Source organism: Streptopelia decaocto, assembly GCF_964273445.1.
Source record: "Streptopelia decaocto genome assembly, chromosome: 3".
NCBI classification, from domain to species: domain Eukaryota; kingdom Metazoa; phylum Chordata; class Aves; order Columbiformes; family Columbidae; genus Streptopelia; species Streptopelia decaocto.
In genome coordinates this window covers 43549732-43838089 of record NC_138656.1, presented here as the reverse complement: position 1 = coordinate 43838089, position 288358 = coordinate 43549732, and the positions used below count along the sequence as shown (strand labels likewise).

At 40.0% G+C, this 288358-nt stretch overlaps 1 protein-coding gene and 1 long non-coding RNA gene across 4 annotated transcripts; one reads left to right on the top strand and one right to left on the bottom strand.

The window, feature by feature from the left end:
* Window positions 1-128453: 128453 nt before the first annotated feature.
* On the bottom strand, window positions 128454-267458 carry SIPA1L2 (signal induced proliferation associated 1 like 2). Of its 3 annotated transcripts, XM_082049602.1 has the most exons (22): window positions 267437-267458; window positions 237517-237591; window positions 209198-210904; window positions 202817-202950; window positions 201241-201429; window positions 195349-195523; window positions 189815-189918; window positions 183085-183242; window positions 180996-181572; window positions 177272-177546; window positions 164556-164813; window positions 160251-160334; window positions 158853-158956; window positions 158353-158456; window positions 155228-155616; window positions 151453-151677; window positions 148727-148880; window positions 145785-146004; window positions 138779-138910; window positions 132323-132446; window positions 130554-130635; window positions 128454-129687 (listed from the first exon to the last, which is right to left on the bottom strand). In XM_082049602.1, exons 3-22 carry the CDS (start codon window positions 210660-210662, stop codon window positions 129541-129543), a joined length of 5100 nt encoding a protein of 1699 aa, XP_081905728.1. In that variant the 5' UTR covers window positions 210663-210904; window positions 237517-237591; window positions 267437-267458; the 3' UTR covers window positions 128454-129540. The 3 variants fall into 3 exon arrangements, with proteins under 3 accessions (XP_081905728.1, XP_081905730.1, XP_081905729.1); XM_082049604.1 differs by lacking the exon at window positions 138779-138910 and having other exon boundaries at window positions 267437-267457; XM_082049603.1 differs by lacking the exons at window positions 237517-237591; window positions 267437-267458 and adding an exon at window positions 232822-232902.
* A 451-nt stretch (window positions 267459-267909) lies between these two features.
* Window positions 267910-268935, top strand: LOC309437794. The gene is made up of 3 exons (XR_014183626.1): window positions 267910-268010; window positions 268505-268687; window positions 268780-268935. It is a non-coding gene; the product is annotated as an uncharacterized lncRNA (long non-coding RNA).
* Window positions 268936-288358: the final 19423 nt, after the last annotated feature.

Sequence of the window (288358 nt, the reverse complement as noted above, 5' to 3'; positions counted from 1 at the left end):
CAAATGCAAACCAGCATTTCTGTGATGTGTTTGTAAGAAGGACTTAAATGCAGTGTGAATATCTTCAATGAGGACAGCAAATGTGGGAGAGTATGGGCTTTCATATGACATCACACTAATTAAGGGATAAATGGATGCAGAGAAAAATGGTATTGTGGGAAGCTGAGCATATGCAAGTCCCTGGGCTCATCAGCAGCTTTCTATAATACATCATTCCTGTGTTACATGCTCAGGAGGTGTTAGAGGGGGCATCAAGTTGTTTGGCTGGACAGTACTGATGGCCATTAATATGACAAAATTGTTGTGGGTGGGAAGAGTTTGTGTTCTGCAGTGCAGGGAAGGTAGGCTGCCTGTGTGAAGCAGGGAGATCACAGACAGAGAGAAACCTGCATATGGTCCCCATGTCAGGACTGAAGTGTTGGCACCTGTGTAAGGCTGGATGTGTGCCAGCTGTGTTTCACCCTAATTGCTGAAAGATTATTTCACCTTAAGGACTCATAGTCAGATCAAATTTGTCATTCCTTTAAAATGTTAAGCTTCACCTTCCCCATCTCCATGTTGTCTCGGGATGCATCTTTGGGGTGCATTCACACAGCACAATACTGCCCTCACAGCCAGTTGCTTTGCTAAAACTAATATAGTTCACTCATGTGGCTAGATTTTTCCCAGGGCTTAAGCCTGTTTGATCAGAACTAGCTCTGCCTGATGCACCCCCATGACGTGCCTGTACATCAAGAAAGCCTGTGAGGCACCTCCACAAGCAAATTTCCACCTCTCCACAGACTTAATTTTTGAGGCATTTTTGGCCTTTGTTTTACAAATCTGAGTCCTTGTTTATCACTTTGATGGCTATTTAATCAGAGATAGTTTAGCCTAAAATCAGAAATCTGAAAATGGCACCAGATGCAACTCACAATTGATTGTTAGCCATCTGTTTAAAACTTCTTCATAGTAAGAAATTATCTTGCACTGTTTATGATATTATAAAATCTTAAATAAGAAAACACAGATGTTAGTTTAAAATGAGAAGAGAAAGTTTAATGAATAGCTGCTAATCCGATCAGTCCCCTTATTAATTTGGCATTCAGGTTAGTTGTACACATCAGTAACCTGATGGGTTATACCTTATAAAGACATTTGGGATCCAGAAAAATCAGAATTCAGATTGAATGAAAAAGAAAAAAGATAACATCAAATAACTCAACAGAAAATATGTGGAAACTCCTAGCTCTTTCACAGAAAAAGAATGTGGAAAATTCCAGAAATACTGAAATACCTTGTGCTGTTTTGAACAAGGAGTGTAGCTGGTTCTGCCCCAAATGAAAATTCTTTGTAGTAAAATGCAGAGCAGCAGCATCAACTAATACTTTATTTCTAGTCATTCATACTGTGCTGAGTAAGATGTTATTGCTAAATAGTTTCGGATTTTCTCATATATGAGTCTTGCATAATTGCATACATCTATTATTTTTGGCAAATACTTTTTTTTTAAACAGGTGAATAAAAGCCTGTCCTTTTGTTCATATTCTGTACTCATGGTGCATATATGTTAATGGATTTTGCACTCGTCTAGGTGAGTTTTCAGAGCAGCTTGTGGGGCTGACGAGCAGTGTTGTTTCTCTGTCCTTAAAAGTAAGAAAGGAGTTAAAAAATCACAGTACATTAATTGCCTATAGACTTCAGAAGTGGTACTGTTACTGATGTAAGGGAAATGTTGTGCACACAACCTATCTCTTATATTTGGAACTGATAACCCTGAAAAAAAACAAACCCAGAAACCACAAGCATACACACATGCACACACACACACACACACAAACCCCTGCTGCTGCAAATTCAGACAAAAACTGCTTCTGTGTGCAGTTTCACTTCTCAGTGCATCTGGAAGAACGAGGCCTAAGCATCGCTGGGGGCTGTGAGTCACTGAAACCTGTCCCCCAGGGACTATAATTACCCAGCCCCAACTGTTCAGCAAAGGGTACTAAAAGCAAAGGCTTCTGAATAATGCCATCTTCCTAATTACCTAGGGGTTTCTATGTTTAAGAGACTGACTGATCAATTCTCAGAAACTCTAAAGCTAAAGTTCATGCCATGCTAAGGAAACAGCTTGCTGAATCTGATCGTGTTTGCTTTCCTCAAATATCTGCAGTGGTGAAAGCTGTTTCTCATCCTAGTGGTTCTGCTAAAGAAGAGCAAAGCCCCAGCTGGAGGGTGCTATATATACATAAGCATCCAAACATCAGATGTTCTTTCAGAATGTATCTATAAAGAACCTCAGCCTCTTGTGTCTGCAAACTTAGATGAAAATCTCATGACAGTAAGCTTTTATTTGGCATTTCTGAAATGTTTGCTTCTTAACAGGCCAGAAGTTCCTTATGAACCACTTTGACTGCTTTGCAGAGATCTGTCCCCTGGTTGAATCCTGCAGTACGCCTGATCTTCAGGAGCTCCTGCGGTGTCACATCCACACATCTCATTAGGCTGTAGCTGGAAATGGATTCCTTCACCAGGAATATGTGTCCTGTTATTTCTAAAGTCTGTTCCCTTTTCCTTTTTGCTATAAAAAGAAAGAACAGAAGGCCCTGAAATACTTTATCTGTACCAGTGGTTTCTTATATTTTTAGTTCACATTCCCCTTTCTTTTCTATGTATATTCATCCCTTCCTCCTCTCCCTTCTACATGCTGCCTGCTCAGGCCTATCCTGATGCTCTGCACCCCAACCTCTAGCTGCCAACCCCCAGATCTGACATGTAAGCTGTCTTTTCCCCTGAGAAGAAAACCTGTGATCTCCAATTTGCAACACAGGGAGCTGCGCTCCCCTTTCCTCAGCCCAGCCAAACTGCCGTCACCCTCTGCCTGGCAAGCCCCCTCTGCCTGCCCCTGACTGCACAGCTGTGCTTTCTCCAGCTGCGGCCACCAGCCCTGCTGGCTCCCAAGGTCCAGATGATACGCCTGTCTGCAATGAAGCACAGCTCCCTGTGGCCTGTGTGACCAGCCCTGACTGAGTGACAGATCCAGTCCCTGCAGAGTATCCTCTTGGCAGGTGCTGCAGAGGAAGAGGGGACAGATATGGAGAGGAGGCAGGACCATACCCACACCCACAGGCAGTGCCATGACCACAGGGCAGCCTCTGAGCCAATGCACACTCCAACCACCACCCCATCCACCCCTGGCTCCCCACAACCTGTCCCTGTGGCTCAGGGCAAATACTTTGCTCTTCCTCCTACTGCTTGGGAAACAAGAGCACCTGAGTGTGGGGAGAGAGGAGACAAAAGGGCTGGCAGAGGCTGCAGGGCCCTCGTTCCTCCCACCCCAGCCCCAAGATCTGCCTTCAGCCTCAGTGTTGTGCCTCTCCTCTTCAGGCAAACCATTCCTAGCAGCTGGGTGATTCCTAAGCTGCTCGTCAGAACTGCATCCCTACCTGCATGCCATTATTTATTTGTTATTCAAAGCATGTCAGCTTTGAATTTTTTATTCAAAGCATTCTTGCTTCTGCAGTTTGCCCAGGCAAGTGAAGCCATAGAAACAGGCCCAAACACATCAGTGTCAATGCTGAGAAAGTTGTACTCTTTTAAGGAAGCTTATGCGGTGATAGATCTCCAGAATGAAACACTACCTCACAATTAACATTCATTAGATGTATTTATGTCAGCATGTAGTCCCAGACACGTAGGTTGACGTTTAGTGAATGCATACAACTGTGCACGTACTAAACAGATGTTCGGTCGCTTCAACTCTTGATGAGTTAAAGCCAACTTTGATGGCAGTCGCATTTTTAGGTTGGTCTGGCTCATAAGAATGAGTCACACACAATTTTTCATCTGAAAGGATGGGATTTGATTCTGTTTCAGAGGAAAGATAGCAAAGCTCTCATTGCCTTACTTTAAGCTGGATATAAAAAGAAAAAAAAAGAAAAAAGAATAAATATATTTTCTATGCCATGGTTAATCATTGCAAAAAGATTCATTTCTAGTAAGTTTCGTAACTTTCATAGAACTAAAAAATAGATGTATCAGATTGATTCAAACTTTAGGAAAATTTTGTCTTTGGTTTAAAGGAAAACACACCATTTCAACTGAAAACAAGATTTTTTCAGTCTTTTACAGACAGAAGAAAAGAGGATTTCATAATGGAAGTCCAGAGCAAACTCGGTTAATGCTTTGTGTAGCTAGGCATGATAGAAAGAGGAAAAGCTTGGGTTCCACATACACCAAAAGCACATTTTTAACAAGCTGTTCTTTATTGTACTCAATCACACTGTTTATATGTTTTTCCCTCTACAAACAATTTTCTGTCCTTTAGACAGAGAAGAGAAGAACAAAGAAATAAAAAAACAAAAGTCAAAACAAAGCAACTTATAAATGAACTCAGATTCATTCAACTGAGATAATCAACACATGCTGTACTTCAGAACTGTTGGAAGGGACAACAGAATGACTCCATTAGACAGGCTATTGTATGAAAAACAGACCAACTGAGCCAAAATACCTTGTGAAAACGTAAAAAATATGCATCAGCCATTAGGGCTGGGTTTCCTTCCCTGTGGTACATTCTGTCCAGAGTGGACAAAATGTGACATTTGGGTTAGAACTAGCAAAAGCCAGCAGAAAGGTAACCCATTTCACATTGGACCCTTCTCAATAACCCTTTTCCCAAATGTATTCCCTCTTCCTTCTCACTACGCTGCTTAATTGGTGTTTTTGGTGCAGCACTGCAGACTCTGGTGATTTTCTCAAGTCACTGTTTTGGGCCTTAAGGAGCCCATGGGAAAGGCAAAGCACATTAAATCCCATAGATTTCACTCTGAACCACAGCTGCCACATATTTCCCTCAGCAAAGGGAAATTTTCCCCCTGGCAAAGGAAAGAAGAGCTGTGGCCTTAAAAATCTACTGAACGCAATGATCTGCAAAGAGTAAAGATGATGGAGCAACATGGGTGCTTCTGACTGGTGTTCCTGCGCATGATATTTTGTTCTTCTTTGGCTGTCCCTCACTTGCCAGATACGGAAACATTGACTCCTTCCTCTGTGATTGTCCACCAGCCACTAATTACAAAGATGCAGAACCACAGGATGTTTTTAATATTCATCTGGTCAATTATAATTACCTTGCAGAACTGGCTCACAAGAAGGGGGATTTTTTGCTCTAGTCAGTAATTCTGTTGCACACATGCATGGAGGTCACACAAACCCCAAGGAGCTTATGGGCCAGAATGCAGTGAAGCATGAGATGGACTTCAACTCTGCACAGTTTGCTTGCCTACGCTAGCAAAAATGGGGAAGAAGCACCTGAGTCTACCTGCTTTAATAAACAACATCTTGCAACTGATGTGGCAATGAAATCCACACGTGAATTTGGAAAACACAAAACAATAATGAGTAAGACTGATATGTTTTCCTGTGTGACAAGTGAAAAGGTGTGGAAGGAGCTATAACCTCCAGAAAATTGATTAATTCAATGAGTTGTGTGAATTTTTATGTGGAACTCAGGGATACAGCCCTGCTTGTCTGACAGCAGGGGGACTGCGGTTCAGAGCTGCCATTGGGTGCCAAATCTTACTAAGAAAACTGCTTGGTTTTTATACAATTTTTGTACATGTTACTTTAACTGGACTGGTATCTTTGAGGTAGCCCCGTTCTTTAAAAGCAACTTAATTACACTGAGTATGGGAAAGAAAACCTGCTACGTGTATCTAAGGTATCATTTAGATTAAGGTACCATTCTAGCCTTACTAGAAATTGCATACAGATCTGTTACACTGCTGTGCTGATCCAGTGTGGAAATCAGTTCACAGCTGATTTAACAAGAGAATGTCAGAATCTGCCTGAGAGGGCAGGGAACACAGCAGATGGATCTATGGAGCTGGCCATGAACAGAGTTATGAGGGTGGAAACAAAAGCTGGGTGTTCTCAGAAGGTTTTGGCTGGCAGATCAGACAGCCTTTGTACTCTGGGCAGCCTTTTCCAGAGCATGAGGGTCAGGAATCTGTGGCCAGTGTGTGGCACTCTGTGCTGGGGATGCTCCATCCTCGGTACAGTCAACTATTGCAGAGGGTGTCCCTAATCTTCATCCAGGACTTGGCCTCCACAAACTGCACAGTTCAACTGCACATGGGGATCATCAGCAGGTTTCCATACTGGGCCAAAACAGGAAGAAGCTACAGGTATACTTAGCACCAGTGATCAGGCAGCATATCTTCTATCGCACACTTATTTTACATTGTTTTAATTTGCAAGATATTCATATGTTTAGTACATATAAATGTTACAGTCACTAGTGATACCTTTATTCAATTAGTGTCTTATGATTGGATATTGTATTTGGATATTGCCCCATCCACTCAGTTTCCTCCGCACAATAATTCAAGTATCTTGTGCAAACCTCAGCTGATGACAGACATAATTTTTCTGCTTGTTGGTCTGTTATTAGGCTCCCTAGTAGTGCCCTTGTACAACTGCAACAGTTAGATGTCACATTTCTCAGGTCTCAGTAGCAGTGTTTTACCAGCTGAGGTGACTTCTCCTGCTCACTTGCAGCACTTCAAGGCACAACTGCTTATGCAATGGATAAAGACAGCGTGGGAGGATGGGGCACCACCTCTTCATAGGCAATCTACGAATCAGAAATAAAGGAACAAATCGTCATGTAGATGACACTGGTAGCTGATGTGGAAGGAAGGGTCATGAGAAATGGAATTGTCCAAGTAGATGGAAGCTGAAAACTGGCAAAACTCAAAGTTACTGAATACACATGTGGATTGCTGTTATGTCATTTACACCCAAAAAGTAGAAAGGAGGAAACTCACTGAACATCTCCAGATGGCAGAGAAGAGAACTTGGAAATACTCCAACAGTTCTTAGAATAGGAGACCTGTTTTGGAGGCAGGATTTGAAGTATAAAAAGGTCCAAATGGGGCTGCCATCTTGCCTATGAAGTATTGACTTTTAGAAGAATTGACATCAAACCTCTCCCTGACACTTGGGTATTCTCTCATTTTCCATGTGCAGAAAATGTTGATATATCCATTTCAGTCACTGGTAGGAAATGCAAGTGTGCACCAGCCCCTTGTCAGCCTGCCCTCAGGACTGGGTCTGCTGTGTTTGTCAGGCAGGCTAAGCAAAACAGATGGGACTCGCAGATGGATACTTCCCAGTAATAGAAATCAAACTACAAGCGTGCTCCTGTGGCTGCATGAAAGACATAAGCAGGCAGAACAACTTATAAACCTGCATGGCTGACAGACAACCTGAATTTCTCATGCAACAAATTCCACAAGCCCTTCCCAAGTGGATGTGGCTGTGACTGCAGAACCTGTGTGCAAACATGTGGACTGGATTCTAGATTGGGCAAAAACATGGGATTTCTGGGTCAAAGAGAAATTGATTTTTTTTTTTTTTAATGTCCATTTTGTTCCTCTTGATTTTGTCTCATCTACTCTCCCTTATCTATTCTGCATTCATTATTACATTTGTCTTACCTGAACTTATTTAACCTACACATGTGGAGACAGAAACAAAAAAAAACACTCTGAGATCAATATGACGCATGAATGTTTCTGCTTGTGTGTGTCGGATGCTTTTCCCAACCCTTTCTCTGATCATTGAACTGTAACTTCCATGGGTCAGGGACCATCAGGTAATCTTGTACAACAAGGATCCATTGGTGACAGGTCTTAAGACACTAGCACAATAAACATGAATAACAGTAACGATGATATATCCTGCACGGTGTCACACAATTAGCTTCTCTTTGACCTATATCAACTCAATGTATTGCACTTGAGACCTGGCCACTTACTCTAGAGGGTCCTTGGGCTTTGCACCTTCAGGAAGTAAAGTTTGTTCCCTGAGCATCTCTGGGGCTCATGCACCTCAGAACCATGTCTACTCAGGGCGATAATACCATTATTTCATCCCTAGGAAATAGCAGAGATGGAAAATAAAGCCAGATTTAAATACACTTTGTCAAGTTTTGCACTGGCTTTTCTTTTGCAGCAATGTGGTGTAACGCGCACTTTAGCTAGGTGGCTCATGCCTTCTCCAAAGAGTAAGAAACAAATCTGTTCCTGACAAACCTTTGTAACATCATGCCAAGTTTCCTGTGCTGAGACTGAGAGGAATGGGAATACAAAATATTTTGTCAGAAGAAATACAAACAATATCCTATGGTGTAACGTATATGTCATCTGTCAGGGTGGTACTGCAGCTTCCTGGGGCCCTGTGGAAACACGTCAGAGCAAAGCACGGTTGGAAGCATGTGAAGTGGGGTGACTCTGTCTTCTCTGCCAGTTGTTACCTCAATTTCTATGGGACTGGTAACTATCCCAAAGGAGCCAGAAATCACTATCTCCAGAGGAGAACATTTACAAAAAGAAAATCCTTTCAGATGGGCCAGAGTTCCCCACACAAGTGTGAGAAAGGGCAGTGCACAACCTCTGGTCCCTATCCTGCCAGGCTGTGGTGGAGGGGAGGCAGCAAGAATGTTACTTGTCCACAAGCAAGAGTAGTGGAGATTGCTGCAGCTGGGAGAAAGGAAGCCAGAGAGTCCCAGGGGCCCTGCCTTCATCAGGATATCAGACGAAAGGTCACCCTAGGTCACTCTAACAGTGTTTTTCGCTGCTGTATATAACATTTGGGAGCTTGAATGCATATGTGAAGCAGGGGGACCCTCAGAGACTCTGGAGGTGAAAGGCAGTGCTGGATGGATAGCTCAAAGCAATTAAATGGTGGATTTTGAGACTGGCTCATGCGTTTCCCTGTACAGCAAGTCTGTTGTTGATAAGTGAAAATTAAATGTCTTTTGGTAATCCCCTCAGGGTGATGGTACCTGTCAGATGTATCCATAACTTGAACTCAAATCTCTCTCACTTCCTCCCTCTCTTGAAGGGAATAGTTATCTTCAGCACCTCTGGGCTTGCATACTGTCATTGGAAGAAACCTGAAGCTGCCATCTACTCCTGCAAGATGGAAGTGAAGGAACAGAAGGGAAAATAAAATGAAAGGAAGATTAGGAATAAAAGGAGGAGCAGGGAGCCCACATAAAGTTTGTTTGTTGGTAAACTTTCCAAGTTGTGCACTGCATGGCCTTACTGGGCAAGTTTTCTATGGTCTCGCTATTCCTAATCCTGGAAAGCTGTTCCTGCTGTCTAATCTGCATCTCCCTTAAACTTATTCCTCTTTGTTCTGCTCGTGATGGATTTCTACGTTCATCCCATCCTGCAGTACCCTACTACATGGCTGATGATTCTTAACATGCTTTCTCATTCTGAGATCTAGATCTGCCCTCCAGTGCCTTGCTGAATGACTGTGCTGTTATCTGTTGTTCAGGGCATTAATAAAAACACAGAATTGTACAAGGAACAAGAAAAAAAACCACCTCTTTTAGTTTGTCCTACCATTTCTGGAGCAATGGAAGCTTTCCCAATCTTTTTTTTTCATTCCTCCTATACCTGAATTTCTTTATGAGAATCTGTGTCATATGCTGCAAAAACTTTTCTAAGCTGAGATATGAGACAACAGTGCCTCACCTGTATCTGCAAAGCCACAAACCCTGTTGCAGCCGGAAAATAGATCAGTTTAACACAATTTCCCCTTGACAAATTTACACCAATTCCTACACTTCCGCCCGCCTTTTTTTTTCCCCTTTTCTTGAAGGGGCATACAGATTGTCTTACTGACTACTTGTTACTGTATTTTAGCAACTGAACTGCCAGCTCTGTCATCTCTGAGATCATCCAGTCCCTATGACTTTCAAACAAGATGCACTATTTGCCTTTTGAACCATCTTCTAGTACCTCTCCTATTCTTCACAAATTCTTAATGTTAATGAGTCAGGTTTAATTGGATAGGTCTTTAAAGGGCCTAGGATGAAATATGCTGGACCCCATAAGTGTGGAAATATCATTCCTTTTGGTGCATTCCTCTAGCCTAGGCAAAACACCTCAGATTTCTGCCTTGCATTACCTCCGGTCTTACTTCATGCGAAATTGCATTTTCCCTGCCTTCAGTTGAGGTTCATAGCATTAAGGTTCACCCCTAATCTAGTCAGAGAAACAAGGACAAAGAAGAGAGACTTTCTGATTTGGAGTGTATTTTAGTTTTCACTCTTTCACTGAAGCTTTGAAGAACGGCTCCTGCAAAGGAAGACTGCTGGGTAGAGGGCTATGGTGTTTCCCCAGCCCCTCATACTACCAGGGAGCTGTTGCAGCATTGGAGCATCACCTTTCATGGGACTGCAATGCAAAGAGAGGCACACTTTACAGTCAGGGGGTGTATCCATGGATGCCAAATAAGCAAGGTAAAGTACCAAATAAAAGGAAGGCTGAAGCCTTAATCTGCAGCAACAAAACTGAATCTCCAAAAAAAAGTTAGAAAAGGCCTTTTCCTTCCAAGATCAGATTCATTCACAGATAATTTGTTGAGGTCACTGGCATTGCTTCTGGTATAGCTGCTCTGAGGACAAAGTTCCTGTGCAGATGTGGTTACAAAACATTTTGGGAAAGGGGAAAATGGAGTCTAGTGTTTAGGGCAAACAACTGTCCTTGCTGGAATTTCCTTGTCTAAAAGATATGCCTGAAGTAGAGACACAGAGCAGAAAAAAAAATCTATAAATGAAGAATATATAAAATAAGAGGTCAGTGGGTTTTCTTGATCTAGAGCTAAGAATAATGAGAGCTGCAGCCAAGGTGCCTAGAGATATGGGTGGTAGTAATTAGTTTCATGCTGTGTTTAAAAGATAACATATTAGATGTAATCATCAACAGCTCATGAGCCAACAGAGGACAGGTTCAAATAACTCGTACACAGAGAAAGAAGGTACATCAGGTCAGCACTGTGTGAAATAAACAGTTTTCCTTTTGCTTGTTACTTATTAGTGAAACACATATAACACAAAAATATGCCCAAATTTGATGAAAATATTGCTTTACCCATTATGCATGGAACATAAGCTTTCACGGTGGGAGCAGCAAAAACTGCCAGTGCAAGGTTTAAGTTTCAAACTTCACATTGTTCACTCTCTGCAGACTTTTAAAACACTTGTTTTAGAAAAATCCAAGTTACTTATTTCTCTGCTGAGTGAGGATCTTCAGCCTCGGAGGTGCCCAGCTGGTTGCAGGTATGTGGTTAAAAATGATTTGAAGATCCACCTCCCTGCTTCACTCACTCCTTCATTCTGCCCCCCAGAGTGGTTTGTCACCCAGCATTGCCATAGCTGTTCCCATCAGCTCTGGGATAACGGAGGACATTCCTAGCCTGGGAGTACTACAGTAGGAAAGTAGGGTTTGGAAGAGGGAGGAAGGAAGGAAATAGAATCTTGTTTCCCCTTACCACCAGAGCAACACAGAAAGGATGGAGAAGGCAGTGTTAGCAGGCCCTGTGTTTCTGAAGTATAGGAAGAGGCAATCTCAAGCTGGGTTTTGTGTCATGGTGAACTCCTGTCTCCAAGCCCTGCTCCTGGGAAACCTCTGGCTGAGGCACGACACAGCAAGGGGGAAGGCAGCTCAGGACTATCCAGGAATGAAAACTATTCTCACAAGGTGTTCAGGAACCAGGAGGTGAAAGCTTCTTGGTGGAAGCAGGAGGAAGAGATTAAAAAAGGCAGACAGTGTCAGTTACACAAGCCGGGACTGTAAGGCTGATTCTTTTCTGAGTGAATATCAAGTACCTTTACTGTGGGTTTTGGAGTAGTAGGGCAGTAGTTTATTCAGCTTCACATTATTCTGCTCATCTCACATTTGACTTTGTAACCTTAATTACCCAGCAGGATGAAAGAGACACTGAGGCCTGAAGAAATGCTATGCAAACTGTACACACTTTAGAAGGCTTACTGCATGTATGGAATGTGCACAATGTGCACCTTTTCTTCTTGGTAAATGGAAGAAATATTTCTGTTTCCAGCAAAAACCAGGCAGAAAGTTTTCCACTTGTGCAGAAAAAGCCATTTCCTTTGTGCTGTATACAGGTAAGAGAGAGTTTCAAATGCAATAGCTACCTGATGTGAAACTGGTAGCAGGTATCAGCTCTGTACCACATGTAGGGACTGCTATGTGTCCCAGAAGGGGATTCCCAATAGTTGATAGGCTGGCCATGGTCTGCCTTCATGAACCACAGATTTTCAGGCTTAGCTGGCTAACCACTGTGCATAACTAGTTAGGTGAGATGTCTTTCCTAGAAGTAACTCTACGAGTTTAAAGAAATGCATCTCAATTAATGGACAAACTAAGTTCCTGGTAGTGCAGGAATTATCTTCATATTTCTTTGACAGGCTCATTACCTTAGGCAGTACAGTAAAGAAGAAGCTGAAGGTCACCGAAAAGAAAGGAAGATTCAATCTGAAACAATTAATTTTGTCACTCTGAAATTAAAACACGGATCGCGAATTTTCCTGGATTTTCAAATCAAAATATCTACTATATTTCCTTGATGCTTAGCTTACCTATTCTCTTAGCTTTTGCTGTTGGCAAGTGAGCTTATTGGGATATAATTACATTAGAGAATGATAGCAGAATGAGGTTGTTTCTTCGTCCAAGAACTTCAGAAGACTTCCAGCCACTTTGGGATCATACAGTAGGGTTGCTAAATGCACTTAGTTGGAGACACATATTAAAAGCTCTGTTATGCATCATAGGCTCATTTTTCAGATTGTTTTGTTCAATTGTAATAATGTGATGCATGTTATTTCATATAATACAAAATGTGTGAATGAATGACATTTTGTCTGGTTCTATAGGGGTTTTTCTGGGACAACACTTTCATTTTTCAGCTAAATGTTCCCAAATTCCTTCAATAGCATCCTGAATTACACTTATACTACTACTAGCAAAAATACCTCAACAGAAAACAAGTAAGAGCACAATATTGACAAAGTCTATACAAAACATATGGGAAGAGAAACAAGGAAAATAATCATGACCTCTTTATTTATCCCAGGCAAACTTTATGATATATGTTATTTTATCAGTGCCTCTGGGACAACTGCCAGCTTAGCCAATGAATAGAAAAAGCAAAGACTACTCCTTGAACATCACTGTGATAGCAGACTTTCTGTTTAGCAAGACATACAGGAGACTGGAAATCCCAAACGGGGATTTAGACAGAAAAACTGTTAAATCAAGGGCCTGATGCATCAATGTATTGCTCTTATTTCACACTGGATTACCTCTGTCAAGCTCAACAGATTTCTACAACCATAAAACCCAAATAAAAGTGTTTGTGAGTCAAGTGACCGAGACTGATACAATAAATAGTTTTTTGTTAAGGGTTTTTTTTTAATTATTTTTTCTTAGTTCATTTTAAGTCTTTCCAGACTCTTCTTCTGCCTCAAGGAAATACTCCTTTAGAACTTGATACTTCCCATAACATGTATGGCTTCCACAAGTACATGTTATGATAAAGGCAAAGTAAGGAGCCATATATTAAATACAGCAAGCATGTGCCAAATAGATGCACAGCAGTCAAGTCATCCTGCCTTGTAATGGGCATGAAGACTAAGAAAAAGATGCAAAATTACTGCCTGACTCAAACTCCACTGAAAGTAGTGAGTCAGGGAGCACAGAGGGACTCAATTCTTCTGCTGAGTTTAGAGTCTGATGCCTCACAAACACCATGATCACATTTACATGTAGAGCCTTATCTCTGCACTCTCTGCTGTGCAACACACAAAGGCTTGGGGAAGAAATGCTGCCAATCAACACAGGAAAGTGCCAGGCTATTTTAATCTAAGACTGAGTAGAGTGGGATAATGACTTCTTTGTCTCTGCTGGTGATGCTCCTGTTGATGCAAACTGACACCCTGTTGGCTTTCTTTGCCACAGCAGCAGCACACTGGTCATTCATATTGAGCTTGTTGTCCGCCAGGATCCCCAGGTCCCTTTCCACTGAGCTGCTCCCCAGCTGGGTAGATCCCAGCCTGTGCTGCACTCCTGGGTTTTGTTCTTCCAGGTACAAGACCTTACACTTGTCCTTGTTGAACTTCCTTGTTAGCCCACTCTTCCAGCCTATCCAGGTCTTCCTGCAGGGTGACTCTCTCTTCTAAAGTGTCCACTTCCCCACTCAGTTTAGTATAATTGGCAAACTTCATCAGGGTACGCTTGATTCCATCATCCAAATCACTTATGAAGATATTAAACAGCATTGGGCTCAATATTGATCCCTGTGGGAAGCCACTTGTGACAGGTTGCCAGTTTGAAAAGGAGCTATTCTGGGTGTGGCCTGCCAGTCAGTTCCCCATCCACCATGTGGACCACTTGTTTAGACTTTAACACATCCGTTTCTCTAGGGGAAGGCTGTGGGAAACAGTATCAAAAGCTTTGGAGAAACCTTGGATTTTTATAGCGGATAATCTAGTAAAGACAATCTCAGTAATCTCTGTACTTTTCCAACTCTGAATTAAGCCACTTAATTCAGATGAATTGAAATGAAAAACAGGGGATGGGGTTTATTTTAGTTCTATAGTTCTGTGGAGACAAGTGGTTCAGCTAGCATGTAAGCTACTGACTAAACATTTAAGTGAACCCTCTGGCAGGATTAGAAAAATCTCCAAGGAATGGTGTGACAAAAGTCACAGGGAAACAGAAATATACTGTGAAAAAGAAAACACCTCTAGAATAGTTGATATGGAAATTTTGAAGAACAGATTAAACACTTAGCAGAGAACACAGAAAAATAATTGATCCCCCCATGAACTGGGAAGATTGATTCAATGGCATGTTATAGACTTTCTAATACTTGATTAATTCCCATGAGAGCTCTCAATATACCATGAAGTTCTTCATAACCTTACAAATTCTTTGTCCTATGACTTCTACACAAACTATTATGTTCACCTTTTTTTAACTTATTTCAATGGGTTTCTTCTCTTTTTAAAGTGCCAGGCAGTAATTTCTGTAAATAACATAAAGAAACACAGCTTAGATCAAGTCCAAGTGATTAAAGCTGGGGTTTTTGTGTTTTGGTTTGGTTTGGTTTTGTTTGTTTGTCTGTTTGTTTAATAGGAACAGACTGGAAAAATAAATAATATACTCTGGACAGTAACTAATGTTTTTATTTAGTTAGGTAAACAAATGCAAGGGAACATACATTCAAAATATCTTACAATTTAAGATATGTAGGAAGACAAGTCATTAGAAATCCAAGTTATTTAACTCTACAGTGTGCTTCAACCCTTGTCTTTCTGCTGTTGAGAACTGCAAAGACTGTGAACTGCCTCTGGCTCCTATTCTAATTGCACTTGTACTAATGTAAATCCAAAATAACCACTCTGAAGTCAGTTTAAAACGCTGTAATTGAGAGCAGGATTAAAACTTTAAGGCCATTTTTAAAATAGGGATTAGGTCTCTCAAATATCAATTTTAATCAGATTAAAATCTGACTCTGAGGAATTTATACTACTGTCAGTTACATATTACAGTGACCTCAGTGGCATTCAGTGCCTGGGTATTTCAAAGAAAAAGGCCCAGTTTCTCTTAATACAAATTCTGACCTACTGATGCAGGTGTTTACAAAATAGGTTTTGGCCTTTGCCTGGCATCAGAAATACATGTTCATTTTTTTCTAAGTTTCTTAAAATTTGAGGTCCTAATGAATACACATAACTGTATTTTCCCCCTTACTGATACTGGACCAACACATGACAACTTTGAATATTCCTTCGAGTTTTTCAAGGAAAGCTCAGCATCTTAGCATTTTTCCTTAGCTGATACTTGGATGAACATACATTTCCTTTGCATTGTTTTTTTGTCTGTCTAATGAAACTTTTTGGCCATGCAGAGGTGTTCAGGCAGTAGAGCTAGATTATTCACTGCAAATGAATTATCAGATAAGGTGAGCCTTCTATACTTCGGTACAGAACTCACATCTGAAAAAAAAGGTTCATTATTTCCAAATATTCTTTGTAGTTTTGATGTGTTTATTTCAGTTAGCAGTATTTTTGGAATTCATTCGTTAGACCATAATTACTTATTATTTTCAGAGTACGGTGCTTACCTAGCGTTATTTCTTCCCCCTAATTAGATGCATGTATTATTTTGAATCAGGAATTAAAAGAAGGCAGATGGAGATCCATAAAAACTAACATACAACTGTAAAACTTTCTTGATAAAGTTCAACTTTAGAATGAAAACATTCTTAATAACCACTTTCATATTGAATCATCATTTTTGTTTTTGGTGCAGAATATTTGAAGCATTAGAAGTCTGAAGTGTTTCTTTGCACACCGACCTGTTGGCACATGGTCAGTCTGCTTTGTGCAGTTCACCTGTTTTGCATAGCTGATGGGGATGACTGACTGTGGCTGCCAAGGGAGCTGGGGTGACAGACCCAGGCGACTGAAGTGATGGGGGTGCAGCAGATGCCTCTGCTGACATGGGGGACCATGGGACAGAACCCACTGGTGAGCAGCATGACAGTGCTAAGCAGTATGATTGCAGGGCCAGAGGTGACCCAACTGCCTTCCATCTGATGTTACAAAACCTGTTCTGTTCTCTCCCTGCATACCGACATGGAAAGTCACCTGGACACATATGTCCACTCTTAAAATACAGATGTGCCATGGAAAGCTCCTGCTTTCTCTAACTGGTTTGTTGGTTGCTGACTGGCGCTTTGTGTTTGGCCAAAGGTAGCTATGGCCCCTCTTTAAAAATGGGCTATTTCCCTTGTATAACCCCCCACCTCTGAGCAGGGTGCCCCCTTTGGCTCTGCTACAGGTAACTGACTTTCTTCAGATACAATCATTTTTATGCTGTTGGGATTTTTCCATATTTTTAATGACATGAGTTTGGACAACAGATTTTTTTAGTATTACCTAGAGAATAAATCAAAATCGTTAAGAAAGCAGGAGGTAAAAAGTGAGGTAAAGTTTCTGGGACATCAAAATTACTTCAGCTAGTCTAAACTCTCTGTAGTTTTGAGTCACCCACCTACTGTGGGCAAAAAGAAATGGTTTCAAGTCCAGTAATTTCAATCAATTACATTCATCACCAATCGATATAAAGCTCAAATCACTGATTCCAGTATTGAGAAAAAAATGAAACCAATAAGCAAACACTTGTAGAAAACATTTCAGGTCCTCTTCAACACCTCTCTCCACCTTGATATCTTGAATCCCTGTGCTGCACGTTGCACAGTCTTCTCAGTTAGATGACTGTAATGCAGGAGATGGGGTTTCCTACTCAACTGCACACCTGTGGGTAAGACCCAGTTTCATTTGGAGACACCTACATCTCAGTGGCTACTTGCCTCCAGATATCCTAGATCCTATGGAGTCAGTGGAGACCTGTGGCAGAGGTTCAGAGAGCTGAACATAGGCATCTGAGTCACTGAAAGGCATTTCAGACCTCCATGTATGAAACATGACCTATAGACTTCTTTCCACAGGTGAGTCAAACTGGAATATCTAAAATGGCACAAGATGCAAAAGTGTGGGTAACGGAGCCCTGGTCCTTACAGGCAGCGATGCCAGCAGGTGACTCAGCTGACCAGCCTCTAAGGATCCAATTCAGCCAATTAAATGCAGGGATCCAGTCCAGTGGCATGTAAGACACTGAGGCACACAAGGCACAGGACCCATGGGGTACATGCACCCTTCTGGGATAGCCACTAGATGCTAAGTTGGGTACAACAGAGGATCTCAAATGATGCTAGATGTCTGTGCAGAATCAACTGAATAAATATTTAGATGTCTATTTTAGGATTAACTGAATAATTCCCTATGTCTGCTGCTTGTTTTGACTTGATTTCCAACAGCTATAACAGAAGCTTACAACAATGAACCATATGCAAGTATCTGCTTGGGAATGTGGTTGTGAAATCTCACCCTTGTTGCCTGTACATGCCTATGTGCATGTTGAATGGGCAAACTCTGACTACTCACACACCTAGTTAAACTGAAAACTAATTGGATATCAGTGTGACCTGCGGGCAGAAATCAGGAGGAGTGGAGGAGAGAGAATCTGAGAAATGCAGCACCGAGGAGAAGCAGATATATGTGACTGAGGAATCTTTGTCAAAAGAAATAAGAGATCTGAAGCCTAAATTAATCTAGAAAACAGCACTGGTGGTCAGAACACCCAAGAATCACAGAATGTTAGGGATTGGAAGGAACCTCAAAAGATCATCTAGTCCAATCCTCCTACTGGAGCAGGAACACCCCTGGATGAGGTTACACAGGAATGTGTCTAGGCGCGTTTTGAATGTCTCCAGAGAAGGAGACTCCACAACCTCCCTGGGCAGCCTGTTCTAGTGTTCTGTCACCCTCACTGAGAAGAAGTTTCTTCTCATATTTAAGTGGAACCTCTTGTGTTCCAGTTTGTACCCATTGCTCTTTGTCCTATCATTGGTTGTCACCGAGAAGCGCCTGGCTCCATCCTCATGACACTCACCTTTTACATATTTATAAACATGAATGAGGTCACCCCTCAGTCTCCTCCAAGCTAAAGAAACCCAGCTCCCTCAGCCTTTCCTCATAAAGGAGATGCTCCCCTCCCTTAATCATCTTCGTTGCCCCGTGTTAGACTCTCTCCAGCAGTTCCCTGTCCTTCTTGAACTGAGGGGCCCAGAACTGGACACAATATTTCAAATGCGATCTCACCAGGGCAGAGTAAAGTGGGAGGAGAACCTCTCTGGACCTACTAACCACCCCTCTTCTAATACACTCCAGGATGCCATTGGCCTTCCTGGCCACAAGGGCACAGTGCTGGCTCATGGTCATCCTGCTGTCCACCAGGACCCCCAGGGCCCTTTCCCCTACTCTGCTCTCTAATATGTATTTCCCCAACTTATACTGGAACCCGGGGTTGCTCCTGCCCAGGTGCAAGACTCTACACTTGCCCTTGTTATATTTCATTAAATTTTTCCCTGCTTAACTCTCCAGCCTGTCCAGGTCTCGCTGGATGGCAGCACAGCCTTCTGGCGTGTCAGCCACTCCTCCCAGCTTTGTGTCATCAGCAAACTTGCTGACAGTGCTGACACTCTATTTCCTCATCCAAGTCATTGATGAATATATTGAATAGTACTGGTCCCAGTACCAACTCGCGGGGCTCCACTAGATACAGGCCTCCAACTGGACTCCACACCATTGACCACAACTCTCTGTCTTCTTTCCTTCAGCTAGTTCACAGTCCACCTCACTACCCGATCATCCATACCACACTTCCTCAGTTTAGCAGCAAGGATGCTGTGGGAGACTGTGTCAAATGCTTTATTGAAATTAAGGTGGACCACATCCACTGCTTTGCCATCATCTATCTACCTCGTTATGTCATCATAAAAGGCCATGAGGTTGGTTAGGCATGAGTTCACCTTGGTGAAGTCATGTTGACTGCCCCTAATGACCTTCTTATCCTTGATATTCCTTGAGATGGCACCAAGGATAAGTTGTTCCATCATCTTTCCAGGGATAGAAGTGAGGCTGACCGATCTATAGTTACGTGGGTCCTCCTTCTTGCCCTTTTTGAAGATTGGAGTAACACTCCAGGAACTAAGAAAAAGTCTTAAAAGTGTAGGATATGAAGCTAGGTACTGTTGATAATAGAAAGATGTCCCACTTGTCATCCAAATTGTAGCACAGATATTGAAAAGTATGCATTGGTGAGTAACAGCAGAAGTGAAGAAAAATGTCATGGAGGAGTACTGTAATAATGCAAGAAATACGACTGAAAGAGATATGAAGAGAAAATGTGGGGGAAAAAGAATCTGTTTAAATCAAACTAAATTCAAAGAAGGACAGCTGAAATAGTTTTAGCAGAATGGCACTACAGGTGCTCTGGTGAATTCTTACAGTTAGAAATGTACAGAGATTGGAGTGTTATTAGAGAGAAATACTGTCGGATACTGTGGTGGTATACTATAGCATAGCATAGCATAGCATAGCATAGCATAGCATAGCATAGCATAGCATAGCATAGCATAGCATAGCATAGCATAGCATAGTCTAGTCTAACAAGATTACTGCTTTTTTTCAGTTTGGCCTTAGAGTGCATGTGACTCACAATTCTACATTGTTCCCAGATAATTCTAATATTATTGTTATATTAGCCTGCAATGTTGCTTGTAATTTGATTATATTTAGTCAGTCTCTGTAAGTGGATAGGTTAAATAAGGCCTCCAACTACATTTCTAAACACATTACTATTATTATTTCAAAATGGCAAACTTTGATAAATTAAGGGAAGTAAATGGTGAAGTGGATTTGATTTGCATTGGACTGGTGGTGAGCCCAAGGTCCCAAGTGTCAGAGAAGCAGAGCATTTCCTCAGTCGAAAGAACAAAATCTCTTTGAACCTTTAGCCACTAGTGATGGAAAGAAACCTGTATGGAAGGGCTTTTTAGGAATAGCTGCTGAGTATGAGGAAAAGGCAAGAGATGACAAATCAAAGACCCTTGAAAAAAATCAGAACTAAGAAGCATTTTTTTAAAATGCTTTAATAAAATATTTTTCTTATACTACATTCTTCTCAATTTTTAATTTCTTTGTTACCACTCTCCATGGCTTAAGTTCATTAAAAAAAAAAAAAAAAAAGAAAGAATAGAAGAATGCAGGGAGGCCATTTCTGAGAAGTGTTCTTTAGACAGCTCTTAACCCATACTTTCCTTTTGTCACGCTGCATACTAGAAAGTAAAAGTGAATAAATGGCACCAGCAAGCATCTGAGGAGCCCTGCAAAGTGGAAATGACATTTTCCCGAGGCACTACATAGCTGCCAGTATAAGCCTTTTCGTATCTCTCCCTGGACCCATCATGTGGTATGTGGTTCAGGCAGATGGGAACTGGAAGTGAGGAGTATCAGCTCCTGGGAACTCATTCCCATAGCAGAAGGATGACGAGAGCTGATGGTGAAAACAGTTGACTTTTTAAGGTGTTTTCTCTATGGTTCATGAAGATCTTCACAGAAACAGGTTTGCAAGGAGAACCCCAGATACATGAGATGAGCTTGGAGAACACCAAAATGTCCAAGCCCAGAATATATCTGCCCAGGGATCCACTGGCTTGAAGTCACTGTACCCCCCTGTGCCAGGCCAGGCATTATAGCCCATGCTGCACAGATTGTTACTGGTCACCAGCTCTGTCTCAATGTTTGCCAGAGTTTTTTAATGAGGGGAAGTGAGGAAAGGTAAAGTCTTCAGAGATGGAAGTTGAAAAATTCTTATTAGCACTTGCAGCCCTCTCTGTGTTTTGAGCTATCAGATTGTCTAGGAATCCCAGAGGGGCAGACGCTCTCTCCTGCTTTGTATTTGCACAACAATTAGCAGTGAGGATGAGCAGCTCCTATCTGGGACATTTGGGAATAAGACAATACAAATGAGACTATTAACTTTTCCTCAGACAAATGTATCATCCCTTTAGTGGCTATTGGAGTCTGAAGTGTACTTCAAATGAAAAAAATAAAAAACATTCCCCAAAAGCAAGAAACTGATTTTGCTTTAACAAAGCTCAAGGGTGATTTGTTTCCTTCACCTAATGGAAATCTCTCAGCTATATTGTCATTCCTTATCTTATTATGTGCTTTCCTCACTAATTATTACTATTCCTTCTCAGTTTGGACTTTAATCATAAAATATCAATTACAATGTCTGCATGTTTATTGGCTGGAATGGCTACCCGATCCAATAATTATCTGGAGTACTACACTGAATTCAAGCTCAAAGCTCTATCTTTTGAAAAGGAAAAAAATAATATGAAAACCTACCAATTCCCCTGACTGACCACAGGAGATAATTCCTTCATATCAGTTTTGATAATAAACTATGAAAACTGACTTCTGAATATCAATTAATGTGTTTTACAAAGCAATTCTCCTGTTTTGCTAATTTTTTTAAATGGTTATTTTTATTGAAAATATGAGGAACTATTAAAAAAGATAATTGCATAGCTTTCAGCATGGGACAAAGACAAGATGGAACATTTTTATTACTCAGATTTGAATATGTTCAATTCAGCTGTGTTCAATTCAGCTGTTTTACTGCTTCATCAAATGCAGCTTCCAGGGCCCAGCTACTGCCGCTGGGCTACACTGTCCAGGAAATGTCCAGATTCATATTCTGGGGATGAATGGCTAAAAGAGCTCCAGGGCAAGTTTATATTTTAAACAGCACTCTGGCTTCATTATATAAAACCACAGGGGTACAGCACCATTCACTTCAGAAGAGGTTTTTTTGCATTTGCTTTAGCAAAGAATATCATCCTTGCTGGCCAGGTTTTGCAGTGCTTGGAAGAAGTGTTTGCACCTCACAACTGCTGATTGCAATGGGACTGCTCTTGCAGTAAAACGTGATTCAGCATGAATAAGGGTGGCAGAAGCTACTCCTAAATGGAATGCATGGAGGGTTGGAGTCCTCCGTACAAACTTCAGAGCATTGCCTCTCCTCACTGACTCTATCTGTTTTCTGCCATGACACTAATAAGTGCGTTCAATTCCAACTAATTTACCAGCGGTGTTTTTGGTACAGTGTAACTGATACAATCAGAAATCTGTCAAGAGCAGGAAAAAAATGCAGGCACTGTCAAAACTGTGCTGGCCTGTGGATGGGTGGGGAAGTCTCTCACCCTTAGTGGATTTTCCTGTGGCAATGGCTCAATGTGCTTTCCTCTTCTCTCCTCTTTACCTCACACAAAGCATATTCATATATGCTTTACATCCAGCCTTTCTTTCCCAGAGTGTTTGTGCCCTGTGCCTCCAGTGAGAACTTGCCTGCAGTTCTTGCCTTCCCACTCTGAAGGGCACCTCCCTGCCCAGCCCATCTTTCCTCTCTTGCTGAGCTTTTTCTGTCTCACCAGTGAAGCTCTAGGTCTGTAACCAGTTGTGCTGGGAGACCTGTGATGAAGTGAGCTAGGCTCTGCATCTGTGATGCTCTACCCTAACGAAGCCTTTGATGTCATGCCATGATCCTTTCCACCCTTCATCTTCCTCTTCCGCCTCTGAGTACTTACTGTCTCATGACTTCTAACAGATGCCCTGGGGTGTCCTTTCACAGGCTCCCTGTGTACCTCTGCAGGCAGGAGCACAGCTGTGGCTTCTGGCCCCTCCTATTGAGGCTGGCTCCTCCACTGAGATCTTCAAACACCACCTGTGCTCCTGTGTCCTGACTTGGGATATGCCTTTGGCACTTCCTATAGAAGTCCCTAAATTCTGCTGGTCTATGAGCACAGAGGTGCCAAAGAGAAAAAAGAGGAAAGATGGACCTTCTGGATGATAAGGAAGAATAAAGAATCATGTTTACGTTTTGGGGAAAGAAATGAGTAGTTGGACTGAGAGTTGCAGAACAGGCAGGTTGGGAAGCTTATAGCATGGATACAAGTTTGACACCTCAAACTCTTACTCAACACTTCCAACATACACCAGCACTTCCTCTTGTTCTTGGGGTTCTGAATAAGACAAGTTTGTTAGTCAGTCTTCTGCAGCAGAACACAGAGAAACCACTTGGCGGGTTTGTTTTGCAGAATATTTGCAGCTGCTGCTTCAGCCAAGTATCAGTTTTAATAAATGATGTCCCCTGAAAACATTAGTATACAAGAAACTCAGTAATTTAGAGCCACACATGGTTGACAATGCACAGTGCTGATGCAAGAGAGGTTGGAGGAATATTCTCTTTAACAGTACAAATGCTTGGGTGTTGCAAGGCTGATGGTCACGTTGTCTAGCAGATTGTAGAGATGACAGACAGGTTGCTCAGCAAATAGCCATGCATGGATGGTGACATTTCACCAAGAAGTGAGATGACAAGTACAGGAGCCAACTTTTTCATTCTGTGTTTGTACATCTTCTAGTACAGTGAAATCTTGAGCTTTTTTCTGGGTGGCAAAGTGCTTCTGTGCTACAGATGAAAAACAAAAGCGCAGCAGGAGGACCTTATTGTAGGCTTTCCTATTAACTGGATGAGCACATAGAGGTGACAACGTACATCACAGATTGTACCACTACTTTTTGGGTGTCTTTAGCACAGGTGACACTTAATCCTTCTCAGTGCTTGTGTTCATCTTTAGGTGCCATGCTGTAAAGGAGGACACAAGACTCTGTTTGCCCCCAGTCACTCTGACACCATGCCAGTGTGAGCTGTCCCAGGGCTTGGCATGCTGCTGCTGCTGCTGTATTAGCTGCACCCAGATGAATGGGAGCACAGCAAATACCTCCACTCACAAATACTGAGCTGTATGTAGCACACAGCTGGAATCTGGTACTGTTACTGCTGTGCCCAGCTCAAGTGACAGATGTGAGAAATTTCTGTGCCTTGGCAAGTAACCGCCATTCTTATGACTGTTTGCAACATGCTGTTGATGATGAATAAATGAGCGCGGGTGCAAACATGCTTCTGAGTTCGTGACTGGACTGCACCCTTCGCAGACATGTTCCTGCCTGAAATGAGACACAGCCGTGACTGCAGCGTCTCCCTGTTGTTCTTGTCCGTCACACTCACTGTCTCAGTGTTTGCAGGTCATGGGAATAGCTGGATGAGTTACTGTGCCTTCTTAATGCAGCGTGTTCCAATCTGCATATTGTATTTTGTGATAACTAGTCACCTCACAGCTTTGTCCAGAGACAACTGTGATTTCTAATAGCTTCTACCAGCACTTCTACCCTTGACATTTCTTTCCCTTTTCACCCTTTGTGCTGCTTCTCTTTGTTCCAGTCACACCAGGTTCAATCTGTTTGCCCTCATCTGCACAGACACCTCAGCAGCCACAGACTTAAGTGTCTGAGTGTGATTATGCTTTGCCTTCTATTCTTGGGAACAGTATGAATGGCATCCAAATCCTCTGCTCCCCTGCAGCCTGACTTGTCTGACATCACCTACCCTTTCAAACCACAGTCACAGAAATAATTCGGTCATACAAGATAGAGCTGGAAGGGTCTCCAGACATCCCTGTACTATTCCTTGCTCCTTGAATAACCCTGTCAAAAAAAAGTTTGCGTCTGTTTGCCTGTGCATTATCCCCCAAAATCCTCATTATCTTCAAACATCTCTCTTCCTTTGCACATAACTGTGCCCACCTGCGATTTAGTTCATGTTCCCTTTGTCTTGCTTCTTCATCACTACAGTTTTGAGACTTGCCACCCTCATTCTGATGATATTTCCTCATCTGTGTTCTGCTGAAATGTGGCAAGTAGTTCAAAAAAGCTGCAGGGTACGATGCACCCAACCCAGAAAATCTGACATAAGACTTCCTGATACTGCTCCACAAACATGATTGCAAAACTAATTCTGAGGATTCACTTTTGTGGGTAAGAAAGTAATTAAGAGCATAAAGGAAAGTAAGAAATGTTGCACATGGTCAGAGCAACAGATCCTTTTGCTCAGCACGCAGGTTATGACAGGGGCACTGGGTGATGCTAGTTTAGAAGACCATATCAAACTGGCCACTTTCTGTGGTCTGTTCCTCTCATGCTCCACCAGTATTCAGTTTCCATGATCAGAGTGGAAAAAAAGTACTGGCTGTGAGGAGATCCATTTCCTGTAGGCAAAACACTGGGCTCTGGAATTTATTTGCTTTATAGCAGATGAGAAGTGCTCATCCATGACTACTTCCAAATTAAGGATGAGAGTGGCTTCCAACTAATCATACCTGCTCCACTGGGAATGCAGCACGGACTAGAGACAGACACATCACAGGCTCTCTTTCAGAAATAGACCTAACACTACCTTAAAACTACTTAAGATTTTTCATTCTTATAAGGCTACTCCACTGCTGTAGTTGTCATCAACTACTCTATTTCTTTCCCAAATTTTGACCAGCAGCAGGTTCATTTGTCACATGGTCTTACCTTGCTGGTGTTTCCCAGCCCAGCATAGGAAAGTTGTCCCCTTCCAGCTTGCACTTTGCAAACCAAGGCAGGCTCTTGAAGCCTTTGTCTTTTTCTCTGGATAATATGAATTATTCTGCCCTTTCGTCCAGTAAAGACTTTTCTCTGGGGTAAGTCATAATATATTCCTGCCTGGAATGTTTTCCAAATTAGGCTGAATTCCATTATGCCAGAGTTTAAGGGCTAGATGAAGATGACAAACTCATTTTACACAGGCTGTATCAAGAAGTCTCCAGACAAATGATTTTCTGTTACTAATGACTTTGTTTAGATGTGAATTATCAAGCTGTTTGTCTCTACTAAACAAAAGTAATTAGATTTTTAGGACACATCAAAATGGGTGATTAAAGAGTGAGGAATTGAGTGTTAAAAAAAATGTACCGAACAGCAGAAAACTCAGTCTCATGAGGATAACCTTACCTTGGGTGGAAGTCTTGTGCAAACCATGGGGGATTTTCTCATTTGTTTTTCTTATGCTGCAGCTGCATTCAGCTCTATGCAAAAAACAATGTGACCTGCTCCCCAAGGCCCATCCCTTTGCAAGCTTCACCTTCTCCACCACTTCTCAATCCAACAGAGGACCAAAGCCATGGGGGTGGGTTCAGCTTTACATGGTCATAACCAACCTATGGAAATTTTTTTTCAAAAGTTTTCAGTTTCAAGGATCAGATTTTGGCTAACGTTCACTAATATTGTCAACCTAGAAATCTAATCTCACATTTTGGGGTAAGCACGTTCTCAGTGCAAGGGGTTGGCTGAAGAGAACAGAAGAAGTGCATGTCTTGGGGATTTTTTGATCATTTTTCTGTGGAACATCCGAGTGCTGCAGAGTCTGGAGTTTAGCACTGTGGGAACCCCACTTCAGCAAGGCTGTGATGGGATGACTACGGAGGGAGAAGAAAAAACAAAAACCAGGAGTGGTACTTTCAGAGGGAGAAAAAATACCTCTTCTGAAAAATTTTCTGCACAAATATCGGCAAGCACTGTCCTCATAAATTAAAGCTCCTTTGTTTCCGACAAGTGGATGTTTACATAAAGGTTCATAGCTACACAAAAGCATACCACAGCTGGCTTTATCTGTGTGTGATAATATAACATGAAAGCAAAAAAGAAAGTTTAATTTTCTTTAAACACAAGGTATCTACTCCTGGAAGGTATCTGTCAGCACTTTTCTAAACCTGTATTTCCAAACAAGCAAGAAAGCTCATTGGTCAAAAAAGACTTAACACTGCTCTCAAAGTTGCAATGCCTGAAGTCTGGTTTTTTTGTTGTTGTTTTGTTTTGTTTTGTTTTTGTTTGGTTTTGGGTTGTTTGTTGGTTTGGGTTGGGTTTTTTGGGGTTTGCTTTGTTTTTTATTTCACATGGACATGTGAGTATGGTGTGGACAAGGTTTTTCTAGGAAAATATTTGTGTCAACATTTAGTACACAATCTCTCTTTTCTGCATCCATTTTCCACTATGATACACCTCATGCAACAGATCCATGAGATAAACTTTGACTCTTTTCTTGAACAGCAATTGTTAGTTTCATTTTATGGGAACTCACTCACCTGAGAGTTTTCCAAGACCAATATAATCAGTCATCTGGGTATAGCGTTTCAAAATTAAGGCACACCTGCATTTGCTGATTTCATCTAAAGAAAGCTAACTACCTATTAGCACTCCACCCACCTCCATTTTAGGCATATTTATTCCCATCCTCATTTTCTTGTGCAGTTTATCCAAGCTTTAGGATACTACATTTGTCTTTGGTCCGTATGTGTAAGAAAAGTTGGTCACTTTTCAAGAGTTATGATACAAATTAAGATTCTTTCAAAAATTATAGGTTAAGAGTGTTTTAATGCCTGACCTGGAGGAATCAGCTGGGAAGTGGAAGTGTGAATTCTGCAAACTTACCATTTACTGTCCATTACTGGGGAGCAGCCAAGAGTGAGCAGGGAACACAACACAAGTTCTCTGAACCTAGGAGCCTAGCAGCTTCCCGGGAAGCCCTGATTTCACATACATGCATGCACACCTGCACATGTATATATGTATATGTATGTATACGTATGTCTCTGTTAGAGAGAGAGGACAGGATTGAGGGGTGGGAGAAGGGCAGAACTTCATGGGGAAAGGGAACTTTGGGGAGAGGAAGGGAAACTTCACCCTTCCTAAACAGTCACGCCCTTCAAATGCCTCACAAAACTGGGGATTTTATCCCCACTTCTGGACTCTTCATGCACTGGGGAGATTAAAAAACCCAACTCTAACAGAGTGATATTCAATCTCTGTTAAAGGAGGTAATTATCAGATTAATGTCTACATAAGGAATACGTTATTGCTTTTTAATAGTAATGGTGTGGCAATTCTAATTACTTATGTAGATCTTACAGCACTTACTATTTTTGAGCAGAACAATTAGTTTAATTACACATTTTTTCCAAAGCGGCTGAGCACTCGTCTGGGTCTAAATGTGCACAAAGGTTAAAGTATCTCAGCTGTTCTCTCTGAAGAGAAACACCATACCCCATGGGGACCAGTGCAGCCCCAATGAGCTCATCAGCTGCTCCACCCAAAAACTGGCTGCAAAGCCCAAAAGCAAGGAGCTGCTTCTGAGCTCTCCGTGTAAAACACAGGGAGTGAGGGCGACAGAAAGGAAATGCTGTGTGGGAGCAGATGAGCTCAGTCCAGAGGCACAGCATCTAATCGTGGTGGTGATGATGGATTTGACTGCTCTTGGAAACGTACTAGAACAGCAATATGTCATAGAGGTGGCAGGAAAGCCCTTGTGTGCAAGCATGGAAATAAGTCAAAATGACTCTGGGGATTTTTATGGCTAACAGATTTGTAATGGAAATGGGCAGGGATTTGCTGTGCTTTTGTAAGGCAGTGGTAACCCTCCTGAACCTGAAGAATGGTAAGAGGTAGGGTAGGGGTAGATGCCATTCTGAGGTTTCTTTTGCTAAAGGCAGAGATGACCAAAAGGGACCTCCATGACGGGAGAAGATAGGCCTTTTGGGCTATGCTTCTGCAGCAAACATGAAGAATGGAATAAAGAAATGGAATAATTAAGTCACTCAGAATGACAGTTCCTCATCTGGTTCAGTTTAAAAGCCAAGGAGGAAGGATGTGAAGGTCTGAGGTAGTAGAAAGCCCTGGGAGCGAGGTATGGGATGTGTAGCTGGATGATGGCTTCAGGAGCAAGGCTGGGCTGCCATGTCAGCACAACACAAGCTTTCCAACAAGATGTCCCACAAGTTTCAGAGACCAAGGAAGAGTATTTCTCGTTTGTTCTCTGCTGCTCACATTTTACAGTCAGTGTTCATAACTTCACAGCTTGCAGGACTTAATCAAAGATTTTAATTCCCATACTCCATGGCAGTAAGGGCATATTTTTTGAGAGCCCATGTTTTATTTTGCCAGTTCTGTGGCAAATGTTGAACATGTGGCAGGGTAATGGAATTGTGTAATTAGTTCTGAAGACTGCAGTCACCTCATGATGGGGGAGAAAGGAGCTTGTGCATTGACCTTCCATGTCTGCAGTTGCTTAACCTCATTGATCTCTCTGGAGGCTGCAAGAAACTTGCTGGAAAAATACAACAACTGTAGACACAGGCAAAGAAGCTGGAGAGCAGGTACAAAGACCTGCCTATCCTGCATTCATTGTGAATAAGTGTCATTCATAGATGCCTGCAGACTTTCCCACAAGCCTTAAGCTTGCATGAATGTATCTTATCAGAAGATCTGAGAAAGAAACAGGGTGTGTCTGTTCATTCATATCAGTGGCAACCACAGTAACAAAGCAAACATGATGTGCAGTGTGCAACAGTGCCTGTTTGGAGGTGCGCTGTTAGATGTGAACATACAGGGTGTGCTGCAGCCACCCAGAACTCTGCTGTGCAAAGCTCTCACTTCACAGCTCATAGTTCCAAGAAAAGCAGTCTGAGGAAGTAACCCAGCCTTTCCACACTGGTGCGCTCAGAGGTCCTGTGGGTGGCTTTCCACATGAAGGCCCTGTTGCTGCTTCCATTACCAACGCTCTGCTTTGTAACAGCAGCATGAAATGAGTCTTCCTATACCATGCACATCCCTTCCCCCATTCTGCGCTGAGGTTACCCACTTCTCTATCCATGCCCCTGCTCTGAGCTAGGGCTCCTACCCCCTTCCTGCATGCCCTTTCTGAGCCAACTTTGTTTGTCACTGCTGGTTTATTTTTCTACCAAAACAGCTGCTTAGTTCTGAATAATGATGAGTGAATGTCAGTGTAAGGAGGGTCGCCTTTCTGGGGTTTTGCTTGGCTGGGGAGTCCCCACATGTGGTCACTTTGCTCAGCCAGGCAGGCATCAGTTGCTTCCAAATCAGCATGGCAAGGGGGTCCCCACAATTCAAGCAGAAAGGCACAAACGAGGAAGAAAACAGGAAGACCTCAACACTTCAAAAGCCTGAGCAGGCTTTTGGAGAGATGAGGACACAGGAGTGAGGGCAGCTCTTCACTGCTTGGGCATGCATCTGTCATTTCCCAGTCCCTGTCAGTTTATTTGCTTTCTCAGCATATCTGGTATGCAGCAGTCAAGAAGTCATTCTGCAGAGGTGCCATCATCCTGTCATGCTCTGCAACATATCACCAAAACCACCAGCTTTCCGCCATGTTGGGACCCTGTCAGACCTCAACATCTCCTCTAGCATGCCTTGGACTCCCAGCTGCAGAAAGGATCTGTGAACGCCATCTTCTGCCTCACCCTCTCACTCTCATTTACTCAGTCCCACCCTCCAGGGCTGAACTGGGTGAGAGGGAGAGTACCTGGATGGTAGTTCCCTGAAAAGGGTAGTCTGCAAGCTTTCAGAGAGGGCACAAATCTTTTATGCTGGATCACTGTATTCAGAGATGAAAGATGCCTGAACATGACCCAAGAAGAGACCAAAGGGCAAACAATGATCCTGTTACCCATGTTCATGGTAGAGCAAGTCTCATGGGGCTGGTGGTCTTCTGCTGCTCTTCCTGTACCCTCTGCAATGAAGGAGTCACACTCCAATCCAGAAGTTTCTTCAGCTAAAGTATTTCTCTTAGTTATTAAGCCACTTGTTTGTTTTGTGGGTTGCAGCAGCAGAGCAGTGACAAGACCTCATTGTGGACACCGAGGAGACAGGCTGAATGAAGCCAAAGGTTCACAGACCTCCAGGGACTTGTCTGAATGTGGATGGAGCACATGATTCCCTTGCAAGCAAACAGCAACAAAAATTGCTGCTATGCACGAGCTTTGCTGCCTTCCTGGGGCACCACAGCTGGGAGCAGAGCGTTGTACTTGCTTTGCAGTCAGTTGCTTCTGTTAGTAAACCTGCTGCAAGAGAAACCCTTCACGAGGCTTTTTTTGGAACAAGACTGCATTCCTACCTTCTGTGTTATTAATATATCAGTTAAGATTACTTATAATATTTTTCATGTCTGTAACATGTTCTATCTGAGGAATCTCAGAACATTTTGCAAACATTAGTTAATTAGACTTACAGCACCGCTGTTTACTAGCTAATTGTTGGCCTTGTTTTTAAAGATTAGTTTACACCTGCTCTAGATGCTCCATCTCCCACATCCAGAAGAACCCATGTCAGTACATGTGCAGCAGATGGACATGGTATTAAAATGCCCAGGCTGCCCAAATCACTTGTCTGCACTGTGGCATCAGATTACACACTTCAGAAAAACAATCTTGTCCTAGAACTGAGATGCTTGGATAATCAGAGTACTACATGTGTTGTAACAGCTGGCTTAAAAAAAAAGTGAATGAGTTCGTGGCTAAATTCAGACGGAGGTTGTGCTGGATGGAAAGGGGTTTCACTTTTTGGAACTTATAAACTTTTTTTCCAGGGACCTGTGTTGCCTAAATTTAAACAATTTTCTTTCTTCTGTTGACCTGCTAGTATTGGGAATTTTAAACTCTTTTTTCCAAGGAATAGTAATTTGACAAGGTTGTATTCATCCCTATCTGTTAACTGTGTTTCTTTGTAAGCATGTTATTTTTTTCAGACGTCTCTGTTCCTCTTGTTTGTGTTTGCAGACCCTCTGTTTATATACTTATATAGACATTGTGATTCCTCTGACACAATTACAAAGAACAGTCTAGTTTCTTTTATTTTCAGTATGTTCCTTTGTTAGTGTTCACTGTCCAAATTCAACACCAAAATGTTTTTTCAAGAAACATGTGAAGACTGTCAGTATTATCATATTTGGTTCTTGATTGCTCAAACTTTATAGTGATACCTTAAAGGCAATTCCTCTTGCGGTCCTGGGTTTTATTTTCTTCCCCGTTCCTTTTGTGCATTTCTGTGCTGAATCAACATAATGCCAGACAATCTGAAAAAAAAAAAAAAAACCAAAAAACCCACAATAAAAAAAAACACACACACACACAAAAAAAACAAAATAAAAGAAAATTAAAACAGAAAACAATCTATGGAATGATAAATAAATCTGCCACATATAATCTGAGACTAGCCTTTAAAAAAAGCATTACCAGCATCTGATGCAGAAGGAAAAAAGAATATTGCTGCTGTTGCTATTGCTGTGGAAACTATTTCTTGCTGTTTCTACTTATCTAGAGCTTATCTAGGTTTTGCTGATGCCCCACTCCAGACAATTTCTCTAAGTGAAAAAAGCCAACTAGTTTTTACATCCCCCACTGTTTCTCAGGAAAATATCAAGTCTCTTCCCCTCTTCCATCGAACTCGAGACCCACTGTTTCTGAACAGCAAGTATTGCTAAAATTGATTTGCTTTAAATGAGAAAGTCCTAGCATAGGAGGAACCGACATGCCACAGAAGGGCCACAAAGTTCAGCTGTATTGAAATTGTGATTACTTTACTTTTTTTACATCCTTAGAAACAGTTGGAGCAGTAGCGAGAGGGTTTGTCCTCTTACCCAAGCTCAGCAATACAATATCCCACAACAGCAGTAGGGTAATAGAAGTGCTGTGATGAATTGATGGGTTCATTAGTCTACAATCAAATAAGACTTCGTAAAGAATAGACCTCACAGCAGCCAAATGCCGTTGCTTTAATTGCAGCAGGTGCTCAGTGCCAGGGCCTGTATTAAAAGAAAAATTAAATGTTTCACTGGAACAAAAAATCCCTAGAATCAAGTAGACTACAAGAACAAAGAACAAGTTGCCAAGAGAGAAAAGAAAGAAGAGGGATCACATTAACTACCATGCTCATTTTCAGCTTTGCAAACTGGAGCTGTATACCTGAAAGCTGAGTATGTTGTCTGTTCTCTGGCCTCCATTGCAATAATATCCAAGTATATGCAATCTGAGATGTGCTTGTCCTCACAGCACCTCTGTGAGGCCAGGGAAGCTCTCTTACCAACTTTTCTGGGCAGAGAAATAACATCTCGAGGTGCAAGTGTGTTCAGGCTCTTCATCTCTGCTGGGCTGAGCAGGGACCTACCGTGCAAGGGATTGGGTGGGAAGGTGCGGGAAGGGACAGGATGGAGCCCAGTCCCACTGGGTCCCTCCTGCACCTTGGCACAACACATCACCCATTTGCAGGCACTGTTGTTTTGGGAGCAGAACATGAAAATGAAAATGTGCTGTCATGCTTCCATTCCTTCAGAGATTTCAATTCTCTCTGCTGGTGTTCTCCTTCACCAGCTGTTCATGGCAGGCTGAGAATTAGGCTGGGGTTTTAGTGAGCTGCACCCTTTTCCTGCCTCTACATCTAGGCCTCTGTCCTCACCTCCAGAAGCCAGTTTACATCACGGCTCCCTTTGCATCAGGAGCATACACAGCGAGACCCTCACCTCAGCAAGCTGCAGCTGTAACACGGACTTGAGAGAACTCTAACAGCAAAATATACACCTTTCCTCACTTGGTGTAGGTGAAGGATGTGTCTCCTGGAGGTGTTCAGCCCCAGATCCCCACCAGTGTGTTGGAATTATATAAACCAAGTGGGAGAAGAGGGCATCACAAGCACCAAGCTACAAGTAAGGGAGAAAATAGTAGTATCAGGTACTTGGGTTTGTGGTCTACAATACATGTAAATTATGATTAGAGAGGAGATTTTTCTAGCATTTGGGACATTCTAGCATTCTGTTCTCAGTTACTCAGTTTTTCCTCTGCTGAGGTTCTAGGGTGCCTGAATGCTGGCGTGGCTGGACTCAAATGGACAAACCTAGCCCCAATTTTAATTAGTCCCCATGCCACTTATTTCAACAGAGCTTACATAGTTTATACAAGAGTTGATTATTTCCTATTACACAGTCAAGTTCCCAAAGAAATATACTGCAAAACCATACTTAGAAAAGTTAAAGGGAACAGGCCAACAGCAAGTGTCCTTGGAGATGTCCCTTGCCAACTAAAATGAGGCTGAGTACAGTGCCTTAAATATAAATGCAAGAGAGGATATTAATATAAATAAGAGCAAACCTGTTTAAAAAAGACCATCACAGTATCACAGTATCACAGTATGTTTGGGATTGGAAGGGACCTCAAAAGATCATCTAGTCCAATCCCCCTGCTGGAGCAGGAACACCTAGGTGAGGTCGCACAGGAACATGTCCAGGCGGGTTTTGAATGTCTCCAGAGAAGGAGACTCCACAACTTCCCTGGGCAGCCTGTTCCAGTGCTCTGTCACCCTCACTGAGAAGTTTCTTCTCAAATTTAAGTGGAACCTCTTGTGTTCCAGCTTGATCCCATTACCCCTTGTCCTATCATTGTTTGCCACCGAGAAGAGCCTGGCTCCATCCCCATGGCACTCACCCTTTATATATTTATAAACATTAATAAGGTCCCCCCTTAGTCTCCTCTTCTCCAAACTAAAGAGACCCAGCTCCCTCAGCCTTTCTTCATAAGGGAGGTGCTCCACTCCCTTAATCATCTTTGTCGCCCTACGCTGGACCCTCTCCAGCAGTTCCCTGTCCTGCTTGAACTGAGGGGCCCAGAACTGGACACAATATTCCAGATGTGGTCTCACCAGGGTGGAGTAGAGGGGAAGGAGGACCTCTCTCGATCTACTAACCACCCCCCTTCTAATACACCCCAGGATGCCATTGGCCTTCCTGGCCACAAGGGCACAGTGCTGGCTCATGGTCATCCTGTTGTCCACCAGGACCCCCAGGTCCCTTTCCCCTACACTGCTCTCTAATATGTAATCTCCCAACCTATACTGGAACCTGGGGTTGTTCCTGCCCAGATGCAGGACTCTACACTTTCCCATGTTAAATTTCATTAGGTTATTCCCCACCCAACTCTCCAACCATGATAAATATGCATATCTGTTAAGGTAACTACATACATATGCTTTTTGTGCTTGCCTTTACATACGTGTGGCAACACTAGCATGTTTATATAGAAAGAGATATATAAGTATATATTTATATATGAACAACATTACGGTGTTTAAGTGTGAGTTTCTTTACATGTATTTGTATATATCCATATATAAACACACATACGCAGTGTGTGAGATTGTGAGACTTATGAAGATGCCTGTTCCTTTGGTCATGATAATCTACATAGTGGACCTGCACACTGAGAATATTTTTGTAAGATTTAAGTTTTTCATAATTCAGAGATCAGCATCTGTTCAGTTTACCATAAGCTGGCAATTTATCATAATAAAAGTGGAAATGAGCTGCTTACAACTGATCTCTGTCTCCTCATGCAGTACGTCTACGTGTCAAACTCTTGTACCTCTTAGATTTGCCAATTGTCCATGCCATCTACTTGTCTGTGGGCACCCATGCTCTTCTCAGGGATCTGCAGTTCGGCTGTCTTAGCAAGGAGGCTCCACTGGATGCACATCTGCTGTCACAAGTGAAAAAGGCATTCTGGGCATTACAAAGTGTCCCAATGAAACATCAGAAGACCCTGACTCACCTGGTTTTGTAGCCTTTACTAGTGTTAGTATTATAGATCTATTTTCATCTTTGGCTTCATATGACTGAAGAACGGAAGAGCTAGACTATTTTACTGCTGTGCAAAGATAAAAGGAGAACAAAGGTGATAATTCAGGCAGAGAGGACTTACTCTTTTCTCTGCTACAGGCTCTCTTTTTCATCTTCATCTTACACCAGCATTTTTGAAATGTGGCTACTGGTCCCTGGTACTGAATATAGGACAACTCATTTCAGTATTCAGGTTTGAACAACTATCTTTGGCAGCCTGGTCTGAATAGTTTATCCTTAACACTCAGTTCTGCTTCTAATGTTAAGAAGGCTTTACATACACCATAAAAGACAAGAGACAGTTTCAATAAGAGATGCTTTTCACACACAGAATAACTGCTATCAGCAACTACTGTATTACTTTATATGCACTGTGCATACACCAAATATTATCCACTGCAAATTCCATTTTAGTGAGACTGCTGTGGGCAATTGTTCCTTTGTGCAAAGTGTCCTGGGAGAGCCCAGCTATAGCTCACTATTGTCTCTTTCTTCCATTGTCACTGGAGTTCATTTTGTACTTCCTTGAGCTGCCAGCTCCGTACCACTATTGGTCCAATACTGATAGGCCAGAGAGGAAAAAAAGACTTGGGACGAGCTTGACTTTTTGTAGCATCCTACTGCATTTTATCAGTTCATTGTTAACAATAGCTGAAGGCAAGGCCTAATGATACACTGTTGTTAGGAAGCACAAGTCTGAATGTGTGAGGGAGAATATAATAAAACAGAAATAAAAATAGGGACAATAATACGAATGTTTTATCTGCTATGAATCTGTTAAAAGATAATGGGTTGTTATTGGGCAGCCTAATGAGAATGAATAAAATATGTATGTCATATAAATAGAGGGAATAACTGCAAGATGTACTAACAGGGGCTGGGGGTCTGGATCAGGAAGTAGCTTCTGTTTGACTTTATAAGAAAATACTGTTACATGGTTTGCTTTTTGCATGGCTGACAGGAATTCTTTTCAGGAGCCCTGTATTAACCGCAAAGCCTCTGCCAGCAGCTGGACGTGGGTCAAAGGTAACTAGGATTTGCAGGACTGTGGCTGGAGAGCTCACAGGCTTTTTAGCATTCAGCAATAGAAATGAAGAGAAGGAGAACCCTGGATACTGACAGCTAGAATGAGAAAGTGGGAAAATCTTGATCTTTATTTTTTTGAGGACAGAAGTGGTAAAATTTTCATTAAAACACTACAAAACAAATTATTTTTTACCAGCAGGACAGTGCCTTAGTACTCTCAAGGTGGATGATAATAGGAGAATGAGCCCCTGAGACAAAAGAAAAGCTTCCTACAGGAAATTAAATCCAAGCTTTGCAAATAAGAACAATAGCCTACAATCCAGGTAAAACTACAGACGCAAATGAATGAATACAAAATGAAAATTAGCAGAGCCTGAAGCAGTGACACCTCAAAATACAAAAGAGAGGAGAGTGGCTTCACAGCACCTACTGAAACGAATTTATAACAATATGCATACTAATGAACCTGAAACGCCACTTAGTTTTTGCATCCATTATTCATTATTTAGCTTTATAGGAAACTCAGCCGTACAATGGAACAATTACAGGGAGCATCACTGGGAGCAGGAAGATAACAGGGAGGAAACAGTAGCAGCATCTGTTCCTTCACCCCGGTCCCCTTGCATGAAAATTACCATAGCATTGGAAAAGGGAAAGGTTGCAAGAAGAGAAACCAGATGAGAGGCTCAAGATGTCTTAGAGCTTCTTTTCTTTTCCCCTTGAAATCTATGGGATCGCTGTCCCTGAAGGAGCAGGAGGTGCCAGGAGATGAAAAGAAACACCCTACAAAGGCCTATGCTCTCCCTCAGCTCTCTGGGCATGTTTTCAGGGGCTGATATATTCTTCTGAGAGCAGGAATAGTCTGACTGTCTGTTGATGATTAAAGGGTCTTAAATAAGAGAAACAATATAGATAGTGAGCAGAGCTTGTTCGGGCAGCCAAATCTATGCAAGGTCTGGGGCACAGGGACACTGAAGGCAGCTGTTGAGAGAGAAACAGACGGAAGCAGCAGCAATAGATCGGGTATCCCAAGTCCTTCCGTGGTTCCTGTCCCTTTATGACCATGCAGGCAAAGGCTTTTCTGAACCAGATTTCTCAGCCACTTGCTGAACTGAAGGATGGGTTGAATTTGACCTGCTGGAGAATTTACACCACCAGCCAAGACAGAGAGATAACACATCCTTTCTAATGAACTGGCTCTTTTTCAGTCCTAAGCAAATTTGATAAATGATTACTCAGTTTCCAATGTTTCTGCTAAACTATGCGCCCTTCATATTTTATTTTCTGAATATTGAGGGCCACAATAAAAGCACAGAGGCTGACATAGACCTACTGGGATAACAGAGGTACCTTTTCTGCACTCCACTGGCTTTACCTGAGACTGTAGAAGGTTTGTTTTATTGCAAGCTGGCGCACCGTCAAGAGAACTAAGTCTAATATACTAAGAGCTTCTTTTGCATAGATAAACTGGAAACAGAATGGCTGAGGTTGGAAGTGGCCTTCAGTTATCATCTAGTCCACACTTCCACAAAAGACATGGCACAGCCTTCCTCAGCTGCAAGGACCACAAAGTTCTAGACACTATGTTCATATTTCCAAATAGATATACAGAACACTCTGCATTTACATACATTTACAACTTTTTAATGTAGGCTAAATTACAAAATTTTGCAGGCAATATGTTTTTTACCTATCACATTACTGCATTTGGGGGATAAGGCAAACATTCATTGAAATCACAGGAGCTTTTTCTCCTTTTGCATTTAGTGTATCTTACAACCTGAGAAAGCATACTTTTGAGAGCTACACCTTCTGCAGGCACACTCAGAGGATTTGTGGAAATTATAGTATCCACTGGTATAGGCATCAGAGTTAATAACCTAGCAGAGCTTTTTAGCTGAAAGTGTTGGGCAATCAGATGTTATATTCACAGGGGTTCAAAGATGTGCTGAAATATCTGGAAAAGTTTTAAATTTTCATGAGATGGAAAAAGGTTTTCACACACCTGGGTTATAGTAGAGTGGCTTGTGTATATTTCTCCAGGAGAACTGCTTCTACATCTGGTTTTGATATTGTAAATTCTTACTGAAAATAAATTTAGGTAAGTGGTTTTTACAGTTTCACATTTTACAAAGCAAATACATTGGAGAGAGAGATTTTTCAGCTGTGTTGTTTGGTTTTTATTTTTCCCCAAACCCAACAGGCTTTCCAGTTTTTGATTGCTGGAACACCCATAGTATTTTATTTGCACTACAAAAGGATTAAACCCAATTACAAGTAAAACTTGATGTGAAAATTATCATGCCCAACAGCTATATATCACCACTACTTTCTGTGAGAAGGTTTTGAACAGTTGTACTGCTGAATTTTATTCCACTAAGCTAAGCCATTTGCAAAACTATGGCTACAGTCATTTTTAATGAGTAAATTCCTGTTTTGTCTGATTTTCTCAGTAACAGGAAAAACTAAAACAGGTGTATAATTCATGCCCCAAAAAAGTGTTTTCTTAACTTGAAGATATAGCCTGTCTGTCTGTCTCTCTGTGTGATAGTATGTTTGATCTCATGATGTCTGTGTATTTACTTTAAATAAAAGATTAGCTGAAAAAAACCCTCCTGACATCCCAAATATAGTATACTAGGAAGAGAGCAGAAGGTTCATCCTCAGGGGCTTTGTCTCCACTTTGTCAACAGAAACCTCAGTGAAACCTGGATTCATAGCATGCAGATGTGTTGTTCATTATCTCTTTATGTATATAATGAATAAATCATAAAGTCCAAATAAAAGTATAAATATTTATATACATATACACATGCAGATGGGGTTGCAGTAAATCAGTATTATCTACCCTGCCTTGTACTATTTTCTTCTTATTATTAAATGTGTAGGAGGTGAGGAACTGTGTATTTTCCTTCATAGCCCATTCCTACATTATGTTCAGATTTTCTGACACCTGCAAGTTACAGAGTTTGCATTTGTGTTGGGGGGGGGGAAAAAAAAAAAAAGAAAACTCAGCTACTTCATTGATGGAATCAAATCAGACCTAGATAGATGGGGTGGTAAAACAGCTTTCAAAAATCCCATCAGTTTGAATTATAGTTACACTCAGAAAATGCCTGGGGATGCACCACACCAGCGAGCTCTGTCGTCTCCCGGTGGACTGCGGCTGCTCTCCCGGGAGACAGGCAGCCTGACCAGCCTGACACCTGCGTTCAGGCACCGCGACCTGAGCCCCAGCTCTGCTGCAGGCTGACCTGGGGCCACTTCAACTCCTTCCCCGCACTGCAGTGCTGGTATTAGCTTGCATACTTTGAATTTCAAGCATGTTTACGTGTTCAGTTCTTAAAACTCAGGGCTTTGGTTTTAACTGGGTCGCCTAGATTCTACGGTGGTAACGAAGAGTAACACCAACAGGGTGCAAACTTAGCAGCAGGTGTAGTCTTTTGCCAGTCCTGATCAGCAGGGCATATACCACTGCATCAGGTGAGGCAGTCAGAGATGGCTGAGGTTAAGTTTCTGATATCAACTCACTTTTTTTTCAGAAATCTTGGGGAAATTCTGGTTCTACTGAAGTCAGTGACAAAACTACCTGAGGATCAGTGGTTTACAGATCCCTATTTTCATTTGCAGGACTACCAATGTTGAATAAAACTGCTTTTGGGTTTGCCATTGGGTTTCATCTGAAAGTCAGGGAGAGTGAGTGCAGCAGTGTGGAGCACTATAGTACCATTTTTCTAGCAGACAGTTTTTATCTCTGTCTGCCTTTTGATGTCATTAATGTGATACACAGCAAGTCATTTTATCACCCCAATAGTGTCATCTCAAGACCTGGCCTGACTAGTTTGTAGCCTCTCTGTATATTGTCTTTGTGGGACATTGTCACTTGTCTAGCCATGTATGAAGATGGAAACAAAAACTCTGAAGTGCTCCACACTCGCATTGCTGTTCATGCTTGTAAATCTTCTTGATTAGGAATAAAAGTAGGATGCTACCAATAACAGATACTTCTCACAGGAGACAGCTAATGATTATTGCGCATGATGCTTATAAAATGACCAGGATCCCTTTTAGGACGTAACTCCATCATGCCCAGTGATGTATGGCAAAACATACTGACACTAAAATGAAATTCACATTATGCAGCAGGCCATGGTGTGACTGAGAACAAACATTAAGAAGGTCATTCTGAACTGATTTGTCAAGCTCGTGCTGTTATTCTCGCTTTCTTGTCATGCTGTTATTCTGGCTTTGTTGAAGCAGAAATTCAAGTATTCTGATGAATAGTGGCTTAGCAACCTCTTTGAGCACTTGTAAGAATATATTCTGGACAAATTGTAGTTTTGGGTTAAAATATCACACACTGTCCATGATTTAATTCCTCCTCCATATTCATGCGCAGAACTTGAAAGATGGTGATGTCTGTTCATCTGCTTCAATAACTACATCTTCATCTCTTGCTTGTTTGCAGCACTGTGAATATGCAGATGAAAAAAGTCATGCTGTTCCATTTATAACCAGCAATTCCTTTACTTTCATCCTAAATAACTTGCGGGAAATGTTTTCTCCAGTTTCATGGCTGAGCCTGGAGCAAGAGTAAAGGTGGAGGATGTACTGGTGGAAAATTACAGGCTTTCCTGAGGTTCTGGTGGTCTCCTCTCATTGCGGTCACACAGGCTGCTGCTTACCTCTAACAGACACCCCATCTCAGGCAACTCTGCTATAAGATTATGGACCACTGATGTAAAGGAGGTGGTTATTAACATTGTTCCAACATAATTTCCACAGTATGCGTAAAACTTACTTTCCTCTACCTTACCTCCTTTACACATATTTTTGATTGAATTATCCATTTCTAATCACCTCCCCAAAACATTCCACCTTCACATTATCTCTTTTGAATACTGCATCCCACTTCCCTACTACCCTCTTTTCCTATCTAACCTACCACCCTCCTTAAGCTCTCCCAAACGGCTCTCCCACTGCTGTGACACACAATTTTGCGCAGCTGTTTTCCTCCCACAACCAACAGCCTGTCTTCCTCAGCTGCCTTTCTCCCCAGGCTCCCTCCTTAACGCCCAGTCTTGCCTGTTCAATTCCAGTTTATTCCATGCTGGTTACACCACACTAAGGAGCGTAATGCTTCATGGGAGTTCATTAAGCAATACAACCAACATCTGTCATGTGCTTGCTCTCTCATCCTCTCCCCATAGGAAGACGTGTGCACAGTGCAATGTTCACTTTTGAGATTTTTTAATTCTACATATGTGTATATGTATATATAGATGTATGTGTGTGCATACTTCAGTATGTAAATATGTATGTATACATATATAAACATACACACACATTTTGCCTTGTATTTATATGAAAGAAGGCAACAGCAGAGAAATGTGCCTTGCCTGTAAGCACAGCAGGGAATGAGGGCTGGGAATGTCTTTATTTTCCAGGGAAGCTTCTTACCACTGTTTTGTGCTAACCCTTGAGAAAGCTGTGTCTCCCACAAGACTGGCTTTTACCTTGTTTGCCACAAGTTCCACTGGGGCAGAGGAGCGTAGTGTAGATTATAGCCTTTGTCCCAGAGCTTTAGGCAGTCTTTCAGAGACTCACATTCTTTCCTGAAGGCTGAAAAATGAACGGCATCTGAGAACTTGGGTCCGTATTAGTTGGGGTGCAGAATTACTCGGCATATGGAGCAGGACTCACTCTACAATAGCTAGATGTGCTGTTCTGTGCATTTGCCTTTTTTTTTTGAATAAGCAATATTTCCACCTAGATATTTTCAGAACCATGTGTGGGATTAAAAAACACACCACCACTGATTTTGAAGGCTTTTGAGAGCAGCTGCTTGGCACAAGCAAGTTCAGGTGTTTGTTGTTTTGTTTTCTATGCTGTCTACAAATGCCACACTTATTAGAGTGGAATAATTTAAGACATCCCAGGTTTTCCTCTCTCCTCTGCTATTTCTACCATTTTATTATGTGCCATCCAAAGCCATCTTCTCAATTTCTTGCAATATGGATCTGTGCAAGTCCGACACCTCAGATGGTGCCCTGTGTACTCTAGGGCACTGAGAACCACAAAATCAGGCTGCGTGCATGCATTTGCAGATAGCTGCATGCATGGAGGAGTGTGTTGCTATGCATTGGTACCCTGCTTTCTCTGATCTACAAGTTGGTAGATGTGTCTTTGAAAAGGTCAAAACCTAGGAGCAGGGAGTGAGCCCACCCACCTTCTCTCTAAGGACTCTCTGCCTGCCCCAATCGCAGAGAGAAGTTCTGCAGGACCACAGTCTTTGCTTTGCTTCTAATGCATGGGGATGTTGCCTGGGCTCCTTGACACCCCTGTGCCCCTGACACCTGCTGCCCAGCCTGGTGTTTGTCCACAGAATAATAAAAGTGGTGGGAGTCTGGGATACGCTGCAGGGTGAAGTTTGGGGCAAATTTTCAGTGTATGATTGAGGAGCTGGGTGAGAGAAAGACTGTTTTACACAGTTATAGACCTGGGTATAAGCTTCTCTTTCACATTAACTATGCTTCTGATGGTCATATACAAAATGCTTCACTGTATAAGGATATTAAACACATTGTTACCATCAAGAATAAAATGAATCTATTTTAGTGAGACTGTATTAAACATATTGACTGTTTTCCCTTCCATACCTTTTACTGCATACTAGATGATGACATGATTATCTCCAAAAAATACCATAAGCTTGGACAGGACATATGAAATTCTCCAAAGCAGAAATAGGATAGGGAGGAAAAAAGGATTATCTCAAAAGTGCATTTTTGCACACAGGTCTGCTGTTATACAGTGTCAAATGAAGCTAATATTTAATTTCATGTATATTCACTTGGCTTCATTTCTTAGGGCTATATTCCTCTATCAGATATACAGGGTGTGTCTTAGATCTAAGTTAGAGAAATGAAGGATGTTCTCAGGCTACAAAGTTCATCTGCTGCATTCTCCTAGACTCCAAGTAGTACTTTCCTCTGCGTGCTTTGCCATTTCTGCTGTGGGGTAAACGAATCTCAGGGAGGGGCTACAGCTTCATGGAAACAGAGTATTTTTAGTTCAACACCAGCTGAAATTTTGGCTGTTTAAAGTGCAAAATGCCTGAGGTGAAATAATTGCCGTGCAGCAGTCTGCTCAGATGTGGTGCCAAGAGCCACATCAATGGCTACGCTGGACTGAGCTGCATTGCTGCAGCCTCCTTGAAGTCACAGCCACAGCCGTGCCACCCACCATCGCTGGCCTCTCATGAAGGGCATCCTTCCAGACACGGCAGCCCTGACCCTTGCCAGCTGCTGCCCTGGGCACCCCAGGAACACACTGGCTGGGTCAGCTGCATTTTCTCACGCTCCCTCCAGCAACGCCTCCTTGAAGCCACCGTCCAATGCTGCTCAACGATATCTGGATGTGAAGGAGATGTGTTTTGGATTCTGATAACATTAACAAAAGACCACGTGCTCCCTCTGACCCTTTCCACTTTTCAAGCAAACATAGTTTAATCAAATAAACTATTTTAGGAAGGACCTTTTCCTTGTATATTCAGTTCAGTTTAGAGACTCTAAACCAAACCAGCCCAGGCTGCCCTTGAGCCCTGCCTGTCTGGTGTGTAGGCAGAAGCACTTTTCTTCATACAGGTTCAAACTGAAAATTGTGGTCACTTGAACTGGCAATGGCTGTGGCCAGACATTTCAGGCTCAATGAGATTTTGTTTTGTTTATAGATTTCATAGAGAACAAAAGCTAGTTTTGAAGAGAGTGGAGTTCAGCATTTTTCAAGCTGCAGTCATCTAAACCAAGCATTAGATAGAAACACATCTGAGCATCTCTGTGCCTTTGTAAATAAACTTTAAAAGATGCATTTTTAAAAAAAGTTCTGTAGGTGAACATACTCCTTTCCATGGATAAAATCCTGAGGCTCCACATCTTGAATAACTTTGAATCAAGACATATGCATGCCTTTGATGATGACTCAGTATAAAAGGCATGCAAAGTTAGTAAAACATGACATAACTTAAGAATTGCTGCTCCAACTGGGAGCATTTACTGTGGAAAATTGCAAGTTTTGCTCCAGAGAAGCAGCAGACTGTGGCTGCCTCCAGGGATGTGGTGGAGATGAGCCCTCCTAATTGCGGGATGTGTGGGCTAGGAACCTTCTCCCCTTCCAAAACTCATGACAGGCTGTGCCTTGGCTCCTGACTGGAGGCAGCATGCAGGAACCTCCGGTTGTGTCCCTGCCTTCCTGAGCCCCTTCCCCATGCTTCCAAGTGATAGGGTGAATTTTGACACAGGGGTCACAAACAGCATTACAGACGTGAGTTTAGTTAGCAGCAGATAAACATTCCTGTCCTCCCTGTACAGCTGTTTGATGGGACTCCCAGCCTGGCACTGGCAGCATCAGGTCTATAGAGATCAACCACATTCACTTCATCTGCAAGGAGCAGGCTCCCCTGGGAATCAAAGCATGGTGTCTGGCTAAGGAAAAGCTCACCCAGAGCCAGATTACAAGAAAAGAAATGATAGCTAGTGCTGCTTCAGACAGGCCACAGCAGTGCCTCCACACTCCCATCTTAGATCTGGTCTCACCCTTGCTGTGTTTGTGTTCATGTGGCAACCGAGTATGTGAGTGCAAGGGCTGAGGTCCCTTGGGATGAAACAAAACCAGAAGGTCCATCCCAGTTGCTAAGGGGATATCAGCCTGCTCCAGAGTCACCTGCCACCACAGAGGGGACACTGGCTTCTGGTCACCAACTCTACCATTCTGGGATCTGTCCCTGCTGCCCCATGCTGGCCAGAGGGACTAGAGCACTGGAGGCTGTGGAGCTGACCCTGTGGTCAGGACTCCTCTTTAAATGAACCCTATTCTGAGGAAAATGATGCACAGAGAAATGTGTGCCACAAGTACAGCAGGGCAGAACTGCTCTACCTAGCAAAGGCCAAGAAGGAGGAGGGTGGTTACTGGGTACCTTTCTTACAGGGAAAACAAAAGGGAAGACCGAGAAAAAAAGTAGTAATCTGAACTCTATCATGAATGCTTCAGTCTGTTGCCCTAAAGACAAGTTTTGGACAGATCAGTAAAGGCTTACAAGTATTGGTAGAAGGCTGGTCTTTGTCTGCTTGCTCTTACAAAAGAAGTTTGTGGGAAAAAATCAATACATTTCTTGTTTCCAAAGGTACTATCTTTTGCTATAGCTATGTGGCAGGTTTGCAGATTTCAACAGTGGGACATCTAGTCTGCAGTTAATTAGCTTTGTTCTTACTTATAGGCATAAAAGTAAAACAAAAGTAACAAAGAACAAGCCTTTACACAATTTTCAAGAACTATCCGTGGCTCTAAAACTTGAATTTGTTGACAGCAGACCTTTAAGAGTGTGCACATATCTAAGTGTGGTTTCTAGCCATGCAGCAATTATTGCTGCTTCTGTCTCTGTAAGAAGTGCAAGACACAAGGAATATTGTATGGAATATCTATTTTTTAACCCTTCACAATAAACACCAGCTTTAATGTGCTTCTTTTCTTCACAAGGTCACTATTCTAGCAAATGCCCTCTGCTTCGATTTTTGGGTAGTACAACAATACAGATTAACAATTACAAATAGACTACCTGCTCAGAATGAACGAACAGTACACTGATAACCAGCTTTAGATGATATCCGTGTTTGATGTTGCTCAGAGAAAGAGGATATAAGGGGCACAGAATATGCACCTCAGCTTCTTCTTGACCACCTCTTCCACCCTGAACATTCAAAGAAGATTTTCCAGTCTGACATTTTTGAGATTCTTGATAGAGGTCCATGGGAAGAAAGGAGCCATTGTAGTGACAGCTGTCTACTCAGCATCATGCATCATTGTCTCGAGCTGTTCTTAGTGATGCTTGGAAAGCATCAGAGCAATCTGTGAAACTAGCCAGTGATGCTGACAGCGTCTTACCACAATTATGATGATGTAGTCAGTGCTAGCTAACACGGCTGGTGAAAAAAATGCCCAAACAAAATAACATACTCTGTTTTCCATTTTTTTCAGAGACATCAGCATGAAGAATTTCAGATAAGGGAGGGAAGGAGTTAGGACTGAGGGAGGGCACTGAAAAGGACACAAAAAAAATCTGAAATAGAAAACCTCTCTTCAAGTTCTCTTCTTGTTCAGGATAGATTAATTTTATTGTCAACAATTCTGACTAAAAGAGATGAGAATTACTGGGCTGGATTTATGAAAGCTTGAAATTTGATTTGGTTTCAGAAACAAGAAGAGAGAAACATTTAACCTTGTTATACAGGGGACTGAAGTTCTCAGGGAAGTATCCTTTGCTGATGTACATGAGTGCAAGCTTCATGCTTGGCAATGAAACTATGTTGATTTATGCCAATTGAGGCTTTGGCCTATGTAGAGGAATCTGCTATTGCATTCCTTCCACTGAAAGGTTTTCAGGACTCCACATCTCTTGTGATGCCCATTATAAACAGTTATTGTCAAACAACCATATTAAAACTTAGGCACAGAAAAACATGTAAGCTACTGGCATGAAAAGATTGCAGGGGAGATATCAGTGAAAATATAGCAATGGTGAGATTGATTAAATTGTTGAATGCTTGCTCAGGGAGCTGCAAAAGCAACACTACCTGAATCCTTTGTCTTTGAGGGGCCAAATGTGTATATTACAGGGACTAATAATCCTGCCTCTGGGTGATGAAGAGGAGGACATCCAATTTTTTGCACTGCTGACTTCTACTGTGTGTGGAACAAGGCAGCTGGGACCAGGATCAGTCAGCGTGAGTGCTTAGTAAGCCTGTTGCCCATGTGCTGTCAGATGTGGTAACAAGATGAGCAAGGCACAAAACTATTTTCTATCCATGTCAGTAAGATCTGAGTTCTGATTAAAATGTAAGATTTTTCAAGTGGTTTGTAGCTGCCTTGGGAGCGAAGGAGCTGCCCAGGAGAAGTCTGCTCTCCACCAGGAGACCCCATCAGCAGTGCTGCTGAGATGCTGAGAGCACAATCCTCCCATTAAACCTACCTATCAGCCTTGCCACAAAAGCCCCCTATCCTACTGCTGCCCCATGGATGTGGTGAGCATATTCTACACTCTGTGTATAGACTACAGTGAGAGGTAAGCATCTCCACAAGACCTGATCAGATACTAATAGCAAGCATTTCCCCCATTCAGACAGTTGTTGTTTGCTGAAGAACAACAAATGGGAGCTAAACAGAGAGCTTCTGTTTGTGGGAATACAGTAGAGTCCTGACTGGAGGCACTGGCTCTGCTCAGGCCCTGCACACAGACTCTGCAGTATCTAACTGGCACAGCGTGCATTGAGTAAGCATTGCTAGAAGCTGTGGCGGATGCACTCGACACCCCCCCAGCCAAACCAGCATCAGTTTGGTCCAGGCTCCAGAGGATGAAAGGGCCTGAGCCGTAGCCAGGCCAAGAACTCCTTCCAGGAGACCCCCAGGGAGGCAGAACGGCACACCGGTGGCTTGTGGGCACAGGGAGTCCAGTGAATACTTTTCCTACTGTATGCGATTTGACTACAACTCAACCATTTCATTCTATAAATACAACAGTCTGGATGAGCCCACTTTGAGCTCTTCCTGCTAAATAAGTGGGTTGTATGGCAATCGTTTTACTACTCAGAGATCAGTGGATGAGTCCAATTCAAGTTCAATATTAATCGTTTAGCCTAAGTAGACGCACACCAAATCTAATGGATTATTTAGAGATATAAAGTTGTATGATTTTTAGTATACTCTTTGATTCATGTTGCTTGGTAGACTAGATTTGCTAAGATTTTAAGCTTGTATTTACCAAAAGCAACTGCAGACTACACTAAATGCCTGCAAGATAAAGTCTAGCTTGCATTTTGCTGGGAAAAAATGGAACCAACTGGGAAAAGAAAGATCCAAGGCTAACACAGAGACATCACAGACATCTGCAAAGCAGGGTCTACTTTGCGCTTCACTGAGGAGAAAGGAATTATCCAAACAAAACAGCACCTTCAAGGATATGGACCAAAAACTGTGTCTACAACTGAATGAAACAAAGGACCATGTGGAGTCAGAGAAAAAGGGTCCAATGGGGAGCAAAGGACCTGGTGGTGAAATATTGCTATCGGACTAAATCGTGGTGTGAATGGTCTGTAAAGATATAAAAGTCTGTAGTTTTCTATGCTTCGGTAGACCTCTGTGCACGTATCCAGCTTTAGCCAGCCTTCCTGCTCTTCTACTCCATTAAATTTTTATTTTTCCAATAATTTTGTCTCCTGAAAGTCTGCTTTGCATGCAGTTGCAGGCCTCCCCTGAAAATTTGTCTTCAGAGCTCTAAATACAGGCTCTGGAGCTAGCGGTCATCAGGGAGAGAAGAATTCTGTCAGTTTGCACCACGATGGATACTGGCCGCGCCTGAAAGTTTGTCTCCAGAGCTCCAAGACACAGCCCCCCAGAGCAAACGGTTGTCAGGAAGGGAAGATGCTTGAAAGTTTGCTTCACAAATGGGTACAGGCATCTGGAGAGAAGGTAAACAGAGGCTGGGCATATTTCCCCTATGCAGTAAATAATAGAGCAAAGCCGCCACTGAACTCAAAATTTTAAGTTGTGCTTCTCCTTAAGAAAACTAAACATTGTTCTGCAGCAAGTAGAACCCTAAATTACTCCCCTGTGACAGAAACCCAGATGCACAGCTTCTTTTCCAGCCATCCTTGGAAGAGGCCATCAGCAAAAGTATAGTGATCCAACAGCTCCACTAGAGGCACTGGGAGCAGGACTGATGGACCCAAAGAAGAACTTCAGTGATCTAAAAGTGAGATGTTTAATACGGTCACGTCAGTCAGACTCCCTCCACAGTGCACAGAGAGAGAGGAGCACATCCAAAGGAGATGTTCATGAGCCAGGGATGCTCGCTGTTATATTCATCTGAACCACTCTTCAGAGGTGGCTGTCCACTGGCAACTGCAGGGCTTGAATGACTGATTCAGAAGAGATGACTTGTCTTACTTTTATACAGCTAACATCAGATGAAATTGATTCTCTTCTCCTCTCATATTCCAGTTCCCCAGAAAGGAACGCGAAGTCCATTGAAATCGGGCTAATTCCCATGATTTCTGAATCAAGCCCAGCACAGGGGGAGACAGCCAATGTTAGAAGAAAATAAACTTTAGCAAAGGGCATAAATGCCTCCAAGTGATATTGATCTTCCTACTCATAGTTTTCTTCAAGTCTTAGAGGCAACAGCAATGAAAGGCATACAAACATTGGCATTGCAGCAAAGTACAGAGCCATTTGAAATGACGAGTTCATTTATTGTTACTCATACCAAACTCCATAGGTCCACAGCACAGCTAGGAGCCCTTCTACTAGACAAGGCCAAGAAACACACTTTTCTTGGCTCACCTGGAAATTACATTTAGCTTGGCTTTAAAAATTCTAGCTCCCAAGGGTCTACAAAATGGGTAAAAAGTTAAAGAGAAAGGATAGCCAAATGCTTCTAATGCTCCAGACGACAACAGATAAGCTCTGAGCTTAATGGCCTTGCTATCACTCATTGTACTGGTTCATCCATGTTGATTAAGTCTGGTGTGACATACCCACTTCCCTGGGCATGAGTAAGAGAAGCAGAAGAATAGTACAACCTGTCAACTCAGAGTGAGTTCTTCTGCCCTGGGCAAAGGTGGTGCAACCTTCCCAAAGATGTGACAGTTGCACAGGAGTGCCTGGTTGCTTAGGAAATAACACACGCCTCAACACAAAAAATGTGAACATTCATTCAATTTTACTGCAGAGGCAGCTCCGAACCAGCTGCTCTGTTAGAAGGCAAATGGGGATTTATCTTTGCATTTGCATGATGCCATTATTTAAAAATGTTGTGCCTGGACCCTATTGTGCCGCTACTGCACAAACCAAACAAAAGGCAGCCCAAACAGGCAAACTGCCAGGCAAGAAGCAACAGATACATCAGTTCCATGAGGAAAAGCTGAAACGCTGCAAATCAGCCTGCTGGGTGGGCTGCCGGGCTCGCCTTGAGCCCTGCAGCTCTTATGCCCAAGGAGGGACATGAGGGTAGGTTGGAAAGAGGAGAAATGAGGTAACTTTGCAGGTGTTTACAGGGAGCTCCTCTAGTGGGAAGCAAAGCATGGGAGAAAACCCCAACCCTTCAGCCGCTCACCAAACAGGACCTGAAGATCGTGTTACCAGTGCCAGTTCATTCCCACCGGCATGCTGTGGTTTTCCAGTGTATGGCACAGTGCCGCCCCAAGGCAGGATGATGTGTTAAGCACAGGGTGCTATGCCTTAACATGCAGTTTTGCAGCCTTTGTGGTGGGTTTAGGCCTTTGCTGTTAGCTTTTATGTTGAGTAAGTTGGGTTTTTTTTTAGTCTAATGAGTTTTCAGCATGTCTTTGTACCTTGCCAGCTCCACACACAGACAGAGACACACACGTATACTGCAGCTCATCCTCCTACCAGCAAACCTATTCAGACATTTCTCAGAAGGGCTGGGAATATAAACAGGAGATAAAGCACTTAAAGCAGAAAGCAGATGGGTCACTACATCCCACTGCTGTGGCAGTGTGGAGAGCAAAGCCTTGAGTGGTTAATCCAGCACATGCTATTGAATTAATGGCCAGTCCTGGTAGGCCACCCCCTCCATGCTCTGCACTCTCCTTCTCTTGATGGCCACTAGTACAGGTGCAGCCAACAAAAAGTCATTCCCAGAAATATGCAGGGTCTGTTGGGACCACTGGGCAACACTGGGAAAAGGAAGGTTTGATTTCTAGACAAACTCTTGCAAATCACTACTGGTAGGGGGCATGAAAGCAAAGTGTCAGGTACCACTCTATGGAGATAAGCCAGTGATGTTCCTCATTAATGCTCTGTCTTGTTTTGAAGTTCAAGAGATATCGCAGCTTAACTTGTTTCTCTTGACTGCAATTCATCACTGCTAATAGAGCAGAGCCACAGGGTGAGCTGTTAGACATGCACTGGCAAGAGCAAACTGTTACTGCATGAAAATCAGCCCACATTAATGTCCTTAAAGAACCAAAGGCTGGGTGGAGGATGCATTTCCCTGCTCTGCCCAGGGGGATTTGTATTTAGTAACTGGCTGAAGGGTCAACAGTTCTGTTTTTCTTGACATTCCAGTATTAGAGTTTGCCTTTACTGCCTGCCATTCAACTGCAGCCACAGAATAATAATGGAAAGGAGAAATCACAACACTCATGCTTCCAAACCCCAAGCAGGGCATTTTCTATGTGTTTGCATGTGCATCCTTAGCAGGACTGTAATACATTCAGAGGAAGAATTTCTTCCCTTCAAACAACAGAACAGTTGTGAAATGATTTTTGCAAGCTTTACTTTTTTGACACATCTAATTAGATGCAGCGTTATTCCTGCAATCAGACATTTACCAGGTGAGAAGCCTTTCCTGTGATGCAGAGATGAGTTGTAGCTTCAAACTGTGATGCCTTTTGTTTCCTGTGTACTTGCATTGCTCTACTGCTAAGGTCGCCACCACAGCACACAACAGAATGCCCTTTTTGTCCTTGAAGCTGCTGAAGCCTTTGTACAGAGACGTGCTCTGCTCTCTCATCAAGACTTAACTTCTGTTCTTTCCACTTATTTTCCTTCTTCCAAGTTAAGTCATAAATCAGTAAATAAGGCTGCTTGCTTGTTTATAGGAACTTTCCCTTCATAAATCACTGTGTCCCACAGAAGTCAGCCATCAGTGCTAGAGGCAGCGAGGCTGAGCATTACGGTGCCTTTGGAGCCCAGGAACTGAGTGCTCATCCTTGTTTATGTACAATAACTTCTCTTCCTTCCCTGCATGAGGTCCTCTGTGGCTTTCAGAGCAAGATCAAGTCTTCTGCCAGGATTCTCTCTTACCAGCAACTGAAACACTCTCAGAATATCTGATTATGTCTTATTTTATCTCAATTCCATGTCCTCTTTATACATTAATAAAATCCGTGAAAAACATGAATGCAAACACTAAGCATGCAAGCACTCCTTGAAAACCTACCTCAATTTGTAAACTCATTTCCCACAGTTTGATGTTGCAATAGGGACTCTTCGTATGCAGATATCTTTAAAGTGAAGAAAAGTAAACTGTGAAACATAGGATACATTAATAGAAACCTGATTTGCACATTTGTGATAGACTATAAACTCTTTTAATGTCTTGAAAGCATAATAACATGTTCACCTTCAAAGAGCACCTAAACTGTGTATCTAAAACAATTTATGTGCCGTGATTGATTATAAGGCTTTTCTTCTTGCAAATACAGGATATTCTACGCAAACTTTTTTTTTAAATTTTCATTTTAAAGAAATTAAGTAATATTTTATCTTAACATGATTTATTATTTTCAGGCCTAGCTTTTGAACTGCAGGCTGAAACTGGAGTGGTCGACACTGTGGCTGATGATGTGTTTGTCGAGCATACAGCTTCAAGTAAGAAAAAGCAGCACACAACTACAGTAAGAAAAATCATTAATTCCCCCAGAATCTGCCATAGATGTGACATCACAGGAGATAATTAAGCCAAAGGCTCAAAGGTCTTAATCCTTACTTTTTCAAATTGTGAGATATCTGTGGACACATTTTCAACTCTTCCTACTAAGAAGACCAGGAGGTGAAGTACTGTGTTTCAAAACTATACCACATGAGTTGTCCAGTGCTGGTAGGACTTCACATGACTGATCAAGAGTTTTCTGAGTTCCCTAGGGAAGGAAAAAAGCACAAGTCTGTGACATTTCCGTAAGCCAATGTGCCTCAGTCTCTCAGACATTATTGCAAATCACAGTCCTTCTTTCCATCTGTATTAAATTCAACCTTCAGCTCAGAGGCGGATGAGACTGAAGGACAAACAGAAGATTCTAAGTAACACAAGAGACAGTTTTTGCCTGGCTGGCTGGAAAACATCAAAAAAAGAGAAAAGACCTGAAGACAGAAAGCAAAAGCAGGGAAGGATTTGCATCACTATGGAATTCAACCTCCAGCCATTCCTTCCACCAAGGAAAATGAGATTGTTTTCTTTTTGTCAAGCAAAAATACACAAATCAATCTAAGTAGCTGCAAAACTTGCTCCTATTGGATGCAAAATATTTCCTTTTATAAATTTTAAAAGTAATATTTAGAGAAAGACTCACAAAGACAGCAGATTGTTTTTCCATCTCATTTAAGTTGTGATCCGCCATTCATTTACAGCTACAAATGGTGGCTCTTTTATGCAATATTTCGGTAAGAAATAATTACTCATATGCTCTGAAACAAGAAAATATGTAAAAATGCACATTATTTTTCAATACCCGGGAGATTTAGAGCATTTTTTTTCAATAGAAAGCTTAACTATTTTTTGTCATGATTTATTTGTGTGCTAATCTCTTCCAAGTGCTTCTGCATTTGTAACAACTATTCACCACTGATTTTAAGTAGACTTTTATTACTTTGTTCAACCCATTTTACAATCTTCTTATAAAAAGAAACTCTCACTGTTTTGTTGTCCAGAAAGGGATACAACATTTTTTTCCAGTTGGCCATGTGGTAATTGGTGAAACAATCCCCAGGGAGACAACACAGATTTTCTGCAGTGTCACATATACAGAGATTTCTGGAGTGATACAGTGATGATCTAGAGATGCTGTTCATATTTGCACCGAATTGAGAAAGCAGGGTTGTGACCTAATGTTACTTTTCAGTCACATAAATCATCATCAGGGTTCTCAAATTTCTACTGAAATCAGTAGATTACATTCAAACTAAGGATGGAAAACTGAGATTAGAGTTTATGCTTATAATTAAGCTTGACAAACAAATGTTAAGGATGCCTAGTGCAAAATGCCCAGTTCTATCCTCTTCACTGTGCACATATCACCTGTTCAGATGATCCACATGTGCTTTGAGATTTACATTCTGTGTCTATATAGTCCCATCAGTTACAGTACACGCTACTCTTCAGTGAGATTTATTATCTTCTTGTATCACTGGCGCTTGGATATAAAGAATTGTAATCTTAAAAGCTATTATGAAATTATTTCCACTACCTGGGGCAAGTTGTTTTCAGGAAGACCAATTACTTCTTGTGGGTTTTCAGTGGCATTCAAACCTTAGCCAGTGGTTGGCCTCATGCTTGTGTGGGTACAGATCAGACCTAGAATCAGAGGGAGGTATGCAGGACGGGTGCTCAAATGCAACGTTAAGAACATTTCACCTGTGCTGGGAACTGTTTTAGAACAGCTATTTCCATCTGGGCCTTTCTCTACACTGTCAGAAGAGCAGCAGAATAAAAGGGCTCAAATATTCAAAGAGGTTGTGAAGCTTTTGAGTCTTTAGAGGGAAATTTGCAAGCTTTGTGGTTTGCAGATATCTTTTTGGACAAGTGTGTGTTGCATATTGTCAGAATAGAGCTGCTCAGAAAACAGGAAAAAAGAAATGACTAAGCATTTTTGTTGTTGGAAATGCTAGCTGACAAGGTCAAAATGTTCCATAAATGGCTGATTTTAGGAACACCTCTTGCAGAGTGCAGGCCTGGTTGAACCCTGTCCTGTTTACTACCAGCTCCTCTGCGCATGGGGACTCTGCTCCCTCCCAGGACAAATGGCAGCCTTGGGGATTTCACTCCAAATCCAGACAAAACCTGCTTTGGAAATACTGAAATCTCCTGACAATGGGATTAACCTGTCAGCTCAGCTTCCACTGTTTGATCTATGCTAGCAAAGAGTTCTTAGGTAAAAGCTTTAAATTACAATTCACATCCAGTCCCCATTTAGCTCAGTCCCTACACTTAGGGAAGTGCTTTGTGCTCGCCAGGTATCCAGGGTGGACGTTGCAGATGTGCCCAAGGACATCCCTGTGTCTTGTGTCTTTGCTGGATGCCTCCAGGCAGGGCCCTGCAAGGGCACAGAGCTTTTGCATTGTCCTACTGGGACTTCTCATTCTCCCAGCCAGCTACCCTGGGAGCCCTCCAACAGGGACAGGCGCCAACAATTGGGGTATTCCTGTGACTAAGATGGGTGCTCCTAAACAGGCACTCTGCACCTCACCTAGGTCCCAGGACACCTTTGATGAAGGAGGGTAGAGTATCTACATGGGCTTCACTCCCTTCTGTCACCCATTGTAACAGGGAGCAGTAATAGCTCTTATGACACCTTTTCATACATAATATTAATATAGGACTTTGGCATCATTGACCCCATTTTACAGTTGAGGGAAAATGTTTGAGAACTGAAGTGAGTTTTTCCCCAAGGTCACCCATGAGCCAGTGGCAGAGGCAGAAGAGCTCCTGGTTTGCTGAATCACAAGGTGGTGCTCTGTGCAGGAGAGCACCTGTCCCCCCAGACCTGTTTGGTCCAGACATCCAAGCCCTGCTCAATATGTCTAGGTTGCAAAGGGAAGAAGACAAACAGGGGATCTGCAAATTCCTGCTTTCCATCATATCTCTCTGAGGTGTGACTTCTGCCTGTATCAGCTTTCTTAAAGGGATCATAATCTAATAGAAAGGAGCAAAAAAGCTGATCTTGCTGCTGCTGAAATATGATAATCCAGAAGCAATTAGGTATCTATCCACTTTTCTTTGTTAAAAGCATGAATAGCACATGTGGGGACCATACCCTCAAATGGCTGGAAAAATGAATTGTCTATTTTTACAGATTTTTTTTTTTTAATCTTGCAAGTATTAAGAAAGCAATTTTAATAAAAATGCTATGCATAGAAGAATTGCTGCTTTTCATCTGAGAAGTGGCAAAGTAAAGAGTTTTCTTTATTTTTACTAATTTTCTATTTGATGCAGATGTGATTCCAATGCTAATTATGCCCCCCACTGTCTCTATGCACCAGTGAAATGTGACTCCCTGATGTTTCTCATTGTCTTTTGTTTACAATTATAAGAAATTGATGGAAATCATCTGGTTTTTGCTTCTGTACTGCTGTGGGATTTGTACAGCAGGAACCTGTCAAACTCATGACCTCTAGCACGAGAAACTGTGGCCAATCCAGGCTGCAGTCACAGCTGAAATCTTAGTATCAGAGTGTTTCTCTCTCATCCCCTGCATATCTGTGATGAAACAGTTCCTGAATCATGGAAGGATGATCTCAGAGTTAGGGGTAAACAGTATGATCTTCACAAGTGAATTTTGCCTCTCTATTTTGCTGAGTGTTGTCTTGCTCAAGGCTCCTTTTTCTTATGCCTCAGTTTTCTCCTGGGGAGGGGGGCACAGAGGAAGGGGGAAGAGAGAGAGATAATAATGCAGATGTGCTATGAGTATGATTTCATTAATGTTTCCAATGCTTTGGGACAGGCTGGAGACTGGAGGGATCTCTCAGCACCTCTACACTATCTCCAGAACTAAGATCCATTAAATTAAAATGCCTGTTGTATAATTTGCTGGTAACCTGCTCATGACATTGCCCAGACTGGACTGTCTGTGAATGTATTTGCATTTGCTGGAACGTATGGATGTATCAGGCAACTGTGCACCAACCATGTATCTTAGGGACAAGCAAAGTTTACATTTTAGGAAGATAAATAGTTGAGTTCCTCTTTAATTATTTATAATGTACCTGGGCATCTTGTACATACATGTGCACTTGGAGTCTTTATACTGGCAATGAAAGCATTACCAGGAAAAGCCATCTGGATTTCAGTACTATATAGAAAGCATTAGACAAATATAGCTCACTACCTAATGGGCTAATGCAATTCGTTCTATTACTCTGAATGAAATATGTGGTAAAATTAACAACCATCAGATTGCCTTCTGCACAGAGGAACAAGAGAAAGCTTTTTCCCTGGTTCCTAGGGATTTTTGTGCTAATTTTCCTTCAATCCCACCCCTTTCCTATAGTCCCCAGTTGCTCCACTATTCCCAGTGTTTCCCTCTTCCCAGCTCTTGGCTGGGCAACGGCCAGTGCACAGTGGTGGCGATGGTGCTGTTGATGCCATCACTGCGGGGCCAACCCGTGTCCTGCTGGGCCAGGTGATGGCAAGCCCCAGGTACAGCTGTGTGATGCCACTGGGCCTTTACTCAACTTGCTCTTGCACTCTCACACTGATTTTCACAATACGGATGGGAATTTAATGTCTCAGAGCTCTCTCTAATGCTTCATCAAATGTAGCTGAAAAAAATCTGAGGGGGTCCAAAGTTTTGGGGGATAATAATAGGCAGCTGTATAGATAGGTGGACGAATGCTGCAAACTCATTTATCTGTCCTCTTAGGAAACCAAGCTAACATTGAGATAAACCTGTTTGTAAACACTGGTCAAATATGTACATGTCAGCAAATGGATACTTCTGAATGGAAGCTTCAAAAACCTTCACTGTGAAGCTGAACTCTGCAAAGGCTGGCAGAGACCAGAGATGGATGTGGTGGCAATGAACTTGTGACTTGTTGCAGGAGGCAGAGGGCAGAGATGCATGGAGATATGGCATTGTATCTGCACTTGAGATAGCAGGTAATCCATGAATTCTTGTGGTTTTCCCTGATGTAGCTCCCTTGGATTCTTCATTAGCATATCAGCAGTTGTCAGAGATAATTGTCACCGATACATACCCATGTTACCGGCTCAGCCTGTGAATGCAGAGGGGACAGAAGAAAGCCTCTTCCTGCATCCAGAGCACCTGCCACTGTGCCACACAAGGTGTATCTCGACATTTAGTCTGCTAGTTGTACATCTTGTGCTAAAAACCTATTAATATGAAGTCCAGCAATGGGAAAAACTGGAGGATTGGGCATTGGGATTGCCTAGTGGAAATTTGCCTCAGCTTAGCATCTTTGGCCACCCCCACTGCTCACATCTATTTTATGCAAAATATGAATATTATTAACATCTAATAATAACAACAATGATGTTACTAGCTGCATTTCATAGGTTCAGTTGGGAGCACAGATAGCCAGCTGGGGTATCAAAGTCAGAACTGGATAAAGCTTGCTTGTGCTCCAACTTTAAAAGTATACAGACTTTCACATGACCCTCTGTTTTGGCATGTTCTTCCTTCAGAAGAAAACAGGGACTGAACCAACATGCTGAATGAATCACTTCAAATCACTAGAGGGTAAATCTGAAAAGATTGCAACTTCATGTTGCAACTTGTAATCATTCACAATTTCCACTGCTAACCCCCCTGAGACTGGAAGTACAAATCTTAAATTCACCGTAGTTTCACACCAGTGGTATGGGTTAACTTTAATGTATATTTGAGATTTAAACTCCTGTAAATAAGAGGAGAAAGTCAGACACATGCCATCTTAAATAAACTAATGTTCAAACAGTTTATGTTAATTTTTCCATGAACCATTTCACATGTGACAGGCATTTTTTCATAACCTGAAGTTTGTGGCTGTGTATTTCTGACAAATCTACATTTCCCTGCTGCTCTCCTGCCATTAGAACCCATTAGTAGTAATGAATGGCCAGTTTGCTGCAACCGCTAACCAGGTAGTGTCATTCTTGCAAGCACCAAGGATGTCAATGATCCTTATGCCCTGCTTGGTTCTACTTCTCACTTTAAAGCTGCCAAAAAATGTCAGTATGTGCAATTGTCTTTGTACATGTTGCACCACAGTCAGTGGTTTCAACTCTGGAAGCCCTGTCCCACTTGCCTTTGTAGCCTGCTTCACCAGCAACCATGCTCAGTGGAGCTAAATGTTTTGTGCCCCACAAATGCATACTTGAACTGTCTTCCATCTCAGAAAGAGCATAGCAAAACTGGGGGTCTCCAGCTGTACCTTTTGGGAGGTGAAATAAAGAGGGTCTGGAAAAATCGGTTCAGGTAAAACAGGCTCCCTGATGCTGGTAACAATAGCAAATATCAAATATGTGACATTTAAGGGAAAAGTGAGTTCCAGTAGCTCAAACGTTATCAAACCCTCGTTGTTGTATCCACTCGCTGCTGCCCTTCTTCAGGCCTTCTCTCCTGCTGGTGGCATGGTGCTTTCCCCAGCGGTCCCCAGGTTCTCCTGCGAGCCTGATATGACATTGTCCTGCCCTGTTTGCCTTTTTTCTTAAAATACATGTTTCTTTTCTGTTGGGAAGCAAGCACTTAGGAGCTGCTCACATCAGTGACATGGCTCCAATTCCTGTTCTGAAGTCCCAACAACATCTTCAACCTCTCTAATTTTTTGCAGTCTCTGATGTTGCCTGGCACAACATACAGCCAGTCAGGCAAAGCCCTCTGCTGCAGACTAGGCAAAACTCACAAAGTCAATTAAATTACAAGAAGCGGCAAAGCTCAGCCTGATCCCTTTTACAAACAAGTGTGAAGCAGAGTGGCAGAGGCACCCTCTTCTGCTAGTGAGTGGGCATGTGGACCCAGGTTGTGCCTCCACATGGGCAGCCAAGCAGGGCTTCTCTGTGTCTCTGTTAGTTTCTTTGCAAAGACACGGTGCTCCTAATAGGACACTCATAATCCATGTAACATAGAGTGTTTTACAAAGGACACTAAACACCATGGTTCTCACTTGGCCAGTGGGCAAAAAGAGGTCCGGAGACTTTAAGCAAATTGCCCAAGGTTGAACAGCAGCGCAGTGGCACATCTGGAATGCCAGATCTCTGAAGTCATGTAATAATCCTTTATTCACTAGATAGTATTGCCTCCCTAAAGCAAATAAAATTATATTCACTAATGAGGTTGTTAGGTTTAATTAAAGCTGGTAGAGTATATTATGTAGCAGGAATGAAATTATTTTTTCATTATTATATATTATAATAATTACAGAATAGCTAGACTTCTTCATTAACCACACAAAAAGACTACCCAAATTCTCTATCCTATACATTTTTAGACACATCACATAGGAATTGCAAAGGAGAAAAAAAACTGACGTTCTCAACGTCATGCTTAAGTACTTGCTTGAAGTCTTCTGACTTATTAATCACTATATTTTTTAATAATGGTTTAAAATAAGTTTAGTCAAGAAAGAAATACTATTCACTGAAAAGACTGATTCCTTAAATCTCCAACTTGTTACTGAGGGTCTGTTGCACTATGTCTACAGACACACGATAAAATATTTGGGGGTGGGAAAACTTCAAATTACTAAAATATGACATATGGCATTGTTTCATTTTTGAATAAAAGATTCTTTTTTTGTTTCCAATTCAAGCTGACTCCTAGCTGGGAAATTTAAACAGAATTTAAAGGAAAGCTAAGATAAAATAGTTAAATTGGAATAGAAGTTTTCTAAATTACTCTATTTGTGTCTGTTTAGACCTCCATTATAACCTTACAATTGCATTACTGCAGAGTGACATGTGTTCTTTTACCAGATGGATTTCCCTGAGGACCAGATTTTAATCCTGTATGTGTACCCTCAAAGAAAATAAATGTAATTTGAATATGAAGATCTGCAGTCTTGGCTCATACTAAGAAGCACCTTATTCCACAGCAATCCTCCTTGAGACTTTTTGTGATGCTTTGTGCAGGAAAGAGTTTCAGAATCAAATTAATAACTTAGTAACTTAATAATTACTCATATTTTGTCCCTGTAAGTCTAGCCATCAGAGAACAACAGTGTGTAATACCTATGTTCACATATTTTCTCCCTCTCCAAAACAATCAGGTTTACAAGCATGACCTGGGGAATCAGCAACTATCCCAGGGGTCTTGCTTGGGTGCATCTACAGTGGTGAAACAGGGTAATGAATCATCTTCAAATTCAGCGGAAATGACACAAAAGGAAACAGCCAAACTAGTTTATAGCCAGCAGCCTAAAGAACATATAAATAGCACCATTTTTTGTTGTTGTTTCCTATCCCTTGCATATACAAGAAAACAAGAAACAAGCACAACAGTCATAAGGAGCATGTGGAATAGTATTGCACAAGTCTCCTTTTTCTTAGAGTAGCTAACACCATAGACAATTAGAAACTGCAAAGAAGACTCCCACCCTGTGCAGAGCCAATGTTCACGAACTTCAAACTTCTGCATGATAAGGCCATGTCCTTGAAGCCTAAAAATACTTCCCATATTCACTACCCTTTTTGTTCATCTCCTTTCTTCCTGTCTATATTGCAAAGAGGGCAAGACTTCCTATTTCAGTATGACTGCTCAGACTGTTCTTAGTTCACAGCTGAGCCCCAGACATTTGTGGTTTGTCCAGGGCCCTCTCTCTTTAGCAGGTCCCTTTATTCTCCAAACACATTGGATCATTTCAGTCTTACACTGACTATGGCCAAATACCATGCAGACAGAAGCATTCACAAGCATGTGAATAAAGAAGTTTATATTCCTGGGCACACAGAATAACTGCCTGCTCGTGACAGATAAGGATGTGTGCACATGTGTGTCTAACTGCTGGGTTTGCTCCTCCAGGCACATCATTAGGTGTGCAATTTCCTATCAGCTCTCTTGAAAGGCCAGACTGAAAACCCACGAACCGCAGCAGCAAACTCTCTACTGATTCTCTATAGTTTTGAATCTGGCATGGAATTTACAAAAGTAACTCTTTTTTTAAGCCTTTTCAGAAGCACATAACTTTTCCACTTAAGTATATGCTGTAGTCTCCACTTTTTACAGAGAGGTGTAAGTTCAGTGTAGATCAACACGTGAGACAAATACTTCACAAACACTGAACGTCTCAAAGCATTTCACATAAACTGTGGAAATCCAGGTAATGTCCTTCCAGCCCCTGAAAGGAGGTGGAAAGCAAGGCAGGGACTCTGTCTCTGGCAAAAGTATTATGTGCTAGCACAACATTCAGATATGGTCTTGCAATGTTTAAACCCAGGTTCCCAAGCAGGACTCAGATGTCTCACTGATGTTTCCAGCACCTGCATTCCAAAGCCAGAGTTTCAAATCCTGCCCAATGTTCTGGCTGTTTTTGCAAGCTGATACCACCTCCCAATTTTTTTTTGACACAGACAAGACTTATAAACACACCCTCAGGAGGCTGAAGTCCTCGTGGAGTGATGACAAATCCCTTTTACATGATCACCTTCTTTGGCCACAGGAGATCAGTGCTATGGACAAGTGAATCCTCACTTCCAGAGCAGTGCATGGCCACAGCTCTTCATGGCTCCCTGACTTGAACGTGCTGAAGACCCCACTGTAGTACTGCTACTTTCACCCATGCACCTGATCAGGAGATCTACCAGGGACATTGGAGGGTCAGTGTTTGGTTCCATGGGTGTCTGAAAGCCAGGGTAGACTAGCAGAGCTTCAAGGAGAGATGCTGAAAATATTTCACCCTTGTGAGCAGTGAGGTCAGACGAGGATTAGCTGGCAAAAATGAGAGCCACAGCGCTGGGGTCTTTGGAAGCACACCTTTGTTCCTGGAGAGAGTGCTTCACAGGGAGACAAACACCACCAATTTCTGCAAGAAGAGGCTGATCTTGCTCAAGGGATGAGCTCATGAGTAAGTTTAATGCCAGATCCATCCCTCTTTTGTAGTGTTTTGTTTCCTACCACCTTTTTTATGCAGTGCCTGATCAGTGTGCTGGCTTTCACAAATCCCATTTGCAAGTGCCCGCCTCACCCCACAAGCTTGAACCTTTCACCAAGCTTCTTTTCCAGTGCAAGAGGCTGTGCCGTGGGCACAGGGCAGAAGACAGGTCACAGCACAGTGCTGCAGATGGGGCGAGATGTAACCCCAGATAGAGCTGTGAGGGTGGATGAGGCGGGAGCTGCTGAGCGGGGCTCATGCTCGGCGCCCAACCCTTGCCAGCTCTGCGCATCCCAGCAGTGAATTCCAGCAGGGCACCTGAGGTTACCGCACCCAGCGCAACCGACCCGCTCCAGCTAAACCTTTCTTTCTGCCGAGATTGCTATCAGCCAACACTCAGCCCATCTGATGGAGCAGTGTGTCTAATCCTATTACCTAAATGCAAAGAGTTGAGCAGTCTGTCACACTGCGCCAGGAAACTAGGAGCTTTAGCAATTTGTGTTCATGCAGGAAATGTTTTGGTGCCAGTGGCAAAGCCACATCAACCCACAACCAAATATAAGCTTCCAAGAACGAGGAAGATAACATCTTGTTAGCAGCAAACAGAAAGACTTAATTTAACTAATTACAATATAGAAGCTTTTCAAAATGTCTGAGAAACCTTATTGGAAATAAAATACAATACAAAGGATAGAAAAAGCAAATGTGTAGGTAGAAAGCAGGGGAAATTTCAGGTATCCACTCTTTTCTTATTCTAACTCTGTTCAGGATTCCCCTTACTTGCTCTCCTCTTACTTTCATCTCCTGAAACTGATCGCATCATTACTGAGATAGAAGGGAGAGAGAGAGGGAAAATGTTGAAGAAGAGATAGATCACACATAGCTGTACAGTATCAGGGCAAGCTCTGTTTAGCTTTATATTAAGGTTGGTCTTGGTGAAAGTGGTGATCTATGACCTGGGTGAAAGCCTGGAAGGAAAACAGGCTAAAGCAGGCAAAGAACCAGTGAAACAGTTTAATTGAGAGTGTGTGAAGAATGGATGGATCTCAAATTGCTCAAACACTTATCTCAGTTTTTAGTGTTTTATCTAGTCAGGTTGTGGTTGGAGAGCTGATGTAAACAGATGCTTCTCTGTGTTTTTCAAGGCTTCCTGGCTTCGGTCAGATAGGGGATTTGCAGAAAATAATCTTCTTACAGTATTTCTACATCATTTTCATAGCTGGAGCCACAAGCAAGCAGTCATATGTAAAGACCCATTACATATGTTGCCATTTTCTAAGCTCAGAAATAGCTTGAGCTTCATTCCAGATCTAAGTAAATATCCATACCGTTATTATGCAATCTGATGGGTTCGCCCTTCTGCATTTGTTTCTGATTCCATCCTAAGACTGAGAAGAAAACTCTTCTGTCAGATTTACACCTCAAATATTCAATATCTTGTTCTTCAGCATTTGATACTTATAAAAGGAGCAAAATGTTGCAGTGAAGATACACTGCGTGGTAAGGATCCAAGAGGGATTTTAAATTCGTGACAGCTGTGATACAAGAAATGTATTTTTCTTTTATAGCTAGATTTCTCTTTCTCCTGAAAGAAAAAACAGGCAGAATAAAATGCAGACAAAAATGTTTTGCTAAAACTGGGCCACCCGTAGTTATTTCTTCCAAGATAAGCCTTCAGAGCCTACAGAGACCATTCAACAGAAGCACAGGAAAAACATTTTTTCACATTGCACGATGTCTCCAATAGATCAATTTCTTGCAAGTGGATAACTTTGCACATAAGACAATGTTCTTAAGTCCGCAGGGCAAATTCTGACTTGGATATTCTGCTCTTGTTTTCTATGCTGTGGAGTTAAATGATGGCAATAATGAAGCAGAACACAAAAATATTATGACTATAACTTTGGATGACACTTGTTTTTGCAATGTTAACCACATGCACTGTTTTCAGACCAACTTTGGGTAGATGGCTACATACATATGAAATGTTACCAGACTAATGCTGTCGGTACTAATTGGCCAAATAATGAATGATTGCAGACTCTGTACTCTCAGCATACCTGGAGGGTGACTATTCTACAGCAGAGTTAAGATACATTGCCAGGGCACCAGCTTCATAGGAAAAAGCCTTCTAGGCTGTGCCGCCTCAGTGTCTGAAAGGGAAGAGTACAAACACCCAGGGCGATTCAGCACAGCCTCTCTCGGAAGATCTACATTTGTCTAAATAAATTTCTTAGAGGGGTTTCTCGCTGAGTTGTCACCTCTAGGTGTAATTCAGCGATGTTTAGAATCAGATCCAAGTTTCTCCCCATCCTTATTATTTCACATTTTCACACAAGGCTTCATGATTATTGGTTTGGAACATTAAAATGCAAATGATAGAGGAAGCAATACATATTTAAATGTACAGTGTCAGCTTGGTATAAAAGCTCTTCTGGAACAGAATGACACTATTTTCTTCAGCAACTTCTAAAAGTGGCAAAATAAAAATGAAAGGGGAAAAAACTTGAGGCCTATTTGCATTCATGCTTTATTGGTCATGCTGAAAGAAAAAGCTTAGTAAGCTTGGAGAGGGGGTGGCAGGGGGAGAAAAACAGGCATTAGCGCAAATGCAACTTGAAGTTAACTCTGTGACTTCCCAGGCAGCATGAGGAAAGTGCACCAGGAGCCTTAGATTTGAGAAGAGGGTAACCTCCTCCCTACAAAAAAACAAAGAGGAGTTTTGACTTATCTGGTCTTTGTCTCATTTGGAATCAATATCCTCTTCACGTAAACACAAAGGAGAAAGGATGAAGAAAGGAAGAAACAGGGCAGAAAGTAGAAAGCCTCTCTTTCTCCTATCCCATCCTTGTGGGATGCTGTTATTTTCCAAATTTAACTGCTGGCTAAGGAGTGACAGAAGGTCACTTATTCTCATGATGCTTTTTTCAAAGCCTGCATGGTTACTAGGGCAATACAGAATGTTTCCCATTTTACTTTTTTAATACCACTTTCCCAGTGTTATATTCAGTGTTTCCTGAAGAGATACACCAAGATTTTTTAAGTGTGGAAGACATTTTTCATAGGCCAAAGCTGTAGCTCACTGCTGTGTGCCTGTGCACTCCCCATTTTCACTCCAGACTTAGCATTAGGATCTCAGCATTTAATATTATATGTTAATGTGTAAAGGAGGCACGTGGCTGAGCTGTCACCACAAGCCATTTCTGCCCCCTTTACTCATACTGCCATAAAATATCCATGGTAGATCCACTTGCCTCCTCAGACAGTTCTGCTTCTCATGGAGGGACTACAGAATTGGGTTCTGTTCTACCAATACCAGATGTGAATATGGATTACAGACAGTCCCAAAATACAGGTCCGTATTTAGCCTCTAAACTCCACAAAGCTGAAGAGCACCTGGATGCAGGCCTGGACCAGCTCGCTGTTATGGAACAGCACATCTTGATGAACTAAGTCAGCAGAAAATCTAATCCAGGCCCCTCTCCTGTGTGCACCCACACACACAGACATACACACACACAGGTACAAACAGTCCTTTTCAGGTAGAGCTTAAATTGGTTCCCAGAATTCAGTCTTAACATGTTGTCAAAAATGTTTTTGCTGGAGGAGTTGTGGAGCTTTTGGCAGGACAGTGAGGAGAGATAGGAGGGTAACACCCTTGGTTGAGGGAGCTAATGAGTTGGCAAAACTGTGGTCATGTACACCAGCCACTCTGGTGAGAGCAGAATTAGGAGCTTTGAAACTCATAGACTTTGTAAGTATTTACATTTCCGTTTTCACGGGATTGAAATCCAGAAAATTACAGTAAACAAAATCGAAAAAAATATAGGAAATTACCTCTCTTTTTAGAAAGCCTGAAATTGTTACAGGTTAAGTTAAAATTTTGGCAAATTCCTGAAGGGAATCTACAGTACTCACACCAGTCAGATCATCTTGAAATGGGCCTGCATTACTTTCCTAATTCTTAATTTGCACTTGTTCCTAAGTTGCAGATAATCAATCCGCAAAGTGATTTATCTTGTTAGAGCCCACTGCTTGCAGTCCCCTTTATTAGCACTCAGGCCATCCTGTGCTCACTCCAAGGATGCAGTCACCACGCCAGGGCTGCTGCCAGCAGCTGTGGGTGGGTGCCTGGGAGGGGAGCTCTGCTCTTTGCTGTTCTTTCCCTTCATCGCACAGAAATCTTCTGAGCCTTAAATACACTTTATGTCTCTTACCCTTCAAAAAGTCATCTTGCATAATGCTGATTTATTCTTTCAAATAGAAAATCATTCTAGATGGTGTCACCCACCCCTCCGCCCCATCCCCACACTGGCATCACACAAGTGAAAAGCTGCCTGCTCGCTGCTGTCTGAGCTCCAGTCTCTTCACCAGGGTTGCCCCTGACTCAAGACAGGCAGAACTTGCTGCTCTGGGATTCCAGCTTCCTGTGCCAGTACATGAATCACACTGGAAATTGTTATGAGCATGAATTAAAATAGCCCATGAAAACATATTAAAAAGCTCTTCTTCTTTAGCCAAATGTCAGCAACTGGGTAATGGTCACCAAAGGGAATTAGATGTTACACCCCAAAGGATCCAATCAGTTAGCTAATGCCTTTCTGGAGGAGATGCTATCCCAAAAGCAAGTCATTTACTTATTTGTGTTCCATTCAGTAAGGGTCAAACTGAATAGACACCACAACTGTTTCCTTGTAAACTAATAACCCCCATCTAAAGCACGCTTTGGTTTAGCCTGTTCTGGAAGTCTTTACAGTTTTCTTATTAATTGCTGGTAATAAATTTCCTTCTGAGACCAAATTACAAATAGCAAAGCCTAGACTGAGTATGGACACAAACAGAGGAGGTTCTTCCTGTTTTCTTCATGCTAAAGCATTCTCACAGACCAGGAGGCATGGTGATATTACTCTTCATTTCTGCTGCTACCCTTTTTCTTCATAAGCTGAGTTCCTTATATATCTGAATATAAAGTCCAAATGTAAATTCAGCTTTTCCCTGGATATTCCTTACTTTGCAGGGTTTTCATGCATCCACTCATCTGGGTGTCTTCTGCAGCATCTCACTTCCAGTAACCTAATCCCACTCCTTGGATTCATGTGTCTTGAGCTCTGCAGCCACCTTGTTTGACTTGTCCATTATTTCCTCTACATCCTTTGAAGATCTATTTTATTTTCTGTCTCCTACCTGCTGGTGTTTCCTACCTTCTCTTCACTCTGTAACTTGTTTCCAATCCAAAGGGTGATGGAAATGGAAAAAAGAGTCTACCTCATATTTGTCTAAGAAGTCTCCAGGGGTGCAGTTAGCAGCTGCATTAGTAAAATGGAGCAAACTATTGTTAACTCAAATCACTCTGTAATCTGATGTTACCCCACTTTAACAAGCTTGGCAAAGACAATGAGGTTCATCAACAGCCAGAATGTACAACTGGGGAACAGATTCCTACACAAAGGAGCACAGAAAGTTTGGTACCAATTCTGTTACACATCCTTGCTAAGGAAGAGTACCTGTTTTCATTAATGTCTCATTGCAGTTTCTCAGAGCGGTAAAACACATGTAAACTATGATAAGTCTTATCCTCAGGGTAGAGATTCGGTAGAAATACGATCTAGGTAATAATTAAGGATAGCCAGAAGGCAAACCAGGTGTTTCTCTTTTGCTTTCCAGGATACAAGATGAATAGGACATCTGAAGCTGCTGAACAAAGCATTAGTTTTGCAGTTTCCATAATAAGCTGATAGAGATCTAGTCACACAATATCACTGAGACCTCGATTTTTAGAGTAAATAAAATGAGTCTAGGTGTGTATATAGACAATAAGACCACTTATGGTTACATTAGATAAGTTTGGAGCAGTGATACACAGCTTCATGTTTCTGTGGCTAAGACAATGATCAGCACAGGTAGGTTGAAATACTTCTGTTGTAAGTAGCTACAGTTCAATCACATAACACAAGTACTGACTCCATTGTGCTTGAAACCAAGAGTATGATGGTATCCTTTACCACCAAGGACCCTCAGGCTTTGACAGTTTGGGGACTACTTGCCTATATTAACCTGGTCTTCTCTGCCTGCAGCCAGATGTGGCTGCTGCTCCCATGCAGATTATGCTTCCTCTGGGAAATGCTCTTGAGCCTATTTTGCTTTTCATTTGAGCATCCAGCTCTGTTTCCTAGGCATGTAGGAAATTGGCCCAATGTGTCACAGGGAGACATGTCAGCCTACACATTAGGTGGCCCAATGGTCTGGCTCAGCTCCCTCTGCTTCTTCAGTCAGAGGAAATGCCCAGGCTCAGCAACCCCAGCGAGGTTCCTGTGAGCTGGGGGGTAAATCTGGCCCCTCAGCCAGAGCACAAAGGGCTTCACTTGTACCAAATGTACCTGGCCAGAAATGAAGTGTTTCATCAGAACTAGTGTCTGCACTGCCTCTGTAACCAGGGGCAATGGCGAGAGGCAGCTCTGGCTGATTCACCCCCTTTTAAGCCAGGTACACAGGTAGGTGGGATGAATCACTGTCTGGCACTGCCTCCATTGACCGCAGAAAGAGTTAGACAACTAACTTAGGTCAGATACTTCATTTCAAAGTGAGTAAAATTAGGTTAAATTAATCCCTCCCTGTGTTCCACTGTAATGGGGATTGCACATTATTTGAAGAGAAAGACTGTTCCTCACCTCCGTAAAATAAAATCACTTCATTATCTGTTTTTCAGCTGTGCCATTTGTTCTGATGGGTGGATCACTGCTCTCTAATACAATGGGTAAAATGAGAGAAGATATCTAAATCACTGGTGCAATATTGCCAATTGTTTGTGTCTTATTGCTGTTCTCTCACAAGGTTCTGTTTCTTGAAGCCTTGGGCATTGAAAACAAAACAGAATACCATCTTTCTTTTTTAATATAAACCAGAAGTTTATGCTTCTAGTCATCTGGAAAACAAGCATGAAAAAGTGTGATCCAAGCATGCTAAACAAGAAAAAAAAAAAAAAAAAAGCAAAATGCAAATAAAAAGTACCCAGGATCCCTGGATATACTAAAAAAGAACAACTCTCTGTCATTTTAACCTGGTTTTCAAGTCTGATCCAAGATTTTCCTCCTTTTGCTTTCAGCAGTTTTGCTCTATAAAGGGCAGAATGAGCCCTAAGATTTCTTGCAAACTTATAGTTAAAAAAAACAGTCTCGAGCTGTAATATCCATTACAGCATGGTGAATGAATGGCACTGAAAACATTAGCTTTGCCACCTGTTCCTTCATGAACTGGACTCTCCAGAATTTTCCTTCTATTTTCTTTCATGCACAGGGGCCACATGCAAAGCTCAGAGACCTCTGGCTGTTCCTTGTTAATCGGGCTGTTGTGTGAAAACAGAGGAGAGGTCAAAAAGGTTCTTTAGCCTGTTGCGTTTCCCTGTGCTGCAACAGATGCAACCAAGGTTACATGGGTCCCCAGTCACGTGAAAGAGTCATAGAACAGCGAGTCAGACAAAATAGTCCTATTTGGGGTTGTTACCTTATTAGTTGTCCATTCCTTCAGGTCAAAAGGCTTCTATAATCAACCACAGGTCAAAGCCTTTCCCCCTGCCAGACCATGAAAATCTTCTATTGTATTTCAGCATGTGACTTAGGGCTCTGTCCAAATCTTGAGGAAGCCAGTACAAGTAAGGCTTTAATAATGAGAATTAATGAAACAGTGTTCTTTAGATATTGAAAGATGATTCAAGAAAGCCCAACCATATCCGCAACAAGCAGCTTTCTACACTTTGGAATTTGGCAGAGGGAAAGCACGTAGGAGTGCAATTCTCAGTTTGGAAGCAAAACTTCATAAGCATGGAGATGATGGAGTAGGAGTCAAAAAGGCTTCTTTTACTATTTTGCTGACTTCTGAGTAGGGTTGCTTGTACATGTCATATCGTCAAATGAGATTAGGAGGAGACTCAATGCAGAAGGAGTGTACATGTCACCCAGCAGTTGGAGATATAGGACTCCTGCCTTGACAGTTGACTTCTGTCTGACTTGGGCAAGTCTCTGCTCTCTCAGCCTTCATTAAGTACCTACTGTTGAAGTGGACCTATTACACTCAGTTTTTCACCGATAGTGGATATTTTAAATCATCTTTGAAACACTCTGAAATTCTGCAAGGCAAGGAATTATACGCAGTGCGAAGTATGACTAATGTTTGTGTGAGTCATCAACCATGTTACCAAAGACAGCTCTAGAGAAAAGAATATGCACAAAATAAGGCTGATCCTGCAAAACCCAAAGATCTCCTGTTGTGTGTGCGGTGGATGTGAGCACACCAAACTGGGATTTTCCCAAGCGCCCCATGACGGCCTGTTTCAGCCTGCTTCTGCTGCCCCAGAGGGGAAACTCCGATTGCTGGGCCAAGGCTGAGTGCTTTGGATGTCCCGCCATGCCGCCTCATGATCTGTGGCAAAACAAGAAAGCTTGGAAGTAAGAGGAAATAGGCAACCCATCCACAAGCAGAGGAGATTTTGGGACTAGCAACCTAAGATGCCTTGTCTGGCCACACTGCACACAGAAGGACACTAACGGAGAGCTGCCCCGACGAGCCGGCCATCTGGTACACACAGTATGCTGCAGCGGGAAGAAAGGGGTGCTGTTCCCAGCAGTACTGTGGCCAAACAAACAGCAGCAGTGGCAGCCAGGGAAATGGCCTTATTCTTTCGGCAAAACCCTCTCCATGTATACATACGTCTGTTCCCTCACCCACCCCCTGTCTGAATGGGAAATCAGGGCCTTCTTGACATGAGGCAGCACACGCCAGATGCTGAGCAGTCAACAAGACAGATGCTGCCAGGGGGACAAAAGAGGTAATCATATAAATACTTAAAAGCTCCTTTTAATCAAAATGCTCATTGTCATTTTAAAAAGAAGGTACTTTTTAATAACTATTTAATTCCTTTTGAAGGAGAGGAAGGGGCGGAGGAAATATTTCTTTACAAGGATGAGGCTTTTTTTTTTCCCACAAATAGAATCACTTCATTGAAACTTTCCCTGTTTTCTTTTCACAGCGCTTTTCTCCCACGGGAGTTTATAAGGGAAGCAAACTTGGGGCTGCTTCTTTGCTTGTGCATATATTGGTTTTAAGAACAGTATCTGATCCCACACAGCACCCGCCGCCTTTTGCAACACAGAAATCTGCCAATTGTATTAGCCCCAAGAAAATGTGTATGATGGTCTCCACTGTCCACTTTTGCTATTTATTTTCATATTTCTTTCTAATACCTCCATTCACTCCCAGTCCTGCTTGTAAGGGCTTATATTAAAAAAAGATAAGCCTTTCCCCCATATAAAGTGAACGTGAAGGGGAGACACCTGCCTGGCCAAGCAGTGTCCACATCATCAGCAGGCAGCACCACCACCACTGCCTCAGCTCCTGTAGCGCAGTGCTCAGTGGTGCAGGGCTCCTCGCCCTCCTGCAGCCAGGCGCCAATAGAGCTGCTGCCTGGGCTACTGGAGAGGACCAAGGCTTTAGCAAATGAGAAGTGGATGCAACACCCAGGCTTGCTGCTCAGTCCCTGGAGCACCTTCTTGCTCTGAGGAAGGCACAGCAGCAGCTGTGTATAAGTTCACAATGACTTTAAAGTCTAGCTGCCCCCACAGTCTCTGGGAATGGTGGCATTGGCTTTGCCCTTTCCAGCTGTGTGGAGGAAAGGCAAAGAGGAATGGCAACAGCAGGTCACATCTCAAGTCAGAAGCATTTACATGCTTTTCCCAGGCTCCTGCTTCCCCTCTCCTCTCCTCATGAGGATGCTGGCACCGATCGCAAGTCCGCTGCAGTCCCAAGGGATGACACCATCTGCAGTGAGGCTGATGAATTAGATTCTGCACGCCAACAGCAGGCGACACAGACAGTACCGTGCCTACTCAGCTGATGCAGAGGTAATGATGGGGGAAGAAACCTTGTTTTGTCATTGTGTCTCTTCCTGAGCACATTCCAGCCAAATGTTTCCCTACCTCTTCTCATTTGTGAAGGCAGCCCCCATGACGACTCCCACAGCAAATTCACCACCAGCATTGCCAGCTTCCATGCAGTGGTTCTCCTATGAATCCTGCAAGGCCTAATTGGGCTCTGCTAAAATAACTTACTTGGAGTACATAAATAACATAAGACCAGAGCCATGCCTTTTTTCTCCTATGTTGTCTCACTTATGAGTTAAGAACCTCTTTAATGTAGCACAAGCAATTCAAAAAGTTGTAGTTTGGTTAGAAGTCACAGTTGCTCTTTCTCAGGTTTTACTCTGCCTTTCACTCGGCAAGTGATGCCAGACTTTTATCTGTTGATGGATTTTGTCAAACCTGAGGAAAGCTTCGCAATGTGACCCCAGATGATTATTCAATAGCATGTCCCAGATGTGTTGCATCTCTGTGACTGATGGCTGCCAGATGGAGGCTTTGGAGAGGGCAGAAACAGGTATTATTTTAACATCTTTTTGTCTAACGTAACCCCTTGATCCTCAGGAGAAGGCAGACACATAGTATGCAAGAGGCAGTGCCTCTGGAGATGCCCGATTAAATACAGAACCTCAGCAATGTCTCATTTTGACTTGCATCATTGGTACGTGCTAAGCTCTGTCCCAGGGTCATGAGGACTAGTCATCTGCATACCCAAAATCAGAAAAGAAAGGGGAAGTGGGAAGCCAGGCTGTTCCCATCCTGATGGGAACTGAGTCTTTGCAGCTTACAAAGCCTGACAAAATGCTTTACGGGAATCAGGGTGAGAACCACTGCTGGGACAGACACAGCCCTCAGGGTCTGAATCACTCCTCAGAGGTCAAGGGATGTTCAGACTGCATGGCAAGGGCACTGCTAGCTTGTGGGCATCCCATCACGTAAGAAGGGCATGACCCAGCAACACGTTCAGGCTGGCCTGAAGGGCTTCAGCCATCACAGTTCTTCATAGCATCCCTCTGTGTGTAGGAAATGTCATTCACAACACATTCACAGAGCAGGAAAATATTAGGAAAGCACCAGCTGATATGAATAATTAACATATTTAACAATTGCTGCTTGATTTCACACGACACCCTCTCTTCTGAGGTCTTGCCTCTCCTAAATTGCTTAAAACCCTCATGGAAAAAAACTGCAGAAAATTTGCAAAAACATTCTTTGATTTCTATTCAGGCCAAGGACTATGTGGAGATACTGTCAGCTAACATTGCCAATAATGAGCAGCAGTTTGTCTTTCTGCATAAATTTCACTACCAGCGGCTTGTGTGAAGAGACCAGCTCCTTTCATTAGGGACACCATGAAATAATGAGGGGCAAACCTCCCTGTGGTAGAACCTTCCTGTGGCAGGTAACTTTTCTGCCTGCTAGGTAAGTACAGAAGGAAATCTTTTACCTTCAATGAACAGCCTAGTTTGATATGGATACAAGGAGTTGAATGGTGCCTGTTAATGGCAGAGAATCCTGTTGTATGTAAGCAGACTCCCACAAAACCTTTCAGGGTGGTCCTTCTACCCACCCTAGCCCAGCAGCCCCACTTTTTGCCTTCAGACCCAGGCTGCGGGTTAAGGTCCCTTGGCAGCTTCCTGCAGGGTCAGATTTCATTCCCTCTAACGTCAATGCTCAGGAATAGAGTGCCTTGAATTATTTACTGTTACTAATTTATACAATGAATGCAACTTTTTGTTCCCATTCATTAAGCCTCCGCAAAGAGGAAGTGCCTTTTACAAGCATGTTCTTTCTTTACAAGAGTTTGCATTAGTTCATCGCTTGTAATAGAGCTAATAGCTCTGAGCATCAGCAGTCATTTGCTGTAAACCTGTGACCAAAGCTGCCATCCAGTTTCTTCTTTGATTGTCCCAATTGCAACCAGGACTTGCATTCTCTCCATTTGCAATTGCTGAGTAAATCTAACATAATTTTTTTGAGTTTTTTTGAAAATAGACCAAGGAGTGTTATGTGGGCACAACTTTTTGACTGATGGTATTTATGATGTTTTGGTTTCTACAAGTAATTCTGCAAGTCAGAACTCATTCATGCTTGTAAAAGGCAATAAGAAGGACTAGAGGCACTAGCGATATGAGTCAGCAGCTTTTATTTTTACAGCTATTTTTGAATACTCGGTGCATTAACCAAAGAATTTCTCTTGCCAACTAAATAAAAGGTAGCAAGTTGTAAGGTAGAGGAAATATCATCACAGAGGCTGTATGAAAAGCTTGACCAAGCAGATGGTCAAGTTAGCAGCATAGTCAAAATCTTATGTGGTAGCTTTAGATAGCATTGCAAAGTGAGCATCCCTCTGGCCTTTCTGCCCACTCACTACCTGAGGGTCAGCAGAGGGGATCCAAACTTCATTGCTTCACCTCCTCGTGCTCTTAATGATTGGGCATACACACCTCTATGCATGCACACAAAGGTGAAGGAGACAGTTGCATACTGTATCATCAGTCCACCTGGTAAAGCTGAATTCAGCGTGGATGAGCCACATTTCTTACTTCTCCAAACAGCACCAGTGAAATATCACTGACTCTTTTAGTGGCCAGACATGGACATCACAAACTGTCCATCGAAGTCCTATTGAATTCAATGGGAGCTGGATGAAATCAGATTTTTCCCTGTTATCGGCAGCCTTTAGGGGTTCTGAAATGCATCTCGTACGGCCTGTTTTCAGGTGCTGATGTTCAAGAGAGTGCAAAAACAAATACTGCAGAATGTGTGTATCTGCAGTAGCACATAAGATATTCCACTGTTCCTTGCAGTAGGAGCCAGCTGATTCATGCTTCATTAACCTGCACAAAATTTGTAGTCTCCCCACTATCCCTAAGCAATAATTAACAGCTGAGTTCTGTAATGACTTCATGTTTTACTAAGACTTCATTTTTTACCAAATATAAAATAGCACATTTACTAGCACATTAAGGAGTATTACCATCAATAATTAAAAAATGAACTACAACTGTCCAAATAAATGAAAAAAGTATGTTTTATAATGCATGATTCTTGCTCTTATATTGCATTTAGTCACTTCCTAATTTGCAACATCTAGTGATTTACTGCAAATTAATGCTATTCGAATGCACATATGTTTTATGAGTGAATCTTTAAACATCTGTTCTTCTTCTCTCTCTGCAAAAGGTACCTGTGAGCGCAACTGGGACAGAATGAGATCAGCTAGCAGAAAAAAATGAAGGGTAAAGAGACACACAAGAACCCTACAAAATATGCAGGAAAAGTCCTGCTTAACCTTGTTTTTTAACCATCAGGATTTGCCAGAAGTTATTTTGCTTTGCAGGATTTCTGGGATACTTCAGAAGCACCCGAAAGACCGTCTAAGCTTCATCAACACTCAGCTAGTAAACCAGAGTGTTGTTGAGTGACCCCTCGTAAAGTTCAGGGCGGTGGCATAAAGCAACATCTGCAAAGGATGTGTGCATTTGCAAGGCTTGTTTGTCATCCAGAGTCCTGACATTGCCACACACCCCACGAGACACAGTGCAGTGCCGTGGGGCTGCACGCTCACTCAGATGGACACCGGCTGCAGGGTCTTGGAGCCACAGCTCAGAAATGGAGGGTTAGAGGGAAATGGGGCCTGCCCTGACTTTCATCTTTATGCCCTGCTTCCTGCAGCATGGTGGAGGTGCCCCACAGAATGGGTAAAACATTTAAAGGAGCACCCATCCCCTGTTCAAAAGTGCATTGGGGCCTCCAGATACTTAGCCTCTTGGAAAATCACAGCAGCTTCCTTATTATAGTATCTGAATTAGCCCAATTATTTAGAGAGCAACATACAGTTTAACATATGGACTCAAGAGAGAGAGAATGAGACAGAAAAGAAGATTGATAATCATAATTAAAAGTCTATGAGACACTCATATATGATGCTTTGTTACCAGGGTAGGTTGTATTGTCTCTGTGCCAGTGGAACTTAATAGCAAGTCATTAGCCATCAAATCACTAATACTGATTTTGAAGCAAATAATGTCTCTTTGAGATTTATCTGTAAGAGCTTGGGTGTCCGAAAAATAATGTGCTACTTAATCATTATACCAATTAGGGGCTGCAGGTTAAATATGCTACATAAAGGAGAGCCACTGTTTTCTGCAAGGCACTAGGTCTGGTTCTGATATCATTTACCAAGAGAGCCCCCACTAAGTCAAATATGTGAAGTGAGATCCATGAGATCAGAACTGGGCTAGCCTTTCAGTTTTTAATCTTTTTCTCACCCAGTGATTAAAGACAAGACCTCATTACATGTAATCAGCTGCTGTGGCATACTATTTTAAATGTAAGTCTTTCAAGGTGTGAGAAAGTGAGAAAAACAAAGTGGATTAAATAAAAACATGTGCCTTTCTCTTCTGCTTTTATATATAGTCATCTTCCTCTTTATTTTGTAAAAATAGTCAAAAATAATGAAAACAAGGTAGCACTTTGAAAGGAAGCTTGAGCCTGGAGGAAATTTCACAGCTGAGCTGTAGGCTCCTGGGGAAAAGGAGGTTTTATAATGCCAGTGCTGCTGACACAACCTTCAGCGCAGTGGTGCTGGCAGTTCTTATAATGTGTGCAAGGTCTTTTAGTCTGAGAAGTGCTAAAAAAAACTGAAGGCAGTTTGTTTTCAAAGGCATCACTTTCCATCTAATCATGTGCAGATTTCAGTTAGGGGGATGCGTATTTTCAATCCATGATCTCTATGACCAAGGCCTCTCCAGCTCTTTTTTTTTCCAGAGAAAATTTCTTTTGAAGTAAATAAGAAGATCTGAACAGGGTACAGTTATATATAGTTATACAGCAAAGTCCAAATTAGTGAATATAATGAGGAGGCCTATAAAAGCTGCAGATACCTGCATTGAGGAGGAGAGAGGAGCCATAGATGAAACAGCTCCTCTGTTTCCAGCATGATACATATTTTCCTATATTCTACATCACTACAGAGGACTCAGCACATTACGGTAATGCAGCCAGATGGTATCTTGTTCATTTGGCCTGTACAGTCCCTATACATCATGTAGTATGACTGGTTATTATAGCAGACACTGGAGGAGGTCCTGGCTCTTCTTTGGTCAGGGGAACAATTTCAACTAAGGATTTCATCCCAAAGGTCAATCCTAGGGATGATGAGGATATGGACTTAGACAGTTTCATACTGTGGCCCCAGTATTAGGACAGAATAGTTGAGGTTAGCACAAATAAGGCACCCTTTAGAGCCTTCAAAGGCACTGAAATACCAACAGTTGGCATTTCTCATGCTCTTTTCTTGAGGGCGCCTCGAAGTGGTTTAATATCACCTCTCTGATAATCTGGAGCAGTACTCCAAGGCGCATTGGGCTAAGCACCTTTCTACAGCCCTTGAAGCAGGGAGAGAGGCAGGAAAGTGAGACAGATGACACCGAACACAAAAGCAATCTTACACGATTTTGAAGGGAGATCTTAGGAGAGTCCAGTTGGGTCTCAATGACAAAGGGTTACGCTGCTGTAATGTGTGGCAGAGCATCACTAATGACCATTCCCACACCACTGCTCTGCAGCTCTGCTGACAAACAGCAACACCAGCTACACAGGGATCCTTATTGCCCACTGGACTTATTGGTTTAGTACTTCAGCATGAATCATCATGATCACTTTCCACCAGTACCAGTTTGCTTGTGGAGCACCCTCATGAAAAGCATAACGAAGAAAACGCATCCAACCCACAGCAGTGCATGGCACATGGTATTAAATGTGTTCACTTTAATGCCACACAGGGGGCTTTCCATACATCAGTCAGAGGCATCGTTCCAGGCCTTATTCTTATGTAGGAAATCTTTGGGTCTGAACAGAGAGCTGAGCTTTCTTAAATTATAACTATTCATTGCCAAACCCACACTATTTTTCATTATGTGAGCTTTGGGCCTCTTATTTTGTGTTTGTAATCTAGAAAGTAGAAAATAAACATCCTCCTTACCATTTAGACTCCAGTTTCAAAAACTCTAATTTTTGTTTTCTTTACGGTTAACTGTTTCCTCACTATTTATCCATTACAGTATCTTTTGCACCAGCATTTCACAGAAATGGAAGTGCAGCCTTGAGGGTATGTCTGGGATGTAGGTGATGTCTGCAGTGTCAGCTGGTTTAATATCTGTGGAAAGCCACGAAGGAGTGAAAGCCCGAATGGAAGTGCCCTTCCCTATGCCTAGAGGTTATAACCCCGTCTGCTGCGTAAGCTGCTGACCTCCAACTCCACACGAGGAATCTCCAGCATTGGGGGAGGACAGCCAGGCAACTCTGCTGGAGCTGCTGCCCTGAGGACTTGACTGCAGATGGTCCCTGGGAGCCATCCTGCATCTTTCCCATCTTGGTTCCATCCCTTCCGGGAGGAATCACAGACCTTGAACTGCAAGAAGAGTCAAGGACATGGTTCATCCTTACTGTAACTGGGAAATGCTGGAAGGACCCAGCCAGCCATCTGGCTTCTCCATCAGGTTGCTAGGGCTGTTTCACAGAGGAGTGTTTAAAGTCAGGAAGTGATCCTGGATCACTGGTGTGGAAAGGAAGGGGCTACTTGCCAAACATTTCTGATTTCAGCTTCTTGTGACCCCAAGAATATCGCAAATCTTTGCTGAGGGTTAAAAATCAGCCCATCCAAGAGATAACTCTTATTCAGAGACCTAGGGTGCTTTAAAGATATAGATTTTGGAAAAGCATGAAGCAAAAGTGAAAAATTCATACTGCAGATTCCTGTTCAACATTTTAATCTGTCCACAAGAAGCCCAGGAGTTAGTAAATCTGTCAGAGAGGTTGTAACAACTCTCAGCTAAAACCTAATTCACTAATCTGTCAATACAGAAAAGCTTTATTGCTTTGGAAAAGTAGATCCACTCAGTGCAAGCACATATTTTTCTAAATGTGGGAGGATTATGGATAGCGATAATCTACTTTGCTGCTGGTTTGTATTGTTTATTAACTATCCTCTATTCTAAAAGCTCAGCTCTTGCCGCTTGCCAGCTTTTAGTGGAATTTGTAGCCTGTGCATGATTACAGAGAGAAACCTGCAGACATAGAGCTTTACATATATATACCTATATGTACATTTTTCTATTATACATTGCAGAAAGTGCTGCCTAGGTATTTCCATTTGAAAAAAAAATCATATTAATTGCTGAAAACTTTCTCTGTTATTAAATTTTTTGGCTGAATTGTGGCAGATCTCAGCAAGTTACTTCATCTCTCTGTTTCAGTGCTGTGGCTGAAAAATGTGGAAAACAGACCCACATATGCAGCTCTTCAAGGTGTCTCAGGTCCTAGAAGGATGGAAGGCGTCTGGTTATGCATTTTCTGATAAGGTTAGAAAGAAAACCAGAACAGGTACGCTGTTCAGTGCACAGCTGCTGTGTCCATCTTTTCAAAGGAAGCAGCAAAAGTCCTGACAAAACAATTATGTGAGGGTGTAGAGAAAATCTGTGTTGTAATGGGGGGGTACATATACACACACACACACGGTTACTGGTGTGAAAACTCCAAGGACAACTTTATCACAGTTATTTCCCTGCAGGTGGTTTCACAGCCTTGAAAACCTAAATGTTCTTCTAATATTGGACTTTCGGTATCATGTTTTATGACTTCATTTGTCATATAGCTCTATCTTAGGTACTGCCTTTATTTGTGCTTTAAACCAGAGGATATGTGGAGAAAGGGCAATAACTTCCCTATAATAGGGGGCAGAAAGAGCAATTTCCTTGCCTTTTTTTGCACAAAACAGAGGCAAAATATTCAGTGTAAGAGAGTTTTGATGATACCTTATCTTTCAAGTCTTTCTCATATTTTCCAGAAATGGTGCTATTATGTATCTTTGATTCTTTTTATGATTACAGTCTGTGACATCCTAGTGCAGTGCATGAATTTATCTGTTTGCAATGATATGGAAGCTTTCATTTCCACTTCACTGCTTCCCTTATCTACCAGCTGTCCATCATTCTCTGTCTCTTTGGCATCTTCTCTGCTTCCTCACTCCTCACCCTCCTTCCCCCCAAAAAAAGGAAGAAATAAACTTTCAGTTGAAAAATAATCTTAGTATGATAACTTTCTGACCCTGGGTGGAAATATTTGTTCCAAATGAGACCTGCTTGCCCCATGTTGATTAAGACGGAGGTAAATTAAAGACAGCACCTGTAACGGAGAGTGTATAGAAGTCCAACAGATGCGCACCAGGACTACCCTGTGCAGGACTGGCAAGGCTGGCAAAAGTGCGTGCCTTTGCTCACTCAGGTGATTTAATCACAGTGGCCAAAAGAATAATGGTTTTCTTTACAGCTTGACAAGGGCGCAGGTGGCCCGGAAAGACTATTACTTTGGTGATAAGATACACATGAATAACAATGATTAGTAGATCAGAGAGATCTGATGCACCTTACTTACACCCAGATCCCTAAACTCCCAAAGACTGCTCTGCATGCAGGAAGGGAGAAGAAGGAAAAGGAAGGGCAGGAAAAGGAAGGGAAGGGAAAGGAAGGGCAGGGCCTTTTCAGGAAGATGCAGTACGTATCATGGATGTGGCCCAGGGACATGGCACTGAGCTGGGAGCTGACCTGCCACAGGGTGATCAAAGTCTCCAGCTGCGGGAAGATAGCAGGAGGGCTCTGAATCTCTTTTGGGAGGAAACCTTCTCACCATTGACCATAGACAGAGTGTAGGCACAAGTCTCTAGCCTTGGCACATAAATTGAAGCATTTACTGTATCTCCATCTTACTTCTCTTCCACACACCTGAAATCCTTTTTCAGACAAACAGGTTTATTTTCATAACCTGGTCTTTTTAAATAACATGGATAAATAAGACTGAAGGAAGAGCTGAGCACTATTGACTTCATCCCATTAAAGCCACTGAGAACTTTAACTCCTGGAGGCCTGCAGGCTTGAACCTTGGTCCTATAACCTGCTGGCCATGAGCTGCAGAGCACTGGTGATGATGGCTGGGTTTGTGGCTAAGGGGCAGATGTAGGGGTTGGGCAACCTGAGCTCAGCCACTGCCCCCCTCTGTCACCTTGGCCAAGTCACTTGAACTCCCCCAGCACCTCTCCTTGCTGCTGTTCTATTGAACCCCACCTGGTCACAGCTGATGGGTGGTGCAAGCCACAGAGGACAGATGGACTGCTATGTTTTTCTGGTTCCCACCTAGTACAGTGCCAAGGTAAAAGCAACCACAATACCCTGGCAATGGAGCTCCTCTGCTTCACCAGCTGTATGATTCAGTTAGCAGCTTGCAGACCACAGACTCTCCTGCTGTAAAAGGCTACTTCGTTGATGTCAGTAAGCACTTCAATCCTCTCCCCAGATAATTTAACCACAGGTGTATTTTATCTCCACATGTTTTCCTGGAGTTACACATGACCTTCCCAGAAGCAAATTTGGTTCATTGGGTTTTATCCTTTGATATATCCCCTTACGCAAAATATACCTTAGAAAAAGTGCATTTACCACATTCTCAGTAAAAGCAAAGAGAAAAAGCCACAATCTCTTCTGAAAAAAAAAAAAAAAAAAAAAAAAAAAGCAGTTCAGTCTTCAAAATTTTCTGGATGAAAATCAAACAATCAGCTCAAGTTCTATTTCCTCTTCCCTTCCCCAGAATAATATTAGTTTCTGTTTCCACAAAGCACATAGATAATCCTCAGCAGGAAACCAGGTAGAGTACATTAAAGAAGAATGATATAGTGGATTGGGGTTTATGAAGAGAAGAGGCAGTGCCTGGTTGGTCTAACCATGAAACATTGTCTGGCTGAGGTATGTTTAATCTTCTGCTACACAGACACCTTCTAAGCAACTTATCTTCTTATGGGATATTTTTAATAGCCTTTTTGGAAGCAATGAATAATGCCTTTCTCAGTATCATGCAGTAGTCCAGTATGCTGCAAATCCTTCTAGCTATTAGAGGTGCACAGATCTCAGGAATTTCATGTTTAAAATAAATATCTGCTCACTGAAGCTTGATTATAGTTAACCATAAGGCAAGGTACTGCCCCAAAACAGCACTTTATTAATGCAAGTCCCATTTGAACAGATTAAAACAAAATAAGACAAAATTTGGATTCCCATTCAGATCGAAAGCATACAAAATTTAAGCAACGTTTGGTTTGGAGGCCTTTTTAAAAAACACACAGTACTCATAGGCTATAGCTCAAATATAATTTAAAGTAGTTGGTGGTCAAATAGGAGATATTTATGTTTAACTCAGGTATAGCATTGAGTTTGCCTATGTTTCTGATGAAAGGTATATTCATGTTCTAGTAAGAATTTGGGGATGGGGGGAATATAGCAACTCTTACAACACAAGCAACCCAAAAAGGTTGGCCCTGGGCTCTGTCTCTGCTTTCCTTCCTCCAGCATAAATTTGTGGACTTCAGACCAAGAAGAAACCTGTGATACCAGCCTCTTTGATATCATAGCAGAGAAGGTGACACCGGTACTAGGTTGCTCTTGTACTTCCGCCTTCAGCTTGTGCTCCCACGTGATTCAGGGAGTGATCTTGTGCTGGTGCTGACAACACACGGGTGAGCTGGCAGAGCTAGATGTGATGGGGGTGGATGGACCACAGACACATCCAGGCCAGCATTCCCTGCCTGGCCGGTAGCTGCTTTCTCTCACAGAGCAGATCTATTATATTTAATTACAGACACCAAGAGCCCTTGGTCACTTCATACATAGCTGTCATTACCCTGCCAGGCCTGGAAGAGCATCTTTTCTAATTAAAACTGAAAGGGGCATTTATGAGTTCAGCTTTTTCTCCTCTCGCTGCTGTTTTGGGGCATGATTCAAAATCAGCCAAAAAATTGCTGGCATTGGACTTGTCTGAGCTAGTTGCCCTTGGCTTGCTCTATACCCCATGGAGAGAAAGAGCGAGGTTAGGTTAGCTAGGCTTTCCCCTGCTCCCACTTATTGACACCTTTGAAGCAAACAGTTGGTGACAGGCTACTGCTTTAATTGCCACCTTCAAAATGGAAAAACGGTGTTGCCTGTCTCCACCTCCCAAAGGTTATGCAAGATTGAATTCTTCCATTCATCTCCTCACTCCTCTTGTAAATGGCTTTGAGATTCCTGAGGAGGAGGAAATTAGTGGGTATGTGTGAGGTTAGGTTAGCTCACCCACCATTTGTTATGATGCAGCTCTGCCTGATTATCTTTCAGAGGAAATGTTGTGCTCAAACCAGCACTAAACTCAGCATGAATGAAAAATCTTGCATCACCTGAAAAATATATTTCTCTTTTGGCATACTCTAATATGCTCATTCCTCATAGGTGTTCATGTTGTTAGCTCTAGTTGCCTTGAGAACTCAGCCGTAAGTAAAAACACTGCAAAAAGAAAAAATACCTTTCTGAACTAATCTGTCATTTGCATTTTTGATGTTGCAGTCTGTGTGTGTTGAGGCTTAGAGGTTTTCTCTGAAAGTTGATTCGCTCTGGGGAGTATCTTTTTTCCTGCTATGTCTTTGTCTTTTACATCTTCTTGTGCTCTGTCACTGCCAGTCCGGGGACTTCCTGAGTGCTAGAAACACCTAAATGGTGCTTTTGCTCCAACAGCCTCCCGAGGGCCCAGTGCTGTCAGCAGGCTGGTGCAGGTAGGACACCTCCAATAACACGCCAGAGGAAGTGTTAGTGCTGGGAAGCATGTGGAAATGTTTCATTTTTGTCTGTAGCTGGTGGTAAGGACACAGGCACACTGGCAACTGGTGAAGCTGGGGGAAGCACCCGCTTCAGTCGGTCCAGTTGATGCACCTTTCCCCACCTTCCAGTCCAGGTGTTTTTCCTGCCAACATGGGAAATGGGGCTTGAGGTGCCACAGAGGGAGCTGCAGGGTGCAGCTGCTGGCAGGGATGCACTGAACCCAAATCCACACAACTGCTCAGCCCTGAGGTCTCCCAAAAGGGCTGAGGCTTAGGGACAACGTGCACCTTAGGTGAGGTGTCAGGGCTGCTCCCCGAGGGCAGGTGAGTGTTGCTTTGCCCTGGCACAGACCATTCGCAGGGTCTCTTTGGACCTTTCTGCACAGTGGAGCTCCTTCTTCCCCTCCTGGCACATAAAAAGAAGCAAAGTAACAGCATCATATTTTTAACCAAGGCAATTCTGCATGAGTGCCAAGTTTTATCACCATCCCTGTTGTTAGTTTCTTATGATAGAGGCACCAAACTGGATCCTTCACTACACACACAGAGTCCCTGCTGACTTCACTGGGGCCCCTCTGTGCCCTGAGTATGGGACCCACCAGAAACACAGCAAGGGTGAGTCACAAGTCTTTACTCTTTTGTAATTCTGGGATAAGAAAAGTTTACAGCTGCTATTTGTAAACACAATGATAGCATTATGCTACTTCTGAGGGTTTCGCTAGGCTTTTCTTCCAGCAAGTCCCACACAATCTAGCTAAACTCGCTGCAGTGAGGGAAGGCAGCACACACAGGGTCACATAAAATGCCCAGGATAGGGCTCAGATAGACTGCGTGTCTCTTGGCTTCCCATGTATGTGAGTGACAGTGCCCCTCTGAGAGCATCCTCTTCTCTGTGAAGGGAGGGACATATTGCTTGGGCACAACTCCTGTTTTATTGGGGTGGGCTCTGGTTCTTGGCAGAGCTCCTGGGGTTTGGCTAGCTCCTGCATGCCAAGCTCAGGGAGCACTGCTAACGCACTGAGGTTTCTCAGGAAAAAGAATATTTTCAGCTGTAATTACAATTAGGAAACTTCCACTGCCAGGCAATATAGGTTTATATGTATTTGCATTTAAGGTACCACTGAAAGGAAATATACTGACATGAGGAAAATGTCCAAGGAAATTATGATGCACACTAACAATGTTCCAATTAATTAATAGTAAGTGACGCGGGAAGGAAACATTTGATGTGGGACCATCTGCTCGGAGCTGTGGCAGTTCTGTGGCGTGGGGCGAGCCGGAGCACAGGAGCTGTGAGTAAGCGAGGACTCCCTGCTGCACTTTGACGCAGGTGGCTTTGTAGCTGTGAAAGGAGATTTTTGAAGGACATGGGAGTTTACTAATTAAAAAGATAAATCTCCTGAATTGCACTCCTATAATTACATTGTCATTACAGCAAATGCAGCTAAATTAACTTACAGGACCGTGGCTTTTGCCTTGCCCCACTATGTTTACATACATATCCCTTCATGTAGCTGCCCCTTGACTGCTTTTCTGGCTTGTTTAGTACCATATGTTTCATCTTGTACACTCCAATGGGCAAATTCAGTCATCTTAATAATCCAAATAACTACATCACAAAGTCCAGAATATCGATTTGGTCATATGGTGCTCTGTCTCCCCAGTGACAGAGGAGTCTGACTCACTGCCTGAGCTCAGATCACCTGTCAGAACTCATTTTTTCTCCTTAAACCGTTGCATTTGGTATTCTTCTGCTGCAACAACACACTCGGATCTTACAAAACTCAGCCCTGCCTCGGCACAACTCAGCATTGTGCCTTGGGATTGTTGTGCACAGCTCTTTGTGATTGTGATTTAAGTGAGGCTGGTTTGTGCCACAGGAAACAATGCTGGTTTCTACCAAAGCTGGAGAGGGAAGAAAATGTTCAAACTGGGAGCAGAGGGAAGGAACTGTAATACCAAAGCCCCAGCTTTGCCATAAGAAGCACAAGCACGGTTAGTAACAGCCCGGTTTCTCTTCCTGTGCCATTTGGGTGATGTTGTCTTCACTACTGTCAGCCTGTGAGCTGGCAGGAAGGTGAAGAGGCTGTGCTGCAAAGAGCACCATGTGGGACAGAGAAAGGGAACACCTTGTTAAATGTGTTTAATATCAAATGCCAGGAAAAAAGCCTTTAACTTCCTACCTCAAAATATACATGAGACAAATAACAGTACAACACTGCATTTGTGCTGCCAAGCCTGATGTGTGCCATCTTGTAGCGTGGGATGGTTGATGGCACAGCAGCTTGTAAGGGCACGCGTGGCCCTGGCATATGCCTGTCCCTACAAGCCAGGGCTGGTGGTGGGATCTCACATCAGATGCAGCCACTGTGTGTGCCCAGTGTGGCCCAACTGCATCCCCTGAGCTGGGAGTGGGGAGCTCCCAGTGGTTTTAGAGCCATAGGGAGGGTGGAAATGAGCTCCTTGGAGGCTCAGCCACTGCTGAGAAGAGTTTTGAGAGTGTCAGTAGTCGTGCTGGCTACAGCTGAGCTTGGAGAGAGGCAAGTTCTGCCCCCACAGAGCCAAGCACCACCTCTTCAACAGCCAGGCAGCCCCAAGGGCAGCAGCCCCAGGTGCCTGTCACTGCCCTTGACAGTAAATGTGAGGCTTGGGACTGAATCCTCGCTCCTTATCTCTCCTGAGCAGCCTTCTGATGGAGCCAAGAGGGGAGCCACTCTTTAAAAGCCTTATTAAAATACACGGGTTCAGAGTGTGTAACAACATGAGGGGTTAAGAGTCACATAAATGTCCAATCCCAAGGCTTTTAAAGGCCTAACACTAGGGGGGAGCCATTCATTTCATGTCGCTTCACAAAATAAAATGTCAGTGCAACAACAGCTCCAAGCTCTTTGTACATCTTTGCAATTCTTTCTTTTCTGAAATGAAGCAAAAATAAAGGAAGGTGACTCTTGCTGTTTGGCTGGCTCGCCATCCAGCTGCACATCAGAAATATCCATAGGTCAGCCAAGTTGTGCTTGTAGGGAGGGAAACACCCTCACTGGCTGCATGCTTTTATAGGCATGGGATCTTGTTCCCAGGAGGCAAGATTTTTATCCCTTGCATAACACACTGTTAATAATCAACAAGGTCAAATGTTCCACTAGGACAGGGCTGGGGTTAATCATGGCCTTTGGTAGCCCAGTTTCAAGAGGAATGACACCACTCCAGGCTCCTCATGTTGCCCTGCAGGAAATGTGGGTGGACAGAGAAGAGAAAACGAAAGGGAGAAGGACAAGAAAGGCACCAAGGGGTCACAGTTTGGAAAAGATCTGAACCAGCCACATCTTTTTTCAGCATTTGGACATCTCCAAAATAGACCATGGGAAATTTTTATATTGTCATTCATCTCTTTGGTCTGCAGAGGATCTCTCTGCTGAGAGCCACCCTGGGAGCCTCCTTCAGATGGTTTTATTCCTGACTTCAGGACAAGAAACAAAAGCTGAGTGTTCAGCTCCACCATTGATGGATGCAATGGCATTTTGTCATGGGTGACTTTTGTCTGGCCCACTGTCTGCCACAATTTCTCTTTATGTTCAGTGATGGCAACTGCAAACAATTTCTTCTTCCTTCTAGTATTTTCCTAAGAGACTGAGGGAGCAGGATCATCATAAAGAAGAGTAGTGGGATCACCACCCTTTCTTTTAATTGGTGGAAAAGTCTATACATTTCACACTTCATTGCCCTTCAGTGACCATGATGAGAGTAAGATATTTGAAGCTTTGCAGCACTGGAGGTGAATAGGTACCATAAACTGGCTACTTGTAAACACAAATTTCAGTTCCTCTGTTTTAAGGAACCACACACAGAAATCAGACAAACAGCAGCTGCACCGGCCTCTGCTTCATATTTCTTCTCAATAAGTGTATCCAAACAGGTTAGCAACACAGCCCAGCACAAGATTTTCAGCACACCTGTAAATAACCTGGAAATACAAAATTGACTTGCTGTACTGGTTCCCCAGTTGGCAGAGCAGAGACCTTCACAGTTCCTCATGCTGCCACCATAATATACTTGTTTTTATTCTATCTCTGGGTTGCCTGTCAGCTCTTCTCATGAATCCCACATCGTTAGCACCATATAGATAAAAAATAAAAGATGATCTGGCATACAGATGGAAGTAAAAGAAGCAATCACAGGTGAAAAGCCTGATATATGGATGCAATAGAAACAGGATGCTGGGCTGAAAGCAGTCACCAAAGGCATCATTCTTATTCGTTCTTCTTTCCTGCCACAACACATGAGCAATCGTCTTGATTCCCCTTGGGCTGTGGGGCAAATAACGTGGTATTTAGCATGAGAAAGTGCCCCAGGGCACAGCCTGCTCCCCAGTTGCCTCTGATCCCTGGAGTGCCCACTCTGCAGCTGTCTTTGGCCAGGTGGCAATGGCTTTCCCCTCTGCCCAGCCCTGCTACCAAGCTCAGAATTGCTGACTACTGTAGGCAGACACATCAGTCAAGACATCCCCACCCTCTCCCCACTGCTCTCCCCAACCCACCTGTGCAGTAGGCTCAGGAGGCAGGAATCAGAAAAGCAGGCACATCCAGTGAAGTCATCATCCTCTAGGGCTTGCTTTCTCTTCCTGTACAGGAGGGTTAAGGCTTACGCCCTGGTCTCATTGCATAAGAGAGCTGCAGAAGAAATCACAGGGCTTGGCGGTTTGCATGGTGGCCTAAACCAGACCCAACTCTGTTGCAGACTAAGGTGATACAACTCTTTTCTAAGGGAAGTGTCCATGTACCAACGTGCCTGCATGTTTCTGCAAATACTCAAGCAATGCCTGCACCATCAGCTGCAAAGACTGAAAAAAAAAAGGGGAGGGGGTGGGGCAGGGAAGCCAAGCCTTTTACAGTGAAGCAAGTCATGCATTTAAACATGGCTTCAGGCCTGGGTATTCTCAGATGAGATTTTTTTTTACTTACAGCATTTATTCTTCATTCTTATTCCATGTATTTTCTGCGCAGTAACCTTGGCAATGGAAGGAGTAACAAGTTCACGTGCCTGTCAAGCTGTCTTGGGCTGTTTCAGGGGCCTCCTGCACAGAACACCTTACTGTAAACCTTTACTTTTTAGCATATTATACTTTGGGGGAGGGGTATGTTTTGGTGTTGTTTGTTTGTTTTCTCTGAAATGTATTTATGGGTTACTCTTAAAGTAAGAGTGTATCTGCGTTACTGTCATGCAACAGACCTCCCTATGGATTGGTTTGGCCAGCACCAAGCTCTGTGCCACTGCAGCTACACTATTACCACTGCCAAAGCCAGCTACATCAGTCCTGGCTCAGGAATTTGCACACTAAACTGTGGCTATGTCTGTGTAGATACAGTCAAAGATGCTGCCTGCCCCAGAGAGGTATTTCAGGACTACACAGCTTGGTGGCACGGGGACCACCTCCACATCAGACATTTGGACTTCTGACGTCAAAGGTGAAAGCAGGGCTGTCTCCAGGAGATGTGGCCATGGCAGCAGGGGAAAAGCATAGTCACCTTCTCCCCATCTCTGGTGGGAGGAAAGAGCTTGTGCTGCGACTTTGAGGTGAGTGGAGGCGGCACAATATCTCACAGCATTTCCATCCCTCTGTCCTCCAGCACATCCACGAGCTGCCTCTGGTGTGGAGACCCAACAGCACTGCTGGACCTCCCCAGCATATCGTGGTGGTCTTTGCAAAGCCCCAGGAAAGGGTTTCAAGTATACACACAGCTTTGCTTTAAGTATTGTCTGTAGCTGCTGTTTGCCAAATCACACAAAAAGTCTGGCTCTTCTCAGGTCTATTCAGCTCTAGTTTTCAGCCTGTATAGTCACAGTCATGAGCACCTTGATAAGCCATTGTGTCCCTTGTCGTAAAGGTTTTTTAAAGACAAAGTACAAAAGAGTCTGGAATGTGTTGGAGACCTATGCCATAACTGGCATCTTGGGAAGTGACAGGCTTGAGACAGAACCGGTAAATTTTCACTGTCTTGAGTTTGTAAAAGCAAAACCACACAGAGCTGTCATGCTTTTGCTTCACTTAGCAAGCAGCAGTGTGCTGGAAAACTTTTTGTCTTTTAATATATTTCCTGCAGGTGTGCAGATCTTGATAATTAAGAACGATGCCATATTCAAGACACATCCACCAAACCTTAATTACTATAGATGCTTCTTCTTGATTTAAATTCAGTTGAATGTATATTTAACAGGTTTTTGTGTTACTGCTATTGTCGTACAAAAGTTTTTGGCAGCTGCAGGGACCAGGGAGAGCGGGCTGATTGAAAAGCAAGAAGGCATCTAGGTCTTCTTTCACATTCTCTCCTCCTGGCTCTTGCTTCCTTTCCTGCCAGAAGTCCACACACTTCTCTCAAGGGTGAAGTACATTAATACTGTAGAAACACAGGCCCTATAAAATATAATTTAGATGTATTTAGTGTGTATTAGTGTGTATCCACACACTTCTCTCAAGAGTGACGTACATTAATACTGTAGAAATACAGGCCTTATAAAATATATTTTAGATGTATTTTAGCTGAACTGGTAGTATCACTTATTGTTGAAACCACCTCATGCTTCCCGGTATAAGCCCTTTTTGTCTGCTGTTTATAAGTTTGACAACTGCTTTAAGCCCTTAGGTCCTGAAGTTTTCCATGCCTCTGTGTCCTCTCCCACAGTAAGGAAGAACTTCAGTCAAAAAATCTTATCTGCTTTTGGAAAATAAACCTCAAACCTAAAAAAGCATAAGCAAGCAAAAATATTCCACTAAAAATTACATATTTTTGGTTTCATTTAAAGAACCCAGAGCAGCATAGTTCAAAGTCAAAGCCCAAAACCTGCAGCAGGAGTTGCCTTTTGTCAGGGACAATTTTCATTTTATCATTCCCATAAAAAGCTGCCTCAGTTTGACCATAATGTCAGTTTGACAAAGCTCATTAAAGACTGCTAGCTTCTTGGTTAGCTGTGGGCAGGGTCCGGGCCAGGGACAGCATGAAGTTCCTGTGGTGGTGGGTCTGTGCTCACAGCAGCTTTGGTGGGCAATTACAAGCCCTGTCCTCCCCTCCAACATCTGGTTGCCTTATGCCAGTATTTTTCCCCATGCTGAGTCACCTGCCCTGCACCCTGTGGCCCCAGAAGGGAAAATAGGTTACAGTTCCTGGACAGCAGTTTTTGGTGCAAAGCCTCTGCACCTCTAAGGCTCTGGAAGACCTTGCAACACCCTGCAGTGCCTTGCAGATCACAGCACATTCTTGGTGCTGTGGAGGGAAAGAGGGGTCTAGGCTGTGGCAGATGACACTCACCCTCTATAAGTCCCTATTCCACTGCTTACCTCGCCAGTAGCATCCTTCTCTGGGTCACAGTCACTAGAAATGAGAAGTTTGCCTCTGCAGGCCTCTCCAGCTACCTTTATGCTAGTGTATGAAACAAGAACAGAATGTGGGCTCAAACATCGGCCTTTGATCATCTGCACACAAATAATTTGCGTGCTCTTTGGCGCAGTGTTGGTCCACGGCCAACAGTACCCAGGCAGGTTTCAGTGGCATGTGCCAGGGATGGCTCTCCACAGGCAAAGCCAGCCCAGGGACAAGAGAAAGCTTTGGTGGGTAATGTGAGCTGTGCTGTATCTCTTAGCCACAGGAGCAGGAAGATGTCCCTGGGTTGCGTAGCTATTATAAAACCTCAGTGGTGTCACTGCTGGATGCAGGCAATGTGAGGCTGGGAGCGTGCTGCCCAACTCCAAGGGCAAGGAGAGTTGCTTGGGAGAAGGAGCAGGGCAGACAGGAAAACTGAAAAATGTGCATACTCTGCCACACATGTTCCCCACATAGAATAGAGTCATAGAATCATAGAGTCATGGAATTATTTTGGTTGGAAGAGACCCTCAGGGTCATTGAGTCCAAACATAACCTGTCTCTGGCACTGAACCATGTCCCTAAGAACCTCATCTATATACCTTTTAAACACCTCCAGAGATGGTGACTCCATCACTTCCCTGGGCATCCTGTTCCAATGCCTGACAACCCTTTCAGTGAATAAATATTTCCTAATATCCAATCTAAACCTCCCCTGGTGCAACTTGAGGCCATTTCCTGTTGTTCTATCACTTGCTACTTTGGAGAAGAGACCAACAGCCTCCATGCTACGGCTTCCTTTCATGTAGTTGCAGACAGTGATAAGGTCTCTCCTCAGCCTCCTTGTCTCCAGGCTAAACAGCCCCAGCTCCTTCAACCAGTCCTCATAAGACTTGTGGTCCAGGCCCCTGACTACATATATCCCTTGGTACAGTAGAAAAGGGATTCAGAGCATAAATTCCAGGTACTCAAAATCTAGAAGATGCCCATGTAAACTCAGTTTTTCCTTTTTCTTCACCTATTAATTGCATACAGTCTTTAGAACCATTTATTGAGTCCCTGTAGCACTCAGTATATGGACACCTTGTGGATGCATCATGGCTGGGTAGAGAGGGAGTGTCTTTTGATGAAGCAGCTGTGTAGTGAAGGAGTGAGGAAAAGGAATTCAGGAGGAGAAAGAGCAATTTCATGGGAGTTGACTGATCTGAATATTGTCAGGAGAACCAGGTATTAGTCCAGCCATTGCCACAAGATTCCTGCACAAAGCTGTGTGAGTCACTTCACCCGAAGGTCATCACAGTTCCTAGTTTTCTGCATACCTAACTGGAAAATTTGGGTTGGTTTGCAGCAGAGATGAGTGCTCAGAGCAGCAAAGCTTTCCTTGCTACTTCCCCTTCCTCAGTCTCACAGGGTTGTTCTGTAAAGAATTTAATTGATGTCTGAAGTCCTCTCATGTCACAGTGATGAGTCCCATAGAAAAGCCTGGAGGAAACAAATAGCTCCCACTTGACAACAACACTTACACAGCAAACTGAAAATAAGGCATGGGGCCACATGCTGAACAAAATACCAGCCAGTTGCTTCTGAAGCCAATTCTGTCTTTTCTGTGTACTCAAGCAGGCAGGTGTGTGTAAAAACAATCTAAAACCTCTCTTTCTTGCAATGTCTGCAGGAAATTTGACAGCGATAAGCAGGCTGGTGTTCTAGGATCCTGGCTTGCCTTGTTGACAGGTGCTTCCTTCCTCTGCCCTCTCATGTACTCAGATTCATAATTTGCCTCATCTACCACTTTGGAGCAGGGGATTGCATGTGTTGATACAGCTTTGAGCAGAACAGGAGCCCCAGCTGAAAACAACTTTCAGAGGCTACTTCAATGTGTATCCTAAATGACCGGGATGATATAAACACATACACAAACCTCACACCAGTCTTCCCGCTCTCGTGTATCTTCCTCTTCACCTCCTGTTTTCCCCTCTTTGTTTTAATGAGGCTGCAGTTCTGCAATACTGCAACTTGGATCATCTCAGCCGTCTGGCTTACAGCTAGCCTGGGAAAGAGCTGTGATGGGAGAGCTGGTAGGGCAGGGGCTGCAGCAGGGAGGTGTGTGCACGGGAATGGGGGCAGCTCCTTGTGCTGCTCACGAACAGCACATGGTAAACTCCTGGTGTGAGTTTTGTGTCTGACAGCTCAAGGAAGATTAAATGTGGGCCTCAGAGCTTATCTTCAAGGCACTTCACAAATGTCAATGATTTCAACCTCATAATACCACCACAAGCTGGGTGGGGAAGTTGAAGTCTGGGTAGGGGCAGAGCTGAAGGAGATGGGCACTTGTAATCCAGGCTAGAGTTTCTAAAGCATTTAGTTCCCCCCAAAATGCCTCAGCACGAATCAGATTTTCAGATGGGTGCTGAATGCAGCTCCAGACGTGCAACCAGACTTTGGCAGTGCCTCCTCCCTCTGCTAGGAGATTACTTCTGGGGCTATTTTTCTCCAGCTCAGATTTTCACAAGGAGGCAGCATTGTCACCTCTCACAGGGGTTGCTTGTCCCTTCTCTGGGACAAGACCTAAGGCTTTTTTTCCTGTAGTCTTCCCCAGTTCTCAAACTGGGAACCCCTTGCCCTCCCCGCTGAGAGGCGCTGACCCCATCAGCCAGTCACTGCCCTGTGCTGAGCTTTATTATGCGAGTGCAGTGCTGACACCAAAAAGCCCTTGCAACATGAAAAATGTGCCCTCTGGCCTCTGGCTCACCCTGCCCTTGTTATCCAAGCATTTCCTCTCCACCACTTGTCAAGCTGTTGCACTAGCAAAGCAGAATCTCATTGTTTCCCCCAGTTTCCTGCAGCCTGTCTGCCTTCATGCACAAAATGGCCTGTCATGCACAGTGGCCAGGTACACAAAAGGGCCTGTGCTGTTCACAGGGGCTGTGTTCCCACCTCCCTCCCTTCGTTCAGCTGACAGGACACCAGGCAAGGGGAAAATACTGACACCAGAAGTATCCAAGCCAAGGCAACAAGTGCTTTGCAACCCCTCTCCAGCTTGCTTACACTCCAAGGAGAGGCTTCGAATTTTTCTGTCCTGTGCTGCTTGCTGTTTGCTGAGTTCAACCCCGTCTCTTTCAATAACCTATTTTTTTCCCACCATGTCTCCCTGCTGCCTGTGTATGTTTCTACAAGCCCATTTCCCATCCCAGGCTTCAGGGCTTCCCTTTTCCCCACAAACAAGGCACCCTCCTGCTCACTCTTCTTGAGCCAGCGAGTACTCCCCCAGCCTGCCCCTTGCCAGCTGCAGGTGGCACAAGGATTATCTTTCTTTGCTGAAAAAGATGCCGTGTAGCAGAGTCATCCCCTGACACACACTCCCCAGGTTGCTCACTCAGACAGCGTGGGAAGTTGCGCTCTGTTTGCTTTGCACTGAGCAGTTTATGGGAGGGAAAGCTGTGTCTTCTCCTGCCCACACACCCAGCACAGGGCAGTACATTCGGGATAAGTCTCTCCACTCTCAGGTAGCTCACAGGGAAACTTTGCCTTTCCTTCACAAGAAGAGCAAGATGTGCCTTGCAGTGTCTTTGCACTTCAGACCAGGGAAAAGCCTCTGGCTGAGGGATGTCAGAGGCAACTCATCCCTTTGCAGAAAGTGGCTGGAGACCTGGTGGCCTGGAGGTGCTCTCAGAGGCCCAGGCTTGAGTAACAGTACTCTGATATGAATCAGTGCTTCCAGGATGTAAAAATCTTGCTGGCAGTGCTTAAATAGAGCACCTGTTTTTCTCCCTCATCCCCAGGCAGACCTGATGGTGATGAAGCAATTTCTCTTCCACTCAAGAGCAAGACTCATACCACTCAGTGCAAGCTTGGTGGCTGCTCACCAGTGCCGAGTCCACGATCTTGTCCTTTGGGACTGATAATAATTTCCAAATTATTTTCCATTTGCAGAGGCTTCTCATATAACACCTGGGGCCATTATTTCCTCCCACGCTCCCCAACATTCCAAGAGCTTCCTCCAAACAAAACCCCAGACAAACATCCAGAGAGGCTTTTCAAGAGCTAGTGAGTGCTCTGAAGTGGAAACTACATTCGCCTGCAGTTCCCAGGGGATCAGGGCATGAGAGCTTTTGCGCTAATGCTGGGGCACACAAGGGTCTGCTGGCCCTTGTCAAAAAAGAACGGAAGGGAAAACGTCAGCAGGAGCTACGCCTCGGTGAGACACAGCAGGTGGGATGTGATTTGAGAATATTGCAGTACAGGCACAAGTACAAAGCAGGAGAGGAGGGAGATGGCCAAGTGTCACAGCTTTGGCAACAATACATGAATCCAGCAAAAGGGGAGGCTTTCATACTTTTTGGGTGGTGTGTAGTGACTGTGCTGTGGATTTGGGAGGGCTGAGAGTGCCAGGCAGAGAGACCAGCCTTCCTTCCATGTCAAGACCAGGAAAACAGCAGCGTGATGCAGGGTCCCCCCTCTCCTTGCAAGGATCTCAATGCTGCTTTCAAGCAACCACCTATAGACAGCTGTGATTGCTCTGCTAAGACACCAGCTTAATTGGTGAACTGGTTGTTTATATTTAAAAATACACAATTACCCTTTTTTGCCCAGCCTTATATCAAGGAATGCAACAGCTCTGATCTGACGCAAAACACTTCTCCCCTCCCAAATTATCAAAAAATGCCCTCCCCTCACAGTTCCTCACTCTCCGCCTGCCTTGGTGTGGTGCTTCATCCTGGCAAGCCAAAGTCAGCTGTGCAACTCCACAGGGAAACAATTTTGCTGGCCTGCCTCATGATGCTACACCCAGGCATCACCAAGAGCTCTGTCTACGCCTGTCCTGATGGCTCTGCTTTCATTCAGCCCACAACTTAAGGTTGGATTTTCAGAAATACTTAAAGATTGCGATTTATAGATAAGAAGTGCAGGTCTTCTTGAAAATGCCCTAGGCACCTGCTCTAAACCCTTAGGTTTCTGAATACATTTGAAAATCTTGGCCCAGAAATGTTTAAACAACAGCAGCAAACTCCCCTCCCCTAACTAGCTTCCAGGCGTTTCTCAAAGTGACCCTTGGCAGCTCCCAAATGGACTGAAATGTGTTGCCTAGGCTCAGATTTTTTTTAGGAAACAAAACAGCAGCTGAGAATATTGGTCACAGCAAAGACTGTTTTGGCAACACAGAGAGGGGGTTAGGTCATGTACAAATGGCGCAATTACTCCTTTAGTTACAGGCTGAAATTTGTGTATCATCCCATGCAAAAAGGACTTTATTTTTTTTGCCCCAACTAAGTATTTTAAGAGCTTTTCAGTTGAAATGAGAGAAGGGGACATGATGTGAAGGGATTATCATCATGCAATGAAGTGGCAGTCCTGTCATGTGAGAGGGTGGGGAGGAGAAGAGGAACCATGGCAAAAAAATCTCCAGCCACGTCCCCAAACACAGCCGGGCAAACGTGTGTGCGCACATGTATATATGCTTGTGCATAAAACACTGGCGGGATCCAGCTGTGCTTATCATTCCTTCCAGAGGTACTATTACAGCAATGCTTCTAAGTAGGGAAACCCTATGGCTTTAAGCCAAAGGAGAGACAGGCAGTAATGGAAGTCAGGCAGGGGGAATGGCATCCCTTAACACCTGAGAAAGGCGAGGTTTGCTTTCCTCTGTCTTTGCAGAAATGTTGGCCTTCCACAATGCAATGCAATGCAATGAGGTTTTGCACGTTTCTTTTTCCTTTCAGTTTTGCTAGGGCAACGGCAGGATCCAGACCACACTATGTTTACAAGGAACATCCATTACACAGCCCTTTGTGTAACCAGGGTGTCCAGTGAAACTGCTGATCCATTGCTCCTCTTGTGTGAGACTGATGCCTATACGCTGCCACCAAGATATTCACACATGGCCAGGCCACTGCAAGGAGCAAGACTATGCTGCAAGTTCACTACATCAGCCCACCTCTGCTTCTTTAACTGAGCTACAGTCTCATCACATTGTGGGACTGCTGGTAAAGACATCGATTTTGCTAGGAAAAAAATATCCAGGCAACAGTGTCCTTGAGAGTCCTGCTGCAGCCCCTCTACCCCCACATCCCACCGTCGCCCTACCTGATGGGCTCGGCAGTGCCACGTTGCCTGGCTCTTGCCCCCATGTCAGCCTGATAGGCACACGGTGAGCAGGCTCATGCCCCCACCTCCCTCAAGGTGCTCATTTCTGGGAGGCTGCAGCTGTAGCTAGCCTCACAAGCTGGCCCCTGGCCAACACCACGGCCTCAGTGAGATCACTGCCTCAGCGGGACCAAAATAAAGTGGCCGGCAGAGAAGCATAGAAAATTCTAAGATTTGCTTCCAAGAATAATCTCCCTTTATTCCTTTTTCCCCTCCTCCTTTTTAACAGAAGTATATTAATGGCAAATATCCATTACATTATTGTAGCAGATATGAGCCAAATATACACCAGAAATCTGCGTCACAAGACTATTCTTAGCAAATGTTACTTCTGTCTTGTCATTCATTAAAGCTACACATCAATGTTCCTGCATTGCCTTGCTGCCACTCAGGCAGGGACCCTGTCTTTTGCCCCCAGAGCACCCAAGTGCATAGCGTGGTACAAGATCAGGCCCTTGGGATGTGCCGAGAAGCAGGGAGGGAGCAGGGAAACAGGCTATGTTTCCAAACCTCATGGGAACTGCTGCATGGAAAATGCATCTCTTCCAGCCCTGGCAGGGTAAGAACAAAGGAATTTAATTGTTAGAAGAGCATTAAGAGAAAAAAATCTGAATAAAATTGGTGCGTGACAGCACTTCCACAGGAAGAGCTTTCCATTTGACTTTTTACTTATTTATTTTTCACTATCCAGATTTCATGTATGTTTTACACCCACCGTATGGCCCCAGCAGTGTCACTGCCCTTCCTGCTGCAGGGATCTGGCTTCCAGCACCCACAGACCTATAGCCTTGCCCACTCTGGGAACCGCCTACTTCTGTGGCCCCACACATGCATGTGTCTCCTTGGAAGCACCACTAGCCACCTAGCAATCCATGGGCCCACCAAGTCCCCCACTGGGGGCATGGAACTGAGTTGAGTAGAGACCTAGAACAAGCCCAGGGCCAAGTGTCTAATAGGCTGAATAGTGGCTCAGCAAGTATTTGATGTGCATAACTCAGAAACAGGAGGTAAATCTGCTATTTAGATAATGGAAGCACCTCCTTATGGTCTCAGACAAAACACCACTGAAATCCCACAGAATCAAATTACTATCTAGCTTTTCTAGTGCCCAGCTACAAAGAAGATCAGAGGTTGCCAAAGGCTGGAAGAACACAGTACTGCAGCCCCAAAACTCCTTCAACTAAGAGCTGTAAGTGTTTAGCAAGGATTTCTGCCATGTGACTCCTACCAGGAAAACAGGCCCCTGGGGCTGAAAGGTTTCCAAGCATCAAGCTTCTAAGCTACAGCTCCCCTGAAACTATATATTCAGTAGTATAGCAAAGGGAGAAGTGATAAGGACACCAAATAGGAACAAAAGGAGAGATGGGGAAAGCACCAGTCCCCCATCGTCTCTGCCTGTTTTGGTATTTCCCCTGTGCCTTGGAGGTAGCACCTCTCCCCTAGGCCAGGCTGACACTCAGGTCTGAGCACTCAAGGCTAACAATTCACCTGTCTCTTTTTAGGGGTTTAAGGTTTAGTTAGCTAATCTACATAGGAACTCTAAACAATCATAGGAGAATGAAAGACATTGGCACCTGGAAGTCAATATGTGCCACCCATTTTGACAGCCTATTTTATGAAGATGACCTTGGGTGGGCTGGTGAGAGAACAAGTGTCAGAAAGTAAATCCAAGAAGTTAAAAGGGCCTCTGTAGGTAAAAGAAGATCAAACACAGGCTGTGTCTCTGAGACCTACACCCAGTTTTTCACTGACCACCAGCACTGTCACAGGGGTGTGAGTACAGAGTGACAAAATAAGCTCTATATGTTGGACTCTCTTCTGCACCTCAGAAGGAAGAACAATTAAATGACTTCAAAATCAAATAAATAGCAAGGAAAATAGCAAAGAAAAGGTTTATGTTTGTTCTGCTTGCTAGAAACCCTCAGGATACCTACTGGGTTAGTGACAGACAAAAATGCTTCCTATTTGCCTTGGAAAAATGGCATCACACAGCAGACAAACTTAAGCGAGCAACATGTGTGGGCTTTGCATTGCCATTGCAGTCACACTGGCATGCCCAGGAGAGGAGAGTCATCAGTAAGTTCTACTTAAGAGGAGAAAGGCAAAATCCAGGCCAATTAGCTTCTGAGGTAGCTCGGAAAAGCTGGCAGCTGCACAAGGAAAGTGAAGAAATCAAGAGAAACAGCAGACTGTGAGAGATCAGCTGTGAGAAACACAAGCCAGCATGAAAATCTTTTCAATCCTTCTCTAAATAAGACCTTGGGAACAGAGTTAATCTGTATAATATTGATCTAACGTAATAACGTTGCTGCTCTTGAGTCTATAGCCAGAGGTGATTGTGCATGGGACTAGAAAAGAGCTGCCATGAGTCCACAGTTATCACAAGGCGGAGTGTGGACAAGTCCCTGGTCTGCACACCACCAAGGTGCTCCTGGAAGAGCTGGCTCAGGAACTGGGGATGAGAAAAGCAAGGCTTTGAGTACACAGATGGAGTAATTTCTTGTCTCCTGAAGGGTGACAAGGCAGCAAAAGCTGCTCCTTAATGTTCCTCCCTGACTTCACGCCCCTAATACTCACTTTATAGAACAGTTTGGCTACACCAAGTTTTGCTGTCACTGTACTGCTGCCGAGTGTAGACACCTAAGCAGAACACGCCACCTGCCTTTTATGGTGGTGACATGATCTCTTCACTGTACTTCTTTCACTGGGAGCCTCCCTCTTGTGCACCCTCCTAAGGGCCAGTGGTGCAGGACACTTGGGCTTTCACTCCAACAGGAGGAGCGGCAGGCACTGTGTTTCACCACCTTCCATGGGGCTGCACTTAGGGCACCTCCTGTGTCCTAGACACTTCTCCTTCAAACTCCTCCAGAAGTGGCCCAAGCATAACACAGTTATAAGGTGACTTTGCAGGGAACAAATACGCTTTTGACTAAGACAAGTTGAAACAAGGGAAATCAAGGAAGGGAGAACTGATGGGTGGACAAAACCAGTGAAATAGAGAAAAGCAGGAAAAGTTCAAGCTGCAGTCAGAGACCACTTGACTTGTTCACCCTTAATCCCATGCTGCCCAGACAAAGGCCATGCCCTGGCATAAATCACAGCTACCTGAAGGCCGCTATAATTTATTGTGGTCTGCCAACAGCCCCATGAAGCAGCTACAGCAGCTATTACTGCAAAATAAAAGCAAACACTGGGAGTGATGTCCTCACTATCAGGCAGAAAGAGCAGGGTGGGAGAGCAGTACCTGCTCTGTGGCATTTTGGGAACCAGTGTGGCATTTCACTATGACTGCAATGCTCACAATGAGCTGTTGTTTGCATCCCGGTCTTAAAAGTACCTGATATCTTCAGCTCCTGGGCTGTTACATCATTTTGAAGGCTCTCACGCTTTGTGGGATGCTGGGCAGCAGCATCTAGCCAGAGAGACGGGTACTTCACTCAACTTACGCAGCATGTCAGCACAGGTGGCATAAGGAGATATGACTCACACTGAAATTGAGGTGTTTACCTTATGGGAAACTGCAAGGAAAAAAAAACCAAACCAAACCAAATCAAAACAACAACAACAAACCAAAACCAAAACCAACAAACCAAAACAAAACATATTTAGAAAGATTTTAACACCATAAATGAAAGGCAAGCTCACCGCAACAGAGCTGAGGGTAAGTGCTGGCTGTGGGAATGTCCCCGGAAGGGAGGACAGCGAGGCAAAGTCGGTGTTTGGAAGGGCAGGTGAGGTGTTTCCCCCCAAGCCCCATGGCAGGCGGACAGAGGCAGGCTGCAGCAGCAAGCAGGCAGCCTCTGACTCTCCGCGAGCCTCCCCGTCCCAGGGAGGAGTGGGGCAAACTGCATCAACAACTGATCATTTCAAAGAAAGTAACTGAGGAAAGCTTTAGCTTTTTTTCTGCTGTTCCCAGGACATCAATGTTTACAGAGCTGGAGCCTTAGTTGCCATGATGATGTTGCTTCTGCCCAAGGAGCTGGTCTGTACCTCCGGCTCCAGGTAATGGCAGCTCCTCCAAATGTTCTGAGGATCCTCTGCAGAGCCCCCACTAACGCTCACCTGCTCTTCGCCTGGTGCAGCAGTGCAGAGGTTAGATGCAGAAAGCCTGCCCATGTTCCCGAACTCTGCTCAATTAGTGCTTCATGTCTTTCCTTTCCCAAGGACTGTCTTTGCTACCATGAGAAGTGCCGTTTCCTTATGAGCACAAAGGACTGTTATGATTTCCAGAAGAGAGTGACAAGTCAGGTCTCGGGGGAAGGGAGCCTTGTTTCACTGCAGAGAGGCAGACAAGAAAGTGAAGGTATGAGTGACAGCCCAGCCATCAGGCCTGAGGAGGAGAGGTCCCTCTGGGCCTTGCTTCAAAGCAATAGCTCAGAAAACCCCAGAAGAGAGAAGGAGCAGTGACCTCAAAGATGCCTGGCACCTCTGCAGGGGACAGTGTCGGTAAGAAGGAGAGGGGACAATGGCTTGGGAAGAGCTTGGGAGGAGCAGATGGTATTTTTAAATGGTACTTGATGCCTTTGTAGCTGTACAGATACCGAGAGAGAAGGAAGCACAATTAGACCAAAGAAGGACAGGTAACAGCAATTCTGAAGAAAAATAATAAAAATTTTAACAGTAGCTAACATCCTCTTTGGAAAGACAGCAGGAACATTTGTTACCCGCTCCTCTCCTCTCCTCTCCTCTCCTCTCCTCTCCTCTCCTCTCCTCTCCTCTCCTCTCCTCTCCTCTCCTCTCCCAATTTCTATTTTCCTCCATGTGTAGTCTTTTTAACTGGTTAGTGTTGCATGTGAAGGTGGGGAAAATGACTGTCAGAATGTACAAATGTATCCCAACATCACACATTTTTCCTTTAAAGTAACATCTCCATTTGTATGTCTGGCAGCACTGCCTGAGCAATTCCCTTCTGGTTTATTAACAATATCGGCAGGAAACATCAGAAATTCCTAAGAAATACAAAAACATGACAGTTGTCTCAGCAGGTACCAGCCTCACATGCAATGCACATACTCTGTTGCTAAAGCTGAAAAGAGACTGAATATTAGTTCTTACCAACTTATGTGCATAAATACACACAGAGATCCCACCTAAGAGACTCAAAGAATGACATTGTTGTTAATCAAGTATCCAAGGGCAGCAGAAAACCCCCTCCAGCATGCCTCAGCTCTGGCACCCAGGGGCTGTCTAAAGCACTCAGCTGCATGCCATGCAGGGTCCTGCACTTCCACTGGGGTCATTAATCAGTGCTTCGCTTTCATGGTGATGTGGAGCAGAGTTGAGGAGCAAGAGTGCGAGAGCAAAGGTGCCAATTAGTGCTAGGTAGGATACCAGTTCCTGCCCACCGTGACAGAGACTAGGGCTCCTGCTTGTCGATTTAAAATGTTGACTTGTGCTACGTGCAATGCATGTCTTGCCAGGTGTGCTAGTGGAGCTGATGGTGATCTGAGCTTCCTGCTGTCAGATGTACAGCCGCAGCCTGAGCTAATGGCTCTGATATCATACCTCTGATTCCTTCTGTCAGCAAAAAGTGACAAGGACAGAATAATGGTAAATCCAGAGGGTTAACAGAGCGAAAAAACACCACTGTGGTCTGATATATTTGTGTATGGCATCTCTTTACTATATACGTTTACCATGCCTGTACTTATGAAGTGCAAAGCATACAGGTATTAACCACAAGCATTCTGTTATTTCCACGATCTTCTTCTCAGCAAAGATACACCTGTTTTATATCAGGCTGAAATCAGAGACTTGGAGGAAATTATTTTCAGTCCACATTGTGCTCTGAATCAGTTTTGAATGAGCGAAAGCTTCTGATCCCAAGGCCTCACCCTGGGCATGCAAGGAGGAATGCAGGAGCACAGGCATGAAAGCCTCCCCACGCCTGGGCTGGTGCATGCTCTGCAGCCAGTGGGGTCAAACACAACCATGTCCTCAGCTGTGTCAGCTTTGCTTGGCTTTGAGGCAGCGCAATGGAATGCCAAAGTAGTTGAATCAGGAGAAGGTACGTGTGGGGATGTGAAGAAAGTAATGCAGGCATCAGCACACTGTTGCAGCTGCCACAGTTCAGACCTCAGCCAGCTCAAATGCACATGCCAGCCTGCTCACATACTCAGCCTGAGAGCTCCTCTGAGAGATAGGCATGTAATTAATTAATTAGTCAATAAAAACATACACTCGGTTGCTGTTTGTTGGTTACTAGTTATCATACAGAGCTGTATTTACCCAATACCACTAGAAAGATATCACCAGACAGACCTGACCTCACCCTGTTGACTGCTGCCCTCAGCAGAGATGGCATCAGGCGTAGGCACTGCTGCATACCTGCATGGCCAGTTGCTTTGCCTTTTGGGAATCCAGACCTTTGCCTTGGGGAGACAAAATTTGTTTTTCTCAGGCAGACTGGATGCCTTAAAAACCTCCTGGAGCAGTAGTGTCCAACCCTTTCTTTCTCTTGCTGTATTGGCAAAGGGATGCAGGATCTACATCTCTTTCCACCAGCAGGAGTTAAGGAAAGTGGAGACAAGCACTCCTCTGTCCAATACACCCTTTCTCACCTGCACAGGAGGATCAGCTCCATAACTGATGACGCTGGGAGCTTCTTAGAAGACAGAAAAAAATCTTGCTACATCTGTGTCCTAATGCCTCATAACAGAGGTGGCAGTAACTAAACATTTTAATCTTTCCCATTATCTTTACTTTGAAGAATGCTGTAATATTGCTTAATAAGTTTTCATTTAGATAAAAACAACATGCTTCTGAGTGCAATTCTTCTCATGCTTTAATGCACTCACTCAACTGTAATATTCAGGGAACTGAGTAATATGAGCAATATATACCCCTAATTCAAACTACTTAGTGGAAGGGTGATCTAAATTGAGTTTCTTCATTAAATGCAACCAGGACCAAAAATACGTTTTTGACTCACTGCAAAACAGCCAGGCCTATGAGTTTTCAGTATCCTTTGTCAAACCCCTGAGTGCACAGAAATTTGTCAGCTCTTTCCAGAGGAGAAATGGTTATCATCTGCACTCAGTGTTTTCTGATGAGTTTATTATGCCCACAGTAGCATTGTTAATATATTACTTGATTTTTTCATGACTTTGTTTCTGCCTCATCAAATGAAGTTGATTATATTACTTATGGTTCAAATCCAGCTAGAGTTTTCAGTGTGTATTACATGGACTTGGTACACACAATTTCCCCAATAATTAAGTAATTGCTGTGGGTAAGGCATGCCTTCAAGCATAATGCTTGGAGAACCTCTTCCTTCTTTATAAGCCTCATCATACATAAACGTGTCTTGTCATACCACACATCAGAAATTGAAGATGTTGGTACAAATTTGCAAAAGAGATGGCAAGCTGCCATATCATCTCAGGCTGTAAGCACAGCAGAGGTTTAAACTGACCACAGGTCATCAGACCTGAGGCAAGAGAAACTCTTTGGCCCTGTTTCACATCGGAGGTCAAACATGGCAGCTGCTGTTCTCCATTTGAGCTTTATCATTTATGAATCAGCAGTCTTACCCTAAGGAGAGCTAGACCTGGTCAGCCTGCAGAGGGAAAGCCTTTATAGAGCAACATGAGTCACTTGTGGGAAATTACTCTCTCCCACTGGGAATGCAGAACATCTTAGTGGAGACATCCTGATGGAGATGTCCTGATGGAGATGCAGGCAGTGCTATGCTGAGGAAAGCCCTTAGTTCACCGGAGGCTGTTGTCTGGCCTCTCCTAAGGAGAAACACCAGACCTTACAGTGCATCTATGGCTACAATGCCTCTGTAATCCAGGGTCGGACTGAATCAGAACCCAAGTCTAGTACAGTTGATCTCGATACGTATTTATGTTGGGATCACCACTTCCATTCTGAAAATAAAACCAGTTTCCTTTAGCCAGGCATGCTTTTTCCTACTTGTCTATTTTTGTGTGTCCATTACACTAGGTGGCAAAGGAGCAGGGCCAGCAGTGCCCTGCAAACAGTCTCTTCTTTTTATTTTGGGGTGTTTCAGGTTCTAAGATGGTGGTTTTAAATTCTCTAAGTCTACATAACTACTAACCCCAGCCTGACCCCTGTTTCAAATATCGCCCCAAATTCTACTCTCTATCCTTCCTTCTCTTACAAAAGGAGGATTGAGAAGACCCTGTACAAGCTAAAACAGATTGAGTTTCCTGAGGGAGTTGTTCTGGCACGGTGAGAGACCTAGTCCCTGGGACCTGGCCAGACTGAGACGCAGCACAGTGTACAAGGGTGAATAACTCCTCATAGATGAAGAAAAACACATTCTGAATCAGTGAAAGAACAAAAATAAGGCCTTTACATTTATTAAGGTACACGATAAATTTTATCTGTAAGGGATTCACAGTGATTATAGTTATTATCTCACTGGTATCTCTTCAGGTATTGCATAGGAACCTCCTTGATTAAGAAGAGAGATTATTTTTTTTGGAGATTATTCTTTTTGTTTCATCTACTTTACCATACTGCCTGCTGTTAAGCCATGTTGAAGACAATTGTCAGTGTTGTATCACAGTATCACAGTATCACAGTATGTTTGGGATTGGAAGGGACCTCAAAAGATCATCTAGTCCAATCCCCCTGCTGGAGCAGGAACACCTAGGTGAGGTCGCACAGGAACATGTCCAGGCGGGTTTTGAACGTCTCCAGAGAAGGAGACTCCACAACCTCCCTGGGCAGCCTGTTCCAGTGCTCTGTCACCCTCACTGAGAAGAAGTTTCTTCTCAAATTTAAGTGGAACCTCTTGTGTTCCAGCTTGATCCCATTACCCCTTGTCTTATCATTGTTTGCCACTGAGAAGAGTCTGGCTCCATCCTCATGGCACTCACCCTTTATATATTTATAAACATTAATAAGGTCCCCCCTTAGTCTCCTCTTCTCCAAACTAAAGAGACCCAGCTCCCTCAGCCTTTCTTCATAAGGGAGGTGCTCCACTCCCTTAATCATCTTCGTTGCCCTACGCTGGACCCTCTCCAGCAGTTCCCTGTCCTTCTTGAACTGAGGGGCCCAGAACTGGACACAATATTCCAGATGTGGTCTCACCAGGGCAGAGTAGAGGGGAAGGAGGACCTCTCTCGATCTACTAACCACCCCCCTTCTAATACACCCCAGGATGCCATTGGCCTTCCTGGCCACAAGGGCACAGTGCTGGCTCATGGTCATCCTGTTGTCCACCAGGACCCCCAGGTCCCTTTCCCCTACACTGCTCTCTAATATGTAATCTCCCAACCTATACTGGAACCTGGGGTTGTTCCTGCCCAGATGCAGGACTCTACACTTGTCCTTGTTAAATTTCATCAGGTTATTCCCTGCCCAGCTCTCCAGCCTGTCCAGGTCCCGCTGGATGGCAGCACAGCCCTCCGGCGTGTCAGCCACTCCTCCTAGCTTGGTGTCATCAGCAAACTTGCTGATAGTACACTCAATTCCCTCGTCCAAGTCGTTAATGAATATATTGAATAATATTGGCCCCAGCACTGACCCTTGGGGCACTCCACTAGATACTGGCCTCCAACTAGACTCCGCACCATTGACTACCACTCTCTGGCTTCTCTCCCTAAGCCAGTTTGCAACCCACCTCACTACTCTATTGTCTAGACCACACCTCCTCAACTTAGCTGTGAGGATGCTGTGGGAGACTGTGTCAAAGGCTTTACTGAAGTCAAGGTAGACAACATCCACCGCTCTGCCACCATCCATCCACCTTGTTACATTCTCATAAAAGGCTATGAGGTTGGTCAAGCATGACCTACCCTTGGTAAAGCCATGCTGACTGCCCCTAATAACCCTCTTATCCTTGATATGCCTTGAGATGGCACCAAGGACAAGCTGTTCCATTACTTTCCCAGGGACAGAGGTGAGGCTGACCGGTCTATAATTACCCGGGTCCTCCTTCTTGCCCTTTTTGAAGACTGGAGTGACATTTGCTTTCCTCCAATCCTCGGGCACCTCTCCCGTTTCCCAAGACTTGGCAAAGATGATGGAGAGCGGTCCAGCAATGACTTCAGCCAGCTCCCTCAGCACCCGCGGATGCATCCCATCTGGACCCATGGATTTATGAATGTCCAGACTATCTAATTGCTCCCTAACCCAGTCCTCATCGACTAAAGCAAACTCCTCCATTGACCTGGCTTCATCCGGGGTCTCAGGGGTACAGGGCTCCCCAGGACAGCCTCCGGCAGAGTAGACAGAGACAAAGAAGGCATTCAGTAATTCTGCCTTCTCTGTATCTTCTGCCACCAGGGCACCCACCCCATTCATCAGTGGGCCTACATTGCCTCTGGTGTTAGTTTTATCTGCTATGTATTTGAAAAAGTTCTTTTTGCTGTCCTTGACCCCTCTCGCCAGCTGTAAATCTAAGGAGGCCTTGGCTATCCTAGCTGCCTTCCTATATCCTCTAACAGCAGCCTTATATTCCTCCCAAGTGGCCAGCCCCTGCTTCCATGACCTGTAAACTCTCCTCTTCTGCTTGAGCATACCCAACAGCTCCCTATTCAACCACACAGGCCTCCTGGCTCCCTTCCTTGACTTCCTACGTGTGGGGATGCTCTGATCCTGAGCGTGGAAGAAGCAATCTCTGAATGCAATCCAGCTATCTCGGGCCCCTTTTCCTTCAAGCAGTCTTGCCCATGGGATTTCCCCCAGCAATTGCTTGAAAAGGCCAAAGTTAGCCCTGCTGAAGTCCAGGGTTGCAATTCTACTTGCTATTCTGTTCCTGCCACATGAGATGCTGAACTCCACCATCTCGTGGTCACTGCAACCCAGGCAGCCCTCAACCTTTACTGCTTCGACCAGACCCTCCTTGTTAGTGAGGATGAGATCCAGCAGTGCACCTCTCCTAGTCGGCTCCTCCACCATCTGCATGAGGAAGTTATCATCAATGCACTGGAGGAACCTCCTGGACTGTGGCTGGCTGGCTGAATGGTCCTTCCAGCAAACATCAGGGAAGTTAAAATCACCCACAACAACCATGGCCTGTGACTGTGAGGCCACTCTCAGCTGCCCATAGAAGGCCTCATCAACTTCCTCAGCCTGATCTGGCGGCCTGTAGCAGACGCCCACAACAGTGTCAGCCCTGCCAGCCTGCCCCTTGATCCTGATCCATACACTCTCAACTCGCTCGTCATCCGCTCCTGGGCAGAATTTAGTACATTGTAGTTGCTCTCTCACATAGAGAGCAACTCCACCACCACGCCTGGCTGGCCTGTCTTTCCTGAAAAGGGCATAGCCATCCATGACCACATTCCAGTCATGTGAACTGTCCCACCATGTTTCTGTAATTGCCACCAGATCATAATCTCCCGACCGAACATAGGATTCTAGCTCCTCCTGCTTATTCCCCATGCTGCGCGCATTGGTATACAGGCATTTCAGGGAGCGAGCAGAGCACACCAGTTTCTCCCTAGGGGCACAGGAGGCCACCCGGTCCTCATCAGTTTTAGATTGCAGCCCCACTGGGACAAGCCCAGCTACAACCCCATCCCCCTTCGAGCCTAGTTTAAAGCTCTCCAAATGAGCCCAGCTAATTCCTGCCCCAGCATCCTTTTGCCCCTACGAGATAAACCTTTCCCACGTGACAGTGTCCGGACTGGTGTCTTATAAAACCAACCATTATCAAAAAACCAACCATTATCAAAAAATCCAAAGCCCTGCACAAAGCCCTGTAGCACAAAGTAAGTAAAAGTTGAAACAAAACACAAAGCCTGTCCTTAGCTATGTTATTTCTGCACTTTTACCTAGCCAGCCACTGCACCATGGAAGGCAAAGGTCCTGGCACAAAACCATGTGTGACCAGAGCACAGTGTACTCACTTCCCCAACAGGGCAGAAGCAACCAAATCTGGCCAGTCCTTTTTCTGGGAACTCTATTAGCTTAAACATGCAGTTTTCCACATTTTTAAGCAGAAGAGGGTTCAAACAATGTATTTCATTAGACAGCAGTAAGCCTCACCTCCCATGCCCCCCATCTGCCCCCATGGGCCTGGGCTCATGTATTCAGAGTGGTGTTCTCTGAAACAAAACATGGACAGCAATGCCCCACTGTAGCAAATGCTGCTACCTCTGAAAGGCAATTCAGATGCTCAAACAACAACCCAGCTGCCTGGAAGGTTTGAGAGGTGTGGGCAGGCTTAGGTCTCTCTTCATCCTTCACCGCTCCTTGTACCTGCAGGTGCTGAAACCTGCACCTCACAATGGCAACGTTAGCTTGTTATTTTGGGATGCTGCCAAATTTGCAGAAGGTTAATGATGGAAAATAACATCTGTAGCAGTTTATAAGTGAGCTAATTCTAAAACAGATTTTTGTGGGTGAAGACAAGGTATATCTGTAGATCAATATCTCTCCAGATGCCAAATTCCAACCATCTGCTATTGGCAACAACAGAAAAAGAAATTCTTAAAAAAAAACAATCTCTTGTACAGGAAAGCAGGCAACAGCCCAACTGTATAGGTAGATATCAGCAGCCCTCAGGCTGTACTATTTAAAACAAAACTTAGGAAACTGAAGGGAAAAGCACCTCACAAAGCTTCTGTTTTTAGTTTTTGTGTTTCCAGTACCAGGTAGAAGAATTATATGAAAATCTGTCAGTGAAGAGTTACTTGGATATTTATTTTCAAAAAAAATGTGAGTCAAGCTACTGAATATGTTGTCTTTGCTGGAATACAGACATTATTCCAGGGCATTGTCATGGGTATGTGAATCTTCTTATTGCAGCCCACTGGCTTTGTTCAATAGCCTTCTTTTCAGTTACCTCCCTAGCTATGCACCAAGAGCCAGGAAGCTATGTCACTCAAACCCCAGATAGGCACGTGCATGGTGGCAAAACCCTCATGTAGTCTATAGGGCTTTTGCTGTTGCAGAGATGTCTGCAGACAGAGTCCAAAGTGCTGAACTAGAAACCTGGGGAGAAGCTGAGAAGATGACCGAAAAAAAAAAAGAAAAATAAAAACTTCTTGTGAACTGTACATCACTAAGAATTTAACAGTATTTTTAGTGAGGATTCCTATGACATTTATGGCAGATGTACCTTTCTGCACATATCCCCCCCAGTACAAACATAAATACACTTTAAGATACTCAACAGAACAGAATGCTGTATTTTTCTGTAGTTGTCAGATCACATTGAATATTACAGCAAGTAATGTTACTAATGTATCATTACTGCCATTATTCAAGCCATTCCTTCTTTAGAAGTTATGAAATATGTATCATTAATAGAACCTGAATAAGCACATATTTTCTTTGTTATGTTAATGGACTGGCTGAAGTCCACCAAAACAGGCTTGTGTGTGTAGCTGATTGTTTTGTTTCAAACCTCTGGATACTTTACATACAGGCTAGAAAAATGGTACTCAGCACAGATCTGCTCATTTGATGCTACTTCAGACAGGACAATAGCCCTGTTCAAAACCTGTTTTTTTTTTAATCAAGACGTTGAATTATGAAAATAATTTCATAATTGACACCTGGAGAAAAATTTTCCCAGCTATAGCCAATATGACATACACTTTTGGGCTCCTCCTATAAAATATAATGTTTCTAATGTTTATCAAATCCTAATCCAGTGACATGAGGTGATTCAGTTAAGTTACAGGATCACATGGATGAGCCAGCTACTCTAATAAGATCCAGTTCCTGTGATGTAAAAACTTGCCCAAACAATGAAAACACAGTTAAAGCACAAGCTAAAGAGATGGGTGAAGTTTTGAAAGGTTGGCCATTAAATCCTTTCAAGGCATACCCACCAGCTTGGTTTAGGAAAGCTGCTGGAAATAGAATTTTCATGGCATTTATGGTCTGATTAGAATAATACAGCAGTGCGAATATTCTGGTTTTCAACCTCTCATTCTAGTGTCCTCATGTTTTAGCCCGTCACCTGATCAGCATCTAGGCATGCAATCAGGTTTGCTCAGACCTCAAGCTCTTTGCAATCTGGCAAAAGGCCATCATGAATTTTTTTTCCCAACAGGAAGCTGGGTAGACCATACAGCTGAGACTCATTAGATGCTCAAACACCTGGAAATAGAGGACACGTAAGGTGATCAAAAGTATACAACCACCCTTCAGTCTCTGAAAATGTCCAGGAGGAAGTGATACAGTTTCCCGAAGTGTTCAAATGCAAGGCCTTTTCATCTACAAAGTAGTCCTGTGAGCCCTGGGCACCTGCCATAGCCCTGGCAATTTGCTTTGCAAGAACTTCCTGTGAGCTGGTTGCATCTAGCTGGATTAGTAAGAGACGCTACCCCAGATATAATCTCTCTTGACACATGATATTCACTTCTTACATGCACTTAAAATGAATAGTCATAAACATATGATCAGAGCCTCTCTTTCTCAGTGCTATAGGAATTTAGGCTGGTAAATACACCAGCAGCCTACACTTTTGTATTGTTTTACTGACATGGGTTTGGAGGTTGTGAGAGCCTCCCCACACCAGCCATGACGCAGGAGTACCATGCACAGTCACACAGGACACATGGAGTTCCAGCAGCCAGAGTATGAGTTCACTTGCTCTGTGCCATGAACACATTTCATGACTGAACTGGACGAAGCACATTTGGGTTGCGTCTCCTCTCTTTAACTCAGCCTTTTGCCTCTCTTTCTAGGCTGAGAACAGAAGTGCCCGCTAGCATCAGTTGTGATATTAATACCTTTTAGAGACATTTCTAAGTACCTAATTGGTGTATGACAACATACTGCCTTCACCACATCTAGGCTACCAAAAAAACTGCTGTTTTCTTCACTCTCTACAAGCTCAGGGAGGAGTGCAAGGAGTGGGGCAGGGAGGAGAAGTCAGGACTGCTGCTTTAGACATGTATGGTGCAACCAAAGCCCTAAGTGCTCCTCTTTCCTTATCCTTTATTCTTAAGCCAGAAGTAGTTATTGTTTCTGAGCACAATGCTAAGTCATCAAAGGTGTTGTGTCTGCCAAATCACTCACAGAAGATGAAGTTCCTTTGAGTGGTGCTCTCTTGGAGTCATTGCCTCCTCAAAGCACAATGCTGACACCACACCAGGTAACCAAACAGGAGAACTAGTTCCCAAGGATTTGCAGGCTGTGGGATCTGGCATCTGACTCTGCTTTTAACTTCTTGTGTAAATCAAGGGTAATGCCCTCCTGTGAGTGACTTTAGATCCAGGCTCCCAAATGGAGACATTCCACTTCAGCTTCTAAGATGAGCCCTTGAGCTATAAAGGTGCAAACCATTTGATGAATTCTCCCATACAAAATTTTCAAAAGGCATGAATACAGACCTGCAATTTCAATCTGGGGCTGGCCAGAACCTATGTGTTCAAGGGAGGCACCTGGAAGTATAGTAACAAGAGAGGGGAGGATTGCACCCATGTTGGACCTTTCACCCAAAGCAAACACCATCTGCTGTGCCAAGGCTGCAGCTTCATCTGCCACATCCTGCCTGCCTGACCTTTTCTTCTTGCAAGATCCCAGGCTGGAGCTGGCAGAGGCAAGTGAAACTCTGTCTGAGCCATACTGTGGGTGAGAAGCTTTCTGCAAGGGAGTTATCCTATTCAGGGAATCCAGCAGTCTGTAAATCACAAGACTAATGTTCATTGTAAATTAAGGCAGAGTCAGACAGGCAGAAAACTCCCATGGTTGAACATTTCACACATTATAAATAGAAGTAGTTGCCTTGTACAACATGAAATCACCAAGAAACAACAGGACATCCCTTACATTGTGGCTACAGAGACTCCCTCCATGCACCTAGAGGAAGCATGAACTGTAATAGTCTCATATATTTTATGATCAATGCTTAGGCTTCAAAGACAAATTCAACTCCTTTTTCTTGGTTGCTCTCGGGTGAAATTGAGTTTGTTGTTCACTTCCGGCACTAGAGAGGGAACAAAGTGTTATGTGTTGTTCATCTTTTATCAATGTGGAAAAGAAATAAACAGATTTCAATTTAATGTTTCCCTGTCTCCAATGCTTATCAAAATGCCATTGAGCCTGCTAACAGATTGAGCCTTAATAGCACACTTGGACCAATGGAACCACCCAAATCTGACTCAAGGCTTTTACAAGGTCAAGAGAGAGTCTACGGACCAGGCTTGGAGCACGCTATCAGCAGAATATATGGTGAACATGGCAGTGATTCTGGCTTCCAGGACGGTCCCCCCATCTGCTGAATTTAACCCAATTCCTTCTCTCAGCTCTGGCTTTCCAGAGCTCTTGCACAAGCAGAGAAAACATCGAGATAATATTCATTTTAACACCATTGCTCCCACCCTCCCTACCCCAGCTGTCTGCAGCCTGAAGCAGTAGAAATCAGCTGCTCAGGAAAGAGGTATACCTCCATAAACAAGTCAGATGTCTGACATTAATGAGTTATGTCACCGGTTTTTCATTCTTAAAATAGAAATTGGTATGCCTTCATGCACAGTGATGGTGCTTCAGTCACATCTGGCCATGGCAATCTGCCTGTTGGGAACTCCTGCGAAGTGTAACATTTTTCTCCACCTGGAATGGGAACCCACATGGGACCACCAGCAGATGTAAAAACACATCAGCCCAGAGCCCCAGGAGGAATAACTGAACAGACCCTGTCACTCCCATGCTCTCCATCACTTCCCTGTTTCTATAGTGGCACTCATGTCCCACAAGCCTTCACTTTCTGTTTTTTAAAAAGCTCTAGATGTTCACAGCCAACTGCCTTTGAAGCTCCCTTGACCTTCCCATGCATGCACAACTCTTGCTGATGTCTGAAATGATGAAGTCAGTGGTCTGCAGCATGAGCAGCCAGGTCAGGAATCTTCACTGCAGCAGCTCTACTTAAGTGGTAGGAAAATGCCATTCCTGCCACAAAAATATCAATCATCCTCAGTCTTCATGGGAAGGTCACAGTCTCACCATGTTTCTAGGGATTCATCGTACTTTTTTCTCCACTTCTCCTTATGTCCCAGATATCAAACCTTAGCTCATTTGTGAACAACACTGATGAAAAGCATGCTCAAGGTAAAGAATATTATGCTTTGCTTTCTCTATTTGCTTCAGTCTATAACTTTCTAATTTCCCCTGAATGATGGCAACACCAGAGGGTCTCACACTGGTTGCAGCCATGGGTGATGTAACCCTCATTCCCTGTCAACCACTGGGCTCTTCACAAAATACCATTCAGCATCTTGAATCCCTGACCTAATAACAGAGCTCATTCAAGTCATTAGCAAGTGCGACATCAGCTCAGCAAATAACAGATGAGCACTCTACAGATAGCCAAAGCAGAGGCAGAGTGTTTGCATTGCAGAACATCCAGAAGACATGTAACCATGACTCTCTGCTGAGGAATCTGCTACCATTGCCCATCGGTGCCTCTACAGGTTTACATCAGTTGTCAGCTTGTCCCCATATCTCAAGGACTGATGTGATGTATTAAGGACCTCAAAGTCCCAGCAAGCTGGGAGGTGCCCAGTTCCACTATGCTCAGGGGGGGGTTAGGCAAGGAGGACCACAGAGTTCAAATGCCTCTGCTGTAACACGTGCTATGTGGCTTCACATGGCTTCTCAGGATCAGCACAGGGCACCTCAGATCTGGTAGATGACAGATGTGGTGAAGTTACTCACCTGGGGACACCCAGGCTGTGTGGCTGCAACTGCAGCATGGGAATTGCATGGGACTCTGCACCCTCTCACAAGACATTAATGGGAGACATTAATGCTGCAGATGAAGTCACTATGAAATCTTGCAGTCTTTAAATCTAAAAGGACTTTCGAAATATGGTTAGGGATTATTATAAATGTACATATTTGGTCCCAAATCTACTGTTGGAATACTGCTGTATTCCTTCCCTAAAGCCTAAGAACCAGATATAGACTGAAAGTGTGGGACAGTGTGGTTTCCCATTCTGAAAACAGGTCTCCTCTGCCATGAGACGACCAGTGTGTATTCATACTTTACAACATTTTTTTTTTTCTGACTTGGGAACCCAAAATATAGCATCCAGGCTTCAGCTGGTTTGGCTTTCTTCAACAGCGGTGCCTGAAACAGCCTCATTTTCTCAGTGATAATCGAAGAAACTCATGACTTCACAGAGACACTGTGACTTTGACTGTCATCTGTGTATAATGAAGCAAGCAATAGAAATAGCACATCTTCTGTTACTTATGCTTTCAGTGTGTCAACATATTCACCTATATGTATCTTACATCATCCTGTGTGCATTGGCTCAAACACAATTATTTAGAAAATCTATGGAAAAAGCATCTGACCGAAAAACTGAAATGTTGTATAATCCTAGGAACCCCTCAGTAACCTTACATAGTTCTTATCAGAATCTCTCTACTCATTTGACTTACCTACTAAATCCCTCATGCTTTCTCAGGCTACTTATGCTTGCAGGCTGGAGGTCAGGTTGCACCCAGAGTGGCAGATTGTTCTCTGATAGCATGTCCAATATGAGGGAGATTCCCTGCCTTCAGCAAGTGTTTTAAATGAGGTTATTGATTTCACTTTGCAAGCAAATCAAACTAGATCACCTGACTGAGAGCACTGGGACTTCATTTGTGGGGTAAGGACAAAAGGTGAAGGTTTTCCTGTGGAGCGATGAGCAGAACAAAGAAAGATAGACTACACTAGTTTTAAAAGTCCCAAATGTACCTTGGACATTATCAGAGAAAACAGAGCACAACGGAAACCTTCTTTTAGAAGCTCATTAAGTTGTGGTTGCTTAAAATTATGTAAGAGTTTACTTAAGATGCTTGGTCAATACAAGATTACCTTCTCTGCATTGGTTATCAGATCTAGTACTGAAACCTTTAAGTGCAAAAGGTCCTTCATCTCTGAGTGTGGAGCACATGGAAGGAAGGCCAAGCAATCTGAAATACACAATAGCCCCAAAAGGAGATTCTCCTATGAGGCTTGACATATAAACTGTTGCACTATCTTATAGCATCACTGTTCCTAAACCCTGCCCTGGCTAAGGTAAGGAGAAATATACATAAAAAAAGGGAATAGTTATAGGCTAAGGGAAGTCTTGAAAAAAGCAACTCATTTTGGTGAAACAAATGTGGTCTCTTCACAGAGGTTATCACACACACTGTTCCAAAAGTCTCTGTTGGTTTATGGGTCATTTGTACCCCTGAAGCCAGTGCCTGGCACCAGTACATTCACCCCTGGGATAAGAGGCTCTGTCAGCAAAAACAAAGATGCTCTGTCCTCTGGTTTCTGGAGGGAGTGACAGAACACCAGGCTCTACAGAGATGAGTTGGTTTTCTTGCTAGAGCACCAGTTTACATCAAAGGCATGATCTTCTCTCCTGCCAGCTTGAAGGCAAAGCCTTTTGATGCCTGTTTCTGTTTTTGGAGTAGGGGCATGTAGCTTTCTCCAGCCTCTGAAGAAAGGAGACTGAACTGATGAAGTCACAGAATCACAGAATGTTAGGGATTGGAAGGGACCTCGAAAGATCATCTAGTCCAATCCCCCTGCCAGAGCAGGAACACCTAGATGAGGTTACACAGGAAGGTGTCCAGGCGGGTTTTGAATGTCTCCAGAGAACGAGACTCCACAACCCCCCTGGGCAGCCTGTTCCAGTGCTCTGTCACCCTCACTGAGAGGAAGTTTCTTCTCATGTTTAAGTGGAACCTCTTGTGTTCCAGTTTGAACCCATTACCCCTTGTCCTACTGCTGGTTGCCACCGAGAAGAGCCTGGCTCCTTCCTCATGACACTCACCCTTTATATATTTGTAAACGTTAATAAGGTCACCCCTCAGTCTCCTCTTTTCCAGGCTAAAGAGACCCAGCTCCCTCAGCCTTTCCTCATAAGGGAGATGCTCCACTCCCTTAATCATCTTTGTCGCCCTGCGCTGGACTGTCTCCAGCAGTTCCCTGTCCTTCTGGAACTGAGGGGCCCAGAACGGGACACAATATTCCAGATGTGTTCTTACCAGGGCAGAACGTGTGTCAACGTGGCCTGCCCCAAGCTCTGCCCTCATTAGTAAGTCAAAATAATCACATTCCCAGCCAAACTCTTCCATGGGTATAGATGGGAAAGGGTGGTTCAGCTGCAGGAGCCTTCAACCTCTCCACAGATCCGTGTCTAAGGTATTCCAGCCTCCTGGGGTTCAAATCTATGGCACACATCCCAGGCTGCAGCGAGGGAGCCCAGAGCATGAAGAAGGAGAGGCAAGCAGAGCTATTGCTGTTTCAGCCACTCTGGCTCTTGAGATCCTGGCTCTGTTCCCCAGCATAATTTCCATTACCTTGAAGAACGATCCAAACAACTCCCGTAGCAGGATCAAAAGAGTATGAAAATGGTTCAGAGGTGATTCAGCATGTTGGTGCCACTGGGGCATAAATGTACTGACGTATGTCAGTCATCACTGTTCTTCCCTGGCTCCCACGCCGGAGGGGCTCTGAGCACCAGCTCCCTTGCAGTAACAGAGAAAGCACAACTCAACGCATTTTCTGCAATTGCTATCTTTGGCCATTGATGGTCCCCTTTGGAGAGGGCAAACACAGAAAAGTTTCACTGTTTCACATTGCTGTGTGTTAGAAGTAACAACCTCTGGAACTGTAGGAGTTAATTTCCACGCACAGTTATTGGGTTTTGTATATTTTTGCTCTTTAGAGACTTCCATCTGTGGAGTGTAAGACAACGGCATAGGGAAAAATCCCTGTTATTGCCTACTATTTTGTTTGATGTTTTTTCTGCTTTGCTGCTAATGTCATTTACAAACTTATCATAATAATGAACTCATTTATTGGTTACTTGAATCGTGTAGCATATTGAGTTTCATTACAAGTATCCAGAAAATATTTCTGTTCAGATAATCATTTCTGGCCTTAATGTTCGAAGATCAATTTGTCTCACAAGATGAAACAGAGGTCAGAAATTCAATGTACTGTGACAACGCTCTGTTATTCCACTTACTATTATGGCAACACGCACTGGTACCACAAGTGTTAGGACTTGCATAAACATTCCAATTTTAAATCTTATTTTTAGATGTTTGTAGCTCAGTCATAGAGATTTGCTGTAGGCAGAGCTTGTCATACAAATATTCAGCATAGAACTAATCTTCTTTAACATGTTTTAACACCTTCCAAAACAAACAAACAAAGACTTCAGCACTTTTAAAAACACGGTTCTCCGTATCTTGATCAAAACCACAGGACTTGATTCAACAATGTGCAGCTCTAGTTTGAAATTAATATAAAGTATAATAACATTAAGTTAATTGAGTTACTCTAGAAACAAACTAGAATAACACACTGGTAGACCAGGCTCAATGTCTCTTTGTTCATTAGATACTCTGAGCCTCTACTAGATTCTACTTTAACACCAGCCTGAAGCCAGCTGAACTCCACTCCTCATAATAACCTGTCCGAAAAGGATAGAAATCCCGGGTTATAAAAATCTGTTTCCAGATGATCATATATCATTTACTGAGGCACCCAACAATGCTTCAAACTTGTCTCAGCCAAGATAAGTTAGGTGAGCGCATCTCACATCTCCTGTTCTCATTTATTCAAAATGAAAAATCACCTTTGAGGGATAAAACCTCTGTAGAACACAAACCAAGACCGACTTCAAATAATACAAACACTGATCATGCTTGCTAGCTAAAGCAGCTCACAATGATTTTCATTTTGTTCAAGACGTTTAAAAAAATCATTTAAACATTAAAGGCAACAAAAGCAATGAACAATTAAAAACTCTGGAAAATAGACTGTACTGCAGAACTCTGCAGCTGAGCTCCTTTTTTTGGTGCTCCCCTCATGTTGAAGAGATAGAGGCCCTGTCAGTGGGTGACTCACTTCAGAGAAGCCCCATGATACCGCTCAGCTGAACCATCCTCTGCAAACCCGTTTTCCTTCTCCAGCTATTAACAAAATGTACAGGGTGAGTTCAGATGTAGGAGGCTTCATCCAGACAGTTCTTCCTTGGGAATCTGCAGAAGACAGACAAGTGAGAGAATTGCTGCCCAGCATCCTTCTTGGATTTGCAGCAAATAGCAACAGCATGTTTGAAAACAGTCTTAAACTAAAGGTTATTTTCTTTTCAGTAACCACACTCCTCTGGGGAGTGTCAGCTTATGTAGATCTCACAGAAGGTGTACGTATGTGTTTTTTACTTCAACTTTTGCCCAACACCAACACTTCTGACTGTGTCTATCAGGACCATGTGTGCATCTGCGGATGTCTTTACCCTTGTCGCCACCTCCACAGATGACATACACAGCAAAGCATCTCCTGTCCTCAAACCACAGCCAGACAAAATCCCAGATGTAACAAAAACAAAAAACATTGCTGCATCTCCAAAGAGTGCTGAGGTTGGTGGGAAAAAGAAGCAGAAACTACAGTTATGCTACGTGTCCCTGGATGGATGGGGTAGTTAACTTTGCTGGTAAGGCTTCAACTGGAATACTGGGTTTGGTATTGGACTCCCAATATGAGATTGATGATAATAAACTGGAGAGAGAGCAGCAGAGCACTGCTAAGATGGTCAGGGGCCTTAAGCATATGGACTAAAAGGGGCAGTTGATAGAACTAGGCTTGTTTAATCTTGTTTAATCTGATAAAGAAAAGAGCAAGGGATGATTTAATAGTAGTTTACAGCTATTTGTAGGGTATTTACACGCACAAAACAGCCAAAATCTTGGATAAGAAGGGGCAACAACCCCAGATTGTGGCTTGGGTGGACATTCAGAAAAGAAAACTTTACTGGGGGATAATGCAGTCTGCCCAGGGAGGTTGTGGAATCGCCATCCTTGGAAGTTTGTAAGACTTGGTTAGACAAAGCCATACCTAACTTGACATAGTGCCAGTGCTAGTTCAGGAGGTTGGACAGGATGACCTCCAGTCATTCCTTCCAGTCAACATTTTTGTCACAAACTGTAAGTCCTGTTAATTGACAGTAACTGAAACAGCTTAAAAAGGAAATGTGTTTGCTCACAGGGGAGGGAAAAAATGCATGTATGAAAAATGGACTCTAGACCCTGCAAATCCATACAGTCCGAATGAAGAAAATGCACTTAAAGATGAATGAGAGCATATACTTTTCTGGAAATATTGCCTTAGCAAATATAAGGTCATCAGATAATTCGAAGAGAACAAAAAGCAGTCTCGCTAAAAGTTGGAGCTCTCCATATTTCCTGCTCAGAATTGGAACATAAAGGCCCAAACATACAAGGCTTCATAGAGAAGGGCTTTTTTAGACAATACAATACCTTATACATACTGGGGGTTGAAGATATTTGGAAAGGGATATATTTTCAACTGTACAGTTGGCTGCTTTAAACACCAGAAAAAATACTTATGCACGTTAAATATAACACCTATGGTTACTCCCAAAATAACCTTGGAACCTGAACCTGTTTGCCACTAGTTAAAGTTCTCCAATGTAGTTTTGAATCGTCTCAGGGCTCCTGTGATATTTGTTAAAAATTAAAACCTCATTAAAAATTTATTTTAAAAATCCTCCTTAGGCAGTGAAGACTATCTAGCCAAGGAATATAGTTTATCCTCAAAATATGTGAAGTTTCTTGTACTGCTTCTCCCCGCAGATGACTTGAATGAGACTAAGCTGTTTACATTTTTTTCAAACCCACTTTATTTCCTGCATTTCAAGGTGCAATCCACCGTTTGTACTCAGTACTGGTACCACCAGATTTTCCAGAGTAATCACTGTATGACCACAAGCAAATGTTTCTAAATCACTTAGGTAAGTGGGAAGGACAGATAGTATCTCTTCTATTTGTTTGTTCACTGTTTACTGCATATGTGGTGTATGGATATGGATAGTTTAAAAGGCTACGGGAGGACAGCAGAAAGGCATGCTGCTTTACTCTGGCATGCAAGCAAGCAGCTTGCTGCAGCACATGGGCAGGTGAAAGACACTGAAGGAAATGGGGGAATAGAGAGCAGGGAGCATACAGGCTGGCTGGAGACTCTGAAAGGAACATAAGACTTGCCAATATCAAAAAGAGAAATAACCTGCAGGCTGCTGGGGCACACAGCACTTTCCTCAGGTGCCAAACAGGACCATGCAATCCAGGAAGCTGCTTTAAATCCACATTACAAGCAAAAGGAAAAAGCCAGCCCTCACAGGCAGGGGCAAAGATGTGGCTTGGAATACGAGGGGGAAAAAAACAATCTGTCTCCATCAGAAGATTAGAGTTTCTCTGTCAGCAATTACCTTGCTCTCATCTGTATTCTCATCAAATCAAGCAACAGAGACTTGAAGCTCTTTTGATATTTCAGGCATATTCCCTTCAAGAAAAAGATGCAGGTATATCTGCCTTGGAGCAACTCAGTTTCTTGCCAGCACAGTTCAGCAATCTCACTCATTCATACCACTGACTAAGGGGTTCATACCATTAACAGTGAGTGAGTATTTCCACAACAATTTTTTAAAAAAATGCAGCTTGCATATTTTTGAGAACCTTCCTAGAAATGAAAAATAGTGATTTTTATGGAGGGAATTTGTAACATTTCTTGTAAAACATTGAGGCAGGTCACTATTACCTTACTGTTAGTCACTCACTGCAGTGTGGTTTGCTGTCTGCATGGCTGGACAGAGAACCTGTGGTGCATTCAGGAATTATACACTGCCCTGTTAAATATGCAAGCCTAGCTATTTCTCTTTTTCTAAGAAGATTATTAAAGCAACATTATGATGTTATAAAAACACTTAAAAAGGATGCTCATCTGTGCTAATCAGAAGATTGATTTCACTTTTTCTCCCTAGGTTTCTTTCAGTCTCTTTTATTTTGTGTTTGGGGTTTATATTAAAAAAAAATAAAATAATAAATCTGCAGCTGAACAACACTGGGCTGTTCAGCAATAACAAACTAGGACAGACTGGGAAGGAAGGTACCAACAGAGTCTTAGCAAGAATTCACACTTCAAGAATCCTAGAGGATTTTATGCATGAACCTTAATAAGGCTATTTACAGATGATGAAACTCTCCTGTCAGCATTCCTTTAAAGATTCTCTGTATAAATATCAACAATTTTGCCGGACAATTGGCGAGACGTTAGGAGGCTTACTGCATGCTGTGCTGTGAAGCTATCTAGTTTTAGAGAGCAAATGACTCATTTAATAGATATGGTTCTGTTGAAAGAACATTCTTCAGAGCTTAGCAAGAGGTTTAAACCGCATTAACATTAGAAATCAATGAGCCAAAAAACTGTGGACTACTGAGGTCATGCTTAATAAAGAAAGGCTTCAATTTTATTTTCATATCCTGTTTTTTTGGTCCAATCATTTGACCTCAATTTTTAAACATGGTCTGGATGTAATTCACTATTTCACACAAAGAGACTGATTCTTTTTCCCAGTTTTATTTTCTTCAGCAATTTCAGTGATATTAAAGGTGATTTACACCAGAGGAACTGAATATATGTGCTGATATTTTCAAAGAAATCAGCCACCCAGCCCACAAAGCACAGTCCAGTTTAATGGTGCCATTTGGAGCTTTCTCTGGCTACATGATACACAGTTTCTGTTGGCTGTGCAACATTAAAATACATAGGAATGAGCCCAGTGTTTGCTTTCTCCTCTAAATGGCAGATAACTCATTCCTCATTCTCCGAGCCACTGTGAACTGGAACTGATGGAACGACATTTCCTTCACTGGACAAACAAGGTTGCCTCTGGTCTGCACGCAGGGTGAAAGCATATTGAATATAATTCTATATTAATTAACGCTTATGTTAAAGATCCCCTGTATTTCCTACAAAATTAACATTCCAAGTCTGAAGCAGCTTTTTGTTTTGTGCTTATTTATGCTGAAACCCCTAATGAGAAACCTAGCTCTTAACAAAGGACCAAGAATCTGGGAGCTGTGTGGCAGAAGAGAAATAGTCAACCTTGAGCACAAACAGCTTAATAAAGTTGTACTACTGCTAGAATATACTTCCTAGAGCACTGTTCTTACACACAAGCAAAATATTTCTTGTTCAAAATAAACACTCCTTCTTGGGTTTGTGAAAGAAACGTCCATCATCTTGAATAAAATGTCTATGCAGAGGGAGAAACACAGCATTGATGAGAACGCAGATATCTCAGGTTTCCACAAAAAATCTTCAGAAAATATTATTTATCAAAGTTATGCCTGAGCTAAAAGCAAGACTACAGTGTTACCAGTAACAAGAACCTCAGACAGCTAGACTAGTTTTTACTACTGGACAACCCTCTGGTCACTTATTTATTCTATTATTACCAGCTTGGGTCACTCAAATAGTCACACACTTTCATCGTTTCCAAATAGGAATCAAAGACAAAATGAGTAAGCTCCTAGCACTTTAAATTTGAGTTCAGTATAACCAAGTCCCACTGCTTAGACATTGAGTCATAACTCTCTGAATACTGCACACCTTCTCCCAGATTTCTGGTCAGGACTAACTCATGGCGAACGTTTTTCCCCTGAGATATTCTCACAAGTGCTTTCTGGGTTCCAAAGAGTGGATTTACAAAAGATAAAACAACTTACATGAAAATTACCTATTTTATTAAAGTTCTAGTCTTTGGACACAGAGTTATCTGCTATCAACAAAAGCACAACTCATATATTGCCCATAACCACTACTGGTGCACTTCACATGTCCCACTTTCTGACATGGCATGTTTTTGTTTCCTTACTTTCCATCACGTGTCCTCAGAATTAAACACCTCCAGCTCATGTCTAGACACAAGGACACCTGAACTGGTATCAACAGCATATTATTATTATTTTTTTTAAATGACATTGGTCAGAAAATGCCCATCTGCTGTTTTTTCCAATTGTGAGATTTAATGACTTGCTATTACATAGTAGGAACACATAAAAAAAAACATGAAACAGATTTATAGCCTTTCTGCAAGACTAACACATTTGTATTTTTCATCTATCAATCAGCCCCAGTTTGTTCCAATAAGGACAAGGTCAATATGACTATTAGTAGATTAATTCTCTGATGTTATGTAGCAAAGAAGACTCTAAATATCGATGGTTAGCAGAGGAAAAAGTTTTACATTTAAAAAAAAAAACTGGAACAAAGGACATACATCTCTTTCCCTAGAGAAGACAATAAAATAAATAGGATTCCAACATGGATATGTTTGAAAGCTTTTAGTGATTTCTAAAATGGAAGGCTATGAGCAATTTGGCCTATTCATTCCATTCTCTGGTCCTGCTATGTCCCTGTAAGTTGGTGCAAAAGCAACCAATGCTGGTGGTCTGTCTGAACGGAGAATCAAAGCAAAACCTAAGAAAACGTCCTCTCTACTCCTCCCCCCCTCTTTTTTTTTCTTCCCCAGTGAAGGTTTTGGAAATCTGCTATAGATACAGTTAATCTGGAAATACACATTCTTGCCTGGTTGCTTTACCAATGACTAGAAAACTGATTCAGAAAACTAGTACTATGATAAGACAGTGAGTGACTTCAGTGTCTGTAAATTGTACCTGCCTCAATTTCTGTTCTGCAGCCACTGACAACAACAAGGTAGGAGCACAGACTGCAAAACGATTAGGTCCTGCCTCTCTATGGCTTTGTCTCAACTCACACAGAGCTGTCCCCGGCTGTCCAGACCAGGGATCTGCTGCAGAAGTTTTCCTCCTGGCTCATGTGCCATTGGGTTCTTCTTGCAAGAAAAGCAAGGGAACATGGTGAGGCAGTGAAATAAAGGAAGTGCAGGGAGTTGAATGAAAAATACAACCAGTGTGCATGAAGAAAAGAGCTGAGATGAAGCTTTATATTCCTAGCAAATTCATTTCCAGAATTGCTAAAGTATACCTTTCCCTCTCAGTTTGCATAATCTGCTGCCAAACACACAGAAGCAACCTTTTGTTTGCTTTTGAGTTGAAAGACATTCTTTTTCTTGCAGTATTTACTGTGGAAGAGAGAAGCTGGGGTGAAGAATAACTTGTTTTGGCAATAATTAATGGTTCTGATCATTTCAAATTGTACAACGCCAATTCCTGAGTTTCACTTTCTTAGAATCAGCATAGAGAGATCAAGAAATGCTACAACAACAACATAATGCACTTAGCAATTCTCCTCTTTTTTTTCCAGACTGAAAATTGTTTTCCAAAGCAACGGCCCACAATAAGCTAGTTTGTATTACAAATATTTTAAACATTTTCCCCACATAACTGGATTTCACACATGAAAAATACTAACTACTTTGATAATTTATATTAAATAATACACAGAGGACGTGGACAGCTTCAGTATAAAGCTATCATATGCCTAAATCACAGTATGACACGCTCTCAGGAACAGGTAATGTACCAAAAATTATCCCTTATGTTTGTAATAGCAGTCTCAGAAAAAAAAGCTATACGTAATAAAATACAGTCCACATTGTGAGAAACCTCATAGTAAACATCCCTTCAATAAAGATCTACATATAAATTAGGGTGTCACTTTTAAGGCAGAGCATTTTGTAATTTTACCATGATTTGTCTTTGTCCCTTTTACAGAAGTAAACACCTGCGTTGGCCCACATGTTTGATTTCCGTATCTCAGTTGTCTCACTTTGTTGACATTAAAACACTTCCACATTAGTGTTTTAATTCAGATCACAAAGACATCTTTGAAGAGAATTTCCCAATTATCCCCACTGATTCAGCTTTGGTTCATACAGATTGGTCTTAGAGCACAGAGCATTCCAGGTGAAGCTAAGCCAGAGTCCACCTAACATACAGTTTTAGCCACAAAAAGGTGTCTAGTCACAGGACTGGACAAGAAAGAGACCGAAACATCTGCCCTCCACCCCCAAAACCTGGATTAGCAACACACTAAATTTTCCCAGGTCTCCACACTAGTTGCTTATGTAGACTTAGCCTTTGCCTCCATGTGACTAAAACAGGCATTTCTGTTAGCGAAATGTCTCTAAAAGGATTATTCTTAAAAACCAGTGAATTAAATTGTCCAATTAAATGTCTTTTACCTATGCCAAAACTTTATTATGTTCTCTGATAAATATTGTATTCACACGTCATTAAAACAGTAACAGCCAGACTAAAAACTTTTTCTTGTAGTGAAAATTACTTAAGGAAGAACCATGTGCCTCCAACACAACTGCTTTTGTCAGCAAAGGGAATAAGAGATTTGTATACAAAGTTTTCTGTCACTTTTGGAAAGAAAATGCTTTCAACTGAATGGGGAAAGAAGAATGGTAACTACTGAAAATCCCTTTTGTGCAGGTAGCTATAATAATGCTTGTTTTCAATAACTGAGAGATAAAGAGCTAAAATGAATATTGGCTTATAAACTCTCATACAAGCCTAATAGCATCCCTCAGAACAAGCTTATTCTCATGTTCATTTCAGTTAGCATTGCTTTTCAAAGTGGACAAACCAATCCTCACAGCAACATGTCCACAGACAAATTGCCCAAATTGTTCAGCACTGTTACTTGGCAAGGTCTCCACCCAGATGGGTTTGCTAATGACTCCTGTAAGGTGCTCATATCAGAATCTAGTATAAGACATGACTGCCATGTTTAATTACTCTGTTAATACAGCCTAATGGATTTTTTTTGTATGTAAAAGTCAGAGTTTTTGATGAAAAATATGAAGACAAAATAGTGTTTTTCATTTGAATGTAATGACACCAAGGCCTTGATTATCTGCCCCTGTATAACCTTTCCTAAGAGCAGTCACTCAGAGCAATTGTTATAGCAGAGGCAGACATTTGTTCAACTTACAAAACATTTCTTAGCCAACGTGCACTAACAATGGACACAGACTTTTACTTGTATCAGTTGAATATATTTTTTAACTATTCAACAATTTTCTGTAGGTTTGGCTGAATGCATTCCAGCTGCTGAAAGGAAACCAGGATACAACCACGATCAGGAACTATTTTTTTTTTCTCTCTCAAAAGGATAACTCAAATGTGCTCATTAGCTTCATTTCATTTTGCGAAACTGTGCTTTTATGGCATAGACTTTAAGCTCAATACTACAGACAAAACATCTCACGTATGCTAAAATTGCAATCAAATCCTCAGTTGCAGATGCAGTTGCAGATCCTTCCTTCCTTCCTTCGGTCACTAATCAATGTCTGTTCACTGCTAAACCAGCTTTTGTTCCTTGACCCCTGAAGCTACCTCCTCAGTTACAGGACAAGACACACCAAAGAAATTAATTCTGATAATGTTGACAACCCCTCCTTGGTAACAAGGGCTCATGAGAGCTCTCGGGGGTTGGACTGTCTCTGGATTGAGAACCTAGAGAGGGGCCGAACAGAAACCTGCACTATTACTGATGGCGGTGGTTACAGATAATACAAGATAAAATAATTCAGGTTTAGATTTTTAACATTTATTAAAAAAGCAGGATGTATGTTCATTTCAAATTAAACAGTTAAAAATGTTAAAGCATACAAACAAATCAATTGTGTACTAGCAGCATCCAATTGTTAGAATTTTCTAGAACTCCTCAGTACAGTCTTGGCAAGCTAAAAATATTACAACTTGCAACCAACTGACCTCACCATAGTGCAGATAAAACAAACTTTATAAAAACAACAATTTAAGGTTAAATAAGCTTAAATAAAGGTGTTAAATACAAGACACTTGATCAAAGCTTCTGTACAAAGATAAACAAATTTGGCATTGTACAATCGATTGGCTGGCTCACACCATACATGATTTCGATAGGTAAGCAGTATAACTGTTTAGCTGAACATTAACTATACAAAAGTAACTGAAGTTGGGAGTGGGCTAACCCCAGTGAGCCATTTACAAGGCATGTGTATTTTTAGAAAACCAGAACACTGTTTATATTCAGGCACCATTTTGTTCCTGCAAATAAATAATCTCTAAGGTATCTGCATCCAAACTAGTGTTAAACACATCAGTGCTAACATTTTATAAACACAGCTTTGTGACTATTCACTATACCTCCATTCTTATTGCTATGACAATGTGGACTGTGGAAATAAAACTACTGTACATACAAAAAAATAGAGCACCTTTTAAACATTAAAGTATACGTCTGGTTATTCTTTTTATCTTACAATACTGAAGCCCAAGCTAATGTAAATTGCTTTAACGTCTTCACCAGCACACCTGAAACGCAGGAACTAAAACCCCAAATATTCCTCTTCAGGCAAGCCCCAGCCAGAGCATCTTCTAAAAATGTCTAAAATGACACTAAGGATTTTTTACATTCATCTGCACACAAACAAATATCTGCTATTCTCTGCTTTCTTCATATGAATTTAAAGACAGATTACCACAGTCGTCTCTCCTTTTCAAATGAATAAAGCTGGATAGAGAATGTAGCAGAAACACCTAAAATGGATTGTGAACACAGTGAAGTTATTACCCCGCTAACTCAAAAAATACAGCTGTTACATTGTTCAAATAAGTATTTGCCAAAGCCCCAGTCATTAGGACTTCTTGTCGATCGTATTGAAAAACCATTCTGTAAATTTCCTCAGTTGAGCAGCTGCTGTTTGAGACTCCTCCTGAAGCCTCATGTTATCTTGTCTCAGATGCTGTACCTCTGCCTGGAGAACTGCCTTGTCCTGTTTTTCCTGGTTAACAAACATATGAATCGAGTTAAGTGAGTAGTCGTGATGACAGCATTCATTTTTGTTGTTAATACTTCTGTGCAAGTCATACAGCTATATTTTCTTGAGCTCCCTAATCCATTCTGACAACCGTTAACTGTCAGCTAATTCCCCAAATACGCTCCAACTACCTTGTTCATTCTGAAAAAATATGGCCAGCATAAGAGAAAACTAGATGCTACTTCAATAAAGAAATTACAGGACTCCACAAAAAAAACATTCCAGCACTAAAAGGATAAGCAGCTTTTAGCTATTACAAATCATACATGAGAGCTCAACTGAATTGATTTCAAACATATGTTAAGGAAGAAAAGTATAGAATTTCAAAATTTTCCCTTACATGAATATTTTCTTACCAAAAGCAGACCCATTTCTACCAGTCCTGGCATTGTCTCCAGTTCAGAAATTAGATAGCAGATAAGACACAAAGCAACTCATTGTCAGATGATCAAGACACCACAGGGCAACAAGGATGATAAATCTGGAGTGTTAACTTCTTAGCAATAGTGCCCATGTCCATATCCCTATCCTTCTTAAATCTAGGGTACCATGAATGGAGATCAAGTGCCTCATCCTTTGTGGGGTGTGACTGTATGTAGGACTGTATTCTGGAGTAAAGACCCATAAACTAGTTAGTCTTGGGGCAGCTTGTTCACATAACTATTCCCACAGGACCTTCTCCACCTCAGCATTCTGATCAACCACTAGGCTCTACCATTCATTAATTACACTGTTTGAACCGATGTGCTTTTTTCAAGCCCTTGATGAACTCTGCATGGAAATATAACTATTAAAACTGGAGAGTAATAACATCACTAATGACCCCTTACCTTTCTCAGGTCGGTTTGTAGTTGCCGGAGGATGACTTCCAGCTGGTTTACTTTCCCAGTCAGAGTACTTGGAACATGTTCCCTGTAAAGTAAACCACTAATTTCACTCCCTGTTAGTAAAAAACCATTTCTCTCCCAGCTTTTACAGAGTAACACTTTCAATGACAGTAAAGGAAACAAATCAGTTTAGGCATAGTTAGGAAAACACAGACAAAACCAGCATCAGCAAAAGACTGTTACAGGAACGAAGACCCATAAACTGTATTATTTGAAATATGACACTGTCTCTCACGTAAATCAGTCAGAAATTATAATGATTAAAGAGGAATGTTTTACAATTATTTTAACATAACCTCACAGTGCAAGTTGAACTTGCTGCTAAATGGTGTGCCCAGCACATTGTTAGCAAGCTGCTTTCTGATAAGGAATGTACTAATGTGAAGCAAGCTGCAGCAGCAATTAATGTAAACCAAAAGAGCTGTTAAGAGTTCTTTTGTGTGGTCTGCAATTGTGTCATTTCCAGTAAAGGAAAAACCTATGGCTTTATGGAGACAAATATTTTGTTTAAAGGTCAAAACGTATGAAATATTGCCAGAGGTTAATCAAATGCATGACCGAAGGAAAATACTGAGAACAGTTTCTGTTTCCTGTATGACAATGAGCACTGTGGGAGACAGTTTCTTTTATGTTATAGATGAAATTCACCACATGACTCATTTTGTCTAGAGAAGAGAAGCTGAAGAGAGAATCTTTATACAAAGCTGAATCAGCTGCTTCATGCGAGTGCACCAATCTGACAGATTTGCCAGTGCTAAAAGTAGAAAATCTTTAACGTTCTTTCGCAATCCTTCCTTACTGAACACTAGGCTGGGGAAAGATACGGACTTTGTACTTAATACAATCAAAGCACTTTACCATGTAAGTAAGTTAATTTGTGTATAATTGGTTCAAATTAAAATGTGATAGTCTAACAAGCAAGGAGACTTCCCTTCATTTCCTGTTCTTCCATTTCTGCAGCTGAAAAGCAAAACTAATCAAAGATGTGTTTTTCTTTTAAAGTGTGCTAGTGGACAGCTTATTGTGCTGAATATCTGTGTTTTTAACAAGAACACTCCTCACAGCAGGGAAGGTGGGGGCGGGGGGGGGGGGGGAGGACAGAATAATCCGTCCCAGAGGACTGGGAAGAATTTGAAAAATTGGGCAGTTTCACATAAAAGTTTCCTGCAGTCCTCAGTTACAGGTTCTCTTGATAAATTTGCCTATGTATAAATGAAAAATTATGGATTTGTAAGTAGTAAATAGGTGCAAAAGATAGGCAGGAACACCTGTTCCAAGGTCAGACATGTTTGCTTCAGCTAAGGTTGCTGCATGCTACAGAACTGAACTCCTGTTAACAATTGTATTCAAATGAAAATAGAAATAAGCATAACACAAATCATTATTATTGTATAGGAGGAATACAGTGAAAATATTGATTAGCTGAAACTCTGCACCTAACCATACTGGACATTAGAGGCCTACTCTAGTGAGAGAGTTTTATCTGGCTATACTACAAATTTTCTAGATAGAACTGCTCAGAGGTTGACTCCAAGAAACAACATTTTTCAAAATTAAAGACAAGATGTAATTAGTCAAGGCAACAGTTCTGCCATCGGATATGCATACAGGCAATGTGACATGCAACACTGAGAAAATCAGGTGGTTTTTTTTGTTTGTTATATATATCTCTATCTATATCTATATATATACATGCTTTAATTCTGACATACCCAGCAGCTTCAAGGAAATCTTTTCCATCTGTGGGACTCTCATCCAAAGGTAACTCTTGTGTTCCTTCCAAGCCCTCAGCTTGCTGCATATCATTCAGGGTGCAAAAAGATGCTACTCTCTGATCTGCAAAAAAGTAACATAAGGATATGTTTAAAGCTGGACATATATACAAAATGAAAGGCTATATTATAGCCACTGTCCTGGTTCAGTTAGAGAAATCAATGTAGGTTTCTACACCAGAGCTTTGAAGATAATCAGCAGATGTAAAGCAAATTCCAACCAGTTGGCCTCCCCACATCTGCATCCAAAGGCAACCTCAAAGCAATGTTTTGTATCTATCAGCAGAGCACAATAGATTTGTTTGGACCAGTTAATGCTGATATGAACAGTAAATTGGTCTTGATGAAATCCGCAGAAAACCAGTTGAGAATTCAGGGTCACCACCAGTGACAATAATAATTTAGCAAAAAGGTTTGCATTCTCCATGGACTTAAAGCCATCAGATTCCTCAGAAATTTGCACTGTTTATTTTTGTACTATTTTACTGTCTCAAGCATTTGCAGAACCTACTGGTAATCTGCATACTTGAAAACCAATAAATTCACACTATTTTTACCAATTGAGCTTTTCTTATACGTTACCAAGGCACGCTATTATCTACACAATGGATTCCACTAGAACATAATCTAACAAGCACAGATGTAATTACCTATGGATATACAGTGTGGTTGCCAAAATAAATCACTCACCACATAATAGAAGTATGCCATGCAGATCATCATTGCACAGAACAGGAGTAAAAATGATGCATTCATCATGATTTAATTTGTCATCTTAAATAATAATAAAAAAAAATCCATATTCTGTGGAGATTGATTTAACTTATTTCTGTCAAACAAAATCTACCTGTAGGCTTGTATAAATTCTGGCAACAACATGCCTGCCTTGCCCTCTCTCCCCTCGCTCTGCCGCCCCGCAGGCCCAAAGCTTGCATCATCATGCAAACGTGCAAACATAGGAAATATTAAAGAAAGTTTACAAAAGGCAAAAGTCATCAATCCCAGACCATCACCTAGAAACGGCGTGTGAGGACAGAACGGCTCAAATTCTTCATCTGAGTCAAAACCTGGAATAAGATTTAGAATGTTCCTATAAACAAGAGAGCCCCATCTCCACTGGAGCAGCTGTGGCCCTCAGGTACAGCCCACACAGTGGAACACTCCCCGTCCAACTCACGTGGGCTCTCACTCAGCCTTGCAGCCCCGTTTTTGCACAACACTGAAATTACAGCGAAGCATGAGGTGTCGTGCCTCGTGTTTCTAATTGTAACATCCAGTATTGTGACACAGCATGACAACTTGGCATGATACAGGAGAAGACAACCCTCCATACTCTAAGAGCCTGAGGAGCGAATACAATTTCAACTAGAAAGGAAATTTTGGTTTAAAAGTTCTACCAAACAAAACTAGGAAATCACAAAAAGGCTCTTTAAAGAGATTGTTTTGAATGAATAGTTTTAGGGAATAGCAACGATTCACAATTCATTTTATCACACAATGAAGAAAAGTTGCATGCCTTTTTTTTTTTGTTCAGTTTGAAAGACCACAGTTCATTTCCTTTGCTTTTATCCTTATTCCTGACTAGTGATGGATCTCAGCAAAAATGAACATGACTTTTGCATTTGTGCCAATAGTAAGGCAAGAATATAATTTTAAACATATAACCGCAGCATCATTTACAGATTTTAAACATATTAAGTTGAATAGATTTATTCAGTACAGATAAACTAAAACTAGTTTCCCAACTGAAACACAGAATGCAGGCCAGAAACAAGATTGTGTAAATAGTCTGAAGTACATCTCTAATTACTGATTCCACCTTTATACTATTTACATTTTCATTACCACTTGATAGAAGAAATCAATGCCAGCAACAAATGTTTTGTTGTTGCTATTTTTTCTATGGCAAACAACATGTGATATGTGACATTGCGTCTCAGAGGTAATTCTACTGTAATTAAAATACAATAAAAAAAAAGTCTGCATTTTTCTCCCTTTGCTGAGTAAGCTTAATTAAAGACAGTGGCTGCTTGTTTGGTTTATTTTGCCAGGTGAGGAAACATTTCGTCATTGTGCTCTCTGCAGCAGCATTTGAAAGCATCTCCTTCTTGATGGATAAAAGCAGGTGGAAAAACAGCTACATACGGCTCTTAATGAAATCATGTGACGCCATTTTTAAACACAATATTTTAAAATACTGTCATATTATTTCAACACACCAACAAAAATATAAAAACATGAGCTCTTGCAATCAAGCATAATGCGTGGATTAGTTTTTTCTTCCTTCTGTAATCCCTTATGAATTTCAGCTCCACATAATTTTAAAATAATATTAACATAGTAGGAAATTAATCATAAAACCTTTTCTATTTTCCTAGCATAACTGGAAATTATTTTTCCAATATTCACATCTTTATAAAATATGAAGTAATATTTTTGCATTCATGAGGTAAGGAATAAAACTACTACATGGCTGCTAATAACCACAAGTCTTCGATCACATAACTTAGTAAGCAAACTCCTGCATTCCTCTTCAAAGAGCAGTTCCTTAATTTTCAAAAGCCAACAAATCTCTGTAGTAACTAGTACATCAAGAAGATCCTGGACTAGCAAAATATTTTGGCTTTGAATGCTTTTCAAATACTTTTAAAGATATATTTTTATTTTCAGTAACTGTATCAAATCTCACTGCTCTCCCTATAAGTATTTATGCTTAGCAATATTGATTATTTAAATCAGAACTGTTTTTAAACCTGAGCTGTGGTGAAAGTTGAACTTGTTCTTTAAAGAGCAAAATCTTCCTACTGATTTTTGGTTTATTTGTTCTTAACAGAATTGGCTTGACTCTGTATTTAAGAAAATTAAATCAAAGGTACCTTTACCAACAGTTCATTTTTCAAAAGGAAAATGAAGTGTATTTATGACTGTTATGCAGTAGACATAAATTCTGCTTCCTCCAAGCTACAGGGACACTTTCTATTCAATTCAAGTGACATGTGCATATAAAACAGAAGAAAAGAGATCTAAATCTCAGAGCTCTTATTTTTACCTCGGACATCCTTGCTAAACCCCACATAGGACCCATGCATAGAAAAATACTTGCAAAAATGTATTTATGTCTATATCAAAAGTTTAAGGAACAGTTGGCTTAGCAAGACCAAAGATTAGACAAAATTCATGTCTCACGTTAAAGGAGCAGAATTGTGTGGTTGTAACCACTAAGAATTTGAATCTGGATTTCTATTGTTCCAGCCCACTAACAGAGACCAGAAAAAACTCCAGGCAATTTTGATATATTGGAGAGCAGAAAAGGCTAAAATGAGTATAGTGCATGAAGCTGCTCTCTCATTATTAAGGCAAACTCTACCCACAAACATATACTGACGTATGCACTGAAGCAAAAAGAGTTACACATGCATGCACTAGAAATGACCAAATGTTAACTAAATATTTTCATTTTTTTTTCTTTTTCTAACAGTTTAACATATTAATTTTGTTAAAATAATTATCTCTCATGCTGAATGCTTCACTTTTTTCTCATTATGTTATTTGTAGCATTATGCACATTAAGATATAAAGAATATTAAAATAATATTAATTGCAGTAGCACAGATGTTTCTGCAAAGATAAATTGGCATTAAGGAACACTGCATGCTGATTGGCACTAGTAGATGTTCACAAAAATAACCTGGAAAAAACACAGGAGTTGAAACTACCTATTTTAATGAACTAAATCAGAGACAGAGGGACTGTACTTAGGTTGTTAATTCCCACAGTATGATTTACCAAATACTGAGCAGCTTTTTTAAAGCATAATAAGCCTAGTTTAAAGTAGTACAAACAGTACAAAGAGCTAATAATAATAATCCATATTTATGTTTGCACCAATTATCTTCTATAATGACAGTAAAAGATACGGACACCTAGAAAGGCTGCCCCTTTTGTTCCCCAAAACATCGAAAAAATATTACTGATGGCTAATTCCGGATAAGACACACGTTGAAAGCCAGTCCTTCTTCCCTAACTTGGAGATCTACTGAAAGGACAACACAAAAAGAGAACTAAAAAATACATTCTCTCCTTCTTCCTTATTCTTTTCTGAGATTTCTTTGTTCTCCTTTTTCTAATTTGGCTTTCCAATTTATTCTATAAAACCCCATGTCTTTATCTTTATTCAGTCCAACACGTAGCTTGCTTTCTTTTTGCTTCTTGTCCTTTTTCACCTCAGCTGCACTCCCTAAAGCCCTACCTCTTTTGCTGTACAGTCCCATCCAATTCTATCTGTTCTTTATTGTCTGCTTCAGGGATGGATACAAAAATACTACAACAATGTACTTCTAGCACGTCAATTGCTTCGTGACTACTCTCCAGAATAAAATAAGAGAACTGGAAGTAGCTTATCCACATATGACAGAAAAGGAAGAACACCCCTTGCTACTGACTGCCTGTGTGCTAAAGATGATCTCTGGATTGGTATCAGAGTTAAAACTATGTTCTGCAAAGGAAGGCAGTGGGAAGAACTAAAATAACGTTGCACTGTGCTCCAGCTCATGGACACTGACCCTCACCAGACACAGCTCCAGCAAAACCCCTCACTGATGTAGCTTCTGAAGCCTGTGGACTTAACCCCATTGCACTGTGAAGTCCTCTCTCAGGAATAACAGAGGATTTTCAGGCAAAGTTTGAACATTCAGCTTCCTACAAAACTTCTTGCCAAGCAAAAGCAATGAAAATTAAATCTTCACAAAGTGAAAAGCATTATCATCATACTTTCAATTAAAAAAAAAAAAAAAAGTAATTACTTACTCCACCCTCATGGACCACAGTTTAAAAATTGCTGTTCTACATAGACCAAGGCTTCAGTTGGATAAAAGCAAATACTAATTAACAAATAACTAGCCAACTGTTCATTTGAGGGTGGGAAGGAAGCTAAATATGAGACCACTGTTCTTGTTACATCCATGTGTAAACTCTGAGTACAGATCATACTAGCAAAAGTCTTGCTACTATATTTAATTTTTAATCCAACTAATGCCAACATTATAAGCACTTTAAAAGGCTATATTTAACATTAATGGAGATACAACTGCATTTTAAGACAGACAGATGAAGGCCTGTGAGGCCTACATTATGGGTGCTGAACTGATCAAAATATATAAGGTGTCAACATACAATCTAGAGACATCACCAGGGAAAAACCTTGACCTTGAAATCAGATTGGTAACTCTGATTAAACTGATATTAAGAAAAGACCTTGTAGAAATTAAAAAATTGAACTAAGTCTTGTATCAGGGTTCTAGAACAGAATACAACACAGAAATATCAGGCTGGCAAAGCCAAACTAGAGAAAAATCTAACATTAATTTCTGAAGTCAGTATTAAACAAGTCCTATCCATTTTGTGATCTTTTTCACTGAAGATTTGGGGCGGGGCACATTGTTTGTTTTGGGGTTTTAACACCACCATTTAAATTAGTAGATAGTTCTGAAGAGGTTTTGATCAAATTGAAATATAATCACTTCATACTTAGGGAAGGAATTAGGTACCAGAAAACTGATTCCCACAGTTGCTTTTAGTTAAAAAAAAACCCAGAAGAACATCTCGTCATTAACTTCACAACCAGTTCTCCTCATAAAGTTAAGAGCCGTATCTTGTACAGTGAAGACGGTGGCAATGATACAGATACCTCTGACTTTCCACACATTGACTAATGAGAGTAATGTCAGTTAAGAAATGTTGGAAATTTTAGGACAGCATCGTGACCTAACCAAAGCAGCCCTCAGAAACAACAAAACAGAAATATTCAACTACATATATTGATACAGACACTCAAACCAACATCCAACTTTCTGTGTTTATATATTGTGTGGGTTTAGCTATCAGAGAGGCCAATAAGGTCTTATAATTTAATAATGCAAATCTGGTTTATATCCCACACCTCAAGTTCTGCTACTGGAAAATATAGTGTGCATTTTTGCTGTTTTTCAAGGGCTTATTATGAAAACTGAGAGGGACTGCAACATCATTTGGACTACACATACAAGTTTATAAACACACAACAATGAACCCAGGGAAGTACTACTCCCAGTTTCATTTTAAACATCTAACATAAATTATTTGAATCTGTCTTTCAAAGTATCTGATTTTTCCAATTGATTGCAGAAAGAAGTTAGGCCCCTAAATGGATGAATTGCACCTAAGATACTGAAAGTATCATGAATATCCCAAATTTTCAGTGACAAAGTTCCACACTGAGAAGTGATACTGCCAAAAGAACTAAAGGGCTATGGAAACAAACACTGGATTTTTGTAATTAAAAATATGGTTATACAATAGATATTTAGAAAAAAATGTTTGTGTACTGAACATTGATCTTTATTCAAATTTTCCTGTTACCTTCAAACGCTCGTGCAGCATCTACCAGGTGGGACCAGTCTAGCCCTGTGGCAGTGTCTGGCAGGGGCATCAGGCCAGGATCATTGAATTTGGCTTTATCAGATAAGGACCCATCTGAGAACCAGAATTCATCTAAACAATAAACACAATAATTAGTCTTCCTATAACAATGATGTACAATTAATTTTGAAGCTATTATAACGAACTGTAAAAATATATATAAGCAAAGGGTGCTTATCATTTCTCTTGTTTCTGTCTTTTCCTGTTCAATACTCAAAATGGGTGGAACAATTTTTAAAACTTTGGTAGAATAAGATGGGAAAAGTTTCTCAAGATTTTTTTTGTGTCACTTTGCACATGATATGCTCTTCGCATTTTTATGTGAATGCTGAGTAGACAGCACGCATTCTTTAAGCATACCGTATTAAGCCTGAGCACTGAGCAGAAAAGTTGCTAGATACACAAAGTTATATTCTTAAGACGACTGTGAAACAGCATATGAGCTATTTACATGCAGAGTTTTATTCTGAAACTTGAATATTTCAGTTCCAGAAGCAATTTTAAAATATACCACTTGCATTTCTTTCAATGCATTTGTATTCGAGCCTACATCCAAAACTCACTTTCACATTGAAAACAATACCCTATGAGTTTAATACTGTAGTTGTATATCCGAAGACATAAGACTCACGTGCCAATCTCTAAGCTCCACAGTGAGCTGTAGCACATTACATGCTGTAGATAGACTGTATGTTAATTGAAATATATACACTAAAAGTTAGTTCAAGCACATCTTTGAGTTATGCAGTCTTTTAGAAAGGTACCATGAACATACATCTTAGTAGAGGAGATGCTAATTTTCATAATTATCTCAAATAGTTTTATATTTTCCTGATCAATCCATAGCAATCTTCACTCTGATCAATGTGAACACAGTAAAATTAATACTGTTGAACAGGCACACAGGGGTTCGTAAAACTGAACATAAATCAAATACATTATTTATAATCCCATTTTGTTTTAACCATAAAGTTAGTGATATAATATTGAACTTGTATTACAAAGTATAGTCAGGAAAAATTTTTTGCTTCAGATGTATCTACTTCTATTAAATAAAAAGGTCAAAATAGTAATTTTTCCTCAAATATTTCAGAAAGAAATTTCCATCTAGTTATCTCAGTGATCGAGACTATAACATTTATGAGGCATATATTTTTTTCAGGAAAACACTAAATGCAAAAAATCAATGAAGGAAAAAATGCACACATACAAGTGGAAGACACATTATAATTTAAGAAAATGGTGTGTTGTCACTGTCCTGATATCAATGAAAAAGACTAACCAAGTCCATTTGAATGAAATATTTCTCACCTAAAAATCCAAACCCAGTAACCTGTTACAGAGCATTCTACTGCACAGATCGATGATTAGAGCATATAATATTATTTGCAGAAAGCTTGTGTTGTTTTTTTTTTTTTTTTTTAAAAAAAAAAAGGGAACAGGAGAGTGAAGGAAGTCTGCAATCCTGTCAGAAGTTGGGAATTCTGCAAATCAAAAGCAGTGCAGAAGAAGTAAAAATCCTGTTTACCGTGGAATTTATCTTGTTCTACAACTTACATGAAAGATACAATACTGTTATATTATAACTGGAAGTGGTGTGATTGATAAAACTCTGTAGAAACATCTCTCAATACTCACTCTTACTGTGCAAAAGTGGATGTTATATGAAATGGAAAATGTTATATACAAATATATTCTACTCATACATCTAGTACTAAGATTTTATTTTCAGTTTCTTATAAACATACGTAAAATCTCACCTAAGGTTACCTTGCGGTAAAAATACATTCAAAGCTTAACATCAGAGCAGTCTCTGAACTTTTGTATATGACCTGGGAATTATAAGAACTTCATTTATGCAAGTACAAATGTTTTCTACATCGCTGTTGTGGAAAATAGACAGAATGCCTATTTGAAAGGCTGGCAAGCAAGCTTTTGGTTCTAGACCAGCAGGCAGGCCCCAAGGGACAGCCCTTGCTTTTGTGTGATCAGCCTATGGGGGCTGATTGTGAAACCTGTCAGGAAGATGCCTGTTCCCAGTGCAATTCTGCTGGCTTTCCAAATTAAAGTGTAGGAGTGATACATTCACCAGCAGTCATCCTTCATTATGCATTGTCTTTGTGAGAACTTCAGTTCACCTTAGGGTGGATCCTATTTGGTCCTGGCATAAGCCCTGACAGACCAACGTGACTGCAGAAAGCCTGCCAGAGCAGAGATTTGAATATTGATAGCTCTGAAAATGCAAGTGCTAATGCTGACGGCTGAAATTATAAGTGGAGTAACTGAAAAAGCACGAGTATGTCACCACAGAATAATTTTCAAGTTACAAATTATGTGTTCTTGTACAATGGGGCTGGGGGGGAATAGGAAAAATAAATTTTAAAAGAAAGAGAGCTCTAATGATACAGGTCTCTTTGTGCTTTTGAATTTCAGAGAATATTGTTTGTATTTCAGGAATGCTCTGGGTGAGATGTATTATTTCTAGCCTCCCATATTTGCATTTCCTCCCTGCTCATCTTACCGCACTGTTACCTCCAGTGTTTCTCTGTATGACTGCTGCGTTAGCACCTGCAGGCTGCCTGTGGTCGTCCTTTTTGATTGTGCAAAGGTGGTAAGTTATGCTTGAGCACACCCATCTCTGTGTGTCCAGGAGAATATGCCTAATCTTGTAGGACACTATGTTCATTGCCCACAAGGTTGGTTTTGAAGCATTGTTTCCTCTGAGGAAACAATGAGTTATCGTTCAGTTTTAAAGGTTATTTTGTTTGCTGTACTCCTTTTGGCACAAAATCATTGATCTTCTGGTTTCTGTTCCTTTCAGTTATGTCACTCTCTTCCTACACCTAGGAATTTATTTTTATTATTGATACATACAAGTATAAAGCATTTTGAAGAGTCCTTATTTTCACCAAAATTATATGGTTAGTTCCATTTCCAACAGAGCTCCTCAAATTGACTGTCATCAATCCCACATACTTCTGTATTCAAAGAGTAACTAGTAACACAGAAAGAAGAAGGATTCACCTGATTTAACCTTTTCTACTTCCAAGACAAGTATCCTGCTTCAATTTTAACTGCTACTTTTATGTAGAGACTGCAGATCATGCAAAAATATCTGGTAAGTACTCCTCACTCACTGTGTTCAAACTAGACATGCCATTTAACAAGCAGATTTTCTCAAAAGATGGTGCAGCTGAAGGAACATACCAAGTCATATGCAGACATAAAGCTCAGTATCTGCTTTCTGTTGTTCTTTCCTGCAATCAGCAATTCTCTCTCTATGGTCCTCTTAAAAAAAGCAGCTTCTGCCTGCCAAACCCTTCCCTTCTTCAGTATTACCTCGGGTTGCCCAAAGTCTCCCTTCAAAGATGCCAGCCTGCTAGGAGACTTTCTCATGGACATACGCTCACAGCACTGTTACACTAGTGGACATGTGCTCCCAATAACTTTTGTTATTGAAGGTAGACTCATGTTCTGGTGTGGTGGATTATTCATTGTATGAGAGTCTGTAACAGACAACACATATACTCCTTTGTTTGTGTGAATTATTTAATCAACAGTCTTTGATTACTAAAAAACTGATATCCGAATTGTGCATGTTGTACACCACCAATACACAGTGATGCTCTTCCATTTTAATACTGCTTATGAATGAGGTTAGTTTTGGACTGAAGCTAACAGTGGTAATAAGCCAGTTTTAAGACAGGCTTTCATCTAATAAGATCACTGCAGATACATCCGCTGCACTTCTGACAGCCTTTCCCCTATGGCATACATAATCTGAGAACTTTCAAAATTTGTTAGTTTATAATTGCAAAACATTCCCTTCCTCACAATCCTCTTCACTACAAGTATCCTGCACCTTTCTCCTTTCCTCACAGCACAGTAATGTCATGTCAGTATATCACTTAGGGCATTTTTCTTTCTCCTTTTTTTGTGTGTTTGGTAACAGGAGTGGACCACGGTGCCTGCAATGTCAGTCAGACTGCCTCCACATGTCACTCTGAGTTTCAGACTCGTGCTGGTACACTAGTTCTGTATCAGCGGTTCTCATTGTTTTCATTCTTTCCCTGCAAGACGAGGATAGATTTGTACCTGCAGCCATGTACAGCATGCTAGAATCACTCACCGTGAACAGTACTGTCTCAGGGAATCTTTAACGTCCCTAAGGTAAAATTCCAGATTTCTCAGCTGCACAAGTTCTACTTTCTGGTTTAAGTTAAAAATAAGATAAAAATAAAGTAAATCCTTCTACGTTTGTGTACTATGCACAATGAATAGCACTCAACTGTCAGAGTCTGCAATTCAGGCTTTACTGAAAGCAACTCTCATTTTACTTCCCTAACTGATAAAATAATTAAAAAATCCTGTAGCTTCATTTTCTCATCTCCTTCCCACAGTCAACATTGCATACAGTTGAAGTTTCTGTTTCCATATTCCCATGGTTGTTTTGTCTAATAATTCTGATTTCCCAGTAAATTAAACCCTTCAGGTTGCCTACTATGCTTTGGTTTTGCTGCTAGCCTTGCTTATCTATTAATCACACTCTTTTCCTCGCTAGAGGGGTCTCACCAGAGTTGGTGGTGCCACAATATTTCATGTACCACACACTGGGTAATAGCATGCAGGAACATATCTTTCTAAATATGAATTCCAGCCAAAACCACACTATTACCACTGATTTCTGTAAACATTAACTAACTGTAAAATTAAAATGCTTTAAGGTCACAAATGTATGTATTTTACAGAAGAGACTATTATGACAGATAAGAATCCTGATATCTGAAACTACAACCTCAAGTTAAAATTAAAAATTAAAAAGAAACCTCTCACATCACCACTGTTACAGAATGTAAATACCTGCTACACACTGATTGCAAAAACCTTCCTAGCCAGAGCCAAATTTAGTTTCTTATATGGAGATACTGACTAACCTATTTCGAAAACAAAGGTGGGCAAGTCAAGATGTGTTTGTTTTCAGAGTGTAATTACAGATAACCAATTAAATCTTCTTTGAAACAGCCATCATAAAAGATCCTATATTGCTGGTATTAAAAGGCACTTTTATAATACAAAACCAGAAGCAGAAAATAGAAGTTGTATATGAAAACAGCATGAACTACTTAGGAAAGCAACAATTAGCTTCATTTTGACTGACATGATACCAGTTTTTTCCCAGGTATCTGTGTAAATAACTTTCTGTATCTAAAAAGCAGTAAGAATGGAAAATAAGGTGTTTAAGACAGAACTAATACATAAACCACTAAAATTTCACCACTGGAGGAGCAGTATACAGCTGGAGTGCACACCATTAATTGACTTGTGTCAATCTCCAGGAAAAAAGCACACTGAAGGTTTGATTCTATTGCACATCTACCTTTACAAGAAATGGCTCTAAAAACACAGGCCTAACATCGTAAAGGAAGAAAATACCATCAGGATGCCTGATTATATACACAGCTCCTTCACAGACTACAAATGAAACAAAATGGCTCTTCATTTTCTATCAGCAAAAGCAAAGGATCATTTCATATTAAATCTATGGTAAAGAGTTTCACTCTGCTAGAAGAATATTTTCCAAGTGGCAAAAGGCCCACCAAGCACGTATTCCCAGCCGAAGCAGGAATTTAGTGCGTGTTTGTGATACCAGTTTAATCGGTGGCTAGTGACTAAAACCCAGTCTCATAGCTGAGGCCATTATATCTAGAAAAGTGTTTTGTATAATACGTGTTTTGTATAATACGAAAGTTAGCAAGTGATTGCTAGTTCCCAAAGGACACAATGAACGACAGAGCCCTTTTTATTACTATTTATTTAAAATCACCTGTCTGCATTCTCTCTGGACATGTGCCTACAAAGTCCTTAATGCTTTTAGGAAATCCACCCACAGCTTCTTGGCTATGGACTTCAGAGTCCACAGGTGCTCTATTACATTTTCAAATTGTGGTCAGCTGTGATGCAATGTCAAAGTAGCTAATTAAAAGTGCTTTTTTTTAAATTCTGTCCCCTATAGGTCACAGCCTAAAATAATTAGCTTAAGAGATTGAGCATTTTTTAGAAAAAAAATAATTAACTCTGATAAAGATATAAATATGGATATGTAGCCTAAATATATATATACTGGGTATATCTGGCTGTGCAGATGTGGGCTGTGGAATATAAGCATATATATTTTTCACAATTTCCTTTTTTCTTTTTTTTTTTTTTTTTTTGTAATTTTCATAATTTTAATTCCGTTTCTTCCACAAAATTACTACAAACTTTATAGTTCATCACTCCATGTTGGAATTATTGCAAGGTAAGCATATAAAAGAGATCTCACTTATGAAGACCTTAGAAGTAAAGAGATAGCTTCATAAAATAGTTTTAATTTGGCACCGCAGACTACTCTTTTTCTGCCATTAAAAATTAAGCGTTATTTGCAAAGGTTTTACTAACATGTTAAAAAATATCAGTAAATTCAGTATTGAAATTGGAGATGAGGACAAGTATTTGCACATTTCCTTTTAAGATGTGACTAAAAGGATCATCTAAATATAAGCTGTCCCTTTTAGCTATTATTTTGAATGTACTTGTGAATATTTCAGTAATATGAGTGCACACAAAAAATTAACAAAAATATTAAAATAAGACAGGCCAGCTTGGCTTAATTACGTCACCACTGGCAAATAAAATTATAACAAGAAATATCTTCATACAAGTATTTGTTGCCTACCACTGGTCTCATGGAAATTTTTTGGGAAGTTGAGTCAGTGCTATCTCCAAACATGATAAATCTGAATTGATCGCTAAGGCAAGCACCGGCATGTACTGCTTCTACTGGGATATTCAAAACACTGACTTGACATTTCATAATTTCACCTTAAAAGTTAAACTGAACTTAATATTTGGTGATTTGTTTATTACAAATATTCCAAATTCAGCAATAACAGCAACAATCACTTACTTCTCAGATTTCCCATTCCAGGAGTCAGGCTCATTCTGGGAGGCAACGTGCTGTGATACGGGGGAGTAGTGCTGAATAAGATATCATTTGGAAGGGCCTGGTCTAGCATTGAACTTCGGGAGCTGGCATATGAAGATCCTCTCCGATTGCTACATATACTCTCATCAGATAGGGTACGGTAAAGTGTCCTCCGTGGAGAAAGGTTTCCATAAAATGAAAACTAAACATCAAAATATGAAGATATAAGAAGGTTAAAACTATTCATGTGATCACAGTCCATCATCAGTTCTTGAGAGTGTTTTTCTGGGTAGGTACTCTGGAATTGGTGAGCTAATAGAGATGATCAGAATTCCACCCTATCAGATCCACTGGGGCCTCAAAAGAGTTACTAAACTCTGTTTTCATACTTCCTCTTGATATTTTGGAATATATCACCATGAATTTATCAGTTTTATTAATTCTGAAATGATAAATGAAACCTCTATAGCCTTACGACAGCAATGTTCTCCAGAAATATATGTAAGGTTACCAACTCTGGCAACATTTATTCGAGACTATACAGAAAACTGTTTGATTTTAATTTGAAGTGACTATGCTTTAACATTAAACATTCTGAACTGATACATCATACAATATAATTCATAGGATAATAAAAGTGACTTGAGACACTGCATCTCCCCAGGTATCACAAAACAGGCTTAGGAAAGAGGATAACAGAGTTCAGTGAAAACTGTTTGTGCATTCCAAAAAGTTCCTTAAACCACAACCTGAATATCTACAGTAAAACAAGATGTTACTGTATTGCAAAACTGGGCCATTCCACTTCATAAGACATTCTTCAGCACAGCAAATCTAGTTGTTCTTCATATCTACAAATGTCAGTTATTGCCTTAATTATTTTAACTGGTTTGTCCTGCATAACACAATTTAATGTCCTATCCTGTTTTCATTGTATTTAATTATGAATTTTCCACTCCATATACAGAACATATGCTTAAGAGGAGTAGCTTTTTAAAACAGTGAATATAGCATAGAACTAAGGATATCTACATTGTTGTATTTCTGAAAAATTTGCCCACTGATGAATACTTCAACAAGGAATACGCAGAAACACTCAATCATGCCACAAGACAGAGTCTTTACAAAACACTTAAGACCACTTCACAGTGCTAGTTCAGGAAAGCATCTGTCTTGATGACAATACAGAACATACTAAGCTGTTAGAATGCTCAACTGTGTCCCAGAGAAAATCGAGGGAAATACCACATAGATTCTAGAGATTTGCCTGAAACAGATACAGGCCGTGGGAAAAAGTATCATGCAAAACTGTATTTTAACACAAATGTAAAATGATCACAGCAATAGACATACACAGCATCCTTGAATTAATGGATATGTGGTATCCTTTTATAAGCAGAGATTAAAAAATATCAAAAGACTCAGCCTAATAAGGGATGACATTGGGCAAAGGCCTTCACCCTCTGAATTGGAGGGTCTCTGATTCTCTTTCCTGCACTCAAGATTCCCAACAAGCATCCTGCCGCAATTCTGGGCTGCTACGCGAGTCTCCTCAACCTTATACTGCATCTTCTACCTATAAAGGTTGTTCACTAGCTATCTGAATATTATTGGAGCTTTACAGAGTTTCTTTTCAGGATGCATCAAAATTTAAACATTACCTGCAAAGCTCATTATTTCCTGATCTATGAAGAAAGTAAAACCAAACATGTGATTTGATTCTGTACAATCTTACATATTCAGAAAATGCCTTTCTGGTTTTGTTGTCAAAGACAACTGATTCACCTGTACCAAGATCCCTATCCTCTATGAAGGCATAATCAAAGACTGGACGCTGTCGAGTCCTATGGCTGGGGATCCCCTGCAAGTCAGGGGCTACGGTCTCTCTCACTTACTGAGCTTTGCTTTGGGTATCTTGGGTGGGGAAGGAGACAGCAGTAACTTATCTCACACATCCTCACTCCTTGTTGTGTCTCATTTAGATAGCCAGAAACATCGGTAGCTCTTGAAATCATCACAGAGAACTAATTATTGTATCAATCAGAAATCATAAAATCCTCTAGGACATTATTAATGAGAATTCAAATACATATCATACATACTTAACATACTGCATGTTAAAAAATGTATATGATCTGCATTTTAAATTCAACTCTGCACTTAGAGGGTTCCCATGTGTTACTTTTGTTCAGACATGATGATTATATTATTTAGTACATTATATCAACACAGTGGGTTAAAAGAGCATGGAGTTATATCAAAGAGTGACAATTATCTCAAGTAATTTAATTGCTTTGTGCTTTATTCCACATCAAGAACAAAATCCAGAATCATCTATACTTTGGGGAGCAGTAAATTTTAAGTTCTCTATCCACTTTTTGTGAACTTTAAAAAAATTACTATTGTCTTCATACTATTAAGATTAGATGTATGCTCTCTACTAGCACTGACAATTTTATGCCTTTTGAGCAGTTGCCACTGATACCTACACGAAACTGATTCAGAATTCAAATACAACCTTTGGTACTAAGTATCACAGGGTAGGAGAAAGCAGGCTACTTTTATTCATGTGACTTAATATCATATGAGGTGTATAAATTTAGGCATCCAACCTTGAAAATGTTACTTTTAATCTTTGAAATTATAATTAGGTTGCTCAACCTGCACCTGGCTCTGCTCAAGCTAAGCAAAAACATACTTAAACAAATACTGTGTTTCATACATAATCATCAAACTAGAGATAATTTTCATATTGTGGGAAATGATATTTTTGGAATTAAGGTCAGTACTTATAGCATCCCAATGGAATATACTTAGGTTATCCAAAATGATATTGCCTTCTCTATAACAATTTTGGGAATACCAGAAATTAATTTCTAAGGTAACTGCGTCTGAGATACACAGAGCCGAAGAAAACAGCTCACCTTTCTTCTCCCCTCCTCCATAGAGAGGCTGTCTGGCAGCATCAGCTTCAGAAAATCTTCTTTGGACAAGACTTGTTGGCTTTCAACAATGGCAGTCCTCACGGAAGTTTGGAGTGGACTTGATGCAGACACAGCATCAATATCATCATACACTCTGTTGAGACAATTGGTGTTTTTAGCAAGAGAAGCAACAGTGCTCTTGGATTTGAAAGACTGCATGCATTTTCTGTCACAAAGTACAAATTGTTAGCATTACCTTCTGACAAAGAGCACTCTTATTTAAAACACTTTTTTGATTGCTTTATATTTATGAAATTATTAAACCAATGAAAAGAAAATCAATTTTAGTAATTCTAAAGAACAATTTAAAAAAGCATAATGCTTGTTTTGTCTAGCTTGCCTCTTTTTTTACACTCTACTGTTAAAGCTGTATTTATATCAATATTTCCTATCTTCATCACAAAGTATTTTAACTTCTACTTCCTTAGCAAATAAGAAATACAATATTTTATATTGTGATATTGTATCCAGCTTCACAATCTGGTAAAATGACTATGGTCATCAATGGCAGCATTTGGAGTGCATTGGTAATCAATTGTGCCTTGTGCCAAGTATGTCTTATTATCAGTAATTTCATAAAGCACTTCAGACAAAAAAAAACAGCTGCCTTCCTTAATTATCAGCATATAAAAATGTATTTACAGTCAACAAAAGACTGTCAAACTGAATTATCTTTTAGCTTCCTTCCAGTGAGACAGGAGAGAGAGAATTTTAAGGGGTTTACTCTGGAAATGCAATTGAAGGAACTAGAGATTCCCAATCACACAGAACAGACATTTGAAGCCATTCCTTACTGCCAAGTGCAGCAGTGACTGATTACAGTGACTGTTTTCAGCAAAGACAAAACAAGCTTCACTACGGCAAGTGTAATTCTCAGTGAATTATATCCTATAGTGGCACAATATTCAGCAATTGACCTGATTTTCACCATCATTACTAATTAGAGATATAATTAACCTCAGAGAGATATTTCCTCTCTGTCATGAACAGAAAGCTTTCCTAGAAAGAAAGAGGCGAAGCAGTGCTGTGTGCCATGGAAAAATCTGAAAATATTTTCTGATATATGAAGCACTGCTATATTTAATTAATGTTTCTTAAATAGAACTAGCTCTTGAAGATGCTTTTCCAAATTGCTGTGGTTTCACTCTAAATACCATGATTCATTATGCAATTTTGTTTTAAGGCTTAGGCTTCCATTCAAAATAAAGATAAATCAGTTCAAAATGCAAAAACTTGTGGGAATCAATGAAATTACCACTTTAAGTGCAAATACTACTACCACTGAATGATTTAAGCAATTAAAACTTTGGGGCAGGGGGGCAGGGGGGATGTGGGATGAAATCTCCAGTACAAAGCCACGAAGAAATACAAATAACCAGGACATGAAAGTAGTAACATCTGCTACTTTTGAAAATTAGGAATTTAAGAGTTTAACTTCAGGATCATATTTCATAGCACATATATTCTAGCTTATATTTTTAAATATGAATCTTGCCATAAATGTGCACATATATGCAGTATGTAATATTAGATGCAAATGATGCATTCCCATGAAACAGAGTAATCCCCATTAAACATTTGAAAAATAAGGTACTGCATGTCATCTTGTCAATTTATCAAGATATATAGGGCTGAGTATGATTTATTGAGAGGTAGAACTGAATAGCTTATGCACAAAAAGAAAGCAGGGAGTTTATCTGAGAAGATGATTTTGAAGACAACATGAATTTAAAGGTTAGTTTTAAAAAGCAGATTCAAACATTACTTATTACTGCTGCAGCAGCATAATCCATGTGTATTTGAGATAGTGCGTCTTTTCCTTTGAGTGCAAGCCTTTTTCTCCTGCCTAAGATGACAATATTTCTCATGAGCTATTCCTATGTTAAGCTGTACATATAGCTGTTCATTAGAACCGCTCTGAATATTTTTGTCTAAATATCACTTGCTAGAAAAATACATTGTTTGATTGAAGGCTACACATTTTTGTAGAATCTCATGCAGAGAGCGTCAGATCTATCCATAATTAATCTTTTCTTTGGGGTCCTAACCACCACTATTTAGCTGTTTATTAAAAACGAAGTCAGAAAAATACAGCAAAGAACCAGTAAAATACCCCTAACTGGCAGTAACTTTTAAAAGTTATCTACCATAGATCACTGATATGTTTATGCACATCTCTCTCATCTGTAATGTATTTGCTGAGGCAACAAGGTAGTAATGTTTAATGCAGAAATGTCAGTAAAAGCTTTTTTCAACTAACTAGTTCTTGAAGATTTGTAGAAAAGGTCTTTAAAACTGTAATAAAATTGTACCTTCCTATTTGTTTCCTAGAGATTCAAAATGGAAATTCAGAATGTCTGACATAGCCATACTTTTTGCATACACACGCTTTCAGAAATTTCCATCAGCTTGCATTATTTGACACATGGGAAAAAGTTGCAGCTGGATAGAACAGAGAAGAAAAGAGTATCCTGTGTAGTTATTGTATTTCTTGTTTAGTTTTTGGGGTTTTTTTTGTTTGTTTGTTTGGGGTTTTTTTTTGGATGTACCTTTGATACACAATAGTAGAGAAAAAAACCCAAGTGTTTAAAAGTGAAATGGAATTTTTAATTTCTCATTTTTCTATTACCCTCTCCCCCCGCAACAAAGTTAAACAGAGTTCTTACTCATGGCATTCAGAAACTTCAGATTCTTCAGGTGTAGGACTTCCTTCTGATTTTTTCCATCCAATGACGTATTTACTCACTGCTCCTTGTCTGTGGTATGGTTTTGAAACTGAACCAGAAATCTGTGGACTAGTATTCTGTGACACTATATAGACTTTGGAGGTATCTAGGGAGCCACTTTTTTTAGAGCAATGTGTTGATGGGCTTCCTGAATGATGTGACCCACTGAAAAAGTAAAGGAAACACACAAAAGCAAAAATGAAATCTGCCATACAAAACCAAATCAGGAACGTTTCATCTGGTACAAAGCTATAATTCTTAATATTGAGTTTTTCTCATGATTGAAATAAAGGCAGCAATGTTAGTGCAGTAGTCTTCTACATACTAGCAGCATATACATTAAAGCTCTCTGAGAATATGATTGTGATGAGTTTCTAAATCAAGTAATGTATATAATTCAACTTGCTGAAATGTCAATGCAAAGTGATATGAAATAAAATACTAAGTTCAAGACATATGTAGAATTTGTGTGTGCAATTTAAGTAAATATGGACACACATTATTAACAGTGTAATTCCATTTACATCAAGAACTACATAGGGAATTACCCCAAATATCTCTAATTATTAAACTTCTGTGCCTTTTCACTTCATGTTAATTTTGCCAATTTAAGCCAGTTTAAACTGTGCTTTCCATTCTGTACCACTGAGAATTTAATATTAACAGAAATAAATTTCAGTTCAAATAAACCAGTCCTCTGGATAATTTTAATAGCCTCTTTTATTATGAATAATAGCACTAGTAAGGACTAATAAAACCTTTTACTGATGACTCTCAAAATGATTTAAAATGAACTAAAGCAAACATTTCCTTGAAGAATATTTTTTTTTTTTTCTCATCTTGCAGGTGAAGGAACTGCAGCATTCACAAACCAAATGCCTTGAACCTGAAGCAGCAGCTCCTAACTTTCATTGTGGGTTTACAAATACCAAACACTGTGCTATCTTTTAATCTAATCCCACGAGCAATGGATTAATTCACAGAGGACCAGAAGGTGTTGCTGAAAGTGTAACAGACATGTCTACTTTGCTGTCCATGCGGAGTCAAACACAAGCAACACGTGTGCATGGATGTAATGAGATCAAATTAAAATGCCCACTGTGGAAGAAAGTTGGATCACTAAGGCAATGGATTAATAATTTTGATCACAGCATGTGCATTTAAATTTTTTTTAAAAATTATTTTATCTCCTCTCCTCCCTCTTTCTCCCCCAAAAGTAGAAACAAGATTATGAGGTTTTGGGGGAAGAAAATAATGCAGGTCATGCTAAAAGCTTTCGGTTCTGCTTCCCATCCTTCCAAATATGCAAAGAAATGATGTAAAAATCTGGTGAAGAAAATAACTCAGTTATGAAAAGAAATCAAAAACTGAAGCAAACTTTGAAGCACAATGTAAAACACAGATCAATAGCAAGGACATTACATAGAGGATTTTAGACTCCTGTTTGTAACTACACTCAACTAAAATTTGGCATCCAACCTCATTCTGTAGTTTTAAATAACGAAATATTCAGTATGCAATTTTAGGATTCAAAGATGGCCTACATAAGAAACAAAGCAAAACCAAAGGCAACGAAGCTAAGCTGTTTCAGCTGTGTAACATGAAGGTACTTAACAATTCACGTGCATAATTAATAAACAATAGGAGAGATAAAACCATTAATAACAGAGCTGCGAGATAAAGTTGTGCATAGCTCCTTGGTCTTGTAGTTGGAGATACTGTTTCACACAACAAGTTTAATTCTGTAAATCTTACTCGGACACCATAGTATTAAATTTTTTCAGGGGCTTCTTTATCTGACAAAGTTAGATAAACAGGTCAGTATTTTTTCAACCAACCAACCAACCAACCAACCAACCAACCAACCAACCAACCAACATCTTTCCTGTGCACTGCACTTTATTCAGTAAATAGAATGCAATTTTAACAAAGAAATGGTGCATTTATAGATCATTGACTTCCCACCAGCCTGTGGGCTTGTCTCTTGAAGTTTTACACTGTTTAGCTGCTGCAGAACAAGTTTACTATTTAACGTTCATAAAATAATTGTGAATTAATGCCTCAAAATTGCGAGAATTTCATTGTTACAGATTATGAGGAAATACAAACTCTGCATCTGACCAGCTGGAAAAGAGATATAGGATACAGCAGTAGATATCACCCACTTATATGTTAACTCAACTTTCTTTGTCTATTTGAAGAAGTCTGTTGCAGCATCACAGCTATGAGATATTTTTTAATAACGTATGCCTGTGGGTCCTGTATAGGTGGTGCCAGCTTTTAAACCTAGCTCTAAAATTATTTATCACTCCAACATAATTTGATGGATATTTAAGCAAAGTTTAAATAAAACAGTCAGGTCACATAACATAAGTCTGACATTTTCTATAGTAAAAGGATCTGGCAAACAAATTGGAAGGCGATCATTTGAAAACATTGGTACTGCCAAAGTGGAATTGGGCAATCCTAACGTGAGTCGGTATTTCAACAATAATTACTACTTTGGAAATGCCTGAGTAAATCACTCAATCTATATGCTTTTTATTTATTTTTTAATTAATCTGCAAAATGTTGATTCCGTAGACGTGAGCAGCATTTTACTTGCCTGGCACTTTAAATATGACAGCTGTCACAGAAGTGCTGCAAATACACATTTCTAGCCATTAGAAATCTATTTCAGCTCATAATGATGAAGTCCTAGAAGCATAGAGCTTATTTCTAGAACCTTAGAAGTCTCGATATAAAAAAAATTAAATCTCAATACACACAGAGTAAATCTGGAGCTTTTACATTACCACAGGGGTAGTAAAAGCTTAATGTAAAAGCATTTAATCAGTCCTCACAATTGGTTATACAATAGTCTATATTATCTTCTATAACTTGTGAAAAAAGAGGAAGTATACAAGACTAATTCATTCATGTCAAGCATATAAAGAAATGAGGACAGAGAATACTATTCGGTTATTTTCCTGTACTGATTGACACTGAAAACAGAAAAATCAGAGGGAAAGACTAACAAATTCCTTCCATCCTTTACAGAGTAAAAACCTTAACACATAGACCAAAGCTTCAACTTCAAAGTCACCATAAAATTGGAACTGGGAGATAAAGGCAACCAGCTGTAAAAGTGCTCTTTCAAAGTTTGCCTTACAACAGATGTACCATGCACACATTCCATTTGTAACAAAAAGAGGAGCTGAAAATCAATCAGAAATTCAGTTCAACCAACAAAAGTGTAAAGCATACATCACAAGGATATAATTTAGGGGGGATGGTATGGAATGCAGTTTCACTGTATGTAAAAATTGTCCATCACTTTACGTAAAAATTTTCTGTTGCAATTTCTGATTTCCCTCAGCATTAACTCTCAGGTAATTCGTTGCACTGTATAAAAACCAAAAAAAGTATGTCAAGTTCTAGGTGCAAACTTCACTTTTACTCAGGGACGTTTCCTGACTTTAAAAACCTATGCAATGTGCACAAGGTCACATATAAAATCTCCATCAGACCTGGGAGTTGGGGGCTGGCTATGCTTTTTAGGCTGACCCACCAAAAATTGACTGAAAATTGCTCATATAAGCACTTAAATACAACAAAAAACCACAAAACTAGTTAAGCTCACTTTCAAAGAAAGGTAAACGGAATAACAACAATGAAAGAGACTTCTCTTTATGTTAATCTATATTCCATAATCCCTAATTTGTAAGAAACATACCTGGAATGAGAGGAGATTTCACTTAGGTCTCCCATGCTGCCTTCAGCTGTATGACTGGCAGAAATAGCAGAGGCATAGCTATGAACAGCGTAGATTTTAGCTGGATCATCATCTGGCCCCGGAGCTTCAGAAGACTCGGTCCACTGCTCTGTACGACAGTGCACGCCGGACCTGCTGCCACCCAGGTGCAAAGGGGCCAGGAGAGGAGCCGGCATGCAGGGAGCTGTATCGATGCCGCTGTCAGTAGAAGCCCCCTTGATGTATGTTAATCCAAGCAGCTCAGGATCCATCAGATCTCCAGAACCAAAGTGTTTCTCATCACTGTTGCTGGATGTGTTACTGGATAGGGTGTTGCTGCTTGAGTGGCTTGAACAGCTTTTGTCTCCAATCTTAACAAGAAAACAAAGACACCCCCCCCAAGTTAAATAATAAAATATTTATTTTCTGATCAATTACTGAATTTGTGCCATTAAAAATAATTTATTTTTTACAGTACGCTATAATATAACTGCAAAGTATGAAAAGAGCTTATTATAACACCAGTGTCTATGAAATGAGTTGCCCAGCTGGCTAGACACATTAAAGGTTGATGTCACTGCAAATAAAAAGGCTCTAGTTCCATTTTCTGTGGCAAAACTTGAAATCACACTTGAATTTTCTGATTATAGGACCTGCTTAACATCCATAAAATTGCATTTCTGAACACTTAAAGTAAGCATCTGTAAACCTAGAAGCATTGGTAATTATTTGTTTAAACAAGTTCTACTGCAAATCTGAAAAACACTGAAGACTGAATTATCCTTGGGTTTTTTTCCTCAGTGTGGGTGAAATATGCAGCTTATTGGATCAAATCCAACTGGATGTGTGGCTTGTCAAACTGAAGCCAAATGCAGTGTGTGTGTACCAGATGAAAGTAACTTCAGTCACAGGGCCCTAAGCTAAACAGGGCAATTGAAGTGGAATAATTATGTCAGGCATTTGTGTCAATAAAATTGGGTTTGATTTTTTTTTTAAAGAGATTTTATAGAGTTGGATTAACTTATCTATGTGACAGAGTAGCCACAGTAAGGGCAGATGGAATTCTACGAGGTAGAATTTAAGTGGGAAGGGTGACTAACTTTTTTACAAGATCCCTGTCCTAGCAGATGTATATAAATGTAGCTATTCCTCACAAATTAAAGCAATTAGACAAGGCAGCCTTTCCATAAATCATACTCCTATTCCATATGGAAATTAACAGGCCTCAAAATTTGAGAAAATTATTTTATAAAAAAAGGGGGGGGTGTCACATTTTCATTAATTCTAACCTTTACAAGATGACTGTCACCTTAGAAACAATGGAACAATTGATAAAAATAAAACGAGCAGCTTTTCCAAGGAGAGGGACTTGGACGAAGGTGTCTGGAGAAAATGTCGTGTCACTTTTTATTGTGAATAATGTAAAATGGAATCAAAGTGGAAAGAAACAAGGTCGTGGGGGGGAGCTCAAAGGCATAAAATTAACCTCAGAAGATGTATTGCATGTATGAACCTTCCCCAAAATTTCCTGTATGTTGTTGAACATACACAGGCACCTTCCTGACTCCACAAGCAGCAGGGAATTTGGACAACAACTATTGACAGAGAGATCTTGAAATGCTCAAAGTTCACTAGGGCCACAGTTTAGGATTATGTTACAAATGTCCTTGTTGTAGCACCCTAATTGTTACATGTGGTTAAAGACTCAGTCATGGAGCAAGATATAAAAAAAACAAAAGAGCAGGAATATGATATTTATTCTAGGAGAACAAAGAGTTTGAAGACAGCCAGAGAAATTCCCCCCCTCCTCCCTCCACCAAGTTAAGACTGATAAAAAGACAACATAGTCTATTTTTTCTAATATTTAAATATTTTGCAGAATTCTTGTACATTTGCTGTAGCACTCAATGGGAATTCCAGTGGCCGGCAGAGTCTCATGTGGCAAACTGAGCTGAACAAAAAGGAGATGCACAAGAGAACATGAAAAGATCCTTTACAAGGTACTGACCACTTTTGTTCATTTTTACAGCATCTAACAACAAAGTAGCCTCATTTAGTTAGTATTATCTTTATAATAGTGCTGGTTTGTACTTTGTACAACGTTGCACCTGCACCATACACATGCATATGCATGCAAACACAAACATAAGCACATTATGAAATTTTCTGTTCAGATCCTCACCATTCTAAAAGCACAAGAACTGCCATTAGCATAAAACTAACTTAACTCATCATTAAACTTTGGTATTGGTGCTTTGTTTAATACTGATTGTTACGTACTGATTCTAGCTTCCTGTCAACTTTGGCTTAAGGTCAAAGAAAGTCTTTTTGTCTTCATGTGCATAATTCTATGTTATGATTCTGTTTATGGTAGTACTTTGAGAAGTATCAAGCAAGATTCTCGTAAGATACCAATGTACACAAGAGGAGAAACTGGCCTCATTCTTACCCATACAAGTCTACAAATAGTGTAGATTCCTATATATAACAGGTTTTTCCATATAACAAACATACAAAAAATAAATAGAAAAAGAGCTTGCATATCATTAGTGTACCTTCCAACACTAAGCCATTGAGGATTTCACTATTACTGAAGACAGGTCACTGAACTAGGTAGACTAGAAATCTGTTCAGCACTCTCAACACACAAACTGTACTTTTATAGTGCTCATTAATAATTATACTACATAAGTATTTCACACATCATGACAAATGGTACAGTGAATGTACAATATTTTTAAAGGACATTAAATAATTCACAGATTAAGCAAGCCAGTATAAATGAAGCTATAAATATACACCCGAGTGTAGGCTATTCTAGTTTTATCTCCTCAGTGCCTGAGACCCAAGCAGTCTTGCAGTTCTTAGTTTATAAACACAGATTAACCATACTCAATCCCCCCTACATCTAGGTGACCATACTCTTTGCCTCCCAAAACACACAGTGGTCTTCATAAAATACTAAAATGTATTACAACATGTGTTTCCTAGAGTCCAGGGTGATTTTTTGGTTGGTTGGATTTTTTTGGGGGGTGGTGGTGGTGTTTGGTTTTTGTTTGTTTGTTTGTTTTTAAAGAGTTTGAATTACCTCCAAGTAAAAGACTTACATGTGAAAGTTTGTTTGGCGACTCCTTGCCACTGCCTTCTTTCTGTAAAGCCCGGTCTTTGTAGGAGCTCAGGACTTTGGTCGATGGTGCATGCCACTTGGTTTCTGCCATAAATAATTGTGTTTTAATTTCTGAATGCTAAAAACGTGAGTATACTGTACAAAGAAAAAAGGTACATGGCTTCGCATCAGGTTTCAAACCTGTACACTCTTTGGAAGCAGAGACGTATATCTTTGCAGAATTTCCTATGATCTAGTTTTTCAATGATAACTGAACAAAGTTCTACCTGCTCTTCATCATTCATGACATTTTCTGAAGGTTCAGAAGAAATATATTCCAAGTATTTTGTAAATATCCCACACCAAATTCTGTTAGACTGTCTGTAACAGTCCCTGCTTTCACATCATATTATGTGCTCTTTGTGTATCAAACCTCCGCATCAGAAGGTGGCTGCACTTCAGCAAAGAACATTACTTTTGAGATACAGTGGTTTTTATTACCAGAATGCCTAGTTCCTTCCAAAGTTTCCTCTCGTTCTCTGCCTCCTTCACATTCCAGTGAGCCTGAACCTTGGTGGTGTTCATGGAGCAAAGGGGACTGGCACCTTTTAACATAAGCAGAAAATTAAGCTGTTTAGGTTTTTTTCCCTAGGAAACTAGTTACATGATGAACAACAACACATTTTATTCTTCAGAGCAAATATTTTGTAAGTGATTTGTTTAAACAATCAATCACTATCCCCACCCAATGTGCCCAAGTATAGTAACGTTTCCAAACACTGCATGGAAATATTTACATGCAATTTCTTCAACAGCACACTGTTATATCTTAAGTGTGAAGAGGCCAAGAAGACACTGAACTTTAAGAAGAAATGCATTCTTGGGGCTATATAGCCAAAGGTTTTTGCAATGGAAAACTATGGTAACAGATGCTTAACTGCTTTATGAACCAAGCCCCACAGAAAGTAACTCTGTAGTTTTGCAGGTTTGCACACTCTGAACATATCAGCTGGTACCAGATCCATTGCCTTGCATTGTATTGCAAAAGTTAAATTATTTCACAAAGCAACACACTGAAAACAAGCTTGTTATTAGAAATAACCACACTGGAAAAACGATACGAGATGCATTTTCATGTGTTTACTGTCAAAAAAACTGTCATAGTTTTATCTGAATTATTAGCATCTCTTTAGCTGCCAGAGATTTCAGTGAGTATTCTGAAATTCCTTGAGGAGTCTCCAAGATATTGCATATATATCTGCTACATGGAAAATCTTATCCACAAACAGTCATGCCAAAGCAATATTAAGCTTACAGACAAGGAGTCAAGCTTATGTTTTCAATATTCACATTTTTTTCTGAAAAGTAGCTTCCGAAAGCCAAGTGGCAAGTCTGGAATGCTTTTATGTCATGCTATGTAGATCCTGCCATAGCTCAATATTTTATAAACAGGAGTGCTCTCAGCAGCTTGTTATTTATAAAACAAAGTGATACATTTAAAGTAATTTAGAACACTTCCCTCATAATATTCTTATAACATAGACAGTTTATTGGGGTGGTCTTTCATACACAGATAACTAATTTCTGAAACTTCAGCACCAAGGGATTAACAGGGATGTGAAAGACCCATTGGTGTATTGCAACAACCCTTCAGGGAGATCTCTGGAAGACTGCTACTTTTTTGAGCAGAGATGTCAGGTAATGGATGCCACTGGAATAAGCACAGTAGGAAATAAAACCTTTGAAGACCATAAAGATGATTTTGTAATTGAATACTCTTCCACTGAAGCAGATTTTGCCAATACATCTATGATATAGGACATCCACAGAACTTTGCTTCAGAAAGAAGATGCATGGGAGCTATGGCAAGAGTTATGAAAAAAAAAAATTCACCAATACCCGTCATATCCCACTTGCTGTCTCCATTGGCTGCTCCCGCTGGGTCCTGGGTCACTGGAGGAAGACTGGTTGCTCGGAGAACTTCTGTAATGTTGACCACAGTCATTAACAGTGCACCAAGTTATTTGTGGGGCTTCAGATTTGAAGAAATATATTTGTACAAATACATTCATTTTTACAAATAACGCGGATGCATTATGAACACTTAATTATATTCATTTTGTGAATTTACAGTTTTAGCTCAGTTTCATAAAACTTGAACAAATATTTTTAAAGTGTGTTATTTATTTCATCATTAATAAAGTATTTCCAGCTGAAAACATTAAAAAGCCACAAAAAGAGAAAGACTAAGGCCCAAATCCTATTTTCGTTACACCTAACTTTATTTCTGAACAAGGGGCATTATTCAGGAGCCAGAGGAGCTGGCTTAGGCCTCTACATTTGTGTGGGAAGCTCTCATGCTGGATTAGAAATGATTGTTAGTCGCTTTGCATGTATTCCAACTTTGAACACAGTAATTTAGAAATATTAACAGCAATATATTTTTATTTTATAAATTACTTGATGTAGAAGAACAATAAGTAAACATTTTCATGAATAGTATTCTTTTGTACTTATTATTGAAACTTTTTAGCCTCATCTTAATGATGTCTCTAATTACTCTTCTCAGATTTCCAGAGAGTTGAAATGCAGTGTTCGAATTTGGTTTTGATCATTCTTCTATCCTTCACTTCTGTGCATATCAGTCCATAACTACAACACAATTTCCCTCAGTGACATTTCCTTGAATTTCCCTTCTTTTTTCATTTAGTGTTGTTGTTTGCTTTTTGTTTTGTTTTGGTTTTGTTTTAAAGGCTATGTGTAGAAAAGAATGTATCTACTCAGGGACGAGGTGAAAAGAGGTAGTTTCGGATTTAAGTGCAACACTCTCCCAAGGACATGACATACGACAAGCAACTTTAGTGTTCAGCTTGAAAATTAAGACCTTAGCTATTATATTTTGTCTAACAGCCAAACATGCATACAATAAGTAGATAGTGTAGTCCCTAATTTTTCAGCATGTATCTCCTCTGGTAAGTATTGACAGGACTGAGCCTCTCAAGTACATTAGTCTGTAGGCTACAGTTGAAAGCAGTTGCATGTTCTTGCTTCTTGCCACCAAGAACGTTGTATGCCTTGCACAGCTTAAGTGAACCAGCATTAAGAGATGGGTAAGTTATGATCCTATATGTTTCCGGTCTCCAGACTGGAAACAGACATTGTCCTCAAAACCAGGACATTGGTTTGTACTATCCCAGGCTGAGGAATGTGTAAATCCCAAGCCTCCCATTTGCTTGATAAGTGTTTAGCCATTAGCCTGATAAACAAAGGCAGTCACAAAAGGAGAACCACAGCAATGCAGCCAGTGAATGCCTCACACAGGTCCTGTACAGAAGGGCTGCAGCTGCCTGCTCTCAGGAATGAATTCTAGACTCCAGGTGAAAGGACGCACTCGCTTACAAGCACACAGAGACTTCTTGGTGTGAAAAACCAAGTGAGTCTGACTGAAGCTTTGGTCCTAGGCACTCGCTATGAGCAGCTGTCACAGAATTAGAAATTTTGCAAAAACAGGAGTAGGGTCAAGTATATCCTTGTATTCCTTAGTGACTAATTAGAGGAAACCCCTTGATCAACACAAAAACATTTGGATCGCCTTCTCAAAGCACTTAACACTCTTCAGGAACTGCACTAGGAGCATAGGTGTTCAGCTCCCAGTTTTTAATTTCACTCCAGGGAGTTGGCACTTAACTGTTGCATGTCACAGCAGTTGAACTGCTGCTGCTGCTTAAATCTTTTGCTACATCTAGCACACATTTTTGTTGCTTCTTCCTCTTTTTATCTTAAAAAACAACCATTTTATCACTGACTTCAATGCTAGCTCATTTTTCAGATCAGTTGCTTTATCTTCCCGGTTTTATCAACCTGCTTTTCCTTGCCTGCACTCTTCAATTTGTCTAAACTGATATTGGGTCTCTGACCCTTTAAAATCTCTTCATCATTTTCCTAGCCTGAGTATACATTTTCACCCTTCCAAGACTACCTATAAGTACTAATCAACCTTGCTTCAAACCCTCTTGTTTTAAGCCCATCCCTCTGTCAAGTCATCAACTATGCCTCTTCCCATGTGGAAAGACCTTGCCAATTAGGGTACCTTTCTTTTCATGTTTCAAGACCCACACATCACAGTTCATCATTTTCCTCTCTTTTCATTATTTACAATCTGTACCATGTCTTCCCAAGAATAGCACTTCTACATTGCACTTGTTTTGTTTAAGTGATACAGGAATTTCTTCACGGCAAGAGATAGCCTTTGTCTTAACATCTTTTCACATGCTTCACTGAGTGTTAAGAGGAGCGCAACAGATGTTTGTGAAGTTTTTTGGAAATGAGTAGTATGTCAGAAGGCTTTCATTTTGTCTCTGTATAGACATACAGCATGCTTAATAAAGCTCCATAAATCCCCAAGTATTTCTAGACATTTGATATATTGTCTCCTTACGCTAGACGTTACTGAGAATTTCACTAACAAGACATTAGGAAAAGTTTAAGCCCAATAATGGAATATACATGCACGCTTACAGAAACGCACCTCTCCTTTTTTCAGGGGGTGAGGAGGTGAGTTGAGGACAAGAAGAATGCAAATGATCAAATGGTCAAAACTGGGAGTCAGGCTTCCCCAGACGTATTTGCAAATATGTACTATTACCTGTATATGTTTTAAACAACGTAAAAGTCACTAATTCTTTCCTACTAAATTAGATAGTATAGCAATAGCAGTATTTCATTATTTCATCCAGAATTTTTTAAAGTTTAAGACTAGTACTTTAGATTTTCATATCAATTAGATATATTCAACATGCATTTTCCTTGGAAATTAGAACTACTTCACCCCATGGAAAAAGGATATAAGCAGAAATAATTGCAAACAATAAAGGACAGAGAGTTCAGTTCAAGACATATGGTTTTCCTAAACAATTCAAAGGTCAAATGTATTTACAAGTTTTTAATCACAGAATCATAGAATTTCAGGTTGGAAGGGACCACCAGGATCATCTGGTCCAACCAGTCTTGGCAAAAGCACAGTCTAGACAAGACGTTCCAGCACCCTGTCCAGTCGAATCTTAGAAGTGTCCACTGTTGGGGAATTCACCACTCCTCTAAGGAGATTATTCCAATGTTTGATTGTTCTCATTGTGAAAAATGTGTGTTCAATCAGTAACTTTACAAATAAATTTTTGTCTTATGAAGAATTATTATTAAATTAGAACAGAGCTAACATTTAAGGATACCATCACACCATCTAAGAGGTATTACATATTCAAATCACAAGCTCTGCTTTGTTTAATTAAAAGCAAAGCAAAGTATAAGGACTGGTAATGAGTCACAGAATCCTTTGAAACTATGCCAATAGCTAAGTAATTAGATTAAACAATTAATTTTTAAAGGAATGACTTCATCTTATTTATGCTCATTATTTGTTTAAATAGGCTCCCAAAAGGTGGGAGACAGGAGATTATGTAGATCAAAAAGTGACAAGGCAGTTTCCCACTCAGGTCAGCTGTCCTCAGCCCAGTCCACTTCCATCACAAACAACAGAAGTTGTTCCCTCAAGTAGAGGGAACTGGGTTCAGTGATGGCTCTTTAATACCACCTCAGAATTTAAATTACTGTCAAAGCTCAACAAAATAAGGCTTAAAAATAAGGTTTACTGAAGTTCTAGAAAGCAGAGATATCTAGGGCAAGGCACATTAGGAAAATGGCAGGCATTGCCCCTCACTACAAGCAAGACACAGAGGTGCTGGAGCTAGTTCAGAGGATAACAAAGCTGGTGAGGTGTCTGGAGCACAAGTCTGATGAAGAGCGGTTGAGGGAACTGGGGCTGTTAAGCCTGGAGAAAAGGAGGCTGAGGGGAGACCTTATCACTGTCTACAACTCCCTGAAAGGAGGCTGTAGCATGGAGGGTGTTCAGTATCTTTTCCCAAGTAACAAAGACAAGAGAAAATGGCCTCAGGTTGCACCAGGGCACATTTAGATTGGATATTAGGAAATATTTATTCACTGAAAGGGTTGTCAGCCATTGGAACAGGCTGCCCAGGGAAGTGGTTGAGTCACCATCCCTGGAGGTGTTGTAAAGATACATAGATTAGATTCTTAGGGACATGGTTCAGCGCCAATATTAGGTTAAGAGTTGGACTCAGTGGTCTTGTTGGTCTCTTCCAGCCAAAACGACACTATGATTCAATGACGAAGAGGATGGGCTCTCACCTTGCGCCGTCTGGCAGCTTTCTGTCGAAGGAGGTGCTGCGAGGAATGGCTGGCTGAGCCTGCGGGAGCAGTGGCTGGCAGGGCAGTCTGTCAGGTGTTCCTAGGATTGGAGAGGCACGAGAGAGGGGCTGCCCAGCGGGAGTCGGCACCCGATGCCAAGTGGTATTTCTTCTGAAAGGGGTTTTATACTCACATGGGGTGCCTTCACTGTCTAGTTTGTATTCCACCATGGGGATACGACAAAGTTCTGAACAACCCCTGTGGGACAAATAAAAATGCTGGTCAGTTTCACTGGAGGGAACAGAAAAATAAATCTTGCATTCTGCAGTCAGAAGTGTGTGTATATTTTTTTTCTAAGTGCCTGAAGGGGTTCATATAGCATTGTACAGCTCTCCAAGTGCTTCAGAACTATCATGGCAACCAGGTAGGAAACATTTCAAAACAAAGGATTTGCTCTCATATGCTCGAAGGTTTTTGAACTCTCTCCTTGCTCTACAAAAGGCAAAAATATTAAGCTTTTATAAATTAATGTGCAGCTTGAATTCTACATTATAAAAACTAACAGAAGCAAAGCATATTCAGAAGTCAGCAAACATCAAGTTCTTCTATAACAGCTTTAGTTTGTTTAAATTTCATAAATACAAATAATTTCTTAATGTAAAAATTTGCATATCCAAAATTACAAAACACGTTTACTGCTTTGCAGCAAACTAAACGCTTCTTAGTGGTATTAAGAACTTTCCTTTAGAATCCTGCCTTGTCCCCATGCAATGACAGAGCACATACACTGTGATGCAAATGATTACGTGGCATCCAACTATTTTTCTATTTGTTTTCTATCTGTACTTTCTAATGTTTCTCTTCCTGGGGCTCTCTATGCCTGGAAGAGAAATGCAGAGGCAGAAGGATGGGGCAAAGGAGAACCAGTCTGGCTTACATCTTCTCCTTGAAGCTTACAGCATGGTGAAATACTGACAGCATTCCCAGAAAGCGTAAAGTCTGGTAAAAGTAGCAACAGTGTTCTCCAAATGATCAGTTTGTCTGTGGGATATTTTCTGTAGACTCAGGCTGGATGTGAATTAAGGGTTACTGTTTCAGATATCAGTTAACAGAAGCTTCACACCCATTTTAAGCCAGTATTGATTATCATTGCAGATATTTTGTATTCTGACATACTGCCTCCATTATCTGTATGATAGGGAGTGCATACTAAATTAACATCTATAACAAAAACACCCTAAATTATTCTAATGCAATCCACTAAGTAAAAAATACTGAAACTTTGCTTCTCTGTCTCAACTACAATTCTCCTTTATCCCCTGAGCTGAATCTTGATCAAGTTTTGCTCTGTTGAAAACTCAACATTCACCATTTACGACTAAATTAAAATCACCTGGAAAAAGTGTAATAAGAGTGTGTGTAACGCACTCTCTTAATCCTGAAAATGTTTTGGCACAAATGACAACACCAATGTGCAGTTCAAATAAATTGTATAGATTCTCATACATTAAATTACTGTGCCCCAAAGCTTCTAAACCAAACCCCAAAAGAATATTTTCATTGTCGGTGTTCTGATAAGCAGATTAAATAAAACAGATATTATAAAAAGGTTAACTGTGTTATTCTAGGTTGTTCAAGAGTAGATGCCTGTGCAACTGTAGCAGTTAAGTTCTAGACACCAAGTCTGATCCAGCCAAATGCTTCAGGCTGCTGAATTGTGTGGTACTAAATAGGCAAACTGTTTATGTCCTGTAGCATTAAATCGCAGTCCCTGCTGGCACTCAAACGTATGAAGAAGGTAAAGAACGAACTATAAAATATAGAGCAGGAGCGTCAGACTTATTTACACAGCTACTCCTACATTTATACAGTCCTAAAATTGCATTCTGCCCTGTGAAGGCAACTGCAAGGCTTATGCAGCCCCCAGTGAAAATGAGTCTGACACCCCCAATATAGAGGATAAAGCATTGAGAGTGGAGATTAGTAGCCAAAGAAGAGTAGAAGACACCATGATGAAGATGAGCTGAAGAGGAATGACTAGAATGCTCCAAAACAGATCTCTGAATTCCTGCTTTTTCAAGGTTATTCTCTAATCAGCAATATCAGTATTAAATGCACCAGTAAAATCTGGCATGTGTAAACTCCGCTGACAAATCATAGCTGGACATGTTGGAAGCAACAGAGAATTTCACAGTAATGAATTTCTGGTTTTAGCCTACCTGTAGAGGTAAGACCACCCCAATAGTCTCCTTCCACAGACAAGAAACTGAGCTACACAGAAACCATTGTTACAAAACTATCAATTCATTTCAGAAGGTCAATTTGATATATCTATAGCTTTCCTCCTGCCCTGAAAATGCCAATGTTATTCAAACCACCACTTCAAACTACATCAGTGCATATATCTATTTAAAAAAAATTCTTTCACAGTTCTGAAAAAAATCACAAAACACATGTCGGATTCCTAGAATGATGAACACCATATAAAGGCCAAGTTTAGCAAATTGCATAAAATCGTGCAAACATTTCTATTGCCGAACCATAAAGAGGATACATTTCTCCAGCGCAATATTCAACTACTTATATCCCAAGACCATTCTACTCTTCCTAAAGTTCCCTGTCACATTCACTGCCTGCAACAAATAAGAGCAAGGTGCAGGAGACAGTAGCCTCCAGCCATGCAATCTCAATTCATTTCCAGAGCAGGTCCACATTATGTCAACGCAGAAAGTTCTTAAAGGAAAAACATAACCTAAGATTGATTATTCAATTAAAGACTTTCATAAAGCTTTATATACAAAACTAACAGAACAAAGAATGCACAGATGACATACCAAGGTTAATATTAGTTCAGTGCACAGCATAATTTTTCATGTGGCCATATACACACACTTTGTCATTTTTTGACTAGGAAGTTGAACAATTACGTAGGCTACAGTTTCAATCATCCCTCTGCTAGCTTCTTAGTATTGTTTCACTCCCTCCTTCATTCCTATAGACCTTAAGTGTTAGGAACAAATCACTCCCTTCCCAACTTTCATTATTAAGATATCTACTTCACAGTTCATCTTGGTAATTGAGAAAGTTATAGCACATAATTGTTAATGCATCTCTTATTAGATATCCCCCCAAAAAGTAATTTAATTGCTGTAAAAATAGCCATGGTTTTTGAAGGCAAAAGGGATTGTTACTATGGTTTAGTTTGACTCAGTTGCTAACTGAATAACTAAAGCATGATATAAAATCCAAAAACAACAAGGTTTCCCACATAAAAGAAGAATTTCGAACTTTGTAAAATGTTGTGTTTGTTTTTATCACAACAAGGTATTCCTCTGACGAATGAAAAAATTATTCAGGACAGCATTCCTGCAAAAAAAGGCTTACAAAACAACCCTATTTCAAGTCACTACAGAAATCTAACAACGTTAATTTAAAATTCAAAACAGAGACCCAATGTGAACGCTGTAACTGTCCCCCCCAAATTTCCATGCTTAAAATGGAACTACTTTATATGGCTTCCTTTGTCACACACTTTTAAATTTTAATTTAAAAGTGCCAAACCAATCAGTTCAACATTTATATGAAAAACTATGCTTCACTGCTTCACAAGCACTGCCTAAAAATCAGCTACTGCAGAATATTGAGATATGTAAAGTCATAATTGTAGCTACCTCCCGTATCAGAAACAAAGAAAATAAATTACTTCATGCCTGCAATCCAATAAGGATCCTCACCCCCCACCGTGGATCAAACCCACAAACTGAAATGCAATTTCCTTTTAAATAATTAATTTGCCCATTATCTAATACCAATTTATAATATTGTTACTTATTCCACTGGATGAAGACTATACATTGACACTGGTATTAACTGATCGTTTTCAATTCACTTTTTTTTTTTTTATTCACTTTAAATAATATGTAAAGACATTTCTATATCTCATGGTCTTTAAAAGATATTTAAATTTATGTTAAATAAGTCCAGGATATCAAGCACATTTTCCAATTATGTTCAAGATAACACTTTGAAAAACAGACTCATTATTTATCACGAAAGTGTGACCAAGTCTTAGCCACACATCAGAAATGGTCGCACTTCCTGTCCTTCGCTATAGTTTGGTATTAATTAAATCAATCCTTCAACAAAGCACAGACTCTTACTAATATATTTCGTTTCAAGAGTCATATTACCTTATTAAAAATTTGGTTAATAAAAATGATTCTACAATTACATAGAGCATGACTCTATGATACAGCCAGTAGGTTATGAGTGCATATTAAAATTTAAGAGTCCACTATAAAAATCTGCAATATTGAAATGTTACTGCAAGGAGCATTATATTCTCAAACAATTATCAAGCAGTCCATTAAATTTTTCAAACTACATTAACCAAACCGTTCAATATTAGTTTAAGATTCCATATAAAGGTTCTATAAAAGGCTGTGAAGGTCCTACATTACATTTACCTCATTAAAAAAGGTAAATGTTCATCTCCACAGAAAAGCTAGAAGCTTTCATATATTATGACCAGCAGTTTGCCATCCTGATAACTGCACAAAAGCCTTCTTTTTAGTGGTATCATACCACTACCAACTAGTAAGCATGATTTCGGTATTTGGAGCCCAACTATCTACAGATTTAATGTATCATGAACAATTTACCAGGATAATAACAAAACTAGTATAACTGGTTACAATTTAACTTTAATTCAGCCTGTCACAGATCTGAACCACTACGGGGGTAGGCATAGAGAAATAATCATTGGTGTTCACCAGTTGCATTACACTGATAAGTTATCCCTTAGTATCACCATTTCAATTCAAAACACTTAATCTTGCTCAATACGGACTCTTTATTTATACCTAGGAGTACAACAAGTACATTCTTTTTACTCAAACATTGTGTTTGAAAGTAATCACTTCTACTACAGTGCACATCTGTTCTTAAACTACAGCGGTTCCTATGAAGTGTCACACCTGAGGACCCATCATGCAACCTATGAAATCCACATAATAAAATATAGATTAGTTTAACATAATTTTAGAGACTTAACTGAAAAGCAGAATTGAGTAGCTTATTTTTTCTTAGACTCATCCTGTAGTTAAATAAGACATACATACATTTCCCCTTCTCTGACACTTTGAAGTGCCTCCTATACCACCCACAGTGCAAGTCCAAGACACCAGATAAGATTCCAATGGGCTAAGAGAACTTTGGTCAGAAAGACAAAAATTGCAAGTTCTGACATCTCCATATTATTAACAGTAGTCACATTGCATCAAAAAAGAAAGAGAAGCCATTTGAAAAACAGTAGATCAGCTTCACCTTAAAATAATTTCATAGCACAACACATGTATGCAATTGTGTACAGCAACCTCAGATCAGGCTGCTGCCCACTTTCTCACTCCTGGTTTAAGGTGAGTGACAACTTCCTTGCAGTCCCTTCGGAGAGCTGAAGCTGACTACCCCTCCTCGATTAAGATACACTTATTGTTCTTCTGATCTGTGCTACTGTTCAGTTTTAAACAGTCTTTGCATTGATGAGTTGACACACAATTTAGAAGCCTCTTAAGACCCTCTACACCTGCATTGTTGCATGAAAAAGACATACAGGGTGTTGTATGAAAGAAGCTTGAAAGGAGAAAAAACCCCAAACCAACCAAGTTGTTTGGCTTACTTGTATGAGAAGTAAGGCAGTAACAACCTCTGCAGTCTCTGCTCATGGAAACTAGGACACAAGCAGAGGCAGTCTCATTTCCAAATCCCAGAGAATGGGAAAATAGCTAGATCAAAAGACAACAATTAAGGGGAAAAAAGGCTTGAGAAACTATTGGCAAGAAGGAATAATCACAGGGAAAAACAGATAAATAGGAAAGATCTTTGTGACATTAAAGAGAAAAGCCTTCAAAATTCACCATAAGACTGTACAATCAAGAACAGTTGGAAAACCATTGCCAGGATGTAAAGGTTATATTATGCTTCAACTGAAGAAGCGGAAGGACAAATGAAGTGGGGATCAGTATCAAATGGAGACCTAAGTCTTTGAGCTCTGAAAGGACTGAGTTCAGAATGAATCCTGGTTTTGAAGTAGTCTTTCAGATACTGAAGAGACAAGATTAGGAAAAAGACCACACAGGAGAAGATACAGGAATCAGTCATGAGGAAGTAGTAAGTAAATGTATTTTACATTATTCAATCCATTGAATCTAAAATAAATAGAAAGTTTGGCTTCATAGGTATGCCATTTAATGACCTACAAATCTACCTTTAACAAATATATAAAAATTGTTTGACTCAACAAAAAAGCTAAACACAACAATTGCATGCACTAACATACCCTTTAAGTCAGAAATAGCACCTTTGGAACCACAACAGGCTTAAAAAAAGGGAAGAAAGAACAGGAGATATAACTGATTGTACTAGAAAGCATGTTCAGAGATTCCTTATTTATCCCTCCAGCAGCCAGATTCACAGGGCAGGTGATTCTTTCAGACTTCAGACTAAGCCTTACTCTCTTAAGTACAATTAATTTAAGGAAAGGTGTTAAAATGTAAATTGTATATATTAGTTAAGGGCAAGTTCACTCATCCTTTTCTTTGAAAACCATATTGGGAAGAATAAAGCTCAAAATAATTCATAAAAACTGTCAGAAAACAATTTACCTTTTAAAAAAAATAATTTAAAAGTCTCTTTTCTGCAGAAGAAAGCCATGACATTTTCATTATTTAGAGAAGAGACAAAGCACATGGTGCACAACATACTGAAGATGAAGAAGAGGGCAGCCCATACCTTATGCCCAAGCTCTGTTGTCTGCTGGGGCTGCCACCCTTCCAAAGGCACAGAGTTCACAGTGAGGGGCAGAGCCAAAGGGTCTTACTGTGACATTAATCTTCTATTAGGACTTGCACTTGAAATGTAACAGCCCAGGTTAAAATCTCTGGTGCTAGCCAGAGTTCTGACGTAATTCAGTTTTGCCAAGAGTCTCCACCAGGCTAAATCACAGTCCATATGTCTCATTCCCTGAATCTAACAACATCATAAGTAGTATAGTAATTCTCACAGTAAAGAAATTTAAGCATATTCTACTGTTTAATTTTCGTTGGGTACAGAAGATTAACTGTCGCAAGTGATGTGGCCTCCAATTAATATAATCATATTTTCTTAGTGCTAGGTCTGTCAGTTACTACTAAAAAACATCACAACCTAGATCAGGGGTGTCCAACTCATTTTCACCAGGGGGCCACATCCGCCTCACCGTTGCCTTCAAAGAGCAGAATGTAATTTTAGGACTGTATAAATGTAGGAGTAGTTACATTCGGGCCTTTGAAGGCAACGGCGAGGCGGATGTGGCCCCCCGGTGAAAATGAGATGGACACCCCTGATCTAGAGTTTTTAGGTACTGACAGACTTCTTAGGCTAGTAACAGGGCTGGTAACTTAAAGCTTTGGCACATCAAATTCTACTTTTACAACCAAAAGTTCAGTTTCGGGTTTTTCTGCTTTAACCCGTCTCAAGTGTTGTTAGTCTGGCAGTATCCTGCCAGAGATTCTGGACCTGACTTCTTTCTAGCTCAGAAGGCTTAATTAAAAAGAAAATCATAATTAAATAATCTGAAGGCCGTATGAACTATCCCACCAGCTTATGGCAAACACCCTCAGGAGAAGACTTGAACTTTTCACGCAGTAAACCCTTTTACTTCCTAAAAATATTTTTCCGACCATTGTATACTCTGCTGGTTATCTGTTACTCTAAAAAAAAGCCCTAGAAACATAATTGTCTAGTAAGATCACAATCATTTAGGAGCAACAAGCATCAGTACTGGAAAATACAGGAAGTCATTACACCTATTTTATTTGTACGAAAGAGTTTGCAAAGCTCAAGAGAATAAAACAAACTCAAAAGAAATGCAGCACTACTTAATAACAGCCCACAGGCAGTTTCAGTCATAGTTAGTAGAATATTTCAATTTCCAAAATTACCTATAACAGCAGGAAAAAAGTCTGTTACCTGTTCAGACCAACAGGTGGAAACTACTGCTGCTACATCTCTCACATTGGTTGTACCTGAGCTTCTGTTTCTTGCTCATCCCTGGAAATTTTTCTTAAAGTTTTGTTTGCTTTCCAAACTTTCCAGAAACAGTTTCTTAAGCAGTTCTCTTAAGCAGTTTTTTCTTAACATATAAGTCTAGGTGAAATAAGGCAGGCACATAAGTTTCAATGCGGTAAGATTCTAGCAGAATCTACAGTTTAAAATGGATTTGGAAGTACTGGAACGCCTTGATTGGATTTGACTGATATATATATATATATACACACACATATAAATAAAATACAGTGTCCTTGTGCATTACTGTGACATCACCAGTGAAAGCAAATTAGAATGAACATCATTATTCTCCTGTTCAAATGTGTACAATTCTAGTTACTGCACTGCAGTACTAGGTAATATTGACAACAACAGGAGAACAAATCAATAATTCTGAAGGGAAAGATATAGCATAGAAACAAATGACACAAGGATACTTATTCAGATCTGAATAGACTAACCAGCATTTTTGTTCTAAGACTGCTTTGTAATTTACATAATTCATGTATTAAATAGCAATTTCTTCTTTCTATCCAAATATCAGCCTGGTGCCATGCAAATAATTATGATTTCTCAATTTGTGCATGATTATTCCATGATTGCTTTTGCATATACTGCTATCAAGACTATAAGTAGGAGAATCTACCTCAAGTAATGGAATGCACTTATTGAGCAGAATTTTCCTCTTTCATTTCCTAATCTCTCTGTAACATTCCTTTGTAAGCACCTTCAACATTCCAAATAATTTATTTCCATGCTGAAATAAATTAATACAAGACAGTTTGCAGCAAAAAATAAATTCATTGTTAATATTCTCAGTGTATGCCTACTTTCACTTCATTGGTTTTCATTTAATATATAAAGGGCTGATGGACTGAGGATTATTTGTGGGTAAACTATCAGAGAGGGGGAAAAGAAAAAAATCAAGTTAAGAGCTTGAATAAAGATCTCCACTTCAGCTGATATTTTTCCAAGGCACTGGGACTGCTTTGCAAGCACCCTTGCACACTTGAAACTCATTTTCTTTTGAAAGGTATAATTCCCAAGACACTTCATTGCAGTCATGTCCAATCTGTGTAATCTCACTTCAGAACTTGATCCCAGCAAGGAACCAGTGTTAATAAGCAACCTAAAGAGAAAGTCCTCATTGCTTAGTATTCCTAAAATCCAGCAGACAGAGCTAAGCAGAAACTACTCTTTCAAACAGTAGAAATCAGCTTATTATCTCAGTAACAGAAAAACAGGCACTAATAAAAAGATACATGCAGATTTTTCATAAAACTAGTAATTTTTTTGCTAAAATGATATTTACAGTCTTGTAAATGCATGTAAATTTTTAACACAACTGATCCTTGTAGAAACAAAGATGAAAGTATTTTTATACCTATACACTGTGAACAAAAATCCTGTGTCTGAACTTGAAGCCCCAGATTATAGCATTTAAAGTAATTATGCATAAACAGAAAATTTATTATAAACTACCAGTATCTACCCCGGGAAATAACACTGAAATACAGGAAACAAAACCCCAACTGTCAGAAGATCATACGCTCTGTACAATGAGTCAAACTTTCAAGGTATTTATTTCAGCCTCCAAATCTACTGTTCTACATATGAGAGACAGAATTAAGTATCATTTCTTGAAATAAAAGCTCTAAAACAGCTGGGAATGAAAGCAACAATTATTGGAGCATACATGTGAAGCTGTCTCCTGCTTTTGAACTATCATTCTTCTATATGCGCAGGATGTGGACCAAAGACTGATATTTTGAAGGAAATATCTGCACATCTGTTGTGAGTGTTATTTGATAATTACTAGAGCTACTCAACAGTAAATAAGTTCCCTCCTGACGAGCAGACACACCTGCCTTAATTGTTGCTCATAGATACGCATTGGAAATCACTCTGAGACCTGATTCTATCCTATACAGCCATGCACGGTTTCTCCAAGGACAGTGACATTTCTTGTCAAAGGTAAAATGCATTCTAGTTCTCCAGATACTCTTGTTTTACATGCAAAACTACTGCCTGTAAATTTCTGTGTAAACCTGATACCAGGGTACAAGAGAGACAAGAACATACTGGAGTCCAGCAAAGGGCTGCAAAGATGATTAATGAATCAGAGCATCTGCAAATGCCAGAAGAGTTTGGGGGGGCTGGGATGGTTCAGCCTGGGAAAGAGATGGCTCACGCAGGATTTTATCAATGTGTATGAATACCTGATGGTGTGACTGGGAGAAAAGATGACAGAGTTAGACTCTTCAGAGTAGAACCCAGTGAAAGCACAGGAGGCAAGGTGCACAAATTGAAATATGGGAAACTCCACTTAAGCGTAAGTAAAAACATTTGTTACTGTGAGCATGATCAAACACTGGAACTGAAGTTGTGGAGTCTCCATCCTTGGAGATATCCAAAAGTCAGTGGTCATGTCACTGAGCAATCTGCTCTAGCTGACCTTGCTTTGAGCAATGGGGTTGGACTCAACAACCTCCCGAGGTCCCTTCCAACCTCAACTATTCTCTGTTTCTATGTTTCTGCAAGATAAGACATTGCAGATGGCTAAGACAAGCAATTGAGGAACAGACAAGGAGATAGATTTGCACAAATTTTAACTAGTAAGAAGCTGTGATAGACTATTTTCTTTTTCCAAATCTCTGGCAATTTATGCCTGTCTGCCTTCTCCTCATTCCCCCTCTCATTAATATATTTTACAAACAATGTCACAGGTCACATTTATCAACTGAAACTCTCAGCCTTGTCACGTTATATCTATATTGCTTTCTATCTGCTCTGTTTAGATAATAAACACCGAGAAAAGGCAAGCTCAAAACTCCCTGGATATTGAATCCTTTTCAAGTTGGGCAATCAAAATCATTAATCATATTTTGGAGATATAAGGGGAAAAATTAGGAGCTTTCTGTTTCAGTGAGAAGCTGATATCTAAGAGAAAGAGGCATTAATGGAGACTTTTTTATACTAGAGAGGTTAGGCTTAAAAGAACTTAAAAATAAATGCTTTGATGTTTTTCATATTTTAGAATAGAAACATAGTTTTAAAAAAAATCATTTTCCTTAGTAATTAGTCACATATTTTTAAACGAAAAAAATTATAAACAAGAACGGTTTTGCAGATTTGGTGGCACTCAGTTAAAACTCCTCCTACACACAGAGTGAGTGTCATGTATCACACTGATTTGGGATTTTAACATATTATTTCTAAAGATGTATCAAAGAAGATATAAACAATTCATACAGTATGTATTTTTTACCAGGGCCCATAAAATACACGTTTTTACCTTCAATATAATAGGATCAGCTCATTAGGCTCATATTCTGTAAACAGCTTGGAAATGTATACCAAACAAGTCAGTGAAAATTCATATCCAGAAGCAGATGGTGAGAATAGCAAAGCTAAGCAAAGAGAGGCTTAATTGCAAATTCTATCCAACTAAGCAAAACGGTGGTATTCTACATTCACAGGCATTTTCTTCAGAAAGGAACCCAATGCTTCAACATGCAGGTTGAGGCAGGAGGGGGGAGGCACTTCTGTACCATTCATCAGGCCAATGACTACTTGGAGAATTGCCACCAATTAAACAGTATTCGTGTACAGTTGGCACCAGCTTCACAGTGCTGCATGCTACGTAAAATTTTATGGCTTGTTGTGTTGCCAAAAGCAACACATCTAATGTTTTTTCTGTTAAATTAAAAATCAACAAGAGATTTAAAGTTGGCCTTCTACAAGAAGACAAGTAATTCAATTTACTCTGGTACAGTTCTCTTTTATAATGAGGCAAATTAACAGTACCTAGACAAGATATGTGAGAAATGAAGTATAATGTTTTAAATTCTCCCTACTTTTCTCTACCTCGTAACATTCAGAAATGAGGAAAAATATTTTTGTCACCACAAAATGAACACCGATGAAAGAAAATTGCATTTCATCCCTGAAAACAATGTACAGTCACTGTAATAAAACTTTGTCTTTTCCTCAGTGTGCGAGCATTTATATCATGTTGTAGCAAGATTTCTTTGCTTTAACTGATGCTTTCATTGATGTAATTCACTACTTAATACCACTAAATTAGATATCTGTGGAAAGTGAAAAGGACTCTAAGACTTGATACTGTAGATGTCCAGAATCCAGTATTTCACTACTTTTGTTAAAATTTCAACATAAGAAAAAATAAACCAAGACTTTTAAAATTGTCAAGAGTCAGAGAAATGTCAAAAGACAGATACAGCATTTTTCACAGAAAGATTTCCAATTTTCAATTTTAGTAATAAAATATAAAATCCTCCTGTGGAAGAAGAGAAGTCACATCAGCTTTCATAAGAGCTCAGTCAGGATGCACTAAAGTTTACTTTCTTACAGGATCCCATTTTATAATCTCTTTCAAGCCAACAGGGGTTTTGAGGAAAAGATTGCTGTAAGAGCCTCAATGATATTATCACCAAACATGAGAGACAACATCCATTTCCTGAGGGCCTTCAATAAAAGTCATCATTTAAGCAGTAGCAGAGAGAAAAGAGAAAAAAAAAAAACAAACAAAACAACAACAATAACAAACCACACACAAAACCACAACAAACAAACATACAAATGTCACGTAGAGAATTGCTGCTCATTACCTTCTGGGTGCTCCATCCTCATGCGGTTGAATAATCACCACTTTTACTGTCACTGATGTACGTAACAGGTCAATCATTTGTTCATGAGTCAAAGTTGCCACAGCCACTTTACAGATCTCAACCAGGCGGCTCCCCTGCCGCAGTCCCGCCTTCCATGCAAAACCAAAGGGCTCCACATCTGCCACTATCCCTTCAAAGTTCACGTGGAATCCAAGTTGGCCCAAGCCATTCCTCCGAAGGGTCATTTCTGTGGTTTCACATCCTCTGGTCACTATCTAAAGAAGTATCAAGATTGTTAAGCTATTGTCAGGACACTCACTTCTTTGAACACACAAACAGATCTGTTTTCAAACACTATAAAGCCATGTGTGGCTTTGCACTGCATTTCTTTAATATACTAACAAATATTTTCACATTTGTGGTTGAATGAAGGCTCCTGCACAGAACAAAATGAACAGAACGTTACACAATGCTAAAAATCTTACATCCCCAGAGGAAGCAGCTGACCCATCTCAAGTTCCTTCCCCTGTGCCCGACATTAGCACAATACCATTTATATCTTATTCATTAAGGGCTAGCCTTCACTAAATTGGGATACACTGGAGAAAAATCTCACAAGGATCTGATGGTCTGAGAATCACTGCCTGGCAAATTTAGGCTACTTAAACTGCAGCACTTCAACCTCCTAAACTTTCCAGTTATTTCTGAAGATGCAGGATTCTAAGTTGAAATGTGAAAGTCATTCTTGAGAGGTCCAAAATGTACTCTGGAGGTTTTGTATACAAGATCATGTTCTGGGTCTTCCTATCAAAAAAAGCAGCTATTTCCTCAGCTCTGAGTTTTTGGTACCCTTTAGCAGCTTTCCCTTTTAAACAGAACTTTCTGTTTATAAAACTGTGCATATAGTATTAGAGCTATACAGCATGCAGGGAGCACTAAGCTTTAACTCATTTTTTTCCTGCTCTGAGGTTCACCTTGAGTCATAACTAATTTTCAACAAGACTTTCATAATTTATGAGCTAGAAAAGTGAAAATGAAATTTTCAGCTCTTCATTCATTTCCCTACACTTCTGTCACAAATTTCCAAAATCTATAAAATATTTAGTCATACAGTGAAAAGAAGAACATGCTATTAAGAGGCAGGAGGCCAGCTGAGGGATGGAATTTTATCTTTATGAAATTACACAATATTATTGGGGGGGAGGGCAGACACCTCTTTATTATTATGTCACAATTACAAAATACTGCAGAATGAACGCACCAAGGTATATGGATTTCCCCAACTGAGAGCACTCAGAATCTATTCTTCACGTTAGTTAAATATTCAAAGGTTAAAAGAGATGGAAGATAAACATTCCTGCCAAAGATTCGTCTACTCCCAGCGTAAAGGATTCCAGGAGACCAAGTCCCCCACAAGTATATCCCCTAAAAGGTGACACTGCATGATACATGGTAGTGCCACATAAAATATAATGCTGCTCCACTTAGAACAGGCCATTCTGCTTCCTTGGGTGCCGTTTCATGAACACGTGCTTGCGTATGAACCAAGAGCCAGCTCCTCTGAAAGCACAGAGGAAAAGACAGGGATCCTTTAAGTCCCATGAAGAAGGTGAAGAGTCTCAGTACAGAGGCCTAAGGAAATTGAGTCTAATCCGATTCTTTTCTACAGATCCATTCTCTGTTTTTGTTTAATCTTGTACCACTCTGCTATTCTCTGTTATCCTAAAGCTCAGAACCATGGCTTCTTTTCTGCCTTTAAACACAGCCCACCAAGTTAATCTATAGTTTGCTCTTGGTGCTCCTTTTTTCAGTCCTTAATTGATTCTTTCAGTTCAAACTGAGACTCAGCTTTTCACATCTTTGCTTTATCTGAATATTTGCACGGGTTTCCTATTCACCTGCATGATTTAAACCCAGGCAATAAAATGTAGTTATTTATTTGCTAATTTCATTTAGTAACAGCAGCATTTTACACACTGGTTTTAAAAAATGCTTTTACCAGTGCCTGAAAAGAGTTAGTCATCTGGTTCCTGAGTTTGATAAGATGTCATAGTTTGAGCCCTCATCTTTAGCATCTGCTCACACATGTGGTTGTTGACCTTATCTGTGTTCTGAGTCACTTAAAAGGTTTTTAAAGGGTGCACATGAAGTGCAGAATCAGAGTTTTAAATTCCTTTTAGTGGTTTTAATGGTCAATCTGAGCTTCTGTATCAAAATATATATAAGGACTCTTTAGAAAACATTCAACATCATAAACCAACTAAGGAATAAAATAAATATGCAGCTTTTGAAAGAAAAGAAGCAGCAGGGAAAAGGAGAAAAATATAAGCTAAGAAAGGAGGATGAAAAAAGTTTTAAAACAGGCAATTCTTTTAAGCAATATGAAAGTTGCATAGGTGGTAGTAAAAGAGAGAAGGCAGCCAGAGTTCTTTGGAACAGACACTTGAAGCTAATATTCGTGTTAACTTGGCAGTAACCAATGCTAAATTTGAGGCTTAAAGCCAATTTGTCACTACTTAACCCAAAATTTGACCATAAAAAAGGAGGAAGTATTCACGTAAATATAGATAATAATTTAATTTTTCATTTTTAGTTACTGAATTTTAAAGGTCTATCCTCAGCAACTGTGATATTTCCGCGAAAAACAGCAAAAGAAATTGTTGTCACTGATGACAGCAAAAGTTTTCACTAGAACTTTGAATCTTGTCTTCCATCTGTGTTAAGCAATTTATATTGTTAATTTAGCAACACTTAATAGGAGTGAACTATATGTAAACTGTTTTTCAGAAGGGAAATATCTGTGTAAAGAAAGTGAAACTGAAGACTTCAGTGAAGAGGATAACAGTGGCAAGAAGATTTTAAAGACATTAATCTATTGAAAGATTAATTGTACTTTGGAAGAGAAAGGTAATTATTTAGACCATGATACTGAGCAATGCTAAACGTGACTGCAAAACTAGAGAGGCCCTAAAACATCAGCCACAATCCAACTGTTCCAGTGTGAAAATGGTAAGCATAAAGATTTATTTTCAGTACCGGGCTTTCTAATATAAAGAAAACTGAAACCATATAGATCACTTAAATTACAATCAAAGGGTGAAGTGTAAGCACATGAAGTAGATGCATCAGCGCTTTTACCTTGGAGTTCCTGTCAGTTCATTTGTACTGACTGAAATAGTTACATTACAGTTGTGCTAACAGGGTCAAGTGTCTGAAAAACTTTATCTGGTCAGCTGTAAAAACTGGCCTTAGTGGGTCTCGTTTTCTTTACTCCCTGCAGTTACTCAGTATAGAGGAACAAATCAGCAGAACCACTTACACGAATTTTATAACAACCCATGTGAATCTTAGCAGAAAAGTCAAAGTGAGTATATTTTACACATTAAGAGTCTGCATATTTTTATATTAAGGTATGTTTCTACCTACAAAGGTGTGATTTGAGAACAGGCTATGGCAAGAGAAGACAAAAGCTTAGCCTTTCCATCCTTATTTCAACATCAAAACCATCCATGGCCTTGGGCAAATCTATCAGATTCCTCATCACTGAAAATGGGTTGATAACACTTATCTCATATGCTCTTATGAAGATTATTTGTAATGCTCTCTGAATACTGAAAACACTCCTGAAGTATAAAAATAGGACATTTTAAATTATATCTCAAAGGAGATGTAGACAAGTAACTCTTCATTAAAAAATTAGAATTCCAATTTAGAAACTACTCACTTCAAGTCTTTGAACAATTTCTCTGATGTCTTCGGTACAATTATCTGCTGCAGACAGAAGAATACATTCTCCTCTTTCATAAAATATTTTTATGCTCATTAAGCCAGACGTCCATCCAATAACATCTCTGCAGGAGCAGTTAAACACAACATTTTTTGATTCCTTTTCAATCAACATGATAAACTCATTGGAGATTCCAAGGAGACATTCTATATCAGCAGACTGGCCAAAATCTCGTGCAATCACATTCCACATAATTGCTCCAACACTGAATAGATGTGCATCTTTCCTTGGTTTCACTTTTTCCTTTTTTTTTGCCCCTAAAGTAATAAAGCTAAACTTTGCTGAAGTATCCACTGTAGCCGTGGTAACAAAATTTTCTGCCAGATCTTTCAAGTATTCTTGACGTGTCCTCGTGGCCATGGCTCGAAATTTTTCCGACTTATGTGCTGCATTTTCAGCATTAATAACTTTGGCTAAAAGGAAGTCCCTAAAGACTGCTGATTTGGGGAAAGTTACTCCTTTGGGAATGGGTGGACCAAATGGAGGTACATCTTTTGATCGTGAAACACCAACACTGGAAACAGGAAGAAAAAAATACTGTGGTTAATTCCTGAACAAAAGATCAGATGATAAGCAGAACTGTGATCTATGCAGTCCATTTACACAGTTGGGTTTAGGCTTGACATGTCAATTGTCAGATATTTTAGAAAAACCAAAGAAAACCAACTGGATTGTCTGGTTTAAAATGACTTTTTTATTTTAAACATATAAAAGACATTATGGGTGTATCTTACTAACACAAAAAATATCAAGGATGACTTTTTAGAGTTTCCCTGTCTCCTTTCTTTAACTGAATAAATATAAAAATGCTTTGTGAGACAACTGAGAACTATTTTAAACTTCTTTTCTATCAGTTTCAGCTGTCACTCAGTTGCATGACTTGAAACTAAAAAATATATAAATTGAAACAATATATTTTAATCCTCAGACATTTTGTTACAATGAAGTGTGAAGAAAAAGTATCAGTGTCAAATGTGACTATAATGGGAGCATTCTGCACCTGTTTAAGTTGCCCACTCTATGTTCATAAAGTTTCAAAATACCTGAAATTCTTCATATGGACAGTTTACAGCAAGATGTAAAAGAAACGGGAACATTTTCTCATTGATATAATTATACCTACAATTTATATCTATATAATATATTTCAATTGAAAAAGGATTTCAAAATACTGTGCAAGCTACATACAACTGCTACGAGCTTGACTGAAATGCAGTCACATTTGGGATGACAGACAGACATCACTGAGTAATGTGAAAAAAATTTAACTCATAAAATGTCAGGTACTATTAAACACAAAAGAGCTACTGAAACAAAATCAAGTTCTAAAAGATAGCTTAGGTTCTACAAGACAGCTGAAAGACAGTAATGTGACCCAACCTCATGATGTAGTTTAATTTAATTCTAAACAAGGAATAAATAACATTCATACATGCTAAAGCTGCACCTTTATGCTTCAAGGCCATATCAGTATTTGCACAATTCCCAATTCAGATCATAATTCTGCTTCTGCCCTGGTTACCTTGTTAGAATTCATGATGCAGTAACATAAGTATTAAGGTCATCTGGAATTTGAGATGTGTTTACTCTCCCCAAAAGTCCTAATTTCTGTTCTTAAAGACCACGACTCATCCTGACATCATACTGTCATACTCAGGGATTTATACAAGTTAATAGCCTTCTAAAATACTTTATTTTAAATCACTTGCTTTGAAAATGTTCAATACCAACTGTAAATTAATTTCCATTGCTATGTTTGTAAATCTTATTTTCAGTCACCTGTTATATCTCTATTTGGTGGCAATAAATCAGCACAGAGTTCTGCATATACCCATTTCATCTACAAACTGTGCTCCATAATTCTAGATGTGTGCAAGGGAGACACTGGGTTTTCATACTCACAGAAAATTTAACAGAATTTCTAGAACTGTATACATAATATCTCTAGGAAATATAAACCTGGTAGAAGAGGCAGTTCAACTGTAGTCTTAACAACAAACTTAAATAGTTATAAGGCTCTACTCACCTATAGCACACATTTTCAGTGCAAGGATTATGCACTTTGACTATGACAAATACATGTTGAAAGTGGGAACGAATATTTTTTGGAGTAAAAGGAAGTGCTCCTGGCTCTTGGAAGACAATGGTAACTATGTCATTTCCTATATGCCTTTTCCTTAGCAGCTAGACAAGAAACATGCATTGAAAAATTAGTTATTAAAAATAATCACAGTTTCTTCATTTTAGTAAAAAAAAAATAAATAAATGAAGCTTAATTTTTCAAAAATAACTTAATTAATCATACCCTGGACACCTACAAATAAAGGATATTGGACTGGACTGCAAAAATACAGGGAAAGGAAAATCAGCTAAGTTCACAAAAATACTTGAGAGTTCTCTTGCATACCCACACTAGTTCTGTAGAGTTTCTGCTCAGTTATCTTTCATTCTATGAGAAAAAATATACTTCTCTCACTTTAGTGCATCACTTCAGTAACAAAAAAATCTTATATCACTTGACATTTCTCACTGTCCAGAGAACTGTACATATGTTCCCTCGTAACAGTGTAATATTTGCCTCCATTTGAAAGATATATTGTTTTCTTTCCCAATAAACCTTCCTTTTCCATACTGCATTTTTATTTAACACTGTCCACAATATTATGCTCTTTATCTTTTTAATAGAATATCATGAATACTCATGACAAATTCAAAGTGTTGTTAACAGAGCTGAGACAGAATACTCACAGAGAAACAATAGCTATTAGAAACTCATTAATTAAAAACTTATTCTTGCTATTGGTAGCTTTTATCATCAAAATATATTTAAGGAATAATTTAAATGAACTGATTCATTGTTACAGGCTAAAACTTCATAAAAACTAAAAAACATGTCCAGCAAAAAGGGACCACTTCTCTCAAAAAAACCCTAACAAAACAACACAGTAACATGATGACCATTTTCCTCACAGAAGTATATAGTACCTCTCAAATTGTTTACATTATTATCTTAAATACCTTTGCTTATGAAACATCCATGTATATCATCACCAGATGGAAAAAAGTAGATTAGCATGCGCTACACTTAAAGTATTCACCTAAGGTCTGCCAAAGACCTTGCATTGTCAACTAATCGCATACTGACACTTAAAGCTTGACCTTAGCTCATGTGTAACTAAAAACAATACAAGAAAAATTTATTTGAAAACTTTCTAAAACAAGAAGTAAAATTTTCTCTATTGAGCTAATTTTACAGAACATAATCTTCCTTATAGAAGAGTGTTTGCTTATATTTTCTCAGTTCCAATAAAAGTTAGTATTTCAGCTACCAACAAAAAAAAGCAAAGCTGCACATGCTAAAGCCTAAGACCTGCAAGTAAAATAAGACAAGGGATGGTATTCTAAAGATAGTAAGGAGAGCTAAAGCCACAATTTTAAAGCTCTCACTGTATCTGTATTATTTTAAACGTAAACAAAATCCCAAATGCAGATCAAAGAAATAAGACTTCCGATGACACTTTAAAACAGATATTAGAACAGAATGTAATATTTGGTGTAACTCATATGGCTCTGTCAAGTTTTCAGATTTTTTTGGACTACAATGAAAGTAACTGGCTATTTAAGCAATTTAAGATCCACATCCTGTTGCATACAAATTACACTGGCAGTACACTATGGGGAACTGATCACAGAACTGTGTCAGATATACTTTAATTTGCTGAGTTAGTGAACCATACAATTAGATCTTAGTAGTGAAGCACAAGTTCATGTTTAGAGGTTATTATTATCTCCCAAGTCAGAATTTACACCGCAGTTAAATTTGTAAGAAACCCTCCAATTATGAGGCACAAGGCGATTCATTTCTGCCTTTGTTATATAACTAACTGCCCAATTACACACTCTTGCTATAGTGATTCGTGCCTATGCCTATACATATCCACAGAGTAAAATTACAAAAATTCAAAAGTAACATCCTGTTTAAAGCTATATTTCTTTTTCAAGATAGTCACTGTTTTCAATAATATTTTCTCCTTTTGTAGACCTCTTTAGTGGGTTCTGCTTGCCATCACAGGTTGCTTAGGCAAGAATAGCAGTGACATAACAGGGACGTTTTAGAAATGTTTGAGATTTACTAGGAAAATTAGTCTTTTCAAAATTACAACAGTTCCCATAAAAATCTACTAACTTCTGTGGAATTATAATTGTCCAGTCCAACTGCAAAACAAAAAGGAATTCTCTAAGAGCCACAAAAACAGGAAATAGAAAGTCAGGTCATCATTTTTAAGAACCTTACCAAGCTTGCAGAGATCTTAGTGACTTCAACATTTTAAAATAAAATCAGTGTAATACCATTATAAATTATTGTCATGCATAAGTAGTCAGTGAACTTCAACACAATGCAAAGGCAAAGCACAGTCGGGGCTGTGCACAGAGTATCACAATGCAAAGAACTTGGAAAGGGGAGAGAAGTAAGGTGGAGCGATCTGGAAGATGGAAAGAAGTGCTCTGGATAGGATAAAGGAACAAGAAAAGAATAAAGTGTTGAACAGACAAGGAGGAGGGATCACATACTTCCCTGGGAAATGTGAGATAAGGATAGCATACTGAAAATGAAAAAGGAATTGAAGGAAACTGGAACTAAGCAAAAAGATTTATAAGAAACCCTTTCCTAGTTTCCATACTATAACCTAGATTTTCCTCCCAGCTTTTCTGTCCTAGTTTTTTTTCCAGGTTCTCAGTTTCCCCTTCCTCTCCCATTTTGAGGTCTGCTCAGGTTTGGGGTCTTGCATGGGGGTTTTTTTGTTTGTTTTGTTTTTTGTTTGTTTGTTTTTGCTTTTTTAATCTGCCTTTCTAACATACTCCGAAGAGTCTCATGCCAATGCAGAACACAATAAGAACTCTCAACAGGGTGCACAGATTACAGAGGACTACTTCGAGTAAGGAGACAAACACACTGAGATTGTTGTAGTATCAGTCTAAATTGGCATGGTAGAATTTGAAAATGAACCCAATCAAGTACAATAAGCAGACAAAAGGAAATCAGTTAAGTTTCATGTAATAATACAAGACATGCAAAGGGGAGTCCGCTAAGGAAAATATGTTAGAAAAGCAGAATTGATTCGATTAAAATTATTTGTACCAAACAAGTTACTATATTGATTTTGATATTTTAACTGCTTAATTCTTAATGTTCAGATATGCATCTCTGAAGAAAAGTACTGGCTGAAAACTTAGCATATTTACAGGTTATGCCCAGCCATAAAAATCTACCCCCTCCTGTGGAATTTTAATTGTATAGTCAAACTGCGAAACAACAAGGGATTCTTGTTGAAATAGCAGTGAAATATATTCGTCAATTAAATGATGATATGTTGAGACAAATGAGAAAAATCTTCAAATGTATTTTAGCACATTTCTAAGACAAGTAGTTTCAAAAGCTTTATTTTCAATTTGTGTTCTTAAACAGTACAAAAACTAGAAACCAACAGCAAAAGATATTTCATCAGATCATGTTAGAGGGAGTTTGGCATAACCACGTCTTCTTATATCAACCATTTTGACAGTAGCTTAAATTCAAGCTTATTTCATTATTGCATATCTGTTTCATTTTTAAGTTTTCATTAAACCAAGTGAAAACTGACTATTTGAACTGGTTTGGATTAATCAGGTCTGACCATGTGTACACAAGCAGACTGTAAATGTGCAAACGGGAAACTTGCAAAGGAATGATCTGGAAAGGGGCATCACAAAGGTACAGTTTGAAGGGGAAAGCCTTGAACTATGATTTGAAGGCCAGTAAAGGTAAAGATACTGGCCACACCAGGGCTGGTAGTCTTTTCTGTCCTAGGGAAGGAGCAGCTGACTTGGAAGTTCCCAGCCTATGTTGCAGTCAAAGTGAAAATTACCTTGCTCTTTGGATCTCCTGCTGGCTCTAAAACTAGAGGGATGTCCTGATCAGGGACCGAGCAGGGCGTAGTTATGTCCTGGAAGAAGCAACAAACAATTCTGGTGTGGCCTATTTCTGGCTCACAGGTACTTGGAACACAAGCAATGCTCAGTGCTTGCTCATTGAAGACTGTGGTTCTAGATGACGAAGAGTGACTCAGTACCTTGCCCGGTCATTAGCAAACATGAGACATAGGGATAGGATGCAATAACCGCATTGCCAGTACATACACCATAGGCTAGCAAAAACACCTTCTTAAATGGGGGTCTTCATTTCTAACAGAACCTAAAAGAAAAATTACCATGGTCCCTAACTTCCCCTTACTTGGGTACATAGAGTTAAGTGAGCCAAACCCTGAAGAGAGAAGAAACATTCACATTCCACAGCACCTGTAAGTCTCTTTCTGTCTTTAGCACAACTGATGCAACTGCATCTGTGGTCTTCAGCATCTAAAATATCTCAAGGAAAAAGACCTAATCAAATTTTATCCTAGCTTGTGAGAAATAGCACTGTTGATACATTCACACTTCAGTATGTGTGTTTTGGAACTGAACAGTAATAGAAAATTAAACAAGGATTATAAATCCCTTTTGCACATTAAGGCTGGCTAAATTCTGGTCGTATGGGTGCGCTTGTCACATCTCATTAAGACAGCGTCCATGATTTGCAAATACTGCTAGATCCCAGCACCTAAAAAAAAAAATAATGTGGTGGGTCTTCAGCTAAGCATACTACTTGAACTTGGAAAACTGCCACATTATTTTGATCCCAAGAAAGCCATGAATAACAACACAGTGCTTCTACTAAATATTGAACCTGTTAAAGTGACAATGATGACAGCTTACTAAAACACTGTGGGAAAAGAGTGCTTGTTGCTGGGGAAAACCATGGAGTTCAAGTCAGAAGATTTTGCTATACACAAGTATCAACAACTCACCACAAAGAAAGACACATAAGGAAATTATAAGAATGAAAGGAAGGCACAGGAAGAAGTGAAGGACAGTAATGTGGGGGAGCTGAGCAACACAGCAGTGAAGCTGACAAATAGCAAACACAATTATGAAAATTAGTGGATCATGGCAAGAGGATATCCTGTTCTCACAAACAAGGGAAAGTCATGAAAGACAACAACAAAAGTAACAAATTCCAAGTAAGGCCATATTTACTGTCAGTGCCTGTGACTAGCTATGAAAATATTCATTTTGTCCTTTTAAGGCAAGCTCATTCAGTGTATTATATCTTCTCAATAGTGTACAGTTTTCCCTATTCACATTTGCTTTCCAGTCAAAGTTTGTTATGACTGATTACAGACAGAATAACTCCTAGTGTGTTTACTAAATTAATCCTGTATAGTAATAAGGTGTAAGTGAAAGTTTAGAGAGGTGGAGCAATCTCAAATCAGTGACGATGATCCCACACCTTCATCACTCGCTATTGGCACAGCTGAGTGTGCGATATAGCTGAGCATTCTGTCTTCTGAAAGCCACACATTTTAAGACGCGAGTCATCTAAATATTCATATTGTTCATATGGGGAAGAGTTTCTGTCTTTGGATACCTAATTTAGTTTCTTTAAACCACATCTAAATCCTAAGTTCAGTGGAGTACAATTTGCAGTTGTTTTAACTGTTCATTTGAAACAGTTCTTCAAACAGTTCAGAACATTAGGCAACAACTATTTAAAATACATAAATGCATTAAATACTTTCTTCTATTTTAATTTTCATTTATCATTTCTCAAGAATTTTAATGACTTTCTTTTATCGTTTTCTCTCTGCCTTGACACATCTCCTTTTCTTCCACAAGACCTATTGATACTGTAGATATGAAAGACACAACTCACGGTTCAACAATCAGTAACCATCTTTTGTGTGCTGCTTAAAAAGAGAGATAACATCTTTATTTCATTAAAACCCTCCAAAATAACTGAAATCTTTCTATCTCGTATGGCAATGAGAGAATATTCTTAAACTAACCAAATAAATCCAACACGTATTTCTGCAGACCTAGAGAACTGCAGAGTGGTTGCGCAGAACGTTATGAACTAGCGTCAGTCTGACCTATGAGCAATTCTACTGCCTTTTTTTTTCTGAGTGTTAATATTGATATATTATACCAAATGTGCTTGTACTTTTAAATTCAGTTGCAAGAAATATCCAAGACAGGCAAGACAGAGCAACCTTACTGGTGCACTGCACACTTTGGATGCTGTGCTGGTTTTTAGCCATCCTTAATGCTTTAAAGATATTCTAAATTATTATATAAGCAAGGAGAATGCTCCAAAAATAAAATAATTTGTAGTTTTCTGTCTTCAAAAGCAGACACCTTGAAAGATACAGTTAAGCATTTATTACTAAGCTGACACATTAATAAACATTTCAAGATGTGTAATACAAGGATTAACTGGAATAGTTTTTAAAAATCTTACCACATGCATATTTTAACCATAAGACTGTTTTCATGCTTCATTCCATTCAGTGTTTAAGATACACATAAGATGTAAATCCAGTCCAAACTGAAAAATAACTCATTCACCACAGGCAACATTGCCTTTTAATATAATAATATCATGAAATGAGAGAGATAAGTTCCTGAATTACATAATACAAAAATCCTTTGAGATTTCCAATGCCTTACAATATTAAAAAAATCAAACAAAAAAAACAAAACACAAAACCAAAACAAAACAAACCCATAAAATTGAGTCTTCATATAAAACAATTCTGTTTAAAATCAGCATTACTTTTTAAAAAACCCTCCATGTCGAACATTTATAATGTAAAATTACAATGAAAAGTTAAAAAACATACCTGTTGCCTGTTACTGGGCATGTATGGAAGCATTGTTGATACATGAAACATCAATTCATAATCTTTATAGGTAGTATAAAGGGAATGAGTTCCTGTTGAATCAGCTGAAAATGGATTTAATGACAAGAAGGTCAGTAAAATAAAACATTCATACTAATTTTTAGGATGCTACTCTTTTTATGCTATGATTTAAATCTACTAATGCAATTCAAAACTTTTTTCAATAGAACAAAACCAGTTTGCATCAGCTAAAGATCTACTCTTTAGTTTCATATTATGACATAGAAAGGTGTTGCAAGAAATTGCCCAAAGAGTTTGCTGTCTATGAAGCCTAAATGATCTAATTTCTCATGTATTGGCATTTCAAAAAAAAGAACAAGCACTTAGCTCCTTGAGTATAGTTTTATATGATACGTTTTCATTATTCGAAACGTTAATAAGGACAATTTACTAATCCTGTACTTTACCAAAAATAAACTGATAATGCTACTTCAAATCTGACATTAAAACACATACTGCCGATCAGACATTTAAAAAACATAAAACATGTACATAATACACTGTAGTATAATGTCAACATTTTATTGGTATTTTAAATTTTTTTTAATTATTAAAATACATTTCATGATATGACAATATTTCTTTCTTTCAGAGAGTCAACATTTCAGAATGTTTACAGCAAATTAGATGACTACTCCATACTAACTAATTACAACTTTTTATTCACCCTCTTTAATATGTCTGGATGACTTAAGTACAATTAACTTTAAAGCAGGAGGTGGGGAACACCCTGCTGAGTCAAGACAACTATCAAATTTTCTTATCCTTTCCCATGTTCACTCATTTTTTTCTATGATTTTATATTATCTACACCAATAAACACCTTCCAGCACCCTCTTCCACACACTATTCAAGGTTTGGGCATTTTGTTTTGTTTTAAATAGTAACAGTATTCCAGAAAGAAATTTATTTGCCATGTTAGTTCTCCAGTTAGTAGTATATAAACATACACTTAATTGTAAAATTCAGTGACCATACTGTATCTGCTGCCCTAAATCTGAAAATATTTATGTGTGTATATCATTCTGAATACATTAACATTACAAATGGCTTCATCAGTTACATTTGTACAGTAATAAAATGATCTTCCTTTATTAATATTGATGTAATATAAATTGCAGTTACATAAGAAATTCGGAGCACAATTTCCACTGAAGTTTGTTTCTTAAATGTTGCTAAAAAACGCAAACATTATTGCACTCCTTTATTTTAAATTATTTGTTGAAAATACAATTACTTTACAACCTTTCCATGGCATTTTATCTTGAAGAGACAGAAGGAGGGAATCAGTTACACTGGGAAATACAAATATCTGCCTAAACTACACTGATCTCTGCAAACCTACTCCCAAAACTCCTTTTGCAACTAGATATTAAATGAAGTCAAATTATCTTGAACATATACTACACAAAACAGTCCCTTTAACTACTTATTACAGAAAGACAGATTATTTACCCTTAAATCAATGCTTTCCTGATACAACACACTATTTAGTTGAATACTTTTGATTTAGCAACTTGACTTCAGAAATGAGCAGGCAAGTTCTTCTTCTGAAATGTAGTCCCTTATATTAAGCAAGCTGAAAACTTCTAACACAATAGATGCTTTACTGAACACCTAATAAGGACCACTAATTAAATTTACATAACAATTGTTACTACAAACATTACTCTGCTGACAATTTTAGTGAAAAAAAATGATATCTGGGTTGACATTTTTTTGCACCTTTCTAAACATTAGTTCTATTTCACAAAGTTTGAGAAAAATTCGTGAAACTTTCAGTTATGAAACATTTCTGCTTTTTTGCAGAAGAGCACCTTTTATCAAATGGAAGTGAAACAGCACTATTCCTCTGTAGATAAAATTGCAATGTTTCCTCCATTTCTGTCACCTTCATTTCTCTCTTTACAGATATAAGGAAGTTAAATGCAAACATAATCCAATTTATCCATAATCCAAATCCATAACTGAAGTCTGAACACTACAAATGAGAATATTAATGTTCCAAAAATAATATTTTAATTCCTCATTTCTAATCAATAGATATGCTTTAAACCATGTACCAGACAAATTATACAGTGTCAAATTGGTAATGTTTCCTCTAATATTCTTATTTCTTGATCTTACAAATGTGAACAACATGTGGAACATATTAACTACACACTCTTTTCTGCCCTTCTTTAGTGTGCTTTAATGTCATGCCATTCTGATCACAAGATTGCACAGCATCAGTGCTTTCTCTGTTTCTCAAGCTGTTCGTCATCCCATCCTGGGAATTATGCTGGGGAGGGACAAGAGCTTGGAGGTGCACAGGTGGGATCTCAAATTGACCCAAGATATAGTCCATACCATGTAATGTCATGCTCTGTGTAAAACTGGAGCGGGGGCAGTTTTTCCATGGTAGCTGTTGCTCAGAGACCTGCTGTGCACCCGTCTGCTGATGGGAGCTGGCAAGTGGTTGCCTTTGCAGCACTTGTTTTTGTTGGGGCTTTTTGTTGGTTGGTTGTTGTCGTGATGTGTTTTTTTCTTGGTGTTTAGGGTTTTTTTGGGGGGGTGAAGAGGGTAAGGGTGTTTCCTTTCTTCTACTTATTGAACTGTCTTAATCTGAACCCAAGTTTTTCTCATTTTTGCCCTACTGATTTTCTTCCCCACTCTGCTGGGGGCATAAACAAGCAAGTGGGTGGGGGCTTACAACCCACTGCAACATTCTATATTCCATGAGAAATGGACCCATTAATTTCCTATCAAAATATTAAATAAACAGACCAAATTTTTAACTTAAAAAAATAAAGAAAAACACCACAACTAAGCAAACATTTGAGAACAGAAAAAATTTAATAAATGTGAGCCCTACAAAAACTGAGAAAGAAATATTACTGAAACATTATTCCTAGCAAAAAAGTAGCTATCAGATATGAAATTTTTACACTATACTGAACCTGTTGTCAGTCAGATTAATGTATTATCCAATTATAAATATGACATGCAGTAATACTTGTTGTTCAATTACATTAAAAAAACAAGTATAACAGAAAATATTAAGTCAGTATTTTACATATAGAACTGAAGACTACTAATATTTCTGTGTGAACTCTCCTAATTCCATTGTTTGCTGCAAACCATGAGAACGTATGACAGGCCAATATCATTAATGGCACACAGCATTAGGAAAACATTAAAATTATGTTACTACATTATATGTATACAATACGAATCAGCCATGTACAATCATACTGAACCACAGCAAATACAGAAACTGAATATGCTGACAGATGTGCACATGTTTTTCATACAAAAAAATTAGTAGGTGATACTTGGTAATGCTCTGATTGGGGAAAAAAAAGCAAAACCAAAACACCCCTTATTCCTTTGACTTTTTCATCCCTATTTAATCTGACAACCATATTGTGTTAATGAATATTTCTCACATTAATTTGAAAAACGAGTTATTATTCTGTACTGAAATAGGATTCAATAGCCTCTATCAAGCCTGCATTATTAAAGTGAAACAAGCATGGATTTAGGCAAAGAGGCAATAATATTAATAAAAAAGAATGTGGTGCTTATGCAGGTTGACAGGGCTATGGAATTGCAGCTTTCCCATCTTGTAAGTAATAAATTAGAATCTGTCATAGGATTCAGCTCACTTTTTTCACTGTTCCTGACCACTATTGGAGATGGAGAACGTGAAAGACTTAGTGAGTTGCAAAGCCAGTCTCCCTTCACTGCGAAATTATAAGGTTTTATCACCAGCTTTGCGTATCTGTTTTCCCACTGTAGATGGGTGTATGGGCTGTTTATCTGCACTGGGCACCAACTACAATGCACACACACCAGGCATTTCCAGAAATTTCTAATGCTAATCATTAAGTCTCTCTTCTAATGCTGTACAGAAGATGACAGTCCATCAAGGTCACTAGCAGTTTGATAAGAGAAGAGAAATACTTTTATGACTATGACACTTATCAGTGTTCAAACGTACTACTTTAAAAAAAAAAAATAATCCAGGTGTATTCCAGTTAAATGAAGACTGATGTTGAAGTAGAAAAACATGCAAAAGATTGCTAAGAACCAGGTTAGATCAGGTGGATAAGTGGCAGGAGGAAGACTTCCTGCCAAATAGGACTTAGCAATTCTTAGATCTCTGTGATTATCTGAAAGGCAAAAATATCCCTTGCAAAAAAATAAGATATTCTGTTAATTTCCTTTAAGTACATCTTTCTAAGCCTCCTTCTTGGTAGCTTATCTGTAACAGTTCAAGGAAGTTATCATTTGATTAGAAGAGTAAGTAGCATATACACAGAAGTAGCAGGATTTAATAGTTTCAAAAAAAATATCCCTCTTCTGTTACACACAGGCAACATCCCGTATGTACACATATATCTATATCTATTTTCAGGATGTTATAGGCAAGCTACAGCAAAAATAAGGATACAAATCATATCACAGCTCAGAAAGGTTTGTATTGGAAGGGACCTTCAAAGGTCATCTAGTCCAACCCCCTGCCATGAACAGGGACATCTTCAACTAGATCAGGTTGCTCAGAAGCCCATCCAGCCTGGCCTGGAATGTCTCCAGGGATGGGGCATCCACCACCTCCCTGGGCAATCTGGGCCAGTGTTTCACCATCCTCATTGTAAAAAACATCTTTCTTATGCCTAGTCTTTATATCTATTAAAATAGTATGTTACAATAAAGCAGATGAACAACCAGATATCCTTAGATCAGTGCTCACAGTGATCAGTTGTTCAAAATCTTGTGAAAACTGCACTAAACTAAGTATGAGTTACGTTTAAGTATAGGCCAGTGAAAAGCAGTACTAGTAGTGTGTTAACATACTGACTTTTTTAACAGCAATACTTCAGCTCCTCTTTTTGCTACCAAACCCACCAAATTTGTACAATTAAATTGTTATACTATTGCACTTAGGGAAACTGAAAGACCTAAGGAAATGGCAGTAATAACGAAGTGGTTGGGTAGATTAAAATTTATCAGTTGCCAAATGATAACATGCTTATTGTGTATGTGTGAGAAACTAGAAAACTTGATTGCTTCTCAAAATATACACAACGACATATATGTTGATGAGAAATAAGCACAAAAGTTTAGCTGAAAAAGGAAAATGGTCCTCGTCATGACTCCATATTTGAAATATATATATTTTCTTTTGCCTTTTTAAGGATAAGATTACCCAGGTAGCTGGGAAATTCTGAAATACATAAAAAATATCACTCACATAGTATGATTTTAACTAAGTGCAAACAAATCAAATAAGTTGCTTTGATTTTCAGTTGTACTAATGTAAATAACCTTTCAGACAAGGTGTGATACACGCTCTTATCATATGCTTCATCTTCCTCATTTATCATGTAATATTACTAATCAAAACCCAAAGCCAAGAGCCTGAAAAGACAGAATAGGACTTGCAGAAGATCAAATGGATATTTCTACCATACATCAGAAACATAACTTACTTTTATTATCTAGCTGAGCCCTGTATTTACTAAATCCTTTTAGCCGTACTCTCTGGCCCAGAAGATCAAGGAACTCTTCAAAAGCTGGTCCTGCCATCTCATTGTTATACATTTCTTCCTCTGTGCTTTGGCCTGCTTTGCAGTAAAGGATACCAATCTTGTGTTGAAAACTCAGCTGAAATTAAAAAAAAAAATAAAAAAAAAAAAAAAGAAAATAAAAGAAAGGTCATTGCTAGAACAAATATCAACTATTAAAATATTAACATTGTTATAAATCCCTGGCAGAAGTTATCTGAAAGTGAAAAAAAATACATGTTCTGATTTGGGAAATTAAGTCACTACAGAAAAACAAACAAAACGGAACCCCACAAAACAACCAACTTGAAAGAAAACTGCATTGTCACTATCCAAACACGGATAGATAAAAGCAGCACATGAAGACATTCAGACTTTTAACTTAGTCAGTTATTTATAAAAGCATGTTACAGCATGACAACTTCACCTGGCAATTTTTGTATAACTGTCTTCTCTCAGATTCAAAACAAGAATAGCTTATATCTTATTTCTACCCTTTAAAGTTCAGTGCAGTTCAGTTAAAACAGACCCTCAGAACAGTAATTTCTGTTGTATGCAACCTTTTGCCCTCTCCATAAAATTGTCCATTGTTAAAAATTATTCCCTGTTTTCAAAAGTATACTTCGAGCTAGAAATAAGATTGCAGTTGAATAATTTTGTTAAACAAAGGTCTCAATTCTAGAACATTAAAAAGAGATAGATTACTGCGTTTAAAAAAGAAGTATAAAAACTATAAAAAGTGAAGTGTAAAAGAGATGGTTACTTCTTGAGAAGAGTATTCTTGTTTACTTGCCTTTTATACATACTCAAGATGACAAATGGGAAACCTCCATGTGAACGGATTAGTCCTATTGTTCTTACCTGACAACTTTTAGAGCTTCAAAAACTGACAGAGACCATCAGTCACACCAGATTCCCTTAAGACATTTACCTATATTCACAACTTAAATCAACTCTCCAGCTGTACGGAATTCTCTTAATCAAACTTCAGGATTAGTGTCTAAAATGCATGTTATGCAAGGACTCTATATTCCTATTAGAGCAAAGGTGACAAGAACAGTCTGCGTCACCTTAGAAATACATAACAGTCTGCTGTGTTAAGCATATTGTAAAACCCAAATACCTAGACATGTTACTGCACCAATGTTTTACCACAGCAATTTTGATGAAAAGCTACCAGATGAGATTACTAAAAGGTCAAGAAAACATACACACATGAAAGAAGTGTCAAAAATATCATTCCAGACTTCAAATAATCCTTAACCTTCCCTCTACAATAAATGGTATGCTTCTCCATTTTAAGTGGAGAGCTGTATATAAGCAGTTGCCAACACTCAATTAAAAAACAAAACCACCAACCAAACAACAACAAAAACAACAAAAAAAACCACACACAAAAAGCCCACTATCCAAATCATTATCTCCCCTGAAGAAATAAAAGCTTTCACTATGCTTTTACTAACCTATGCTTTCATGATGCTACTGCTTTTCTAAGCTAGTATTCTTTTTTTGTCTTCCATTAAATTCAAGATTTAACTTGACAGCATTCCTGGTTTAACTATTTACCTTCATACACAACTAATATACAAAAAAACCCCACATAGTCAAGTTAATGAGGAGTTTTGAAGGCCATAGATAGAATCATTGACACTAAGAGTCTCATGACCAAAAGATAAATGTATTAAAATGAAGTAACAGGGAAATGCTAGACTATCGAAGTCAATAGCCAAACACTTCAAACATCAATTTGGTCCAGAGTTCATTTTTTACTATGAAGTTAAGCCTATCAGTAGGGCAATTTCTTCTCATTTTAAGTTGTACAAACAGGCCTAACTCTGCGATTTCAGCAGATCTACATTCAGGGCAATGCACACTACAGAATTTGGTTTATTGGTGTAGAAAACCTGCAGCTCAGCAGGAATAACAGTAATGTAAGGTGGCCACCCTCCCACCCCTCTGGTGAGCCCAGGATGTAAATCCATCTTCTCCCTTTGATAACTTGCTTTATACTGGGGTGAACCCTTGTGGAACATAGCCTGGCAGGAGGCCATTGACCAGGCAACAGTCATGAACAAAGAACAGGCGCAGTAAGGACAGGAATGAATGGTGCTGCAAAAAGGTTTCACCTGGGCAGCACAGAACACGGAAGAACTAGGAGCTGTGCCCAAGTTTGGTGTAGAATGGCAGGGGTAACCATGTGAAATAAAAGGAGATTCTGGGTTATGGATGCACTGTAGGAGCGGCCCAAGTCAGACCACGGAACTCTGGAGAAGGGCAGGGTGAAGACACCGGCTTGCTCTTGTCATTTCCTTTTGACTGGCACTAGATGCTGTCATCCATCCAGAGTGCTTCCTTGTTTGATGCCCATTTTGAAGCACTGCCTGGAGAGAGCTGGGTATTTAACCAAAGGCTCCAGATCGCTCACTGGTGACTATTTTATTCAGTGGAAAGCTAGCGTGAATGTAATGGAGGAAACTGGAAGAAAACTGCTCATATAAGAACTAGACTACAGGCAGCAGTGCTGTTACTTGACATTTCCCAGCAGAGACTTAAAACGATTGTGACCACAGTGCCACTTCTACCCCCGCTCTGTGTCAAATAGCTTAGCTTAAACCACATGGAGTTTAATTCCCTTGACTTCACACTAGAACTGAGAAGTGGAGACGTTAAATGCTGAATCACTAACAACAGGAGCAAACAAACAGCAGTAAAGAAGCACCTGGGCAACATATTCAATCTAGAAATACGCAGTTACACTCCTTCATTCTTTCTGAGGAGACCAGTTACTCCTGAATTTATTCAAGAATATCAATAGAATTCCAAACAGAAGTGAAGTATCTTCCAAAACAATGTACCATCTCATGGTTTAAACATTGTCCTAGGAGACAAACATTGTTCTCGGAGCTCAAGGAAGGAATTCATCCAGGGTTTTCACTTCATGGACAAGTACCATAAACTCCAGACACTTACGTACAAATTTGATTCTACCAATACCATTATTGCTAAACAAGGCAGCAGCTACAAGCTCACTGCAGAAATCTGAACCGCCTACCCCTCTGCTTGGAACCTTCATGACTGTGAAATTAGAAGAATTAAGCAAAAGAACTCTCATGACAAGATCATGGGCAATGAACAGAAGCAGAAATCGAGATACCTTCAGAATGTCAAATAAGCTTTGGCAGGATCTTAGGAAAAACTATCAGAATATTTAAACTTGATAAAGTATCCCAGTTTTGAAATGGCACTGCCTGCTTATTCAAGTCTTTTTAAGTAAAAAGCTGCAGACATGGTTCTGATTTCATATTTTCTAAACTAGAAATTCTACATTTAATTTGATACTGAGAAAAACTTAATAATGTGACATTATAAATTAATTTCTAAACCCATTCAGCTACTTGGGTATATGATATGTATTAAAGTTGCACAGAAGTCCTTCCTGACTCAAAATGACCGTGTTCTAGTCAAAATCACTCATACTGAACCTTGCCATCTTGTCTTGAGCAGTATAGATTCTTTATCATGTAACAACAACTCGTCGACTTTCATCATGTGAGGATTTTGGAGTTTTCCTGGCAAGGAACCTGAAGAGATTAGACACTCAACAGCCACTAAATATCACTGCTACCAAAGCTCCTAATTTTGGGGAGCTTTTTGTAAACTTTAGCCTTTGGCCTACAGAGAAGTAAATATTCCCAGAGGAATGTAAGGGGAGCCAAAAAGCATAATAAGCAATGATTAGAAGAAATGGGGAGGAGGAACTACAGCAGAATTAGAGAGGAAAAAAGCAAAACAACAACAAAAAAACCCAAACAAAATCCTGTCCAGCTTACAGATAGTTGACTTTTATGTAATTTTACAGCCAAAGCTAATGCTATCATATATCAGAATAAACTGGGAAAACGCAGAATATTTATTTATATATTCAAATTAGGTCAACCATCCAATTTGCATCGACTTTCTACTGTCATTTTAGAGACAAAGTTTTACCCACGTGTTTCCTCCATAATCCATACTAAATTTTACTGAATACTACAAAACAGGTACAAAAAGAAATCAAAACACCAGTCTTCAGTCTCCTAAAGAACTATGCAAACATTCAATACACCATTATACAAAATGAATATTTATCCTGGTGACAGTATTAATCCTCTAGATCAAGATTCATATTTTTAAATTCATGACACTTCAGCCAGCCATCACCTTCAGCTCCAAGCATAACTCTTTTTATATTTGCTTGATTAATAAACTCAAAGCACCAAGTACATAAGAGGATTAACAGCATAAATGGATCTCATGCCAGTTCTATGCAGAGCTTTCTGTTTATGTTCAAAGTAATTATCTCATAATAAGCAGCACATAACACACATTAATATTACATTTTGCCTGGTGACAGGCCATTTCACAACAGGATTGAATTTTCGGAATTGATGACCCAAAACAAAAAGAAGTGCTATGTATGCTGTTTCTCAAAATTAGGAGTTGATGATGAAAGAATAATTTTGGTCAGTTAAATGGACAATCTCCATTTGCAATTTCTGCAAAATACAGTGAATTTGGGAAATATTTAGGTCAAGTCAAATAAAGAAGTACTCTAGACTGCCTTGAACATAGTGCCCCTCTAAGCAGTGAAAATTATTTACTAGATTAACCCAACTCACTCTGGAGCTCAAACAGGAAAGACAGAGCAACATCAGGAATTCCTAGATTCAGAACTTGGTGCTTCTGATTTCCCTTTGTTTTACCAGAAAAACTGACAAACACGAAGGAAAAAAAAAAGGACATTTTGCACAATGAATTTTCAATTAAAAGTCCTCCCCAATGACTACAGTGAACAGAAGCAGTAAAATATACATACAAAACTAGCTTAACATCCCACCCAAAAAAGCATTTTTCTTCCCCTGTCTACATTTACTCTGTTTTGAACTATTTTTATAGTCACAAGACAGAATTCTGACAGATACCACCAATGTTAGACACAATCACTACATTCCAGACTGAATTAACATTAAAAATTAATTACACCACCATCATAATCAGCTGAATTCAGCAGCTGATTCAACTTGAACAGAGAGATACGGACTTTCGCCTAGAATCTGCACTTTAAATGAATATTTTTTAAAACATGGGTTTAAAAATTGATTTAAAAGCCATCACAAGCTTGTCCTTCACAAAATATTCAGAAGCTATAAATTTAATCACTAGCTTTGAATGAAGCAGATTTGCTGTACAGAACCCAATACACCTCACCATTTTTTCTCCAAATGTAAACAATATTAATATTTCATTGCCATGCGGTTAATTCATTAGGCTCAATGACAAATTCAGTTATTTGAACTCCAAAGTATTCTATTATAGTAAGATCACTGCAAGTTAATAAAAAATGTTATTGTAAAAAACAACCCAAAATTTTAGATGTTGAGATTTAATGTTATATCCTTTTGCCTCCTTACCTATGCACATTAATAAAATGTTAGATGTCTTTTCATTTGCATTCAGCATTTGTGCGCATTAAAGTGCTAATAAGGATTGCGAAAATCACGTCTTACCGACGTTAAAACTTTAGTTATAATCTTTCTCACTCATCTAAAGAGATTCTCCATAGACCAGTGATTTTTTTCCTAAGCAGCAATGTACTTTAAAAAGAATTTGCTTAGTAAAGCAAACCTCATATTATCTATGAAAATACACAAGCATCTCCAAACCCATGAAAGTGAAAGGTTTGCATTACAGATCCATGTTTATTAAAGTTGCCTCCAAAATATTTAAGACTTTTTTTTTTAATGACTATTCTTTAAAGAAAAGTTATGTGCCACATACCCCTTGTTCATCTAGTTTAAGCAGCTGTTCGGGTACTTTGGGTGAGCTGGAAGCCTGCCTCAGGCATGGAATGCTCAGCTCTGGTATCACATACTCCAGCACCTCTTTGAGTGGCAGACCTCTTGCTGTGCCGTGCCGAGCAGTGGATGGGATAGCGTCTTCTAAGATTGCTCCTCTAAGTGTAGTAAGCTACAGCAAAAGTAAAACGCACAAAACATTTTTAGTTCTAATACTACAACGGCTTTGAAAGTTATAAAATTCAGGTTTTAGCAAAAGCAGGGAAGAAAGACTGGGAAGAAAAACATTCCTATTTTTAATTTTTTTAATCTGTGAAAAGATTACTAAATAACTCTTACAGAGGAGATAGGCTCTTACTGTCTCAGTGACAATACCTTTTATTGAAAGAAATTCACCAATGATCTTATGAACTTATGCTAATTCCTAAGACTATTACTTTTTTTTGAAAAAATATTTAACACACCAGGAAAACTAAAAATTGATAATTTTAATGCCATACTACCCTAGTAGACATAGTAGCTGAATGTGAGGTTGAACAGCTAAGGTAAGCCACAGCTAATGGCACCTTCACTTAACCCATCCACCTACTTTTTAAACCATGCTCCTTTCTCTTCATTGGCTTTGGCAAAGAGAGTAACTTCTTAGAAGTGAGTAATTTCTTAGAAGTGAGTCAGCTGAATCACCTCTCCACATATACATACAGAGATTGCTTTTTTTGGCAATAAAAGAAAAACCTAGCCTAAGAAAGTATTATATGTGTATATATATATATACATATATGTTTCTGTATCTGTTTCTAAAAGCACACGAGCCCAGAGATATCAGGTCTAGCTAAAACTTCTCTATGTCCTAATCACAATAAAAAGCAAATGTCCTAAAGATTATGAAAATTTAAAGTTGCTTGCTACAATAATAACACTGCATATTTTCATACAAATCAAAGCTAGTTGCTGTGATAAAGAAATTAGTTTTGCAAGAAATAATAATATGCTTGAAATAAGTTATGAGATGTGTCTTTCCACAACAATCAGAAGCGAGCTATTCTTTCAAATAAGACCATTATTTTTATCAACATATTAATATTCCTTCCACAAATCATGTATGTAGAAGTGTTTAAAAATATCTCACAAAAAAGTTTCTAAGAAAATATTTTGAAACAGAACAAAAATAAAGCAATTCATAGTACTAGCTTTCACATTTTTCCCTTCCCTTTTTCCCTACATTCCTTAATCTTTTATTTCTGTCATTAGAAACATAATGTCAAGCAGCTTGATCCAAACTTTTATTGAGCTTTGTTCTTTCATCAGTTCCCTTACAGTTACTTTCAGGGAAATTACCTTCTTAGGGATGCCTGTTCAAAATGAGAAAAAACTCATGCAGTACAGAAGTGGAAAACTGTTGCAGAAGCAATTTCATGTACTACCACTACAAGAAACCTCCCTTTCCCATTAACAGATTTACTTTCAAAGTTAGCAACATATCCACAGACAAACAACTAGTATCCAAAGCTCTACAGGAACTTTTCCATTCCTTTGCAGAACTACCAAAAGAACTTTACCTCACTTGTCCTGAAAACAATACGATAGTTGAACTGAGATCCTTCTTTCTCCTTGGCATCTTCAACCTTCTCCCTCCGGATGCTGACTGCTACAGGTCCAAGATTCTCATCTATTCCAAAGTAGTTCTGATGCTCTTTTGCACAAGAGTGAATGAAGATAAAAGAAAATAATGAAGTATGAGTCTCCTAGAAAACGTTCACATCTTATTAAAAATTTCTGCAGCAAGAGAAAAGTATTATTTTTAATTGAGCTATAAGATCTGTAAATACACTGGCTTGTAATCTTCTGAACTGCACAGTAAACACAAATGACAAAATGTTAATTTTGATGAGCAGAATGATCACTCATGGCACATAATTCAACTGACTGCACCTGCTGCTACTATGAAATAATATTTTTTGGTACTATGAAATTAATAATTTTGCTTGATGCTGTAAGAAACTACTTTGGAGAAACCATGCCTACATAAAGTCTTCAACAAATGCCAACAGTCTTCAAACAAGGTGCTATATAGGTTCCTTAATTTCATACAATTTATTCTTCTTTAAAGCTTTACATTCAAAGCAGCAACTCACTTTTAACAAATGAAAACTGAGCCTAGTAACTCTTCAGTCCTTGATGAATAGTTAAATTCATCCTTGAGCAACCTGGCTCAGCCTGGGAGAGTAAAGCACTACCACAGAATAGGAAGATCAAGTCAGAGACCATTTAAGCAGACTAGGCACATTCAGGTCCATGGGACCAAGCAGAATGCATCTTGAGGAAACCAGCTAGTGCCACTGTAAGGCCACTCTGTATCACCTCTGAAAGGTCATAGTGAGTGCTGACACCCACCTTTAAAAAGGGCAAGAAAGAGGGTCTGGGAAGCTATAGACTAGTCACCATAACCCTTAGTTCCCAGGGAGATTAAGGAAAAAATTCTCATGGAAGACATTTCCAGGCACAAGAAGGACAAAAAGATGCTTGGAAACAGCCCTCATAGATTTACCAAATGCAAATCATGCATGACCAACTCAATTGCTTTCTACAATGAGATGCCTGGCTTTGTGGACAAGGAAGGAGCCATGAATGTCACCTACTTGTACTTTAGCAATGCTTTTTAAACAGTCTCCCACAGCATCTGTGTAGCTAAAATGAAAATACACAGTTTGGACATTCAGATTATAAGGTGAACACAAACTCGCTGGCCAGCTGGCCTCAAAGGACTGTGATCAGTACTATGAATTCCAATTAGTGCCCAGTTAGTAAAAGGTTTATAGAAGGTTGATAGTAGAGCTGTTACTGTTTAATATTTTTTTTAATTATCCGAATGATAGAATGGGATGCATCTGTAACAAGTTCACGTACATGACCAAGCTGAAGGAGAGCAGTTCATGTATTGGAGGTTAGGGCTGTACTTGGGTGCAGCAGATGAAGGGGAATAACTGGCATGCTTTTAACAAATATGTGCATAGGGCAGATACTGAAATGCATAAACCCTGCAGTATTTTACGAAAGCAGGCAAAGGAGGTTAATCCATCCACACAGGCAGAGTCCTATAGCAGCAGGGTGCCTGTATTCACTGCTCACTCCCCGCTTCCCCTGGAGGCAGCAGCTGCTGGGATGCGGCAACTGAGCTGCACGTGAAGCAACTCTTAACACGTCAAATCAAACTCTCACTTTGACAATCTGAAAACATGGACTGACAAAAATCTTATGGAGACCAACATAGTCCTGCATCTGGCACAGACCAAACTCATCCAACAGCACAGGCTGGGGACCATCTGCCTCAGGAGCAGCTCTGTGGAAAAAGACTGGTGACCCTGGTGAGCACCAGGCTGCAGAGCAGCCAGCAGAACCCCCAGGCAGAGGTGAAGGCTGCACCAGCCAGAGCATCCCAGCAGGTCAGGAGAAGACATTATGCCTCTCTGGCACTTGTGAGTCCACAGGAAGAGTAGTGTCCAGTTCTAGACAGAATGGGACAAGGCCAGCAGGCAACTGGCAAGACAAGTAGGGGCTGCAGCATATAACAGATGAGGAGAGGCTGAAGGAGATGGGCTTGCACAGCCTAGAGAAAAGCAGCTTGAGGGGGGAAATAATTGCAGGACCCCAGGAGCTGGTGGAGGGTTATAGAGAAGGGAGACCCAGACTCTTCTCCAAGGCAACCAACACAAGATGTAGCCCCTCACTGAGGGGAATCAAACACAGGAACAGGTTGCCAGGAGAGTTTATGAAATCTCCATCCTTAGATGCTCAAAAGCTAAAGAGACAGCTAAAGGGGAACAGGTTCTGAGCAACCTATCAGGATGTACCTTGGAAGGCAGCTTTAAACAGAGAATTAGACTGGCTAACCTCCAGAAATGTCTTCCAATACAATTTATGCTATAATTCCATATTTCAAATAGCAATGAAGTAATACACTAATTTCTCCTTTTAAGATTGTCTGGATGAGAAAACACTTTGCTAGCATATTTGATATAGTTTGATTTTTTTTTTTTTTACAGTGCTTTTATAGAAATTTATAAGGAAGATTTTGCAAAATGTCATGCACTGAGAAGTCATCCATATTCTTAGAATGGATACAAAAAGATCGTTATCACTACATAAATGACAGTCTTCTTTAACAAACCAAGTGCAACTGAAGTGTCCAGTAGCGTTTCAAAAACCTATCTATATTGGTGGTTACAGTCCATCTCCCAGTGGAGAGAAAATGAGTATCAGCACGTTACAACTAGTAACCTTTTTCTGGAAGGAACACCTGGGATCCAAGGGGTATAAACATTAAATTATTCACTCATTCTCACCAACTACATTCTTTGCCCAGCCTGAGCATTCTACCTGCATGGATGAATTATACTTCATGGACTTCCCAGAGTTCAGTTAAAACTTTGAGTCTTAGTGGGCAAATTTATCAAATGGAACAGGATTTTGCAGACCAGAGAGAGAGAGTCGGGGGCCAAACACTTTCAACAACATAAAAACTCCTCACAGCGGCATATTCAGGTTTTGACAAAAGGTAAAAAAAGCATGGCAGATACCTGCTTATTTCTTGTACAATATGAAACATACAAACCCCAATACATTATTTATGTCCTTTAAAAAAATAATAGATAAAACAGTTTCAAGAATGGGAATTAAAAAAAGTTTAAGTAAATTAAAGAATAGCATGACTATATTCTGGGATTTGGGAAAAAAATTTTGAATTCAAGGCACTTTCTTTTTCCCCAAATCTCATAAAACTCATTAAGCTCATTTAAATGTATTTGTGTTGATTTAAAAGTATCGACTGGAGAGAAAAGTAGTGCTATTTTCTAGCTGTTTAAAGAAAGACTGCAAAATATTCCTTTTTTTTTTTTTTTTACTACTTATTTTTGAGGAATAATTGTCAACTTTTCTTCTAATACAAAAGTCTTACACAAAACTGAGTTAATACTAAAAGCTTACTAAGCCTGTACATTTCTTCCAGGACATTTTTTTTCAGTTTGATATCAGCAGATACATACAATAACATATTAAATGGTTGCAAAAATCCCTCAAATAAAAAGCATGTTAGTAAATGTCAAGTCTCAAGGTATTATGAGGCTAATTGCACAAGGGGAAAAGGACAAATCAATTACAATAAAAGCATATTTCTTTTATCCTTTATAAAATCAACACAGCTTTTTTTTTTTTTTTTTCCCCTTCTCATCCCTTTTTATCACACAAAAATATAGTTCACTAAAGGACACCATTAATAAATCAAAGCCATAAGACAAAATAAATTATTCCGGCTTTTCCAAACCTTAACTGAAAACCGAGAAGATATTTTCCATAAACATTAACATATTTTACATCAGTCATGTTGGATTTGATTTTAACAATAGTTGCAAAGCTTATAAATATGCAGCATAAAACTACAGCTCATTTCAGAAGACACTGAATTCGAAATCTCTCATTTCTTGAAAGGGAACGGAATAATTAGTGCCACACATGCCAGGGTGTTTCTTCCATGCATCTTAAAACAGAAAGAAAATTTGTATGCTGACAAGTGCCAATTATAAAACTGTGAACTAAATAAAATATTCAGAAAGTTATTTCTTTTCCAGAGATATTTTGCAAAAGGCAAAAAAAATCTGTGGTATTACATATGTCTCTATATACAAGTTACTCTTGTTTACTAAATTTTTATTTTATACTTCCACAATTATTTTGCTAAACTCAACTGTGCTAGTGAATCTACAATTCAATGAACAATCAGCTAGGAGAGCTCCTGTCATGGAAGAGCATCAAGTAAGACTCAATATGCATAGAAATGTCACTTTTTCTTACAAGAGAGATCCACACAACAGCAAGACATTGTGGTGCCCAAGGCAAAATGCCTGTTTTATTTCCTCTATTCGTAATAAATTTTGCTTCGGTGAGAACTGTGTTCAGCTGGAAGTAACCTGGAGATTCCTTACATGCTTTGTCCCTTGAGATAATAGGTACTGAAAATTAAGTTTTTAGTTCCATCAACCTGTTTGCCTTGTCTCATAAGAGCCATCCAATACAGACTTCTTTCATACAGCTTCTGTTGTAGCTCTATAGAAATAATGTGGAACAAGGCGCAGCTTATATGTCATTGTAAAAGTGAGAGAGTAACAATTTATTACCGGATATTAAATGCACCACATCATATTTACTTTTGAAGAACTCTACCTACAGAACAATTAGTAAAAAGGACAATAACAATTAAAGTTTCCTAGTAATGTACCATGTGTGATAAAATTCTCAGATACTATTTCTTTGCTTTTAGTACTATATTAAACATACTTTACATTTAGTCAAGAGATCATATATACATAGTATCAGAAGTTAATTAAAACTGATTATATTCACATCAGTTTTCCAGAAAGGTCATTAGGTTTGTTTATAGTATATTATTTAAAGTGTTTGAGTACTTTGTATTTTCTTTTTTTTTTAATCTTTCTGACAGGAATTTTCTTCACAAGAAAATGTTCAGCCCCTCAGAACCTGTAACTCACCCATGATAAAACCATTTCACAAATATGTCCTCTTTCATTTGGCTTAACCCTTGGTTTTTTTCTTTTGTTTTCCTATCCTGCCACCACCTTTGTCTACTGACAAACTTCCTTTCATTTCCATCTATGTCAATCCTTTCTTCTTTCTGTCCCTCAAAAAGTATGCCACCCTTTTGTTACAAACTTCCCTTAATTCTCTTCAACTTCAACTCATTCAACACTTTTTAGTCCTTTACAACCTGCCAAGCTTAAAAGCCATTTTGAACCTCTGAATTTACTGCCCATTCCTTGCTTATATCTCTGAGTCTCTTTTGTCCTCTTCCATGACAGATCTATATTATTTTCTTCCTTGCCTTTTAAACAGAATGTTTTTACAGACAATATGCTCTAGGTGTCTACCGGATTGTGTAAACGAGTACTGTACTGGATCCTCTTTCGAGTCCCTTGTGAAGAGTCACAAGAGGAAGGAGCGCAGTACAGAGCTTATTTCCTGCTGTTCGAATATAATTATAATAGAAAGCAGAGGAAGTGTAATTTCAGGAAGACTCAGGCAGTAACAGTCTTTTAAGGACAGAAGGAGCCTTGTTTTATTCTTTTAATAATAGCAAAAAGACTGAGCTGTAATTACTAACACAGAAAGAACAGATACAGGTGTTTTGGGGTTCTCACCAGAAAAATGGAGATTTCACATACTGAATACAGCACTGAATACAGACAGCCAAAGCGGATCACAAAGGGGAAACAGTGTATCTGAATAATGAGTCAAGTCAAGATAATTACTCTGCTGCAAAGAGTACCCTGGCACTTTGCAGTGTGAACATATCCTAAAAGAACAGGGTAAAGGGCTCGGAGAACAGCATAAAACAACCTTCTTTAAGCTGAAAAACTACATATCATCAGAAGCTCTCTGTTTAAGGAGTATGTATGCATGCACACAGTATGAAAGGCCCCAAGAAACACCTGAAGACAGCAGAATCTAGAAGAAGGAAGTCAGAAGCCTCAATAATACAACCTTCTCTTTCGGAGGTACTTTTAGGAAATAATGATAACCACTCTGGGTATCGGTATTTCCCATGCATTTACTGGATATAAATGTATTTGTTTCCTCCTGCCCACAGAGAAAGTTTGGTTCAGAGCCGTTAGCTTACATACCAATTTAAATGACCCCACACTCAGTGAACTTAGACAAGTATTGCATAACTTTATATATAATCCACTGGTTGCTGAATATCCCCCTGGGAAAGCAAGAATAACAGGCTTAACTTTACTAAAGAGTTTCAGGTTGCCCTGTAATACTTAGGTTTCCCTATAGACAAGAAGAAGGAAAAAAAGATAGTCTTCACTAAGCAACTTAAATCTGATGCATAAGTATATCAGAATTATTGCATTAGAAAAATTTACCTTTTCCATAGAAGAACTTGCGGTAATAATATGCTCCAAGATCAATGTGTTCTATGATGTAACGCTTCACTTTCTCTCTGTGAATGGACTGGTTTTCTCTTGGTACTTCCAGTACTGAAACACCAGCGTTTGTGCAATGGGAACTCAGAGAGGACTCAAAAGAACAACTTTCACCTGAAGAAAAAGATGCTGAATTTGCCCTAGAAAGTGCAATCCGTCTGTCTCCTTCCCCACCAGTTTCGTTCCTGAAGTAAGGGCAACTCAGTACTAAATCATTGCTCTTCCCATCACCCTCATCAGCATCTAAATTCTCTTTTGAATTGAGGTCCTCTTTGCTTCCCAAAGGAGATTCACAGTTTCCCGTTTGGCCTGCTGGCATCTGAGTCTGTGACGCGGCTGAAGCCCCAGTGGTTATATTTTTTCTTTTTCCTACATTTACTCTGGTAGCCATTGCTTCATTTATGTTAAACAAAACACTCTGAACATCATAATGTGCAAAACATTTCTGATAGTTCCAAGAACGAACATTTCTGTCAAGTCTATCATCCAGATCAGACGAAAACTTAAAAGTTTCATGCTCACTTTTAACTGTTCGCAATTTTCTAAATAGAGATGTTTCTACTGCTTCTGATTTTAGTCTCCTTTTGAAAGATTTCTCCCTCTCTCGACCAAGAAGTAGGGCACTGTCCATGTAATCCAAGCCAGAAATCCTGACAAATTCTCCCCTGGAAATCTGTGCAGCAGCATGGAGACTTGGAGAAACTGCAGGGTCACAGTGGAAAAACTCAGAAAATCCAAATGGAGCAAGGGTTTTATGTTCAAAATTTTCCACTCGGTATCCTCTTAGCATGGCAAAAAAATTTTCTCCAGACAAGCCCTGTCTATCAATGGAAGAGGTACTGCCATATTCTCTATGAAGAGCTGCTCCGGTATTTGGGTTAACAGCATTCTGGTCTAACACGTCTTCAGCATCAATATCACTTATTGTCACATCACTGTTGCTTCTTTGTCTTATGGGATGAAGTCCCCTTTGAGGTGAATGAACAAAAAGATCTCCTATGGAATATTTTCCCTCTGTAAATTCCAATTCTAGCTCTTCTTGCTGTCCATCACTTTGGTCATTTTGTCCATTAGGAAGTACTGAGCCAACACTTTCGTAACTGGCTGGAGGTCTGTTTTCCCAAGCAGCTTTGCTCAGCTCTTTAGAGCAATCCTTTTTAGGAGGCCATTCAGATACCCTTGCTCGAACACCCATTTTAGGCACAGCTGGTGTACCATTTGTTTGATTATTTTCAGTTTTGCCAGATGCAGTTGAAGAAACAGGAGGACCCATGTTACCATTCAGAGCTTTGAGTTTTCTAGCAAAATAATCATCAGATTGCATGCTTCTTGAAGACTCCCTGAACTTGGAGGAAGTTCTGCTAACTTTGTGCTTATCTTCTTGCAAAGACCTTTGATCACTCATGTCCAGGCAGTGGGAGAGGAAACGCTACTATTGCATAAATTGACTGGTACTTTTGTTATTACATTGCCTTTTACGGGCCAATAAAATGCAATATATAAATACAGTTACAGTCTTCCCTGTAGTGCAAGCAGAAACCTCAGTGTACCATTTTTGTACAACTTCTGTCAGGAGAGCAATCTTAAAACATTTCCTTCGGTTCAGATGCATTCAGTTCAGTATTAATCCAGACAAATTTCTTTTATCTGTTCATTAAAAAAAAAAAAAAGTATTAAAATGTTTATAGTCAATAACAGTAAGCTTACAATGTTGCTTGTATATACACAACACCCCATGAAACTAGAACTAATGAGACTTGCTTTGTATGGTTTTGTATCCCCTGCCTCCCTAAAACGCAACAAATGCAATAATCCCAGTTTCCCATGTGATCCCTACAGGATCCGCGTATCTCCCATGGGCGAACCTGTACACACACACTGAACTGCAGGCCAGCTCCTGCCAAGCAGAACAGCCACACACAATTCTCTCTGTGTTTCCTTCAATGCCGAAATCAATTTAGATCCCTGTTCTCCGTCTAATCATAGCACAGCCAGCTCTAAGATAACTTCTTCAAGTTTAATTAAAACTGGCTAACACACACAGGAGTTATGGTGCAAGACTGGTAGGTAATGTAAGCAAAATATATGAAACAGGACCTTAGACCAAGAAAAGTGTTTCATCCAATTTAAAAGAACACTTTAAAGGTAAGTAATCTCTGCACTATGATTAATTTGGTGCATAAATCTATCTAGCTCTTTTTTTCTCTCTCTCCCCAAAGGGAAATTTACGTACATTCCTTTACTTGGAGTGTAAATTGTTATTTAGCTGCATAAAACAGTTATAGTTTCTTCTGTTACATTATATTCCTCTGGTTGGAAACCTAGACTGTTAATTCAGTTACTGTGCTGAAGAACATATCCACTGTATTCCACAAATAAAATAGTAGCTCTATTGATAACTGTTAATTTGCTCACGAAATTGGAATTGTTAGGGTATAAAAATATTCTTCAATGGCTTTAATGGTCCTAAGAATGACCATGACTCATGCTGTGAAGATTAATTTGCAGGCAGAGCCCATCTTTAACCCATTGCACAAAACTAAGACTAAAATAAGAAGCAAGTTATGTAGTTCCTTTTCAGCTTTTGTTCCTTGAACTAAAAGAACATAATGATGTTTTAAGATGCTGCAAATAAGCATATTATGCATTTAGAGGTTAAAAAAAAAGGTTTGGTCAAATTAGCCTGGAATATGAATCTTCTTCTGACTTCAGGGAAGATACAAAGCGGTTAAAGGAGCTCAGAAGATAAGTGGGTTTTTTTTTTTCCACCTATTATTTACGCCATAATAAATTCCAAGAGTGTGAAGCAGGTGAGCAAACTTTAGGACCCTTCTACCAAAATCAGTCAATAAAAACACAAGTTAGAGGTACAGTAGCATCACAATCGACATTGTTTCCATGTGACTGTTACTAGAAATGGGTAACAATAACAATACAGCTTACTTTCACTACATATTAATTCCTCAGAACTCCTATTTGATGGCCAATAACATAAATTTAAAAAAGGAACAAACCCATTTTTTTTAAACAACTGTGTTCAGAGCAACAGTACTTCAAAATTAGCCTGTAGTATTTTTAAATATTGACTTATACAACACAAAAAAGATCAGTCACAGAATGACAGAATGGTTTGGGATTGGAAAGCACATTAAAGATCATCTAGTTCCAACCTGCCTGCAATGAGCAGGAACATCTTCAACTAGATCAGGTTGCTCAGAACCCCACCCAGCCTGGCCTGGAATGTCTCCAGAGATGGGGCATCTACCACCTCTTTGAGAAACCTGTTCCAGTGTTTCACTACCCTCATTGTAAAAAATTTCTTCCTCATATCTGGCCTGAATCTCCCCTCCTGCAGTTTAAAACCATCACCCCTTGTCCTGTCACAACAGGCCCTGTTAAAAAGTCTGTCCCCATCTTTCTTAAAGGCCCCTTTTAAGTACCAAGAGGCTGCAAAAAGTTCTCCCTGGAGCCTTCTCCTCTGAAGGCTGAACAACCCCAACTCTCCCAGCCTGTCCTCACAGCAGAGCTGTTCCAGCCCTCTCATCATCTTTGTGGCCTCCTCTGGACCTTCTCCAACAGGTCCATGTCTTTCCTGTGCTGAGGGCTCCAGAGCTGGATGCAGGACTCAGGTGGGGTCTCACCAGAGCAGAGCAGAGGGGCAGAATCACCTCCCTTGACCTTCTGGCCACGCTGCTTTTGCTGCAGCCCAGGATACAATTGGCCTTGTGGGCTGCAAGCACACATTGCTGGGGCATGTCCAATCTTTCATCCACCAGTACACTCAAGTCATTCTCCACAGGGCTGCTCTCATATATATCAACACACTTAATATTTTGGGGACACAAATAATATTCCAAAGATGGAATACAAGAAAACTTCCGTGGTATACACATTAACACAAACAGCTGACAGCACTTTCATCATGTCTTAGAGTGTTCTTTATACAATTGCATAAGTCTGAGAAACGTTTGCCAAATAAAAACACTGAAGGAAACGTTAACTATCCCAGAATCACCTTTTCTGTTTCTGCAAGAATATAAAATAGTGAGAATGCAGAAAGGTCAATTTCTCATCAGGAAAGGTATTTAACTTTTTATTGAAGATTAATTAAATTTTCTATGAAATTAGGGTGAATTACACCATTTAGCCTTCTTGCCTTTTCATACAAAACCAACATTCATAGGAGTCATTAGTATATGCATTTTTTTAAATTAAAAATAATATCTTAGAAAATGGAAAAATACATAAGGCCAGAGAAGACTATCCTCCAAAAATTCCATTATTTTCTTCCCTTGTGTTAACCCTTTTTCTGTCATAAGCATTTGTGCAGAAGTAGTGAATTGGACCAGGAACAAAATCCAGGTTGAAATTAAATTACCAATGAGGTGGTGGAAGGCAGAAGGAAAGAGTAACAAATGTACACTATCACCCCATTTCCTTTCAATCCAGATCCACAATGTGGTTGACCATTTGGCCTCACAAACAGCTGTATTTGTGGAAGGTGACAGAGAGCCTGAAGGCCACAAGAAAGCAAGGCTTTTTTTTTTTTTTTTTTTTGGTGGTGGTGGCATTAACTTAAATACTTCATGAAGTATGGCCTGAGTATTTTAAAACAAAGGTACATTGTAAAGGTAACTAGATAACTATTTGCCTTTATTGTGTAAAGCTGTTAGGATAAAAGACCAAATAAATGCCTGTATTGGAACTGTAGATTGACTTTTTATTGGAAATATTAGTATTTGAAGATGTAAAGATGTAATGCAGTATATTTAAGGTACACTAGCAAATATTTCTGTAAAAAAATCTGAAGTTGGCCTAATTGACAAAACCTGCCTGTTTTTAATATAAATTACCATTCCTGTAACTCAGTACAAAAGCATATTTTGGTTGACAGCTGACCTATGCCAATGGATAGCACTATATTCTCCTGCAGTCATTGTTAAGGTTTTTCCCCTCTCATAGTAAGAATTTAGCATTTCAAACATCTCCCTATAGATGCTAATATTATATATTATCAACCAATTTTGTTTGCTGAAAGTAAACAAACTGTTACTTTCACAAAGAATGTTGCCCATGTGATCATGAGCACCCTTCTCTTCAGACCTGTATAGTCCTCTTGGTCAAGTTCTTCACTTCTCTCTTTCCATTCCAGCATTTAAGAATGGAATCACTGATAGATTCGGTCAGAAAAGAAAAGCTGGATGCCCACACCCTGCTGTTCTGCTCCTGCCAACCCTTCCCACGAAGGCTGCTGGATGTGATGCAAATAACTGAAGTTCCTTCCACAGGGCTACAAAGCCTTCCTTCTGAGCTCCGCACAGCAGCTGGTTTGTTAGCCACAGTTACAGTTCTTTAACGTGGAACAATTCCAAGTTTCCTGGGGACCTGGATACGTGCCCACAAGTGTTCCTGTGCCAGCAGCAGAGCAATGAATAAGAAGTGTACTATTGGACTATCCTGTCAAAAGGAGGCTGTTTGGTAACGTTGCCTCGTGACAGCCTTGATAGATGGAAATGAATTATTTACGAAGTCTTTCTGTGATCACTTTGTTGATCAAGACTTTGGAAATCTGCCCTTATTATTATGTAATGTTATCATCCTAAAAAGAATGCATAATTTGGACAAAAGCATTAATCTCTACTATTTATCAAGATGACAATTCTATAAACCATGACTCTCAAGCTCTACTAATCTTAAAAAATGGGAAGTGCAATTTGATAAAATAGGAGTATAGGCAGGAATAATATGCCAAAAGCTGAAGATCAGACATTTAATTTGCATTCAATTGATTCTGCACAGCATCTTCTGTGTGCTCAGAGTCTGGTTGTTTTCCGCTCTTCAAAGGAACACATAACAGGGTAGTAGTGTTGTGTACTTTGCCAGTACAGCAGAGCAGCAGTTACACAATGGCTGCTTTATGGGAATCCAAAGTTTGCAAGAAAATTCTGCCTTCGGGCCCACACTTTTGAGTGCAATGAAAAAGAACAACACAAAGGAGAAATGAACATGGTTCATAACCTGCCTGTATTTTCACAAGTTCTGGACCAGATAACCCACTGAACAAACTGGTCACAAGGTATCATTTCCTAAAGCTAAGGTTGTCTCTAGAAAAAGGGCAAGTAATTTTTGAAAAAGAATAAAATCATATAAAAAGTTGGGGTTTTTTTACTTTAAGTTCAAACTTGTTCCAGTTTTCTTATTTTTTAAAAGAACACTATGTTTTTAGATTTACATATTTTCAGTATATCTATTAACAGCATTTGTATCTTAATGATTCCTAAATCAGAGCAATCCAATTTTCAGAAGCAAAATGATGGCTATGCCTGATTTTCAAGCCATGCTACTTATTTGCATGTCCAAGCCAGAAAATGTTGGTCTCACTCAACTGTGACATCATATCATATGACAGTTGATTATGATGTCAAACAGAAGAATTATTACCGCAGACAAGAGTATCAAAGAAGAAAATGAGTTCTTCAAGCATGTGTTTTCATGCAAATGTCTTTAGAAAACCATGATATTTAAGCATAATTGTCTTTAAATAGAATATTTCTTTCAAAGTTTTCCATGAGGCACACTGAATATTAAAGGATAACACTAACTATAAATGAGCCACTTATTCAGATTGCAGCTGTGGAAAATGGATTGGAAATATTACAATGAACAAACTATGAGCACAGCTCAAAAAAAAAATAGTTCAAATTATTATACATCAAATTTACAATTAAAGCTATAACTGCTACAGTATAAATGGTTACTCCTCATATGCATATTTCAGATACTTGATTAATATGCAGACAGACAAGAGGCAGAAGGATGAGAAGCTCCTCATTGGACTAATGGAAATACATACGAGCTGCTGCGTAGTGAATATTTGCTGCATGCTCCCTCAGTTGTGCTCTATTTCTTCTTCTTATAGTCTTTGCCTTCATGAGAAATGCAAGAGCAGAAACCAAAAAGAATCCTTGGCTGAAATGAAATAGTTACAGAAATGTATCTACAGAATAATCCACCAGAAATCACACTACAGCTGAGCTGATTTGGGGGTTGATGGAAGGAGCTATAACTAAGAGTGACAACAGCCTACATGATTGTCAATGCTGCTCTAAGACCATCACATTCCTTATCAAATTAGCAGAATTGCTGTAGTTCGGGACTGGTGCAAGATTTAGGGTAAAAATAGTAATAATGAATTTTTTATATATATATATATATATATATATATATATATAAAATTTTACTCTGTTTGCTCTTCAAATATGGTTTCCATCTCCAAGGGAAATGGCAGATACATGTAAATATTGAGACAGAAATGCAACATGTAATTTTGGAGCAATAGATCTTTAGAACAGATCTCTGAGTTCCACAGCTGTTCGGTACTCAATGAAAGGTGTTTTATTTTTAAGAAAGAAACATCTCCAATCATAATGACTCTCCTTCAGTCACGGGTTGAGAAATATCATCATCAACAAGAATAACTGTATAAGTTTAAACAGTAAAACACAGGCCCCTCAAAAACGTTTGTCTTGAATTTGTCTTATGGTCAAGATTCCCCCCATCATCTTGGACTTTCCAGGGAAAATTTAATAAATCACACCTAACTTCTAAAATCACTACTATTTTTTATTTTTTAATATACTACAGTCAATTATTAAAAAGAACTAAAAAAGTAGTTCCAGTAGTTCTCTGGTGTAATTCCTTATACCAAAGAATACCTACCACAAAGTTCCAGCAGCTTCATAGAATGGGTTTGGGTTGGAAGGGACCTTACAGATCAGGTAGTTCCAACTCCCCTGCCCTGGGGAGTTGCCCTTCCACTACACCAGGTTGCTCAAAGCCCCATCCAGCCTGGCCTTGAACATTTCCAGGGATGGGGCATCCACAGCTTCTCTGGGCAGCCTGTTCCAGTGACTTACCACCCCAGGGTAAAGAATTTCTTCCTTTTATCTGATCTAAATCTGCCCTATTCCAGTTTACAACAGTTGCCCCTTATCCTATCCCTACATGCACACTTGTAAAAAGTCCCTCTCCAGCTTTCTTGTGGTCCCCTTTAGGTTCTGGACGGTCTCCCCAGAGTATTGTCCAGGCTGAACAGCCCCAGCTCTCTCAGCCTGTCTTCATAAGAGAGGTGCTCCAGCCCTTTGATCATCAACCAATACACACAAGTCCATCTCCTCAGGGCTACTCTCAATTCATTCTCCACCCAGCCTGTATTTGTGCTTGGGATTGCCCTGACCCACGTGCATTACCTTGCGCTTGGCCTTGTTGAACTTCAAGAGGTTCATACAGGGCCAACTCTCAAGTCTCTCAAGGTCCCTCTGGATGGCGCCTCTTCTCTCCAGCACATCAGCTGCACCCCACAGCTTGGTGCTGTTGGCAAACTTGCTGAGAATGCGCTCAATCACACTGTCCATGTCGCTGACAAAGATGCTTATCAGCACTGGTCCCATACCAGCCCTGAGGAACACCACTCATCACTGGTCTCCACTTGGACAGTGAGCCTTGACTGCAACTCCTTGAGTGTGACCATCCAGTGAACTCCTTATCCACCAGCCTCTCTTTAGCATATCTTCTATTACTTTTCCTGAATATTTGCTCTTACACATAGTATCTTAACGCACATTGTATCATTAAAAAATATTGTTCAAGTTTTTCTTCAAGCAAATGAGGATGGAGCCAGGCTCTTCTCAGTGCCAATCAATGATAAGACAAGGGGTAATGGGTTCAAACTGGAACACGGGAGGTTCCACTTAAATATGAGAAGAAACTTCTTCTCAGTGAGGGTGACAGAGCACTGGAACAGGCTGCCCAGGGAGGTTGTGGAGTCTCCTTCTCTGGAGACATTCAAAACCCGCCTGGACACATTCCTGTGCAAACTGATCTAGATGTTCCTGCTCCGGCAGGGGGATTGGACTAGATGATCTTTCAAGGTCCCTTCCAATCCCTAACATTCTGTGATTCTGTGAAGCTAAGTTATCTTTAAGTGAAAAACAATGTTTTATATAAAAATATTACTGATTACAGTATTACTGTCACTGATTTTAAAATTTCTGTTAGAAATCACCTTCTGTTACAGAAAAATATGCTTAGATGAGTTTGGGACTGGTTTAGCACTGTATTTTCTTAAAATGCTAATACCAATATTCTATTGTTCCATTTGCACAAGTTTTGACACTGAGACACATTAAGGCTAATTTGATTTCCAGAGCGAACTGGATATCCTCCTATTCTTATAGCTCTATTATAAACAGTTCCATTATGCAGGCTCTGCAGAGTTTAACTATGAAACTGGAATTGAAGTTAAATCTCATTCAGGTTGAACTATGTAAAGTAGCAGAGTAAAATCACTATGTTGAAATCAATAGCAAAACCTACCATCTTTCCTTTGCACTCTTCCAATTCAGTTCAGCTATTTTAACTGAAATTCTGGAACCTAACAAGATACATTAAAGCCTACAACATAATGCAATTAATGAGGTAAAGCAAAAGGTCTTAACATGAAATTCTTAGACCAAGGAATTTTTCCAGGGGAGAGCTGAAAGAACATCCGCAAGCACTGACTGCTTACTATCCCACGAAAGAGAATAAAACAAAAAGAAGCACCAAACTCCTCATAGATTATTGTTCACCAATACCATTTTTTGTCAGTCTGATTCTTTACTAATTGCAAATAGCAGCTATATACCTGTCAGTCAAGTTCTTTTCTCAGTGAAAGTTTTAAATAAACAGAATCCAAAGTGCCTTTGTTTCCCTTCATTCTCCCCATTCATGAATCTAGGTGTCAAAGGGCAGGACAATCCTATTTATTGAGCATTAAATAATCTGTTTTGGACAGGGAGACTGAAATTATATTCAGACCATAATTGACATGCACGCAGATTATCTTTTCAGGACAGAATGAAGTACGGCAGACTGAATGATTTTAAAACATTTCCCTACCTCGAAGTATTTAGATGTACTTATCTCTCTGCCTACAACATTTCATAGTAATTACAATTTCCCTGTATTTATCCTTAAAATACTGACAATACAAAATATTCATTCCAGTTTCATCTTTGAGAATTAAGAGTTTTAACACATAATGATATAGGTATGGTATCAGTCAGCAGATAAACACAAGTAAATTTTGTATAATCCTTTACATATCCAGTGTAGTTCAACAGCTTACAAAGTAGGGAGTAAAAAGCTGTTTGCATGACATGTACCTTTCCTCAGCTAGTAGAACTGATTCAGTAAGAGAGTTCAGATTAGACACAGCATGAATGAATCATCTTTAGTCTTCCAGAATCCCTTTCAGTTACAACACTGAAATACTGCATTGAAGCAAGTTCCATACAAAAGTAATTTTCAGTGGTCTTCTCAAGCAACCTGGACAACCTCTGAATCCTCAGTAAAAGCCGTACTGTCGACAGGCTCAGAAACTATCAAACGTCCACTGATTATTGAATGTCCCCTTCCTGCTTGAATAAATGTATTCTAATTTTAATTTTATAATCCCCAAGGCAGGGACTATTTCTTTGTCCTGTCCCAACAGGATCCTCACACGATGACCCCACTGTACAGGATGCTAAATACTATGATAATCCAGTTGGTAAATAACAAGTGTACCAACTCACTTTCAGAGGCAAAGCTTAGAAAGCTAAAGATAGGATATGTGCACCACATTTGCATCATTCGAACACAAGGAAAAGGACAACAGGGTATTGACCCTCAGTATCCATCTGCATAATCCAAAAAGAAAGTCAGTAGCTGCTGTATAACCTGTGGCATGAAAATGAGCTTTTGACAGCCAATTGTATGCATTGGGATAACACTCAAAAGGGAAATTCTACATCTGGAAACCGAACAGCAGAAGATTATACAGAAAGTAGAATATTCATACTATATAATGACAAAGGAACATACTGCACGTGTTTTGTTTCTAGACCTTTTACCTTCAAGTTCTAAAACCACATTAACAAATGCTAGAAGTTTTTAATACAGTTCTTGTAAAATACTGCCAGAAACAAAGAGCCACGCAGCAATTTGGAATATACTTCCATTATTTCTTCTATTATTTTAAAACAATGAAAAGAACATATTCTACCTTCTCCCAGAATCAGTCACATCAGAAATTATCTTTTTTGTAATAAACCTGGTGCACAAAATGGTTACCAAAATTCCAACAGAAAAGCACTCTGGCCAAGAGCAGCCACAGAGAAAACCAGAAAAAACACACAAAAAACAAAACAAACCTCACACACCAAAACTCCCCATAATATTAAGAAATGTCCTGCTGTCTGGTTTCATACAAGAAAAAAGTAAGAGTAAAAATTTTTGCCTTTGCAACATAAAACAACTTGCTACAGATTGAATGATGAAATAGAGAAGTTAGAAGTAGTTAAATATTATTATCTATACATATAAAAATCAGCCTACAGAAATTTAAAACTTCAGGAACAAAAGGTGATTTCTAAGGGAAAAGTATGTTTACATAAGTTTCTGACTGTGTTAGGCCTATAAACAAAATATCTCAAACCTTTCTTGGGGATATATAAGGCTGTTTTCACTCACTGCATACAATTGCTTCCAATTATTCTGAAAAAAAACTAAGAATATTGGAGTTGGAGCCTCCTGGGGTATCTGAAGAAATGGGTTTTAATGAAAGGTTGATCAGAAAGGAGAAATGTACTAACATTTTGACTGTTATTTCACATTCACAGGTAGAAATTTGGTAGCAGGTTCCGAGGCTGCACTGAAGCTGAATAAGGAATCAAGTAATGGAGGAGGATAAACTGTTCAGTAAGGAGAGAAGGCTGCTAGCTTTGACTTTTCAGAGTCAGTATGCCACAAAAAATCCTAAGAGGCAATTCCATTTTTAATAGGTCTACTACAGTAAGGCCCAAAATAAAGCTTTTTCATCCACTCCCTAAAAAGATAAAACAATAAATCTATTAAACAGCTGAGGCTGCCTATTCCATCAAGCAGGTTTCAGATTCTGACACAGGACTCAAAAGAGCTTTTGAAATGTAGAAAGCCATTTTTAGCTGGAACAAGAAAGTTCTTTTGTATGTTTCTATTACAACTGTGCTTCATAGTAAAATGCTGCTCCAGGCAGCAGCAGATGTCAAGCCTGCCACATTTACTTTGGAGAGGTCAGACCGTTTGCCTTGTCCTAAGCATTCCATGGCATGAGCTCACAAACCCATACATCGGACATCATCTCCAGAGATCACCAAATTCCTCCAAACAGCAAAACACTCATCACTAGAACAATATTAATGCTACTTCCACCAGAAATACTCTCTCAAGTCATACTGCATGTAATTTTTAAGGGCATCAAGTTTTTTGAAGGAGAAAGAGCCTACTTAAAGCAAGAGACATACCCAGTACATCCATTGGAGAAAGAGATAACAAAAGAGGGTGCATGGACTTTAATCATGGGACCACAACAGCTGGAGTCTGAGTTCTATTCCAAACCCCTTATTTTTTGACAAATTACCATCAATAAGACTGTTAGTGCCAAAAGAAACAGACATTCCAGAGAAGTTTCAATGGTATAAATGGCAAGGGCTGTAAGTGATAACTAGAACAAGAGTCCAACCTTTTCTCAGTTATGTTCATGAGAAATGGATAAGGCATACTACAGGTCACCAGATACATACTTGCAACATACCTTACTAGCTCATTATAATTAGATTTTTTGCATTTAAGGCACACGTATAAGAACATATTTTACAGATAATCTTTCAAAGGTCCATCAACTGTATAAAACTTTGCATAGCACAGAACATTCGCATGACACTAACGCTTTGTGTCTTCAGAGTTACCCTATTTTATTACACGTACTATTTTATGCCATTCTCCGCTGCATGTAGGTGAGAAGAAACTGCAATGATTAAAATTAGACTTGAGAAAATGTGTGCTAAATGTGTCCTATCTTGGTGCTATCTTGACCAGCCACGTTTCTCCAGGATGGGTGAAAAAAAAAAATATCTGTAATTGCTAAATGCAACCATAGATATTGACTTACACACTCTTTAGAAACTGAGCTGCTGCTGCTGCTGCTGCTGCTGCTACCACTTTTTCAAACACTTTGCAACCTCTGGGCAAAGAGGGAATCACAAAGTAGATAAATGCAGTTTTAGAAGTTCAAGTTAGTTCAGTTCTAAGGGACAGAAGAGCTTAAGGCCACTTCAGTGTTAAAGAGAATCTGAATAATCTCACCCATCATAAAAGTTCACAACATTGAAAAAAAAGTAAAAGGATATGGTGTCTCACTAATTAATAAACAAACATTGAACACTAACTATTACAACAGAGGGAGTGTTCAAAAACTCAAAACATTCTAGTGTGGAAGATAACTGCTCAGTAGCAGGAGAGTACAGAGGTACATTTTATGGAAAAGAAAAACCAACAACAACAATCTAGCTTTGCTTCTGTTCCTAATGTTTTCATTGAAGTAAAACAGAAAATAAGTTTTATGCCATGTCTTTTGACAGAAGAATGGCTCTGATGTCATAGTTTTGAATTATTTTTAGTAGTAATGAAGGAAGTGGCTGATTAAAGTAAACCAAGTTTTTTTTTTTTAAAAAGGAAACATTAGCCTTTATCTTGATTGTTTTTTATGGAAACTGTTTTAGTTTGACCTTGGCTCTTTATAAAGTGGCATGAACTGTGAGGTAGCATAAACTGATAATATTACTGGCCAGTTTTCTGAATCTTTCAAGCTGACTGGTGTTCTCCAGTTTCAGATGTCACTAAGTAGCTTCTCACATATTTTTGCATCACATTAAAGCTTTAAAGTATTATTTCACATCCCTGCACAAGAAGATCTTTTAAAACTATATTTTGAGAACAGATATTTCACTTTTTTCTATCCTTTCTCCCTGAATCAGAAGAGTAGAAGTTCCATATGAAAGAAAACCTATTGAAATCTACGGTGACCACAATACATTTAATTCATACAGTCTTACTACATAAAATCAATTTTGTTCTTAATTTTACAATGTAAATTTGGTAAAAATGTTTCATAATATTAACAAAACGCATTAAATACCTTAGTAGTTACCAAATAAATTGGTAGCTCACATTCACACAGCATTTCCAAGCACATGGAATTGAGCCTGGACCACCTGGCATCAAATCATACAGCTTGGGCAAACAAGCACCCCTGAAACAGCCAACCTATAGGACAATTGCTCTACAGTTTTATAGAGTCAATAAAACATTTCCCCAAAATTCTAGACAAACAGAAGAACAGTAGTGGGAACAAGAGAGTTGCTCGCAGAATACTGTTCTTCATTTTTCAGTAGTCCTCTCAAATTCAGTACAACCTGATAGCAATAAAAAGTCATTGCCATCTGTTCAGTGATCATTTGATATCTTATCTAGAATCAAATTGCTGTCATGCTAAAAAAAACCACCTTGTTATCAATGAGACTTTAAAGGGTCATAATGGAAAATAATTTTGGTTAAAGTTTCAAGTAAACTTCATGGAACAAATCCTTTTGCACCACCATCACCCCACCCAACCCTCCCCACCCCCCAAAAAATCAAAATAAAAAAACCTCAACAACATAGCTTAAACATCACTCTACAGTTTTGCCTTTAGTTCAGTTAAAGCACATATCAGAGAACTTTCTGGAATTGTCCTGCTGGAAAAATATGCTATATATTTTCATTTTAAACAGGAAGAAAATAAGTGTCTTCAAAATTACAGTGTGGAAACACATCTTTGAAAAATTGCAAGCCAGATCAGCAAGCTTCATTTTCCTAAACTGAAAAGATGACTTCTGGTTGTACACATGCATCTTCCAGACAAAGCTGTCATCATGACTGAGGTTAGAGAATGCAGATTCTATTCCTTTCTGAGACATTAAATGCCTATAAGCCTCAACAATGGAGTAAACTGGCCTTTAAAAATCTACAATCCTAAAATATTTTTTTAATAATTCAGGAATCTTATGTCTTTGCACCCCCATCACCCGTGCTACTCTCATTCTTATATCTTTCTTTGGATTCTGAAAAAAATATTGTATGGAGTGACACATGAAATGATAGCTACAAGCTATCATACGCATGCTTTCATCTTCCTGACTGCTTTATGATAAAGGGCCAAAAGGTACAGATTTTGCAAAAGAAGTGTTGCTTTAAGATGACTTACTGAAATACTCAGTAATTTAATAATCAGCAATTTAGATTTTAATAGCTCGCTGAATACACTAATAAGAAATAACACAGTTAGGAAGTGCAAAAAATATAACTGCAGTCCACTGTTGGTAAGCATGGGGAACATTAATTATAAATTCACATTTTTCTGGAATGGTTTGCTTTTATAGGGCCAGCTTTGTTCTAACTTTTGCTTTTAAAATTCTGATTACATAACACCCCGTCCAATAATTCAGACACTGAATTTTAGATTTGATCTATCAAGCTCTGCTCCTTATGTAAATGAAAACATTCAAAAAGGAGGGTGTAATCAACCGATCCAAAGCGTTCACACACAGGCATAGTAATGCAGTGTAGGCACTGTTAAAAATCTGCTTCTGAATTTCATTATTGGTCTTGATTTAGCACAAAGTTTCTGGTCAGCCAACAAACTGTATATCATTCATACAGACAGCAAACTTCTGGAACTGTGTTTTTACTTGGTGTCAGTGTGTATCTCCCTCTTGTTTTCTTCAGCATATTTGCATTATAGAAACTACACGTTTATTTCAAAATCCAAATTTTTAAAGGAACAATCACACTTGCTAAGTTTCTGACCCTGAGAACACTCAGATAATAAGAGAAACGATACATTTGATATATAGCCCAAGTAAATGGCATTCCTTCTCCTTCCTAATACATACCTACTTTATCAATAAAATGTATAGATTATTTTTCCCCCAAATTCAGGACATTATCAATTACATCTTATTTTCTTTATAACCTAGAGAAATGTTTCCCCCTAAACTGAACTCTGATTGCACTTTTGTCAACAAATTATAAATGGTTTACAAAAGGTCTCAGCTATTTATGTCAACATTATGTATGACCCTTTAAGAAAAACGTGCTTATCTAGGACAAGTCATAATGCAAGTGATTTTAAAGAATTTTCTACAGAATCTGCTCAGCTAGCTTTTCTGCATTTTTAAACAAATTAACATACAAGAGAATAAAAAAAACCCAAACAAGGCAGTTAAAGATGCACTAAAATAAACATACAATAAGTTTACATGAATTTTTATTGGCTTGATTAAAGTACGATCAGTAGTCTCTTATAATGCAAAAGGCAATAAAAGCAAAATAGTCAGGGAGTTAATAACTATCAGTTGTGGTAAATTATTTTTCACTTTAAAAAAACCTAGAATTTTAATAAATACTTATGTTTCTATGCAAGTCTATAGTTCAGTTGTTTCAATTTCTTCCAGACAAGCTGTATAGGAACAAATTTTTCTGCATGTCCAAGGCTGCAATCCTCAATATGGACATTCACACTACAGTGTGTGCATAAAGCAAAAACATTTTTGCATACAAATGCATCCATAATTCCATTAGTTTAATTCCACATTTAAAATTATTTGAAAAAAAAGTGTATGTAAATTTTAGTACTATCTTCAAAGTTAAATGTAAGCACAGATTCCCTCTCACCTTGTTCTTTAACTACTTAAAAACTGTTTTATAGACTTAAATTGAACTTAGAGATTTTATAGACTCTAGAATATTTTTAAGTCTATGGTGTCTAGGAAGATAAACACCTCTACTTCCTAGAGGATAAATAGCTTTCTGAAAATGTAGACTTAATTTCTGGTCAACAGTTTTGATTTTACATGAAGGAAGACTTCCCCCCTACACATCTCTTAGCTAGAAAACTATGTTAAAAATCATAAGCTTGGGCAGCAATCTGGGCCAAAACAGAGGGGTCAAACTTGCTATGTAATCACCTAAAACGATATTTAGAAAAATCCAAAGGCTACTTGCACTTAAGAAGGCTTGATAACATGAGGCCTGCATTGGCAGCGACAAATTTAAACTAGTAAATTGTAGAAGACTGTTCTGAGAATGGGAGCATGGGGGACACTCACTAAAACTACATTTTAAGGAATCATGTCATTCTGCTTAAAAGAAGGTTGTACAGTTTCAGTCTTGTTTTTTATATTAGTCTTATTCAGGAATCCACTCACATTTTCTACCCAAAATGCCAGGTCTTGAGGGAAAAAACAGTGCCAGTCTCAAGAACTGCTGTTTCAGCACATAGCAGCCTTTCATCACATCATTAAATAGGTTGTCCACATTTCACTAGGAACATTTAATTATGCAAATGTATATTTACAAAACAAACAGCATATATACGGTTTTCCTTCCATTTCAAGGATTTGTTAACTTTCCATAAAAGTGATGGTGCACATCTGCACACCATGTTTTCTGCATACACTGGAAATCCTTTGCCTGTCACGATGTAGCTCCCATCTCTATATATTCCAGTGTTCTCCTTCTAATGCAGGAGTCTTTCAGTCTCCCATTTTTACCTGACAGGTTGAAGATTCTCTGTGCTTCCTCACTTCCCCTTTTCTCTATTTCCACACATTAGGAACCAAGTATTCATCAAATCATGTTTATGCAACATTTACTTTCTCAATCCATACTTATATTATTCTCCTTTCAAGGAGTACAAGCCAGATCGTTCATGTGTGTCAGGACCATGACAGCCCTTGGGTCTGGAATGAGAGTGGTCACAGATAACAGTTATTCAGGAATAGCTATTCAGACTGTAAACACGCCAATAAGGTAAATTAAGATGCCACGTAAAGTTAGTATGGTGATGGTTGTCATCACCCATTTACTTAATTAGCAGGCAATTACAGAGATGGTAAAGCTAGCAGCTTTTTGCTAATCACCAGCCAAAAGCTCCCACATGTCCACACTACCTGTTTGTTTTCCACCCAAATCAATTGGTTTCTGCTCACTGATGCCTAAAACCATCCTGGAACACTCAGACTTACTCTGACCCCTTGTTAAAAATCATCTGTTATCAAGAAGTGATCTATCTGGTCCTGGCAAGCTCACCCTCCTGTAACACCTTGAAATCAAAAGAAACATCCTATGTCATTGTCTTCCCTCAAGCCCATTTCTTCCTCTTTTTTTATAAAAAAAACTTTTCCCTGTCCTTTCCAAGGCCTGCTACCCCGGCAAAAGTCCAGCTTTACAATATAGTGTTTAAATTCAGCTGACTTTAAAAGCATGTCACTTTGTTTTAGCCTTCTTATCTAGAAATATTCACTCCAGGTTCTATTTAATTCTGCATTTTTTTTATTAATTTCCTCACTGAATGCTTTGTCCTCTATGATGTCTCTACTGTTCCTCTACTGCCACTTCCACTATCTCAATGTTTTTTCCTTCTTAATAATATCTTCCTAAAGAGTCATTTATCACTCCTTTCTATTCTACCAAGACACATATTTGTAGTATCCAAGACAGCCATATGACACACTATACAGCATTACTAGCATCAGTTACCTTTATCCTTCTTTCCAGGAGAGCAAGAAAGCTATGGGACTTTTTAAAAGCCATACATTATTCTGTATGATTATATAGATGTTGTTTGTTTTCCATTGAATAAAAGGGTCAGTACCTATGCTCAACAGTTAGTTCTATTCATTACACTTAGGTGCTTATCCATCCATCCACCTCCTGTCAAAACTAAGGCAAAACAAACATATACTTCAATATGCCCTTAAGGTCAGCAAATGACCTACTTCAAATAATAGCCTAGAGAGAATTCCAAGGAACAAAGCCCATCAGAGAACCTCTGTCAGCAACCCTCCTGCAATTACAAAAACTGACAAGCCTAGTGAGAAAGTGAGTAAACACAAGTAAAATCTTAAAGATCAAATTACACATTTTTTAGTACAGATAAACTGAGACATTAATATGGAAAGCAATGTATAGTAGCCTTGTGGTACTGTATCATACATTTTTAAGTATAATTATTTTTTTTCTAATCTGTTTCACTTTTCAGCTATTGTTTCTATAGGAAATATAATAGAAATGTTTACCAATTGCTTTTAATAATACTACTTCAGAAATTTATTAGAGCTACTTAAAAGTGTGCAATTAATCTTTGAGTTTAAACAATGAGATCACTGTGTAAAACCCTCTAAGATTCATACCAAAGACACAAAATAGTTTGAATAGATGGATAACATATGAAGAAAAAAGTTATAACACCTGTATCAAGAGAATAACTAAAATAACTGTTCTCGATTAAAGTACTTTATGAATGCAAGAACTCATCTCGAAGATGAAACGGTAATGCTATTTTGTTTTGCTACATCTTCCTGGAAACCTGCATTTTATAAAAGTAATAATGCATTAACTAGAATTTAGTTTCTTCTTGCTAAGACACTTCAAAATTACCTTTCAATAGTAAAGACTAGACTTAGTGTTCCAGTCAAAACAACTCTTCCACTGATTAAATGAAAGTGGGACTCTCTACACATCAATAAAACTCTTAGTGAAAGAAATAAAGGCCTATCAACTCATGAGCCGATCAGTTCTTCCATTCTAACAATCATCGTGGAAGTCCTAAACCATGTGAAACTAAGCCAAATATTATTCCTTGTCAATAAATGCCAGTCAGCTAGAACTAAAATAATGAGCCATAGCAAGAAGTAGCAGACCGATTTGTTAGTCTTTGCAGAATACTAAGAGCAAATCAATAGTCACATTTCGCACATTTGCCTTGTTTCACTCCATCCCTCGACCTTCCCCAATTTCAGATGAAAGTGTATCTCTAATCTGAATGGATGCCATTTAGTAATGACTGGACATAAGAGGTAATCTTGTTGTGTGTAGGAACCACTCAAGGGAGAATATTAGGAAGGGGTATTCTTTGCCACTGTGTTTTCTCCAGGAACATAAATTTCCTCACAAAACTGTACAAGCAGCTGACACCACGCCTGCCGTAAAAGCCACGTGCTGTCAGACACACCTGTCTACTCATCTGGAAGTAAAGTGATTTGTCCATCTAATTCCCTCCCAAATACTTAACTTATCTTTTTAACAACGTATCAGTAGATTAATGCTGCCTTAAAGAGTTATTAGAACTGACTTTCTAGTTAGGCAAAGGCAATTAAAAGCTGTGAAAGAAAATAAACAGGTCATCTTAATGCAACAGTTCATACTTGGTGCTCAAACAAGGTATAACTTTAATGAGTATTTGTCAAATATCTTAATTTTTAATAAATTTTAAACAAACCTGATTTTTAAAGCAGGCAGCAGCAAGAGCATTTAAAACTAACTTAGAAAAAAAATACACATTACTCAAACAAAACAATTCCATTGTTCCTACACACACAAATGACTCCACATTAGAATGAAATAGAATCCAATATACCATGCAAAGAGCTTTGCAGATAAAAAAAGTTGAGTAAAACTACTATAGTAGTGTATTGTGCTTAAGCTAAACAAGACAGGCATTATTTCCATTGAACTCCACTGAACCCCAGTAACAGTGTGAAGTGACTGGGGAAAGAGTACACATTAACATAAAAATTCTGAGTCTACTGGAGAAAAGCAGCTTTGTGAAAAATTGCAGAACTGAAATACAAATACAAAAAAAATTATCCAGATCAGCCATACAGTACAACACAGGAAACTTCTTCCTACCCTGAAATACTCTGAGAAGGAACTGAATTTGAGTTTGTTTTTTGGTGGTAGCGTTTCTTGCCCCCCCACCTTGTCTGTTTGGATTTTTGTTTGTTTGGGGTTGTTTGGTGGTTTGTGGGATTTTTGGGGTTTGGTTTGTTTTTTTCTTGGGAGGGGCGCAATAGAGGTGTTTGGTTTTAGAAAAAAGGGGTTTTTTTTTATTAATTAAAATAATGAATACAGCCTCTCCAATATACAGCTTGTTTTCTAAGCAACACGTATTAATATAACTATGTATTCCTGCTGTGTTGCAATGTCAGATTCCAGTAAGTAATAAATTCTCACTTTTGTTTGATACAGGGAAGTAAACGAAATCTTATTGCAATAAGTCTACAAAACAACCTCAGCAATCAACACTCCAGTGAAATACCTAAACTACCAAACAACTGGCTACTCTGAAGTGGGGAGGCATCTAGAGGAAAGTCTGCAGTTCTCCACTTCATCCTCAACAAATACAGAAACACTCAAACCAGAATACTCATGTAACAACAACAAAAAAATAGCTTCCTATCATCAACATCTAATTAACTGTAGACGAGACAATGGAAGTAGATTCTGAGTCTGGACAATGGACACATAAGCAGCACGTTCCTGGAAATGTTTGCTTCCAAAGAAGGAATGAACACCACTTGACAGACCACATATGTGGTCAACTGAAAGATTTATTTTGTTTTAAACATGAATCAGCATCAAAACCAGATGTCCTTTGATTCAATTAATAAGTAGGTTTCATAACAACTGAATAAAGAAGGTAGCATGTACCTTATGGAATAAATTAAGTGTAAATGATACACTGCAAAGTTTCATCCATAGAATACATACAGACACTTCTATCCTGCCTTTGTAAGGGAACACAAGAGTCAAAAGTGCTCAAACAAAACCAACCACCCATCCCAAATCCATCATACAGATAGCCTTCACAGGAGGTATGGGATACCAGGAAGGCCTCCTTCCCTGCTATGGAACAAGGTCATTTTACAACATTCTATAATTTAAACATAAATTGAGAAACATCTCTTTATACCATGCTTAGCTCTACTTCTGCTAACTAGAGAAGAAGACACAAGTAAAAATTTATTTTAGCAAAATCTTCACTGAGCAGTTTGCCCAACATAGCTGGGCAGTTGCCAGGCCAAATACTTAAGGGAAATGTACCATGTAAAAAGGACAGAGCATCAAGGTGGTAATACTTGAATCAAAATAATGGCAGCTGCTGCCTGTATGCAAATCAGCATGGGTATCAGGGGTTGAAAGGAGACAGTAAGTATATTCTAGTCAAAGCTGACACTTTAAAGTCAGTAAGAGCAATTAAAAAAAAAAAAAAAATCTGTCAGTTAGAAAACTTAAGTTTTACGTTACCAGTCCAGGCGGGGAGTTTGGAGAAGGACACGAAAGGACAAAAGTAAGTAAATTAAATATAAAGAGAGCTGCTAGAGAAAATATTTTAATAGGACTAGACAACTAAATTAAGCACTACCAATTAATTCTAACTAAACTTATGTTTCTCTATACAGCATCCAAAACAAATCAGTTTTGCAGTCCTTCTTCTATCCATGGCCTGAGAAAGACTGGATTGCTTGATCACTCAGGTTAGGAAGCACATGAACACATATGCCTAAAATACATACCAGATAAAAATGTATGCACCAGTAGGGCCAGTAGCTTTGCCTGTGACACAACTGAGCTGAGTTCTCTTTAGCAACTATGTGGATCATGTGTGCATAACCTTGTGACTTAGCTGAAGCAAAAGGAAAAGAAGCTGTTCGACAATTCTTTTAGGGAAGGCATAAAAGACAGGGGAGAGTATTACACTAGTTGGTGAAACAAAGAGAATGAAAGAGTACAAGAAAGCTCTAGAAAAGGGAGCATCTGGGCAATGAAGGGTATTAAGTAGAATGCATGCCCCAATAGAATGCAGCCTGGCATCACCCATCCATTGAGCTTATGGCTCACACTGGAGGGGGTAGCATGAGGGACTAATTTTTCTGGCAAGAGAACTAAAAAATCAGTTTAGTTAAGATTTATTCATATTTCTCTCAGCACCAAATTAACAGTTGTAAAACAAAACAAACAAAAAACAACCACCACAAAACAAACAAATTTTAAATCAACCAGAGGAGTAAAGCACTAATACTACATCATCCACTTTAGCTGGATATTCACAAAAAAGAGAGACAAGATATTATGGAGGTTTTACTGGGTTGGAACTCTCATTTTATCCCAGTACTCCAAGATACCCTTATTTCTGATAGTACACTACAGAAAGGTCTATACCTCACATGACCCTGAACAAAACACCTTATGTCCAGAGTATTTGTTTATGTTTCTACAGGATCCTTCTAAAATACTTACATATATTCATTCTCATTTTAAAGCTAACTTTTAAGTTTTAATCTCCCTGAACTATAAGGAAGATTTTAATTTTTTGGATGATTACTTTAGAAACTAACAAACCATATATCTGCAATAAATTATTAACTATACCTTGCATCACAGCAGCACCAAAATGTTCTTAAATTTCCAATTTTTGCTTCAGAAATAACTATCACAGGTATAACTTCGCTAGGCCATATACCTTCTGTAGGCTTGCAGTTGTTACACTGGCAACTGTCACCTTCATGACAGAGGAACATATCTAACTTCAAATTATGCTTTAGTTCACTTTTGTCAAACCAGGAAACCTGAGGCTTCTAACAATGAAATAACTACTTCAGCATATAGGTCCAGAAGCCATGCACACAACACCTCATAGTAAGCCACACACACTTAACACAATGGATAATTCTATTTTGCTATCCTGTGTGAGCTCAGTAACAAAAAAAGTACAAGGCCAACAGGAACATAAACATGGAGGCTCAAGATAAAAATCACCTTATTTCATAAACTATACTCACCAACTCCAACATAATTTTAGTATGCAGTCTGTCAGTTTCTATATTTTCAGTTACTGCTTTAGAGTCACTCCACTAACCCTCCTCAAAAAAAAAAAAAAAAAGCTTAAAATTTAAAAATAGCCTTCATTTTAATTTATTGGCTACATCAATTACCTTGATACAAAATGTCAATCCCAACAACTCATTCTAGTGGTAATAATCCTATGACAGAACAAGTCTCCTTCCACCTCATCCAGTAACATCACACTCCAGTAACTTCAAACCTGTCATGGCTACATACACTAACCTCATCAAGAAAAAAGAAAAGTATTTCAAACACTTGTTTCTATCATGCAGCTTAAGAACACTGTTTCAAAGTCAAACTATATCAAATACAAAGTAAGAGAGACCCAAGATTACCCGGCTAAATCTAAAAGTACCATAAATGCCATTGAGATGAGGTTAGCTGAAATGAATACAGCTGTCATCCACATTCTTCTTCCTCCTTAGACAGAGCTACCAACTGCCAAATGTAGTCTAATAATTAGCATATGTAAAGCAAAACGGCAAAACGGCTAGACTATGACATCAGTTTAACTGCTCCTTAGAAAATAGCTCGGAATTGAGCCTGCAGCCCACTTTGACCTTCGAGATTCTAAAAAAAAAAACAAAAACAAAAACAAAACCAACTTGCCACAGAGAATAAAACAAGACATTTACAGGTGTATTCTCAGTTTTAAAATGAGGAGGAAAATACTTTTAGAAGTTATCTTAAAACACAATCCTACTTTAGAGAAAGATGAAAACAATTAGAGTCAAAAATCGAAGTCATATTATTTATATCTGGCTTCTAAACATGATACAAGAGGAACACTGATCACTGAGTAAGAGAAATAAAGTAAATATCTGTGAACAGTGCTTTGGAGCCAAATGAAAAATAAAGAAAGGCAAAGTAGAAACAGGCAGTCTATCTAATCTGTCAGTCACCCAAACATAATTAGCTGTTATTATCATTAACAACAATGAAGATCACTTTTCTCTAATCTCCAAGAGACAAATGACAAAAGGAAGGATGTCACACACAGAAACAGCTGAACTCCTCCTTTCTTCTAGGAAGACAGCCAGTATATATTCGTAACAAAGTACATAAAATTAAAGCATGTGTTCCTGCTTCTCTTAGAAATAACCTCTACAAAAAAATGTTTACAAATTTAGTTTACATTTTTGAGAAGACTTTGTTGCTGTGGCCTTTGATTCTCAGCGTTTGCTGGCATGGAGCCCTGCCCTTCCTGAAACTGCCCAGAGCAGCTAATTTCACTGGTCTGAAAGATGACAGAGAAATCTCAAGAAATTTCAATAAAACGTTCCTTTTTTATTTTTTTTTAATATAATTACTTTCTATCCATATCACTGTCTGTTTCATCTTACTGCAAACGGGAGAAAAAAACATATACAAGCAGACAACAGATGAAGTGGAGGATCTGGGAGAATTTTGTATTCCTCCTTCCCCACCCCAGCCAGGCTGCCATGCGTGACAGAGTCCACCCTCCATTCATACGGAGGAATTTGATGAGGCAGCAAATCAGATTACTAGGCTAAATGACAGGAGTGAGTTGGAAAGACAAAGTAAACACTTCAAAAAGTCTAACAGGTAAGAACTACAAAGTATTGTTCAGAGCAAATGAATGACTTTTTAGTGGACTAACAAAGATAAACAGAATACTTGTGAGATTTCTATTTTTGCAACTAGATTCTTCCTCGTCCCTTGCCTCCTCTTCTCCCCCCATGGTCTTTCTAAATAGACATGGCTCAGAGTGTGCTGGGTTAATAACCAGACCAGGTCAGCCTGCAAGAGATTATTTTTAAGCTGTCTACATTTTTGAGATAGGAGTGGATGTGACAGGCTAAATAAAAGAAGACCAAATATAAGAGGTCATCTGTATCATATTATCAATATTTTAAGACTGAAATTTACTGAAAACAAAACCTCAGACATTCCATAGACAAGGTAAAAATATTAAAGCATAATCAGTTTCACAAAATTCAAAGCACTGGTGGCTCTTTCAGACAATCCATTTTGACCCTGAAAAACACTTCCAAAATCTCATTAAATCTTTCCCCCCTAATGAACTGAGCCTGAAAAAAATTCTGATGCTACCTAAAAAAATTACCCTGCTACCTAAGCTCATTAACAAAGGAATAAATGGCCTGAGCATTTTCCCTACAACTTGATTAAGAAAGAGCTGCAAGACACCTTAATCTTTTTAATTCATTGAATTTATCAATATGTTCTAGGTTTTCTTCTGCTTTGAAAATACTCATGAATTTCTCCTCTTTTCCTACAAATGTATCAGCACATGCAAGATTAGACATCTGTAATTGTCATTCTTTTTAAAGCATTATTGTAGCATCATAGAACAACAGAATGGTTTGGATTGGATGGGATCTTAAAGATCATGTAGTCCCAACTCCCCTGCCATGGGTAGGGCCACCTTCCACTAGACCAGGTTGCTCAAAGTCCCATCCAGCCTGGCCTTGAACACTCCCAGGGATGGGGCATCCACAGCTTCTCTGGGAAGAGAAGTTCCAGTGCCTCCTCACCCTCATAATGAAGAAACTGTATTACAACTACTATTAATTCAAACCATAGAAAAAGAGCAAAAGATAATTGCAAGTTATACTTTTTTCAGCTTCTTCCGGATTTCTTTAAACAGCTACTGTGTCTTGGCTAACTATACAGCCAAAAGATAAAGCAAATTCAATACTAGAAGTGGTTATCACAGAATACTAGACTAGATTTACCAGTGTTCTCTTTTACTACATAATTAGCATTATTCAAATGCAGGTATTCTTGGCAACATATAATACAAAATACGTTACAATATTGTCCTCTCAGTCTGCCACACTGTGCATATGAAAAGTAGCGGGTAAGCTTTTCAGAGGTGTGTTCTCCACTGCTGTTAATATAGCAGAGCTTCATCATGCTCAGTAACAGATGAGGCCGGTGATCTTATTTCGTATTACAGAACAGACCATTTATTGAAAAACAGCCTTAGATGAGAAGGGGAAAGAAACTATTAAGTGGATGTGAGCAAACGAAGTCACTTAAAACCTAATAAACGATAACATGTAGCTATTGAGCATCTACCTAGTTTAACTGCTGTAGCACAGAGGGGCTCAGGTGGCTGGACAGACAGTTCAATTTTGTTTCTTGCATCAAAGCATAAGCCAACCATGCCAAGCCACTGGCAAGGAAGGTCAATCATTCAGACTCTCCTAAATCTATGATTCTTTGAATAGATTGACAAACCTGCACGGAATCCAAAAGCAATTATCTTACTTCACACAAATCTCTGAATGCATAATAAATTTGAAATAAAATTTAAAAAACAGTCAATTCTTCTTTCAGATTTTTTTTTTTTCTCCTGGAGACTATATGTAATTGGAAAGGAATGTTAAAAGTTTTATGGGTGTCATCAATAAGATACAGACAGAAAACTACTGCAGTGGAAAAAAGAATAAACTGCAATTGCATGTAGAGTATTATGATGTATAAAGCAAAAATTATCTTCAAGCATGAATTTGGAACACCTAGAATACTCTGGAAAGACAGTTGTCATAGAATCATAAAATTGGTCTGGTTGGAAAAGAATTTTGAGATCATCAAGTCCAACCATTAGCCTAACACTGCCAAGTCCACCAGTAAATCATGTCCCTAAGTGCCACATCTACACGTCTTTTAAATTCCTCCAGGGATGGTGTCCTTTGTCTTCAATAGGCACAGGTACTTCACAAGCAGCTTCCATTAGAAATTCTGTCCTCTGTCTGCTCTGCCTCCTGTGCCTGGCTGGCTTTCTACTCAGATATCTCATCTATGCTGTAGATCTCCGTCAGGGGACCTGCATGACTGTACCTGGCTCAGTGAAGACAAGAGAGGGTTTTATTTAGAAGTAAACATGCATGGACACACGGACAGGAAGGTGTTCATTCTCTAATAAATTATTCATTTCTTCACTGTGCTGAAGGGAGCATGTCTTCATTAGATGACAGATTGTGTTCAGCCAACAAGAAGTATTTCTAAACCTGAGCCATACGCTAGAACCATAAAGCAATTGAGTTGGATTAGATCAAGGGTTTTGCATAGGAGAATGACTGCACCTCTAACTCCTTTTGCAAAAAAAAAAAAAAAAAACATCAAGAGATCATGATTTTTGGCCAGTGTAGGCTCAGGATTTTCTACAGACAGCCTAATTAGCCTTCACAAAAGACATATTATGCTAGTGTCATTTCTGGTCACATTAGCTCTTTTCCAGAGGAAGACCAAGCTAAGAATTTCCAGACCACCAAAATTATTATTTTATTTTTGGCTTATCTGATGCATTAAGGAATGTAATAATCCCTCTGTATAATAACGGCTGTATAATAACCATTGCCTCAAAGTGATTGTACCATATGCCTTAATATTAATGAGAGGCAACCTGCCAAGTTACAGATTTCAAAAAAAAAAGAAAGACTGAACTTCACTTGTATGCTGGGCCATATAAATGATTCTCTTATGGGTTTGTTAAGATGCTTTAAACATCCCAAAGAAATTCAGATTGTGAGATGTCAAGCATGAAGAAAGACAGCAGCACAACTGCCATTTTATTTAAAAGGCAGGGTAATGCTACATAAATACTAAAAATATATTTGTGACTGGTTAGAAATTATTCTTACCTTTGGCTAGAAGGATTCCCAAAGGATACCAACTTGAGTCACTTTTTTTCCTCGATATCAGTAAAATGGAGATACCTGCAAGTCAAATGAGAAAGGGTTGAGCTTTTTTGGTTTTAGGTGAACATGTCCACTTATGATACTGAGGCATAAGTAAAACCAACCAATCTTCAATGAACGCTTGTGTAAAATGAGAATCTACTAATTTATACATGAAAATAAAATATCAAGAACAATTCAATGGCTTTAAAATTCAGCCCAGTGTAACACAGACCATGTGTACATGTTGCAATATTATCTGTGTGTCCTGGTTTTGGCTGGGGTAGAGTTAATTTTCTTCCTAGTAGCTGGTATAGTGCTGTGTTTCAGATTTAGGGTGAGAAGAATTTTGATAATACACTGATGTTTTGGTTGTTGCTAAGCAATACCTGACTTGGTATAACCCACCAAGGCAAGCACCATGTGCTTACAATGGTGAAAGGAGCCATGGGATGGCTGGAAACATACACTGTGTCCTGTGTCATCACCAGAACACTATTCTGGGCCTTGAAAAACAAGTTTTGTGGGAATATGGCACCTCAGAAAGAACTGAGTCAGACAATGAGACTCATTTCCAAAACAACCTAATAGACACCCAGGCCAAAGAGTATATAGACTAGGGTAAAGTTAGCCAGGGTACCACTGCTCAGAAACTGTCTGGGTATCTGTTGACCGGTGGTGAGCAATTGCATTGTGCATCACTTTTTTACAAATTCTATTATTATTTTCCCTTTCTGTCCTATTAAGCTGTCTTTATCTTAACTCACGAAGTTTACCTTTCTTTCCAGTTCTCTCCTCCATCTCACTGGACAGAGTGGGGTGAGTGAATGGCTGTGTGTGGTGTTTAGCTGTCTGCCAGGTTAAACCACAACACTGTGTAAGGCCCTGGCAATAACTGGAAAAAAGCTTTGCTAGAGGAAGAGGTCATAAACCAGTAGCTGCTCAACCATCAGACTGTTTGATTACGGCTCTGCTTCAAAGGTCACGATAAAGGGTTCATAGAACCATAATATAAAAAGCAAGTAGCTTAATAATATTTTCAACTACAAGTATGAGAAAAATTCATGAAGTTCCATAAAACGTTTTGAGGGAAGATAATAGTTCATCCAAAAAGTTTAGAAACATTCTATGAGAATCTGTGGGATGATTTACAGCAAATAAAGTAACACTGCAAACTTTAAATTTGACAAAAAAAAAAAATTAAAATTGTTGAAACATCAACAAAGGCAACTGAACTACAGAAAACTCAACTTCAAACAGGGAAATACGAGTACTTATGAATGAAGCAAAATAAAAGTATATGTGAAGTAAAAATATTTCAGGTCTGTTGGATCAACATATAGAGATATAGAACATAAAACTATCATGTACCAATAAGGCAATTTGGCTTTGTATTTTATATCTGTGCTAACACACTTTCAAAGGGAGTTCAGCTTAGCATGACCTCAGATAGTAAAGTCTAGCTTCAAAATACACAATGTTACATTCATATTGAAAGAAAGGAAAAAGAAAGCACACACAGGAGGAACAGATGTTATTTCCTGTAGTAGATCACCACCAGAGGGATAAAAATAATTCTAGAATTTTAAAGAATACTGCATACAATGGAAAACAACACAGCCTCAAAATCCTAAATCAACTGCAAATCTAGGTATTATAGACACCAGCAACATGAACAAAAAAGCCCATAGAGACTGAACGCAGGACAGTTTACTGTTATCCTCATTTTAGGCCTAATCAAAACTAGGCAGCCACTTAAGTCTACTTTTACCAGTATGCTCACATTAGCAAAAACTTCCCTGTGTAATTATAACCTAGAGCTTGAGCAAACACTTGTGCCAGTGCAGCTTTTATGGGAGAGCTAAAACAAAACTAAAGTATACCATACCAGTAGTAGTGTTGACCAACGTTATCAGATAGCTAATCTGTTTGCTAACAAAAGACACAGTTAAAAAAACCTGGATATTAAGAAAAATCTTATTCCTAACCTAGAAACTGTATCTGACAAAGACAGATTTCAAACAAACCTCACTCAAGTAAAAGCTGAAACTAAAGCCAGAGACAAACATTTTAACTTCTTTATTCATGAGCTCTGGAAGAAAGAACTTGAGAACACAATAACAACATCTAAAACCTGTAAGAAATAAGAGTATCCAAATCCTAAACAATCCTTGCATATGGTAAAACAAACAGCTGAAGAATGAAAGAAGTCCAGCAAGAGAGATTTGTTTTCTCAAGTAGATTATTACTGGAAGTAAAACTATATATCCTTGTAGAAATTGTAGACTGACACATATTTTAGTCTAATCTGACAAACTGGAGACAATAACTTACAACAAGGGTTATCACAATTTATAAATGATACACATACTTCTATATAGGTACAACTCCATATTGTAATCTCATAGCATCACTGTGACATAGACATCTGTTTCAATGTAAAACTGAAATTGAGTAATAAAAAAATCAGATATTTTTATATATAATAAAGATATATAAACCAAAAAATGTTCAGTAAGCCTCTCCAGACAGGTAAGAATAACCAAAATCCATTCTTATTTTCCAATAGGAGCCTCTAGTTTTATATATTATATTGATATTATCTGGATAAGAGGAAATATCAGCCATTACTCAGCACAGGTAGAGAAATAAGAAAAGTACATCTATGAAAAGCAAGCATTTGCAAAAATTGATTTTTTTTTTTTTTTTTTTTTAGAATAGCTATGGAATCCGGTCAATTTTCCAAAAGAAACGTTTCCATTTTCTATAATAATTTTATAAGAATATTATCATTATTAATGTTGTCTTTCTCACAAAAAAAAAAAATTAAGATGTCTTCATACATTGCAAATCACTAGAAGAGCAAGCTTCAAAAACTACCTGTCTCAAAGACCATTTCCAGACTGCCTATTTATGGCAGGAGAAAGCAGAATCAATTGATCCATCAAGTAAAGTAGGATTTAAAAGATTATGTAATTCTTTTGTGAAGCAGCCAAATGGGAAAACACCAGGCTTTGTCCACATATTTTTTAATCCAATATTCTTATGCAGAACACTGCATCAGGGGGAAAAATAATTTAAAAGAAAAATAATAATATATTTTAAAAACAATACATCAGTTGACCAGCATTCTAAGAGTTTTCTTCGTAACATCTTGCCCTTGCATTCATAAAGATCTACAAATGGAAAAAAAAACACCTCAAAACTTAAAGTAACGTATCATCCTTTAAACTCATGTAAATTAACAAATTCTAAATTGGAAATCAGGAGAAATTACACCCATTTTCTTAAGTGTACTTTAAAACTTATTTGTAGCATTAGACACCACAAGACTCCTGTACCTAAGGCAATTATCATACACCTGTTTTGCCTGGACATTCCATCTCTTACTGTTCTTAGAGTCCATCTGGGTTGCTTTATTCTCCAGGAAGCAAGTTTTTTTTCTCTACTTAAAAAGTTCTGGCCATGCAGAAGAAACTGATTCCAGAAGGAACAGGCAGCATCCCAGTCAGGAGAGGCCAGTTCCCAGCAGGCTTCCCAGTGCTCTGACACACTGTACAGACAGTCACTGCACAGATAAGCTCCACAGCAAGTTCAGAACGTCCAGAGTATCAACCTGATGCAATCAATCTATACAGTAAGTCTGATGTACCCTGGACATGCACAACTCCTAGTATAGGAGTCATATTTCTGCTGAGATATCTGAGGGGAAACAGAACTGGGAAGGAAGAAACAGCAGTGAATCTCTGAAAGATAAGTCCAGCAAATCTATGAGGAAAGTTTGATTCAAACTCCCACACATACAAAAGGAAGCTCGATTTATTACATTTGCAAGACATAAGGAAATAATTTATTACAAGTGAAATCTAAACCTACTAGTTACCTCATTAAAGAATACTCAGGGCAAGAATGTAATTACATCTGAGATCACATTCACTTTGAAAAAATATTATGTTCAAAATCATAAGTAGTCCAGCAAAATAAATTCCACATAGCACCACAAAGACCAGCCAATGCCTTGCTGAGCCATTTGGTCTAGGTTGTAGGATACTATTGGCATTTGTTTTTCCAAAACTCCAAACTTTTAAGAAGAAATCTTATGTTTTCTTCTACACCTAGACAAAGTCTCATTCGTGACTGCAGTAGCTCTTTTGGTAACACTCTACCTAGAATGAAGAAAGAATTAAAAACTACAGAGAAAAAGTTAAAAAGCAGACAGACACTTCTGGCCCAGAAGAATACAAAAACACAAGCAAAGGAACCATTCTATTTCTTCTAAGGACAAAGACAGGGCACATGCTCCATTCAGCAAGAAATTTCTTAATATCAATCATTCTCAGTTGCCATTGACATATACACACTCCTGTGCTATTTGCCAAATTAGACTGAAATATTCTGTGCGAGGAACTGGATCCATCATGCAGGAAAAAAATTTAGTTCTGTAACAGGGAACACTGCTGTTAAGGCTTTTTGTATTTAAGTATCCATTTTGAAACGCAAAGTGGAGTTCAATATCTATTAAGCAACCAAGAACTTTTACTTTCTTCATTTCCATTGTTACAATTAATACTTGAATACCAAGAAAGGGTAACTACTTCTAATATATGGAGCAAAGAAATGATAAAAACTGCTACAATAAATTTCCATTTTCAAGTGTGACTAAAGAACTGCAGATAAAATAGATACAGCTAGTGACAAGTGATATTGTATGCATATTTTTCCTCTAAGTTTTATTAGCAAAGCTATCGTCTGTTCTGTCAGATATATATATCTGAGGTTTCAAGAAAGCCAGATTATTGTACAGTGCTTAAGTAGAATTTAAATACCTTATCCACAATTTTTGCTGGTGCTAAAGGTTCTGGCTGGTGCTACAAAAGATAAATGAAAATCAAATAGTATGCAGAGAAATTAGTTTTATAACACAGGCAAGAATAAGATATCCTGGTTCACACCATAGTTATAGTTAATACATTTCACAGGTGAAGCAGAACTTTGATAATATGTATGCTCTACATGTACATTTGAAAAGGTTACTTTCATGAAAAAATCCAATTATGACATTTTACCAGCAAAGACAACTGTATTTCAAAGACAGCCAGCTGGAAGACAAGTATGCGAAACTAATTTGAACCAGTAATTAAAACTACAAGCATCAAAAGTCCTTGTTTTTAAATAAAAGCCACACACCATAAACTCTTGTCTTTTACTTTGAAGTGTAGTCTGTATCTGATCAAGTTCTTACAATGATCAAATGTTACAAATAGTATTTGGGACCAACACTTGATGTCCTAACTCCTGCTTTGATTTCAGCAACTAATGGGGGCATCTAGGACTTCTCAGGGTCAAGACTCTAGTGATTACATGTATTTTGCGGTTTATTTCCCTCCAAACACTAAACTCAGTTTAACTCCACATAATTTTCAATATTGCCAACACAATAGGCTGATATCTGGAAAGGCACTTTTCCTTCCTTTCATACAGAAAATATCCTGTAAACACTCTATTTCCCACTCTCTAAGTGACTCCTTTTGTTTACAGGAAGGAAAGGCAACAGAAATCTTGCCATAAAACAGTGAGAGCTAAAAAGTTCTGTTTCACTTCCTACTATGCAGGTGTTTCACACATGAAATCTATTGTAATTCTTCATTTCAGAGAGAAAACACACGGCTTCTTTTGGAAATACAGACTGAGAAATGGAAAACAATGTGGTTCAGGAAGCAGGAGCATGCTTTACTGTGAAAGAAAGCAAAGATATACAAAAAAATAAGCCATAAACAAGATTGACAATGTATTTTTGCCCCCCTTAGCTGTGTATAATGAGACAGAAAAACAAAAGGCACCAAGACTTAGAAAGTGAAATATAACAAAAGCATTGACTCAAGAAAAATAACAGATATACCTGATCGGGCATTCACTTGTTTTCTATTGTGTTCCAGTTCTCCCCAAACTCAACCCTCTGTCTTTCTGTGTAGCTACTGCTATAACAACACAAGTGTTTTTTCAAGACCCTAAATGTAAGCTATACAAGGCTGTATCTTTGCTTTAGAAATTGTAAACTCTGTGGCTTGGGACACCGTAATTCTTTTATACTTTGACTTGTGAACTGGGTTTTCCTTCTAAATCCATTTTAAGTTCTTTCTCAATTTTATGCTGCCCAGATAAACATATACAAATCAACATTTCAGCCACCTCTGACTACAAAAAACCCACAAAACTTCTCTTATTTGACAAGCTTTTTTCAATGAACGTGTTGGTTGCAATGTTACAATGTCTATTGAAAACACAAAGTGGAATTCCTTGTTTACAAATTTTTCTTGGACTGCTATACCAAAGCCACAAGCACAATGAAAAATAACCTCTGTTGGTTCAGTATGGCTGGCACCTCAGTTTGTACCCTTGTTTGTGAGTTTCAAAAATACCAACATCCATTATAATAAGAATTACATTCATCACTCTAAGATCTATAATTCTCTATTGCCCAGTAGTGTGTGGAAAATTCAAATTCTAAAAGAAGTCAAGCAGATGAGGGCACTAATCATATAACAGGCTACACATACCACTCAGTTTACAAGGAAAATGGGAATTTTATCACTATCACGTACTATCACAGCACATCTATCACAAATAGTCACAATACACAATTATATTAAATATAAAAATACTGTCACACAGTTAAATTTGCCTCTCTATGGAAGGTGCACTTTATTTGATCCAGGCTGGCCTAACATCACCAGCTACAGGTCAGTTTGGAGATATTTCACCATCACAGTAAACATTGCTCCCAGTTCTACACACCAGTCCCTGTGCCTGCAGCGAAGGACAGGTGCCTCCCCAGTGGATGCATTTCTGAGCTCTCAGCATCAAGACAAGTGTAGCACAGGGAACCGCATTCAGTCATTGGGGAGCCCCCAGCCCAAACACCCATCTCCTACCTTGAAGCAACAGCAAGCTGGAAGGACTAGGTGGGCCCAAGATGATTTGAGAGTCAGACAGACCACCACTGTTTCAATCAAAACACTTTCAATCTAACATGTAATTACTTGAAGTTTCTTAAAAGCAGCCTGTTAAAAGCAAGCTGAATTGTCCTGTTATGTGATCAGTTACCTGGGAAAAAAATTACATCACCGCAGTCTGAATACTTCAAGAAAGATTTGCTAATTAAGGGCAATTAATTACACAGCAGTACTAATTTGAAAAGCAATATCCATTCTGCTTTTGTCTGCTTAAGTCTCAGATTGATTGCTGAGCAAAAATGTTTATGGAACCTGCTGAGCAAACTGTAACTTTGGATGATCCTTTCTCTAACACAGATAATGAAGAGCACTTGCCCCATCCACCTTCTATGTTTCTTAGCAAAATACACTATTGGTTCAACTCTCCAATATAAGTAGCAGTGCAAACAGGTCTATCCTTAAGCTATCATATTTTCTTAAATACACTCAAACATAACTATACCTTTATCCTGAATATGAAAAATCAACCAGCCCTGCTCTAACGTGGAAGACTTTTGTAACATTTTGATTATCACCTCAAGTAAAGAATATTCTTCATTATGAAAACAGAAAATGTAAGCTAGAAACAGCTCTACCTTTTGAACTTTTTCAACTGGGAAAGGGTTTGTGCATTACACCAAAATGATTTTGTGAGAAATGAACAGAACATACCGCATTGCCCCATCATTTCGCTAGATGTCTTTTTACCTACAATATATTGGCAATTAATAGGGAACGTAATGATTTTTTAATAGAAGGTAAAGACCAAAATCTTTATATTCTCAACATGCCACTTCACACATAGCCATTCATATACCTAATGTGAAAACTATCTTCATTCCCATCTTTTTTTATTCTTCTTCTACGAAACAATGTTCAGCTCCAGGGATATTTTTTTTTCTGCCTTTGCAACATCTCATTTTGACTACATAGCAAAAGTATATAATAATCAAGACCACAAAGAGAGCATGAAACAGTATCAATTCTGGCATTGCAAAATATCACACTTGGGCCACAAATTATGGAAAATACAGTAGATAATACAGAGTAGATAGTATAGTCACTTTCAGATCTATTCCGTCTTTGTTGCTTTTTCCTTCTCTGCCAGGAATAGTTCTACATTTATTTCTCACATTTTTATTTTTTTTTTTTTTAGTTTGTACTATGCCAGACTTCAGCACAGAAATGAAGACGTATACAGTTTAAATGTGAGTGGCTTGGTATATCCACAGCTTATATGTGAGTGGCTTGGTATATCCACAGCAAAATTGAGTACCACACCCCACAACAAAAGACATAGGGGCTCTTAACTTGCTTGTATTTTCAGAGTACAGCAAGACAACATTCGTAGTGCTTTTCATACACCCTAAACACAAAAAAATGTAACCTTGTGTAAATGTAAATGCTGAAAACAGTAATAATAAAGGTGAGTTACCAGCCTGGAACTAAAATTAGTAAGCAAGACAGAAATCATTGATGGTATCCACAGAAAAGCAGATTTAAAAAAATGTCAGCTAGAGGATGAGTTTAAGTTTTGGAGTGGTTAAGAAAGACTTCTGGATGTCACACAGTCCAACCTTCTGCTCAGAGCAGACATCTGGTAAGTTGAAGTTCCTCACATGAACAAGAGCTAGCGATCATGAGACTTCTCTCAGTTTCTCTGGCTGGGTGGTCTGTAGCACAATCCCATCAGGATACTTGCCTTGTTGGCCTTGCCCCTGAATCCTACCCATAAACACTTGACCCTATCGTCACCCTCATCAGGCTCTAGACAATCAAAACACTCCCTCACATACCTGGCTACCCCACCTCCTCTCCTTCCTCCCTGTCCCTCTGTAGAGTTGATAGCCATCCATTGCAGCACTCTCATTGTGCAAGTCATGCCACTGTGTTTCTGTGATGGCACCTTCATTTAACATAAATGAAGACCTTTAACATACCATCCAGCTCTATGACTGAAACATCCAGTAATTTAAAGAAACTTGTTTGCCAATTCAGAAATCAATTTGATCATTTCTCAATTCAACACAGTTGTAACCTCATAGTGCTTTTCATACACAAACTTACGCATTTGACTGAAAATCCTATACAAAATTCCGTACAGTCCTCTCTCCCTTTGAATATCAGAGACAAAACCCAGCATAATTGGTCATCAAATTAATTCCAAGAATGAGTCTCAATTTACTACCATTTCTTTTTATGGTCCACACTCAATTACATGATGTAATAGTAGAGTGGAATAAGCCAGATTAAACACACACAACATGCAAAAACAGAGGCGTATAAAAGGTAAATACACAATAGTAAATAAAGAATTTATGATGATCCTTTTGAGGAGTATCCGAGTTGATAAGTACACAATAACAAGACCATTATCCCTCTTTCAGGTCCAGAGGTACTAAACTGGAATCAGCTCAACACTTTCAGCACCCCAAATACCATTAATACCATCCACAGAGCAACAAAATTTCGTGACAGATTTTGGGTAAATGTCGATTCTAGTTTCACTGAAGTCAAAGAAGGTTTGTCATAAACAGAAATCACTACTCACCACTCTTTCACTCATCCAGTGTTTCTGTGAACCATTACTAAATAATTGATATCCCCTGTTGGGAGGCAGAGGAAGTTCTTGGTTTTGTGTTTTGTTTGGTTTTGGTTTTTTGTTGTTGTTCTTCTTTGCCCCCTATCTCCCCCATCTCCCTGAGACAGCTGCAGAGAAGGCTCATTCACAACCATTTTTCATATGGGCACTTACAATCACTACCTCACTGTTTCTTCCCAGGCCTTTGTTCTTTACCAAATGGCAAAACACAAGAGTCAGTGAAGAAATGTAAAACTTGGTTTCTGGTGAGGACTGCCTCATTCTGATTGCTTTTCCATTTATGTTCGACAGATGTCTTTTTTTCTCTTCTATTAAAAAAACCCACAGAATTTTAATTGTACAAAATTTCCAGGTAAAAATCTTAAACCCATTATTGTTGCAGATGAAGCTTATGTAACTTACTTGAAACATGGCATAGTTTGTGCGGTTATGAATGAAAAACACAATCTCTATTTCAGACATGCCTAAATATGCTAGCCTGCCAATCAAACTAAAAGCATCCCAAAGGCACTATTGCACAAGAAGAGAGATGAGGAAAGGCACAGATAATAACCTGCCTCCTGTGAAGCAAAAAATTACTAAGAGCAAGGTTTGTTTGCTGTACCAGAAATATGTGAAAGCAGTGTTTGTCAGACTTTTATAGACTTTGCTCTCTGGGGAAAAGAAAAAAAAAAATACAACAGATCTATATTACTGAATAATTAGCAGGGATAACAGTTTCACTTCATTATGTGTCATACACAATAATTATCCTTGCATCTTCAGTAAGATAGTCCTTGGGCTTATGTATTTTAAAAGGCCATCTGCTGCTGAACTTAAATAAGTGCCCTTAACTGTGGAGCAGTTACAGCTCTTCAGTATTTGTGAAACAGGAGTAATAGCCACCTATCACATGGAAAAAAAAAGTTGGCCAAGAGATAAAAGCACTCCCCATATTTCTGCACACAGTTTGGAAACCAGCACATATCACAGAAATAAAGACAGTGTTAAACAGGCATTTACAATATCAATTTAAAACTTCACCAGTTGAGAATTAATAGATTCCAACATGATTCAGATATGATCTAGCCTACTTCTAAATAAAACAATAGTAACAAGGTTTTGGACATGCTTATTTAAGAGCTTCAAAATAAATGTAAATATAAAATTAGGAAACTACATTCTGATAATATAGCTCAACATATTCAAATAAGTTTTCTGTGAAACAAAATGCAAATATGTATTTTATAATTCATGGGTTGTACTTTTTTTTCCCCCAAACATTAGTTATAACAGCTCTAACTTAAGGTTCATGCTCTTAGTCCATTAATAGAAGAGAGTGCAAATTAATGAGGTTTGTGTACTTCAATTGGGACTTAAAAGGACGAAGTTTCTCACCATCTTTTATATCCAAACATTTTATAGACAATCTTATTTGAGAAAGACAGCAAGGCTCCTCTGTACCTTCATGCTTTCTGCTGGCTAGTGCGGGTTGAGCAAAGCAGAATAGCTTTGGCACCATCCCACGTCACATCTTCTTCCTTAAAAGTCTCCCTCACTCATTCAAAACCTTGATCTTCAGTGCTGTTGTTAAGTAACTAAGAGGAATTTAGCCTGAGCAGAAACAAACTTTCAAGGTTACCAAAGTTCTAAAAACACATCCTTTATCTCAACCATTGAATCAAAACTAAACCAAACAAACTCTTCTATTATAAAGCTTTAACTGCTACTAGGAAGAAGGTTGGAGTAAAGAATCAACTGATTTACTCGGTATTTTGAAACTGTGTGCACCACCATACATTTTTACCTCAATAATGCACTTGTATAAAGATTTATACCCATTAAGAATGACACCTACAGGATATACCATTCTAAAAACAACAATAGCATGAGAATAACAAAAACCAGCAGTCAAGTATTGTAGCATTTCCACCAGAAATAGATATCTAACAAACAAACAAAAAAAAGTCTAAATCATACCACCACAGATCAAGGATAACCTGTTTCCTTCTGTTGACTTACAAAACCAAGATCACCAAAAGAACAAAGAAGAACCAGTGCTCTATTTCAGATCAGAGAGTGTTTTGCTTCTTTTGCACATGTGGAACAGGCAGTGCAAGAGTCATTCACAGGTACATTTTACTTCTCTTTCTCCATTTTGGATGTGTGCACAGGCATGCAGACATATACACCCCATTCACTCACTGCCCTCCTGTCTGGCAAAGAGTTCCCCGCTCCCCAGTCCAGGAGCATTACTCTTGGCTTATGTCTTCTTAGTAGAAGACTCTACCCAAGAAATTCTTACCACTTATCTACAATGCTGAGACTGTCTTGACAAGACAACAGCACATCAAGACTTAGCAGTAGTGGAAAAAAACAAAAGGCTTGAGACAATTGTAGAATTGCAATACACTTTGCAGCTATCACAAATACCCTAAACACCACCCAGCCCTTCTTCTCCCTTCCCACAAAGTGATTAGTATTTCTTGTTGCAGTCATGATTATCAGCTACAGGATTTTTAAACAGCTCATACTTTCAAGAGTAAAATAGGTACATGGCTGCTTTTTGCTGAAACCAAAAGTATTTTCAAGTTAACATACTTCTAAGATGTATGGGCAAAAAGAAAATAAAAGACCATCTAATATTTTGGAGTATGAAAAGAGCAGCATATTTGTGTTTGACAACTTTTTTATGCCTCACAACTGGACAAAAACAGTATCTAGTGTTGATTATTGAAACAAAGATACTTTAAAAACTGGCGATGAACTTAAACACAGAAAAGTCAGGATTCTAGACCTTGCCAATCTGATGGGACAAGTGGTCAATAACCTTGCAGGCATCAGACTTGACTTTAGATGAAAACCAGACTAGGAGAGCGGGAGTAAGTCCAGGCACAGGCTTTGTCTCTTTTGTACTGAAAGTGACAGCTGAAAAGAGTCTCTATCAGCTGAGCAGCTCAGTGACAGTTCTGTACAAAAAGAGGCTCACTTGGCAAGTTTTTCATTTTTCTCATATATCACTCAACCACAAAAGATAGCACGAAATTTCAGACACATCTTTATTGTTCTGTTAGGGGCACAAGGTTAAGGCATTCAGACTAGTTACTCACTTGTGAACTGCTATACAAATAGGTCATCATTTTGTCATAAATTGCTCCCAATATAATAATGGAAATGTAGACTTGAAATATGGAAAGAAATACAAAGGAACCTTGGGTTTTGCTTAATATAGAGTCCAAATTTTCAAACATTCTACTCAAAATATCAATGATCACAAAATACAGATCTGCACTCCCATCTGTACTAGTCAAAGAGCAGCCAGGAAAGAGCTGAAGGGGATTCTTTTTATATAAGAAAAAAATACACTATCTAATTTCATCTTGTACAGAGCATAATATCTAAACACGAAACTTGAAGTGTTTGGGGTTTTTTTTTTTAGATTAACAATTCTTCTAATATAACAAAAAAATTGAGAGCATTTTGTACATATGGAGGGTATTCTTAATAAGTATTTTCATATTCCACATGTGTGCTCATTCACTTGGTCTTCTCACTCTCCATTTAAGAGCGTCATGAAGGCAACAAATATCCACTTTTTATACAATGTATATAAATACGGATAGCTAAACAAAAGAGGACCTATTCCACAGCACATCAGTTTCTGGAGAGAAACTGCTGTTAGTATATTAACTTCCCATAAAACATAACCTTACACCTTGTTACCTCTTAAATGTGAACATTATTGATCTTTCTTATAAGATAATGGCATATTTATTAACTTACTTTCTCCATGTGCTAGTAGTTTGTAAGTTTTAAAAATGTCTCATCTTTGGTTATAAAAATATTGTTAAAACATACCAGTGGCTCTGGTAATCACATAGAAGAGAGAAAAAAAAAAAAAAAGAAAATGAAGGAACAAGGAATCTCTGTCAAGGATATCTGGGTTATGATTAAATTTATGAATAACCTCCAGAGTTTACATACTGCCTGTATGTGCCAGGCAAGATGTTAAAACAAGAAAACAAGAAACCCCCCACACCTGATTCTACCGAAGACAAAATCTGTCAAATTATTTGAAATATTGATGACATACAGACCTCAAGAGGCTTTCATCACCATCATACCTGAATGTCAGATTACTTATTTATTTTAATATTTCATCCATGTGATAAAGGGTGCTAAACCTGTGGGTATCAAACAGAAAAATGCCAAGATTTGTATCCTGAGAAGTGTTTAGGCATTTAAAATCCATTGAATAAACAAACAAAAAGACCCCCATTATCTTTGTGAACCATCTTTGGAACCTCTTGCAATTATTCACTCTAAGTGATGAGACAGAAAACCATTGAAAGTCTAACTGGCTTCAAAGGACAAAATATTCTCCATAAATTTAAAAAAACCAACATACTACCATATATTCCTTTATTGAAAGGACATGCTATCACAGGAAAAAGAATTTTAAAACAAAAGAGAAAAAAACCCCAAACAAACACACACCAACACTCTGAGATCTCCTCCGTTACATCCTCTAAAAGTTCCATCAAACTCAAAGCTGGAAAAATAATTTGCCAGTGGTCAAGGTGCAATCTGTGTCACCGGCCTGCTCGGGGACTGCGAACACGTCCTCCTGACACCAGCAAATGTGACGCCCCCCAGGCAGGAGCCACATCTGAGCACACATTTCCCAGCAGAAGGTACTGGGGAGCTGACAGCCAGCTGTCCATCACCAGGACATACATGCTGCCTCCAGCCTCTGGAGAGACAACACCAAAACACCCAGGGCTTAACTGAGTTATGCTGTTGTACCGCTGGCCCACGCTTTTGAAACAAGAAGTGATTTTTTGTTCCACAAGTGGGTAATGGCAAGTCAGCAGAGGGGTGTGGGAGACAGAGCAGAGCACGAGTGAAAGGCATGGAAAGTTCTACTGTAGAACGAAAGACTGTATGTGGGAGGAGGAATGTATTAGAGTAGAAATTATGTTATTACAGTTTAAGAAAAAAATGAGTTATAAACAATTTTTTTCATTTATTGCCAAAAAGGTTGAAGGCCATGAACGTTTTATTGGAAGATCAGGTTTTAGGTTTCATAACGTCTCATAACTGCAAGGTTTTACTGTGGTCAGCTCAGCTATGAACATTTTCATATTATTGCTATAAATCAGCTGGGCTAGTGGCAATTAGTTGCAATTTTGTTATAGCATATCCACAAGTCCCTAAGATCTTCTCTCCAAAAGGCTTAGAACAGTAGTTTCTGTCAGTTTAGTCCCAAGTAACCCCATTAGGATTTGAATCGACTTCATCAGTTTTCGGGGTGAGAGTAGAAACAAACCAAAAACCAGAGGATTATGGTTAAATAAAACAATTTGAAAGCAAGATAAAACATGTGCGTGCCAATATTCCCACTTCAAAGAAGAGGTGAAGAAAACAGCTTCCTGGGGAACGAACAGAAAGCAGAGCTCTGACTGACAGCTGTTTCCTTAAAAGTCATCTATGGCTGACCAGAGGGACACGCTTCAACCCCACACCTTGTACTCAAGTGTGCTCCATCTTTCCTCATTCTTCACCTACAGTTTCAGCCTCTCTCTACCTCCTCCAGCACTCTATGAGCCAAGGAAAAAATAAATCACTTCTATTTGAAGGCTGCTTTTAATTATTTCCATAACAATTAAGATCAGGAGCAGTATAGTGAGGATAGTCTCCCACTTCTACACCCTTCTGCTGTGAATTTTAAAATACCTGAAGAAATTGTCTTGCCATTTGTGCTCTTCTCTTATTCAGCAGCATGAGGAAGAAAATTACAATTTAAAGAAAAGCAAGTTCAACTGAAATGATTCTTCCAGTCCTTTAAAAAGTGTTTATCCATTTTACTTCACACTATGGGAGCTTCAAACTATTGCGGAAACAGTACTTTGAAAACAGAATTTTATCCTAGTGTAAAAACTGGTTTATGATTACTTTGTCTTCTCATTGTTCACACACACAACACAAAAAAACCCCACAAACCAAGCCTAAGCATAAAACCTTTCACTAAAATATCCCATCTTCTCTATCAGCATTTATTTTCTCAGAGATACTTTTCTCCAAAATGCTTAATGTACCCTGATCTCCTTCACAGGAGCAACAATTCAGATGTACAGGCAGAAAAAGCCAGCAGCACAAAAAAAAAAAAACCACACTATTGGAAGTAATAGCAATTAAAGGCTAAGGCTTTATGTGAGAAAACACAATTACAAACATGCTAATGGTTTCCAAGATTGCTAGTACTGCACCAGGGATTTTGAGTACATTTTTTTTTTCCTATATTCAGCACATCTTACTGGTCAGTTCCATTTAAAACAGAACATGTAAGATGTTCTGCTTTATTTGTTTTTAAGTTGCCACAGGCTTTTTATATTAGGAAAACTGAAATCAAAGGAAACAATTTTATTTAACACTGAAATGGTATCTTCTACGTACATGTTTTTCCTGCTGCATTACAAATATGGGACTTGCTATACCAGACCATTACTCTACAAAGTTAATCAGTTTGTCCTAGGAGTGCATCACAGCCAATGAGTCGGGGTGTCACAACCCACACCATTAGCACAGCACTGCATGATGTTGAGCTGTATCAAGGACCGGGACAGGAGTTCCTTTCTCATCCCAGCAGAAGTTCCAGAGAACAAACTAAAAATGAGATCTTAATCAAGTTGTTATCCATGGTTACCTGTGTTGGTGAGCATGAAAATACACCACTCTCAGTCAACCTTGAGTATTTGATTTTGATCCTTCAGGAACAAACTTAGATAACAAACCACCACCAATAAAGACTTCTGCTGCCACTTTGGCCATTAGTCCTTGGGCAATGTGGTGCCACATCCTACTCCATTTCCAAACACACAACATGAATTGCTTTGAGATATTCAACAATTAGCATAAAAACCTCTCTTGGCACAAACTGTTTTCAAAGGGCTCAACTCTTTGGCTTCTCAGTTTGAATCTACCATTTAATTTTTACCTGCATGTTTAGATAAACACAGATAGGAATAGTTTGCCACTATAAAGCTTATTCAGATGTTAACAGCAAAAATTAACAGTTCTTTGTCTCATTTTGTCATATTGCAGTCTGCATAGTAGCTGGGAAATCACAGAGCCTCAAACTACAGCTCCTGACAGCCTCTGCGTGAGTTTGGCTTTATGCTACTGGTGAAGCCCCTATATAAAGCATTTTTATAATACTCAACGGAATTTTTCCCTTAAGGCTCTGTCCTTTCCCATAGTAGCAAACACAGAGACCTCAAAGCTATCAGTTTATGGACACACTACAAAGGATTATTTATATTGTCACTTCCACTTCAAGCCAGTTTAAAGAGATGCTCACAAGAACAAAGTTAGCAGAGTGCAAAAACTTAAAACTATGTAACTTTAAGAACACGGAAGAAAAACCCAATCAAACATATAATTCTGATTTGAACCTATATATTTTTCTAACTGCACTTAAAATAGTTATCTTTGGAATTTCAAATAATGACCTAGCTTCTTTATTTAAATAATATTTAATTAAAATTTTGTTCCACATCATTCAAGTCAATTTCATATGTTCTATTAATTTCGGAACATGAGATGAACATGAAATATAGTTTAAATGAAAAAAAAACCAAACCTGAAAACAGTAAAAAGCAAAATATACAATTCTGTGTGTTTATTTTGGTGTATGTAACCAAAACACTGGTATGTGATCAGATCTGTGAGTCAAACTACTACAGCAAGCAAAAAGTATAAAAAAAAAGAAACAGTGAAAAAAGTAACCCTTACGAGACAATCTGTGTTCTTTCCATTAATAATTTAAATGACACACATACTGACTTCATGAGGGAAAAAGGCAAGATAGATGAGGGAACAGCTCAAGGAATGCATATTTTTTCCACCTCAAGATGAACCTTAAAAAAAAAAAAAAAAAAAGCTAACACAACACAAAAAAACCCCAAAGAACTAACTAGGTGCTGCTGATGTAACACTTTTAAACCTCCAGTACAACAGTTCTCAATCACATTTCCTTAGTAGTGTGGGAGGTTTAACGGGGATTGTTCTGTTTAAGTAGCCTTACCATTGAGTAGCCACATCTCAGCTTACTCAATTTTAGTGAGCTGGTCAAAATGAAGACAATACTTTTATTAATTCTATTCAAGTCATAACAAGAAAAAAAAACAAACCAAAAATTTCCTGAATGCTTAGAAATGTTTCCTCCAAAAACTTCATTTCCTTTTGCTATTTGCTTTCTTGTCACATGTTCATTCAAAATTTTTGCAAAGCATGTCACCTTCAGCCGTGTTGGTTTTAACTTCTATTTCTCAATTACTCAGTCACACAGTATTCGGAATTAGAAATACAGTTTATGCTGAGGTCAACATTTTATTTGGGCCAGTTTCATTGCAAAGGAATATAATTGACATTCTCTGAAACTGCTCCATTGGGTAAACAAAATATTGGTAAGTGGAAGATCAGGAGATTAATTTTAAAAGCTTAGTCCTGCTCTGAAAATAAAATGTCAATGAACAGACTTTTTAAACCTACTAATGAATGGAAATCATGAGTAACTGACTTAAGAATCCGAGTCAAAAGCTTTAGAAAAAAATAAAACTCCTTGCTCCCTGTAATATAATCTTTTAGCATAATTTACCATTTTCTGGATGTCCACAGAGTTTTATTGACTTGTTTGGAATGATTTTGTTCTGAAAGTTTTAGAAGGCACACTTATAAGAAGCAACAACTCTACCTCATTTGTGTGCTGGCCAGCTGCAGAACTTGGTTTGACATAAGTTCCAAGAAGGTCTGTTTTGTCCTGTATATTCCATTTGCAATTGTGCCAGCCTTGATAAAATCCAGAGGTTTGTTGGACTGAATGAAAAAGCACAGTTCAGAGGAAGGATGCTCACATTTCACGGCTATGAAAATTCTAGGCAAACCATTCGAATTTTCAGGTGAAACACATGCTAGGTTTCTTAGATGAAGCCTAAGATCAACCTTGTAATCAGTCTTGCCTCAGATTTTCAATAATGACCTTGACACAAAGTGGAAGTTTCTTATGAAATCTGAATACCACATAAAGTTGAGAAGCACTGGCACTGCAGAGGAAGGTAAAAATATAACCAAGAAAAAACAAATTAAGCTTTGAGGAACAATTTCATTCTGTTGTTATTTTATGTTTGAAGTCACCCTCTCAAGAACTACAGTGTAAAATTGTGATCGGTCTGGTAGCTCATCAGCAGAAAACATCAGAAAGAGAATAACCATGACATTGTACTCAACACAAAGACACAACTACACAATATTTCCGATAAGGACAAAGTGTTAATGCCATTTTATTTACCACAGACAAACCTGTGTAGAATGCTGCTTAAATTCTTACTAGCCATAACAAAAACACACCAACAGGACAAGTGTAGAGAAGGGTCTTCTGTTCCCTAGCCACGGTACTGTGCAAAAGGAAGCTAATGTTTGTCTTGTTTAAAGACTGGCTAAAAGTTGGCCAGATTAACCTCTGAAAAACGAGGTCTGATAGAGCAAGTTGTCTATAAGTATCAGGAAGAAAGAAAAAGTATTTAGGTTGAACATCATACTGGTAAAAATCAAACAAATGGGCTGCAACCTCAGCATGTGCTTCAGATCAAAGGCAGCAGAAAGTTCTAGTCCTCAGTAAATCGAGTCCCTGGACCAGCCTTCCAGTACCAGATGAGAGAAAACAAAATAAAAACAAAGTAACAGCAGCCCATCAGTAAACCAAAACTGAGTGCAACAGATTTATGAAAGACATGAAAGATGCAGTTGTTTCTATAGCAACTGGACTGGAAAGGATACCAGTAGTTCAGTTCAGGGCAAAGGAGGTTTCAGGCTATGGCTGCCAATCCGCCTGTACCCATCATCAGCCTTAATTCAACAATTTTGATTTTATTAAAGTGACGGATCTCCAAAGTTTTAACTCATTTTGTTGAAAATACGACTCGAATGTCAGACTGAGCTTCTCCATGTCCTCTCACCTTTAACAAAAAAAATCTTCAAAAGCTGTCATAACCTTCTCTGCCAACTGACAAGCACTATCTATCAGGGTTACTTAAATTTTAAGGAATTTTACCCTAAAGGAAATTCTTTCCATTCCCTTTCCTGTTTGTTATGCTTAACTCAGCATGCATTTATAACCTCTTTCATGCTGAAGCTGAATGTCATACAAAGCCCTGAATTTTTAAACACTTCATAAAATGGATTATAAAAACAAAAACAAGGATCTGAAGGTCTGCTTCATGCTTTCATAAACATAGAAATACTTAAAAGTGTAATTACTGTGAAGTTGGATGAGCAAGAACAGGAATCATCTCAGTCTTCTGAGGTTCTGCTGCCTCTTGTTTACGGTTAACGAAGCTAAGAGGTTCAGACTGAACATAAAAAGGTGGAAACAGCAGCTGTTTTCAGAGCTGAATCACTTTAATTTGGATTTATAAATAATTGGACAAATCATAACAGTTTGATTTTTTTTTTCCCAGCCACATGGATAACTCTAGTGTAGATCATAGAATCATAGAATAGTTTGGGTTGGAAAGGACCTTCAAAGGTCATCTAGTCCAACGCCCCTGCAATGTGCAGGGACATCTTCAATTAGATCAGGTTGCTCAGAGCTCCATCCAGCCTGGCCTGGAATGTCTCCAGGGATGGGGCATCCACCACCTATCTGGGCAACCTGGGCCAGTGTTTCACCACCCTCCTTGTAAAAAAAAAAAATTTCTTTCTCATGTCCAACCTGAATCTCCCCTCCTTTAGTTTGAAACCATCACCCTTGTCCTGTCACAATAGGCCTTGCTAAAAAGTCTGTCCCCATCTTTCTGATGAGCTCCTTTTAATAAAAAGTTTCACAGTACTAAAATTAGTAGTCAGAGCAAAAGAACTAAATACAAATATAGGTTTGACTGGCTGAGAGCCATCTTCAAACTCAAATGCATGATCTTTAACAGTAAAACAGTCTTTTGGAAGAGATCCAACTGAATCACTCAATACAAGTTCACACATGCTTTAGAATTCAGTGACAAGGTGAGCATAGTACATCTGAAGTCAAACCTGAAAGGATGCTATTTTCTTTAAGTGCTTGTTCTTCTATTAAGTACTGTACTTATAAAATATTTTATTGCCAATAATTTATTTTGGAATACTTGTGCCTTATTTGTTTAAACCAGTTAACAAGTACATAATACTCTATTTCTTCGTCTTGTAAAAAAAAAAAAAAAAAAATCAAACAGGAAAGGGAATGGAAAAAAAAATCTCAACCAACATTTTGAGCCTGATGATCCAGCCAGTTCTCCCATCCAAACCAGAATGTTGCAACTCGGTTATACAGGTGCTGTGAAAACCATGCTAAAAGCCTGGATAAACTCAAGGTAGGTAATGGGCAAACTGTCATAAGCAATATTAAATGTAATCTGATGGCATTTACAGTTTCAGCAGTATACAGGAAGGTCCCAGGACTATCAATAAGCATACAAAAGATACTCAGGAACTTCACATAAGACCATACTAATTACTGCTTATGCAAAGAAAAGAAAAAAAAAAGAACTAGATTTCTTCATATTGGGGAAGAAAACATAAGACTAAGGAAAAATACGTTTATGCATAAACCAGAAAGGTTTTAAGTTTCAGAATCTGTAACTATATTACATGAAAATAAAAACTAATGTCACCACCCAAGCCAGGAAACAAAATCATTATCCCCCTTATACATGAACAATGAAAGGGAAAAGACGTCACGCTATCACAAACAAAGCAATACAAAGAGTTACATAAACTAAAGTTAAACTTATTTATCACTTCAATTGACTAGTATTTCACATACAGCTGCAACAGCTATGTTGACCTCTGCTTAGGGGATTTAATGTTTATCAAGTTTTCACCCAGTGACCTACAGGTGACTGGGAGTCTGGACAGCACTTGCTGAGAGTCCCTGAAGAATGATTTGTCTGATTTGTTTTTTCAACCTTGTAACCTGTTGTTAAGTCACAGAGAGGACTATCCAACATATTTGAGATGTCTCTTATTATTACTTTTCCCCACAGTGATTTCTGTAGCTGCCACAAAGAATTCATATAATTGTACTGAGAGATGTGGCTGAGACAGCTGGTGTGGAAAAAAGTGGTTCATGAGAATCTCTAACTTGCAAGTTTAAAAACTTCTGACCTACAGGCATACTGGATGTTGTAAAATGAGTGAACAGGAACATTGACACTGTGGGGTACAGTCTACATAAGAAAGAGAAAAACATTACCATTAAGTATCTATTTTCCCAGCAGAAATGACTATTACTACACATATATGTAAATATTCTATTTTAACACTTGGCCACAATATTTTCATAGGCACAAAGCAAGGCAGATGTTCAATTAACTATTTGTGAATACAAAGACAGTCTGTATGCACATTACCAGGCACAAAGGTACACTCAATACATTTATGGTATTAATATAATCTTCTATATTTAACAGTACTTAAAAAATGCAGCAGTAAAATTCAAAGTAAAACCAAAACACTTTACCAAATGCAGTATCCACTTGCTGTAGATCAGTATGATGGAAAGAATGGTCAGCTATTTTTAAGAGTTATTTTCTAAGGAAACAAGCCTTATGCAATCACACAGCGTAACATTTCCTTCTGCCTCGAGATTTTTTGAGCCTGTCGTTTATCTGAAATTTTGCTGAGTCAAAAGATAAAGTTTCAAGGGTAATTATGCTCATAGAAACTTTAATTATGCTCACAGAAACTTCATTTTAAAAGTTACACAACCACAGGAAAAAAAAAAAGCACAAAGCATCCCAAGTGTGAGAGAAATACTGACATGAGCAAAATTATCAAATCTGAGAATCTCACAGCCTAATGAAGTACTACTTGCCTTTCACTCAGAAATCACCACCAAAAATAATGATTTTCAGGGGTCCAGGATAAGAGACCAACAGAAGCTCAAAATCCTGGAAAACCTTCTGCTCTAACACTGAAAACCTCATCTCATGTAGAAAACATTGTTGGAGCTCAATTTCTATTTGATAGCCTGGGGTTTTTTCGGTGTAGCAGTGTAAGCTGTACAGTTCTTGACAAACTCAGATCATCTCATCTATCCTGTTTCCTTCCTGTAGCAAACTGGTCAAATTCTACATGGGAAGAGAAGTGGAAATAAGCAAACCTCTTCTCACATCATTATGGATTATAATGATCCCTGTATTCACCCCACCTTGTCTCACCAGCTTTAAAAATAATCATTTGAAATGGTTTCCTATGCAAACAAAGCTGTTCAATTCAAAACAATGTACAAATACACTACAAAAGTTGGTCAGTGAGAGGGCAACAAGCAGCAGAGAATCTGAAGGGGCAAGACAGCCACCTCCCACCTCTGAGTACTTGCCCAATCTCAAAAAACCGGCAGCCAGGTAAAGGAGAAGACATTTTGAGCACTGACAGGTTTATCCCAGTAGCTCCTAATTCTGTCTGCCAACTTTCACAACTGAATGCAGATGTCTATGTACCTCTGCAACATTATGAATGAACTGTTGTTTCAGCTGTCTGGAAAGAGAATCTGAAATAGGTTACTGTTTTGATACAGGATTTTAACTACCTGGACATCACTTATTGACTACTACAGCTCAACCCAGGTCAAAGAATTCGAAAATCAAACTAAAGGATATCTTTATGTTAGCAATATAAAGTATATTATGGAAGTGTCAAAACAAGTCCCATGCATTAGCATATATTATATTTTTTTTTAAAATCCTCAAAGTTATTTGAAAGTTTTCTTCATATAATTCTCCCTGATGAATGTCCGAACAAGTTTCCCACCCCTGAACAGGCCAACCATCTAAAAGCTATGTCAGCTGAAATTATTCAATCTTTTGCATATAATGACTGCAGGCAGAAAAGCTCCTTTCCTTTTTAGTCATTTATCTTGCTATATGTAATAACGGTCATTCTTTTTCTCATTTACCATGTAACAAGAACAGGAGGTTTTCAAAGTGCCAACACTAAAACATTATTGCATGGCTTATCACTGAACATCAACTTCATACAATGTTTTTGTTGAAGCACAAACTAAACCTAACAGAAATCCCCAGTGATTTCACTTGTTAGCTCCAGTGTCAGACTGGAACACACTGACATAATATAGCTTCAACTAATTCCCATCTTGTCTCAACTCATATCATAGGTTCCATACTGTCAAGCACAAAACATTGTTCTGTGAGCCTCAGACTGAAAAGAACAGAGGAGTAATGACAATACTGCTGAGAAAATAGGCCATGGGTTTGCAAATACAATGGGTTGTTTTGCATTAGTCCAATGAACAAAATTATTCTCACACTGGGTTTGCATTCATCATCAATTAGAATTTTTACATGACAAACCCAGAGCATCCTGCTGAACCCAAATCACAGCTGGCAATCCTGCAGCCCAACGTGGCACGGCAGCTGCTCTCTTTGAAACTGCTCCCTCCATTGCTATAGAGAAAAACCACCAGGAACAATAATAATAAGCTGTTGTCCTGACAACCCTACAAAGCAAACCCAAACCCAAGGCTCGCTTTACTACAGCAGACCAGCAAGGATAACCTGACCACCGTAAACTGCTCCTGATTCTTCAAGAGCAGCTGGCCACTGCAATAAACAAGACCAGCACAGCAAAATACATATGCTTGCCTACACACCATATATGATATGCACATTATGCATGAGAATGTATGCATATACACAGCCACACTTCCCACACACACACGCTTTGTGTCACATTAATATAGGAATGAGATTTCATGCTAAAACATGTCAGGTATTCTTCTTCAGTGCTGAGAGGCTAAAAAATACTTGAGTGTTCTTTTCCTTGAATGTGCTTTAGGTACCTAGAAGTAGGAAATATTTAGTTTTGAACAGAAAGCCACAAGTGAAAACAACCAGAGAAGAGTGAGATTAATTAACTTGTAACCCTCAGGTGAAAAAAAAAAAAAAAAAAAAAAGAGGAAAAACAAAATAACAGACTTAAATTTCATATCTTTCACAAATGCCTTCACCGTAAAATATAGGAGACAGAAATGCTTTTGCAGTGACAGTTTTGCTAACTATGCATTAATTGTAAGATTGCTTTTTACTTCCCCATGTGAAAGGGGAAAAAAAAAAAACAGTAAAAGTATTTTAACAGCACATGCATTTGTAACACCTACAGAAAGCTTTATTCAGTCCTTACTCACCTTAACTGCTATTTCATTCTCACAACTTCACAATTCATGAAATTTGACTGAAGTGAATGTAGAAATCCCACATGAAATACAATGTGACCCAGAATCTCCTTTTCCTCTCATATATTTATGGAACAAACAAGTGTCAGGAAAAAAAAAAAAATCAGAATAAAATTACGAAGGTGTTCAAGAGCATATACATTATTAAAAACAAAAAACAAAAACAAACGCACAAACAAAAAAAAAAAACACCCACACAAAAAAACCCCGAATTTATTCCAACTGAATTAAGCTGCCATAGTACTTCTAGTGTTCTCAGAGTACCTTTCCTTATAAATATTAAGTACTATAATGTTTTGTTTATGTAATCCGTAAAATAGTCCTGTAATACCAACACAGATTGTATCGGTTTAAAATAAAGGTTGGTGAACCAAAAGGGAAACGGAAGGGCAAACTGTTGAGTTGTATAAGAGCTTGGAATCTCTATTATGTGTCCTCTAACACAAATCCCATTAAATCATTTTCATATAACTTAAGTCTTAGAGGTCATATGGTGAAATACCTACAATTCAAAAACCTACCTAAAAGATGAGGTAGCAGGCAGGCATTATCACAATCCCCAGCCACTGTGCCAGAGAGAATTTGAGCAGTGCCGGGAGAGGGGAAGGAAGGAATGGCAAATAATAGAGCAGGAGTATGCAAGTATCTGCAGAGCTGGATGCCACTTTGCAAGATCCAGGACAACAAATGAAGACATTATGTAAGAAAAGATTCAAAGTCAATGGCAAAACTCCAAGTCCTGTGCTCAGAATTTCATTTGAGCTGCTGAGGGGGAAGGGATACATGACAACTTCAGCTGCTGTCACAGCCCAGCTACTACGGGACTATCTATTTACTACTTTTTCTCCTTCTAGATTCCCTTACTGCCCAAACAGCTGTGGTATCTTTCTAGAATACATCTTTCAGCTTTAAAAAAAATGACAAAAAAGTACAGGTTATTTCCTAAGGAACAAAGAATCCCCTGTTAACAGCAACTAAAACAAATGCCTTCTCCATTTCAAATATTCACTTTTCTTTAAATGTTTTACAAGCATCAGATCAAATAAAGCTGTTGCTTGCAGATCCAAAAAGATGTGACAGCAGCTGCTTACATTTATTACATGTTCCAATGATTATCTCCATAAGGATTCAAGACATTTTTTTAAACAAAACCTTTAATTATGTATGAACTGATCACTATTTAAGAAATTCCAGAAAACCAGAAGAATCCACTTATAAATCATGAGTAGCTAACTGCTGATGTAATTACACTTTCATGATCCAAACAAGAGCCTACATATCTTCTAGTAAGAACTATGGTGCAAAATAATCACAATGACATTCCTGCCTACTGCTGCGCTGTCTCTAGCTAAAACCAAGAAGAGTATCACCAATTATAATAATCCTTCTCAATCTTCAGTTCATTCAATTATGCCTGAAAATGGCTTTAAATCTGGGGTCAGTGCTTTACTACAAAGGAAGCCTAGGTCTCTTTCATTTACTTCTGTCAGGATAAATCAGATGTTTAACATTAGGTTTGCCCTTTCACAATAGACTAAAAAAAAATAAAACAGCTATTCATGTGAAGCCCTGGCAATTCTTAAAAATCTAACCAGTCATATGGCACCATCACAGAATGTCATAAGGAATTCACATTATTCTTAATGCAACCTATGTAAAAAAAATCTTTATAAAATTAAAAAAAAAAAAAAAAAAAGAGTTTTCAAACTACCAAATACAAATTCTGTAGTCAGAGATATGCATCATAATAGTCCTCATGACTTCTTACTGGATTTGTGGATTTGGTAGGCAGTCTTCACAGTGTTTCCTCAAAATAATTCAGGTAGAAAAAGACTGTGAGGAACAGCCATACCCTAAACATCCTGAACTCTTCAGATGCATAAGAGGAAGGAAGTTCCCTTAAAAATAGATAAACTGAATTTTGTCTTAACTTTGCAAGATGTAATATTTCAAAGAATTGGATACAAATTATGTTACCTAACATAGCAAAAAAATTCTACTCAGTACAATATTGCAATGCATAAAACAAAAGCCATCTCCTTTGATTTCACTTATTCACAAGCCAGCTTGCCCAAATGTTTTAGAATTGCAAAGCAAAAATTGCATGGAAAGAAAAAAGAGCATTCATCAAACCATGATTTCATTTCAAGCTGTCAATACAGCTACTGTTGGTAATCTTGGATGACTAACGTGAGAAACTAGATAACCCAACGCCCCACCCTCTTTCCACAATCTGTAATTTATCTTATATTTTCATAATAATCTAGCATTTCTCACTCAATATTACCAAACCAGATCAGTCATCAGTAAAAGGTACAAACCTATTGAAAATATTTTAACATCCAACCACCTAAATAAAATCTTAATCCAAGGCAAGGGGAAAATATTTACTTTCTCCTGCAGTTTGAACAGCTGATCTGCACATAAAAAGCTTAGGTACAATGCCCAACTACTATGTTCAACACAAAGCCGAAAGTGAAAAAACGAACTGCCTTGGTTCACTTGTAAAGGTCAAACAGCAAAAGAAAGGGATGGTTTTGCCTGTTTGACCACTGCTTTGCTTAGTTCCTCATTTAACTCCCTTCTTTTGCAAGTATTTCACAATGCACTTGAGTAATGGTAAGTCAGTAAATGTCTAGAAAAAAAAAAACAAAACAACCACATATTATCTTTCTTTCAGGAACACAGAACAGAAACCTTTAAAAATACTCTGATTTGCACATTAAGCAAATACCAGCTACAAAGAATTGAGGGTTTGTCTCAAGTTCCAGGTTGCACATTATGCCCTTGGCATATGTGAATGACATGATCTTTAATCGATCCAATACGACTGGTGGAACAATCTAGCATCCTTATAAGTAAGTATTCCTCCTTGTTACATCTAAGTGCTGCACAACCTGGTAAGGTAACCCACTGGGCATGCAAAACCAAGACAATACATTCAGAAACCTCCTTGAAATCTGGTTTTATATGAAGGGTACATAAATTATAAATCAACTGTTGTGGAGCCTAAGTGATGTCTAAATATCCACAATGTATTATAGCTCTTAAAGATTTAAACATTTTTGCATTATTAATAAAAAGATATTTCTAAGATCAAATTTAAGATTGAAGTATTTCAAAGCTACTGCCAAAGAAGCAAATGGGTGGCAAGTAACACATTCCATTGACAACAGGCACCATTTCAGAAAAACACATGAAATAGATGTAATAAGTCATCAGGCCTAGGTATTCCTATATCCAGCAGGCTGTGATGCACTACGTTTCTGAACTCCAAAATGTTCCAGTCTAAGATAGTTAGGGTACAGGATCCATGAAAAAAAAAAAAAAAATAGCTGAACAAACAATACTAGTGCACTACAGTCCTTTTTAAAACAGGCCTAGCAAACTAAGTAGTAACTGAGAGACCGAATTATTGTGGATTTTTTCTCATTTTCAAACATCACACCTTATGTAGCTGCCTTCCTTTAAAGCAACCTAAATATTTTGCAAAGCTATCTTCCAACTAAACAAACTTCCTACAGATATTGGTAGTACACGTATACAATAATGTCTATAAGCATTGAGATGATCTGATCAAAACAATTATGTCAGCTAGTAAGCAAACTTCAAATTCTGCTCTGGTCTAATCAGTGCAGAACTGATCGAGAAGGCAGTTTACTATTCATGTGAAGGGAAAAAAACCCAGACAAATACAGAAATAGTAGGCTGCAAAGACAGATCACATGCTTTCCTTCTCTGTTGGATATCTGATATAAGAAAGCCATCTAGTGTTAACTTCTAGAAGTGAAAACTGCGCACAAAAGAGCTCGGGAAAATTTACATGTGCAATTCTCTTTAACTTTGCATGTCCTCTGCATCATAAAAACTAAAACTCGTTTCCTCTAAAAAAGACAGGCTGAAAGCAAATATTCAGACTACTAACTTGTTAAAACAACCCAGCAGCAAGTCCTAAGCTAGTTTACTGACCTACTTGGTGAACGTTAATAGCCACCTCTGAAATTTGTCAACTTCAGAGTCGTCTTTGTCAAGACTGCGTAATGCTACTTCCACATTCACACGGACATACACCCCCTCGGCAAAACGCTGCGGAGCACCACAGAAGAGGTACAGACCCAGAAGAATAAAACCTAAAGCGAAGTTGATCTCAACTGACCGTCATTTAACGAATCAGATCCTAAGTTTGGAGAACGGACCATTGAACGCTGCTATACGGTAGGGTGTTACGAGAAAACAAAGAGTGCAAACGGATAAATCTGGCGCCTCGTCTACGAGAAGTAAATAAATAGCATTGAAGTCATTTAAAGAAACTACACGGGCTAAAGAATCTTCCCCTCTGCTACCCCAAAAGCCTGGCGGCCCCCACCGCACCATCTCCGCTCTGAAATCCAGCTCTACCCCAGAGACGACCTATCCAAGCAAACTTACTCGCAATTACCAGCATTCTTTAAGCGGGCTTCGGACACGGAAACAGCGTGATCGGGCGCAGAGCTCTTGCAGCCGGTAGCAGAACCGCCCCAAAGGTTACCGGCCACTCCATCTACACTCCCCCACCCCGCGGCCCACGGACACTCCATTTACACCTCCCCCGCCCCACGGACACTCCATTTAAACCTCCCAGCCCCACGGACACCGGGGTTTTGTTTCTGCAGCGGACCACAACGCTATTGACATAGGCGACGCGCGGCAGCGAGCCACCCCTCTTCGGCGTGGCGGGGACGGTGCGGCGGCGGGGACGAGGACGGGGTGCCGGTGGAGAAGGGGGGCCCGCGGCTCCTCGCCATTTCCCCGCCGCAGCCCGCAGCCCTCCCGAGGACCCCGGAGAAGCCGAGACTTTCACCACTATGGGACCAAGGGAACTCCCAACGGCACCTGAGGAGGGGAGAGAAGAACGGTCTCTCCCCACCACCCCGCTCCCCAAACTGCTCCCGAGCTCTTCCCGGGAAGGAAAGTGCTCGTCCGCCCGCGTTCCCCCGGGCACCCCGCCCGCCACCCCGGGGCACGGACACGGCAAGCGCCGCTCCTTACCTGGTACTGCCGCTGCTGCTGCCTGCGCTCCGGCTGCTCCCGCCGCGGGACCCCCATGGCCCCTCCACGCACACAGGCTAGGTTCCGCTCCGTTCCCTTCCGTTCCGCTCCGTTCCCCCGTCGCTCCCAGCCAGCGGCGCCCGCTTCTCCCGCGGGGCGCCAGAGCCCCCTCCGCTCCTCTCGTCCCGCTGCCGCCCGCTCTGCCGGGCGCTGGGTCTCGAGTGCGGCTCCACCGCCGGACAGGGCGGAGAGGCGGAGGGAGGGGCGGGAGCAGCGCCACCACACACCCCCTCTGCTCAAGCCCCACCCCTCCTGCCGGCCCCGCCCCTCCTGCCGGCCCCGCCTTCCATTGGCTTCGCCGGCTCGGCCCCGGGGGAACGCCAACTCCGCATTGGCCACTCTCGCTGTCGCGCAACCAAAAAAACAGGCCCCGCCCCTCGGCGTGCCCACAGCCTCCTTTCCCCCTCCCCCCCCCACCCCTTACCCATCGCGGCGACGTCCCGAGAGCGGATCCCGGGGCTTAGCGGGGCGCCTGGGGCCGGGCTGCGAGTTTGTGAACGGAAGGCAGCAACAGGTGGGGTGGATGGACGGAGGAAGGGCAGGGCACAGGGCCCCGGCAACGAGCTGGTGAGCGCGGGCTGCCGCCCGGTCCCTTGCCCGGATCGGGCCCCCCAGCCGAGCCCCAGCGCAGCGCCGAGGCCGAGCGGTGCCAGTGCAGCGTGGCGCCACGGCCCCTGCCCCGCACGGCCCCTCGCCCCCGCTTTCAAGACCCTGGACAACGCCGCCTGGCCGCGCCAGGCCTCTCAGCGCTGGGCCCCGCGCCCCTGCCCCGCCGCCGTTACCGCAAACCGCCGCTGCCGCCCGCCCTAGGGCTCCTGCGTCCCCCCCGGCTCCTTCTGACGGGAGTCCCGGGGATGGCGAGCAGCGGGGTGGCCGGGCCCCTGTGCCGTCCTGCCGGGCTCTGCATTGTCTGAGCGAACGCCCTTCTGAGACCGTTCCCGGCCTGCAGCAGGGAGCGACACTTGGGCGGTGTTCCCATCTCACCGCGCCTGTTGTTCTTACCTACAGCTTCAAAGCAGAGACACCTATAGCGAAGGAACAGATGGCAGTGCAGTCCTCGGAAAAGCCCTGTGTGCTCTGCCTTCTGCATACCGCTCCTAAATTGTAAGCGATGAGGAGCAGCGGTGCTTTCCCTCCGTGTTGTACAGCCCTGAACGTGTTTAGTTTGCCTGCCAAATAAGCCATGGCTAGGTATCTGCATTTCCTCCACCTCCTCCACACGTTCTGGTAAGCAAACCAAAGTCTGGTTTTGGAATTAGAATTTCCCTATTTCTACTCTACAGGCCAGTTCTACAAGGGACCATATCTGCAATCATAGGACCCACTTCTACATTGAGGTTGCAAAATAGAAGATGTTATCATGACTGATGTGGCTGCTCCCATCTGCTATGCCAAATTATGAGGCCCGCAACATAATTGGAATAAAGTCTACTCCTACAGAACCCTACAGAAACAACACAGGATTTTTTTTTTTCCCCTATTCCTCTCTCACTTGCTTTCCCCTCCACCTGTGCCCACCTCTCATGGGTATGTAACTTTCTGGTTGTACCTGTTTGCTCAGGTCTGGGGAGCAGACTGCCATGTTGACATTTACAAGTATTTCGCTGCCTTGTAAACTTCTCCTCACTGTCTTCCCTTTGCTGGAAACAAAGCAGAAGGCTTTAGTGGAAAGAAACTGCACATATATGCCACAAATCCTAAACACGCAAGGCAGGCCAAATTTTAGGTTATTGTGCTTAACTGCTTTTTTACTATACATTTTAAATCCAGAAATACAGTCCACAATCCTAAATGTAAGCATAGGTTCATGCAGTCCTATTAAAACAAAGTTTAAGGTGTTAACATTTACTCTAAAAGCACTGGCAAACCTCATATTCATTAGTTAATATTTGGATGCATTCCTGAGTGTTACAGTTTTGGTTAGAATTACATTTTTGAATGTTATATTTTCTACACAAAATCACTAGTCCAGTTAGGCAGTAAACTGTCCTTGCGCTGAAGTAAGACCACAGGAATAATATTATTATTGTCTTGACAAGGAGCTTCAGAAAAAAACACTGCAAGTGAAAGGAACAGTGTATTTTTCCACTTCAACTGTGTTCTAAACCATGTCCTTACTGGAAGGTTCATTCCCTTAAAAACTAGCCCAGAAAATGTCAACGGAAAGACAGAGAATCAGGAGAGGTGTAAGTGCACACAGGGTATGGTAGGCAGTACTCATCTCTGATCTCTGTGCCGGCCAAGTTCTCATTACTGGAGTGCTCTGGCCGTTGATTTCAATGAGTCCTTTTCCCTTTGAGGACATGCTGCCTCTCTGGAGTTCAGACTCCTTGCAGCGATTGCTCAGTTTTCTCTCCTTGCTATCATTCATGTTGTACCCTGCATCTCTTGCTCTGAAAGAAAACTAGATGACCAGAATAGTTGCTCTCTGGACTCTCTCAGGGCCTTCTTTAGTGAGAGTCCTCCCCGGTCCTTCCTGATTTCTCTTCTCTTTTTTGATCTTCCGGGCAAACTCTCACCCCCTCTATGTCATGCTATGTATTTTTGTCCTTCTGCTCAGGTTTGAAAGCATCTTTCTGCACCCTGTCATTAACAGCCCTCACCTGACAAAAGAGCGTTAATACTGAGCAATGCACACTGCTCTGCATCGAGCGCTGGTTTCGGCAGTGCCCGTTCGAGGCCAGGCGGCCCGAGCAGAGCCTGACCAGCTGCCTGTTCTCTGCAAGCCCTGCCCGGTCACGCTGCTGCGCAGGGCGGGTTCGCTGGGTACCCCACGGCCCGGCCCGGTTTCCCCCTCGGGCAGCAGGGGAAGGCGAGGGGCGGCACCAGCACCCGGGGCCGCGCTCCCGCCGCTGCCGCCGCCAGGTGTCCCCGGGCCGCCGGGGCCGGTGTCGGTGCCGGTGTCCGGCTCAGCGCGGGGGCTGCCCGCGCACTCCGGCTTGCTGACCTTGCCCGTGTAACCACTAACCTGCCTCTGCTGCGGCTCATTTTCTGCTGCTTGCATCGTCAGTGTAGCGAAATGGTTCTGTAATAAGCTTGGTTACGTTTCATGTGCAACCTTCGGAAGCTGGTAGGGTACTATATAACAGGTAACAGAGCTGTCGTATTTTGTATGCTAAGAACAATATTTGCATTTAGTTACCGGGTTTTCCTTCAAAGGCTCATTTTATAAAGCACTTTGGATGCAAATCAGCTTTCGCCAAGAATATTTCGGTGTTTCACCTACTATTTTAAAGAACACTATGCTTAGAAAAAACTGCCTGAAGTTATCTGTACATCATGGCATTTCCTTATCCTCTGAAAAAATGTCAGTCAATCCCTAGAGACTGCAGTGGTGAGATTAACTCCTTCTTGCACACAGGGTGAATTGACCTCACTGCAAACTGCACCCCTAGCCTGTGTAAGAGGGCTTGGTTTGGACACAAGAAAAACTTAGACATTCTGCTGTGTGGTGCTTCTGAAGCTGACGTCCACCATTAAAGAACAGACTAACTATGACACTGCCCGTGAATAAAAGAATATTTCTCAGCTGACAGAATGTACTTCATGACGGAACTGTGATATCTTACTTAACAGGTCGAAACATTTACAGCCAACAAGCTAAATGTTGTTTAGGTTGCATTCCCAAAATTATATATTACCTGCATCTTGACAAGATCCAGCACACTGATATGTATTAGGGTTTTGCTGTTAGGAAAGTCTGGAGGCTTGCTGTGATCACTGCTTTTCTTCTTTCTCTTTTTGTTGGTTTGTTTTTTTTCCTTCCTCTCACTCCTCCAGTATCATTCCTTTTGGCTTCCAGGCTACCATCTGTGTACCCTCAGGGAGTCAACACGAGAAGAACAAGGGCCAGAAACCAGAACACAGGTGAAAAGAGGTAAACAAGAGCTTTTTGCAAAAATAAAGGGCTGTTGAAGCCTCAAAAGCACAAGAGCAAATGGGGTAAGAGGAATTCCTGATAAAATACTGATAAACACAAAAATGTTATTGAAAAGGGTAGGGAGAAAAGAAGAAATTGATTCTGCCTTCAGCTTCCAGGATGCATGTATTTCACTTGAATTGACCAGTGAACGACACTCAATTTGCCGCAGATTTGGGATAAGTCACAGTAGGACAGTCCAGCCTTTGACAATATGGACCCAGAAGGTATCATAACTGTTCAGCTATGGGCCAGATACTATACAAGCAGAAGGCAGGCAGAAGACATCCCACAGGCCACAGCTTGGATAGCTCTGATTAAGAGGCGTTCCAAATTTTTCCTGCAGCATCCTTTCTTTGCTTCTCCCCTTCGTATTTAATTTCAAAGTACCCAGCTCAGCCACATTTGAAGCCAGTCTTCAGACACTACAACACAGGAAGTTGTTCCAACATCTCCTACAGACTGTTTGTTGCCAGTGATGTAAAGACAACTCCAACAACAAAGGTGGACTTTTCCATTCATTGTTGGGGAAGCGAGTTAAAGTGGGATTCTTGGAAGTGGTGCAGGAGGTGAAGAAAACATCCGGTAGCCACATGATGAGGCACGTTTTGCTGACACAAGGCACTCATGAATAGGCAAGCTGAAGAAAGTTTAGGTTTGTTTCCTCAGCCTTGGGCACAAGCCTAGAATCCAGGTGAAGTAAGCACTGAGCACAAGATCTCACCACTGCATGAGGATGTCATCTCACTTGCAAATCTTTTTGCTGATGTAGCTCGGTATTTCCTGATGCAGTTAATGAGGTGAGGTGCTCTATAAGGGAATTCTGGCCAGGTCTTTGGAGCAACCTCAGCTCCCTCTGCTCATAGCTGAGGAAAGCTGTGAGTAGTAGCAGGGAGGCAGCTGCTGGCTTTGCACACTCCCTGTACATCACCATACCATCCGCAGGCTGGTGTGAAGGTCAGCACTGCAGGCAAATCCCCAGACGTCATGTTTCCGTAGATCCAGCAGCCCCGGAGCCACACACACATAGCCTGGGGACACAAGAGCTCTTATTCCAGTAACCACAACTGTTTGGCAGCTCCTCGTATCTCAGAGTAGGCTGAGGGTGGATTTTGCTCTTCTAACCCCAAGCTGCCCTTTCATTTGGATATTATGTGGGTGAAACCATGTATTCACAATCTGGAAAATGCCTATTTCATGTGTTGCTCTTAAAGCACAAGCACAGTTTACTGCAATACTAATATTTCATCCCATGGCTTCCCTAAACTATGAGCAATTCGCTGAAACAAAACATCCTCTGTGTCCTCTGAAACCGGGTTTGAAAGCCCATATGGAGGAAAATACTATTGGTTTTAATTAGCAATATCCTTCACATGAATCCCCTATTAACCAAAGGAGCATACTATATTTCATCTCACTTCCTCTAGTTTACTTACTACTGCCTCTCTTCTCTGTGGTTTACCAGCAGGAAACCACTGGAGGGGACATATCCAGATAAGATTAAACAACATAATATTATCATCTTTACTATAACCAGGCTGACAGTTTTCCTGCTAGATGCCGAAATGAGATTCACAGACGTTTTGGCTTTCATTCACTGTGGAAAGAAGCCATTCTTTTAATTACATAGTATTTCACTAATTCCCCAACTATTTAACTTGTGACAGGCCTTTTTTTTTCCCCTCCCCACCCACACTGAATTGCACTTCAGACAATAAGCAAGGTTCACCCTAATTAAACGTAACATGAAGCAGAATCTGGGTGTCCTGGCTGTGGACACATCTCCAATGGTAAGACAAGGCAACTGTAGTCTGTCCTTTGCTGAGGAGCTCTTGGAAAGCCACCAAACAGCTTCCTTCCAGTGGAAGGAGTATGCCTGGCTTTATACATTTCTACCACAGGTTTCCCCTGAGAGTCTGTCAACAGACACAAAGCCTTAAGAGGACATATGTAAAAGAAGAGAGGCAGACAGAAGCAGGAAAAGGGTGAATTTCTCTTGTACAGTGCTGACCAAACTGTACTGTGGATATTCCCAGACTGAAGTCTCAATGTGTTGTCATGCTGGGTAACATACAACTGCCCTGCAGCACTGTGGGTTGACTTGCACAAACCCTGTGAAATTTGCACCCATCATATACACCACTTTTACTGGGACTGGGGCAATGACAGCAAATATCTAACATGGATGTTCAATTTCTACTTGCAAAAAAATGTCCCATTGTCTTCTGTGGCATCTGTACTCTGCTGCACTTCTGGCAGAGTGCTGCTACACTCTTTATCAGAAACCTTCCGTGACTTGAAAATGCATTTCTAATCCCTGAGCTCATGGGTGTCAAACTCATCTTCACCAGGGGCGATATCAGCCTCGCGGTTGCCTTCAAAGGGCCAAATGTAATTTTAGGACCGTATAAATGTAAGGGTAGAGTCCTAAAATTACATTCGGCCCTTTGAAGGCAATGGCGAGGCTGATGTGGCCCCTGGTGAAAATGAGTTTGACACCCCTGCCTTAGCTGCTTCACAGGTACTGAGGCTGCATTCATTCCCCAGGAATTTCTCCTGCCAGGTAACAGGAAGTTCACCCAGTAAGGGAATCTCCTCACTGTAAATAGGTTGCAACATCTGATTCTGCTGGGGAGGGAAAAGGACTGGACTAACTTGGCATGATGAGGCATGTAAATGAAGTCAGCCTGGGAGAAAAGACAGGCTGGCTGCTTCAGCACATCTCCTGGGCAACTTCTGCTGGCAGGTCTCCTAATGTCTGCATCTTCAGTTAGGCAAACTGATAATATGCACCAAAATTCCATTATAATTATCTCTGAGTTCGGTTTTTAATACATCCACGGGTTTGGGGTTTTTTTGTTTGGTTGGTTGGTTTTATTTTGCTATTAGTTCCACGAGCATGTTTTCTGGGACTGACATTTTTCAGACTTGGTTTCAGCACATGACAAGTTGGGGGTATTTGAAAGATGAAAGAAAATGAGCAGAGCTACAAAAGCATGTAAAGATTGTTTACCACATGGTCCAACCAGAATTTTTGCACTTGACTAACTCAGAAAAATCTAAAATTAGAAACCATAAACGTAATTATGTTGTAAACATACTTAACTATTGACAGAAAAATGTTCAGAACTAATTTTTAAAGAAGTTTTAAAGTTCTCGCATTTCTTAGTTGGCAGCTTTACTATATTCATTAAGACTTTCATTTTAAGATGCGGCTTGAATGAGATATAATTGGATGGGTTGTTTCTCAAGTGAAATAAAAGATTGTGTATATTTAGACTAAATGGTTCTTTCAATAACCAAGGCAGGCTGAAAAAGAGAAAACACTATGAAATCACTATTGATCTCACTACACTAATCTAATTTATTTGGGAAAGACTTAAGACGGTGATGGAAAGTATGGAAAATCCATTGATAGCTAGAGAGATTGATCTTTGTTAAGGACATTCTACTGGAAGAAAATTTGTTAATATCTTTTCAATCTCCCACAAATTCCTAGACTTCAAAGCTCTGAAGACCCATTTGTGATAATCTAGTCTGACCTGCGTATGACATGCCATTGAACTTATATGAATTAATTTTTGTTTCAACTAGGTGTCTTCTAGAAAAACTTCCAATCATTTTATATGCATTCTCATTGATGAAAAATTCACTGAAGTCCTTGGTAAATTGTTTCAGTTCCTTTCACTGTTAAAAATGTGTGCCTTATTCCTAGTTTGAACTGGCTGCCTTTCAGTTAATGCATCTTGTGACACTTTTGTCCACTACACTGAAAAGTTTATTCATGCTGCATGCTCAGTGCTGGTACATTCAGATTGCAACTGCGTTATTCCTCAATCAGTTCTGTTATAAAGGAAATAGGTAGCATGCTCAGAGTTTTTCACTACGATCTGGTTTTCATTTCCTATAATAATTCTCATTCATTTTCTCTGAATTGTTTTCTCTCTGAGCTCATTTTAAACTCCTTCCTGAAATATGGGAAAATGTAGATGCCATGCTGTCAAGAACCCCAGGGAGATGTCTTCCTCAATCATGGATCTTTGTTGAGTTGCTATTGAATGGTTTAGTTACTTTTCAAATTGTGCAAATAGAATCTAAGCTCCCCTTCTACCTTGCATCTCCCAGTTCTTGTTTTTAAGGTATTCAGTTTGAAACAACAGAACGACAGGAAACAATCATGGGTTATTCTGTAGGCCTTTTATATAGCATTGATCTGCTGACCAACATTAGGAGTTAAAATACAGAACATTTTAATTCACAAGAGGATTCACAAATCTTAAAAGAGTAAATTGTTTTAGTTCAGCAAACTATATCTAGTGTAATCAAAATGCAAATTCACTCACTTTTGATGGTTCATACATGGCCCAAAGCTGTATTTAACTCTTAATCTTTGGAGTTCTGTGGTAGGTGGTGAAGCCTTACTTGGATCACATATACATGAAATGAATTTCACTGGTAAATCTGGCTCACATGAGAGAAGCAAAGGTGAGTAATCTTGAAGCTGGGCCTCATAGTAACCTCTGAACTTCTGCTCTTGTTCCATGCTGTGACATCTCACCGATGGCACTGTTTTCTACAGCTTCTGTCCTGGTTTTGTTAAAAACAAGTTTCTCTTTCAGTGAATTTTGCCTGTCAGCTAAAGCCTTCATATTAACTGCATTTTCCTGGAGAACCAGACACATGTTTTGGTAAACCTAGCAATGGAATGCAAACTTATTCATAAGCATGGATGGACATCTCGCGAGAGGGGCGACGAGAAACAAGTGACTAAGAAACTGACCAACTGTGTACAACATTCCATTCATGTGAATACTTCATATAAAAGTGGGAGATCACGAGGATCTCGTCCCTTTTGCCTTTTTTCCCTTTTTCCCTTCTGCTTATGGCCGACCTTAGGAGAGGATCTTGCTGGTCATCCCTGAGAACTGAGGCCTAGTGAGAGACTGAATCCAGCTCCGCTTGGTTGCAGAGTCTAATCCAGGACTTTGGGTGCCGGCTCTGCAGTTGCTGAGACTTTCAAGATTGGTTTTGTATATTTTGTATTATTTTCTCTATTCTTATTAGTAGCATTAGTAAAACATCTTTAATTTTTCCAACTCTCTTCTCTCTGTTCTTCTTTCCCTCCCGATCGCCTGTCCTGAGTGGGAAGGGGGGAGAGGGAGGGGCAAAAGGGGGAAGTGGGGGGGAGAGGAGGTTAACAATACATCTGCCAGGGTTTTATTGTCACCCCGCAATCTTAACCCTCGACACCTTCCCAGCAAAAAAACACTTTTCCCCCCTGGAATTCACGAAGGAGGCAAACTGAGGATCACTGGAGCCTAAAATGTTTGCCTTTCATCTGGTGCCAGATGCAACATGTAGCTGATGTATCTGCTAGTGGTCTTCGGAGAAGGCACCTGCTTCTGCTCACTCAAAACTATTGGAAAGAATGGTAACTCAGATTTTAATTGCTCAAATGCTTGAGGAACCTGGACACACCCTTTGCCCACATAGAGTGTCTCTTGGTATTTTGTAATTGCTGTATCTTGTCTTTCATCTACCCCACAAGCTGTGGGCATTTTTCACAAATTATCTCTTGTCATCCATAGCTCCATTTCTCGTTTTGCAGCCTGCTAAATTGGTAACAGTGTAGCAGAAAACAAAGAGATTCTGACTCATCTATCATGAGACATCTAACAGTTCGGTGGAGTTTGTTTTTCTGCTATGACTCTTCACTCAGCACTTTACCTTTATGTTTCTTCTGACGCTGCATTAAAACTTGTGAATTCACTTAGTTACTCTGCTTCAGAACTGAGCAGGCCACAGAAGAAACATTGCAAATATCCTCAGGCTTCTATGTGCTGAAGTTATAAGTGCCCTTGTGGCCAGGAAGGCCAATGGCATCCTGGGGTGTATTAGAAGGGGGGTGGTTAATAGGTCGAGAGAGGTTCTCCTTCCCCTCTACTCTACCCTGGTGAGACCACACCTGGAATATTGTGTCCAGTTCTGGGCCCCTCAGTTCCAGAAGGACAGGGAACTGCTGGAGAGAGTCCAGCACAGGGCAACAAAGATGATGAAGGGAATGGAGCATTTTCCTTGTGAGGAAAGGCTGAGGGAGCTGGGTCTCTTTAGCTTAGAGGAGACTGAGGGGTGACCTTATTAATGTTTACAAAAATATAAAGGGTGAGTGTCACAAGGACGGAGCCAGGCTCTTCTCAGTGACAACGAATGGTAGGACAAGGGGTAATGGGTTCAAACTGGAACACAAGAGATTCCACTTAAATATGAGAAGAAACTTCTTCACAGTGAGGGTGACAGAGCACTGGAACAGGCTGCCCAGGGGGGTTGTGGAGTCTCCTACTCTGGAGACATTCAAAACCTGCCTGGACACCTTCCTGTGTAACCTCATCTAGGTGTTCCTGCTCCGGCAGAGGGATTGGACTAGATGATCTTTCGAGGTCCCTCCCAATCCCTAACATTCTGTGATTCAGACCAAATTCTGGAGTTCTTTGACCTGATTTTGCTCCGCACCGACTTGTTATTTGCATGACTTGGGCAGCGCAGCTTGGCACCGCAGGAGAGCTGAGGCAAGGGCAGCTTCACTCCCCGCACAGGGCCAACAACAGGCCTGAGCAGTAAAAGTTTGGCGTAATCAACCCGAGAGGGAACATGAAAGCGGAGAGGCCTTGCTGCTCAGCCAGCCAGTGTCAACTGGAGCAGCTCTGCTACCCACAGCCACTTAGGTGGCCGGTTTGCAAAATGATCCCTGTCAGGCTTGGAAAAGAGGGACATTTCAGGTTCTCTGGGCTGGCTGATCACACTGGTGGGGCACCACAGTAGGGCTGCGACAGACACACATGGCACTGGCTGAGCCCTGCTATTTTCAGTCGCAGCTATTTCATCTTGCGTGAACTGAAAAACTTAAGAACACATCATCTTCTTGTTTGTTTGTTGTTGTTGGTTTTGTTCGTTTGTTTTTTCCTCTCAGTTTGATCATTTCCATTTGTTGCTGTTGCTTTTTCCATTTTATGCTAGAAGGTTATTTTATGTGAATTACTGGATTTGACAGCCTGCCACTGCAGACATAAGAGAACTGGAGGAGCCAGGCAACCACATAACTTTGCTCTTTTGGCCTGACTGAATGCTAATTGATGTTGTAGGAATCTTTTAATTTTCTTCAGTGGGTTTTCTATTGGAGTCTTACAGCAACAATCTGGAACGCAGGAAAGGAGAGGTAAGGTATACAGCTTTCAAATGCCAGACAACATTGGTATTTTCCCTCTCTTCTCCACCCTGCATGAGAAATGTCACACTGGTTCAGAGCTTGGGTATATTTACAAATCACCACGGAGTTGACCTAAACTTGGAAAGGGTACCCCAGAGCCAGCACAGGAGTTGTGCCAGCCAGGCAGTGTAGTGAGGGGTAGGTCACCCCCTATCCTGAGAGGTAGGTTTGTGGAGTCTGGGAGTGTAACAGCCACAGGGCTGTCCTGCTTTCGGGACACATAGGTCCGCACTATGCTAAATTTAGTCACGTGCATTTATCAAAGTGGGTCTTTGTGTGGTGCCTCACAGAACAACGCAAACATCCCCATCCCCCTTTTTCATGGTTTTATTGCTTTTATTCTATTTTGCCTTCTCTCCTTTACAACTCAGATGCAGATGAAATGAAAAGATCATTCATCCATTAAATAGATCAGTGGAACAGTAGCATTCACCACAGGTTTTTGCCTGTTTTACTGGTTGGTTGATAATGCAATTACGCTTTGCATAATAGCCAAAAATGAGCAGGCATGTGGATCAAGTTTCCAGAGGGTTATCCACAGATTCAGTAATAGAGGTAGTGACACTCGGGTAATCTCTTAATTCTTGTTGCTTTTGAAAGGCTGGTATTCCTGTAGATATTATCTTCTAAGTTTTGTTGAGCAAGCAGGACTGTACTAAGAGAGAATTGTTTCTTTCTCTGGCCTACTTTCCTTTTCACACACATTACAAAGTGAGATTCCGGCTACTCAGAAATATCTCTCAGTGCAGTGAGCTATACTGCCTCTCACCTGTCAAAACAATGTCACTCCATGGTGAGTTACAGAAAAGCTGTAAATTGGCTTTTGGTTTTGCACTGTGCCTTTCAGCTTTCCCCAAACAGAAACTCCCACCTCATTTTGCATATGTTCTTATTGTGGATGGAGCCAAGCTCAGATACTCACTGCAGAAGTGATCACCAGATCTTTGCTTCAGATTACTCCAAATTTGACAAGGGCTGGTGAAAGAGTTCTGAAGGACCACGTAACCCCATTCAGTAAATACAACTCAAAATAAAAGAAAATGCATTTAGATTGGTTATTTGTTTTGGCACTTGAAGGCTAATTTTAATTATGTCTAATGCTTCATGAAGGGCTATCTTACAGCCAGTTGAAACAGGCCACTGTTGAAATAATGAAGACATAGTAAAATGAGATAATGCTGCTTGTATACTCCTAAATCTATCTTAAGCAGTGAGGAAGATTCATCTTTGCTTATCCAAAGTGCGGCTCACTCGGCTTAAGTGCTAAATACAGCAACGCAGCTTTAGCTCGGCAGTCTCTGTCTAGCTCCTTGAGCACTGTTGCCTTCAATTTGTGCAATGTGGCAAGCCAGGTGCTGACCTGCTTTGCACCACGGTGAAGAAAACGTGGGAGCCAGCACCCTTTTCTGCGTGGGCCACTCCTGAGGAAGTCAAACCCAGCTGCCAGCCTTGCTCACAAGTGTGGCACGAGGCATCCCACATGGGCCAGGGCACTGCAAGGACCTTGTCAGCAGAGTGTCTTCCCAAGACTGGCATACAGGGATCCTGTCCTGTGTGTGCTGGGAGGCTTCTTAGAAACAGTCTAATACAGGGTTCATGAGCAACCAGGCAAGCGCCATGTCTGAGGCAGGGAGCACCTTCCCACCTGTTCCTCAGCAAGGTGCCTCAGCTCCGCCACTGCCTCTTGGATGCAGCAGCATTGCAGCAGGGTTGCAGGGCTCTATATACTGAAAGTGGTGCTGCTGCAACCAGAATGGGTGCTGAAGAAAAGTGGAGTGATTATGATGGGGGAATACATCAAGGACTCCAGCACAGACAGTGGCCCTAAGACAGGTTTACAGGGGGCTCATAGTGATCTTTTGGGAAGGAGTTTAGAGGAAGACAAAAGCACCCTTAGGGGAATGAAGCCATCTTGCAGAATGGCTTAGTGAACCCCAACACGGGAGGCATTCATTTCTACAGTCTGCCCCTGGCTGTGTGAGCAGAGTCTTGTGTTTCCAGACAGAAAGGTACAAAACACACTTGCCTTCCCCAGTGCTCTGGAAATGATTACCTAGCTGGCATTTCTTCTCTTTAAATATCACTGGTAGCTTACTCACCTCAGCCCAGCTCCCTGGAGAATTAGCAGCAAAGCTCCCATCTCCTCCAGTTGGAACAGGATCAAACCCAGGACAGAGACGACTTTTTGAAACTCCAGTGGCACCAAAACACAACTTTTTATTTACATAGCATGGTCTTCTTTTAAATGGCTACACACACATTTTGCCTGAAGTCAAACCCCAAGAGATCTGTGACCAACAGACATTATCCATGAGCTGCCTGTGCTTCACTGTTGGGTTCCAATGCACTGGCAGGGGAGGAGACCTCTCTTTATGAAACTATTTAATTAGGAAACCAGGAGCATCTCCAGAAAAGTAAAGAATACTATAAAAAGAAACTGCAATAAGCTTCGTCCTCTGTAGAAACAGGAAATTCTGTTCCACCCTGTTCATAAATTTTATTACCAGCATTATTACTTTTATAATAGTATTTGCGTATTTTCTTGGATTTACCTTCACAATTATTCTATGAGGAGCTGAAACATGTTCTCCCTATTTTACAGATGGAAATAGTAAGACAAGATAAGTAAGAGAAATATTCAAGGTGACAGGAAATCCTTGACACAGCCAAGAACTGCAGGCAGGTCTCCAGTGCCTGGTCCTGCATCCCCTTCCCCCTCTCAGGCTGCAGGGTCAGTCCCCGCAGGGGCTGTGCAGAGGGCAGAGCTGGGCAGCAGAGGCTGCCGCAGCACAGGGAGCCACGGTGCTCTGCCCAGCTATGTTTTCTATGGGTCTCAGCAGCAGATCAGCTATGTGCTGCCTTTATTTTTTTAAGTTATGTTGTTTTCAGTACCTAAACCAGTTTCCTGGGTATTGCTATCATAGTACATCTGCATGAGCCAACCTCCTGCAGCTCTCTGCTAGCCTCACATCTGGAGGCTCCAGACACTGGAAGATCAGCCAGCACTAAGGAACCTGAAGGTGATGTAAACCCAACATTTGTTGCTTCTGTAACAGTGCCGAGATGTTACACCTGACCAACAACAGGTTTCATTATTATAAGATCCCACCAGGAAGTTACAGTGTTCCAGAAGACAAGATCTGCTGTTGAAACAACTTACAAGACTGTAAGAAAATCAAAGGGGAAAGACAGAAATCAGAATGGGGAAAGAAGAGAATAAAGTGTACTGGGTGAGCCTGAAACAAGTTTACATCAGGCTTGATGGTGACAGTCTTATTCATACTTAATGATAATGTTAGCACATGTAGGATAAATTATTACTGACTTGAGGGCATCAAAATCACATCCATCAGGCTCTAGAAGAAAGAAAGCCACTGTCTGGAAACATCCTCTAAAATTAGCAAGTTGGTGAAACTGTTTTAGCATGGGGAAACAGGTCAATCTACTTTGAGTTTGTTAAGCAGAGGATGCTTTGAAATGGCCATGGCTGATGCCTTTACGAATGATTCACAGATACGTTTTAGAAGCAATGCTTGAAATGAGAAAGAAAAGGGACTGCACATTAAAGGTATTCCAAAATAGAGAGCACAGCCAAATTTAGCTTCAGCTTTTCTTTTTCAGTCATCTGGCAGCAATGGGAAGCTATGGTGGGTACAATCTCTCATGTAGCTTAAGCTGTACAAAAAAAAAAAGAAAAAGAAAAGTTGAGAAAAAAGATAGGGACTGTATTTTGTCTCTAAAATATTCTGAGGCACAGCAGCAGAGGACATTCATATCTGGACATCTGCTATGTTGCATCTGACGGTTCTCTGTAAAAAAATTTGTTCAATGAACTCTCAAAAAAGTTGACTCAAGCCCTTTGGCAACTCCAGTTGTGCACCTTTGAATTTTCTAAGATGAACACTGACTCCTTTGCCCGGAAGCTGCAACAAGTGGAGAAGAAGGTGTATATGTTACATTTTGTTAAATAAACCACACAAATGGCACTGTGGAAAGAGGAAGACATACCAAAAAAAAAAAAAATTGTGGATGCAAGCTTATCAAAACCTGTAATTTCAGCAGCTCTCAGCATCAAGGAATGTATTTTCCTGCAAAAGAGATTCATACTAGGACTACTAATTTATCCTCTTTTTATGCTACATTATATAGGTTCATAAACTGCAGTCTACCCTGGACCTTTTTATAAAAAAATAGTAATAGCAATGAATAAGCATAAATGAGTTTGTGTTTGTATGTGTGTGTATTGTCAACTCTTTCATTTGAAAATTTCAAGAGGAGAGATCAACTGATTAACACCAAAACCATTTCCACACTAGTGAAATTGGAGTTCAAAAGGGCAACTCAGATGAGAGGATATTAAGAAACTCACTGGAGTGCCAGTCAGTGCAGAGGAGTGAGCACAAGGCCTCTTCTTCCTCATCGCCATTCAGGCACCATCTATCTATTTTCCCTGATTACGTATGGGGGAGGATGACAACCCACCTTGCAGCTCTGGCAGCCCTCTGCTCCTCAAAGCAAGCCACAAAAGCCATGTTGAGACCAATGGTTAGCACCAAGTGAAAATCAAACAACCTCAGACTGCCAGACAAGATAACAACACATGGGGAAGATGTGGAAAGCATTGCTAAAATGGGTGGGAATGCTCAAAGTGAAGAAACTGGATAATTATCGACATACGACCTGATTGTCTTGTCACGCTGGTTTTATGATGGCATAACTCTGCTGACTGTGAAAGAGTTGCTTCTGATTCAGACTGAACTAAGCACTTCGTGAGCATCGTGATGAGCACCATGAGAAGCTCTGAGCTTGCTCTTGAACCTGGTACACCTCTGTGTATCTGAGTCATGAACCAGCATGAGAGTCAGGACCTGAGAACCCTTGACTCTTCCTCATCCACTTCTGACTAGACAAACCAAACCTGTACTGGAGTTGCTCTCTTCAGGGGGACCAGTTAAGCTCTTTCTGAGAAGACCTGTGACTGAAGCACACTTTCTTTATTCTCTGAGACACAGAACCAAGGTCATGGCCAGCGAGTTCTTCATCTGGCTCCTTGCTCTTGGTGCCTTCCTTGTACCAACGCCAGTGTTGGGCAAGCACATGCAAGTGACCCAGCAGATCGTACTTGCCGGTACTTTTCAGCTGCATCTGTTCTCCCATCTGATTCATCATGAATCATATCAGCATTCGTGTCACCACAAAAGAGGCAGCAGCAGGCACAGGTGGTTAGTAAGAGTTAGGAGAGGGAACATCACCCAGTGGCAGCACAAATGGCAGCACAAGTTTATCTCAAATTAAAGTAACATGCTTAGTAAAATGTAAACTTTTTTTTTCCTTTCATCAGCTTTTGAGAGAACTTCTGTTGTTGTAGTTTTACTAGTATCCTAGAGACACTGACAAATTATGCCCTGTTTGGAAGTCTCACAGTAAAGGCATTTCTTCAGCTTGCCTCCATGACAGCTGCTTGTACTGAGCAGCAATGATATCTACTCTTAGGTACAGCCATGCCATTTCAGTGGTGAAAACACCAATGAATGTCATGACAATCTTTCAGCTTCCCCCTCCTTGTTCTGGCTGATGGACCATGAATTCGAAGAGCTTGTCAGCCAGAAAGTGCCATTGACAAATTCTATACCTACTGCAACGTTCTGAACTGACTCTTGTATTCTAAAGAGGAATATCCTCCAGGAGTTTAATATGAGCTCTTCTAGTCCTCTGTGTCTCTCTACCAACACAACCACATTAAATAACACCTATAACAAATGCAGCTTCAACTGAAAATTAGCACACATTGAATGTGTCACATATAAAGACAACTAAGATTTTCATTTCAGCTTTAAAAAGCCAGAAATTCTATGGTTTGTTTATTTTTGCATTGCAGACACATCCTGAGGCAAATAACTCAACCAAAGGATTTCCAAGAGCCGACTGTTATCTAGAGGACATGAAATGGAAGTGTTAATAGCACCAATATATAGGTGTCAGTGTCACTGCAATAATTGCACTACAAGTCAGAGGCTGACACCCTCATAAAAGAAAGTGTCAAAACAGTAGAAATCAAGGCTATGCGATTTTCTTCACTTACGAAAACAGGCCTCAAACAGGTATTCAAATGTTCAACTGAAATTTGTTACTATATTTAAGATGACAGCTAAAACTGACCTCTTTTCACTAAAAGAAATGCATGGAACTGTCATGTCAGGATCCTCAGGATAGAAATAAAGGGAGTAAGTACAGCAGGTTTATCTGCCCCAGGTGACAGGCACTCCTGGTCTGTGAGCCCCCTGTTCCCATGGAGGTAAGGCTCTTTCTCACAATGGAACAAAGACATTTCCAAGGTTTCAGGTGAACTTACCTGGAGAACAACAATTAAAAAAAAAATTTAAAAAATCAGTGGTTTCAAAAGCAGAACATGCACAAATCTATGTAAAATGCAATCTTATCAAAATGGGATTTGTAACTCAAGAGGGGCTGTGGGTTTTCTTGTTTGTTTGTTTCGTGTGTTTTGGGGTTTTTTTTTTGTTTGGTTGGGTTTTTTTTCCTTTTAATTTGTGTTCTTATTTCCTCAGTCAGGAATTGATCAGAAGGCTTTGAACTTCAGGAATGCTCACTTGAAAATCTGAAAATAAGTGATTGCAAAGGAAAGAAAAACAAAAACGAAAATTTCTTTGCAATGTTTTGATTTTGATAAAAGAGCAAAAGGATGAACATACTTCTGTCTGCCTTCAATAAGTCTTTTTGTGAGAAATTATAGGGTTTTTTGACTGAGACAACAAAGAAATTAATTACTCTCAACCTAGAGTAAGTCGGTAGAAATTAGGATTTCAGCCCAATCTTAAATCAAAGGACTATTGTTAGGAATATGACCAAGTGTGTATGATTTTTGGACCTTTCCAAGGCAAAAGGGACATGATAGGCTGAGCCAGATTTTTTATCTGATCATTTCCCTTGACCTTTGAAGTAAATGTTGATTTCCGTATGGAAGTCCTTTGCATTCAGCTCTTTGGTCTCTGCAAATCAGAATTCATAAACAATGGTAATTTCTTCTAATGTCAGGAAATAAATCACGGGGCAGATGGGATGATCAGACATGATCAAGAGATAAACGCAGAAAAAACCTGGATACATTTTTACTCCCTGCAAACACAGCTGCTGAGAGTAGAGAAGGGAGCATCTTCTAGTTCCCTGCTTAATTCTGCTCACTGGGGTGACAAGCTGCAATGGCATCACAGCTGTCAAGGGCGTGGAGTACACATCCAGGGAGTACTTGGTAAAACCAAGCTTTGTGTCTGTGCTCTGGTAACTGTATTATTCCCACAGAGTCGCCAGTAGACACCATCCTGAGGTAAGTGGCTTTTTTAGTGGTTGATGATACAGGCAGAGGAAGGAAGAAGGGGAGGAGAGCAACTTGTGAGAATAAGTAAAAAGAGGGAGAGAAAAAGAGAGAAATAAGGGGGGAAGGTGGGAGAGAAGGGTTGAATGGAGACCCATTTGCTCCTCAGCACAGTAGAGCATAATGAAATCAGGGAGTTCTGGGCATCACTTCCAACATCCACATGGATGTGCCCCAGGCCTGTCTTTGCTTCCCCTCTGCTGGCTGCCCGGTGAATGAGGGACTCTTTCTTCACTGCCTTTTCTTTCACTCTTGGTTCTTTGAGTTACGAAGGCTAAAGACAGGTAACAGTTCCAAACTCAAGTCCTTACTTAGTGTAGAAGCAGTGACTTGAGGTATGCCAACATGACACTGTTCTTGCCCTCAGAATGCTTTTCAAAAGCTCTTTGCAGCCCGGCACCAACCTGCAGTATCTGTTCATACCACAAAACCTCCAGCGCATTTGCAGAGCCCCTAGGTTAAGTCACTGATGCAAGTCATCAGTGGGCCACTCTATGTATGTCACCTCCCAACACCAGCAAAAGTACAAACTAAGTGTGGGAAGGGGGCTGCTTTCCTGGTCAGTCAGGCGGATGACTTTTTTCATGTATGTCTCTGGCTGGATACTCAGAAAAACACAGACACCCCTCATCACACTGCTGTGCTTTGTACTTGAAGAGTGCTCGTGGAAAAATGGCTCTTTCATTTAAGAGTCTAAAGGACACTTGAACTCTTTCAAAAATAGAGGCAATCCTGTCATAGGCTAATTCACTCAGATTGGAACCTGTGAGACATCAGTTTTCATTCAAGTCCCACCAGTGCAATTAAAGAAATTGGTGCCAAGAACTTTGATTAGTGCAGAAATTGGGGGGCAGTAGAAGTGAGGAACATTCTGCAGGTAGCAAAGGCCATTCTGGCCTCTGCAGCGTGGAACAGATTGATGCTTTGTGTGAAGGTGACACCTTCAAAAGAAGCAAACGGAGAACTGCAAGTGTAACTCCTCACTCCCCAGACCCAGCTCTGTTACTGCACTGGTGAAGTAGGATTTACTTTTGGATGTATTTCTAAAATGAGAAGTTGCTCTTACATTTGGATATGTATTAGAAAAGAAAGCTGTGAATGGAAAAAACTTCCTAATGTGCCCCCATACTGCAAACGGCATTAGCTTCCAAGGACACAATTAAGTTTCAGCTCGGTCTGTCTTCTAGCCAAAAATTCAGTCCTGAGGTTTATTTGAATTTAACCTTTTCTCCAGCTCTGAATATTGCACTGTGTAATTCTGCAGATTTAAAAAAAAAAACGCTATAAGCACTACGTTCAGTTTCAAAAAAAAGAAAAACTGGCAGGGATTTTCATAGAATTGCAAGTGGATATTCTGTTAGTTGCTGTATTTATATTTGGGGTTTTCTATGGCTTTCACATATCTCAGCACCTCATAAGGATTATTCAATTTATCTTTACAAAACCAAGTGATGTAGCCTGGTTGCCTTGGACCTGCATGTTCAACCTACCCCTTATAATAACTTCTGCCTTCCCTCTCATATGTTGCCTTCTGCTCCACAGCCATCACACAATTTTAGCAGGATCTATTCACTGCAAACTAGTTAACTCTCTGTCAACACTTCTGTAAGACAGGGCAGAGCTCTTACTCCCAATAGTCACAGGGACACTGAACAGCTTCTCCAAGATCAGAAGGACCATCTGTGGCAGGGGCAAGAGTTATCTTGTCTCTCCTGGATCTCCGTCCAATGTTTTAAACACGGAACTTTGTTACCCTGGTAAATAATCAATCAGTGAAGCAGCAAAGCATAGAGTGAGGACATTGTAAGTCAGCCTCTGAGTTGCTGACTGTACCAGTACCTCTTTGTCAAAGCAGAACAGTGTGGATTACCTTGTGGGCTACAGGGCTTTTTATCTGATGTCACAGCTCCTGAAAAATAAATTCAATATATTTTTACTGCCGCTTGCCTATATGAAGCTCTGCCCTAAATAAACTGGTAGTGTCAACCCAATACAAAGTAGGTAAGTGATCAAGATGCAGAAGTTACCATCACAACTGGTGCTCACTGCCAAATGATAGCTAAAGAGGCCAGGGGTGTGTGGACAACGCAGTGGCAATCACAAAAAACGTGCCAGGATGGAGCGTGGAAGCCTGCACCTATGTGCTCAGTGTCACTGCTTTCTGCGAGTAAGTAAAATATTACAGTATCATGGACTGGGAAGCACGAGCACAAAGTTCACCCCAGCAGGAAAAAGGAAAATTGAAGAATTAAAAGAAACAAACCAAACAAGGCAAATCAAAGCCAGTGA

Coding starts and splice junctions, on each gene's coding strand:
- SIPA1L2 (XM_082049602.1), bottom strand. CDS start 210,662: ATGAGTGATCAAAGGTCTTTGCAAGAAGATAAGCACAAAGTTAGCAGA. Junction 177,547..180,995: donor AAATTGTTCAAAGACTTGAA/GTGAGTAGTTTC, acceptor ATACTTCTTTAG/ATAGTGACCAGAGGATGTGA. Junction 129,688..130,553: donor TACAAACCGACCTGAGAAAG/GTAAGGGGTCAT, acceptor TTTGTTAACCAG/GAAAAACAGGACAAGGCAGT.